The following is a 218,439-nucleotide window of genomic DNA, read 5'->3' as shown; positions in this document are numbered from 1 at the left end:
TTTTCATCCCCATTTTACAGATGAGGTAACTGAGGCTCAGAGAAGCAGCTTGCTCAAGGTCACACAAGCAGACAAGTTGCAGAGCGGGGATTAGAACCCATGTCCTCTGACTCCCAAGCCCGTGCTCTTTCCATTAAGCCAAGCTGCTTCCCCTAATACTGCTTCCCCGGGATACTGACCATGCTCCCTTGCCTGCCAACACTTTTGACTGTGGGGAGGAAATCAGAGTTAAGGGTGCTTAGGGGAGGGGAAGATATAATAGTTAACTACAGTCAAGGTGCTAGAGTGTAATTAGGGTCATGGTGCCAGTTAGAATTGTTAACTCTCTGGGTACCAATCTCTACAAGTGGATCCTTTGCCCAGGCCTCCACATGCAAGGGGCTGTTTATTGTTGTATTGTACTCTCTCAAGCGCTTGGTACAGTGCTCTGCACACAGTAAGCGCTTAATAACGAATGATTGACTAGAAACATGCAGCTCCAAAAAGAACCAGAGCTAGGTGACCACTATGTGTGGATTTAGGTATACAGACGTGCTTCTGTTTGAGGGGAGGAAAGGGCTACCTCTTTTAGCCAGAGCCCATAATTTCTCTCTATATATTCCCGTCTACTTCCCATCGGTGTAAATTACACTGAACTCCCTAAGCACAAGCTCCCATTCATGTTCTTCTCGGGCTCGGTGCTAATCACTAGGGAGAAGTAATAACACTAATTATGCGATTATAAAAAATGGGCAGAGGTTGAAAAATTACACCCAAAGATTCCCCCTCTTTTAGAGAGTGTCAGAAAAACAATGTAACAATGTAGGTCCTGTACCCATGTTGCTAATACAGGTTTCCCTTGGCAACCTCGAGGGTTAGGCTCTTAAAAGTCTCTTTGTTGAGCAGACTAAATGGAGTAAGGTCTCTCCAGTGTCTTTGGTCGCACTAAAGATTTGTAACTGTCACAGCGTGGCTCAGTGGAAAGAGCACGGGCTGGGGAGTCAGAGGTCATGGGTTCGAATCCCAGCTCTGCCACTTGTCAGCTGTTTGACTGTGAGCAAGTCACTTCACTTCTCTGGGCCTCAGTTACCTCATCTGGAAAATGGGGGTGAAGACTGTGAGCCTCACGTGGGACAACATGATTACCCTGTATCTACCCCAGTGCTTAGAACAGTGCTCTGCACATAGTAAGCACTTAACAAATACCAACATTATTATTATTCTTATTATTATGCTTGCCCTAAACAAGATGATAATAGCAATGGAACATACAGTCTAAATGAATCATCTTTACTTACCTATAATGCCGATGGCTTATCATACCAATCATACACTTACCCTAGAAAAATTGCTATACCTTAAGCAATCTTTACTCTCGCTTACCCACTCATCAGTCCAAAAATCACCATGAAATTGGAGGAAAAGAAAAGGTGACTTGATCTTGGATTTGTACCCTTTCTTCACCCCAACCTCAGCCCCACAACACTTAGGTCCATATCCAGAATTTATTTGAATGTCTGCCTTCCCCTTTAGACTGCACGTTCCTGGTGGGCAGGGAGCGTGTCTACCAACTCGGTTATACTGTACTGCCTCAAGCGCTTAGTAAAGTGCCCTGCATACAGTAAGTGTTCGATAAACATGGTTGATTGATTGACCTGAAGGGCACGAAGCACCATGTGAGAAAGCGGGAGCCAGGAGACCACCCTCGCGATGGGAGTTCTGTGGGTGAAATGGGTCATGGTGGAACTATGGGAGATTTGAAATGGCAGGTGGTGGGCTGATGCGTGGCCATGAAAAACCGTGGCTACTCAAAGCTGTAGATCGTGATGGTCCAAATGGTATATAGAATATAAAGCGTGACGATTCAAAAGTGAGGTCGGGGGAGGAAAGCTGTATTTCAGCATTATATACAGCTCGAGTGCCTCAGAAGCTCACTACACAAGTAGCCTATTCCCTTCCCGGGGACTAACAGGTTAAACCCAACACAGGAAAAAGCAGGAAAGCTAGAAAGTCTAGGCCTAAGATGAACTCAGGAGAGGTCCAATTATAGTTGTCCCCTCACCATGCCAATCAGTGGTACTCATCGTGGGTAGGGAATGTGTCCGTTTATTGTTATATTGCACTCTCTCAAGCGCTTAGTACAGTGCTTTCACACAGTAAGTGCTCAATAAATGCAATTGGATGAACGAATAGTATTTATTGAGTGCAGAGCACTGTCCTAAGCGCCTGGGATAGTACAACAGAGTTGGTAGATACGGTCCCTGCCTAAGTGAGTTTACAGTCTAGGGGATGAGCTCTGTCGTCTGCTTCTCGGGCAAAACGGTTTAAGTTTGGACACGGGACAGATGGAAGGCAACATGGATCTCGATCTGAGTAGAGTCGTAAGCAAAGGATGCTCTCTAGAGACCATGACCATATATCACTAGGCAATTCCAGAAAACCTTGGCCAGGAGAATACTGGAAAATGTTAAACATACCCTTCCCATCCCACCACCCCTGCAATCTCCCAAATGTATTGTAGAGTATAAACCTGCTCACTTCCACCTGTCGCCCTTCCCCAGTGGGGTTGGAGTTTAAATTGCCAAAAAGGGTCTCCCTTTCCCTAGAAGGTATTCAGAATGCTGGAGATCAGTTCAAAAGAAGAAACTGGAGTTCCTCTCCTAATAGCTTCAAGGGCATCGGACTTTTAGACGTCCAAGTTTCACAGACATTAGCTGGGATTTCCCTTTGCTTCTGAAGACCCAGAAATTTCATCGCAGGTCCAGGTTTCTGAAGGAAACAAACAGGAGGAGCCACTTCCCAAGGAACCAGACCATCCAATGAGGTGTTTGAAGTGGCTTGAAGGATAACAATAATAATAATAATAATTGTGATATTCGTTAAGTGCTTACTATGTGCCAAGCACCGTACTAAGCGCTGGGGTGGATACAAGCAAATCAGTTGAACACAGTCCCTGTCCCACATGGGGCTCACAGTCTCAATCCCCATTTTACAGATGAGGTAACTGAGGCCCCGAGAAGTGAAGTAGCTTGCCCAAGGTCGCACAACAGAGGTGTGGTGGAGCCGGGATTGGCTCCCATGACCTTCTGACTCCCAGGCCCGTGCTCTGTCCATTCCGCCATACTGCTTCTCAAGAATCACCTGGTCCTGTAGCAAGGACAAGATAGGAGTCATCCCAGCCTAACCACACTTGGGGTCAGTAATAGGAGGTCCCATTCAGATAAACCATTAGGTAGAGGGGGCAGAAAGGCAGACAGATTGAAATTGAAAACACACAGATACAAGGGAGCTCATGGTTTTTTGACTTCTTTTGTATAACATCTGCACATTTAACTCCTTAATAAATGTTACATGAAATGGAGAGGCTTAGGTGGGGAAAGAGGAAGAAGGAATGATTTCAAAGAGTTCAGGATGCTCAGAGAGCAGATGGCACAGAACCAGTCCAGAACAAAAAAAAAACCAAAACAAAACCATCAAACCTCCCCACCTTACCCAGATGGAAACCAGGAAGGGATAGATGCTTGGATGTATGGTACTGATTAGACTGTAAGCCCATCAAAGGGCAGGGACTGTCTCTATCTGTTACCGATTTGTACATTCCAAGCGCTTAGTACAGTGCTCTGCACATAGTAAGCACTCAATAGATACTATTGAATGAATGAATGAATACTTGGGACACTGAGTTTCTTCTGGTTCATAAATGGCTCTGTGAAAACACAAGCCCCGCGTGATACACGTTGCGCTCATAGAAGGCTAAAGAGAAAGCCGTCAGGTCTCAGAAACCACAACAACAGAGCGGCAAACGATAGACACATACAGAAAGAGCATGAGGTACGGGACCAACAGGTCATTAGAGGACCAGAAAGTTATGTGTGGGTGTAAAAAGAAGTGATAACCTAAGAATGGAGAGTTAAATGGGTATAACCAAAAAATATCATTTTACAAGTCCAGCTGTCTTAGTCATAAAGGATTCCTGGAGGAGGGAAAAGTCACTTTGGAGTCACAAAAAAATAATTACACACCTATCAGTTGCACTAAGTCCATAGGTCTGCAAATACTCTTTTTACTCACATAATTGCCTCCACTGCATAATTGGCCTGATCAATTTTTGAAAGAAAAAAGGTTTTTTTTTTGTTTTTGTTTAGTCATATAAGTGTAAGAAATGATAGCCATAAACCCGGGGAGGGGGTGAGGGGAGATGAGGCACAGAAGGGTGAAAAACTTGACAGAGCAGCTGGGGGTTGTTAATTCATTAAGACTGCCAGTGTAGAGAAGCAGAAGGGTGAGGAGACAGAGAACACGGCAGGGGTGAGGGGAGTTAATTCATTAAGAGTGCTAGGGACCAGGGTGGGAGAAGCAGAAGGTGGGGGCCTGGAGAATAACTCAAGCAGCTGCAGAGAGTTAATTCATTAAAACTGCAGCGGGGCAGGGGAAGAACGGGAGAATAAGAACATCTACTTCACAGCAGGGGTAGAGAGAGTTAATTCGTTAAAACTACAGCGGGTCAGGGGAGGAGTAGCAGAAGGGTGAGAACATGGAAAAAAGACCAGGAGTGGGAGCCTGAATTCATTAGGCCTGCTGAGGGGCCAGGGTAGGAGCAGAAGAGTGAACAAGTCATAAGACAGGTGGGGGTGGCTAATTCATTAAAACTGGCGTGCCAAGGAAGGCAGAACAGAAAGGCGAGAAAACGGACATTGCAGCAAGAGGTAGGGAGGGTTTGTTTATTCAGACTGCCACATGCCAGCTAGGAGGAGCAGAAGAGTGTAGTTAATTTCTTAAAACGGCCACTGCCAGGGTGGGAGGAACAGAAGATTAGAAAATCCTGGTGGGCCGGGATGGTGTTTGTCGTACTCACCCCAGCCCTCAGTACAGTGTTCTGCGCTCTGAACACAGACAGTAGAGTAGGAATGCTGTGGGCCAGAGTAGAAGGAACAGGAGGGTGAGCAGGCCACAAGGCAAGGGGTTATAGTCAAGTTGGGGAAGCAGTGTGATCCAGTGGCAAGAGTACAGGCCTGGGAGTCAGAAGCACCTGGGCGCTAATCTCCACTCTGCCACCTGTCTGCTGTGACCTTGGGCAAATCACTTCACTGGGCCTCAGTTACCTCATCTGGAAAATGGGGATTAACACTGTGAGCCCCTTGTGGGACATGGACTGTGTCCAACCTGGTTAGTTTGTATCTACCCCAGAAGCAGCGTGACTTAGTTTCCGGAAGCATGGCGGGGCTCAGTGGAAAGAGCACGGGTTAAGGAGTCAGAGGTCATGGGTTCTAATCCCGGCTCCGGCACTTGTCGGCTGTGTGACCTCGGGCAAGTCACTTCACTTCTCGGTGCCTCAGTTACCTCATCTGTAAAATGGGGATTAAGACTGTGAGCCTCATGTGGGACAACCTGATTACCCTGTATCTATCCCAGTGCTTAGAACAGTGCTTGGCACGTAGTAAGTACTTAACAAATAACAACATTATTATTATTAGTGGAAAGGACACGGGGTTGGGGGTCAGAGGACATGGGTTCTAATCCCTGCTCCACCACCTGTCTGCTTTGTGACCTTGGGCAAGCCATTTAACTTCTCTGGGCCTCAGTTACCTCATCTGTAAAATGGGGATTAAGACGGTGAGCCCCACGTGGGACAACCTGATTACCTGGTATCTACCCCAGTGCTTAGAACAGTGCTTGGCACATAGTAAGTGCTTAATACCATCATTTTATTATTATTACAATGCCTGGCACATAGTAAGCACTTAACGAATACCATTAAAAACAAACCGCCAGTGCCCGGGTAGGCAGAGGAGAAGATTGCAAAGTCCTCAAAGACCAAGATATGTCTATTTTATTCTACTCTGCCAAGTGCTTAGTACAGTGCTCTGCGTTCGGTAAACACATATCACTGACTGAAGGGTGAGAACACAAGGCAATACTGGAGGAGGGGGAGTGTCCAAACATTAGGAGCAGAAGAGTGTGCCCTACAGAGCAGGTGGGGGTAGTTAATTCATTAAAAGTGCAGCAGGATCAGGGTAGGAGCAGTAGAACTGTGAGAATGGAACAAAGCAGATGAATGTCATTAATTCATTAAGATTACGAGGGTAGGGGGTAAAACTCTTGAGGGCCAGGATTCTGCCTCCTTACTCTACTGTACTCTCTTAAGTATCTAGTGTTCTCATTCATTCAATAGTATTTATTGAGTGCTTACTGTGTGCAGAGCGCTGTCCTAAGTGCTTGGAAAGTACAATTCAGCAACAAATAGAGAAAATCCCTGTCCACAACGGGCTCACAGTCTGCATTCAGTAAAGCTTAAAGCTAAAGCTTAATGAATTAACTATATTAGCTTCTGTAGGAGCAGAAGATGGTAAGATCCTTGAGAGCCAGGGTTGTGTCTGCTTCTGTTGTACTCTCCCAAGTGCTTAGAACAGTGTTCTGTCCTCACTAAGCACTCAATAACTACCACTGATTGATTGAAGGATGAGAATACGGATGAAACAGCAGGCATGGGAGTGTTAATTCAGTGAAGCAGCATGGTATAGTGGATAGAGCCCAGGCCTGGGAGTTAGAAGGTCATGGGTTCTAATCGCAGCTCTACCACTTGTTGCTGTGTGACCTTGGGCAAGTCACTTCACTTCTCTGGGCCTCATTTCCCTCATCTGTAAAATGGGGGTTGAGACCGTGAGCCCCACATGGGACACGGACTGTGTCCAACCCGATTTGCTTGTATCCACCCAAGCGTTTATTACAGTGCAGGGCACACAGTAAGCACTTAACAAAAACTACAGTTATTATCAGGACTGCCGTGGGCCAGGGTAGGAGGAGCAGAAGGGTGAGCAAGCCTCAAGGCAAGTGGAAGTAGTTAATTCATTAGGAGTGCCAGGGTAGACAGAGCAGGAAGATAGGGAAGATAATTCATTAAGATGGGCAGGAAGAGCAGAAGGGTGAGCAGAGCAGGTGGAGATACTTAACTCATTAAAACCACCACACCAGAAGGGTGAGAAGGTCACAGGTAGGTGGGGGCAGTTAATTATCCTTATTAATCCTTATTAATGATAATAAGGATGGTATTGTTAAGCACTTACTATGTGCCAAGCACTGTTCTAAGCACTGAGGTAGATACAAGGTAATCAGGTTGTCCCACGTAGGGTTCCCAGTCTTAATCCCCATTTTCCAGATGAGGGAACTGAGGCACAGAGAAGTTAAGCGGCTTGCCCAAGGTCACAGAGCAGACAAGAGGCAGAGCGGGGATTAGAACCCGCATCCTCTGACTCCCAAGCCCGGGCTCTTGCCACTAGACCATGCTGCTTCTGAGCAAGGTTGGAGGAACAGAAGGGTGGAAACATGGACAACACAGCAGGATTGGGGAGTGGGGTGGGGAGGTGGGATTAATTCATCCAGTGCCTATGATATGCAGCACTTGCAGGGGGTGCATTAGATGTAAGCCATGTGGTCTCAAGTACCCTTTTACCTTCCTCTTCCTTCTATTATGGTATTTGTAATATGCTCACTCTGTGTCAGGCATGGTTCTAAGCACTGAGGTAGACGCAAATTAATCTGGTCAGACGGTCCCTGTCCCACACGGGACTCTAAATTTAAGTAGGAGGGAGAACGGCATTGAGCCCCCATTTTAGGGATGAGGAAACTGAGACAGAGAAGTAACTTGCCCAAAGTTACACAGCAGGTACTTGACAGATCTGGGGATTAGAAGCCGGGCCCTCTGACTTCCAGGCCCATACCGGGCCCTTTCCACTAGGGATGCTGCTCCTCATCTATCCTTTCCTCCGTATTACTAGGCTCATTTCCCCATAGAATGGCCCCCTCCTATGTTCTGGGGTTGCAAAAATTATGTTAAAAAAGTGGGGCAATCATCCTAGTATTTATGGCATATGGGACAGTAATTACCAGCCCAGTGATCAAAATATTTTGAGGAAAAAAGAAAAGCTCACTGTTAATAGATTCTAGGACAGGAGAGGAAAGAGAGGAAATGAAGGAGACAGAGACCACGTCCCTTCAGCTGCCAAATACATTTTCTCTGGGGGAACCAGAGTGGATTCTATAATAGAGTAATATTTTGCCTGGGGATTTACAGTTTGCCCTTCTTTTATAGTAGGTAAATCTAAATCACAAAGGTGACGTAGATAGTGACTACTGAAGTGTCTCTTGCATTCATATTGTACTTTCCAAGCGCTTAGTACAGGTCTCTGCACACAGTAAGTGCTCAATAAATATGACTGAATGAATGAATATGGTGCTTTCTCCTGTTTCGGGACAATGATTTATTCCAGACACTTTTCCCAGAGCCCCATCAAGACACTACATTGGCCCCGTCGAGTTCTGGTCTGACAGTTGAGGTGTCTGACTGAGGTTCTGATTATCGACCCGCCTGAGTCCAGAAGTGAAACAGTTCAAATCCTCAGGGATGAAGGAAGAGGAGAGGAGAGTGGCTTCGCCTCCGACCTGAAGCCAGGTACAAAGCAGACGGGGTAGCTCAAGTGTAGGAGAGCAGGTTCAGGTCATAGCAGCCATCCACCTGCAACACAAACACAGCCTTTCAGTCTTGACCGACGAGGCCGAGAGAGGTAAACCCGGAGGCCGAGCGCTCCAACTCACATCGAAGCGTCCAATGCGTGCTACAGAGTGGTTGGCTCGGATCATCTCGGTCAGTACCCACATCTGTTGCACTTCGGAAGAGACCTTGTTGGGGTCTGGGAGATCCTGCTGTGAAATAATAATAATAATAATAATGTTGGTATTTGTTAAGCGCTAACTATGTGCAGAGCACTGGTCTAAGCGCTGGGGTAGATACAAGGTTGTCCCACGTAAGGCTCACAGTCTTCATTCCCATTTTCCAGATGAGGTAACTGAGGCCCAGAGAAGTTAAGTGACTTGCCCACAGTCACACAGCTGACAAGTGGCAGAGCCTGGATTCAAACTCATGACCTCTGACTCCCAAGCCCGTGCTCTTTCCACCGAGCTGCACTGCTCCCCATTCCCACGAAGTGATGAGAGGGAACAGGCCAGGGCTCGATTTATGCTGCCTCCCCACATTCCCCCCGCTACCCGGCTTTTTACGGTACTTATTAAGCACTTCCCATTTGCCAGGCACTGTACTAACCACTGGGGTAGATGCACGATAATCTGGATGGACACAGTCCCTGTCCCACACGGGGCTCACAGTCTGAGGAGGAAGACTGAATCCCCATTTTACAGAAGAGGAAACTGAGGCCCAGTGAAGTGACTTGCCCAAGGTCACACAGCTGGGAATAGAACCTAGGTCCCCTGGCTCCCAGGCCTGTGCTCTTTCCACTGGGCCACGCTGCTCTCCCTGACTCCTTTGGGTATCCCTTAGTATCCTCTCCTGAAACCAGAAGGATTGAAGGATTAGGACCAGGAGAGTATGTTTCCCTGCTCAATTTAGTCTTTAAGAGAAGCAGCATGGACTAGTGGCAAGAGCATGGGCCTGGGAGTCAGAGGACGCGGGTTCTAATCCCGGCTCTACCAGATGTCTGCTGCGTGACCTTGGGCAAGTCACTTCACTTCTCTGGGCCTCAGTTACCTCGTCTGTAAAACAGGGATCAAGACTGTGAGCCCTATGTGGGACAGGGACTGTGTCCAACTTGATTACCTTGTATCTACCCCAGCATTTAGAACAGTGCTTGGCATATAGTAAGCACTTAACTACCACAATTATTATTATTATTGTTGTTAAATGCCCCTAATCCTCTGCACCAGAGGGGAAGGCAAATGGGAGAAGCACCAGCCTGTAGAGCCCTAACATCTCCTTAGGGACAAATCAAGCATTAGATCCAAGCATCCAGAACTTCCTTGTGCAGAGCGCTGGATACAGCCTACTCACCGCCCTGGAAAGTCTTGTAGTTCAGCTCGTTGTGGGCAGGGAGCGTGTCTACCAACTCTGTGATAGTGCTCTCTCCCAAGTGCTTAGTACAATGCTCTGCACACAGTAAGCACTCAATAAATAAGTCAATTTGATTGATTTCAAATAAAACCAGAAACATCAGGAAGTCCAGCAGGCAGTGATAGGATGACGACTCACTCTCCAAAAGGGAAGGGCAGGGGGGTCTCAGCTGTCCACGCATGCAAGACCCTTCTCCGCTTTGCCCCGTGCAGATACTGACCCCAGCTTTGGGGCCTCGATTCCCTTTCATTCTGCCCTAACGGCCAGGCTTTAGAGGGCTGAAATATATCATACAATAATAATAATAGTGGTATTTGTTAAGCAGTTACTATGTGCCAGGCAATGTACTAAGCGCTGGGGTGGATACAAGCAAATTGAGTTGGACACCGTCCCCATCCTACCCGGGGCTCACAGTCTCAATCCCAATTTTACAGATGAGGTAACTGAGGCTCGGAGAAGTGAAGTGACTTGCCCATAGTCACACAGCAGACAAGAGGCAGAGCCGGAATTAGAACCCCGGACCTTCTGACTCCCAGGCCCATGCTCCATCCAGTATGCCATGCTACTTCTCTATCACCCCTGACATTCTGTTCCACGTAAACGGGGGCCACGGCTCCAGAGAGGGTAGTGGATGAGGTGTTTTCAATCCCACCCTCCCTGCCGGTCCAAGACGCCCATCTCACTAGCGCAGAAAAGCTCAGCACTCAGTCACAGACTGCTTACCTCAGGGAGGAAGGCTGTTTTCTCAAAGGCGACAGGATGAGACAGCCATGCAGGAAATGACACACGTGGGCTCTGCAAGACAAAAAGAGCACACTATGGGGGGGAGGGGAGAGCCCCTCTTGGGAAACACGAAGCCTCAGTGCGCACGGGGGCGACGGATAAATGGCCAGAAGTGGCCGGAACCCATGGAACGATCCTTAACCTCTGTGCAATATTCCCAGCAGAGACTGCATTCAGAGCGGTAGCTAGAGCCTTCAAGCAGCAAGTGGGGGAATCACACATTCGCGGTCGGTAAAGCCACGAGCTCCCAATTCAAAGAAAGGAGTTGTGGGGTGCTGGAGTCCACCCCATGCAGCTGAATCATGGGAAAATGTGGGTTGGGAGAAAAAGGAGAACAACTAAAGAACCGCCTCTCCTGCCCCCGTTATTTGAAGTCAGGTCTCTCCTCCAAAGACCCCAGAGCAGCAGGCAACCCCCACTCTGTCCTCTCTCCCGCTGTGCAGCACCAGGGCTCTGTAATGGTAACTTCTCCCTGGACTTCCCGTAGACTGGGATGGGCAAAATCAGGCCACACGCCCGATCGGGGCTGACTTTAAGACACTGGGGTGGCTCTTATCTGGATCTGAGCCCCCGAAGAGGCAGGAAGCACCACCCTAGCATGCCAGGCCCAAAGAACAGCATCCGGAAGGCTGTTCGCCCCTCACTCTCTCTGTGGCTGGCTCAGAGACAGATAGGAGTCACATAATAATAATAATAGTATTTGTTAAGCTCTTGTGTGTCAAGCACTGGGGTAGATACATCAAATAGAAGCAAATAGGCCACAATCCCCATCCCCGCTAGACTTTAAGTTCCTTGTGGCCAGGGAATGTGGCTACCAACTCTATTATACTGTACTCTCTCCCAAGCGCTTAGTATCGTGCTTGACACACAGTAAGCACTCAATAAATATGGTTCATTGATTGTCCCACATGGGGCTCACTGTCTAATTAGGAGAGAGAACCGGGACTGAAACCCCATTTTCCATAGGAGAAAACCAAGGCACACAGATGTGAAACCTCTTGCCCCAGGTCACACAGTAGGCAAGTGGCAGAGCCGGAATTAGAACCCAGGTCCCCAGATTCCCAGGCCTGTGCTCTTTCCACTAGGCCATGCTGCTTCACCAATATAAAAGCCTCAAAGATATCACTAAAGGTGGAGGGCAGGGAGGAACCTTTCCATTCTACATTCTAGTTTACTGGCCAAACTAAACTGCGTAGAAATCGTCCTCGTTTCCACTCTCCTAGCCTAGAATGGCCGGGAGGAGATGAGGGGCCGGGATCATCGCTCACCTGCTGTCCTCGCTGGTAGATGCGTAGGTCATCCAGTGTAAAGGTCAACCATAGAGGGGACGGCTGCCGCAGGATCAGGCGGAGTTCCAACACCTTATCTACGTTGCACAGCATCTGATGCACAGAGAACAGGTCCAGGAACAGGGGCTAGCTCTGGCCCCGTCACCCTCCCCACTAGCCATAACTGTACTCTTTTTTAGAGTGCTTACGATGCGCCCAAAGTTATGCTAAGCGCCGGGAAGGTACAATATAAGCAGATCAGACACGGTCCCTCTCCCATGTGGGGCTCACAGTCTAAGGCAGAGGGAGAACAGGTATGGAATCCCCATTTTACAGAGGAGGAAACTGAGGCACAGAGAAAAATGACTCACCCAAGGTCACAGAGCAGGCACATGGTTGAGCCAGGATTAGAATCCAGGTCTCCTGACTCCCAGGCCCTTTCCACTAGGCTCTGATGCTGAAATTTTAACTGGGGGGGGGGGGGGGTTGTGTAAGGGGGCGTTGAGGAGGTCACGTTTCTCTACTTCTGAAAAGACAACTTTCTTCCTGGGGAATAATGAACCTAACTGAACTGGCTTGATCTGTGCCAGAGCTCTGTTGGAATCATAGAAACTTTGGTATGAGAATTCAGTCTTAACCACAGGGAAACTGAGGGAGGCCATCGCTTTTTCATCCAACGGCCCCATCTCTGGGTACTTCCCACTTCATCCTATTCTACACGCAGAGGGGAAAATGATCTTCGGCAAATGTAGACTGTGAGCTTGTTATGGGCAGGGAACATGTGGGTTGGGAGAAAAAGGAGAACAACTAAAGAACCGCCTCTCCTGCCCCCGTTATTTGAAGTCAGGTCTCTCCTCCAAAGACCCCAGAGCAGCAGGCAACCCCCACTCTGTCCTCTCTCTTCTGAGCGTTTAGTACAGCTCTATGCACACAGTAAGCGGTCAATAAATACCACTGATTGACTGATCAGTCAGATCATACTGAGAAGAGGTGTGGCCTAGTGGAAAGAGCACGGGCCTGGGAGTCAGAAGAGCATGGGTTCTACTCCCAGCTCTGTCACTTGTCTGCTGTGTGACCTTGAGTAAGTCATTTAACTTCTCAGTGCCTCAGTTCCCTCATCTGTAAAATGGGGATTAAGACTGTGAGCCCCATGTGGGACAGGGACCGTGTCCAACCCGACTACCTCGAATCTACCAGCGCGTAGAACAGTGCCTGGAACATAGTAAGCGCTTAACAAATACCACAATTATTATTATAATCATACTTACAATGGCCCCCTGTAGCTGGCCATAGCAGATGAAAACTCTTGACCCTGGGTTCCCCGTCGTTACTTGTCATTTTCTCCGGCCAGACCCTAGCTGGTGGCCTCAATAATGATTTTAGTATTTGTTAAGCAGGTCCTAGGTGCCAAACACTGTGCTAGCCCATAGGGTAGCTACAATACAATCAGATCAGACAGAGTCCCTGTTCCACACAAGGGCTCCCAATCTAAGGGAGAGGGAGAACAGGTATTTAATCCTCATTTTACAGATAAGGAAACTGAAAGGCAGAGAGGTAAAGTGACTTGCCCAAGGTCATCCAGCAGGCAACTGGCAGAGCTGGGATTAGAACCCAGGCTTCCTAACTCCCAGTCACGTACTCTTTCCACTAGAGAAGCAGCATGGCTCAGTGGAAAGAGCACGGGCTTTGGAGTCAGAGGTCATGAGTTCGAATCCCAGCTCGGCCACTTGTCAGCTGTGTGACTTTGGGCAAGTCACTTAACTTCTCGGTGCCTCAGTTAGCTCATCTGGTAAATGGGGATTAAGACTGTGAGCCCCAAGTGGGACAACCTGATTCCCCTGTGTCTACCCCAGTGCTTAGAACAGTGCTCGGCACATAGTAAGCGCTTAACAAATACCAACATTAGGCCACGGGGCTGGGCTTGCTATCGTCTGATCTTTGACACATACGGTTGCTCCCGTCTAGAATGACCTCACTCTTCACTCAACTACATCCCTCCCCTCCTTTAAAGTTGTACTGTACTCTCCCAAGCGCTTAGTACGGTGGTCTGCACACAGTAAGCACTCAATAAATACGATCGATTGATTTCAGTTCTACTAAAAACCCTCATCTCCTTCATGTGGTCTTCCCAGATTAACTACTCTCATGCTTAACCTTCTTAACCCGATCATGCCATTTCCCCCAGCATTTTTGTATATTTCTGTAAATTATGAGTTTTATACCACCGGGCTCTTTTATGTATATTTGTGTCTGTCACCATTAAGTTAACTCTGTGAGGTCAGGGACCATATCAATCGATAGTATTTGAGTGCTTACTGTGTGCACAGCACTGTATTAAGGGCTTGAGAGAGTACAATAGAGTTAGTAGACAGGATGCCTGCCTTCAAGGAGCTTACAATCCATTGAGTCAGATGTTAAAGTAAATTTCAGAGAGGGGAAGCAGTGGAGTATAAGGATATATGTGCATAAGTGCCGGGGGAGGGGGGGGTAGGATGAGGATCAAAATGCCTAAAGGGTTTGGACTTAAGTGCTCAGGCAATTCCAAAGGGAGGGCAAATAGGGTGGGGAGGTGAGTCAGGGAAGACTTCCTGGAGGAGATGTCATTTGAGTATGGCTTTGAAGATGGGGAGAGTGGTGGTCTGTTGGAGTCAAAGTGGGAGGGAGTCATAGGCAGAAAGGAGGGCACGAGCAAGGGTTTACAGCAAGATTAATGGGATAGTAATTAGTCATTAGCAGAGTAACTAGACTGGTGCTAGAGGGGCAAAGTGGGCGGACTGAATTATAGTGGGAGAGGGAGAGCGAGCTGATTGAGTGCCTTAAAGCAGATAGTGAGGAGTTTCTGTTTGATGTGGAGATGGATGGACAACCGTTGGAGTGAGGAGTGAGTGAGGAGAAGCAGCGTGGCTCAGTGGAAAGAGCACGGGCTTGGGAGTCAGAGGTCATGGGTTCGAATCCCGGCTCTGCCACTTGTCAGCTGTGTGACTGTGACTGTGGGCAAGTCACTTAACTTTTCTGTGCCTCAGTTATCTCATCTGTAAAATGGGAATTAACTGTGAGCCTCACGTGGGACAACCTGATTACCCTGTATCTACCCCAGCGCTTAGAACAGTGCTCGGCACATAGTAAGAGCTTAACAAATACCAACATGATTAGGAGATATGTACAGAGTTTTAGAAAAATGATCCGGGCAGCAGAGTGAAGTTTGGGCAGGGGTGGGGAGAGACAGGGAGGTCATCAGCCAGGAGGCTGATGCAGTAGTCAAGGCAGGATAGGATAAGTGCTTGGACCAGGGTGGTAGGAGTCTACGTGGAGAAATGGGTGGATTTTAGAAATGACGTAAAGGTAGAACTGACAGGATTTGGGGACTGACAGAATATGCGGGTTGAATGAGCGAGATGAGTCGAGGACAATGCCAAGGTTGCAGGGTTTGTGAGACAGGGAAGATGGTGGTGTGGTGACGGGAAAGTCGGGGGGCCGAAGAGAGGCATTCTCTTTTGGGCATGTTAAGGTTGAGGTGTCAGTGGGACATCCAAGTAGAGATGTCCCAGAGGCAAGAGGAAAGGCAAGATTGCAGAAAAGGGTGTGAGAGGTAGACTGGGAAGTCATCCACATAGAGATGGTAAAAAAAAGCCATGGGAACTCTCCACAGTGTAGCAGTAATAATATTTATTTAGTGCTTTCTATCTATAGAGCATTATACTAAACACTGGGAAAGAATACGGAGGTGGGCATTAGATATGGTTCCTAATAATAATATGATGATGATGGTATTTGTTAAGCATTTACTGTGTGCCAAGCACTCTTCTAAGCGTTGGGGTAAATACAAGCTAATCAGGTTGGACAGAGTCCATGTCCTATATGGGGCTCCAAGTCTTAATCCCCATTTTAGAGATGAGGTAGCTGAGGCCCAGAGAAGTGAAGTGACTTGCCCAAGGTCTCAGAGCAGAGTGGGATGAGAACCCAGCTTCTTCTGACTCACAGGCCCGTGCTCTATCCACTAAGTCATGCTGCTTCTCTTTGTTCCTGTCCTAGTACAGTGGTCTGCTCAAACCAGGTCTCAGTTCATATTCCTGATGGTAATGAAAATAGTGGAGGGGCACCCCAAGGCCTGAGAATTACCTCATGCACCCAGCGTGGCTCAGTGGAAAGAGCGCGGGCTTGGGAGTCAGAGATCATGGGTTTGAATCCCGGCTCTGCCACTTGTCAGCTGTGTGACTGTGGGCAAGTCACTTAACTTCTCTGTGCCTCAGTGACCTCATCTGTAAAATGGGGATTAACTGTGAGCCTCACGTGGAACAACCTGATTACCCTGTATCTACCCCAGCGCTTAGAACGGTGCTCTGCACATAGTAAGCGCTTAACAAATACCAACATTATTATTACTATTATTATTATTAATCTGGCCACAAGCAGTAAAGCCCAGGAAGGCTTTCCTTCTACTTCCCTGATCAAATCCACTGTGTTCAAGAATTCCACTGACTCTTCCCAGGGTGGGATGTATTTTATCTGTTTAAATGCTCTAAACCGCTATAACACTTAAGTGTCGTATAATACAATACCACCTAATGAAGGAATAGGACATTTCTTAAACATTTTCCAGGTACCGATGAGCTAGACCCTGCGGACCTTGAAACGACAGACAGGAGAGAACTCTTAATGCAGATGGAACAAGACAGGCTGATTTTACTCAGTCTTCCCGGTTCCAATAGAAGACATTCAACTGACCTGATGCTTGAACACAGATATGTAGTCCTGGGCCCCTTCCTCCGTGTGGGGGTTGGGCATTAAACTGTAATCTCTCAAACAGGTGAACCATTTAGGAGGACAGTGGGATAAGGAGCCACGCTTCAGCACCCGCACGCTCAGGAAGGCCGTGTAGTAATTCTTAAATGTGATTTCCTGCAACTAAAGCACAGACCAACAGACCACCATCAAAAGAGCCTGAGCGGCTTAGGGAAGCTAATTTCTTACAGTGGGTTTTGAACTGGCTCAGATGAAAGAGATGCAAGTATGAAAAGGTTCTAGTTACACATCCTCACATGCATTTCCCAACCACTTTTCCACTAAAGAAAAAAAAAAAAGGCCTGGATCTGAAATCCTGTGATCCCACTTTATGCAGTTTTCCTTATTACTAGAGCTTAATTATATTAAAAATCATGGATCCTAAAGATGGCCTAAGAAGCACATCACCACCTTTATCTTAGAATAATAATGATAATGATATTTGACAGTGTGTACTATATGTCAAGCATTGTTCTAAGCACTAGGGTAGATGCAAGGTAATCAGGTTGGCCACAGTCCCAATCCCACATAGGGCTCATAGTCTAAGCGAGCCCAATAGTTGGATTCCACAGGCCTCCACACTGTAAGCTCATTGTGGGCAGGGAATGTATCTATTATATTGCGCTCTTCCAAGTGCTTAGTACAGTGCCCTGCACACAGTATACGCTCAATAAATACAATTCACTGAATGCTTTGTAAGTCCGTTCCAGTGTTGAAAATTTTCCCCCTCCAACCAAATTCTCACTGTAATTTGAGCCTATTCCATTTCCTTCGGGTCTCTGAGGAGATTTGGATTTCCGAGGACATGGGCATCCTCTATTGAATACATCTCGGAATACATCTCTGAATTATCTCAGACAGATAATTGCTCTCCCCACATCAAAGCCTTATTGGAGGTCCAATCTCCTTCAAGAAGCCTTCCCTGACTAAGCTCTCCTCTCCTCTTCCGCTCTCTTCTGCATCGCTCTTACTTGTTCCTTCATTCATCCTCCCTCCCATCCCCATAACACATATGTATAGATCTGTAATTTATATATCCATTTATTTATCTTAATGTCCATCTCCCCCTCTAGACTGTGAGCTCGTTGTGGACAGGAATGTGTCTGTTGTTACACTGTACCTCCCAAGCGTTTAATGCAGTGCTCTGCACAGAGTAAGCGCTCAAATAAATACGACCGAATCTCCCTACGCTTTAACTGTTAGCAACGGGTGACGGTAAATGTACGAAGCCACACAAAGCTTGGGAAGAAGAAGGCTGGCCCTGGGGGCTGCCAGGGCGGATCTGAAGAAGGGGTGAGGGACAGGGAAGCCTGCCATCCAGAGACAAAATGCTACTCCCCTCCCCATTCCCCCTTCTCCCATCCTCTGCTCTTCCCCCTTCCCCTCAGCACTGTGCATCTTTGTATATATTATTTCTCTATTTATTTTAATGATGTGTCTATGATTCTATTTATTTTGATGATGTCCACGCCAGACTGCTTGTTTTGTTTTGTTCTGTTTTGCTTTGCTGTCTCCCTCATTTAGACAGCGAGCCCATCACTGGGCAGGGATTGTCTCTATCTGTTGCCAAATTGTCCACTCCAAGCGCTTGGTACAGTGCTCTGCACATAGTAAGCGCTCAGCAAATAGTATTGAATGAATGAATGAGACTGTGAGCCCATCACTGGGCAGGGATGGTCTCTAGCTCTTGCCGAATTGTCCATTCCAAGCGCCTAGTACAGTGCTCTGCACATAGTAAGCTCTCAGTAAATACTATTGAATGAATGAATGAGGCTGTGAGCCCGTCACTGGGCAGGGATGGTCTCTGGCTGTCGCCAAATTGTCCATTCCAGGCGCTTAGGGCAGGGCTCTGCACATAGTAAGCGCTCAGCAAATACGATCGAATGAATGAATGCGACTGCGAGCCCGTCACTGGGCGGGGATGGTCTCTGGCTGTCGCCGAATTGTCCATTCCAGGCGCTCAGCGCAGGGCTCTGCACATAGTAAGCGCTGAGGAAGTACTACCGAATGAACGAATAAAGGATTAGTGGGGTGTCCCCAGGCGGCCCTCTCCACCACTCCCGGGGCTACTCACATTGACGGGGCCGGCGTGGGGAAAGGTGACGTCCAGGACCACGACGCCCGGCCGCCCCTGCTCCGTCTTCACATCGCCTACCTGCAGGGCCACCGCCCCCTTGACATGACAAAGAACGGGCAGCCGGGCCATCGCGCCCGCCGCTCCCCGCTCGAGTGGCTCCCGGGGGCGGGGGGGAAGGCCGCAGCCTTGGCCGGGGGCTTGCCGCTTGCCGCAGCGGGCTTCTCGGAGCGGACAACGGCGAGGCCCGCCTGACCGGGCCGGAGAGACAAGACTACAACTCCCAGCAGCCACCGCTGCCCCGCCCCGTTAAAGCTACGCGCCGGCACCGGGCCCCTCGGGAATCCATTCATTCAATAGTATTTACTGAGCGCTGACTAGGTGCAGAGCCCCGTACTAAGCGCTGGGGATGGACAGTTCGGCCAGTCCTGCCCAACGACGGGCTCCCAGTCTAAACCTGTAAGCCCGTCAAAGGGCAGGGACTGTCTCTATCTGTTACCGATTTGTCCATTCCCAGCGCTTAGTACAGTGCTCTGCACATAGTAAACGCCCAATAAATACTATTGAATAAACCGGGGGAGACAGCGAAGCAACATGGAACAAGACATCGTCAAGATAAATAGAAGCATGGAGATGGACACCTCGCTAACAAAATCAATAGGGGAATAGATGAGATACACAAATGAGCACAGGGCTGAGGGGCAGAGGGCAAGGGAGGGGCTCGGTCTGGGAAGGCCTCCTGGAGGAGGGGAGCTCTCAGTAGGGCTGGGAAGAGGGGGAGGGCGTTCCAGGCCAGAGGTAGGACGCGGCCCGGGGATCGACGGCGGGACGGGCGCGAAGTGGGGACGGTGAAGAGGCGAGCGGCAGAGGAGCGGAGTGTGCGGGGTGGGCAGTAGAAAGAGAGAAGGGAGGAGAGGTAGGAGGGGGCAAGGGGATGGAGAGCTTGGTAGCCAAGAGTGAGGAGTTTGTGTTTCGGGCGGAGGTTGATAGGCAACCATCCACCGAGCGGCTCCGTGAAGAACCAATCACCAACCTAGAGGCTGCGTCTCCCTCTTCTCCCTCCCCCTCCCTCTTCTCTATCCTGCTCCCTCCACCTCTCCCTCCCCCTCCCTCTTCTCTATCTCCTCTTCCCTCTCCTCTTCCTCCCTCTCTATCCTCCTCCTCCTTCCATCTCCTCCTCCTCCCTCTTTTCTATCCGCCTCCCTCCTCCTCCCCCCTTCCTCTTCTCTATCCTCCTCCCTCCTTTTCCCTCCTTCCTCCCTCTCCTCCTCTTTCCTCTTCCCTCCCTCTCCTCCTCCCTCCCTCTTCTCTATCCTTCTCCCTCTCCCCCCTTCCCCCCCATCCTCGGCTTTCGAGCCTCACGATCCCCAAAGGAAACAGTGGGCCAGCCCCTCCCGCGGTAGGACAGTTCGGACAGCGGGTGAATTATCCGCCCTCGAGGTCCCAGCGCCCTAAGACCTTGGCGGCAAACTGGCCTTTCCTCCCTCCCTTCTCCTCTCAGGGGGCGAAGCCTGTTGGGGGCGGGGGAGAGACCCCCGATGAGGCGTCCGGGGTGAGCCAACGCTTTCTAAAGGCCGGATGAGAGGCGGGGCCGTCGCCATTCCCAGGCGTTCACACGAGATGAGCTTGTCTATGCTAAGTAAGTTCACCCATTTTGAGAGCTCGAGTTGCCAGTGGTAAAAGAAACGTTTGACATTAACGGGGCATCCGCAGTGTTCTGGGTGTGGTCGGCTCGAGTTCCCTTAGGCTCTTGACCCGGTTGCCTTCGGGATGCAAACTTGACAACGTTGGGCAGGGTAGACTCCTGCTACCCTGTCTCCTCTCCACCGTAAACTCTCTGTGGGCAGGGAATGTCTCTACCAACTCTTTAGGATCGGACTCTCCCCGGCGCTTAGTAGGCTGCCCTGCACACAGCGAGCACTCAATACATATCATCGAGTGACAGATTCATTAGTGGTAAATCATTCCTGATGCAGGTGAACATCTGGTAGGTGTACTTTGAGAGAGTGCTCTCCTCTTACATTTTGCTCCAGAAGAGGCAGGCAGCATGATTATCATGGTCGCCCAATTTTAGCTTGACGGGTGAGGATACTGGCGACGGGCTTTTTGGCGTGCCCAAAGCCTCGGTGTTTGGTGACACGGTCTCCGGTGCGCTTTTGACGGCCAGTCGGCGTGGCAAAGAAACCGAACTCAATTTAGAGTGGAGGTTTTGATGAGGATGAGGTTTTACGCCCGTCCCCTTCTATTCTCCCTCCCGGTGATTCATCTGAAATGCCATTGCCCAAACCGAGTGATACCGTGTTCGGTAGGGAAGGGGTGGGAGGGTGTTGACAGCGGCAGTCATTTGTGCTTCTGCCGCCTTGGCCTGTGGGAGCGTGTGTCTCCCTCAAACATGCCAAGCAGCTCGGCCTAGTGGAAAGAGCTTGGGCCTGGGAGCCAGAGGACCTGGGTTCTGATCCCGGCTCTGCCAGCTGCCTGCTGTGTGACCTTGGGCAAGTCATGTAATTTTCCTCAACTGGAAAATGGGGATTCAAAACCCTCCTGCTTTGACCGTGAGCTCGTTGTGGGGCGGGGCCCCTGACTTGATTAACTGGTATCTGCCACCGTGCTTGACACGCAGTAAGCACTCGACAAAGACCATAAATAAAATAATGCATCCACCCTCCCAGAAGTAGCAGGGGAGGGGCCCACGCTCTGGCTCTAATGCCCAATTTGGGGCCTGACAGATTCTTCCTAAGGTATATAATATTTTTATTTTGGATTCCTGCACTCAAGTGGAGAAGAGGGGAGAGGCCCGTGTCTCTCTGGGATAGGAAGGGATGAGAGGTGCTCTTGATTCTACCCAGCTGGTAACAGCTCCCACTCTAAACTGTGAGCTCGTTGTCGGCAGGGAATGTCACTGTTTACTGTTGTGGTGTACTTTCCCAAGTGCTTATTACAGTGCTCTGCACACAGTAAGTGCTCAATAAATACGATTAAATGAATGAAGCTCCCGCTCCCCTAGCTCACACAAAACAAAGTCTCATTCAGACGAAAATAAAAGCGAGACTGCCCTACCCTTTGCGGCTTGGACCACGGCTTCAGTGTTTTCACCTGAAAAGCACTCAGTTTTTTCTAAATGAAGGAGAGGCAGGTCCCAGCAGCCTAAGCCCAACCAAAACCTGATTGGGACAGACTGTAAAATCATTGAATTCAAGAGAATAATAATGAATGGTGAAAGTTGGGGGAGTGAGAGAGTTCCAACATCTCCCCCCCTTTTTTTTTTGGCTCTATTCTTTGCTTGTTGAAAGCCTAAATATATATTTCTACTTATTTCATTCATTCATTCATTCAATAGTATTTATTGAGCGCTTACTATGTGCAGAGCACTGTACTAAGTGCTTGGGATGAACAAGTCGGCAACAGATAGAGACGGTCCCTGCCGTTTGACGGGCTTACAGTCTAATCGGGGGAGACGGACAGACGAGAACAATGGCAATAAACAGAGTCAAGGGGAAGAACATCTCGTAAAAACAATGGCAACTAAATAGAATCAAGGCGATGTACAATTCATTAACAAAATAAATAGGGTAACGAAAATATATACAGTTGAGCGGACGAGTACAGTGCTGTGGGGATGGGAAGGGAGAGGTGGAGGAGCAGAGGGAAAAAGGGGAAAATGAGGCTTTAGCTGCGGAGAGGTAAAGGGGGGATGGCAGAGGGAGTAGAGGGGGAAGAGGAGCTCAGTCTGGGAACGCCTCTTGGAGGAGGTGATTTTTAAGTAGGGTTTTGAAGAGGGAAAGAGAATCAGTTTGGCGGAGGTGAGGAGGGAGGGCGTTCCGGGACCGCGGGAGGACGTGACCCAGGGGTCGACGGCGGGATGGGCGAGACCGAGGGACGGTGAGGAGGTGGGCGGCAGAGGAGCGGAGCGTGTGGGGTGGGCGGTAGAAAGAGAGAAGGGAGGAGAGGTAGGAAGGGGCAAGGTGATGGAGAGCCTCGAAGCCTAGAGTGAGGAGTTTTTGTTTGGAGCGGAGGTCGATAGGCAACCACTGGAGTTGTTTAAGAAGGGGAGTGACATGCCCAGATCGTTTCTGCAGGAAGATGAGCCGGGCAGCGGAGTGAAGAATAGACCGGAGCGGGGCGAGAGAGGAGGAAGGGAGGTCAGAGAGAAGGCTGACACAGTAGTCTAGCCGGGATATAACGAGAGCCCGTAATAGTAAGGTAGCCGTTTGGGTGGAGAGGAAAGGGCGGATCTTGGCGATATTGTAGAGGTGAAACCGGCAGGTCTTGGTAACGGATAGGATGTGTGGGGTGAACGAGAGGGACGAGTCGAGGATGACACCGAGATTGCGGGCCCGAGAGACGGGAAGGATGGTCGTGCCATCCACGGTGATAGAGAAGTCTGGGAGAGGACCGGGTTTGGGAGGGAAGATGAGGAGCTCAGTCTTGCTCATGTTGAGTTTTAGGTGGCGGGCCGACATCCAGGTGGAGACGTCCCGGAGGCGGGAGGAGATGCGAGCCTGAAGGGAGGGGGAGAGGACAGGGGCGGAGATGTAGATCTGCGTGTCATCTGCGTAGAGATGGTAGTCGAAGCCGTGAGAGCGAATGAGTTCACCGAGGGAGTGAGTGTAAATGGAGAACAGAAGAGGGCCAAGAACTGACCCTTGAGGAACTCCAACAGTTAAAGGATGGGAGGGGGAGGAGGCTCCAGCGAAGGAGACCGAGAATGACCGGCCAGAGAGGTAAGAGGAGAACCAGGAGAGGACGGAGTCCGTGAAGCCAAGGTGAGATAAAGTATGGAGGAGGAGGGGCTGGTCGACAGTGTCAAAGGCAGCAGAGAGGTCAAGGAGGATCAGAATGGAGTAGGAGCCATTGGATTTGGCAAGAAGGAGGTCATGGGTGACCTTAACGAGAGCAGTCTCGGTAGAGTGGAGGGGACGGAAGCCAGATTGGAGGGGGTCTAGGAGAGAATGGGAGTTAAGGAATTACAACAGCGTGAATTCTTTGGCCACTTGAGTGTAATTATAACCAAATATACTGTACTTGTGGAATTAGGGCTATGCGTTTGGTTTTTTTATGGTATTTGTTAAGTGCTTACTCTGTACCAGGCACTGTGCAAGGCTCTGGGATAGATAGAAGCTAATCAAGTTGGACACATTCCACATCCTACATGGGGCTCACAGTATTAATCTTCATTTTTACGGATGAAGTAACCGAGACACAGAGAAGTGAAGTGACTTGCCCCTGGTCGCACAGCAGACAGGTGGCGGGGCTGGGATTAGAGGCCCGTTATTCCCTACTCAATTTCTCCACTTCCCTGCTAGTCCCTTCACCTTGCCCTGCTTCCCTCTGCTCTGTGGGATAGGCCAGGACATCTTCCTGACTAAACAGAAGCAAATAAACACAAATAAGCCCAACTAAAACCTCCACAAGTAAGCACAACAAAAACCTCCTCCTCTGCAAACACGATGGAGTTTCCCAGTGAGAACTGCAGGCGAGCCTTGGTCCTCGGGTCTCAGGGCTGGGAATCTGCGGGAAGGGCCGATTCTTGTCCCTGTCAGGTGGTATTTCTGCCGGGGCATGGAGTGCAACAAGCAAGAAGGCAGGTAGGGGTGCAGCAAACTGCCACGGCCCTCCAAAGGTTGGTTTTTTTCTCTGCCTGCAAGACCCATTTACAGCAGAAGTGATAGCGGTTTAAGCGTCGATGATGTGCCGTAGCACCGTAACCCAGCACACGGTTGCCTTGGTAACCACAGTGGCCTTTGCTAGCCAGCTTTTTTTTTATCCCCAGGATTCTTGTTGGGCCAGCTCACAGAATATCCTAGGTGGGTCTTCGGTTAGAAATGCTTACCACTGATGAATCACTCAATCGATGGTATTTATTGAGTGCTTACTGTGCTTACTGTGGGCAGAGCACTGTAGTAAGAGCTTGGGAGAGTACAACAGAGTTGGTAGACACTTTCCCTGAGTGTCTGGTGGGGAGACAGATGAAGATCTTAATAAAGAAATTACGGTTTTTGTACATACGTGCTGTGGGGTTGAGGGTGGGGTGAATGTCAAGTGCTTAGACTGTAAGCCCGTCAATGGGCAGGGATTGTCTCTGTCTGTTGCCGAATTGTACATTCCAAGCGCTTAGTACAGTGATGTGCACATAGTAAGTGCTCAATAAATACTATTGAATGAATAAAGGATACGGATCCAGGTGTGTAGGTCAAGCAGAGGGGAGAGAATAGAGGAAATGAAGGCTTAAGTTGGGGAAGGCCTCTAGGAGGAAATATGATTTTAATAAGACTCGGGACAGTGGTGGTCTGTTGTATATGATGGGAGAGGGAGTTCCAGACCACAGGGAAGATATGGGCAAGGGGTCGGAGGTGAGATAGACAAGGTTGAGGTACAGCGAGTAGGTTGGCGTTAGAGAAGAGAAGTGAGTGGGCTGGGTTGAAATAGGAAATCAGCAAGTTAAGACAGGAGGGGGTGAGCTGATTGAGTGCTTTAAAGCCGATGGAAAGGCGTTTCTGTTTGATGCAGGAGTGGATGGGTAACCATTAGAGGTTTTTGAAGATGGGCAGGTGTGGGCTGAATTTTATTTTATTTTTTTAGAAAAATGATCTGGGCAGCAGTAGAGAGAGGTAAAGACTGGAGTGGGGAGAGGCAGGGAGGCCAGCGAGGAGGCTGATGCAATAGTCAAGGCAGGATATGATAAATGCTTGAATCAGCAGAGTAAGAGTTGGGATGGAGAGAACGGGTGGATTTTAGTGATGCCGTGAAGGTAGAACTGACTGGATCTGGTGACAGATTGAGTATGTGGGTTGAATGAGAGATGAGTCAAGGATAACGCCAAGGTTAGGGGCTTGTGAGACAGGGAAGATAGTCGTTCCCAGGGAATGACAGAGGGAGGATAAGGTTTGGGAAGGAAGATGAAGAGTTCTGTTGTGGACATATTTAGTTTGAGGCATCGGCTGGACAGCCAAGAATGGCCGTCCTGAAGGCAGGAGGAAATACTAGACTGCAGAGGAGAGAGGTCAGGGCTGGGTCTAGATTGGGACTGGAGGTCTAGACTGAAAAGTCTTTACGGGCAGGGAACGTATCTGCTAATTCTATTGTAATTCTCCCAAGCACTTAGTACAGTGCTCTACACATAGTAAGTGCTCAATAAATACTATTGATCGATTAGAGAGGTAGATTTGGGAATCATGCAGGTAGAGATCCAGGTCTCCTGATTCCCAGAGCCACGTCTTTTCCACTGGGCCAACAGCAGGACTTAAATACAAGTCACCAACTCATAAATGAACACGCATCCAATAAAGTCAGACACAAATGTAGAGGGCTCTTTCTGCTTCTTTATCAGCAAGACTCTTGTCCAGCCTCCCTTCAGTCCCCTTCTGTCCTCGGCTACCCCTCAGCCCAGCAGAGAAAGAAACGGCAGTTTGGGGACTAGGGTGGGATACTGGCAGAGGCTTCACTCCTTCCTCCATTTATTCCCTGCACGATCATCCCTAAGCAAACTGAGGATAATCTAAATCATTAAATCCAACTCTGGCTTCTTCCAAGAATGGAGATTTAGCTCGCGTTTCTACAAATACACTACAGTCATCATCCCAGGCCATCCACTTACAATGTTTCTAATTAGAGCTCACTGTTACTCAGATTTCTTCACATATTTTGAAAGTTTCCACCGCCAGCACAGAGTCCCCCAGGACATCCAGTAACACATTTCAGCAGGCTACATCCTCCCACCTGTTACTTCAGCACTTCTGATGTACTCTCAACCTCCTCTAGCATATAGTAATAATAACAATAATATTAATAACAATCATCCCTACCTTATTACTAAAAGCACCCGTTCATGTACATATCCCCTTTTCCTTCCTCCAGTCTATAATTATTTTAGTGTCTGTCTCCCTCGCTTTTATTTACCTGTTGTGAGACCTTGGTCAAGTCATTTCACTTCCTCTGCACCTCAGTTTCCTCATCTGTAAAATAGGGATTCAATATCTGTTCTCCCTCCCCCTTGGACTGTGAGTTCCATATGGGACAGGAACTAATAATAATAATAGTGGCATTTGTTAAGCGCTTACTATGTGGCCAGCACTTTACTAAGCGCTGGGGTGGATACCGGCAAATCAGGTTGGACAAAGTCCATGTCCCACGTGGGGCTCACAGCCTCAACCCCCACACAGCAGGTCACCCAGCAGGCAAGTGGTTGCAGCTGGGATTAGAACCCATGACCTTCCACTCCCAGGTCTGGGCTCTATCCACTACGCCGTGCTGCATACACCTTGAGAAGCAGTGTGGCTTAGTGGAAAGAGCACGGATGTGGGAGTCAGAGGACGTGGGTGTTAATCCCGGCCCTGTCACTTGTCTGCTGTGTGGCCTTGGGCAAGCCGCTTAACTGCTCTGTGCCTCAGTTACCTCTTCTGGAACATGGGGATTAAGACCGTCAGCTCCTCGTGGGACAACCTGATGACCTTGTACCCCCCCCAGCGCTTAGAACAGTGCCTGGCACATAGTAAGCGCTTAACAAATACCATAATATTATTATTGATTAGCATGTATCTACTCCAGCGCTTGGCACATAGTGAGCACTGAAACATTATTATTATTATATCTTAAATTCCCTGAGGAAAGGGATCATGTCTGTTTACTGGATTGCACTCTCCCTCTACGGCGCGGCTCAGTGGCAAGAGCCCGGGCTTGGGAGTCCGAGGTCATGGGTTCGAATGCCGGCTCTGCCACCCGTCAGCTGTGTGACTGTGGGCAAGTCACTTCACTTCTCTGGGCCTCCGTGACCTAATCTGTCAAGTGGGGATGAAGACCGGGAGCCTCACGTGGGACAGCCTGATGACCCTGTATCTCCCCCAGCGCTTAGAATAGTGCCCTGCACGTAGTGAGCGCTTAACAAATACCAACATTAGTATTATGACGATTGATTATTATTCAGCACAGTGCTCTGCACACAGTGGCCCGAGTGCTGCTTCTGGCCAGAGACCACAGGCAGGACAACACCACCATCTGGTGGCGCGAAGTCGAACTACACCCCTGGGAAGGGAATGGCGATAACCCCATTCCTTGGCTCCAAGGGCCGGGCAACCGACCTTTCGGAGGAAGAAGAATTCAAGCTCTTTTCTGCCACCTCACATCTGCTAAACGTCCTCCTCTCGCAGCGAACAGCCACTGGCGCCTCGCCTTAGAATCCTCAAGCGCTCAGGCACACAGGAAGCGCTCCGTAAATAGGACGGAATGTATCCCTGCTTAGGGTTTAGAGTGCGGAAAGGGGCAGCGCCCAACTCGAATGCCGAGCTGAGGGTTAGTGTGCAAAATGGTCGCCGAATGTCAAAAGGCTCCCTGGGAGTCCTTGTTGAGAAGATGAAAACCTGAACAAAACCAATTCAAGGCAAGGTGTGTGGAGAGGGGAGAGGGACAACACCCAGTTTGGGAAATGCCCCTCCCAGCCTCTGTCTTTCCCATCCCTGTAGACGACACCCCATCCTCCTGCTCTCACAAGCCCATGACCTTGGCGTTGTCTTCGGCTCACCTCCCTCAGTCCGCCCACGTATTCAATCTGTCACCCTGCCCTGTCCTTTCCATCTTGGCATCATTGCTAAAACCCACTCTTTCTTTTCCATCCAGACCGCTACTACGCCGATCCAAACACTTATCCTCTCCCACCTTGGTTACTCTATCAGCCTCCTTGCTGACCTTCCAGCCTCCTGTCTCTCCCCACCCCACTCACCCTTCCGCCCCGATCATTTCTCAACAGAGACAGTGGGTCCACCTCTCCCCCCTCCTTGAGACCTTCCAGGGGTTGCCCAGCCACCTCTGCATCAAACGGTAACTCCTTGCCATTGGCTTTAGAGCACTCAGTCAGCTCGCCCCCTCTTACCTCACCTCACTGATCTCCTCCTCCAGCCCATCCCACACACTCGGCTCCTCTAGTGCCAGTCTACTCACTGTGCCCCAGTCTTGTCTATCTTGCCACCGACCCCTTTCCCGCATTCTCCCCCCAGCCTGGAAATCCCTCCCCCTCCATAAATACCAGACCACCACTCTCCGCACGTTCAAGCCTCACTAAGGTTACATCTCCTCCAGGAGGCCTTCCCCAGTTAAGCCCTCTTTTCCCCAGCTAAGCCCTCTTTTCCCCAGCTCCCTTTCCCATCTACATCTATGCGCTCTGATCTGTGACTTCTGGGCATTTGCTATTCACCCCATCTTCGATCCCACAGCACTTATGTACATATCTTTATAGTATAATAAATTGTTTATATTAATGTCTGGCTCCTCCTCTAGACCATAAGCTCGTTAAGGGCAGGGAACATGTCTGCCAACTCTGTTGTACTCTTCCAAGTGCTCTGTATCGTGCTCTGTACATAGTAAGTGCTCAGTAAACATTAATTTTTCTAAGGTATTCATTCAGCACTTACTACGTGCCAGGCACCGTACTAAGTGCTGGGGTAGATACAAGCTAATCAGATTGGACACAGTCCATGTCCCACGTGGGACTGACAGTTTTTATCCCCATTTACAGATGAGATAACTGAGGCAAGGAGAAGTTAAGTGACTTGCCTAAGGTCCCACAACAGACACGTGGCAGGGCTGGGTTTAGAACCCAGGACCTTCTGACTCCCAGGCCCATGCGCTATCCACTAGGTCATGCTGCTTCTCTATTGATGGACTGATTCTTCTGAAAGATTTCACAAGGAAGCAACGTGGCCTAGTGGAAAAGAGCACAAGCCCTAGAGTCAGAGAGCTTGGGTTCTAATACCAGCTCTTCCACTTGCCTGCTGTGTGACCTTGGGCAAGTCACTTCACTTTGCTGTGTCTCAGTTACCTCATCTGTAAAATGGGGATTATTTCCTACTCCCTCCTACTTAGGCTGTGAGCCTCATGTGGGACAAGGACTGTGTCCAACCTGATTAACTTTTATCTAACCCAGTGCTCAGAACTCTGCTTGGCACATAGTAAGCACTGAACAAGTACCATAAGTATGATTAAGAAATGGAAATAATCAAAGATATCTACTGGGTGCTTGCTCTTTGCGGAACACTGTACTAAGCACTTGAGAGAGAACAATACAGTGGAGACACCGTAGACTGTAAGCCACACTACACTCTATACTGTAAGCACGTTGCGGGCAGGGAAAGGGTCTGTTTATTCTTATAGTGTACTCTCCCAAGTGCTTAGTACAGTGCTCTGCACACAGTAAGCGCTCAATAAATCCGATTGAATGAATGGCTGAGACGCGATCCTTGCCCACATTTGGTCTCATTTTGTCCATTCCACAGAGAACTCTCCAAAATATATTCTCTGGGCTCAGCCGATTTTCTCTCCCCGAATCCCTTCTGGCACAGAGTAAGCACTCAATAAATTCCATTGGCTGATTGATTGACGGCACCCCCTCCCTGACCATGATTCCCCTAGCTCTTAGACGTTTTTCGTTCTTCAAAAAAAAAAATCAGGCTGTCTTCCCCCAGGGGACATAGGAGGGTTCATTCTGAACAGTTACATCCAGGCCGATTGAAGATAAACTCCCCTCCGGGAAACCCAAGCTGCTTCTCACTGGACAGGGCAGGCAGGGGAGGGGAGGGTTATCCTCATTAAGCTTTACAGACCTGTCCCTCTGCCTCTAATAGGGAATTTCACCCTCCAGGCTGCAGATTCCATTCCCAGGCAAGGACATACTGGACCGTAGCCCTTACGCTCTGCCGGGCTGCGTCTCAGCATGCCCTACATAATTGGGTTAGTTCTTCATTTGCTCCCCTGGCTCCTCTTCCCTTAGTTATTGGAAGGACAGTAGGGGTAGACAGGCCTCTTCCTCATCTCTTTCCACTGCCCCAGACCCTCTGGCAGCTTTGAACTATGACAGACTTGGAGCTGACTGGTGTCTGCTTGTCTCTACCCGGGCCAAAGCGAGAGCAAGATTAAAGCAGCTGGGTCAGTGGGTTGTGTAGGTGGGAGGGGGCTCTGGGGGAGGGGCAGCTGCTGTGCTGGGCGAAGTAGTTTGGGGGGATTGCGGGAATGTTTGTGCTGAAGCGTAATCCTTTCCCAGCAGGCGGGGCTGCCGGCTGACCCTCACGGCAGACTGTACGGTATTGTGCGAAGTAAGCGCGGCTTCCACAAGGCCCCATTGTCAGGCCTCAGCTGGCCCGATTTTAGCCCATTAGAGAAAGAATCCGAAGAGAACATACTACATGGCTGGGTAACGTGAGAACCAGCAAGCAGCCCCCGCCTGCTTGCTCGCCCACCCACCTCCCCGGGCCTTCCGACGGCTACTTCCTCACTTTCCAGCACTCAACCTATTCTGCTCCTCCCTCGCTAAACATTGAGGTTACCACCTGTCTGACATGGACTTGGGCGGGCAGGAGATCGGGTGAGATGTCCAGGGGCCGAGCAGGCTTCCATCCACGAAATCTGAGAATGTGGTCGGGGCCTTCCGCTGCGCATCTGCCTTCGCCATCATCGTGGCCATTCTCTGCTTCTTCCGGTCCATCCGGGTCAATGCACAGCAGGGATGATAGTAATCACTGAAGTGACGGCCGATCCTGTCACCGCCACGCATGCCGGCGGTGGGTCCCATGACCTAACTTTCTCTTTCACGAGAACTGGAAGAGGAGGGCTAGGAACGGTGCTGACTGGCTGTGGTAAGCTGAGTTCCATCAATCAACAGTCAATCGGTGGTATTTAGTGAGTGCTTACTCGTGCAGATCGTTTGTTCTTTCATTCATCCATCGAATGCCATTTATTTAGTGCTCACTGGGTGCCGGGCACTGTACAGAGCGCTTGGGAGAATGCAAGACAATAGAGTTGCGAGACGCCAACCCAGCTCACCAGGAGCTTACAGTCTACAGGGGGAGAAAGACATTAAAATAAATCACAAAGAGATGCAGTGGGAGAGTATGAGGATAAATTCAGTTCTGTGGGGCTGAGGGTGGGGTGAATACTATGTGTTTAAAGGGTACAGATCCAAATGCATAGGTAACGCGGAAAAGCGGGTGAGTAGACGAAATGAGCGCTTAGTCAAGAAATCTCACTGGGCTAAGCACGTTAGAGAGGGTACAGTAGAGTTAGTAGACATGAACCTAGCTCTCAAAGAGTTTACAATCTAGAGGGGGATGGTTTAATAATAATATTTGTATTTGTTAAACACTGTATTAACCGCTGGAGTAGATACAGGATAATCGGGTCAGACACAGCCCCCGTCCCATATGGGCCTCTCAGTCTCAGATAGGAGGAAGTAATAGAGTGTAAGTATATTTACATAAGTGCAATGGTAGGTGATGCAAAAATGCTGAAGTGGTGCTTGAGGGAGAAATAGAGTGTAAAAATGAGAAATTAATTGGGGAAGGCCAACTGGAGGAGATATGATTTCAGAAGGCCTTGAAAGACCACTTCTCTCCCCACCTTCAAAGCCTTATTAACCAAGAGGCCTTTTCCGACTAAGCCCTCATTTCGCCCACTCTCTCTTCCTTCCATTCAATCATTCAATCGTATATATTGAGCACTTACTGTGCGCAGAGCACTGTAGTAAGCACTTGGGAGAGTACAGCATAAAAATAGACAGACACATTCCCTCCCCACAGTGAGCTTAGAGTCTACAAGAGGAGGCAGACATTAATGTAAATAAATAAATAGATTAACCCGCGCACTTGGATTTGTACCCTTAATTGACCCTACCCTCAGGCCGATGGCACTTGAGTCTATATCTGTAATTTTTTTAGTGCCTGTCTCCCCCCTTAACTGTAAGCTCTTTGTGGGCAGGGACCATGTCTACTAACTCTGAGAAGCAGCGTGGCTCAGTGGAAAGAGCACGGGCTTTGGAGTCAGAGGTCATGGGTTCGAATCCTGGCTCGGCCACTTGTCAGCTGTGTGACTTTGGGCAAGTCACTTAACTTCTCGGTGCCTCAGTTACCTCATCTGTAAAATGGGGATTAAGACTGTGAGCCCCACGTGGGACAACCCGATTCCCCTGTGTCTACCTCAGCGCTTAGAACAGTGCTCGGCACATAGTAAGCGCTTAACAAATACCAACATTATTAACTCTGATATGCTGTACTCTCCCAAGAGGTTACTACAGTGGTGTGAATACGGTAAATGCTCAATAAGTACAACTGATTGATTTTAATGGGGAGAGCAGTGGTCTTCCAGATTTGCAGCGGGAGGGAGTTCCAGGTAGAAAGGAAGATATGAGCAGGAAGTTGGCAGTGAAAGAGACAAGAAGGAGGCACAGTGAGTAGGTTGGTATGAGAGGAACGAGGCATATGAGATGGGGTGTAGTGGGAGAGGAGTTTTTGCTTGATGCGGAATTCTCCGAATCTAAGAATAAGCAAGCGGAGAGGGGACAGGCGACTGACTCAAAATGAACAGTGAAATGATGAAAGCACAAAAACAAGATAAAAGACAAAGACAATGAGATGTACAGCAAGAGGAACATACAGCAAATAGGAAAAGAAATGCCAACAGACTCCTCATCTATTAGATATGTCTGCATGGGGCAAGCATATTTTCCAAAGAGAAATTTTCAGTGATCCCCAAGCTGTCTGAGGCAAACCTAACATTCAAAACCAGCCTAAAATTAGTGGTGATTGGGCAGCACTGACGAGACTGCCGTTTTTGAAATCACATAGCCTCCAATCCTACCCCAGGAACCCTGTGATCAGTGCATCCACCTAACTAATAACATTTCTGGAGTTTTCACTCCATGGCTCCGGCCCCCTCTCCCTCCTTCTCCCCCTTCTCTCCTTCTTAGTAGCTCCAGGGAGGTCAGCAATGAAGGAGGGGAAGGGGAAGAGGTGCACGTGATCACCAACACTTCCAGGAGGCAGCTGTCAATAAGGTGGCCAATTGGGAAGCACGCATGAGGATGCAATTCCTCGAGAAAATGATCACTCCATCAGTGGCATTTCTTGAGCACTAACTATGTGCAGAGCACTGTACTAAGCACTTGGGAGAATACAACGCAACAGAGTTGGCAGACATTCCCTGCCCACAGTGAGCTTACGGTCTAGAGGGGGAAGCAGACCTTAATATAAATAAATTACGGGTAAGTACGTAAGTGATGTTTGATGGTGGCGACCCTTTCAAAAGAGCTTCCTCTCTCCACTTTCCTTTTCCAATTTGTGCCCCTTCTGCCGACACTGTAACCACAGTGTGCTCAGTTAACAGAGGTACCAGAAAAAAACATACAGGGAAAAAAAAAGGGCCTGGTTCTGTAACCTCCCCTGAGGTTGTCTTTGCAAATCAATTTGGGAAGCACAATCATAGAATCATTTCTGGACCCATCTTAATCAAAGCAACATATTGGCATTGCTGCTCACTGGCAAATTCACGCCGCCTGCCTGGGCTCTTCCATTCCATCTCTCCTAGGTTCGAGCAGGATTAATTATGTGCTTACTACGGGCTAAGCACTGGGGTAGGTACAGGGCTATCCTGTATCTGGGAAGGGGCTCACAATCTATTTCATCCCCATCTTACAACAGAGACCCAGAGAAGTTATGTGACTTGCCCAAGGTCACACGGTAGGACAGGGGCAGAGCTGGGACTCGAATCTAGGGCCTCCGATCTCAATCCCGTGACCTTTCCATTATGACTGAGAATTGTGGAGCCTCTCGATTCAGACCTTAAACTGACCTCCGACGAAGGTTCAGGGAGCCAGTTCCTCGGGAAAGACAAATGGGAACTACAGAAGTCAATTGTCTGTAGAGCAGCATACAGAATGAGCTGATTCTAATGGTATGAAAAGCATGGAATTTGGACGGGGTCTTCCTAAATCCAGATCTGCTAATCAAACCATGAAGACTTTATGAGGAGTAGCGTGGTCTAGTGGGAAGAGCGTGGGCCTGGGAGTCAGGGAACTTGGGTTCTACTCCCAGTGCCGCCACTTGCCCGCTGTGTGACCTTGAGCAAGTCACTTGGCTTCTCTGGGCCTCACGGTTACCTCAACTGTAAAATGGGGATTCAATACCAGACAGGAGCTCTGTCCAGCCTAATTTATTTGTATCCACTTCAGCGCTTGACCCTTAATAAGCACTAAACAAAAGCACATCTCTTCCAGGAGTCCTTCCCTGACTAATCCCTTATCTTGGCTTCTCCCGTTCCCTTCTGCTTCGCCCTTGAACTGGGATTTGCACCCTTTATTCTCCCCTCCCTCAACCCCACAGCACTTATGTCCATATCCACAATTTATTTACCTATATTAATGTCTGTCTCCCCCTCTAGACTGTAAGCTCCTTGAGGGCAGGGAACATATCTGCCAACTCTTATATTTTAGAGTGCTCTGCGCACAGTAAGTGCTCAATAAATATGATTGATCAACGAGTAGCACAGTTATTATTATCAGGAGGCATATTCCTTTCCTATTTCTCTTGTTCCTCAACCTCTGAACTTAGCCCTCCTTCTGAGGCTGAGACATTGGAAAATACTTTTGGTTGAGCAATTGAGAATTCCAAATAAATCTTTGCCCCACTTGTGGGGACTAGCCCTTCCCCACAGATTTAGCCTGGGGCTCTGGCTACACCGGCCAGACCATTGATAAGCGGCAAAAGGAGATGCTAAACCCCGAGGGCTCATGGAGAGATTTTTTTTCCCCCCTACTTGCCCAGACAGGACAGATTGGCTTTTTTTTAAAATTTTGAGTAAGAGCGTCTGCTGAACCTGTTGAAATGGGAATCACCAGCACCTTAGGGGGCAGTGTCTTCTGTAGGTTCTGTTCAGGGCCTAATGCATCGCAAGTATTCAAAAAATAGGAATTAATGAACTCTGAGTTCTGAAATCTCGTTCTTTGTGTTGAAGAAGGCCCAAGAGGCCAGGAAGGGGCTTTTCTGGGCTCCGCCTGCGATTCACCGAGGGACAAGGCAAAACCTCAGGAACAGAAACTGCTGCCGCAGAAAGGGCCCAAAGTCTGAGGCAACTGCTGCACCTGGCCCTGCCAGATCCGCCAACAGGTGCAGGGGACCTGTTCCATATCCAGGGGCTGAGGGGGAGTCTGACTTTGGCTGCTCTTGCCTCCCCATCCTGCCAGGGAAGGCTCTTGTGGTGGGGAGAGTGTAGTGGCCAAATGGGGAAAAATGAATCGGCCATTGTGGCTCTCCGGACAGGGCGGAGGTTACGGGAGTTCAACTCTTGGGATCCAACCGTGAATAATGTCTCCTTCACACAGTCCCCGTTGCCAGGAGAACGGCAAGCAACAGGAACAGACCTCATCAGGGATGGCCCTGGAACGACAGGTGAGAGAGCAGATGGCTCCGTCCAGGGGATGGTGGAAACGGTGGAGCTTGGCTGGATGGGCTGCGAGGGGCTATCACCAATCGGTGGGATTTGTTGAGCGCTTACTGTGTGCAGTGTACTCTATTAAGTGCTTGGGAGAGTACAGAGGCAAGCAAGAAGACTTAGTGAGGGATAGAGAAGCGACGTGGCCTGGTAGAGGAGCAGCGTGGCCTAGCAGATAGAGCATGGGACTGGGAGTCAGAAAGACCTGGGTTCTGAACCCGGCTCTTCCCCTACTTGTCTGCTGTGTGGTCTTGGGCAAGTCACTCCACTTCTCTGGGCCTCAGTTACCTCATCTGTAAAATGGGGATTAAGAGTGTGAGCCCCATAGGGGGCATGGAATGTGTCCAACCTTATTAGCTTGTATCTACCCAGAGTTTAGAACAGGTCTTGACACATAGAAAGTGCTTAACAAATACCATTCTTCTTATTATGTGGGACAGGGACTGTGTCCAACCTGATTAACTTGTATCTTCTGCAATGCTTAGTACAGTGCCTGGCACATAATAAGCTCTTACCAAATACCATAAAAAAGAAAAATACTATTTGTTGGAGCCTTGAGGCACAGGACAGGCCTGTTTAGAAATGAAGATAGAGTTTTTACAAATTTGTTCTAAATAATAACAGTGATAGGGTGAAGGTCGGGTAGAAAATGGGGAGAAACAAGGGCCGGGTTGGGCCCCAAGGGGGGACTAAAGAGAGCAGCACAAAACACTAGCAACAGCAGCCACACCCTTATCTGAGTGGAGCTGAACTGGGAAAGAGCCAGTTTGGAGGAAACCGAGCTGGTCCTGCTACAGCCATCCTGGGGGAGGAAGCAAGCTGTCAAAGAGTTTCCTTCCATTGGCTCTGGACCTTCTTCCAGGGATTATCAAACTTTTGAAAAGAAATTTTGTCCCCAGTTTCAAGGTTTCAGCTAAAGTACTCTCCTCTCTCACCCTCAGCTTCTCTCACAGTTGTCTCCCAGCCTTGCCCCTCTTCACAAATGCACACAGCTGGAATACTCAGGGACAACAGCAGCTGGAGGTGAGACAGAAACTGCTTCTGCTGCTGCCAATTTAACCAGAGTTCCCACTCCCAGGGCTGTGGGGACGCTTTTTGCTGCGGTCCGGGCAAAACCATGACCACAAGGGAGCTGGTGATAGTAGCAGTTGGTCAGTTTCTTGTAGAGCTCTCTGAATCAATCAATCAATAGTATTTATTAAGCACTTACTGTGTGCAGAGCCTTCTACTGAGCACACTTAAGAGAGTACACTACAGTAGAGTTCACTGAATCGAAGCAGTCTGGCCTAGTGGATAGAGCATAGGCCTAGGAGTAGAAGGACCTGGATTCTAATTCTGACTCTGCCAGTTGTCTGCTGTGTGTGACCTCGGGGAAGTCACTTCACTTCTCTGGGTCTCAGTTACCTTGTCTGTGAAAGGGAGATTAATACTGTGAGCCTCCTGTGGGACATGGATTGGGTCCAACCCCATTATCTTGTATCTACCCAAGCGCTTAGTACAGTGCCTGGCACATAGTAAGCACTTAATGAATACCATAAAAAAATTAATCAGTGGTATTTATTGAGTGCTTATTATGTGCAGAGCACTGTACTGAGTGCTTGGGAAAGTACCATACGATAGAGCGGGTAGACACAACCCCTGCCCACAATAGCTTATAGTCTACAGGGGGAGACAGACACAAAAAGAAATTACAGATCGGGAAATAGTAGAGTATGTGGATATATGTACATAAGGGCTATGGGGCTTGGGTGAGTATCAGAGTGCCCGAGGGGTACACAGCCAAGTGCACAGAGGGAAGGACAGGTGGAGGAAATGAGAGTTTCATCAGGGAAGGCTTCTTGGAGGAGATGTGATTTTCAGAGGGCTTTGAAGGCGGGAAGGGTGGAGGACTGTCGGACACGAAAGGGAAGGGAGTTCCAGGCCAGAGGCAGGACGTGGGCGAGGGGTCAGCGGCGAGATAGATGAGATCGAGCTATAGATAGTAGTTTGGCATTAGAGGAGCGTGCGGGGTGGTTGTAGTAGATCAACGAGGTTAGGTAAGAGGAGGCGAGCTGATTGAGTGCCTTAAATCTGATGGTAAGGAATTTCTGTTTGATGTGGAGGTGGATGGGCAAGCACTGGAGGTTTCTGATAAATGAGGAGACATGGACTGAACGTTTTTTCAGAAAAATGATCCGGGCAACAGAGTGATGTGTGGACTGGATTAGACTGAAAACCCGTGATTAGACTGTAAGCCCGTCAAAGGGCAGGGACTGTCTCTATCTGTTACCGATTTGTACATTCCAAGCGCTTAGTACAGTGCTCTGCACATAGTAAGCGCTCAATAAATACTATTGAATGACTGGAGGGAGGAGAGACAGGAGGCAGGAAGGTCAGCGAGGAGGCTGATGTACTAGTCAAGGCGGAAAATGATAAGTGCTTGGATCAACATAGTAACAGTTTGGTGGGAAAGGAAAGGGCGGAGTCTAGAGATGTTGTGAAGGTAGAACCAACTAGATTTCGTGACAGAGTGAAGTTATCCGTTTGTCAGGGAGCCAGCAAATCTGAAGCGGCAGGAGCTGTTATTACTGCTATTTCTATCATGATGTACCCTTTATGATAGTTTGAATTATCTCCGGGAATAACTTCGGGATTTACATGAAAAATCTCTGAAATAAGGGGTGGGAGCAAGTGGACTGCCCTTTTCGGTTGCATTTGCATAACCGTTTGCTTGGATTTCTGTAAATGATGCATGACTCCAAGTTCCCTATGTGTTTAGAATTAAAGCAATTTTGCATATTTACTAAAGTTACCATTTCTTGCTGGGTTTTTTTCTTGTCTCCTCTTTTTCTAGCATGCCTTAGTGGAAAGAGCACGGGCCTGGGAGTCAGAGCACCTGGATCCTAATCCTGGCTCTGCCACTTGCCAGCTGTGTGACTTTGGGCAAGTCATTGAAGTTCTTGGTGCCTCAGTTTCTTCACCTGTAAAATGGGGATTAAATGCCTGTCCTCCCTTCCCCTTCGACTAAGAGCTCCATGTGGAATGGGCACTGGATTTGACCTGATTATCTTGGATATGCCCCAATGCTTACTACACAGTAAGTGCTTAACAAATACCCCAATTACTATTATTATTATTATTCTTATCCCCCAGATACATCAGCGTGTCCCACGTAGTGGGAGGCAAACAGGGGTAGCGTTGGAGTGAGAAAGAGGAGAGAAAGTCTTACTCTCCTCCTTTCCTGGTGCTCAGCACTGTTGAGTGCCACTTTACTGCTGTACTTTACTCTCATGGAGAGCACTTTTCTGAAGTTTTGGAGCATTACAATTGTGAAACCTGCTTCTGGAGGTCTGGGGATACAGCCAGACCGAGGGGTTGGTGACTGCAACAGTTGCCCCAGGTGGCCATGACCAGGGCCCGCTATTTGGGAGTTTCTGATCCTTCTGCTTTAAGGGTACAGTACATTGGTTTGTTGGCGGGGGCTGGGGAGTTTCAAATCACCGCTCTCAGCACTGCCATGTCCCCTTTCCCTTCCTCTTTCCACCTCCTTTCCATTACAACCATCGTCTCAGCTGCAGGAAGTTGGAGCGGAGGACTTCGTGTATTGGAGGAGCCAAGTCATTTTTTCCCTGACCTTTTCTCTGCTGCCAAATTGGGAAGCTGTGTTTAGGGAAAGTGTATGCGGAGGGCGGGGGGAAGGAAGTGACTGGGGAGGAGAGTCAGAATAGTACTATAATTTATTTATTTGTATTAATGTCTGTCTCCCTCCTAGACCCTAAGCTCGCTGTGGGCAGGGAATGTATCTGTTTATTGTTATATTGTACTCTTCCAAGTTCTTAGTACAGTGCTTTGCATACGGTAAGTGCTCCATAAATACAAGTGAATGAATGCATATAGGACAGGCCCAGTTTTGCTTGGAAGTGTCCAGGCTCAGCCCCATCCCTGCCCTCAGGTAAGTAGTTTGTCCCTTAAGCAATGTAGCCGGTGGCTTGTATCTTTTTTTTTTTAAATGATATTGGTGCCGAGCACCGTTTTAAGCACTGGGCTGGATATGAGTTATTTAGATATAACACTGTTCTTAACATTCATGAAATGCTGAATGATCAACTTCCCCAACGTCTACTCCTGACCTAAAATCCCATCGAGAGGTATATTATTACTTAGACTGTGAGCCCCATGTGGGACAGGGACTGTGTCCAGCCTGATGAACTTATATCTACCCCGGCGCTTAGAACAGTGCTTGACAGGTAGTAAGCACTTCACACATACCTTTAAAAAACAGAGAGAGAACTGAAATAGAGAGGGAGCCCTTGCCAAATGTTCTAGACTTCCGGCTCCCACCCTTTCCTCTGTTATTTGAAGGAGCCGTGCCTTCTTGCTTGCTTGCATCTTGCTTGTATCCCCCCCAGTGCTTAGTACAGTGCCTGGCACATAGTAAGCACTTAACAAATACCATAGTTATTATTAGTAGTATTATTCTTTGAAGGAGATGTGAAGGAGAGAGGGGACGGGAAGGGTGGTAGATGACTGGCAGTCATAAAGGGCTTTCATAAATCTTTTGTCTTGAACTCCTCAGGGAAGACAGACGTTATTTTCGACAGTCAGTCGTAGTGCCAAACACAAGGGGATTCAACAGAAACTGTTCGGTGACGATGAATTCAGATGCGCGAGCTTGGCTCGCGTCTCGTGGAGTTATAGGAGAGTGGCGCTCGGCAATCCTCCACAGTGGGTGAAGGCTGAGGAATTTGCTCCTCTCTCTGTGTATGCAGTCGATCCATCAGTCGATGGTAGTTATTGAGCGCTTACTGGGTGCAGAGAACCGTACAAAATGCTTGGGAGAGTACAGTATAATGGAGTTGGAAGACAGGTTTCCTGCCCACAACGAGCTGCTTTTGCTCCTCCTGTGGCTTAGGGATTGGGCGTTCAGCCAATCATTGTGTGCAGAGCACTGCACTAAAGGCTTGGATGAGTAGAGTAAATAGATATGATCCCCATCTTCAAGGAACTTACAGTCTAGCAGGGGAGACAGACGTTAAAGTAAATTACAGGTAGGGGAACCCCAGAAAGAGAGTCTGGTCAGGCCTCAGGCTTCCAGGGATAGAGCTGACCCCGGGGCGGGGAAGTAGCGTGGCCTAGTGGACAGAGCATGGGCCCAGGAGTCAGAAGGACCTGGGTTCTAATCCTGGTCTGCCACTTGTCTGCTATGTGCCTTTGGGCAAGTCACTTAACTTCTCTGTGCCTCAGTTCCCTCATCTGCAAAATGGGGATTAAGACTGTGAGCCCCCTGTGGGACAGGGGCCGTGTCCAACCTGATTACCTTGTATCTACCCTAGTGCTTAATATAGTGTCTTAACAAATACCGCTATTATGATTACTAGGGGTATATGGCCCCTGGGCTCTGGGGCAGTTGGCTCCAGTGTGGAGCGCCATCAGCTGGGAAGAGGGGAGGTTAAAGAGCAGAAGTTCTGCACTCAAATCTGTTCTTCATTCCTGTCCCAGACTGATTTATCAGAACCTTCTTACCCTGTCCGATGGGACTCTGGGCAGCCTCCTGAGAGCTGCGGTCACATAGGACAGCAGGAAGAAGGAATGAGCCAGTGGGGCAACAGTAACCTGGGCAAGCACTTAACTTCTCTGTGCCTCAGTTTCCTCATCTGTAAAATGGGGATTTAGTGCCTTCCAATGTGAGACAGGGGCGAGAAGCAGCGTGGCCCGGGAGTCAGAAGGCCTTGGGTTCTAATACCGGCTCCACCACTTGTGTGCTGTGTGACCTTGGGCAAGTCACTTCACTTCTCCGGTCCTCATTCACCTCATCTGTATAATGAGAATTAAAGTGGGGAATGTGGACTGTGTCCAACCTGATTAACTTGTATCTACCCCAGTGCTTAAGTACAGTATTCATTCAGCCGTATTTATTGAGCACTTACTGTGTGCAGAGCACTCTACTAAGCATTTGGGAGAATACAGGATAACAGACACGTTTCCTTCCCACAGTGAGCTTAGTACCTGGCATAGAGAAGCAGCGTGGCTCAGTGGAAAGAGCCCGGGCTTGGGAGTCAGAGGTCATGGGTTCAAATCCTGGCTCTGCCACTCGTCAGCTCTGTGACTGTGGGCAAGTCACTTAACTTCTCTGTGCCTCAGTTATCTCATCTGTAAAATAGGGATGAAGACTGTGAGCCTCATGAGGGACAACCTGACTACCCTGTATCTACCCCAGCGCTTAGAACAGTGCTCGGCACATAGTAAGCGCTTAACAAATACCAACATTATTATTATTATAGTAAGTGCTTAACAAATACCATTTAAAAAAAACAAAAGGGGGACCATGTGCCTGACCTGATTATCTTGTGTCCACCCCGCCATTTAGTAAAAGTGCTTGGCAAATATCTCAGTTATTATCATTGTTATTATTATCACCACTCCTACCCTTCTCCCCTTTGCCCTGCTTGGGCCAGATGTCCCATCCAGAGACTTCCTTGTTGGGAGGCGAGGAGTCCCGTAGGATGCCTTGCCCAGGGGAATCACCCCAGTTGAGCAGCCCTGCCAGCTCCATGGCTGCTGTTGCATGCCAACTTTAATGATAATGATAGTAATTATGGTATTCGTTCAGCATTTACTATGTGCCAAGCACTGTTCTGAGTGCTGGGGTAGATACCAGGTAATCAGATTGGACACAGTCCCTGTCCCACATGGGGCTCACACTCTTAATCCCCATTTTATAGGTGAGGAAACTGAGGAACAGCGAAGTTAAGTGACTTGCCCAAGGTCACACAGCAGAAAAGCAGTGGAGCCAGGATTAGAATCCATGTCCTCTCACTCCTTAGCCCGTGCTGTTGCCACTAGCATCTCCACCCTTCAGTTCATTTCCCCCTTCATCCAGGGGGTGGGAATAAACTGGGCTGAAGGGCTGATTCTAGAAGGAGTTGAAGAGGTCATTATAACCTGCCTGGAAGCAAAGGGGAGAAAAATGCAGTACCGGCCATACCGCTGTTACTAACACCGGTGATTCAAGCACTTAGTACAGCACTCTGCACACAGTATGCGCTCAATAAATATGACTGAATGAATTCTGGGGCTGGAGGGGCTGGATTGGCAAGGGTGATTCATGCAAGGTTCCTTTCTCTCTGATTCTCCGGGGCCTGAAGAGGAGCAGCCCCAGGGGAAGAAAATGGAGGGGAAAAAAGGAGCAAAGTCTACAGTGTCCTTCCATTCAAAGACCCTGCTGTGGATATTAAGATTATATACTTGGGTGTGTGGCACTCTGAGAATCCCTTGCACGCTTACACACGGTAATGCGCCTTGTCTGTCCCCTTGTCATTTGGGGTGAGCATAATGGTTAAGAGGAGACTCTGATCTGATTGTCTTGTACCTGCCCCAGCGCTTAGCCCAGGGCTAGGCACGTAGTAAGTGCTTAACACGTAGCACGGCTGTTATTCTTAAAGGACACAGGTATAGCATCCTGATGACGGGACGTGCTTTTGAGTTGTTTTTGCAGTTGTGGCGCTGGTTTGCCCTGAGCCACCCACATGCTCTCCCCCAGGCTTCCTGAGCTCAGCGGTGCATGCACTGCGAGATGGCTGGTAGGACCAGTGGGGGCATTTTGGGGTCACAGGACAGAATACCTCCCACAGAGTGTAGCCTAATGGCAAGAGCTCGGACCTGGGAGTCAGAGGCCCTGGCTTCTAACCCTGGCTCTGTCACCTGCCTGCTGTGTGACCCTGGGCAAGTCTCTTCACTTCTCTGGGCCTGTTTCCTCATCTATAAAATGGAGATTCGATACCCGTTCTCCCTCCTAGTCAGACCGTGAACCCCATGTAGGACACGGATTGTGTCTGACCCGATGATCCTGTATTTACCCCAGTGCTTAGTAGAGAGCCTGGCCCACAGTAAGTGCTTAACAAATATTATTATTATTATTATTATTATTACACACAGAGTCAAGTCAGAATCATGGGGGTGGAACTGTCTTCATGAGCATGAGCGCTAACTGCTTGGGGATAATGGCCCCCAGGTAATGGGTGAGAGGATCATTCTGCCACCATGGCAGTTGTGTTCCTTCTCTTCTTCCCATGCGTGTTCCCTAGCTTCATGAAAATACGTGTGGCATTTGTTAAGCGCTTAATATCTTTCAAGCACTGTACTAGGCGCTGTGGTGGTCCCTGTCCAACATGGGGCCCATAGTCTGAGTAGGAGGGAGAACGGGTATTGAATCCCCATTTTACAGATGAGGAAACTAAGGCACAGAGAAGTTACATGACTTGCCCAAGGTCATCCAGCAGGCAAATGAGAAGCAGCTTGGCTTAGTGGATAAAGTTTGGGCCTAGGAGTCAGAAGGACCTGGGTTCTAATCCTGGCTCTGCCACATGTCTGTGAGCCCATTGTTGGGCAGGGATTGTCTCTATCTGTTGCCGAATTGTACATTCCAAGCGCTTAGTACATTGCTCTGCACCTAGTAAGTGCTCAATAAATACGATTGAATGAATGAATATCTGCTGTGTGACCTTGGGCAAGTCGCTTAACGTCTCTGGGCCTCAGTTCCCTCATCGGTAAAATGGGGATTCAGAGGGTGGTCCCCATGTGGGACAAGGACTGTGTCCAACCTGATTAACTGTCATCTACCCCAGTTCTTAGAACAATGATTGGCACATAGTAAACACTTAACAAGTATTATTATTATTATTATTTGGCCGAGTTAAGATTAGAACCCAGGTCCTCTTCCAGGCCAGTGCCCTTTTCACTAGGCCATGCCGCTTGAAGCTCACGTTCTCTCCCTGGCACTCATTTTAGCTAAACAAGGGGACGTGATTAAATTGTGGGAAGGAAGGAAGGAGAGAGGACAAGCACTGTTGAACATTTCATGAGCACCTTCTCCCCCTTCCCTTCCCTCCCCATATTCAAAATGATCATTAGATTACCTAGCTGTTGCCCCCATTGTCTCATATCACTAAACCCTTCCTTAGCCTCTGAGAGTTATGGCCTAGGGGAGTGTATGTTGGAAGGGATCAACTATTAACAGCTAAACTCATTTCAGAATGGAGAGTCATTCATTAACAACACTTCATTCTAAAAAAAAAAAAAAGCCCAGCATACCTTTCCTGGTGGTGTCATTTCTGAAACAAGGGAACAGAGTACTCTTTGGTAGCTAGTGTGATCATTCAAAATCTGTGAAAATTCTATTTTTATTAACAGAGATCACTTCTGAGCCTCAGGACTATATGCCTTCAGCTCCATCTCCTCATCAACATAGGCAGCCCTGTCAGAACTCTCTTTTCCTCCCCTGACCTTCATCTCTTTCCAAGTTAGAATAAATCTTGGCTTTGACGCACACATCCTGACTCAAAGGTTTAAACAGTACACAGATAAGCATTGTTTCACACCTGAAAACACTTCATTAGGGTTTTGGGCGATGTTTATTTTAGGGTTTTAAAGAGCTATTTTTTTATTCTCCTTCGCTCTCACAATCTTGTCCTAGCCTCTCCAGACTTCACTGCATCCACATTCTATTGCAATGCATTAACATCCAGATATATCAAAATAAACTAGAGAAATAGCAAATGACTGCAACCTATATGCATAAAAGACACACTAGGGCTCATAAAAATAGTTTGCTTGGAAGTGTGGTATACTGAGTGTAATGTGTATCTATATGCAGTTTACAACCTTCCTTAAGTAACCTCTATATTCCCCAACTGTCACTTCAGGCCTATCCTGGCACCTGAATCCCTTAAGTTAGCACAACCCCATAGCTCTTAAATACTTAATATCTTAAATACTCTATTATTGCCCCCATCTATAATAGACTGTGAGCCCCCAGATTACCTTCTATGTACCTCAGCGCTTAGAATGGTGCTTGGCACAGAGTAAGCTTTTAACAAATACCATTATTATTATACTTAAGTGTCTGTTTTCCCTGCTAGACTCTAAGATCCTTGTAATGATGGTATTTGTTGAGCGCTAACTATGAGTCAAGAATTGTTCTAAGCGCTGGGGTAGATACAAGGTAATCAGATTGGCCCCAGTCCCTGTCCCACATGGGGCTCACGGTCTTAATCCCCATTCTACAGATGAGGTAACTGAGGCGCAGTGAAGTGACTTGCCCAAGGTCACATAGACAAGTGGCGGAGCTGGGTTTAGAACCCAGGTCCTTCTGACTCCCCGGCCTGGTCTCTATCCACTAGGCCGTGCTGCTTCCCTAGTCCTTGTGAGGACAAGGAGCCAATCCTTTCTTCTGTACTCTCCCAAGAGCTTAGTACAGTACTCCGCATATAGTAGGCGCTCAATAAATATTATTGATTGATGAAGTGCTGAGGGATACGGTAGTGACTGGTGTGACTAGGGAGGGTTTTTGGGGACTGTGAGTCAGGATATTGATGTGCCTGAAAAACACGATGCTATCCTCTCCCAGCATACCTAAGTTGAATGGAAGGCATTTAGAAAAAGATTCATTTCCTGGTCGAGCCTGGCTCCCCAGATAATGGGAACTGGACACTAGTTCTCCCGCTAGATAACAGCATGTGCCTGGCAGATGAAGTTCCAGGTGGCAGAGCTCTGAGGAAGAAATCAGGGTGGTCTGAGAGCATTAAGGGCTTTGGAGCTGTGTGACCTTGGGCTAATCACTTAACTTCTCTGGGCCTCCGTTTCCTCATCTGCAAAATGGGAGTTCAATCCCTGTTTTCCCTCTGTGAGCACCCTGGGGGCCAGGGATTGGTTCCGACCTACTGTTTCTACCTCAGTGCTTAGTACAGTGTTCAGAGTATATTAAGTGCTTAACAAATACCACAGTTATTATTGGAGGGCTGGGAGATATTGTCAAGACATTGTTTAGTGGGCACACAGTAAAGAGCTCAATAAATACCACTGATTGAAGGTAGGTGGTACGAAATCAGCCCCAAATTCTCTCCTCTTTATCAGGTCTGCCCTAAAGCCCTTCTTAGTAAGGTCTCTAGAGGTTGTTGGGGGGAGGCGGGGAGAACAAGGCCTACCCCTAGTTCTCCCTACGCCCCAGCACAGGAATGCCTCCTGGGGAGAGAGTGGGAGAAAGATTGCCCAGAAAGCCTCCTACTCCTCCATCTGCCCAGCCGTAACGACTGCCTGGAGCTCTCAACCACCTCTCTGCCACCAGTTGGGGGGTGTTGAATGCGGGCAGGCAGACAGGAAAGTAAACACCTGGGTATTGTATCAGCTGTCGCTGTCTCATTTCCGTTCTTCTGGCCTAGGAGACAAAGACATGGGGGGGGGAGGGCAGTCGTGGAAAATTTCTTTCTTTTTTTTTTCCCCTCCCTTGGACACACGTTGTGATGCCCTATGAATAAGCTCTTTGTGTGCCTTTGGAAAAGCGTAATCAGCGTCCCCTCCACAAAAGAGAACAAGTCACATTCTCCGTAAGGCTGCCCACACCCTGGGCAGAGGGCACTCGGCACTGGCAGGGGACGAGGCAGGAGAAGGCGGCCGCGACGGCCGCAGTGCCCGCCTCGCTGGTCCTTCTGGAATTCTTTCCTCTTGCTCACGCTCGGTCTGCCCGTGCAAAAGCAGGGCCGAGAGTCCCGCACAGCCACCCTATCTATGTGGGGAGGGAGACCGAAGAAGGAGAAGGGAGAGAGGCTGCATTGAGCTCTGTTCAGACAGGGTCACGCTATTTGGGACTGGAAGTAACTAGAGGAGAGAGGCTTGAAGGTCACAGTGACTGAGCAGCAGGAAAGCTAGTGGAGGATTAAAAAAGAAAAAAAAAAACCTGTAAGTGAGATTGATGCAACAGCTGCCAAAGCCCCGCTCACCCCTGTAACATTGAGTTCCCTCTACAACCCCAGAACTGAAGCTGTTCTGGGTGTGGCTCGGAACAGCCCCTGGAGAGGGAAAGTGGCATTTGGAAAACTTACCCAACCCCTGCCTTCTTGCTCAGGGGTATGTGACATTGTTCGAAACACCCTGGGTGAAAGGCCGGGGCAAAATGGCGGCGGCTCTTCTGCCGGCCCCCGGAAACCGGTCTAATCTTGCCCTAGCCTGGGGGTCCGATCTGGGGCTAGGGGTCTGCCTTCGACCGAGTGGCTTTGGTCGGCTTGGCCTGGCGCTGGATCGAGAATGTGAGCTCGTTGTGGGCAGGGAACATGTCTGTTGGTTGTATCGTACTCTCCCAAATGCTTAGTACAGGGCCTTGCACCCAGGAAGAGCTTAATAAATGCGATCGAATGAATGAATGAATTTTCAGTCTGGAGGATCCTGGGATTCTACTCTCTGGTTCCAGGGCCACCTCTGGAAGAGGCCTGAGGAGGATGTGCTCACCCTCCTTGAAGTAGGCCTCGACACAACCCCTAGATTCATCTCAGCCTCCTGAGTCCTGTGGGCTGGAGCCCAGGGCCACTGACTTTTCATTTTGAACGAGGGAGTGAACTTGAGGGTGGAACTTTGAGGGGATGGGGCTTTGAGGGAACTGGGGAGGAAGAAATGGGAAGGAAGGATGGAAAAGAAGGAGGGAATAGAGGAGGGAAAAGGAAGGGAAGAGAAGCAGCGAGGACCTGGATTCTAATTCCGGGTCTGCCACTTGCCTGCTGTGTGACCTCGGACAAGTCACTTCACTTCTGTGTGCCTCAGTCACCTCATCTGTAAAATGGGGATTAAGACAGGTGAGATATGGACTGCGTTCAACCTGATTAGCTTGTACCTACCCCAGAGCTTAGTACAGTGCCTGGCACATAGTAAGCACTTAACAAATACCAAAAAAGAAGAAGGGAAGGAAGAGGAAGCAAAAAGTACCAAGGAGGAGTTTCTTCACTGCCATCGCTCTAGTCCTCACTGGGCACTGGGACCACACATAAGTGGCTTACCTCGCTGCAGTCTCAGAGTCTTCTGTCATTCAGTCAAACGTTATTTATTGAGCGCTTACTGTGTGCAGAGCACTGTACTAAGTACTTTGGAGAGTGCAATACAACAATAAACAGACACATTCCCAGCCCACAACAAGCTCACGGTCTAGAGTTGGGGAGAGTCCGAGGAGAGTGGAGGTTCTGTCCATTTGCCTCACCCCGGTTCAATCTGCTGCGGTGCCGTGCCATCCCACGGTACCACACGATAACCGATTTGCCAGTCACAACCGGGACTGCTGCTGCGAGTGCAGAAAAGCAATGTGGCTTAATGGGCAAAACACCGGGAGTCAGAGGACCTAGGTTCTAATCCTGGCTCTGCCACCTGACTGCTGTGTGACCTTGGGCAAGTCACTTCACTCCTCTGGGCATCAGTTACCTCATCTGTAAAATGGGGATTCAGTGCCTCTTCTCCCTTCAGTTTAGACTGTGAACGCTACGAAGGAGAGGGACTTTGACTCACCTGATTGTCTTGTATCTACCCCAGAGCCTAGCACAGTGCTTAGCATGTAGTAAGCACTTAACAGATACCACAATTATTAGTAGCAGCTGCATGAGCTCATGGGGCACGACTGAGAGAAGCAGCGTGGCTTAGTGGAAAGAGCCCGGGCTTGGGAGTCAGAGATCATGGGTTCTAATTCCAGCTCCGTCACTTGTCTGCTCTGTGACCTTGGGCAAGTCACTTAACTTCTCTGTGCCTCAGTTACCTCATCTGTAAAAATGGGGGTTAAGACTGTGAGCCCCATGTGGGACAACCTGATTACCTTGTATCTACCCCAGCGCTTAGTACAGTGCTTGGCACATAGTAAGCACTTAACAAATACCATAATTATTATTATTACCACAACTCCAGAGTTCTAACTCCCGTCCCGTCCCCGGTGAATCCACTGACCTTTGCCCAGTTCCTGTTGGCACTGCGAGGACCCCACCCGTGCTGCAAGGATCACCATCTGCTCTTAGAACCCGTCTGCCCTGCAAGGACCCACACCCTACCGTCAGCCCCCCACCCCATGCCCCATGAGGATCCGAAGAACAGCTGCGGGGTTCTCATCAGCTTCTTCCTCCTGCGAGGCAAGGAGGCAGCTCCGCCTCTGGTCCTTTTCTGACTTCCAGTTAGCTACGGCTGCCCACCCTGACCGAAAAGCCGAGGGGGCAACGTTAATGGTATCGCCCCCACGGTGCCAATCCCATCACTCCCATGAAGTGGGCACCTAGGCCGGGGAATCCATGGCACCCTATCCCACATCAACCAATCATCCCTACCCTTCCTGGTCCAGTTCCCCTGGGGTTGGGCTGGGCTGACAAGATTGGCCTGGGAAATTGCCCTGCTGTAGTTATTTTACCAGGAGCTTGACGTGGTCCTCAGCCAATAATAACAATAATAATAATGATGATGATGATGATGGTATTTCTTAAGCACTTACTATATGCTAGACATCCGCTGGGGTGGATACAAACAAATCGGGTTGAACACAGTCCCTTGTCCAATGTGGGGCTCACGGTCTCAATCCCCGTTTTACAGATGAGGTAGCTGAGGCCCAGAGAAGTGAAGTGACTTGCCCAAGGTCACACGACAGACAGGTGGCAGAGCCAGGATTAGAACCCACAACCTTCTGACTCCCAGATCCGAGCTCTATCCACTACACCACGCTGCTTCTCAGCTGTGGGAGGCCTTAGAGTCTGTGGGGCCCTGGATGAGAAAGTCCTTCATTTTGGTGAGAGAGAAGCAAATTGGACACTAAATTTGAATTGTACTTTACCCCATCCATAGATTGAAAAACAAAGTTTGGAATACAGTAGAGAAAAGATGAGTGTTTTGCACTGAGCAGTTTTCTAGGTTCACTGTCCTAAAGAGTGGGGCCGTGGGCCAACCCTAATTTTGCCCTCCCCTAAGGCTGCTACTCTGCTCATAGAGGTCTCTCGATTAAGGGCAAGACAGCGATTTCACTTTCCGTGGACCCAAAGGGAAGACAGAGAGGAATTTGGGGACAAAGATGAGCAGAAACAGCTGAAACCCAGGACCAATGCTGGCCAACTTCCCAAATGGGCTCTCCTAGGTCTTGGGATGTATGAACTTGGAATCCCTAACTCACTTCTCACTTCTGTTGTCTCCTCAGGCTACAGGGATGGACCTTGGTATGGTACTCTGGCCCAGCCTGACTCAAAATGTTGTGACACAGCTTCATTTGCAGTTTGCATTTGTGCAGATGACACTGCCCTCCAGCTCTTGACTTTATCGAGGACATTTCCAGTACATTTTCCATTGGGGTGGTGGGAGGGGTGGACTTGCACTCATTCTCCTCCTTGTGCTGGAATAAAGGCTGGAGGAGGCCCACCACATTCCACCTCTGAGGTGAATATCAAGGGAATGTACTGCCCAAGGAAAGGGGTTAAGAATTTTCTCTGTTAAATGTCTTATCTGACTGTTGCCACCTTGTTACTTAGACAGGCTGTCAGGAGCCTCAGAGCAGAGAGGGAAAACAGCCTTCCTCCTTCCCTCCCTCCTTTTCTCCCTCATTCCTTCCTTCTTTCTCTCCTTATCTTCTTCCCACCTTCCCTCTCTCCCTTTTCCCTCCTTTCTTTCTTTCTTTCTTTCTTTCTTTCTTTCTTTCTTTCTTTCTTTCTTTCTTTCTTTCTTTCTTTCTTTCTTTCTTTCTTTCTTTCTTTCTTTCTTTCTTTCTCTCCTCTCTCCCTTCCCACTCTCTCTTACTTTCTCTCTCTCCCCTCCCTTATATCTTTCTCCTTTTGCACTATCTGTTCCTCTCTTGGCCAATATTAGTCTCTTTTTTCTCTTTCTCTTCTCTATCCCTCCCCTCACCAAGAGTAATAGCTTCTTAGTCATTCACCACCTGCTCCCTATCATAAAGGCCGCTGAGGGGAGGGGGGTCATTATGGGATTCCTGGAAGGTGAGAGAGGTCCTTGCTGACTTTAAGACACCTGGGGCATATGGGTTCCTCTGAGGGGCTGCAGGTCTGGACAAGGCCCGGAGAGCAAACAAGCCATCTCCCATCTCCCATCAACATTCCTCACATTCTGTTTGCCCAGGATCCAGCCCTAAAGACATTCTAGCAACTTCTGCTGGAAAACAGGAACAAACACAACCTCACAGAGTCTGAGCTGGGAGCACCTCATTCTGTGATCACTTGGCACATCGTGGCAGGGTTTCAAGAACCCAGCAGACTTTCCAAGACCAACACGATGGGATTCTAGGAGCCATAGGATAGAGCCCTGAGAAGGCTGGGCATAATCAAGTGGGGCTAACAATATTAATAATAATAATAACCATGCTATTTGTTAAGCACTTACTTTTGCCAGCACTTACTTTTGCCAGCCACTGTACTAAGCGCTGAGGTAGATACTATATAATCAGGTCAGACATGGTCCCTGTCCCACATATGGGCAGGGAAAAGGTCTACCAACTCTGTTGTCTAATACTCTCCCAATTGCTTAGTACAATGCTCTGCACACAACAAGCACTCAATAAATACAATCGGTTGATCGACTGGTTGGAAGCACCCAGAGCACTTTACCCCTTTGCAAGATCATTAGAAGGGCCTCCCAGCAATCAGAATGATAGCAAAATTGTAGCAATCACGTACAGAAGGGAGCTAACTAGCTCATTGCCAGTGACCAGAAACCTTGAAATTGCTCCCTTTAAAAGTCTCAGCACTCCGTTTACCATTTTTTTCCTTGTCATCTGAGCACAGTTGGGTCTCTATCTAAAATGAAGCATGTTAAAAATCACTCGAACTCCATGTCTTCACCAGTGCAAAAACATGAACAGGTTGCTCTTCTGAAATTTAATTGACAAGGAGGTCCATCACTGGTAAGTTGCATTCTGTGGTTGCATCAAGCAATGGGAACTCACTGCTAAAATCCTAAGCTCTAGCCCCACATGGCGGTATTCCAACAGTCAGAGCTACAGCCATGGCCATCCATGGTCACGGCCTTCCCAACAGTCTAGAAGTTGAGAAGGCCTCATGTCGTTGGTGCTTTCTCACCCTCCGGGCTGGAGAAGAAGGGGTCGGCACAGGGGGGGCAAGGAGAAGGGGACTTGTTCCATGCAGCAGACCTTGCTGATCCAATAATAATAATTGTGGTATTTGTTAAGCACTTACTCTGTGTCAGGCACTGTACTAAGCGTTGGGGTGAATACAAGGAAATCGGGTTGGACACAGTCCCTGTCCCGCATGGGGCTCACAGTCTTAATCCCCATTTTACAGGTCAGGCACAGGGAAGTGAAAGTGACTCGCCCAAGGCCACACAGATGATGAGTGGTGGAACAGGGATTAGAACCCATGACTTTCTGATGCTCAGGCCATCATTATCCACTACGCCGGGCTGCTTCCCTGCTGTGAGGGGACCAGCTGTGGGCTCCCACCATTAAGGAGCTAATCTCCAGGTCTAGCTGTGCCACTCCTTTTAGGACAGAAGGCTCCTTCCACCTCTACTGAAACCAAAGTCGGAGCTCTGCCCATACTCCTGCATACCGTTTCATCCTCCCTCTCGCTGTTTTTTAATTAACTACCTCCAATTTTGCCAAGGGCTTTGAAAAAAAGAAGTGAATCTTAATCTTCCCCCAATCACTTCCATTGCCCATGCTCAAAGCTGTGCTTTGAGGTAAACAGTTTATTTAGAGCACACTTGGCCAGCAGAGTTGCTGAAGTGTTTGTAATGAAGTGTTTCCAGCCGACAATTAATAGCTCCCTCGCTGCTGAGAATGCTTCGGGGTAGGGATCTGGCCTGGGCCCAGGTAGTCCCGAGCCCCCCCCCGGCTCTTCTCAGTATTTAGGCCCCCCCCCCCCCCCGACTTTGCCTGGCATGTGACCACCCCCAACCTTGGGACTGGGGACATTGCAGACTGCAGTCAGTTGAGTGACTGGGGCCTTGGGATAAATCCCTCCAAATGTTGTCAAAGCTCTTCGAGGGCAGGGGTTTTGGGTGTAGCTTCACCAGGCACTTAGCTCATGGGTCTGGCTAGGCTGGCTACAGCAGGCCAAAAAAACCAGGCTCCGGGTTGTACGGGAATATCACACACGCTACACCAGCACACAGCCTGATGGGACGATGACCCACGGTGGCCATTTTGCAGAAATCAGCTCTATTCCATCCAAATCAGCCTGAACCTAGAGCCTTTCTCCGGACCACACTGACCTTTCCGATTACTTAATAATGGTGCTTGTTAAGGACTTATGTGCCAAGCACTGGGGTAGATACAAGTTTATCAGGTTGGACACAGTCCCTGCCCCGCATGGGGGTCACACTCTTAATCCCCATTTTCCAGATGAGGTAACTGAGGCTCAGAGAAATGAAGCGACTTGCCCAAGGTCACAAAGCAGGCATGTGGCGGAGCCGGGATTGGAACCCAGGTCCTTCCGACTCCCAGGTCCGTGCTCTAGCCACTAGACAACATCGCTTCCACATTTCCCTCCCAGGTCCGGATGAAGTCTGGCGCATCATCTGAGCCCGGAACCTGGTGGCAGGAGCTGCGGCAGAGGGAGGTTGGGTGCCAAAAACAACAACAAAGGAAAAAACAGACACAAAAGCATCCGGTACCAACAGCCACATTCTTGGCATAAGCCAGGATGAAATTTCTCACTTGCAAAATGAAAAATCACTTAGATAGTAAAGACAGCTCAGCCAGGAAGTGACTTTCTGTGCAAATTGAGCTTAACTGGTCTGAGAAGCAGCACTAAATACAATGCTTGGCACATAGTAAGCCCTTAACGAATACCATCATTGTTATATACCCTTTCCCTGCCAAGCAAAATGCACGTTGCATCAGAAATTATTTCAACTACACTGGACTGGTGTTTTTTGACCTTTTTTTTCGGAGAATGCCCTACAGGTTGTATGGAATAGTAATAGTAACAAAAATAATGACTGTGGTGTTAGTTAAGCACTTACTATGTGCCAAATCCTGTACTAAGCGTCCCTTCATTGGAAATGGAAACAGGCTTAAGCTCTCCCAGAGAGAATTCTGGCATTTGCCTTTGGAGTAAGCCTAATTCTTTTGAGTTTTTCCAGAGTCGGATCTAGAGTCTACAGTCTAGGGTCCCTCTAGACCGAAAGCTCACTGTGGGCAGGGAACATGTCTACCAACTCTGTTATAGCCTACTCTCCCAAGTGCTCAGTACAGTGTTCTGCATATAGTAAGCACCCGATAAATATGATCGATAGTTCGATTCATTCATTCGATTGTATTTATTGAGTGCTGACTGTATGCAGAGCACTATACTAAGCGCTTGAGAGAGTACAATACAACAGTAAACAGACACATTCCCTACCCACAACGAACTTACAGTCTCGAAGCATCAATCTAGTCTTGATTGATCGGCTCGGGGTGGGGACTGATACACTGTACAGCACTCGGTACAGTTCTAAGTGCTTAATACAGTGCTCTGCACAAAGTGAATGCTCAATACATACGACTGGATGAATGAATGACGGTAAGCCCCACTGGTCTGACCCTAACCACGCACCCTGGTGTGCAGACAGTGATGGGTTAAGTGTGTGTCCCTCCCTCAGTCAGGGGCACCAGCTCCACAGAAAGCCGACAGAGCTGTTCCGCAGGGCAAGCAGCGAAACCGAGTCTGTCCTGCCTTGTGGAATTGAAACAGCGTCTGATGGAGGAGCCAAGATGACAGCTCCATCCATATTTTGTTTCCTTCTGGCCAGCTGTGGCTCATCAAAAAGAAAATTTAAAAAACTGTAGTATTTGTTAAGCTCTTACTATGTGCCAAGTACTGTTGTAAGCACTGGAGTCGATGCAACGTAATCATGTTGGACATAGTCCCTGTCCCTCATGGGGCTCACAGTCTTAATCCCCATTTCCCAGATGAGAGAACTGAGGCCCAGGGAAGTAAAGTTACTTGCCCAAGGTCACACAGCAGGCATGTGGCAGAGCTGGGATTGGAACCCACGTCCTCTGACTCCCAGGCCTGTGCTCTTTCCACCAGGCCACGCCACTGCTTTAGCCTGGCCTCCTGGCCCGTGGTGTCCCTCTCTTCCCTGATTGGCTCTGGGGCCTGGCCAAAGCTTCTCTTGCCCCCAGCCCGAGAGCCCAGTGGGGATGTCTGTCTTTCCCCTGGCTTGCCCAGATGGCCCGTATTTGCCGTTCCCCTCGGCTGTAAGCTCCTTGAGGGCAGGGACCCTGTCTAATCGTGGCATTTCCACTGTACCCTCCTAAGCTTAGTACAGTGTGCTCTGTTGAACAGTAGGTGTTCAAATCCTATTGAGTGATTGATTGATTACTGTGCCGCGATCTTAACTCATCCCTCTCCAACCCCTTGTTCACATCCTTCCACTGACCTGGAACTTCCTCCCCACTTCAAATCCTCTAGACCACAGTCTCGCCCATCTTCAAAACCCTCCTGACATCCTACCTCTTCTAAGAAGCTTTTTTTCATTAATTTCCATCACCCCAGATTGTGTCATCACAACAGTCACCCTTAATGTTTGTATATGTTTTGATTCATTTATTACTTTCATCTGGTCATTTATGTATTCATTTACTGAATCATTTTTCTGTATTTTTGGTTTGGGTTTTTTAAATGGTATTTGTCGAGCACTTACTATGCGGCAGGCACAATACTAAGCGTTAAGGTAGATAGAAGCTAATCAGGTTGGATACAGTCCCTGCCTCACATGGGACTCACAGTCTTCTTTATCTCTGTTTTACAGATGAGGTAACTGAGGCCCAGAGAAGTGAAGTGACTTGCCCAAGGTCACGCAGCAGACAAGTAGGGGAAGTCTATCTGCTAGGCCACACCACTTCCCAGTCGAATCTATGTTTTTCCTCCTGCTCCTATTGTGTGTATATATATGTCTATATGTATAGACATATATATGTCTCCCCCTTCTAGACTGTGAGCCCGTTGTTGGGCAGGGATTGTCTCTATCTGTTGCCAAATTGTACATTCCAAGCGCTTAGTACAGTGCTCTGCACATAGTAAGCACTCAATAGATACTATTGAATGATGACAGAGACCATAGCTTTAGTTTTTATTGGACTCTTCCAGTCACCTAATACATTGCTCTCTCTATACACAGGAGCCACTCAATAAATACTGTTTAGTGGAGCTGGTACGCCAAGCTGCCATTATGCTCCTGACGTCAGGGTCGCACCATTGCTCAGCTCAGCTCAGCTCTTCCCGGACTGGGTGCCTTAGCAACTGTTTTGTGGCTGGTGGCAACGGCAGCGGTGCGACAGCAGAGGGTAAGTACCCTCTCCCCTTTCCTCTTCTTTTTCCATTCCTTTTCTCCCTCTCTCTTTTCCTCCTCCTTCCCGGTTCTGTTTTCCCATTTCCCCCTTTCCACTTCCCTTCTCACCATTTCCCCTGGTTCCCTCTCCACAAGGTTTCTGTTTTATGAACGCTGGATTTCCCCTATGCCTGCCGGTCCTGTATGTAGGACAGCCTCTGGAAACCTTGGCTCTAGAAGATCCTACAAGTGTGCCTATGCGTATTTTTATTGGTATAATCAATTATTTACTCAGCTATTTCATCCTGATATAGCTGTGCCACTTTGTCATGTCCTTGTACTTCCCCCGGCTTCGACTAAGGATAAATAATTTTGTCTGGCTCCCCCATTAGATTAGAAGCTTCTTGAGGATAGGGGAATGTGTGACTTGCTTCTGTTGTATCAATCAATCCGTCAGTGGTATTTATTGAGCACTTACTGAGTGCAGAGCACTGTACTAAGCAACTGGGAGAATACAGTACAACAGAATTGGTAGACACATTGCCTGCCCACAAGAAGTTTACGGTCTACAGGGGGAGACGGACGTTAAAATAAACGACGGGTATGTACACAAGGGCTGTGGGGCTGAGGGTGGGGTGACTATCAAGTGCTTAAAGGGTACAGTTCCAAGTGCATAGGTGATGCAGAAGGGAGGCTTAGTACAGTGCATAGCACTCAGTAGGCTCAGAGTAAATAATATTGATTGATTGACTGATTAATTGAAGTGCCAGGGATCTGTGGATGGAGGTGGTCCGACACTGATGGACAACAGCGAATAGACCCAGAAAGGAGAACTAAAACAATATTAATGGTTGTAGCCGACTTCAACGAGAAGCGCTGGAGAGCCTCAACAGTTCCCTAAACAAACAAACAGATTATCTTCCTCCTCCCTTAGTTAAAGAAGACCTTCAGTGGTTTACCTAAGGGGCTTAGGTCTGAGTCCCACTTGGACTGTCTGTGAAGTGTGCTTAATGGTTACAATACCACTGGGTGAAAAATACTGCACTAGACCAGTAAGGTTCTTTATTTTCAAACAAACTGGTCAAGTTGGCTTCTCTGCCCGTCTGTTTCCATATATAGACTTTAAGCTGCTCAACTAAGAAACACAAATCCAAACTCTTTGGCTACCCCCCTGCCCCTCCCGATCTCTCTTGCCGGTCCTCTATTCCGCAGGCATTATTTTCCTCAAGCTCTCCTCCACAGCACGCCTCGGTCATTTATTCCAGAGACAGACAGAGCCTTTTTCTTCCCCACACCAACACAGTCACATACAATTCTTGGGAAGTTTCTAGAACCACTTGGAATGTGCACCCTCCAAGCAAGTTTGATTAGTGATGTCAAGAGCTGAACAGATAATCTGCTATTTTAGCCCCAGGAAGGCTCCATGCTAGGAAGGAAATCGACTTCTCATAGATGAGAATCATTATTCCCCAGGGCTCCATTTCCCAATCTCCCTTGCCTCTCACTGATAGCTTGGGGAAGAGACCCCAACCTTTTTTCTTTTTTTTTTTAAATAGTATTTGTTAAGGGCTTACAGTGTGCCAGGAACTGTTCTAAGCGCTGGGGTAGATACAATGTAATCAGGTTGGACACAGTCCCTGTCCCACATATTCATTCTTTCACTCAGATTTATTGAGTGCTTACTGTGTGCAGAGCACTGTACTAAGTGCTTGGGAGAGTAGAGTAGAACAATAGACACATTCCCTGCCTACAGCGAGTTTCCAGGGCCTACGGCGAGTTTGCAAGGGTCACAGTCTTAATCCTCATATTCCAGAGGAGGTAACTGAGGCCCAGAGAAGTGAAGTGACTTGCCCAAGGTCACACAGCAGGCAAATGGCAGAGCCAGGCTTAGAACCCAGGTTCTTCTGACTCCTAGGCCCGCGCTCTATCCATTAAGCCCCGCTGCTTCTCTCCCTGAATACCTTCTCTCACTCTTGCCCTCTTTCCCCTCCCTCATCCCTCCTCCCACTTCAACCCCTGGCCTTTCCCCCCAGCAGACACCTGACCCTTTGGGGCCTCCAGAGCACTGGGAATTCGGGGACGAGAGAGGATGAGGTCACCGTCCGGGAGAGGATCAGTGGCTTTGGTTGCTTTGCTGTTTTGGGGGTGGGGAGGCTGAATGGGTACATCCAAGAGGAATGGGAAACAGAGAAGAACAGACTCTGGCTGGGCACAATCTAAATGGAAAAGAAAAATAATAAAAAAAAGAATTCCACAACGCCTCCTCAACTCCCCAGGGCGACTGCTGCGGCTGTGCTCTGGTGACTCCGTCAGCCCCAGGACATGTTCAACTGGAGCTGTCACTGCTGCTCAGCTGACCTCTCCCCAGCTCCAGTCGTGGTAGCAATACTGGTGATGAATGGAGTTTCCCTTCTTCCCTTTCCTCATCCTCCTCTCCCTTCTCTCATTTTCCTTTCTTTCATCTCTCTGGTCCCTTCCCCTCTTTCTCTCCTCCTCTCTCTATCTAAACTAACCCACCACACCCACACACACCTCCACCCTTGCCACCCTGCCTTGGCTTGGTGAATTCTGGGCATTTTAAGATGTGGCTACACAGAGAATACTCAGTCACACAGAGAAGGAGAGAGAGAGAAAACGAATGAGCTCACGTTCAGCTCGATCGCGAAGCATGTGGGGAGGGGTGTTGCGGCCGCCACAAAACCAAGATCCAAGATCTGCCCAAAGCCCTTTGACCATTGGATCATTGCTTGAGTCAGAATTAGCATCCATCTTGTACACACCCTGTCACGTTACACAACCTCTCCCTGGGCTCCCTCCCCGACCTCCCCGCCACCCACCCCCCCTCCCCCATTCTCACATAGGGTACAAAATGTGTCAGAATAGCTCCCTGTTCTCGATCGTGGCTAAACCCTTTTTGGTCACATTCTCACAAAGCCAGTCCCTTGACATCTTGCATTTATTCCATTTGTTTTTCCCCCTCTAAATGCACCTCCCCACACTTATCCCTACCAAACTTCACTCTGTTTCTGACCACTTCTCCAATTTACCAAGGTTGTTTTGGTCAAATATGCAAGAAGAGATTGAATTGGGAAGAGTAGGTTTTGCACTTTAGTGGGCTAAAGTGAATTAGCAAACTGAGTAACATCAAGGTTAAATTTGAGAAATAATCAGGATGTTTATAGTAATCCTCAAGGCCAGAAAGAGGTATGTTTTCAGAACATCCACTGAAATAACCCTTGGGAGAAAACATTTGCTCAGAGAGAAAGATGGGTAGTGGAAAACTACCGAGGAGGCTTAGGAAATTGCTGACCTGACCATTTCAGAGGCTATAAGAGGTGTAGATAAAAAATACAAGATAAAAATGGAAGACTAAAGGATTTGGAAGTAGTCTAACAAATGTCGTTCCCATTTTGAACACCTGTTTCCCCTTGGGTTCGAAGACCAAAGCAGACTTTTAGACCTGGGATAAGGGTGATCACAAATTTCAGAATTCCATACCATCACCTGAACAGTCTCGTTTTTGGCCGTGTAGAGGGAGAGGCAGTGACACAGGGATACACATGAGTGGAGGAAGACTCTCCACTTCCCTCCCTCTCCCTGTAGTCTGTAAATTCCTTGTGGGCAGGAATCGTTCCATTGTTTGTACTTTCCTGAATGCTTAGTGCAGCGCTCTGCACACCGTAAGTGTTCAGTAAATACCATTAATTGATTGATTGATTTATTCTTGGTGGCGGCTTTGTGGCGCATATGTCCATTTTCCAGAGGTTTCCAGTATGGCCATCCTGATTTACCTGGGATGGGTCTTATCCAGGATACTGCCAGGGACAGTCATGGGTTCGAATCCCGGCTCTGCCACTTGTCAGCTGTGTGACTGTGGGCGAGTCACTTAACTTCTCTGTGCCTCAGTTACCTCATCTGTAAAATGGGGATTAACTGTGAGCCTCATGTGGGACAACCTGATGACCCTGTATCTCCCCCAGTGCTTAGAACAGTGCTCTGCACATACCAACATTATTATTATTATCCTGGCAAGAGCCCTGCCCTTCAGCAGTGTCCCAGGAGCCCCTGCTCTTGATGCCGCCCAAATTGTGTTGGCAGAAACCCTGCCTCTAGACTCTAAAACTCGCTGTGGGCAGGGAATGTGTCTGCTGTATTCTTATCTACTCTCCCAAGCGCTTTGTAGAGGGTTCTGCACACAGTCAGCTCTCAATAAATAGGATTGACTGAATGAATGACTGACTGCCTCCCTGCTCCACAGAGCAAGAGCCTTCCTGCCTCCCTTGCCTGGATCATAGAAACCATCTGGTATAGCCTGGGCAGTAGTGGGCAGTGGGGGCTGGAGGTAAACAGCAGTAGTGGTAGGTTCCTCCGTGGTCTGGGATCTGGGACTTCCTCCTCCCCACCCCCTCCCAACCCCCACAAGAAAATGGGGGAACTTACCACCACTGCTGTTCACCTCCACTTGACCATTAATCAGTCACTCAATCAATAGTATTTAGTTCCTGGAGAGCAGGGAGCATGTCGTCTATTACTACTACTAATTTTGGTATTTGTTAAGCACTTACTATGTGCCAAGCACTGTTCTGAGCACTGGAGTAGATACAAGATACAACTTGGACACAGTCCCTGTCCCACATGGGGTTCACAGTCTAGGTAAATCTATTGTACTCTCCCAAGTGCATAGTATGGTATTCTGCACACCGCCCCGACTCGCTCCCTTTGCTCTACCCGCCCCCCATCCCACCTCATAGCACTTGTGTGTATATGTACATATCTGTAATTCTATTTATTTACATTAATGCCCGTTTACTTGTTTTGATGTGAGTATGTCTATAATTATGTTTATTTATATTGATGCTATTGATGCACATTTACTTGTTTTGATGTCTGTCTCCCCTCTTCTAGACTGTAAGCCCGTTGTGGGCAGGGATTGTCTCTCTTTATTGCTGAATTGTACTTTCTAAGCTTTTAGTACAGTGATCTGCACATGGTAAGCGCTCAATAAGTATGATTGAATGAACGAATGAAGTAAGCAGGGAACGAGTCCACTAATTCTGCTATATGGTACCCTCCTAAGTGCTTAGTACAGTGCTCTGCACATAGTAAATAATAAATACCATTGATTGATTGATGTTGTAAGCACTCAGTAAATTCCATTGATTGATTAATCGGTTGATGGCATGACTGGCTAATGGCTGGTAGGGTGGTATGTTAACCAGTCTCAGAGGAACTAGATCTTCCAGACTGAAAGGTCAGGAGACAGACAGAAAGATGGACAAGAGATCTTCTCCCTCCCCCACCCCAGGCACATACCAACAGTTCCCTCACAATACGAAGTCCTCAGTCCTGGGAAGATAGCAGCTACTCCCTTCGTCGCAGTGTCCATCTCTGCTGCGGTTGCTATCCTGCCCACTGCTTTTGTCATTACCCGGTCAGGGAAAGAAATTTTAGAGAAGCAGCGTGGCTCAGTGGAAAGAGCACGAGCTGGGGAGTCAGAGATCATGGGTTCAAATCCCGGCTCGGCCACTTGTCAGCTGTGTGACTTTGGGCAAGTCACTTCACTTCTCTGTGCCTCAGTTACCTCATCTGTAAAATGGGGATTAAGACTGTGAGCCCCACGTGGGATAACCTGATCACCTTGTATCCTCCCTAGCACTTAGAGGAGTGCTTTGCACATAGTAAGTGCTTAACAAATGCCAACATTAATTAATTACTTCTTCCCGAGTTACAGCAGAAATGACGGTTATGAGCATAGCAGCAGAAAAGGCAGGACCGGCAGCACTGTCGGCAGCTTCTTTCCCCAACAGATCACTGTTTGTTTATTTGCTTAGGGCATTTGTTAAGTGCTTACTAAGTGTCAAGCACCGTTCTAAGTGCCAGGGTAGATACGAGCTAATCAGGTTGGATATAGTCCCCGTCCTGCATGGGGCTCACAGTCTAAGAAGGAGGGAGAGGAAATGGAGGCCCAGAGAAGTGAAGAGACTTACCCAAGGTCACACAGCAGGCAGGTGGCAGATTTGGGATTAGAACCCAGGTCTCCCGACTCCCAGGACCATATTCTGTCCAGTAGGCCACGCTGCTTCCCACTGCTCCCTCCCTTTCTTAATAATAATAGTGGTATTTGTTAAGCGCTTACTATGTTCCAGCCACTATACTAAGTGCTGGGATCAATACAAGCAAATTGGGTTGGACACGGTCCTCACCCCATATGGGGCTCACAATCTCAATCCCCATTTTATAGATGAGGCACAGAGAAGTGAAGTGACTTGCCCGAGGCCACACTGCAGACAAATGGCAGAGCCGGGCTCAGAACCCAGGTCCTTCTGACTCCCAGGCCCACAGTCTATCCACTAGTCCATGCTGCTTCTCTCTGTACTACAACCAACCCCAGCTGCTCTGTCACCCCTGTCACTGCCTCCCTTACTGAAAGTTGGACTTTGGGGGAGCGGTGGGGGGGCGGGGGGCAGTCCTGCCCGCCAATTTTCAAGTAATGAGAAGGGGAGCAAAGGTTTGTGACTATGCCAACCGGTTCAGTGCCACCTCGCTCCGCCAGTCACTGTCTGAGGCAGAGCCAGGTGGGAACCACCGTGGCTGAAGGGATAGCCACTTGGGCGAATCCAACTGGCCGGCCAGAAAGGCCAAGCAGGGAGCCGGATCCAGACCGTGAGCCAAACACGACAGAGAATAACCAGAAGTGGGTTCCGGTGGAGCAGAACAGAATCCACCCAGTTCTGTAACACAGGGTTTGCTTCCTTGGGGAACCTGCGCCGGGGTACTCACCCATCCGGATGCCGTTCTGTCAATAATGTGGCCGACTGAACCCCAGCGGGTTTGTGGAATCGGAATAACATTCCCTAAATCCCATTCTAGTCCCAATCTAACCCACACACATATTGAAAACACCCATAATGGCAGAATTGAAGAGACAGGCAAGTCCAAAGCTTGACTACCAAAAAACAAGTCAAGTCAAGGGGCGAAGAGGGCACTGGGCAACTTGAATTGCGTTGAAAAGTGCCTGGTAAGTCTGGCATAAGCAATAATTCCTTTAAAGTCAATCAATTGTATTTTTGAGCACTTACTGTGTGCAGAGCACTCTACTAAGCACTTGGGAGAGTGCAGTATAACGGTGTTGGTAGACACATTCCCTGCCTATGAAGAGCTTACGGTCTAGAGGGAGAAGCAGACAATATAAATACATAAATTACATATATGTACAATAGTTGATGTGGGGCTGGGGATGGCGAATGAAGGGAGCTAATCCAAGTGCAAGGGTAATGCAGAAGGGAGTGGGAGAAGAGGAAATGAGGGCCTAGTCAGGGAAGGCCTCTTGGAGGAGATGTGACTTCAATAAGGTTCTGAAGGTGAGGGTAGTTATTGTCTGTCTTTATTTGTAAAAAGTTCAGTGGTGTTGGAAGGATTAGCATCAGAGAGAATTCGATGCGTTGAAAATGTTGATAAAAGAGTACCCACCCTGAGGGATTCTGATACTACCAGAGAAATCGAAAATCTCCACAGCTGCTGCAAAATCAGGAACTCCCGTGAGTTAGGGTGGAGATCAATTGCATACACATCTAAGTTTATGGAACTGAAAGAATGAGTTTATGCTCAAATAGAAAAGGAGGTTTGAACACTCACTTCTGTGTGGAAGAAATTCATGTATTTTTGAAAGGAAGGTCATTCCTCACTGAAACTGATTATAAACCCCAAGCAACAATTTTAAAGAAAAATTTGAGTGACACACCATCACAATTACAATAGCTATTTTTTCAGCTGAGGTTATATGAATTTATATTATGCTCTGGGGAGATCATTAATTATTGTAGACACACTATCTAGAACCTATGATGAAAAATATGCAAATTTGCATTCTGAATTGAATATCATAAATGCAAATGAATTAAAAACACAAATTGCTTTGTCAGAAAAATGTGGAAGATTTTTGCAGAGGCAACCCAGAAAGATAACACATTGGAAAAGGCAATTAATGAAATTCAGTTGGTATGTGTCACAAGGAGAATTCCGTTACCTGTTGGAAATTTAGTCATAAATTAAGTTTCACAGATGAGGTACTTTTCAAAAATAACCCGGTAATGATGCCTACTCCCGGAGATTAGACTTGTTCGTGTGAACACAGGAGGGTCACTTAGGTTTGGGGAAATATGAGTGAGATATGTATTACAAATTAATTATCTTATAGAGAAAATTGTGAAATATTGGGCAACACGTCCAAAATATCAACCTTTGAATAAGCAGTGTGGCCTGATGGAAAGAACACGGGAGACAGAGGACCTGGGTCCTGATCCTGGCTCTGCCACTAGTCTGCTCTGTGACCTTGCGCAAGTCATTTCACTTTTCTGTGCCTCAGTTTCCTCATCTGTAAATTGGAGATTAAATCCTACTTGGAATCTTAGCTCCATGTAGGACAGGGATCGTGTCCAACCTGATTATCTTGTAAGAAGCTGGGTGCTAATCCCGGCTCCACCACTTGTCTGCTCTGTGACCTTGGGCCAGTCACTTAACTTCTCTGTGCCTAAATTCCCTCATCTGTAAAATGGGGATTGAGACTATGAGCCTATGCAGGACAGGGACTGTGTCCAACCTGAGGAGTTTGTATCTACCCCAGAGCTTAGTACAGTGCCTGGCACATAGTAAGCACTTCACAAATACCGTAAAAAAAAGAGTCACGACTTCTCTGTGCCTGTTTCCTTAGCTGTAAAATAGGGGTTAAATACCTGTTCCTCCTCCACTGAAACTGTGAGCCCCATATGGGACAGGTCCGACCTGATTAACTTGTATCTACTCCAGCACTCAGAACAATGCTTGACACACACTAAGCGCTTAACGAATCACTGCATTAATTGATTAATTGTAGACTACCAATGATTGCAAATCAGGAAATACTGAGACCTTGATCAAAAATAGAAATTGACTTATTTATAAATGATGGGAAAACATATTTTAGTTATTGACTACTATTCAAACCATAGAAATCACAATACTGAATAGCACGAACACATTTTAAATGTAATAATTTAACAAGCCAATTTTTGAAAAAAATAATATGCTGGGTGAGAATTGTGATTGATAATGGCCTGTAATTTAGTACTCGAATGTAAGAAATTTGCCACAGAATGTGACTTCCTCCTTTCCAGCAAACCCTAAGCCATAGATACGTGATTGTTCTTCACAACTGAAGCGTGGCCTAGCGGAAAGGACATGGGTCTGGGAGTCAGGTGACCTGGGTTCCATTCCTGGGTCTGCCATTTGCCTGCTGTATGACCTTGGGCAAATTGCTTCACTTTTCTTTGCCTCAGGTTTCTCATCTGCAAAATGGGGATTCAATACTTATTCTCCCTCCTATTGTCTCTACCCCAGCACTAGTATAGTGCTTGGCATATAGTAAGTGCTTAATAAATACCACAGTTATTATTATCGAAGATGACATCCCTGACGGGGATATCATATTATGTGATGTGCTATATGAAGGACAACCATATATGACGGTGAAGTCATTTAAGTGGAAATGTGCAGTGACTTGTTTGTTTCTCAGTGAAGAACCACAATGAACAGATGAGGCCCTCTGGATCTACGGAGCAGCAAATACTGAGCAGGTCCAGGTAGATAAATCAAATGTACCTGCACTAAGTTGAAAAGAGTGTGGGCAGGGCCATCACAAAGAGTAGGTAGGGTCTCAGTAATAAAAGCTATCACCAAGGAAGAGACATGCAGGCAGACAAACAACATGTGGAATCAGTATGATTTCAAGCAGTTGTTGTGTCAAAATGGGAGATTGTGTCATATAAGTGTCAAAAACAACAGTTTTGCAAAATGCAACTCTCAAAAATTCAAGTGTTTGTTGTTGAACATCCACTCTAGAAGGACTTTTATGTCAAAGAATCAAGAAAAACTAATGAGATAGAATGGATTCTGCCATGGGTTTGTTTAGCATGGATACTGGAGTTTTAGCTAATATTTTAAACAGCAAGATCAGAAAGCCATAGAACATAAGAGAATGAACGATGCATATTGGGTCAGATCAGCCTCATTCTCTGTCTTCAACAATGGTACCAAAGATGTTAAGAGGAACTGTGTTACAACTACCCTTCTCAACATCCATCCTAAAGGATTATGGATGTACCATCTGGCAGTCCTAACTTTTCTAAATATCTATGATGGTCCTCTTTTCCATTAATTTATCCAATCCCCCGATAAGCCTATTGATAATTTCTGCCTGCACTACTTCCTGTGGTAATGAATGTCATATGTTTACCACCTGCTGAGTGACAAAAGTTTTCCTTTGGTTTACTTTGAACCTATCACCTTCAGGTTTCAGTAGATGACCCCTACTCCTGATGCTCTGGAATTTAGTGAACAACAATTCTGTGTTCCCCCTGTTTACCCATTCACATCCTGAATGGATTCCATAACTTCAATTGTTTCCCCTTCAGCCTTTGTCTCCAGGCTGGGCCATCCTAATCTTTACCACTCTATCCTTATAAGGAAGTCACTCCATTCCCTTGGTTGCCCATCTTTGTACCATCTTCAGTTCTATGATGACCTTTCTAAGAAATTGGGAAGCGGGAAACAGCTTGGCCTAGTGGAAAGAGCATGGGCCTGGGAGTCAGAGGACCAGGGTTCCAATCCCGGCTCTGCCACGTCTGCTGTGTGACCTCGGGCAAGTCATTTCATTTCTCTCTGCCTCAGTTTCCACATCCGTAAATTGGAGATTATATCTTAGACTATGAGCTCCATATGGGACAGGGATTGTGTCCAACCTGATTCTCTTGTGTCTAATCCAGTGTTTAGTACTGTGCTTGGCACATAGTAAGCATGTAACAAGTATTATTATTATTATTAGTTACTAGAACCGCATGCAACTGCAGGTACAGGTGTGCAAATTTTATATAACAGTAGAAACCCAAATTGAAGCCAGTGAGCATAAACATAAACTGGCTTTCCAATGAAAGTGAGATTTATTACCCTCATCAGGTCTAAAAACACCATCTACAAGTGCTTAAGGAAGCAATTCCAATTTTGGGTCTGGCAACGTGTGAGAATCTTAATCTGATAAGACAAGTGCTCACCTTACAAGGTGGAATGCTCATTGCAGAAGATTAAGTATTACCTCAAAGATTAGGATGTGACCACCCAGAACCATGATCCAAATAAATAATGAAGTCCTCCCTTTGAGGCTTTTATATCTATTAATTCTTTTGTACTCTCCCAAGTGCTTAGGTGCTCAATAAATACTATTGATTGATTCTTTGAAAAGTGCCCACCAGATTGTAAGCCTCACGGCCTAGTGGAAAGAGCATGAGCCTGAGAGCCAGAGGACTTAGCTCCTTGACATCCCTGCTGTGTGACCTTGGGAAAGTCACCTCACTTCTCTATGTCTCAGTTCCCTCATATGCAAAATAATAATAATTATGGTTTTTGTTAAGCGCTTACTATGTGCCAGGCACTGTACTAAGCACTGAGGTGGATACAAGCAAATCAGGTTGGACACGGTCCCTGTCCCAGGTGGGGTTCACAGTCTCAACCCCCATTTTACAGATGAGGTAACTGAGGCATAGAGAATTGAAGTGACTTCCCCAAGATCACACAGCACACAAAGGGCAGAACCAGGATTAGAACCCATGACCTTCTGACTCCCGGGCCCAGGTTCTATCCACTACTCCATGCTGCCTCTCGAAAGCAAAAGGGGAATTCAATACCTGTTCTCCCTCTTACATAGACTGGGAGCTCCATGTGGGACCTGATTATCTTGTGTTATTATTATTATGGTATTTTTAAGTGCTTACTATGTGCCAGGCACTGTACTAAGCACTGGGGTGGATACAAGGAAATTGGGTTGGACACAGTCCCTGTCCCACATAGGACTCACAGTCTTAATTCCTATTTTACAGATGAGGTAACTGAGGCACAGAGAAGTGAAGTCACTTGCCCATGGCCATACAGCAGACTAGTGGCAGAGCCAGAATTAGAACACTTGACCTTCTGACTCCCAGGCCCATGTTCTATCCACTAAACCATGCTTGTATCTACCCCAGCACTTAGTAGAGTGCTTGACACATAGTAAGCATTTGACAAATACTAGTTATTGATTACTACTTATAATAATCAGCTCATTGAGAGCAGGAATTATGTCTACCAACTCTATTTTAGTGCTTAATATGTATGGTAAGCACGTAATAAATACCATTGATTGATTGATTGATTAACTACAAAGTATCCTTTTCTCTTTGCGATTAATATAAGGCAGATTTACAAACTCGTATCTCTCAGGTGAAGCAGATTATAGACCAGGATACTAATAATTTCAAAAAAGAATGGCAGGACTTGAAACTGTTGTTCAGTCTTTCATCTTTCTTGACCTCTGCCTGGGAGACCATCTCGCTTTGCCTGGGAGCCTGTCCTGACCTTTGCACAGCCTGGCCCTATTCTTCATTCTGGCCCCCGATCTCCAACTTCAGTGCCCTGGTTCCTAATATATCGGGAGAAAAAGGTACTTCAGGGTTAAGAGGAAGAGGTAGTGCAGGTACCTTAATATTTAGAAAATTTCCCTCAGAGCAGAGTGGGTTGATAGAATGGCATCAGCAGTCAGTCATCAGTGGTGTTTATTGAGCACTAACTGTATGCAGAGCACTGGACTAAGGCTTGGGAGAGTACTGTATAATTGAGTTGGTAAATACGATCCCCGCCGACAAGAAGCTGACAGTCTAGAGCGGGGAGGGAAATTGGGAATCGGAAGAAGTTCGGCTCTACTTAGGGTGTGCAGGTTCTCTATAGCGAAGAGTTATTTCTCATTCAAAACGACCTGTGGGACTTGTAGTGTCAGAGCTAGGAGTGAGTGGATATTAACACTCCAACGCACACACTCTTAGCCCCAAACCCCAAAGTCCAGATGTTCGATAGGAGCCTCACTGGTCTCATTCTTCAAGGTCTGTGATCCCTTAGATGATGAGGACTCCAGCAGAGGATTTTCTCACTGAAAAGAATGCCCTCCCAACAACCTCAAATCCATGGTCAGCATGGCTCAGTGGTTAGAGCACGGGCCTGGGAGTTAGAAAGACCCGAGTTCTAATCCTGCCTCTGCCACATGTCCCCTGTGTGAACTTGGGTAAGTCACTTCACTTTTCTGTCCCTCAGTTCCTCATCTGTAAAATGGGGATTAAGGTTGTGAACCCCAAGTGGGATAGGGACTGCGCCCAGCCTGATACGATTGTATCTCCCCCAGTGCTTAGAACAGTGCTTGGCACATAGTAAGAGCTTAACAAATACAATTATTATTATTATTATTATTAGGCCTCAGGGTGTACCACATTTGTCCCCAAGTTCCATCCCTGCTTTACCAGGATGTTAGAGTAGTCATCCTCAGAGCTCGGCTTGCGGCATCACTGCTTGTGAAGTCTATGCCACCACACCGGTTATCCTTGTCTTCCAGGACTGGGTTACGCTTGCTGTCTCGTGGGCATGGGTTGGTGGCAGGGGAGTGGCAAAAGAGAAGTTTGCAATAGGTCAGACTGACTCCCTGGAGCTTCCTCTTTCTCTGTCTTTCCTGGAAAGGAGTGGTTCTGCCATGTGTGGGAATAGTCGTAAAAGTATCGGCAGTTTCCTGAAATGCTCTGATACGATGCATTTAAACTGTAGAAGGTGAATCGGACCATATGAAACCTCACTTCCTGAAGCCTTCCCCGGTGGGGCCTCCGTGACCTGACCCTCAAACCGTCACCTGCTGCTGAGATTTGCCCTTTCACTTGAGTGAGTAAATGGGAATGTTGCTGTGACTGTTAGATTGAGATATGTGTTGCTCATCTGCAACCCGACTACCCTCGAGATTAATGCATTAGCCCTAGGGTTATTGTGTCAAATAAATCATTTTAGATGCCACTATTTCCTGACAAGGGAATGGGCCAACAGAACTCAATCCTTGGGGAAAGCAGGGGTGAACCTAGATAGTCTGGCACCTAAAAATAATAACTGTGATATTTGTTCAGGGCTTATTATGTGCTAAATCCTGTACTAAGCGCTTGGGGAGGTATATAGGTTGGAAGCAGTCCTCATTCCACATGTGGCTCACAGTCTAAGTAGGAGTGCGAACAGGTATCGAATCCCCATTTCAGAGAAATGAAACTGAGGCACAGAGAAGGTAAGTGACTGACCCAAGTTCAGATGGCACGCAAGTGGCTGAGCCAGAATTAGAACCTAGGTCCTCTGATTCTCAGGCTTGTGCTTTTTGCTTTTCTAATTGAGCGTGTCTGAACCGAGTTCTACCAAGTCTCCTCTCATGACACCCCGTTGGGCCCCCCTCCCCAGTTGGGCAGGACTGGAGGATGGGGAGAATAGACATGGGAAGAAGGATTTACATCCCCCAAAATTGCATATCCACCCCTCCCTGTATGCCCTGTTCCTCCCTCTTGGCTGCACCACAGCTCTTAGTTAATAATAATAATTATGGTATTTATTAAATGCTTACTATGTGCCAAGCACTGTTCTAGGAGCTAGGGTAGATACAAGATAGTTGGGTCGGACAAAGTCCCTGTCTCACATAGGGCTCACAGTCTGAATCTGCATTTTTACAGATGAGGGAATTGAGGCCCAGAGAAGTGACTTTCCCAAGGTCACACAGCAGACAAGTGGCAGAGCTGGGATTGGCTCCCAGGCCCGTGCTGTATCCACTAGGCCATGCTGCTTAGGTGATGACAACCTGGCAGGTTGCTGATGATGGCAGGGATCCCGGCCTCTGGTTCCCTCACAGTGCCTCATTCTAGGTCATTTTCCAAGCAATCAACTAAGGCCCCTTCCCTCCAGGTTGACTCCTAACCCCTGATAATTCTTGAAGTCTCATTTTACCTTCCACACAAAGGAAGCCTGGGCTGAGGTATAATAATGATGGCATTTGTTAAGCGCTTACTATGTGCCAAGCAATAGTAATAGTGGTATTTGTTAAGAACTTACTATGTGCCAGGCACTGTACTAAGCGCTGGGATCGATACAAGTAAATTGGGTTGGACACAGTCCCTGCCCCATATAGGGCTCACAGTCTCAATCCCCATTTTACAGAGGAGGTAACTGAGGCACAGAGAAGTGAAGGTCACACAGCAGACATGGCAGGGCTGGGATTAGAACACAGGTCGTCTGACTCTCAGGCCCGTAGTCCTTCCACTGGGCCACGCTGCTTCTTTGATTCTACTATGCTCCTCCGGAGGGGTTGCTTGTCCACATCTAGTGTGTCTAGAGTGCTCTCTAATCAGAATGAGACTCTGGCAAAGTTGAGGTATCTTCCAGTTCTCAAGGGAACCCCCAGTGGACCTGGTCTCCATGGAATCTTCTGGGCCAATGATGATCCAGGGCTCAACCAGGATCTCCCAGGCCAGTGTGCCAACATTGGCCGGGACTACACCTGCTTTTGGTATATGGCAAGTCAGATGGCTGTTCAACCTATTTCAATTTATTCTTCGGTTATGCTGGAGGATGCAACCTGGCCACTGGGGTAAGGGAACTCTTACGCTCCTCCAGGAAACTCTTCCTTCTCAACAGGTTAGGAGCATCAGAGAAAGTCCCAAATTCACTCATTCGATAATGGTCCTCAAGAGGTAACACCAGAAGCAGCGTGGCCTAGTGGATGGAGCACGGGCCTGGGAGTCAGAAGGACCTAGCTTCTAATCCTGGCTCCGCCACTTGTCTGTTGTGTGACCCTAACTTCTCTGTCTCAATTACCTCATCTCTAAAATGGGGATTAAGACTGTGGGTCCCATGTGGGACACGGACTGTGTCCAAACTGATTATCTTGTATCTACCCCAGGGCTTAGTACAGTACCTGGCACAAATACCACTTTTTTTTTCTAAAGAAAAAGGATGACTGTGCCTTAGAGATACTCACCTAAGAAAACGTGCAAATGATTGTGAACCACTTTACCAAGACATGGAGGCACTATGGACTGATAATGTGCCTGAAGAAAACCAAAGTGACGTAGCAGTCTACGTTGCAGAAATCCTACAAAGAATTAAAGATCTTCATCAGCATCAAGGCGCTAAACGCTGCCACAGAATTCTGTTACTCAAGCGGCCCACTGTCCAATGATGTGACAGTAGAAAGGATGTAGAAAATCAAATCAAGAAGGCCAGTGCATCCTCTGAGAGGCTGTCAGAGTGTGGCAGCAGCATAGAAACAGGCCTCAGAATAAACTGAAGGTGTACAGCAAGTGTGATATTTATTCAGTGCTCGCTAGGTTTCAAACACTGGGGTACATACAAGATAATCAGGTTAGATACAGCCCCTGTCCCACATGGGCTCACCATTGAGGAGGAAGGAAGAGCAGGTGTCTTATCCCCATTTTACAGATGAGAAAATGGAGCCACAGAGAGGTTAAGTGACTTGCTTGAGGTCACCCAGCAGGCCAGTGATGGAGCTGGGACTAGAACCCAGGGCTCCTGACTCCCAGACTTATATGCCTTCCACTAGACCACGCTGCCTCCAACCTCCTGAATGGTTGTAAGATCTGGATCCACCAATGACTGTGTGCAACCCTATTTGCTTATATCCTCCCCGGCGCTTAGTGCAGTGCCTGGCACATAGTAAGCGCTTAACAAATGCCATAATTATCATTATTATTGATGCCACTTCTGGCTCCTTTAGCAGCTCCATACTCGACATACTCAACATCAAGTGGCCAGATAGGATCACAAACAACAAAATCCTGGAATCATGCCGTTCTGCTAGCATTAAAGCTGCGTTCACCTCAACGCACCTTCTCTAGGTGGACTGTATGAGTAGAACAGAGGACGGTAGGATATCCCAAAAGTTTCTGTTTGGTGAGATGGAAAGGGGCGACCGCAGAATAGGGGGACAGAGGAAACGTTTTAAGGACACGGTCAATCAAAGCCTCCTCCGACGATGCGGCATCAGGGCTGAAAACTGGGAACAACTGTGAGCAGACAGATCAGAAAGGAGAGGCTCGCTTTGAGCAGGCGCTTTGAAAAGATCATGAGACAAAGAGGCAAAAGCAGAGACAGTGCCAAGCAATTCCAACAGCAAACACGGCAGCATCACAAAGGGCAGCCTTTGTGCGGGCATGGTGTAGTCAAACAGAAACTCTTTACCGTGGGCTTCAAAGCTCTCAATCACCTTGCCACCTCCTACCTCACTTCCCTGATTTCCTACTACAAACCAGCCCACAGGCTTCGCTCCTCTACTTCCAACCTACTCACTGCATCTCTATCTCGTCTATCTTGCCGCCCACCCCTTGCCCACCTCCCTCCTCTCCCCACCTTCAAAGCCTTATTTAAAAGCACTGTCTCCTCCAAGAGTCCTTCCCCAACTAAATCCTCATTTCCTCTTCTCCCACTCCCTTAGGCGTCACACTTGCATTTGGATTTGCTCCCTTTATTCACCCCCTCCCACAGCCCTGCGGTACTCAGGTACATATCCGTGACTTACGTACTTATATTAACGCCCTCCTCCCCCTCTGGACTGTAAGCTCCTTGTGGCCAGCGAACCTATCAATTCTATAGTGTTGAACTCTCCCAAGTGCTTATCACAGTGCTCTGCACACAGGAAGTGCTCAATAAATAAGATCGATGGATTGATTAGTCAGGACTGCGAGTCCTGCATTGGCCTTTACAGCCGCCCAAGCATCAGGGAGTGAACTTTTCCCTTCGTGATGTAACAGTATTAAAAATCAGGGTATTTGTTAAGTGCTCACTATGTGCCAGGCACCGTACTAAGCCCTGGGGTGGATACAAACAAATCGGGTTGGACGCCGTCCCCGTCCCACCTGGGGCTCACAGCCTCAATCCCCATTACACAGATGGGGCCAGAGAAGCGAAGTGATTTGTCCAAAGTCACACAGCAGACAAGTGGCAGAGCCGGGATTAGAACCCATGACCTTCTGACTGCCAGGCCTGTGCTCTGTCCACTACGCCACGCTGCTTCTACTGGAACATGACCAAGTCACCTTCTCCTTTGGTTTTGCATGGGGCGGTGTGGACAGCCCCCACCACTCTAGCTTTTTCTCTGCTTCTAAGATGGGTGTTCGGTAAAAAGTTACTCTGCCACAGCCTTGCTCAGGCTCTGTTGGCCTCATGACCCGCTGGCCACTTCCGTCCTTCTCTCTCCATCTGATTTCATTCTAAGGGCAAGAGGGGAGCTCTCACCTGTTCCGGAGACGAGTGCTGACACTCCGAGTGCAGTTGCTTGCAAGGAACTAAAATCAGTCAGCCGTATTTATTGAGCTCTTACTGTGTGCAGAGCACTGTACTAAGATCATGAAGGGACGGACCCCAAAGAGGATAGGGGAAAATGACCGCAGGCCGACCGGCAACGTCCTGCCCCTCTGAGGAGAGCCAAAGAAGAATAATAATAATAGTGGTATTTGTTAAGCGCTTACTATGTGCTGGGCACCGTACTAAGCGCCGAGGTGCATACAAGCAGATTGGTTCGGAAACGCTCCCCGTCCCACGTGGGGCTCACAGTCTCAATTCCCATTTTACAGAAGAGGTAACTGAGGCCCAGAGACTTGCTCAAGATCACACAGCAGACAAGAGCAGAGCCAGAATTAGAACCCACGACCTTCTGAGTCCCCGGCCGGTGTTCCATCCATCACGCCATGCTGCTTCTCTATGCCAAGAGGGTGGGGTGGGGCCCGGTGTCTGCTGCTTAGCTCAGTGCCTCTGGCACAGAGAGAAGTTGGGGCGGCAAGCTGAGCCGCGCTCCGTGCTGGGCCTTAACTTTGGCTGACAGTGAATCACTCGTGTGGCATGTGGCTGCTCTAAAGGGAGGTGGCTAAATATACCCACAGCTGACTTCCAGACTGATTAGGAAATGTTTGGGGAGTGCTGCTATCCAAGGAAAGAACGTGGCTCACATCGGCCCCCTCCCCTGTACTGAGCTGCCTGTTCCCTGTTGATGCTCATCCCAGCTGGACACCGGAAGGTCTCTCGGGATTTTCAGGGGACTGTTAGCTTTGGGATTCCAAGGGCTCAAACTCTGCAATCAGAGGGAAGCTGAAGCATTGATCTTGGTCAAGCTCAGTTGTTCGGTTTTCTTTTATGGTATTTGCTAAGTGCTTACTATGTGTAGAACACTGTTCCGGGGTAGAAACAGACCCTGTCCCACGTGGGGGTCACAGTCTAACTAAGTGGGAGTACAGGTATTGACTCCCCATTTTACAACTGAGGAAACTGAGGCACAGAGAAACAAAGGGACTTGCCCAAGGTCACACAGCTGGTAAGTGGCAGAGCTGGGATTAGAACCCAGGTCCTCTGACTCCCAGGCCCATGCTCTTTCCGCTAGGCCACGCTGCTTTCAGCAGACCTGCATCAAACTAATCCCAGAGAGGTGGGTGCCTTTCCTATTTTCAGTGACCTTCAAACAGGAAATTCCACGGCCTCCCTCTGGCCTGCCTCTTCCAGGGCCTCCCAACCCTCACAGCAGGAAATCCTAAATCCCTCCACCTGCATTGGAGGCTCATGTCTTCTCCTTTCATCCTCAGTGGAGGAGGGAGACAGCCTAAGATAATCTGCCATACAGTGACCCTCCGTACCAGGTCCGAGAGTCGTGGAAGCCTCTCTACTGAGCTCGACTCATCGGCTCCCCTATCCCTTTGCCGATTTTGTACCACAAACCCACAGCCCCGGATCACCTCCACAGTCTGCTTCTTTTGCTCCCGCTCACGAGCCGCGGAGCACTGCAGGCAGAAATCCAGATATCGGGCTGACCTCGTCCATCTAAAATTTCATCCTCATCTGCTTTAATTCTGCCCTCCCCTCCACCTGGCAACATTATTTCTCTGTCCTTATTGACTCCCACATCCATTGCCCATGCCAGTTTTTTCAGGCTTTTAACTCCCTCCTCAAATCCTCTGTCCCCTCGCTCTCCCTCATCTCTTGCCCCTGATGACCTGACCGCATACTTTATCGATAAAATTGAAACCATCAGGTGTGATCACCTTAAAACCTTCCCTGCTCCTCCCCGGTCCCTTCTTCCTTCTGCCCCTTCTTTAATGTTCCCATCTTTCCCAGCAGTGTCTCAAGAGATCTCCTTCCTCCTCTCAAAATCCTCCTCCTCCACCTGTGCCTCTGACCCCATCCGTTCGCACCTTATCAAAACACTTGCCCCATTCCTTCTTCCCTCCCTGACCATCATCTTCAACCATTTGCTCACCAATGGCTTCTTCCCCCACTGCTTTCAGACATGCTCGTGTCTCCCCTATCCTAAAAAACCCCTCCCTTGACCTCACAGCTCCTCCAGTTATCGCCCCATCGCCCTCCTAACCATTCCTCTGCAAACTCCTTGAGGAGCCAGTTGTCTACACCTGCTGCCTTCACTTCCTCTCCTCTAGTTCTCTCTTGACCCCCTCCAATCTGGATTCCACCCCCTTCACTCCATCCTTCTTGCCCAATTAATGACCTTTTGTCTTGTCTTACGCTGTCGAGTCGTCTCCGACCCATAGCGATACCATGGACACATCTCTTCTAGAACGCCCCACCTCCATCCGCAATCGTTCTGGTAGTGTACCAATAGAGTTTTCTTGGTTAAAAATAAGGAAGTGGTTTACCATTGCCTCCTTGCCGCTGCTGCCCGGCACAGGGGAGTTTTGACTTGTAGCAAATGGCCTTCCACTCGCTAGCCCCTGCCCCAGCTAGGAATGGAATGGATAGGCCTCTGGCTTGACTCTCCCTCCTGTAGTCGAGGCCGGTAGAGTACTGGAAACTCTCCAGGTGCCACCCTGAGAGGGGCCAATGACCTCTATACCATTCTAATCCTCCTTGACCTCTTAACTGCCTTTGGCAGTGCGGACTACCCCCTTCTCCTGGAAATGTTATCCAAGTTCGGCTTCACTGAAACTGTCCTCTCCTCGTTCTATTCTTATGTCTCTGGCTGCTCCTTTTCTGCTCCTACTCCCTAACTGTGGGAGTGTCCCAAGTCTCAGTTCTTGGTCCCCTTCTTTTCTCCATCTATATCCACTCCCTTGGAGAACTCATTTGCTCCCAGGGAAGCAGTATGGTCTAGTGGATAGAGCACGGGCCTGGGACCCAGAAGGTCATGAGTTCTAAACTCCGCTCCGCCCCTTGTCTGCTGTGTGACCTTGGGCAAGTCACTTCACTTCTCCGTACCTCAGTTACCTCATTTGTAAAATGGAGACTGAGACTGTGAGCTCCATGTGGGATAGGGACTGTGTCCAACCCAATTTGCTTGTACCCACCCCAGCGCATAGTACAGTGCCTGGCACATAGTAAGTGCTTAACGAATAACAGAATTATTTATTATAATTATTATTTATCTGGGTTCTAATCCCGGATCTGCCATTTGCCTGCTGTGTGACCTTGGGCAAGTTACTTAATTTCCCTGTGCCTCAACGTACAATTGAGGATTCAATACCCTTTTTCCCTCCTCCCCGACTGTGAGCCTCATGTGGGACAGGGACTATATCCCACCTGATTAAATTGTATCTTCCCTAGTACTGAGAACAGTGCATGACATAGTAAGCCCTTAACAAATATAAAAAGCTACCATCTCTATGCAGATGATTCCCAAAGCTACACCTTGAGCCCTAATCTTTCTCCTTCTCTGCAGTCTCATATTTTCTCCTGTCTTCAGGACATCTCTACTTGGATGATCCACCGACACCTCAAACTAAACATGTCCAAAGCAGAGCGCCTTATCTTCCCACCCAAATCCTGTCTTCCCCCTACTTTCCCATCACTGTACACAGCACAGATCGATTGTATTTATTGAGTACTTACTTGGAGCAGATCACTGGGAGAGTACAATATAACAGAGTTGCTAGACACGTTCCCTGCCCACAACCACCATCCTCCCTGTCTCACAAGTCCATAACCGTGGCATTATCCTCGACTCATCTCACTCATTCAACCCACGTATTCAATCTGTCACCAAATCCTGTCAGTTCAACCTTCGCAGCATTGCTAAAATCCACCTTTTCTTCTCCATCCAAACATCATCTAACATCTGAGAGTCTAACATCTCTGTTAGAGATGAGAGAATGCGAGTGTGCCGTGCAAACCACTAGCACTAGAATCAACTGCTCTACGCGGGTTCTCAATCCTGACGTCCTGGGACGGAGGCTCCATCATCATCGCATCTGAACAGAGGCTAGTTGGGGTAATTACACAAATGTTTGGATAACCCAACAAGATAGGACAAGCTGATTTTGTTTGGTGCCTGCACTTTGCTTAGCTGAACCTGCCTCTCTCCTAATCAATTCCCAGCTCTGCCACTTGTCAGCTGTGTGACTGTGGGCAAGTCACTTAACTTCTCTGGGCCTCAGATATCTCATCTGTAAAATGGGGATTAACTGTGAGCCTCACGTGGGACAACCTGATTATCCTGTATCTACCCCAGCGCTTAGAACAATGCTCTGCACATAGTAAGCGCTTAACAAATACCAACATTATTAATTCAGAGCACCGGCTCTCTCCTGTGCTCTTCGAGCCGGGCCCCAGAGAATCGGTTGGAGAAGAGAAAGGCTCAAGATGGAAAGAGAAGGTTGCAGATGGGCTCTGGAGCTGGAGAGGAAGGAGTAGAGCCAAGTGATGTTGTGGTTAATGAGCAAATTATAAAAAGGAAAGGGGAACAACTGGTGGAAAAGTTAGAACATACAAATTCATTTGACAAGCACTGACTTCTATTTACAATTTCTCCCAAAGCCATCGGGATGAATCAGTCCTTCCTAGCAAATGCCAATCTGGCTATCCCTCGCTCATTAAACAGAAACCAAGGAACAGGGAACAAGAACCAGCACAAAGCTTTGTCTCACACTCGGCCCTCGCAGGATTGCTCATGGATAATTACAGTAACAGCATAAGGCATCTGGGATCTCAGAGAACAGGCCAAACAATTAATAAGCAAAACCTCTGGGGCAGCTGCCCCTCTGTGAGGAATTCTGATAAGGAGATAAAGCGTAGCCTAGTGGAAAGAGCCCGGGTCTTGGAGTCAGGAGACCTGGCTTCTAATCCCAGCTCTGTCACTCGCCTGCAGTGTGACCTCGGGCAAGTCACTTGACTTCTCTGTCCCTCAGTTGCCTTGTCTGACCAATGGGGAGTCGCTCCCTCTCCTCCCTCCCCCCGTAGACCGTGAGCCCCTCGTGAGACAGAGACTGTGTCCAATCTGATTGTAGTGTATCTATCCCAGAGTTCGGCACGTAGAAAGCGCTTAACGAATATCACGATGATTATTTCGAGGAGCTGGATTTTCGGTAATGCAGTAAAGGCCCATTGACCCAGCCCCAACAATCCGTGGAAAGAAGAGTAGGCCCAGGAAGGACCAATTGAACTGGGACCTTTATCCTTCGCCGCCTCCACCCTAGGCCAGTTGAGTCGAGACTGCCAGCTGGCTTCCCAACTTCTGACACAGCTGTTGAGGCCCACCGCAGGGTGATGTAGGAAAGGGAGATCTGGCCGTGCCAGCAATTCCCATCTTGCACAGCTCCAGGATTGTTCGTCCGTGGCAGAGATGGTAATAACGTAGCACCAGCCGCTACACTGTACCCACTCGAGGGGGGCATGACTGGGTGGGACGGCCACAGAATTCGGGGTTCTGTCCCACCATCCCGTGATGGTGAGGTGATTATGCTGCCAGCTGCCACTGTATGATGTGTGAGGTGGCTCCAGGCAATGACAGGTCATTATTGGGCTGTCACCCAGAGGTAGAAAATGGATGTAAGTGGTAGTAAGTTAGGCTCTATTTTGTCTCAGTGCCTCCCCAGTCGGAGGGTGGATGGGGAGGGGAGGAGACTCCAAGAGAGGAGGCCGGGTCCCAGTCGATCAACCAGTCAACGGTATTTATTAATAACGGTGGTATTTTTTAAGTGCTTACTAGTGCCAGGTACTATACTAAGCACTGGGATGGATACCAGAAAATAGGGACGGTCCCTGCCCCACATGGGGCGCACAGTCGTTTATAGATGAGGTAACTAAGGCACAAGGAGGTTAAGTGACTTGCCCAAGGTCACACAGCAGACAAGTGGCAGAACTGCAATTAATAATTGTGGTATTTGTTAAGCGCTTATTATGTGTCAGGCACTGTACTAAGTGCTGGGGTGAATACAAGCAAATTGGGTTGGACACAGTACCTGTCCCGCATGGGGCTTACAGTCTTAACCCCCATTTTATGGATGAGGTAACTGAGGTACAGAGAAGTAAAGTGACTTGCCTAAGGCCACTCAGCAGTTCCCAGGTCCTTCTGACTCCCAGGCCTGTGCTTATTGAGCGCTTACTAAGTGCAGAGCACTGTACTAAGCGCTTGGAAGAGTACAGTACAACAGAATTAGTAGACACGTTCCCCAGTGTGGAAGGGCCAAGGCTTGCAGTTAGGAGAGATTGCAGAGTGCACTGTTGATTTGTCTTATGCGGTTGAGTCATCTCGGACCCGTGCGACACTGTGGACACATCTCCTCTAGAACGCCCCACCTCCATCTGCAATTGTTCCGGAAGTGTAACCATAGAGTTTTCTTGGTAAAAATACAGAAACAGTTTACCATCGCCGCTTTCCGCGCAGTAAACCCGAGTCTCCACCCTCGACTCTCTCCCACACCGCTGCTGCCCAACCTGAGGGAGTTTTGACTTGTAGCAGATTGCCTTCCACTCGCTAGCCACTCTGCCAAGCTAGGAATGGAATGGGTAGGCCTCTGCTTGACTCTCCCTCCCTTAGTCGAGACTGGTAGACTACTGGAAACTCTCCAGGTGCGACCCTGAGAAGGGGCAGACCGCATTAGTCTCTGTCAAATCCTGAAGAAACCCTCCGTAGACTGAACTTTGAGTATCTTTTCTGAAATGACGGTTCTAACCCTCCCATTTAAAACACCGCCCCAGCTCAGAAGCAACAGGAAGAGCCACCAAGACCATCAGGAAATGGGCTCCAAATGAGTAGGCGGAAGAGCCAGCTCTGCTCTTGGACCTAGCGAAGTGAAATGTGGATGTGTTGTGTTTTTCAAGAGCCTTCCCGGGCTTGATGTTGAGAGTCGTGCCGATCAAGTTAAACAGACACAGGCTGTCCCCCTTAGGAACTTACCATCTAAGACCTGGGCCCTCCGATCACTCCCTCTCCAAAAGGGAAGGGAAATGCTAGCCCCTTTCACTGCTGAGGGTGCCCCAGGGCCAATGTCCACTCCCATAAACCAATTCCTTGTGGCCGAGAAGAGCTCACGTTATGTGTCCCCTCCCCCTCCGGAGGAAGCCAAAGAGGATTTCTCCGAACTACTTGACCTACTGGTGTCCCGAGCCAAAGTGTACGTGAAGATGGAGGGGTGTCTTCTCAGCCTGTCGCATAGAGTGGTTCCTGCGATACACCTGGGTCACCCCCTCTGCTCCATCCTTGCCCCCTTACCCTTCCACCCCTCCCCACTACGTCCCAAGTCCCCATTGAACATCTTGTTTTTGGCTCCCACACAGACATCTCCTTCCTCTGCCACACGGACTGTGATGGAAGCGAGACAGAAGTTAAATTGGGTAGGATCACTTGGGCTTTTGGAAAATGTTCTCCCTTTTGGCCATGGAGGGGAGGAGGGGATTGGGGAATGGAAAACATGCCTTCCCTTGCCAACACGTGGCAAGTAGGAGCCAGTGGGACCCAAGCACAGGACTGGGAGCCCAAAGGGCCATTGCTGATTCACCAAGTGCCTATGAATGCATTGCGAGAAGATGCTCTGCAATGGAGCTGTCAAATGTTACCCCCAAAGTCTGGAGTCTGAGTGTCAGTGAAAAGCAGGATTGCAGTTCATCTCTCTAAGGCGTCTTGACTTGCAAAAATTATCCACAGAGATAGCAAGTGGAAAATAACTTACCTGGTTTAATGTCTCTCCAAGAGTACCACTTCTTGTGACCCCAGTCTTGGACTTCTAGTCTTTTTCTTGCTCTCTTTTCTTACTCTGTCTCTTCTTTGCCAAAATTCCCTTTTTAAAACTCTGTTTGGTTTCTACATGAGCAAAATCCTCCCCCATTGCCTATCTGAAAAAAATATATTTTTCAGGGTAAATCTAATATGTATAGTATATATATAATAATAATGATGGTATTTGTTAAGCACTTATTATGTGCCAAGCGCTGTTCTAACCACTGGGGTAGATACAAGGTAATCAGGTTGTCCCACGTGGGGCTCACAGTCTTAATCCTCATTTTACAGATGAGGTAACTGAGGCGTAGAGAAGTTAAGTGACTTGCCCAAAATCACACAGCTGATAAGTGGTGGAGCTGAGATAGAGAAGCAGCGTGGCTCAGTGGAAAGAGCACGGGCTTTGGAGTCAGGGCTCACGAGTTCGAATCCCAGCTCTGCCACTTGTCGGCTGTGTGACTGTGGGCAAGTCACTTAACTTCTCTGTGCCTCACTTCCCTCATCTGTAAAATGGGGATTAAGACTGTGAGCCCCACGTGGGACAACCTGATTCCCCTGTGTCTACCCCAGTGCTTAGAACAGTGCTTGGCACATAGTAAGCGCTTAACAAATACCAACATTATTAGAACCCATGACCTCTGACTCCCAAGCCCGGGCTCTTTCCACTAAACCATGCTACTTCTCTTTGTATACATGTATACATGCATATATATACATATACATATATATATATATACATATATATATATATAATTATTTTAATGTCTGTCTCGCCCACTAGATTATTAAGTTCACGTGGGCAGGGAACATGTCTACCCACTCTGCTGTACCCTCAACCGCTCAGTACAGTGCTCTTCACACAGTAAATGCTCAGTAAATACCATTGATGATGGCGATTGATGATGAAGGTTGCTCTTCTCTCTGTGCCCTTTCGGGAGACTATATCTGGAGGAGGAAGGTCAAACCCCATCATGGGCAGCAGCCCATTACCTTGGCTTTAATGAATCCTGAGGGTGGCCTTGATACCTGGCTTCTGGGTCGTGGGCATCTTGGGCCGCTGGAAAACTGAAGTGGCATGACTGAGAGAGCTGCAGTTTTGTTCTCTCTGTCCTTCCACCCATTGCTTTTGTACCTTCTTGTTGCCAGGCAGCCTCTTGCTCTCTCTCTAAGCCATATCTTTCGTTATGGGTCTTTTTTAGAATATGAGCTCCGGGAGGACAGAGACCAGGTCCTTTTGGATTCACTCTGCATAGTCAATACTAACTGTGGTACTTGTTAAGTGCTTGCTAGGTGCCAAGTACTGCGGTAGATAGAAGATGATCAGGTTGGACACAGTCCCTGTCCCACATGGGGCTCACAGTCTAAGTAGGAGGGAGAACAGGAATTGAAGCCCCATTTTACAGCTGTGGGAACTGAGGCGCAGGGAATTTAAATTACTTGCCCAAGGTCACACAGCAGGCAGGTTGCAGAGCCAGGATTAGAACTTGGGTCCTCTGACTCCCAGGCCTGTGTTCTTTCTACTAGGCTACCAGCTTCTCTGCACATGCTCAGCCCGGGCCATTTCAAGTGTTATTTGGTGAAGAGGAGGAGGAGAAGGGTGACTTCTCAGCCTTTTTCCTCATCCTCTCTTCATTCCTGTCCCTGACTATTCTATTCTCCCAACACACCTCAACCACCATATGTTCCATCAGTTTGCAGCCTCTCAAAGAAAGCAGGGACTGGGGCTGTCTCCAAGTCTAGTTCCAGGACCACTTTAGGTATATTCAATACCAGAGGGCTTCATTCTTCCCTTCGGAGCTAGGACGGTGTTCGCTCTGGGCCCTCATTCCCTTCCCGGACTCCTGAGTGCATCTGAGCTTACATCTGGTTGCACAGAGAATGCCCCAGCTGCTTTACTTCCGCCTTATCCTTGCCTGGCTGACAATATGATGCATGTGCAGAGTAGGCTCTTCTCCAGGAAGCATAGGGAGCTGCTGAGACAGCCCAGAGCATCCAGCCCTCTCTCTCCCTCTCCCTCCCATTCTGCACCAGGCCAGAGCCCCTCTTGGGTAGTCAAGCAGCTCTATTCCAAATCGTCCTCTGCCTACAGAACATGCATGCGCTCCATCTCCCCCTCCCCCTGCCATGCTCACCTCTCCCCAGTCACGGGAGGAGAGTCAGACTGTCGATCGACAAGAGAGAATTTTGAAGAAACTGTATTGAAATCCGAGCTACTTCAGAAGGAGTAAAGGCCAGTTAATAATGCAGAGCATGACCCTGGGAGGAGCTGGGGCCATGCTGACTGAGAAACCTCTGAAGCCGCATGGCCTAATGAAAAGAGCACAGGTCTGAGAGTCAGAGGGCCCGAGTTCTAATCCCGGCTCTGCCACTTGCCTGCTGTGTGGCCTTGGGCAAGTCACTTCACTTCTCTGTGCTTCAGTTACTTCATCTGTAAAATGGGGATTAAAAGTATGAGCCCCATGTGGGACAACCTGATTACCCTGTATCTACCCCAGGCTTAAAACAGTGCTTGACACATAGTAAGTGCTTAACAAATACCATAATTATTAAATGACTGTTCTCCCTCCCCATTAGACCGTGAGCCCCATCTGGGACAGCAATAACAATGAATAATTATGGTGCTTGTTAATCACTATGTGCCAAACACTGTATTAAGTGCTGGGGTAGAGAGAATTTAATCATGTTGGACACCACAGTCCCTGTCCCACTTGGAGCTCACAGTCTAAGTAAGGGAGAGTAGGATTTATAAATTATTTGTTTATAATAAAGTCTGTCTCCCCCCCTCTAGACTGTAAGCGCGTTATATTGCCCTCTCCTAAGCGCATAATACAGTGTCCCAATAAGCACTCAATAAATACTATTGATTGATTTCATCCCCATGAGGTAACTGAAGCACAGAGAAGTGAAGTGGCTTGCCCAAGATCACCGAACAGACAAGTGGCAGAGCCGGGGTTAAACTCAGGTTCTCCGACTCCCAGGCCCGTGTTCTTTCCGCTACGTTCGGATGTTTCTCCAGGACTGTTTGACCAGATTGTATTTTGTCCACCCCGGCATTTAGTCCGGTGCCTGACATACAGTGAGTCCTTAATGGATAGCTCCTTGGAGGCAGTGATCGCATCTACGAAGCCCTCAGTCCAGTGCTTGGCCCACAGTAAGCACTCAATAAATACCAGTGATGATGGTGATGATCATTAGGCTCCTTCTCAGGCCTTTTATGGCGTGTCAATGATGCTGCTCCTGATGCTGACATTCTCTATTATCCAGATGACCACTGTTCTTGTTGTCATGTGTCTTGTCTTGTGTTTTTGTGTTGGGAACACACTAAGAGCAGGCAAAGGGGATTTCCAGGCACAATACTCTCATAGTCTTTTGTGCTGTAATTGGGAAGGGTTATGTAATGGCTGTGGCTAATACCACAACTGAGGCACATCATTGGCTGAATGCCACACCCTCCTTCCCATCCCCCATTCCCATCCTCTATCCGGATTTCTTTTCTTCCCTTCCTGCTTCTCCTCCCTGAATGTTCCTGATTTTAGAATTGGTTTGAGTTGGCTACCGGAGTCAGATTAAATTTTGGGGATCAGGATTATAATTATTAGAGTGGAGAAGACCTAAACTGATACTCTCTGACAGTGAAGGCCACATTTTTTGGTCCTTCTCCTTGGCCCAGTTCTAAAAAGTATCAGCTTGAAGGTGGTGGGGGCAGGCGGACGGGGATGGGGACGGGGACTTCATATGATGATTTAAGGCCTAGAAAGTTAACTTAAGAAGTTGTTTGAACCTTTGACCTCTTCCTATCTGACAGAAGACATGTGTACAGAGTGGGAGAAAAGGCCTTGGATTAATGTCTCTGTCAATATTTGTGGTCAGGATCAGGGAAATAGCCCCATAAAGGGCACCCTTCCTCAGATAAGTAGGGTTGGGGGCCCAGAAAAGTCATTTGCAGTTTTGCAAGATGAAGAGACTAGCCTAGATCATGTGATTCTCCAAACCCAGTTACCTAAAAGAGGGTTATCTAGACTAAAACCTAACCTTAGGGATTTATCCCTGAATTTCTGGACACTTAGGGAGAAGAATAATTTCGGGTGCTTTTAGGCAAAAAAGAACATCGTATGAATAAATGTAGTGGGTTGATATAGCTCCTTTTATCCAGGAAGTTCAAAATGCTTCCCAGGCATGATCTCGCCAGTCATCTCAATATCATCCTAGGCCGGCATCGCTATCTCCATTTTGCAGATGGAGAAACAGAAGCCCAGAGAGGCCAAGCGCCTTGTCTAAGGTCACATGGCAAGCTGAGAAGAGAGTCCTGGTGTCTTGACTCCTCTTCAAGAGCTTTCCACAAAAGCACATGATCTACTTTGAGATCTCAGCTTGTGCATTTTCCATTTTCTCCTGGAGTCGCTAATACCCATTATTTGGAGTCGCAACTAAAAGAATGTCTCAGTGTTTAGCTCTAAAGGAAGGTGGCCAAGGGCAGCGCTTGTAAGGATTGGGGACATGTGTTGTCAGTGAATAGGATTATTCACAATAGGGAATCAGGCTCAGAGCATATGGCAGAATCATAATAGATTGATAGTAATAAAAATAATCACACCTCTGTAGCATCTTTCTTCCTCACAACTCGAACCACTTTCATATCTATTATAATACAGTGTCCCATTTTATCTTCACAACACCCCTATGAGGAGGAGAAGTGGAAGGACACACTCCATTTTACAGATAGGGAAACTGAGGTACTAAATGGTTGTGACTTTTTTTAATGTTAAGCGCTTTCTATGTTTCAGGCACTGTACTAAGCACCGAGGTAGATACAAGCTAATCAGGATGATCACAGTCCATGCCCCACATGGGGCGCACAGTCTTAATCTCCATTTTGCAGATGAGGCACAAAGAAGTTAAGTGACTTGCCCACAGAGCAGACAGGTGGCAGAGTTGGGATTAGAACCCAGGTCCTTCTGACTCCTAGGTCCGTACTCTATCCACTAGGCCATGCTGCTTCTCTGCTTGTCCAAACTCAACCAGTGAAGACGTCACTTCACTTCTCTGTGCCTCAGTTACCTCGTCTGTAAATTGGGAAATAATATTGTGAACCCCATGTGGGACATGGACTGTGACCAACCTGGTTAGCTTGTATCTACCCCAGCGCTTAGTACAGTGCCTGGCACATAGCACTTATCAAATACCATTACAAAGAAACCCAAAATAGCAAGCCATTAGTAAAACCAGGGCTCCGGCTCTCTTCTTTTAACTCGAGATTCCTTCCACTAACCCCCACTCAGATTTCCAACTCCTTCACACATAGACAACCTCATACCAACCTAAGCCACTCACATTCATTAACGCTGAGCTGAACACTCTGCGGATAAAGGAGTGCTCACAGCCTATCATCCTGCTGTTACTAGGCAGTTATCTGTGATGCTATTGCCAGGCAGTTTACCCCTGCAGCTCCCCTTCCAAGGCTGCCAGATATATCTTAATGATTATATTTCTGTGAGAATTTTAGGTACCGGAGAGAAGATTTTCTATTACTTTAGCCAAATTACGATCAAATATTGGAGGTACAGTATAAGGATTTAGTCCAAGTGAGTCCAGAATCCAGGGGCTTGAATCCCCTTTTAGGAGAATTTGAAACTGGAATGGAAACGCTGATCAGACTGTCCCTTTTTGCTGAGGACATAGGAACTAGTTATATCAAAGAGCAAAGAGCACTGGGTTAGGCCATCTTGGGCACTTATCTATGCCCCGTCCCTACGCCCTTGGTTAGGGTGGTGTGGACTTCTGCTGTGCTGATAATAATAATAATCATCATCATCACTGTAATAACAGTAGTATTTCTTAAGCACTTATGTATCAAGCACCGTTCTAGGCGCTGGGGTAGATACAAGATAATCAGGTTGTGTACAGTCCCTGTCCCACATGGGGTTCACAGTCTAGTAAGAGGAGAACAGGTATTGAATCCCTGTTTCACAGATGAGGGAACTGGGACAGAGAGAAGTTAAGTGACTCGCCCAAGATCCCACAGCACACATGTGGCAGAGCCGGAATTAGAACCCCTGGGGTGGAGTGACAGGTAATCAATCAATGGTATTTACTGAGTGCTTACTGTGTGCAGAGCACTGTACTGAGCGCTTGGGAGAGTACAATATAATAGAATTGTTAGACACGTTCCTTGCCCACAATGAGCTTAGAGTTTAGAGGATTATCAGGTTGGACACAGTCTCTTTCCCACGTGGGGCTCACAGTATAGGTGGGAGGAAGTAGAAGTTAATCCCCATTTGGCAACTGAGGTAACCGAGGCACAGAAAAGTTTAGTGACCTCTGACACCCGGGCTGGTGCTCTTTCCAGTAGGCCAGGCCCTTTGGTAGGCTGGTGTGGGCTTTTTATCATGCTCATAATAACTTTGAGTGTAGGGACAAACTGGGGTTAAGACACTGGAGGGGAGATACCTAAACACTGGCCTTCCTCAGAGCCTAACAGGATAAGCGAAGATCTGGTCGTGGTCCCCATAACCAGAGGAGAAGTTGAAAAGACCAGGCCGCAAAGCCCAGGGATGGAGGTCCAGAATAATGAGAGGAGCTGCCTGCTTAGCCCAGGAGCTCTTCACTTGGCACAGAAGCCTGGTGGGCCCCAGGAACCCCCTACCCAGTTCCAAACCCAGCAGTATGAGAAGGGCATTTTGCTGGGCCCCAGAGCCCAGTGGGAGTGTGAGGGGCTCCTAGCTGGGCCTGAAGTGCCAAGAAGCATCATGGCCTAGTGCAAAGAGCATGGGCCTGGAAGCCAGAAGGACCTGGGTTCTAATCCTGGCTCAGCTACTTATCTGCTGGCTGACCCTGGGTGTCAATAATAATGAGGGTATTCGTTAAGCGCTTACTATGTGCCAAGCATTGTTCTAAGCGCTGGGGTAGATACAAGGTAATCAGGTTGTCCCACGTGGGGCTCACAGTCTTCATCTCCATTTTACAGATGAGGGAACTGAGGCACAGAGAAGCAAGTGACTTCCCAAAGTCACACAGTTGATAAGTGGCAGAGCCGGGCCTTAACTTCTCTGTGATCAATTGCCTCATCTGTAAATGGGGATGAAAACTGTGAGCCCATGTGGGACATGGACTGTGTCCATCCTAATTAATTTGTATGTACCCCAGTGCTTAGTACAGTGCCTGGCACCTAGCAAGGTGACAGTCAGCCACTACATGTGTGGAACCACCATCTTGGAAGCTCCACTGCCAACTGGCTCTGAACCTATTCCAAGGGGTGTGGTGGGTGAGGGTAGCTTTTGGCCCTGCCCCAAAAAGTATGGGTGCCAAGATAATGGCTTCACCCCCACACTAGGCTTGATCCTCCTCTAAACTGTAAGCTCACTGTGGGCAGGGAATGTGTCCATTATATTGTTGTGTTGTACTCTCCCAAGCGCTTAGGACAGTGCCCTGCACACAGTAAGCCTCTATAAATATGAATGATTGATTGATTGATTGATTGATTGACCCTTCAACAGAAGTGGCTAAAAACAGTTCATTGATTAGAGTCCAGGAAGGGCCCGGACTAAGTCATAGAAAAGCAGTTCAAGCCTCAGGCCCCACAGAGGTGAGCTCGGGCCAGAGGGGGTGGCCACCTCAGTCACATAAGGTCAGAATGTCCCACGTACCAAGTCTGAGTGTGTCTAGTGAAAACCCAAATCCCAAACAGGAACCACCGCACAGGCATGACACATCATGGAGGTGGTTGTGCCTCGTGCCTGACACAGTCAAGTTGGGCCCAGCCAGATGTCAGATCCGGGTAGGGGCCCCACAGTCAGTAGGTCAGTCGTACTTATTGAGTTCTCACAGTGTGCAGAGCACTGTACTAAGCACTGGGGAGAGTATGCTGTAACAATAAACAGAAACATTCTGTTTATTGTGATATGCCTTCGATTAGGCTTTGAAGGTGGGGGGCTAGAGGGAGGGTAATTGTCTGTCGGATATGAGGAGGGAGGGCATTCCAGGCCAGAGGCAGGACGTGGGCGAGAAGTTGGCGGCGAGATAGACGAGATCGAGGTACAGTGACAAGGTTGGCATTAGAGGAGTGAAGTATGCGGGCTGTAGTTGTAGTTGGAGAGTCCTGTGGTGAGGTAGGAAGGGACAAGGTGATTGAGTGCTTTAAAGCCAGTGGTGAGGAGTTTCTGTTTGATGCGGAAGCAGATGGACAACCACTGGAGGTTCTTGAGGAGAGGGAAAACATGGCCTGAACATTTCTGTAGAAAAATGATCCGGGCAGCAGAGTGAAGTGTGGGTTGGAGTGGGGAGAGACAGGAGGCTGGGAGGTCAGCAAGGCGGCTGATACAGTCATCAAACCGGGAGAAGATAACTGATTGGATTAACGTGGTAGCAGTTTGGATGGAGAGGGCAGGGAGGATTTTAGCAATGTCGTGAAGGTGGAAGCGACAGGATTTAGTGATGGATTGAATATGTGGGTTGAATGAGAGAGAGGATTCAAGGATAACACCAAGGTTATGGGCTTATGAGTCAGGAAGGATGGTGGTGCCGTCTACAGTGATGGAAAAGTCAGGGGGAGCACAGGGTTTGAGTGGGAAGATAAATTGAGATAAATTAAACTTGACTGGACTAGAGAATTTTGACCACCGGCCTCCAATCCTCTGCTCAGTCCCTGACCCTCGGGGCATATACAGCAGTCTCAGGCTCTCGATGGGCAAACTACAGAGGGATAGAAAAGCTATCACAATGTCAGCATCGGCATGGCTAAGAGAAAAGAGCCTGGCCCTGGGTGGGGGTCAGGAGACCCAGATTCTAATTCTGTCTCTACTACTTGCCTGCTATGTGACCTTGGGCAAGCCATTTAACTTCTCTGTGCATCCATTTCCTCATCTGTAAAATGGGGATTCGATGTCCGCTCACACCTGACAGACCACCACTCTCCTTTCTTTCAAAGCCCTCATAAAATCATTTCTCCTCCTGGAACCAATCAGTTGTATTTATTGAGCATTTATCGAGCATTTACCATGAGCAGAGCACTGCATTCATTCAGTCATATTTATTGAGCGCTTACTGTGTGCAGAGCACTCTACTGAGCACTTGGAATGTACAATTCAGCAACAAATAGAGACAATCCCTGCCCAACAACGGGCGCTTGGGAGAGGAGTGCCTAATCACTCCTCTCCCCACCATAATTTCCCTCCCTTCTGCATCACCTCTGCACTTTATCCCTACCCCCACAGCTCTTAGAGCTGGTTGCCTCCCCTATCTGTAATCTATTTGAATGTCTCTCTCCCCTTCTAGACTGTAAGCTCCTTGAGAGCAGGGATCGCATCGTCTTACTCGATTGTACTCTCCCACGCTCTAGCGCTCTGCTCTGCGCCCAGTAAGGGCTCAGTAAATTCCATCAATTGATTGATTTGAGGGCAGGGCGTGCAGTTGTAGCGAATCAGCTCCGCCAATTTGTGCCAGATGAAATCCAGTCCCAAGTAGGAGCTGCCAAATAGCAACTTAGCTTCTGGCTCATCCGCTCGGTCAGGCCTAGGCTCCTTGTCCCTCCAGCTGTGGCCGGAGCGGATTTCCCAGCCTCCTGAGCCACAGCTTGAACAGGCCCCCCAGTCCCTCAAACCTGAGGGGATCAGGCAGCGAAGACAGAAGGGCAGCAGAGAAGAAGAGCGGAGCTTCCACCCCCTCCTTTTCCATCTTCCTTTTGAGGGCAGCAAGAGCAGCTGCCTTCTCTGGTCTCACTGGCATTACCACCACAGCTGAATTGGCCCTTCTGGACCATTCTGGAACTTTCCCATGTGGCTGGAGGAGGAGGCAGCTGTTTTCTGCCACTGGCCACCATCTCTCCTTTGGCTTGAGTAGCTGTAGAGAAAGGCAGCGATGACAGAGCTTTGGTGAGTCACCCACTTTCCCCTCTCCTCTCTCCTTTCCCTCCCCCATCTCTCACGTTCCCCTTCTCCCTCTTTCCTTCTATCTTTCTCCCCTTTGCTCTCCCCCTTCTTCTCTCTGTCCCCTCCCCCCACGTATATACCTCAGCCTCTGGAGGATTTCCCTACCCCCACCCCTCACCATTCCATCTAAGTTGACCAGCAATCAGGTCACCCTATCAGATGCTCAAAATGAAAAGATGGCACTTTTACAAACTTTTCTCATGCCTCTGCCCCTGCTGGAATGGAGAATGACCGAAACCAAACAGCAGAGATTAACTACAAGATTGGAAGGAGGGAAGAAACTGACTCCAGATGAGACTAAAGAGTCACAGAGAGAAAGAAGCCAAGGCAGTTTTCAGTGAGAAAGAAGGATGAAAGCAAGAAACAGGGAGACGCTGGCCTGTGGGAAGAAAGGAAAGCCTCATCAGAGATATTTAGTCTACTTCAGAATCAGAGGGGAAGATTTACCACGAGGAGAAAAAAGTCAATGGATCAATCAATCAATGGTATTTATTGAGCGCTTACTATGTGCAGAGCACTGTACTAAGGGCTTGGGAGAGTACAAGACAACTGGCAGATACATTCCCTCCCCATAACGAGCATCACTGGCCTTTGGGAAAGTTTACTTTCTTCTGAAAGAAAAGAATTGTATTCCTGCTAGGGAATTTTGGTGAGCCTGAAAAAAACATCCACCTCTCTGTACCACACAAGAGACTCATGGAGGCCAGGGAAGGCCATTAGTGGGAAATAATGTTGGAGTTAATCCAAGTATAATTAACTGCCCCCCTCTTCCCCAATACACAATCCGGTTAGTTTCAAATGCTAATTAATAACTGAGAAATACTAATAAGTCCCTTTGGCTTTTAGACAGCAAAGCCAAACAAGTAACTTCAGTGGCCCACAGGGGCATTATAGGCTTAGCGCAGACCTTTCCCAAGTGCCCACAGCAGGTGCCTATTTGCTCTCTTTTTAGGCAGCTTCTCCAGTACACTTTCAGATGATAAATACTGAGCATCCAAAAGGGGCATATTGCTGATTCTATTTAGTTATTCTATTTAGTTCTATTGAGAGAAGCAGCGTGGTCCAGTGGATAGAGCACGGCTTGGGAGTCAGAAGAACCTAGGTTCTGATCTCGGCTCTGCCACTTGTCTGCTGAGTGACCTTAATAATAATAATAATAATGTTGGTATTTGTTAAGCACATATTATGTGCCGAACACTGTTCTAAGCGCTGGGGTAGACACAGGGGAATCAGGATGTCCCACGTGGGGCTCACAGTCTTACTCCCCATTTTACAGATGAGGTAACTGAGGCACAGAGAAGTGAAGTGACTTGCCCACAGTCACACAGCTGACAAGTGGCAGAGCTGGGATTTGAACTCATGACCTCTGACTCCAAAGCCCGTGCTCTTTCCACTGAGCCACGCTGCTTCTCGACCTTGGGCAAGTCACTTCACTTCTCTGTGCCTCAGTTACCTCATCTGTAAAATGGGGATTAAGACTGTCAATGCCACGTGAGACATGGACTGGGTCCAACCTGATTAGCTTGTATCTACCCCAGTGCTTAGTACGGTGCCTAGCACCTAATAAGTGCTTAACAAATACCATGAAAAAGTTCATGTGTCTGCTGTGTGATCTTGAGCAAGTCACTTAACTTCTCTGTGCCTCAGTTTCCTCACCTGCAAAATAGGGATTCTATACCAGTTTTCCCTCCTACTTAGACTGAGTCCCACGTGGGGGACCTGATGATCTGGTGTCTACCCCAGTGCTTAGTACAATGTCTGGCACATTGTAAGCACTTAACAAATATTCTTATTATCGTCATTATTATTTTGCCCTTTGCCCTAGAAATCAGAGAGCAGGGCACACCTGTGAAAATCGATACATGGCAGCGTGGCTCAGTGGAAAGAGCACGGGCTTTGGAGTCAGGGCTCATGAGTTCGAATCCCAGCTCTGCCACTTGTTGGCTGTGTGACTGTGGGCAAGTCACTTAACTTCTCTGTGCCTCAGTTCCCTCATCTGTAAAATGGGGATTAAGATTGTGAGCCCCACGTGGGACAACCTGATTCCCCTGTGTCTACCCCAGCGCTTAGAACAGTGCTTGGCACATAGTAAGCGCTTAACAAATACCAACATTTTTTTTTTTTTCTACACAAAGCCCTTCAGTCACAGAGGAAATCGAACCTGGTCCTGGATCATCCCTGGTATGGCTCAGTTCTAGACAGGGTCACCTCAGGGCGGTAAGTGGTAGGAAGGACTGAGTGGCTTCGACCCTCCCAAGATGGCAGCTGCACATGTGCAGAGTTCTTGCCTCCCTTCCCCCCGTCTGCTGTATCCACAGCAGACATCTTTAGTTTTTTACAAGGATCCTTGACTTCTCCACCCTCCCCCCAACAACCCTCCCTTTTGCTCCCCAAAATAAAGAATCTTCCAAATCTACTGTGTTTGGTTTTAATTATTTTTTTATTAAGTGTCGGGCAGGCACAGGGAGGTGGGAAACTGTGATTCAGAGAGGACCTGGAGAAGTTTTGTATGTCGATCCTTGCCAAAAAAAACCTTCTGCCTCCCCACGAGTCCACCTCAAGGAAGCCAGGAAGGGGGCCTGGGGTGGGGGTGGGCGGGGGGAGAGGAGGTGTCTCACGGAGGCACAGAGTGGAATCTTGGGGACAGATGAACCCAAGCTTTCCACTTCCTGCCGGCACAAAGGTAGCAGAGCAGGCAGTTTAGGAGGTCAGAGTCCGGGGTCTGGTGTAATGTCTGTAATTTATTTCTATATCTGCAATTTCTTTATATACCGGTAATCTATTTATTTATATTAATGTCGGTCTCCCCGTCTAGACTCTAAGCTCGCCTGGGCAGTGAACGTGTCTGTTTATTGTTATATTGTACTCTCCCAAGCGCTTAGTACATTCATTCAATTGTATTTATTGAATGCTTACTGTGTGCACAGCACTCTACTAAGCGCTTGGAAAGTACAATTCAGCAATAAAGAGAGACGATCCCTGCCCACACCGGGCTTCCAGTCTAGAAGGGGTAAGACAGACATCAAAACTAGTGAACGGGCATGATTGTAAATAAATAGTGCAGTGCTTTGCACACAGCGCTCGATAAATACGATCGAATAATGTTGGTATTTGTTAAGCGCTTACTATGTGCAGAGCACTGTTCTAAGCGCTGGGGTAGATACAGGGTAATCAGGTTGTCCCATGTGACACTCACAGTTGATCCCCATTTTACAGATGAGAGAACTGAGGCCCAGAGAAGTTAAGTGACTTGCCCACAGTCACACAGCTGACAAGTGGCAGAGCGGGGATTCGAACCCATGAACTCTGACTCCCAAGCCCGGGCTCTTTCCACTGAGCCACGCTGCTTCTCAATGAATGAATGAATGAAAGTGAAACCAGGGTAAGAGAGGCAGGTGACTGGTGGTGAGGGTGCCTTGCATGGCCAGGCTGGGGGACAGATTCATGCCACCTCACCCTGGTACTTGCAGCTTCTAGAGGAAGTAATAATAATGTTGGTATTTGTTAAGTGCTTAGTATGTGCAGAGCTCTGTTCTAAGCGCTGGAGTAGATACAGGGTAATCAGGTAGTCCCACGTGAGGCTCACAGTCTTCATCCCCATTTTACAGATGAGGGAACTGAGGCGCAGAGAAGTTAAGTGACTTGCCCACAGTCACACAGCTGACAAGTGGCGGAGCCAGGATTCGAACCCAGGACCTCTAACTCCCAAGCCCGCGTTCTTTCCACTGAGCCACGCTGCTTCCCAAGTAGGATGTGGCAGTTGCTCATTTCTGTGCAAAGCGAGAGTGCTTCCAGTGGGGCGAGACAAGACTCGGTACTCGCCTATCTCGTCGCCAACCCTTTCATTCATTCATTCATTCAATAGTATTTATTGAGCGCTTACTATGTGCAGAGCACTGTACTAAGCGCTTGGGATGAACAAGTCGGCAACAGATAGAGACAGTCCCTGCCGTTTGACGGGCTTACAGTCTAATCGGGGGAGACGGACAGACAAGAACAATGGCAATAAACAGAGTCAAGGGAACCCCTCGCCCACCTCCTGCCTCTGGCCTGGAACGCCCTCCCTCCTCCAATCCGACAGATAATAATAATAATAATAATAATAATAATGTTGGTATTTGTTAAGCGCTTACTATGTGCCGAGCACTGTTCTAAGCGCTGGGGTAGACACAGGGGAATCAGGTTGTCCCACGTGGGGCTCACAGTCTTAATCCCCATTTTACAGATGAGGGAACTGAGGCACAGAGAAGTTAAGTGACTTGCCCACAGTCACACAGCCGACAAGTGGCAGAGCTGGGATTCGAACTCATGAGCCCTGACTCCAAAGCCCGTGCTCTTTCCACTGAGCCACGCTGCTTCTCTAGACAGATGATTACTCTCCCCCGCTTCAAAGCCTTATTGAAGGCACAACTCCTCCAAGAGGCCTTCCCTGACTGAAACCCCCCTTTCCTCTTCTCCCACTCCCTTCTGCTTCGCCCTGACTTGCTCCCTTTGTTCTTCCCACCCGCCACCACCCCAGCCCCACAGCACTTATGTACATATCTGTCATTTGTTTATTTTAATGTCTGTCTCCCCTCCCCGCTCTAGACTGTAAGCTTGTTGTGTGCAGGGAACATGTCTGTTTATTGTTGTATTGTACTCTCCCAAGCGCTTAGTACAGTGGTCTGCATACAGTAAGCGCTCAATCAATAGGATTGATTGAATGAATGAATGCTTCTCCACCCCCAACCACAGCCCTGTGAACAGCCCCGCTGGCAGCCGTGGACTTCGGGGCCCATGCTCAGTTCCAGTTGCTTGTGGGTAGACACGTTCCCTGCCCACAGCGAGCTTACAGTCTAGAGGGTACTAGCAACTAACTCTCCAGGACACTTCAGAGTTGGATGAGCGGGGGCCGGCTCAGATTCCCCCTGGTCTGCCCTAGATCAAAACCTGAATCTAAGTGTCTCGAACCTCTATGGAGTTGACAGTTAGAAGCGCAGTTCTCTGCACGTAGGCAAGGGGCCATGGTGCTGTCGCTGGGTTTGCTAGTTATGTGCCATCAAATTCCCCCCCCCCAAGTCTAAAATTCCATATCTACACTTTTTTTTCCCTCCAATTACACATCATTTAAATAACATAAGCATTCCCAAAGGGTTTGTATTTATCGGATGACAAACTCATTCTTTCAATCCTATTTATTGAGTGCTTACTGTGTGCAGAGCACTGTACTAAGTGCTTGGGAAGTACAATTCAGCAGCAGAGACAATCCCTGCCCACAACAGGCTCACAGTCTGGAAGGGGGGAGACAGACATCAAAACAAGTAAACAGGCATCGGTAGCATTGTTATAAACAAATAATATTATAGCTATATACACATCATTAATAAAAATAAATAGAATTATAATTGTAAATATGTACAGATATACACAAGTGCTGTGGGGCAGGGAAGGGGGTAGAGCAAAGGGAGCGAGTCGGGACGATGGGGAGGGGAGGGGGAGCAGAGGAAAAGGGGGCTTAGTCTGGCGGATTTGAGAAGGGAGGACATTCCAGGCCAGAGGTAGGATGGGGGCCTGGGGTCGTCGGCGGGACAGGCGAGAACGAGGCACAGTGAGAAGGTTAGCGGCAGAGGAGCGGAGTGTGTGGGCTGGGATGGAGAAGGAGAGAAGGGAGGTGAGGTAAGAAGGGGCAAGGTGATGGAGACCTTTGAAGCCAATAATGAGGAGTTCTAGTTCTGGGTTCTGGTTCTGGGGAGTCCTGCGTCTGACCAGGACCACCTCTGAATCCACGTGTTAGTACTGGCCGCTGACTACGTGAACTGAACTTTAGTCCCATCCTTAGGGTCAGCCGCTAGTTGCCGCATAGATGCGGATTGAACGGGCAGGCGCTGTGAGCCCCATGTGGGACAGGGACTGTGTCCAACCTGATTAACTTGAATCTACTTCAGTGCTTAGAACAGTGCTTGGCACGTAGTAAGCGCTTAACAAGTCTTGTCTTATGCTGTCGAGTCGTCTCCGACACATAGCGACACCATGGACACATCTCTCCCAGAATGCCCCACCTCCATCTGCAATCGTTCTGGTAGTGGATCCACAGAGTTTTCTTGGTAAAAATAAGGACGTGGTTTACCATCGCCTCCTTCCGCATAGTAAACGTGAGTCTCTGCCCTCGACTGTCTCCCTGTGCCGCTGCTGCCCAGCACGGGAGAGTTTGGACTTGTAGCAGATTGCCTTCCATTCGCTAGCCACTGGCCCGGCTCGGAATGGAATGGGAATGCTTCTGATTGACTCTCCCACTCATAGATGAGACTGGTGGAATAGTGGAATCTCTCCAAGTGGGATCCTGAGAGGATGCTTACCAAGTACCATAATTATTATTATTATTATTATTAGCTCTTCTTCACTGTTGCTGTAAACTGGAGGCTTGATTTCTCCCTCGCCATGGAGCAGAGAGCTTGCTTTTCTGCTCCCTGCTCAGCCTCTCAGTGTGGGCAGGGGAGGTGGGAAGATTTCCCCTCTAACAGTAATGATAATTGTGGTATTTGTTAAGCGCTTACTATGTGCCAGGCACTGTACTAAGCACTGGGGTGGGTACAAGCAAATAGTCCCTGTCCCACGTGGGGCTCACAGTTCTCAACCCCCAATTTTCAGATGAGGTAACTGAGGCACAGAGAAGTGAAGTGACTTACCTAAGGCCACACAGCAGACAAGTGGCAGAGTAAGGGGGTACTCTTCATGTGGGCAGGCAGGTGACTCAGGAGAGCTAGGTTAATGCAGAAACCTCACCACCTGCTGAGTGACTCATGGTCCCAGGTTTTATCTAGTCTCATTTGCCTACCTTTGCCTGCTCTGGGGCTCATTTGCTTTTGGGTTTTTTCCTTCCCAACCACTGCAATATGTTTGTGCTTCACATTTAAAGTGAGTGCCTCTGTCCCAGCAGGCTCTAAGAATCTCTCCATAGCAGAAAATTCTCATTCCCTTATTTTATTTATTTATTTTTTGGGAGGTATTTAAGTGCTTACTGTGTGCCAGGTACTGTATGAGGCGTTGGGGTAGATACAAGCTAATCAGGTTAGACAAAGTTCCTGTCCCACACGGGGTTCACAGTCTTTATCCCCATTTTACAGATGAGCTAACCGAAGCACCGAGAAGGGAAGTGACTTGCCCAAGATCACACAGCAGACAAGGGGCGGAGGCGGGATTAGAACCCAAGTCCTCACTCCCAGACCCATGCTCTTTCCACTAGGCCACACTGCTTCCTAAATGTGAGAAAGATAGCAGAAAGGCTCTTTACTTAGCACCCCCTGGAACCCTGTCCCATGGGTGAGTTTATTTATCCCAACAGTGGTCACCAGCGTTCCTCAGGAGCCGGCTGGAGAGCAGCTCTATCTAGCTCCACAGGCCAAACCGACAGGATGCTGTAACTGGTAACAGAGTTCTCTTTAATAAGGGGACTTTCCCTTTCTTAGCTCCTCTCCACAGCAAACAAGACTTTTCTGATTGCTTAGTTATACCCTGCTTAGAGCTTATCACTTTTATTTATGAATGTTGTCTCATATGCTAGTTCTTTTCAATAACTTAGTTCCTTATTTTTCATAGTGGTATTTGTTAAGTCTGCACTATGTGCCAGGAAGCAGTGTGGCTCAGTGGAAAGAGCCCGGGCTTGGGAGTTGGAGGTCACGAGTTCGAATTCCGGCTCTGCCACTTGTCAGCTGTGTGACTGTGGGCAAGTCACTTAACTTCTCTGGGCCTCAGTTACCTCATCTGTAAAATGGGGATGAAGACTGGGAGCCCCACGTGGGAAAACCTGATTACCCTGTATCTACCCAGTGCTTAGAACAGTGTTCTGCACATAGTAAGCGCTTAACAAATACCAACATTATTATTATTACTAAGCCCTGGGGTAGATACAAGCAAATTGGGGTGTTCACAGTCTCTGTCCCACATGGGGCTCACAGTATTAATCCCCATTATACAGTTGAGGGAACTGAGGCACGGAGAAGTGAAGTGACTTGTCCAAGGTCACACAGCAGACAAATGGCAGAGCTGGGAAATCTTTCTTTTCTTATTTAATCTCCCAGTTCCCTCCCCCTGCTCCTCCCCCCACCCCTGTCCCTTTTCCTATTGCTATCCTGAACTCTGTCAAATGCTTAATACAGTGCTTTGCACACAGTAAATGCTCAATAAATACGACTGACTGACCTGGCTCCGCCCAAACCACTTTTTAATCAATCAATACTGGTATTTATTGAGCACTTACTATGTGCACAGCACTGTACTAAGCACTTGGGAGAATAAAATATAACAGAGTTGGCAGACATGTTCCCTGCTCACAAGGAAAAGCAGTGGGGCCTAGTGGATAGAGCACGAGAGTCAGAAGGACCTGGGTTCTAATCCCGCCTCCGCCCCTTGCCTGCTGTGTGATCTTGGACAAGTCACTTCCGTTCTCGGTGCTTCAGTTACTTCATCTCTAAAATGGAGATTAAGACTGTGAGCACCATTTGGGAGATGGACTGTGTCCAACTAGATTAGCTTGCATCTACTCCAGTCCTTAGTATGGTACTTGGCACATAGTAAGCACTTAGCAACTACCATTAAAAAAAAGGAGTTTACAGTCTAGAGGGGGAAGGAAGGTGTGGGAGGGAACTTTCTGCTCCCTTACCATTTTCTCTTCTATCTTCGAAAAGACAAAATATATAATACTCTCCCCCCTCCTCCCCAAAGTCCCGTAATTTTACTGCACCCCATAAAAAAGTATTTTCCTCCTCTCTTCTTTGCCTGGGGACAAAATGCCTTACTTCAAGTGAATCCATAACTCTGACATTGTTCTTAGAAAGGAAGTTCTCTGAAAGCAGGGTTCAAATCTTCATTTGATTAGTTTGGGGAGGCCCTGACTGAACCACTACCCAGTGGCTGTAATGTCTGAGCCTGCTGAAGAAACATTTACTCTCCCCCTTGACTGATCAGAGAGAATTCTGCACTGAAATATGTTTAGGTACCCAGCTTGCTCATTAGGGCAGGATCCTGAATCAAGCTCTTATGCTTTTGGTCTTAGGAGAGATGCAGAGCATGTTGTAGATCAAACACTGTTATAAATGACTAAATTTTATGATGAGCCCAGAAGGAGGGAGTTTTTACCCCTCTGCAATTAGCTAATGGGCTAACTGCAACCGGAGATGACCTAGCATAGTAGAGTTAACTACAATTGTGCTCATTATGCAATGCTAATTCTGAGCATTTACCTCTTAGCTTCCTCTGGAGCAGGATATGCCAACTGGACACTGGGACTGCAGGGGGGTTTAGAGGAAAGACTCAGAATGAAGATGATATACTCCTTTTTGGACCACTTGGGGAAATTCCAAAAAGCACGGGGTCTAAAACTGAATTCTTCCTCTTCCCTCCCCAGCACTTTGCTCCCACAGCACCTATATCCACATCCATAATTTATTTCTCTTAATGTCTGCCTCCTCCTCTAGATTGTAAACTTGTCGTAGGCAGGGGATGTGTCTACTAATTCTGTTATATTGTATTTTTTTTATTTATTGTATTTAAGTGCTTACTATATACCAGGCACTGTACTAAGAGCTGAGATGGATGCATGATAATCAGGTCAGACACAGTCCTTGACCCACATGGGGTTCACAGTCTTAATCCCCATTTTATAGATTTGGTAACTGGGGCACAGAAATATTAAGTAACTTGCCAGAGGTCACATAGCAGACAAGTGGCAGAACTGGAATGAGAACCCAGGTCCTCTGGCTCCCAGGCCCAGGCATCTCCTCCTGCCTTCAAGACATCTTGACTTGGATCTCCTCCTGTCACCTCAAACTTAACACGTCCACAACAGAGCTCCTTATCTTCCCACCCAAACCCTGTCCTCTCCCTGACTTTCCTGTCACTGTAATTGGTCCCATCATCCTTCCTGCCTCACAAGCCCCTAACCTTGGTGTTATCCTTGACTCCTCTCTCTCATTCAATCCACATATTCAATCCATCACCAAATCCTGTGGGTCCCACCTTCACAACATTGCTAAAAGCCACCCTTTCCTCCCCATCCAAACTGCTACCAGGTTAATACACTCACTCATCCTATCCTGTCTAGATTACTGCATCAGCTTCCTTGCTGACCTCCCAACCTCCTGTCTCTCCCCATCCCAGTCCATACTTTGTGCCACTGCCCAGATCATCTTTCTACACAAACGTCCGGGAGGTCACCCCCCCTCCTCAAATCTTCAGTGGTTGCCTATCCACCTCCATATCAAACAAAAACTCCTCACCATTGGCTTTAAAACACTCAATCACCTTGCCTCCTCCTACCTCACCTCACCTCACCTCACTTCTCTCCTTCTAAAACCCAGTCCGCACACTTTGCTCCTCTGGTGCAAACCTTCTCACTGTGCCTCGATCTCACCTGTCTCGCCGACGACCCCTGGCCCACGTCCTGCCTCTGGCCTGGAACGCCCTCCCTCCTCAAATTCGACAGACAATTACTCTCGCCCCCTTCAAACCTTATTGAAGGCACGTCTCCTCCAAGAGGCCTTCCCAGACTAAACCCCACTTTTCCTCATCTCCCACTCCCTTCTGCTTCGCTCTGACTTTCTCCCTTTACTCTCCCCCGACCCCAGCCCCACAGCACTTACCTATATATCTGTAATTTTTTTATTTGTACTGATGTCTGTCTCCCCCCTCCACTCCCTTGTAGATTGTGAACTCATTGTGGGTAGGGATTGTCACCGTTTACTGTTGTATTGTTCTTTCCCAATCGCTTAGTACAGTGCTCCGCACACAGTAAGCACTTAATAAATACAATTGATTGAATGGATGCTCTTTTCACTAGGCAACACTGCTTCTTTAGACATGCTTCTAAAGTGTCACTCTGCACACACCTCAAAAACCTTAAATGGTTACCCACTTCCTTTCTGCATCAAGTAGAAGCTCCTGACCATTGGCTTTAAGACAGTCAGTCAGCTTTCTCTCTCCAATTTATCCACTCTCTTCTCCCACCACACCCCATCTCTCTTTATTCCTTTCAAACTAACCTACTCACTGTGCCTTGTCCTCATCTCTCCCATTGCCAATTTCTTCCTCAAGCTTTTCCCCTGGCCTGGAACTCCCTCTCCCTTCACAATGGCAGACCACAGTTTTCCCCATCTTCTGAAATCACATCCCCTCCAAGAGGCTTTCCCCCATTAGCCTCTTCCCCAGATAAATTCCCCCAACTGTCACCTCAGCACTCATAATCTCCCTAGCACTTGTGTACATAGCAATTTACGTATCCTACTATTTAAGCATATATGTATACATATATATGTGTACATATATGTATCTCCACTTCTCCTTCCTCTTATTTGCAGATGTTAGTGTCTTCCTCTCTGACTAGATTGTCAATTACACGAGGACAGAGATCTCGTCTACTAAACCATTGTATTTTTCTAAGCAGTTGGTACCGTGCTCCGTACATAATAGGTGATCAGTCAACACTATTGATCGTTGGGGGGAATGTGCCCATAACTTCATCGATCCTCATTCTCATCATTGACAAGTGTTGACTGAGAACCTATTGGGTACACGGCACTGAACTTGGCACCAAGTGATTACAGAGTATAGTTTAGACACCCACTCTGTCCTCTGAGAGCTTTCATTTTCAAGTGAAAGGCAAAGTTGACAAACATAGTAGCGACAATTAGATATAGTATGTAATTTTGTTACATGGGTTGTTAGATTTGTTGCATGGGGTGATGGGCAGGAGATCAATCTTGAGGGTTGGTGACTGATGTTATTGGGAGAAAGCTTCCTGGAGGAGTTAGGGCATTCTCTGTGATTAAAAATTGGGAGGAATGTGATTCTGTGGGTGGAATGAAGCTGGCTGTTTTGGTCAGCCCGGATAGCCTAAGCGAAAGTTCAGAGGCAGGAGAAGAAGGGGACATGAAGGATGTTTGTCTGACTAAAACAGAAGGTGTCTATGGGAATGTAACAAATGATGGAAAGTGGTTAGGAAGGACTGAGTCATTGATGAAGAGCCTTGAAACCTATCATCAGCTGCTTGAGGAGTCAGAGTATTTTAGGAGTGTCATTGTTGAAATGGCAAGGTCTTATACCATTTTAGTAGCAGAAAGAGGAGCTGGATGCATTTATTAATTTTTAATGGCATTTGTTAAGCACTTACTGCGTGCCGGGCACTGTACTAAACGCCGGAGGAGATATAGGCTAATCAGGTTGGACACAGCCCGTATCCCACATGGGGCTCAGAGTCTTAATCTTCATTCTACAGATGAGGGAACTGAGATACAGAGAAGTGAAGTGACTTGCTCAAGATCGCACAGCAGAGAAATGGCGGAGCTGAGATTAGAAACCAGGTCCTCTTACTCTCAGGCCTGCAATCTTTCAACTAAGCCCTGCTGCTTCTCATGGGAAGCAGCGTGGGATTGATTGCAATCCCTCTGTCAACTGTAAGCTCTTTGAGGACAAGGATTGTGTCTACTAGCTTTATTGCACTCTCCCAAATCTGGGTCCACTGCTCTGCACACAGATAGTGCTTGATAAATATTATTGACGGATTAATTGAGCTACTGTATGTTTTCTGTCATGTCTCCCCTATTAGTTGTATGCTCTTGATGGCAAGGTGGAACTCAAAAATACTGGTGGATTGTGTTGTTGAAGCATCCAAAATAAGGCTTCAAACAATACAAGGAGGAAATGCAGTAGCTAGATTGCCTATTAAATTCTGTAATTATCAATCAATCAGTGGTATTTATTGAGCACTTACTGTTTGCAGAGCACTCTACAGTCCTTTATAGGGTCCATTGTCCATTGTGTCATAATGCATGTTTTCACAAAGCATTTTGGCTAAAATATGTCATAATTAGGGGATGTTTTCCTGAGAAAGTGTCTGCCTGGTTACAGTGTGATGTGGTGTCAGAAGAAACATTGGTGTGTGTATATGTGTGGCTTTGGAAACAGGGTGAGTACTTCAAAGAGAGTTTTTCTTAATGCTGGGTTCTGCAAAAACACGACCCCTGCATTATAGGAGAACTTGGGTCTACGGCACTTTGATTTTTCCAAAGCCCTTTCACATCAATTATAGTGATAATGAATAATAATAAGCACTTACCATGTGCCAAGCACTGTACTAAACCCTGGGGTAGATACAAGATCACTGGGTCGGACACAGTCCCTGTCCCACATGGGGCTCACAGGCTAAGGAGGTGGGAGAGCAGATATTGAACCCCCATTTTTACATATGAGGAAACCGAGGCACAGAGAAGATCCCCAGCTGGAAATGGTGGAGCTGGGATTAGAACCCCTGTCTTCTGACTCTCAGGCCCAGGCTCTTTCCATTAGGCCATGCTGCTTATCTCATTTTATTCTCACAACAAACCTACTAGGTAAGAAGGGGCAAGTATTATCTCCCTTCTGCAAATTAGGAAACTGAGGCACAGAGATGATAACTGATTTACCCCAAGTCACACAGCAGGCCAGTGGCCGAGGTAGGAGGAGAACTGTCTCCCAGACACGTGCTGGGCCACGCTGCCTCCATGGTGCCTGGGATCAGTAAGATGGAGCCTATGTTCTGAAATGCAGTTGTAATATTTAGCTGCAATACTTTAAGCAGGATCCTCTTGGTTTTCATGGGTGCAGAGATTAGAGGCTAGAAAACTTGTCCTCAACTGGCATAGTGTGAGAGGAATTCAATACCCACTCCCTTTGGGGATTGATATTAAAGTTTTTTCGGCGGGGGGCGGGGGGTTGGTCACATTGAGCTGCCCTTAAAATTATGATCAGGTTCTGACTTAACTCAATCTTCCCTCACAGCCTTAGGGACAATCAAGAAAGGATAGCTTCAGAGAAAGGACAGCCGGAGGTTTGACCCCCTGACCTTCAGAGGCCCAGCACACCTGGCCTGCAGTCAGCATCTTTGGTCCACCGCATCGTCATGTTTAAAGCTCCCCTGCTCTGGAATGAAGCAAAAAGAAGCAAGGAAGATTTAGGGGTGTCTTTCTCCCCCAGCTCCCCCCCCCCACCTCCCGCAGGGGCCAAAATCTTTAGCATGTTCTTTCCCAGAAGTGGCTTCTTCCCAAAGGTGCCAAAGGGACTGCTTTCTACCGGCAAGACTCAAAAGACAAACCTGTGATTCTGTCTCAGGGAAGCTGCTGTGTCTCCTTTTGGGAGCTGCCCACTGGGAAAGAGTGACCTCATTTCTGAGAGTCACTATCACTAAAATCTCTCTGACAAAGATAAAGAATGCAAAAAGCAAGACCAATCCAGCATGGCTTAGCCAAGGGCTATTCAAAGATCTAAGGGTAAAGAAAAATCTTCCCTGGAACCAGAAGAGGGGAGGGAACAATATAGGAATCAGAGGGCTGGGGTAGATAAGAAGGGAGCAATTGCTGTGGAAAGGGCTAGAGGGACTAGTACTCTAAACAAGTCATGGGGAGAAAAAAAAAATCAGAGAGGAGTGTGATCATTAAATACTGAAAGACAGGGCACAGTCCGTGACTAAAATGGCCAGCATTTTGAGCTCAATTATAAGACCTTATTTAAGAAGCAAAACCCAGAGATGCTCTGAATTGTGGGGAGGATACAGATCTTGCTAGATAGCTATTCCAAAGAAAGGTAATGTAATGCGATAGCTGAAAAAGACAAAGAGATACAAATGGGCAGGTTCAGGCAGCAGCCATCAGGCTACAATCACATAAAAGGGTCAGTGGACTGATTGAGCCACTTACAAGGAATTTAGACTATGGAGGTGGGGGGGGCGGGTGAGACACTAAGAAACTGGGGAAAAAAAATGATCCTAAGTATTACAGTCCAGCAAACCTGACATCAGTATTTGGCAATCTATAGGAGCAAATGACAGAAGAGAAAATGTGTAGAATAAATGATTCTACTATTAGCAGAAAACCACTGGGGAATTTCTGAAAAGCCACGTCAGACAAATGTGATTATTTTGGACAAATTTACAAAATGAGTGAATGTAGAGAATACAGAGAAAGGCTATTTTGGAGTTTTGGCAAGATATTTAGTGTGGAATCTGGCTGTTTTGCATTCAAAATGGTAGGTTTTTTTGTGTTTGCCTTTTCTCGAGATTGTAAACTTTTTGTGGACAGAGACTGGCTTCAACTTATGTCTTCTCGGTATATTCCCAAATGCCCAATACAGTGCTTTTGCCCACAGTGAGTGCTCCATAAATGTTAATAATGAACGTTAGTGACGAGTGAATGACTACTTGAATAAACGCTTACTGGAATAACAGTTGCCTAGAAAGATGGGTCAAAAATTGCTCACAGGCTATGAGTGAATGGGAATTGGAAAAACAAAGCAAAACATTTCCAGTGTCTGAAGTGCACCGTTCCAGAGGGTTTAGATGGGGCCTAGACTCTGGCTGAATGATTCAAATTAATGATGAGTAAATAGAGTTAAAAGCAGTTTAATTAAATTTACAGTCAATTAGAAGATGTAGCGAGGAACCAGAAATAGTTAAGTTTAGAGAAATGCTAGGGAACGGATAGATCAGGGATAACGACTCATAAAAATATTCAGTGGTCAAAATACACCTGCCAAACAATAATGGATACAACTCTTCAGACTAGGGAGGAGGGGGGTGGGTAGGGGATAGAGCAGGCGAGAGGAGAGGAGGAAAAGGGAGGCCGAGAAAATGTACCAAAAATGAGATTGGAGTTGTGTAGTGTGCCATGGAAGCAAAACAGGTCAGTGCTATTTTGGGGCTGCATGTAGAGAGGCATCCCGTTCCCATGGAGGCGGGGAGAGGTCTGCTGCAAGGCTTTGGTAAAACCACAGCTTGGTTAGCGTTTTCAGTTTCGTGTATCCCGGCACAGTACCCGAAAGATAGAGATAGATGGATTTCGCTGCAGAAACCGTTGAGAGAAAAGTGGCATTAGAGGCGGATGCCTGGACAGTCTCTCGACTGCCAAACGTTTTGTGTGTGTGTGTGTGTGTGTTTTAACAAAGATGTAGAAGCATTTCCAGATACTACGTATGCTCCGGCAGGTTCCCATGCAGGCAGATTTCCCGTGAAACAAATGCACCCCTGGCAGGCCGAGAGCAGGATCGGCCTATCGAAACGTTTGCAGAAACCTCTCCATCCCTATTGTTCTCATCCTTCCTCTCCCCTTTCCACCCACCCCAAAACGTTTGTTTTATCAATTGGTACAAACGCTTCCCCTTTTGGCGACTGAAGTATAGAAATGTGTGTGTCGTTCCGACGTGGTAGAACGAAGGGGACGCTTGCCCTTTTTTTATTGTCGCTAAAAGACATCTGTTTTATTTAGTCCGGCAGAGACGCAGCAGAGGGCCCTCGGTGGGCCTTGTTTGCTAACGGGGAGGGGCCGGGACGGGGCCGTTGGGCTCCGGGATCGGAAATGGGACTGACGAATGGGAGCTTTCAGGGCCGGCAGGTCGGCAGGTTTGAAGTTGGGATTGAGTTTTTATCCCAAGGAGAGACTCTAGGGTTAAGTGAGGGAAGGATGTGAGCAAGCGGTAGGTGTAGGAATGGGCGGGGGGTGAGGTGTGCATCCCCTCGATTCTATTTATCGTGATGATTTGTTTTCGTTTCGTTCCGTTTCGCTCTGCCGTCTGCCTCCCCCGATTAGACGGTGAGCCCGTCACTCTATCTGTTGCCCAAATGTGCATTCCGAGCGCTTGGTCCAGTGCCCCGCACCTAGGAAGCGCTCACTAAATCCGATCGAACGGACGAAGGTCCGGGGGCATGTGGCAGAAGGGGTGTGTCCAGCACCCATGTGCGGAGAGGGGGCCGAGGCGGGGGCGGGGCCTCGGGCGGGGAGGCGGGGTGGGGCCCAATGAGAGAGGCCTCGGCGCCCGGTGGGCGGGGCCGAACGGCAGAAGGCTCGGCACCGTTGCCGCCGGCGACGCAGGCAGAAACGCCAGGCTTCGCCGAGAGAGCGGGCCGGCGCCGCCGCGGCTGCCGCTCCGGGGATTGGCCGCGGCGCTCGCCCGTCAGGCGGGGTTGCTAGGCTCCCGCCGGCCCGGCCCGGACCGCCCCGCCCTCTCTCCCGCCCCGGTACGTGCTCGCGCGGAGGCTGCGGCGCGGCTCTCGCGCTCCTCCGGCTCGGCTGCGCGCGGCGGCGGCGGCGGCGGCGGGGCATCGCGCCCAGTCCCCGGGGAGCGGCGAGGGTGGACACCTGCCGCTGCCTGCCGGTCCTCGGGGTGAGTCCCGTCATCGACGACTCCCCGGGCCGCGGGCCCAGCCCGATCCCCCCTCCTCCCCCCCTCTTACCTTCCAGACGGCATCCCCCGGCCCGAGCCTTTCCCATCCTTCTCCCGCTGCTTTTCCTTTCTCCTCCCCCCTCCCGCCCCGGCGGGCCCACCCCTTCGCCCCCCGTAACACCTGCTGCTCCGACCGCTCGCCTCCGTCCCCCCTCCCCCTTGCCCGCGGTGGGGTTCTCTCTTTTTTGACGAGGTTGGCGGGGGGTGGGGGCTGGCCCCGGCCCGGTTGTCGGAGCCTCCGGGGGCAGCGGCGGGTACCGGTGTCCTTGCGCTGGGCTGGGTTTCCCGGGTGGAGCAGCTTTTCCCAAACGGCGGTGGCGCCGCCGTCTCCTTCCTCCTCCTCCTCCTCCCCGCTTTCCCCGGATCCGGGCGGGGCCCGGGCCTCGGGTACGGGTGGGGGCCGGGGGTGGGGGGCGACGTGGCTGAGAGGCCCTTTTGTTGCCGGCCCCGGGGCTGGCACGGAGGTGGAGGCGGCGCAGGCCGCGGGCCGAGGCTCGCCCCGGGAAGGGGGGCCGCCTCGCCTCCCGCAGCCCCTCGCCCTCGGGGGAATGCCGTGGCCTCTCCGGCCGTCTTGGGCCCGGCCCCCTCCGTCCCCGTCCCCCCTGTCCCCCAGCCCCGGGTGGGAAGGAAGGCAGAGGATCCCCCGGGACGGGCGGGATTTCAGATGCCTCCTTCCCCTGAGTCCCTTAGGCGTAAATTCCTCCTGCCTTTTAGGGGGCTCTGAGGTGCTGCCGTAAGTTGGCAGCCGGATGGATGAGTGAGCCGAAATCGAAAGACATAGTTCGCGACCGTGTGCTATTTGCAGACGTCGCCGAGGTGGCGAAATGTAACCTAACGCGAGGTAACGTGCAGGAGCCGATCGGAGGTGTTCGGCCCGATGAACCTTCAGAAACACCAAGGGCGCTTTCGCTGCCTCCCCACCCCGCCCCTTTGCTTTTCCTCTTCCCCACACCCCCCTGCTAAATGGCAAGCCTCTTTGGAGGACCAGCGACCGTCCATTTCTCATGAGCTATTTTTGAGCCAGGGTACTCCAAAGTTATGCCTTGCCCCAGGGGACGCACTACACCCCCGCCTTCCCGGAACCCGGTGGGCCTTTAACCTTAAAGTAACTCGGTATCGACCAAGGTGTTCTTTGGAGAAACCCCCAAACAACCCGGCGCCCCCCCCCCCCCCCCCAATTTGCCAGTCCACGGGCAGAAGGGGGTTTTAATTGAGGACGAATTCAACGGGGCACTTTCAGCACTGCCATTTTTCCTTTCTGAAATTCGCCCCAGATGGAGAAATCAGCAAAGCCTTTTCGATCGTTGAGAGGTGGGCAAGGTCTTAAACCAGTAGTGAATTTGTCAGGATCTGGCCTGCTGCTATCTTTTAACTACTCCCTGTTATTTCTCTGAAAAAGTGAGCAGCAGTTATTCTTGGCAAAGTGCTGGAAGCTTTTTTCAAAGATGAGAGGTTATTTATGGGACAGAGGTGTCGAGAGCCAATTGGATGCATTTCTGGTTGTTTGGAGGCCTGACTTAATATGCCGTTATAATTTTATCATTGTTCAATATTTAAGTACCCACAGTGTGCTGAGTGCTGTATAAAATACAAATGGGCTCTGCACACTTTCGAAAAGGGATTTAAAAATACTATTGTGTGAAAGCACGGGAAAGATGGACTCATTCACCCCGTGTCCCTTCCTCCGCTCAAGCGTTAGTGAGTCTAAAGCAACCTGGGATAAATTTTCCAAAAGAAGTCAGCCTGCGAGATCTTGATGGAAGGGAGGTGGTTTGTTGAGTGATAAGTGGGAGGGTGTTCCAGGTGAAGAGAACGTGTAGAGCTGTGCACAGAAGTTGGGGTGGCAAAATAGAGCAGTGTATTCACGACAACCATCTGATGTGAATTTGAGCATTTGCTTGGGAAGTGTTTTTGCGTTGATATTTTCAAGGGGTGGGCCTACAGTACACTGGGGGTGCTGGGGGGGGCGGGGCGTGAGGGGTGATGTAGAACATTGCAGTTTGAGAGAACTCTTGCACTCCTGCAGTTTAATGATCTTGGCTGAAGTCCAAAAACCACGTTGACCTCTGCCACTACAAATTTACCCTGATGCTGTAGCTGCCCTTTCATCGGTATAACAATGCTACTATTCCTCCCTCGTGAGTCCCCCTGCCCACAGCCCCCGCCTACTGTTCCAGACCATCAACTCCTTTCCAAAGCCCCCCATGCCTCCACCTCCTCCCTCCCTAATTCCCAAGACTGGGCAAACTATTTTGCTGGCAAGTTAGCAGCCGTCAGACACAAAGATTCCTCAAGGGCCCCCTTCACCTTTTCTTTGTTCTCCTGCTCCCATGTTTGCATTTTTCTTTTCCGTCCCAACTGTCTCCCAAGAGGCGATCTCTCATGTGACCTTAAAGTCTTCCTGCGCCTGAGAGTCCCTTCCCTTTCCCCTCCCTAAGAATATTTATTTCCTTTCTCTTCCCCTCTCATCATCACCCTCTTCAACCTCTCACCCTCTTCAGTTGCCTTCCCCTCTGCCTTCAAACATGTCTCAGTCTCCCCCCTTGGGAAAAAGTCTTCGATCAACCCCACAGTTAGCCTGTCCCTTCTCCACTTCTTGCCTAAACCCCTCCAACAGGCTGTATATCCCTGCTGTCTCCATTCTCTCTCCCCGCCACCGTTGACGCCCCTGCAATCTGACACCCTCTTCATTCTGTTGAAGCCTGGCTCACCAAAGACCTTCTGGTAAAATCTAAGACTCTTCTTCATCCTAATCCTCCTTGACTGACCTTGGCTGCCTTTTGACACTGCTGATCATTTCCTCTTCTTTGGTTTTACAGAGAACAGTTTCTTTTGTTTCTATTCCTGCCTCTTTCTCAGTTTCTTTTGCTGTCCCTCTTTCTCATCTCACCGTACTCCAAGACTCAGCTCTCAGTCCTTTATTCTTCTTGCTCAACATTGACTTTCAGGGAGTGTAACTGTTTCAGCTACCATTACTCTACAGGCAGTTCCACGTGAGAAGCAGCATGGCCCAGTGGATGGAGCACGAGCTGGGAGTCAGAAGGCCCCGGGTTCTAATCCTGGCTCCGACCTTGGGCGAGTCACTTCGCTTCTCCGTGCCTCAGTTACTTCATCTGAAAAATAGGCATTGAGACTGTAAGCCCCACGTGAGACATGGGCCGTGTCCATCTCCATTAGCTTGTAGCTACACCAGCGCTTGGTACAGTGCCTGGTACACAGTAAGTGCTTAGCAAATACCATTTAAAAAAAAACCCTCCTAAATCTTCATCTCCAGCTCTGTCCTTTCACTGTTTAAAATCTCATCTGCAGCCTCCAGGAGGTCACAGTCAAAATCGGTAGTATTTATTAAACACCTACTGTGTGCAGAGTGCTGTACTAAGCACTTGGAAGACTACAAGAGAGTTAATAGATGTGGTTCCTTTCCTCAAAGAGCCTACATTGCAGGGGGAACTGATACTGAAAAAATTTACAGGTGGGAGGAAAGAGAAAACAGGAATATGTGCATGATTTATCATTTAAGAGGGGCTATCAGATATGTGCATAAGCGATACAGGAGGTTGTGAGCTCTCAGGTGTTCAGGAGGGAGGTTGTGAGCTCTCAGGTGTTCAGGAGGCAGTTGAACCGCTGAGTTGGCAGTTGGGATATAACCTGGGGAGAGTAGAGGTTATTAATTGGAGAAGACCTTTTTTAGGAGATGTGACTTCAGAAGGGCTTTGAAGATGGCAAGAGTTGTGGCTTTCTGGATTTAAAGGGGGAAGGAGATCTGGGAAGAGGGAAGGGTGTGGCCAAGGGGTGTAGTTTGCAGAAGAGAGGAGAACAAGCTATAGTTAGAATATTAGCTTGCAAAGAGTATGAGCTGGGAGGGTAGGAGAAAATGACTTGAGTGCGGGGAAGAGAGTTGATTGAGTGTCTTAGAGCCAATGGTTTGTTTGGAGGAGAATCTGTAACCGGAGCTTTTTGAGGAGTGGGGAGATCTGGGCCAAACGATGTTTTAGAAAAGTGATCCAGGCGGCAAAGTGAGGTATGAACTGGAGTAGGGAGCGACCCGAGGGAGGGAGGCCGTGAGGAGAATGAGGAGGTAATCAGGCTGAGCCAGGGCAAATGCTTGGACAGCGTGATGGCCGTGTGGATGGAGAGGAAGGGCCGGGCCCTGGAGCTGTGGGGAAAGAAGAACCGACAGGATTTGATGATAGACTGGGATTAGGGGTTGAAGAAGAGGGAGGAATCGGATAATGCCAGAGTTGTGGACGCATCCATCTGGATGGCTTGCCTGTACTTTAAACTCAAAGCTGAACTCTCCATCTCCCCTCTTGAACCTCCCCGTCTAACTGACTTTCCACTCACAGTTCGCAATACCACCGCCATCCCCGTCTCAAACTCACAACCTTGGTGTCGTCTACCAACCGCATTGAATGAGATCTCGAAGTATTGCAGGTTCGTCTTCCAAGATGTCATAGATCTGCCCTTTCCTCACAACTCTTCACCACCACCCTGGTTCAAGCCTCCATCACCAGTTGGATTGCTCCAACAGCCTCCTTTATTGGTCTTTCCAGCTCAGGCCTCTCCCCAAAGTCTCTTCTGCATACAACTGCATGTATTATTTCAACTGCCAGTTGGAGCTGTGATTCCCCTCCTCAGAAACCTCAGATGTCTACTTATATTACTTTTCACAAAAACTTCAGACCCTCCATCAGTTTCAAGAGAGTCTATCCACTATCCGCGCCCCCCCCCCCCCATCTACCTGCTCTCTTCCTCCACCGTACCCCCAGCACGCACGTTTCACTGCTCCAGAAAAGCCTTGTTTGCCACTCTCCTTTCTCAGACCCCCTTGCATGCAGTGTTTCCTCTCCTCCTCTCAGTTCAACCAAGCTGAGTCTCTTCTGTCCTTCAAAGTCCCTTCAGAGTCCCCCTAAAAAGCCACCTCTTCAGACTAATTTTCCACCTTCCCGAATTCTTTCTCTCCCTCTTTTTTTTTTTTTACGGTATTTAACTGCCCTGTGTCAAACCCTGTTCTAAGCACTGGGGTAGATACAAGTTAATCGGGCCGGATTCAGTCCCTGTCCCACGTGGGGTTTATCGTCTGAGGATTTTACACCATCAGCCACCTTAGCACTCCTGTACATATCGTTTTATTTTGTGCTCGTTTTTATTTTTTAATCATTGTGTCTCTTGTCTTTTTTACCTGTTGTGTATTTGGTGATTTGTGTCCACTAATTTCCTTTATTGTATTATAAACTCTTTGAGGGTGGGGACCACATTGTTTGCTTCTATTGTAAGCTTCCCCAAGTGCTTAGAACAGTGTTCCGCCATAGACATTCAATAAATGCTATTGACATTGAAGTTTCTAAATCCACCACTTCCGAATTGTAAGCTTGATGTTTGTTAATGGCCAGCTTGAATGGACCTTGAAAGCTCTTTAAGCTTTCCTCTTCCTCCTAATCAGGAGGAGTGGTAACCTAGAGTTGCTGTGAAGGTAAAGAAAGTCTTGACTATGAGTCACTAGAGCAAGGAAGAGCTGTATAAAAAGTGAAGCGTAAGTTATGAAATTGTTAGGTCCTGATGTTTAGACTCAAGAGCCATTAATCCATATTTTCGAACATTGGCTTGGACATTTTTTTTTTTCCTAAGGCCCTTCCCGTTGCCTTACCAAACCTTTCTCTCCCTGTATGCTCCGTAGCTAATGTTTCTTTACCTTCACTCTCTTCCTAATTCTTCTTACTTAAGTCTTAAATATTTTTCTTTTCTTGGCAGCATCTCCTGGCTCTTGGGTCCTCCACTTGAACTAGGGAGGACTCCCCAAGGGACATCGGACTTTGCTGATTGTACAGACATCTCCATTTTCCACACTTAACTACGCTCTTGGATTTACAGGTAGGTGATAGCTTCCATTGGTTTCAGATTGGCAGTTGATTCTGAAACCTTTTCAACACCACCTCCCCACCCCCAAGATTCCCATGAGCACTCCTGCCCCTACGTCACAATCCTTCGTTGGACAGATCTAGTTTTCATTCTGATGTGCTTGAGATGTAAAATCAACATCAACCTTAGAGGACAGAAACAACCCTTTCAAGGTCCGTGTCGCCCATAGGTTGGGGACGTGAATTAGCACAAGAACATAAACCTTGAGTTTGTGAAGGCCTATTCATTCTCCCTTCCCCCTCCCCCACCTATTGGGCTCTAACTAGATTTATAACTTAGTTCTTAAATACTCTAGATTCCTGTGTGTGAGATTTAAGTGACAAGATAATCCATTTTAAAAGTCATGGGCAACACTGAGACTTACTGAGCCTTTTTTTTAGCTTTGCTAAATTCAAATTTAGGTTTGTTTGCTTGGCTGGTTTTGGCTGGGGCTTTCCTTTTGAATGGGACAGAGACAAAACCATTAAAAGTTCTTGCCTCAGAATTGCCCTTCTGTGGCCCAACAGTGTAAGGAATCCTGGTATCTGGGGGAAAGCTTATGGCACACATAGTTTGAATTACTTTTGCATCTCTGGAACTTTTCACCCTGATTCCTGTCTTGAATTTGTTAAAGCCTTTTGTATAAAAACAACAACAACAAAAAAAGCCTTTAGATTTCTCAATAGTAACCTTTGCGAATGGTAAGTTTTGCTGGGATAGTTTGACTCACTTGTGCTTCTGAGTGGGCAGTAGAATAAGTGGCATTCTTTGAGTTGTTTGGAAAACATATAGCATTCAGCCTGGTGCCTCAGCACTACCCGGTTTTCTCTAGTCTCTGTCCTCATTTTTTTTTCTTTCCCTGATTTGGTGGTGTAGCGGTTGGGGGTGGAGAGGGGAACTGTCCCTTCCCCAGCTTTCCTTTCGGTAACCCTTTTTTGCAGGGTGTAAGTTGTACCGTTAGAGTATTCTTTTTTAGTTCTCTCTCTTGCTGTATTGGTTTTAAAAGCTTTATTGGCATATACTTTGTGGCTTTGTGCCTTTTCTTTACAGGGGTCCGTAGATTAATAATCTTTATTTCAGTGTATAGACACACAGCTTAGTGTCTCCAGCCATTCTAGGCTTCTGAAACCACTGATTCATTCTTACTGATGCTAGTCATTGCACTATTCTATGCTAAATATAGGGTAGTGTGCCAATTGGGAAAAAGCCCATAGTAAGTTGAAGCATTTGGAAGGCTGCATATTATTCAGAGAAATAATCAGCCAGTGCCTAGCTTGCTGGGTTTTTGATATGCTTTTGTGATTGTACTTGGCCCCTTTTATTAGAATTTGCCCTTAGTTTCCTGTGGTTTTGGAATTTGTTATATACATGAAAACTGTAAGCAAGAGGTACACAGACATTTTTTGAGCCAATCTGGTAATTGGTGTATAAATGTTTGTGAAAAACAATCTCTGTAATAAGACTGGGCTCGATTTTGAGCTAGAGAAAGCTGTTGCTACAGATTCCGTTTCTGCAGAAGGGGCTGGCTTTTTCCTGCATTTTGGTTGAATTGTGGGCAGGGTAGATTTCCTACCAAATGTAGGAATGGTGAGCCCTTACCCGTCTATGGAAATCATCTGATTTTTTGAAAATACAACGTAGCCAAGTAAGACAGCATTTTGTAGCTTCTGTTGTTCCGTTTTATTTTAATTGATTACATTGCCATTCTGGGGTTTATGCTTTTTTCTCTAGCTATTTGTGAAAAGGAAAAAAATAGTCCAGGTTGAAATTGAGGTAGGTTTTCTTGTTGGATTTATAAACTCATAAAATCTGGATCTAGAAAATTGGGGTTCAGATTTTGTTGAGGAGAAAGGAGTGTCAACTACTGTGGGATACTTTTTACATACACATAATCTTTCTTGGGGTGGGTAATCTCCTTTGCTCTTGAGCTATCAAGCAATCATTTGGGTCATTTCAGGTTGTCAGTGAGCCTAAGGCATATACAATTGAGTCATTCTTACGTAAATTTTTTTTTTTTCCTCTGGGCATCGGGCAGCTTGGTTTTTTGCCCTGTTGAATTATAGCTAACAGGGCAACAGAAGAAGGGTGACAGTCTACTAGACAGAGACGAAAACCAGAAAAATGTCCTTTCAGACTAGATGCCTCTATGTAAGGCATGACTGAAGAACTGCCACTTATATTTTTAGACTTGGAGCACCAGTGAGAAGGTTGAATTGCCTGACTGGAGAAATTTGTGGGGAGGCCATTATAAAAAGAATCCCATTTTGAAGATCTAAATGTAGAATTCCCTCAAGGCGCAAATGTACAGTAATGGGGCACTTTCTCCATTGTTTATGGTGGGTTTGTGCATCAGAGGCTGCTTTTACTGATTTGGAAAAAAAAAACATACTTCAGAATTGTGGCATTAAAGGTCATCACAAATATCGAAACCACCATATCTACCTGTTTGGGAGATGGGATTTTTTCCAGTGGTAAGTGCAATTTAAAGTGCCCATAATTTTAGGTGCAGGAAAATGACCACCTTCACTCTCCTGGGTGGGTGTATAAGGGAGGCTGCAGGTTTAACCCTTCTCTCCTCCAGCTGAATGGGTCTTTGTGACTAGGGGAGAAAGCCTGGGAACTGGCTTCCAAAGAGGAAAGGGCAGTTTCCCTTGGGGTCTGAGAAACTTGGTCCCCTTTCCAGAGTGTGTGGGTTGCTTGAATAGGAGAATCACTACTACTGCTCTTTGAAGCCTGAGACTAGATAGTGTAGAAGGGAGATTGTCAAACCAAGGGATACTTAGAAGCACTATGGGGGTGAGGGTCCGGGTGGGCCATTCTGGCAGACAATGGGGGCTCTTAAGGGGAACTAAAAAAGAAGCAGCAGGTGATCTTGGGGTTTTACTCAGCTCCCTAGGATTTGAGGTTATATTAGAGATGTTTCCTTTTGTTACCTGCAAAGACAGCAGCAGTTAATGTTAACTGCTGCCGGCTCCACCAGACAGAAGACTGGCTTTTGTGAGTATTTCATTGTGGGTTGGCAGGTGTATGAGGAGGGGATGGATGGGAGGGGTGGACTTGTGAGGAGGAGGAGGAGGTGCAATGTGAATAAAACAAAACGTAGCCATCAGCTTCAGGATTCTCCAACTGGTTTCCTTTTTTTCTGCTGGCCACGGTCTGCTACACTCCAATTTACACTTTTGTTCTCAAGCAAACTTCCTAACCAGGCACACCAACTCCTGTATGACTTTCTATCTGATGCATTCGTTCCCTCCTCTCTATATGTAGATGCTTCCATTTGCAGTGATCAGTCAATCAATGGTATTTATTGAGCGCTTACTGCATGCAGAGCACTGTACTAAGCACTCGGGAGAGTACAATATGACAGAGTTGGTAGAAACGTTCTCTGCCCACAGTTAGCTTGGAATACGTGTCAATTTTGTGCATATTGTCTCTTCTATTTGATTGTAAGCAGAGATCACATCTCTTGCTACTTTTGCTTATGCATCTAGTACAGTGTTCTATAGAGAGTTGTAGTAAATACTCATAATATAGATCCTGATATGGGGAGGGGGATACTTCAGTTGAAACCACAGAATCGCAGCGATCTAACTTCTAAAGCAATTGTATATTATCACCAGATGAATTGAATCAATTTCTGCATTTGTTTTGGGCTTTTTGTTCTCGCTTTCTTTATGTATTTTGAATTTGATCAATTTCAGAGCCACTAAAAGATGTGAAATGCCCCGACAAGATTTTTCAACATGTCAATAGCGAAAACTATAGGGGCTTAACCGGGGACGGCTTCAGCCTGTAAGAAAATAAGCCACCGCCTGCGGGAGCTGCACAGTGAGGACAGCCTCCTGCCTCTTTTCAAAGATGGCTGCCGCCGGGCCCCTTCCCAAAGGTAGCGGCGGGGCAGGAGGGCCCCGTTAGTCGGGGCCTCGGAGCTGAGCTGTCCTAGGGGTCAGTGACGGAGAAATGCTGTTCTGCAAGATGCGTAACACTTCATGTTGCGTTGTGTGGTGGGCAGCGTGATGTGATGGATGGTATCATGTGGAACGTGGGAGGTGGCCTCTTTTGGCCATGTCGGGATGGCCAGATGTCTGAAACGGGCCCTGGCCTTGGAGGTTAGTTCTGAATGATTGGCTGCTCTGTCCATTCCACGTAATCCTTCAGTCTGCTGGGTTCTTGGAAAAGTTGAAGTATTTGCTCGGCTCCCTGAGTACATCTGCCTCAGCGCTACCACATGGGCTTATGAGGCCCCTAGGATCTTACGCCCAGGAATTCCGATTTTTGGAAGGAGGACCGTGCAGTTTGGTAATGGCTCATACCTCTCTGAATACATACCCGCCTCAGTTGCCCAAGGTGCTTTTTACTAACTATGCCGTGTATTCAAGGACTCTGTCCGTGCCCAGCCTAACTTAACATGCTCATCATACCTTAACATACACCTTCATTCAAAAAAGGGCCGTTCTTAGCTTTTCGTACCCCTAGCATTCTCTCGCAAGTGAATTTACATAAGGCCTTTAGATGATTCTTAAATGAGAAAGTCTCAGTCTAGTGACCAGAGAGAATACAAGGACCAAAGCATGAAGAAGCAAGGAAAATATATTGCATTGTTTGTGATATGTCCTTGTGTCATGGAAAAATCCCACTATAATAAGTAACTCTTCATTTTTAACTAGTGAATTTCATGGGCAGACATTTGTGTAGCTGCCACTCTTCAGGAACCTCTGTCTTCTTGCTTTATGTTCTAGAATGAAAACAGATTGTTCCATCCTTTACAGTTAATATAATGACCCCCCCTTCTTTTTCCCTCCTCCTCTAGAATGCTAAGTATTTCTGCATAAATAATGGTTTCAGCTTAAGAAATTCTGGCATCTAGTGATATAAGATAATCAGTCTTTTAAAGAAAAAACACACGAAACTCTCTTAGAACATTCTGCCAAGTCCTTTAATTTTGAAACAAGACCTGAGATAAAGTTTCCCTGGTGACTTGAATACCAGTCATGTGGTTATGCTGTGCCGAAGGAGAAAGTATTCTGAATTGACTCAAGGTAGATTTTAGCAGTTTCTTTGTTGAGCCACTTAAAATAAGGCAACCCAACACCCTGGTCATTTTAGGTGGGAGGGGGAAAAAAAAATGAGGCAAGGCCTTCAGGGGTAGTGAGCAGAAGGGATGGCAGTGGAGCCGGAGAAGGACCAAGGGATGGAAGGGATTGGAGACATCAATCAATGGTATTTATGGAGCACTTACTGTGTGCTGGGCAGTGTACTAAGTGCTTGGGGGCGTACAGTACAGTAGAGTCCCAGACATGATCCCTGCCCACAAGGCGCTTACAATCTAAAGAGGGAGACAGGCATTAAAATCAATTACAGGTAGGGGAAATGGGAGAATATAAGCATATGTACCTAAGTGATGTGGAGCTGAGGGTGGAGTGACTATCAACTGCTTAAGATGTACAGAGCCAAGTGCGTAGGCGATGCAGGAGGGAGGGTGGGTAGGGGGAAATAAGGATTTAGTCGGCAGACCTCTCGGAGATGTGATTTTAGTAGGGTTTTGAAGGTGGGGAGAGTGGTGGTCTGTTGGATTATGAAGTGGAAGGGAGTTCCGGGCCAGAGGGAGAACATGGACAAAGGCACCGAGCCAGGTGAACTCGAGGTACAGTGAGTGTGTTGGCATTAGAGGAGTAAAGTGTGTGGGTTAGGTTTTAGAAGGATATCAGCAAGGTGAGTTAAGAGGGGGAGAGCTGATTGAGTGCTTTAAAGCTGATGATGAGGAATTTCTGTTTCGATGCAGAGATGGTTTGGCAATCATTGAAGGTTTTTGAGGAGTGGGGAAACAGGAACTGAACAGTTTTTAAGAAAAATGATCCGAGCAGCAGATTGAAATATGGACTGGAGAGGGGAGAGGCAGGAGGCAGGGAGGTCAGCGAGAAGGCTGCTGCAGTAATAATAATAATAATAACTGTGGTATTTAAGTGCTTACTATGAGCCGGGCACTTTTCTAAACGCTGGTGTAGATACAAGCTAATCAGGTTGGACAGTCCCTGTCCCACATGGGGCTCACAGCCTTGCTCCCCATTTTACAGTTGAGGAATGGAGGCAGAGAGAATTCATTCATTGAGTCCTATTTAGCGCTTACTGTGTGCAGAACACTCTACTAAGCACTTGGGAGAGTACAGTACAACAATAAACAGACACATTCCCTGCCCACAATGAGCTTACAGGCTAGGGGGTGAAGTGACTTGCCCAAGGTCACACAGCAGACAGATAGCAGAGCGGGGAGTAGAACCCAGGTCCTTCTGACCCCCCAGGGCCATGCTTTATCCACTAGGTCACACTGCTTCTCGGTAGTCAAGATGGGATATGTTTGGATGTGGGGAAGGGGGGAATTCCAGCAGTGTTGCGAAGGTAGAACTGAAGGATTTGGTGAGTGGCTGAATATGTGGGGTGGGTGAGAGATAATGTGGAGCAGAAGAGGGAGGAAGAGAAGGCAGTAGTGGGGAGGGGTAGAACAGCAAAAAAAGCCAGGGATGATGGGGGGGAGGGGGAGGGAAAAAGGATGAGGGTGGGAGACAGGAGGGAGTGGATAAGGGCATCCAGTACGGGCACCAGGGGGATAGAGAAGGGATGGGAGTGTGGCAGGTGAGAACAGGCATTGGCAGTGGGAAGGAGAGGGCTTGGGGCTCTTCATTTATTTATTTTTTTTTAAAAAAGGAATTTCTTAAGCGCTTACTATGTGCTAAACTCTATTCTAAGTGCTGGGGTAGATACAAGATAATCAGATGCCACAAGGGGCTTATAGTCTAGGTAGGTGAGAGAACAGGTTGAAGTCCCCATTTTGCAGATAAGGGAACCACAGCATATTTATGTATGCTTGTCCAAGGTCACACAGCACACGTGTAGCAGAAGTGGGATTAGAACTGTAAACTCGTTGTAGGCAGGGGATGTGTCAGATTATTGTTATAGTGTACCCTCCCAAATGCTTAGTACAGTGCTCTGCACACAGTAAGCGCTCAATAAATTCGACTGAATGACCGTGTGAAGGTCCTCCGACTCCCAGACCCATGCTCTTTCCACTAGGCCATGCTATTTCTCCATTATTTAAGTGCTTACCTGTTGTCCCAGAATTAGTGAGGTGACTGCGGCCGCCGTCCTCTGTGTTCTTTCTTAGCCTCCTTCTCCTCTTCATACACACACTGCACACACATCACAGTTGATCATTTAGGATGTCGGGTCACCCCAAGTTAAAACTCAGTTATGCAGAAGGGCAGAGACTATATATTCTTAAGTGTGTGCCCACATATACACACACGTGTGCAAATTTAACCATCAAGACCCAGCATTTAGAATGTCTGGTGGTGAACTCCTTTATCTTTAGATTTTCTGGTGCTTCCCTGGCTCTAGCTCCTAGTTGTAGCATGCTCATGATCTTTCTATGCATCATTTTTCTTGTCTCTAAAGTAGAGGAACCCCTGGCCTGTCCTACAGGGCTGTTGGGTAGCAACTGTTGAGTGAAAATATAAAGCACTTTATGAAGTACTATATAAATACATATTTTCTTCAGTTGCTTATCATTTTGGTGACATAAAGGCTAATACCGACATTTCTGAGTAAAAGACATTTTTAAAAAAGGCATTTCAACTTTATGGTGCCTGTTACCTTCCTAATGTCAGGAAATAAATTATGTATCCTCATGAGATGTGTAATTGAGCTTTCTCTAACTGAGCTATAGGCAGAATCATTTAGAGCAGGTAGTTAAATTAGCTTTTTTCCAATTAGTAGGATCAACTTATTTAGTATTGGGCACATTATTGCAAATTTAATATCATTCCTGGAATCACCAATCTTGGTCTATTGGACTTTTGAACTTTAAGAGGCTACTTGGAAAACTGCTATGCCGGGAAACATGAGTTTCTGGTTCAAGTGTACAAATTGGTTGCTTTTGAGAAGGTTTTATTTACTGTTTTGGGAGCCTAGTCAAGCTTACAAACACAAAATATCATTGTAGCTTCTGTAGTCATCCCATATTTCACAGAATGTGTTTGTGATGTCATGAAAGCAGTAACATCTTTTTTGATACCACAAATTGTGTTCTGAAAAAGTCACACTAGCATGTTTTCTTTCTTCATTCATTCAGTTGTATTTATTGAGCACTTACTATGTGCAGAGCACTGTACTAAAATCTTGATCAGCTGAAATCTTCAGAATTTTTGTTAGTGAAGGCTTTGAGGGTTTTGTTTTTTTTTGTCCTTTGGAGTGATGAGGAAACTTGTCTTCAGTTGCTATTTGATCAGAAGTTGGCTTGATGCAGGAGATGGACCACCTCTAGACTGTAAGCTCTTTGTGGGCAGGGAATGTGTCTGTTAATTCTGTTGTACTCCCCCAAGTGCTTAGTACAGTGCTCTGCACACAGTAAGTGCTCAGCAAGTACCACTGATTGAGAGCAGCGAAGCATCATATCAGGAGGTCAACTGTAAATTCATTTTAATAGGAGTCAACTTTCCACAAATCACTAAATCACTAACCACAAACCACCTTTTTCTTTATTTGGATGAGGAATTAACATACTCGTGGTCGTAATCTAACCGAGAATCTTTTGGTGGCTATGCCAGGCTAGGAAAGGGGGAGAGAGGAAGGGAGAGAGGGAAAGAAAGAGAGAAGAAAAGAAAAACAAAGAAAGAAAGAGAAAATATGGTGATTCTCCAAGGCATCGGTGCCAACCCCATAGAGGCCATGGAGGCTATTGCTTCCATGGGTCTCCAGCTGTGGAACCTGAGACATTGTTTCCACCCTATGGGTTTTGGGGCGGGACTCGTAGCCTCGCTAAGCCCAGAGGGTTTCTAGGTGGGGCTGGAAAGAGCTATGTTTCCAAGAGGGTTTGAACAGACCCCCAAATTGCGTCTTCTAACCTGTTCGCTTTGGGAAGTCATCCTGCCACTCCCAAAGCCCATCCTGTGGGTCCCATCCCCTTTTTCCCCACTACCCTTCAAATGAAAAGATGGTGCATCTGCTCCGACCTCCAGGGTTGGTCAGAGAGACTGCCTAGGCAGACCAGGTGGGAGACCCACAGCTGAAGGTTGAGCTGTGGGTTATTCCAAAGCCATTTTGGTTGAAGGTAGCCAAACTGGATTTATGTCTTTGCCCTGCCTGGCTCCCTTTGTGCCCGCCCCGCCAGCTCCCCAGCACAGGTTGCCAGTCTATTCGTTATGGTGATCTAGGGGATTAAAGAACAATGGAGATGCTTTGAAATTCCTCTCTGAGTTTTCATTCAGCATAAATGCTGCCTCTTTACAGCAGTGAGCCGGATGGGTAAAACGAAAAAGGTTTTCTGAGAAATTATGCTTACATTTTTTTTTTCAATTTGTTTCATTTGGGGCTTGAGACTTTAAAATTTTCACTTTCCGAGCTATCTGTGGCTATTCCCAAATTACGTCTCATCAGAATGTAACGCGTTTCTAGAAAGTTGCAAGAATTTCAAGGTGCAGTTCTCTGTTGTTCCTCAATGTGAACAACTGGGATAGCAGTTTCCGCTGGGAGCTGCCATTTGGGCCCATGTCTGAGTGAGCCACTAATGGCCGACAGTTTGCTCTGTGCATCGTGAAGTGTTTCTCAGATTGTGGTCTGGAGAGAGAGCTACTGTGGCTGTGCAGTAGGCCTTAGAAACAGAAGATCTTCCTGCAGGGAAGGGGCAAGCATGGGGGTAGTAAAGAATGGGAAGCAGAGATCTGCGAGTCCAGTTGGTTATACGAGTCCTTGATCCTATGTCACACCCTCTCAACTGCAGCTGCGTTGGCAGCAGGAATTGATGGGGAGGGGAATAGAAAGGAGGCTTATGGACCTAACGGCTCAGAATTGAGCAAAGCCAAGTTGGGGAAAGAGCATTTCAACCACCAAGGAGGGTGGGACATAAAGACGGAGGAGTGTGCTGGGAAGGACAGAATGGCAGGCTAAGAGGACACACTCCTCTACTGCTGGAAAGACTTGGTTCCCCACAGCATCTTTGCAGGGTTCTGCTAGCTAGAATGATTTTGAGCCTGAAGATATTGCAAATATAAAGGAACATTAGCCTACAGGACAAGAAAAGAAGCTTAGGCATAAAATCAAAAAGAGTCCCGGATATCTAGTGGGTGCAAAAAGCGTTGGTTAGCAAGAGCAATTTGGAGAGCTCAGATGTGTTTGAGGCAGCGACATAACTGGCACTGTTGCCTGCTCCAGATTGGTATGGGCACAACTGAATATTCTTTTGACCTCTTGGCAGGAAGTTTTTCATAATGGAAACTGGGGAACGTGTTCTCTAAAAGATGCTACTGAAAGTGAGGTTGTATTTACACAGAATGTCTGATAAGTGAGTATCAGTGTGGAGCGTGTTGCAGTGAGCCAAATGTGGTTTGGTTCCAACATTCCCAAGAAAGATCCAGCGCCAAGCAATTCCCCTGTGCTTGGATCCGGTTGGATTCAAGAGGATTTTGGTCTGTCTCCTCGCTGCACCTCTCCCAGGGTTCGGGTCTCTGTTCCAGAAATTCCAGATGGAACTGGAGACCCTCAAATCTGTGGATCGGCAGTCTGAACCAACAACTTGCCTTCTTGAAGTCCTCAGGAGAGGAGGGTCTCCTGAGACTAGGCCAGAGGGTTTTCTGGTCTAGATTCCTGGGATCTGTTGTTGATCCTAGTTGGCCTCTTGGTCCTGACCTGCATTCAAGGGAGTCACCTAGAATGGGACTACTCTCGGGAGGGCAGGGAACCCAACAACTTACCTGTATCCATTTGGTTAGCGTTTGGGTGATGGCCTAAGGGAGAAAAGAAAGATGGTTTTGCTGGGCCACCGGTTCAATATTTGTGCTCCAAATGACCTGTTCTTAGTGTGGTCCCACTTCACGACTACATCAGCGATCTGGCCAGAGTAGTGTACATGTAAACAGCTACCAGATGAGAAAGTTGATGCTGAGAACATTCTAAATTTGGCTATGACTCCTTTCCCACTTAATCGGGGCAGCAAGGAAATAATGCTGCTGAAGTGGTTAAAAATATGGTCCTGGAGCGGTATTGAATGATCTGGTTACAGGTGGTGAGTTGAGTGACTGTATTGGTCGAGTTGGGAAATCAATGTTATAGGTCATATTCAAAACCGACTCTTTCCCTCTCTCCTGTACATATCTGTACCTGACATTATGGGCATATTTCAGATTACTACCATCTTTTAATAATGTGCAGTCAGGGGATATATTCTATATTATTTACGGATACACCTCAGCACATGTATGCCGTGCCTTGATGCTTCGTCCAACGGTGCAATTCAGTTAGTTTCCTCCCCTGTTCCCAGTGGCTTTCTTGTCCCCTCTCACCTCCTCCCACTGGGTGCTGCTTTCTCCCTTTCCCCACCCAGTGCTCTAGCATTTTTTTGTTCGAACTTTAATTCTACCAACAATTGTTGCTGCAACTCTTCTCTTCCCCACCTCCCCTCCCCCAGCCCCATCCTGACATGTAGCCCCACCTTCCTGCTCTGGCCAGAATCTTGGGTTGTTGGGAATACCTACCTAATTAAAATAACAATGGAAAAACCGGGGTTGTACCCTGGATTATCCTTCTGATCCGGTGTGTTAATTCTGTCAGGGAACAATTTACAGGTGAGTAATCTTTGTTCTTAACCCATGTTACCATATTTTTGGGGTACTTTTCCACTGTCAAAGGAAGTTGTTTTATAAGGGTGCATATAGGTATCTGACTCTTTTGGTGAGTTTTTGAAAAGCAGTTATTTTGGAAAACACTCAACGTCAGTCTAACTGCACAAGTATTTTTGAAATGTTTCCACCAAGCAGCTGTTAAAATCCCACGGAAGTCGCTGGCCAGTAGGAAAACCTGGAGCTGGATATTGATGGATCCAAGTGGATAGCAAGCCAGAGATAGTATTGGGGGGGCCTCTCTGTTTCCTTCTTTCTGGGGTGTTTTCTCCCAAGATGCTCAATTCAAGGTTTTCACCTGAAGACTAAGGCTTGAAAGTAGTAATAGTCTTTGTGGCTCGAGTACCAAGGTGATTAGCTGAAGTCTAGGCAGCCCTTATTGGAAATGGTAAAGGAACGGTGATATCAAGTCCATAGGAAGCAGGTACCGAAGGGGAAATCAGAGAAACAGTTCTTAATTTTTATAAATGAAACCTGGGTGGGAAGCAGGAAGATGGAGGACATGCCTTCAGTGTTTGATTTGAAGATGGGGTCAAGCCATGCACGGAACACTAAGGGTGAAAGTAAATGTGAGGGTTCGAGGCAGTACCGGCCAGTCTTTCTCAAGAAAAAGTTGTGTGAGGAAAAAGAAATCTTGGAACATCTACTCTCAGACTGCCAAATGACCAAGGCCTTTTGAACAGTATGAGCCAGAGGGTTGGGTGATGAAAAGATGGGGTTTTTGACTCATGAAGCAACACTGTAGGACACTTTTATATCCAAGAATTATGAACTGCTGTTAAAACTTGCTCGATACCAATGTTTAATGGGAAAGTAGGAATGCAGAGTTTAGGGGACGATCAGAAGATGGGAATGGGACCCTGAAAGGGACAATGGGGAAATAGCAGAGAAAGCATTGGGAATGTGGTAAAATTGTTTGGGCATTTTAGGATATTTTAATTTAACTAGGTTTTTATTGGATGCTCTGGCAATGACAAAATAAAGAATAACTGCATTAGAGGAAATCACCCGACTTACCTGCCCCAAAACACATCTCTCTTGAGTATCTCCTGTCAAATTAATGGTTCGGTGGAAGTTTAAAACCCTGTTCTCCAACTCCCAAATCACTCTCTATCTTCATAATGCCTAAGCACTGAAAAACATGCCATTCCAGAATCTTCATTTTATAGCAGAGAGGAACGTGAGACAATGTACGCGTAAGATAAGTGACTCGCTAGTCACCCAGCAAGTTAGAGACAGGGCTGGGATTAGAGCCCTTGAGTTTTCTCTCTCCTATTTAGCTATCCAAGCACAGTTCTCTCAAACAAAATGAATTTGACTGTGGAGTTTGTCAAACTAATCCTCAAAGAGGCCCAAGTTATAGCATGTTTTAAGTTAAAAAAAAAAATTTGGGTGGAGGGGTTGCACACCAAGTGTGGATAGGGAGAAGAAAAGGAAGGCAAGCTCATTGAATTTTTGTACTGAATTCAGTAAATACTTGAGTGATTAAAATATGGGCCCTACTTTTAAAGACAAATGGGTCAAGCCTATGCACCTTTTTTTTAAAAAAAAAAAGAAAAAGAATGCTGGACCAGAATTTAAGGTGGAGTTAAGATTAAAGAAGGGACATTCTAACCGGATGTCCTGCCAAATGTCTTATTAGGCTTCCCTCAAAGGAGGTGGAAGTTATTACTAAAGTATGGACCTGGATCCTTTGGACATCTCATATTCACCCCACTCTCAGTCCCCCAGCACTTATGTACATATCTGTAAATTATTTATATTAATGTCTGCCACTCTAGACCTTAAACTCGTGAGCGGGGAATGTGTCTACCAAATCTGTTGTATTGCACTCTCCCAAATGCTTAGTACACAGTAAGCACTCACCAAAGACCACTGGTTGATCGATTAGTCCCCTGTGTCGGTGCAAGCCACAGGCACTGGCTGTTTACTTATCCCACCCTAATGTTTTCATGGTTTCTGTCAAAAGTGAGTATAGGTGATGTTAGCTCAACTCTTCCATGATGGCGAAGTGGATTAGAACTTGAGTGAAAAACTTCAGGGACTGCTCTGCCAGAAAGGAGATCTGAGACCTGCCCAGTTGGGACAGGCTCATCCTCTTTCCTGTGTTCCCTCCACCCTCTGTGCAGAATAACTCCGCCCTTCCTTCCCCGATTTCCAGTTTCCTGTTGGCTTCTCCCTCTGTTAGCTCAACTTCCAGTGAATTATATATCCTCAAAATGCCGGAAGGAAGATCGAGTTCACCTGGTCTGGGTAGGCGGAATGTCAAAATGTGGCGAGATGGCTGGCTGTTCTTTTTTGAAAAGATCACCGGGGATGGATTCCACAGTCCCACGGGGATGGATTCAATCAGTCATATTTATTGAGCGCCTACTGTGTGCAGAGCCCTGTACTAAGCACTTGGGAAAGTACAGTATAACAGAGTTGGTAGACATGGTCCGTACCCACAAGAGGTTTACAGTGTAGACTTCCACGGTTCTACCCAGTAAGCAGCATCAAATGCATGCAGTTGCTGCTGCTCATACTAGAGGAGATTCCACAGCCTCCTTTGGTAGACAATGCCAGTGCCTTAGCACCCTGATTGGCAAGGTTTTCCTTGTGTCCAACTGAACTCCTTTCTGCTGTAATTAAGCCCATTTCTTCCAGTTCATTCTTCTGAGGATATGAAGAGCTGGCTGGCACCCTATTCGTAAAAACTTTTCATATAATCGAAGGCAGTTATCACGGCCCCCTCTACCTTTCTCTCATCTAGGAAAAACAACTCTTACTTCTTTTAACTTTCACCCGGAGGACATACTTTCCATTCCTTTAATCGTTTCTCCCTCTCCTTAACCTTTTCCTACATCCTTCATTCAGTATACCTTTTAAAAAATGTGATGATCAAAACTGGACCCTACAAGTGTCTGACCAATGCTGCGTATAGCAGAATGCTGACTTCCCGGTTCTTGCAATATTGCATTCTTTTTCATTCAACACGGTATCAGGTTGGCCTTGTAAATAATGGCCCAACATTACAGGCTTATATTCAGCTTAAAGTTCCCTCCCAGCTCCTAGATTTTTTGCCACCGTATTTGCACAAAGTGTTTTTTTCCCTCTAGGGCGAAGTCTGAGCTGTATAGGAAATAAGGGAGAGGATGGTGGCCTGAATCTCCGAGGCATTGCAGATTTACCACACAGCCCTGCACTACTCAATTAAAATTGCATTGGTGAGCTGTGGAATCGGTAGTGCTGCAGATCCTGTGAGGTCCCAGGCGCTACAGATTAGGGCTCATTTTCTTACCCACGTAGAAGTGAGGGAGCCAGAGGGGGCCTCCCGCTGGTGGTACATTTTAAGCTCTGGTCGAAGAAGTACCCACCTAACTTCCAAGAAGAAGGCTGGGTATTTATTTCCCCCCCCCCCCCCCCGGCCACACTGTCCTTGACTTCCAAGTGACCTCTGAAAATTCACATTGCTGGAGTTGCACAGCCACTGATAATCCCTAGGTCGCATTGGCCGAATCGAGACAGTATTCTATCTCTGGTGTTGGATTATGAAAGCTTGACACAGTCGCCTTCAGGCTCTCTATATGCAAGTGGTCCTACCCCAAGACCCCTCCCTGCTTACCGGAAGAAGCATGCCTTGGGACGATGAGGGCCAGAGAAGTCAATCAGTCATATTTATTGAGCACCTACTGTGTGCAGAGCCCTATACTAAGCACTTGGGAGAGTACAGTATAACAGAGTTGGTAGACATGGTCCTTACCCACAAGAGATGTGCAGGGTAGACTTCCACGGCTCTACCCAGTAAACAGCATCAAATACATGCAGTTGCTGCTGCTCATACTAGAGACAAGATTTAGAGAAGCAGCACGGCCTAGTGGGTAGAGCACAGGGCTCGGAATCAGAAGGGCTTGGGTTCTAATCCCGGCTCTGCCATTTGTCTACTGTGTGACTTTGGGTAGATCACTTCACTGCTCTGTGCCTCCATTACCTCATCTGTAAAAATGGGGATTAAGACTGTGAGCCCCATGTGGGACATGGACTGTGGCCATGTGTATCTACCTTAGCACGTAGCACAGTGCCTGGCACGTAGTAAGCGCTTAAATACCATTCAAAAGAAGATTTCCAGAAACCGTGATGCCTAGCATTGCTACAACATGAGCATTACATTTTCTTGCTTAGAAAGTTAACCCAATAGTGTCCTACTTATTCTTTGGTTAATAATCACACTTCATCCCTTCAAAACCTTACTGAAGGCTCACCTCCTCCAAGAGGCCTACCCAGACTAAGCCCCCGTTTTCCTCAGCTCCCCCTCTCCTCCCCTTCACCCTGACTTGCTCCCTTTGCTCTAACTCCCCTCCCTGCCCCACAGCACTTGTGTATATATGTTCATATATACGTATATGCTTCTGTGCATATGTGCTTGGAAGCAGCGTGGTTTAGTGGAAGGAGCCCGGGCGCGTGGTTTAGTGGAAGGAACCCGGGCTTGGAAGTCAGAGGGCGTGGGTTCTAATCCCGGATCTGCCACTTGTCTGCTGTATGACCTTGGGCAAGCCACTTAACTTCTCTGTGCCTCAGTTACCTCATCTATAAAATGGGGATTAAGACTGTGAGCCCCACGTGGGACAACCAGATTACCTTCTATGTATCCCAGAGTTTAGAACAGTGCTTGGCACATAGTAAGTGCTTAACAAATACCATTATTATTATTACTACATATCTTTAACTCTGTGTATTTATATTAATGCCTGTTTACTTGTTTTGATGTGTATGTATCTATAATTCTATTTATATTGATGCTACTGATGCCTGTTTACTTGTTTTGGTGTCTCTCTCCCCCCCTTCTAGACTGTAAGCCCGTTGTGGGCAGGGATAGTCTCTCTTTATTGCTGAATTGTACTTTCAAGTGCTTAGTACAGTGCTCTGCACACGGTAAGTGCTCAGTAAGTACGATTGAATGAACGAATGCAGCGGGGAACGTATCCACTAATTCTGCTATATTGTATCCTCCTAAGTGGTTAGTACAGTGCTCTGCACTCAGCAAGTGCTCAATAAATACGATTCAATGAATGAATGAACAATAATAGCGGAATTGACTTTGAGGCACTCAGTCAGCTGTCTTTCCCTCAATTTTTCCTCACTTCTCTCTCTCTACCCTCAGCTCATCTGTTTCTCTCCTCCAAAGCCAACCTACTCACTGTACCTCCTCCCCGCTCCTGTCTCTCAAACTCAGAACTTTTGCTATTCTCTCCATCTTCAAAGCTGTTCTGAAAACCCATCTCCTCTAGGAGGCCTTCACTGATGACTCTCTCATCTCCCCACCCTATCTTCCCCATGCCCACTGCCATTTCAGCACCTAATACCTCAGTATAATAATAATAATAATAATGTTGGTATTTGTTAAGCGCTTTCTATGTGCCGAGCACTGTTCTAAGCGCTGGGGTAGACATAGGGGAATCAGGTTGTCCCACGTGGGGCTCACAGTCTTAATCCCCATTTTACAGATGAGGGAACTGAGGCACAGAGAAGTGAAGTGACTTGCCCACAGTCACACAGCCGACAAGTGGCAGAGCTGGGATTCGAACTCATGAGCCCTGACTCCAAAGCCCGTGCTCTTTCCACTGAGCCACGCTGCTTCTCCAGTATCCCCCGTAGGCCTGTACATTACCTGTACAGAGTAACTCTGTTACTCCCCCAGCTACACACATATCCCAGACATATACACTTGTAAATGACTGTAGTGTCTGTCCAGAGAAATTAAGCTCCTTGATGTCAGGGATAATAATAATAGTTGTGTCTGCTCAGCACTTACTCTGTGTCAAGCACTGTACTAAGCGCTGGGGTAGACTCAAGATAATCAGATCCCACATGGGGCTCACAGTCTACAATCAATCATATTTTTTGAGTGCTCTCCGTGTGCAGAGCACTGTACTAAGCACTTGGGAGAGTACAAAATGACAGAGTTGGTAGTCATGTTCCCTGCCTACGCTTATGGGGTAGGGATCTTGTCTACTATTATCCTTTCCCAAGTGCTGAAGGTACAGTTCTCTGCCCAGAGAAAGTGCTCAGTAAGCTCAAGGATGATTGAAACCCGATGCTTTTGATTCCATATTTTTAGAAAATTCATTTTCATCCAAGTTTCTTAGGCTTATAGAAATATATCAGTTGACATTATTTCCCTTTTGTTTGTATTTGAATCCAAGTTCCTGGAGTTGAACTTTAAGAGGAGAATGTAAAGAATTCCTGTCAGGGAGGCATTTGAACTTAACAGATAAGTATTCTGGGGAGAGCAGTGCTGGGTACCAACTCAAGGGCCCGCAAGAAAAGTAGCATCACACAAAAATAAAAGTCTGTAGTGGTGTGTGTGGAGGAAGGGTATTTGGGGAAGAGTAAAAGGAGCTACAGTTTCACTAGTAAGAAGTTGCCGATCCTTAAATTAAAATCAGAAACATTTAGAGTAGACGGAGATTGTTTTTTATGTGTTGCTGCTCCACTTTAAGTAGATTTATTAAGTAGTATGCTCTGGATGAAGAGTTTGTTGAAGCAAGAAAGGACTTCAAGAGATTGTCTAGCTCCCTTCAGGGATTGAGGGTCGTGTTATCTCTGTTAAAAAATCACCAGTGGAGATTCAACAAGATTTTTCAGTAACTCATTCTGGTGACCCCCCGTACCCTGATGATAATAATAATAATGTTGGTATTTGTTAAGCACGTACTATGTGCCAAGCACTGTTCTAAACGCTGGGGGGAGATACAAGGTCATCAGGTTGTCCCAAGTGGGGCTCAAGGTCTTCATCCCCATTTTCCAGATGGGAGAACTGAGGCACAGAGAAGTTAAGTGACTTGCCCAAGGTCACACAGCTGACAAGTGGCAGAGCCGGGATTAGAACCATGACCTCTGACTCCCAGGCCCGGGCTCTTTCCACTGAGCCACGCTGATGTGCGCACCTGTTCTCTCTCTCTCCCTCATCATTGTGACTGCGGTTGTGCCCATGTGGGTGGAGAATCGATGTGTATGTTTGGGTGAGTGGTGTAAGTGTATATGGGGGGAGAGGGAGATTCTCCATGTATGGGCGTATATCTACGTGGGTGGTGGTGGACATGGAGGGGAAAACATGGTGGTGAAAGAGAGATTCTGTGAATCTGTATGGGTTGGTTTCCCTTCCCACAAATCTCCAAATCAGAGGCTCAGGCTCCATCTGGAATCCTCCATCTCCTGTAGAAACCCCAGTCATCTCTTTACCAGTGCACTCCCTTCGCTTCCATCGCTCCCCAACCTCCTGGGGATTGTTTTCTTGAAGGAGGTGGAGCTGGTAAATTTCATGTGGGAAGATTTTGTGACTTATCTGCGGGGCTGGGGTGACGCATTCCCAGTAGAATGTTTTAAAATAACATCATTTGGTAGCCCTTTGAGTTGGAGATTGCCTTTTACTTGTGGAACATTTTCTTCTATATTTTGCGTCCAGTCAGTGTATTTGACTTCTTTGTTTTCTCGGTAGTTGCACAATCCTGAGCTTGATTTGGTTAAAGTCTGCACTGTTCATCACGGACCATCCAATTTACCAGAGGCATTTAGAATTCTAATCCTGTTCTCCAATTTATTACTAACCCCAGTTTGGAGGGTCATCGATGAACAAAACGAGCAAGTCAGTGATAAAAAATATTAAATAGAACCGAACTCACAACAGACAGTATGCAGGACTAGTTCTGCCGTGAGTTCCGATTTGAACCGTCAGTCGATCAATAGTATTTATTGAGTGCTTACTGCGTGTAGAGCACTGTGTAAGCGCTCAGGAGAGTACAGTTTAGCAGAGTTCATACGTTTGTTTGCCTTATTCTTAAAATTGTAGCTCTTGTACTTGACCACCTAATTCCCTTAAAGGATCTGAGAAAGGCCACCCAGTTTTTCCCCAGAAGCCTGTCCATAAAATCGGGAAATAGGGGCATGTGTGCCACCCCTGCTGAGTTTCTGGTCATTACAGCCCGTTGGGGTGAACTGTTGGGAAGGTGGTAGGAGCCTGGTAACTGCAAAAGCTGCTGGACCTTCTGCATTCCAAAGAATAACCCATTTCTGGGTGAGCCACTGGGGTCGGGGTTAGAACTGGACCAGCCCGGAGACACCCCTTGGGACCGTCGAGGGCATTCAGGTAACTCCGGATGGAACCAGGCATCTGCGGTCTTCCTCCTCCTCAACTTGTGAGCCTCAGGTGGGATGTCCCCAACTTGATTATCCTTGAAGCCACCCCAGCATGGCCTAGTGGGTAGAGCACGGGCCTGGGAGTCGGAAGGTGGTGGGTTCTAGTCCTGGCTCTGAGACTTGTCTGCTGTGGGACCCTGGGAAAGTCACTTCACTTCTCTGGGCCTCGGTTACTTCATCTATAAAATGGGGATTGAGATTGCGAGCCCCACGTGGGGCAGGGATTGGGTCCAACTTGCTTTGCTCGTATCTACCCCATTGCTTAGTACAGCGCCTGCAACATAGTAAGTGCTTAACAAGTACCATCATTATTATTATTCCAGTGCCTGACCTGTAGGATGTGCTTAACGAATACCACAATTATTGGTTTTCCAAGGTGGGTGGGGAGGGGAGGTGACTCAAAATCACCCTGGCCCCTGGAAGGTTTTCAAGACCTGGGTTGCCCAGGACTTGGGAGGAGACTTTAGGGCAATCCTAAACAGTTCATCCCCACCTGAATCTAAGGTGAGAACCTGGTCCTGCTCAGGAATTTTATCACCAAACAGCCTCCAGCTTCCTGTGTTAATTCCCTCAGGAAAGGTAACAGCTCTGGTTCCTAGAGACCACGCAACTAGCTTGCTTTCTGACCTTTGGCTGTGTAGGTAAATACTCTGTTTTGCTCATGAATCCAGGAAAACCAACTTAATTGACACTCGCCATGAGGAATAACTAATAGACGATCGTAAAATACTTTGCATAATGAAGTGGTGTATAAATGCCTATTACAATTTTGAATGCATCTAATTTAAAGAATAAAACCTGCCATATTTAATCACAAACAAATCTTTCTTTTGCCTAGCGTCGGGGCCTCTGAGGGACTGTTACAGTTAATCCGATTGAGTTTTGACTTCAAAGTGAAGGTCCTGGGAAGGGAAGAAACAACTATTTTTACTTTTAAGCAAGTATGGTTCAACATGTTAATTTTAGTCTCTAGCATCATGTGCTTTTTTTATCTTCTACTGTTACAATTGTCATTTAAAGAAAACATTCTAACACTTTATTCCACATTTCATTGGAGAAAACACACTTTCAGACATTTTTCTTCTTTCTTCCCGGTGTGGGATCGAGAGGTTTGGGGCTGTTGAGCGTGGGTCGCTTGCAAGCGTCATAGGTCAGGAGGTTTGGGTGGGGGCAGGGGGGATTAGGAACAGTGCCATTTTTAGGCATGGTCCCAAGGAGTCTGGTTCCTGGGGCTCGAGATTAAAGGGGTGGATGTGAAACTCTCAGGCTACTATTCTGTTTTCCTTCCAAGCATTTCATAGTTTTTAGAGAGCAAAAAAAAAAAAAAACTAGTGACAGAAGAGTAGCATGGTAGGCCAATCTTGGCATTTTCTGTTTAGTTTATTCTAAGTTTAGCAAACAGAACTATAAAACCATTTTAACAGGCTAAATTGAACTTCGGCATCCAAATAAAAATGGAACTTGTTGACTGACTCAGAGCGTGCTTATCTGGATTTATTTCTAAAACCCATTTAATGGAAAAATCATATCTAGATGAGCTCTTGCTACCTTGTGAAGGATGAAGAAATATGCAGTTAGAGTTTAGAAGACATTCCAGTAGTCGGTAACTAAATATTTACAGATCTATTAATGCAGCAGTTCTATAAAATCAATGGGGAAAATCAGAACCTGCGTCTCATGCAATCTTTGATTTCACCCCTTTTGGCACAGTATTTTCTACGTCGACTTCACTGGTTGCAAGAGGTAATTTGGCCGACCTGGGTTCTTTCAGGACTGCAGGGGCAAGCCTTCCCGGCTCCGAGCCACACGTCTGTTCAGGGATATCCACTGTTGCCTCTTGAGCTAGGAAGAGCCGTGAGGCGGGGGCTGGCGGGGGCAGGGAGAGGAGAGGGGTGTTCTACCTCAAAGGGCAAGCAGTAGATTTAAGCCCGTGAAGCCTTGCTTGATGGCGCAAAACTTCCTGGGTCAGATCTGGCCAGATTCTGGGCTTGGTTTTTGAGTAAGGAGCCATATCCTGCTGACTTTTCTCATTTCCTTTTAGCTTATCTCTCTGATAGTAGTTCTGGCTGTCATGGGGGGGGCGGGGGGGGGAGACACAGAGAGAAAGTGACAAATCTGAGTCCCAGGGGGAAAAGAAACAACCGTACAAGACAGGGAAGCAGCATGGCCTAAGTGGAAAGAGCTCGGGAGTCAGAGGACCTGGGTTCAAATCCCAGATCTGCCACTTGCCTGCTGTGACACCTTGGGCAAATCTCTTCACTTACTTCTCTGGGCCTCAGTGTCCTCAGCTGCAAAATGGGGATTCGATACCTCTTCTCCTTCCCACTTAGACTGTGAGCCCCATATGTGATAGGGACTGTGCCCAACCTGATTAATTTGTATCTACCCCAGTGCTTAGAACAGTGCTTGACTCATAGCGAGTGCTTAATGAATACCATTAAAAAATCAGGAAGAGCAGGAGAAAAATAGGGGGAAGGAGAGGGAGAGAACTAGAAGGACAATGTTTGTATAACCTTGGGAAAGGATAACGCTGTTACCATTTCACTACTCTACAATGGTCCTGTTTCTTTCAGTGAGAAGGGAATAAAACAGCTTTATTTGGGAGGGTGACATCTATCTATCTTGAGTCTCAGCTATCATTTTGTACATTTGAAGAGATAATTCATTAAATGAACCCCTAGTTAGCCTCCCCCCAAATAGCCTGTTTTCTCGAGATGAGGTATAAGATATATGAAGTGGATAAATTAATACTGCTGATGATGACTAATATTACAGTGAGAACCTGGGTTCTTACCTTTCTCCAAACCAGCAGGACAGGTCTTTTGATAAGCCTGCTGCCTGCTGCTTCCTTTGTAAGTGCACATTCCATGAGGCACATACTTACAGTCTGTCAGTATATATACTCCTGGCCCGTCTGGAAATGAAGGTATCTGTCTAGTGTCTGAAGCAACCATTTGAAAGTCGAGGAATGTAGTGACTTTTGTAACCTCTTCAATGCTAGCGCAGCCTCCCCTACTGACTCTCCCCAACTGACATGGCCATTTTCTATCATACTGCAGTCTGCTGTTGGGCCCCCTAGAGTAGGTGGAACATCACACCTGTTGTTTATTTGTAAGGCTGTTTTTTTGTCTTGTGGTAACTTCCAAATTTAAATGTGTTGTGTCCTCGGCCATTTTTTGAGCACCTTCAGTATGTGAAAGGTTTTTTTTTTTTTTCTTTCACAGAATCCATCTCTGCTAATCCTACTAACTCTAACCCTGTTAACAAAGCAAAACTTATTCTGTTACTGTTTCTAATAAGTACGTGGTCTTAGATCCTCCTCACCCTCCCAGCTGCCTTCGACACTGTCGACCATCCCTTCTCCTGGAAACATTATCCAACCTCAGCTTCACTGACACTGTCCCTCCTGATTCTCCTCCTAGCTCTCTGGATGTTCATTCTCAGACTCTTTTGCGGGCTCCTCCTCTGCCTCCCACCCCCATCTGTGGGTGTCCCTCAAGGTTCAGTTCTGGGTCCCTTTCTATTCTCCATCTACACCCACTCCCTTAGAGAACTCATTCACTCCCATGGCTTCAACTACCACCTCTATGCCAATGATTCTCAAATCTACATCTCTAATCCTGATCTCTCTCCCTCTTTGCAGCCTTGTATTTCCTCCTGACTTCAAGGCATCTCTACTTGGATGTCCTGCTGTCACCTCCAAGTTAACATGTCCAAAACAGAACTCCTTATCTTCCCACCCAAACGCTGTCCTCCCCCTGACTTTCCCATCACAGTAGACAGCACCACCATCCTTCCTGTTTCATAAGCTTTAACCTTGGTGTTATCCTTGACTCCTCTCTCATTCAACCCACACATTCAGCTCATCATAATAATCTTCACAACATCGCTAAAATCCACCCTTTCCTCTCCATTCAAACTGCTGCAAAGCTGGTCCAAGCACTTACCCTATCCCGCCTTGATTATTCTATCAGTTTACTCACTGACCTCCTTGCTTCCTGTCTCTCCCCACACTAGTCCATACTTCATTCACTCCAATGCCCGGATCATTTTTCTACAAAGACCTTCAGTCCGTGTTTCTCCAATCCTCAAGAACTTCCAGGGGTTGCCCATCAACCTCTGCATCTAATAGAAACTTCGTACCACTGGCTTTAAAGCACTCAATCACCTTGTCCGCTCCTACCTCACCTCGCTACTCTTCTACTACAATCCAGCCTGCACATTTCACTCCTCTAATGCCAACCTACTCATTGTACCTAGATCTCATCTATCTCACTGCCTACCTCTCGCCCATGTCCTCCTTCTTCCATTCCTGACAGATGATTACTCTCCCCACCTTCAAAGCTTTATTGAAAGCACATCTCCTCCAAGAAGCCTTCTGTGACTAGGTCCTCATTTCCTCTTTTCCTACTCCCTTCTGCTTTGCCCCAACTTGCTCCCTTTATTCAACTCCCCCTCAGCCCCACAGCAGTTAAGTCCATATCTATAATTTATAAGTTTACATTAATGTCCGCCTGCCTCTCTAGACTATAAGCTCATTGTGGACAGGGAATGTGTCTATTACACTGTTGTGATGTAGTCTCCCAATAATAATAATAATTATGGTATGTGTTAAGCGCTTACTATGTGCTAGGCACTGTTAGTAAGCACTGGGGTAGATACAAGCAACTTGGGTTGGACACAGTCCCTGTCCCATGTGGGGCTCACAGTCTCAATCCCCATTTTACAGATGAGGTAACAGAGGCCCAGAGAAGGGCAGTGACTTGCCCAAGATCACACAACAGACAAGTGGCAGAGCCGGGATTAGAACCCATGAACTTCTGACTCCCAAGCGCGTAGTACAGTGCCCTGCCCACAGTAAGTGCTCAATAAATACAAATGATTGATTTGGGAGGAATCAATCCAAGCAGTTGATTGAATAAAGCTGTTTTGATACTCAGATTCTTTAACTTTTAAAAAGATTTAACCCTCCTCCCCCAAATCTGGGTTGGAATAGAGCTAACATTGGCTTTACTAGGTGGTTTTCCAAATAATAAAAATTAGGTGTCCATATTAATTTGGAAAAGCATGGAAAAAAGAGGCTGAATAGGCCTAGAAAGAGGCTGTCTGTGGCAGTGGCAAACACTTTGGCCCAAGGGCCAGCCTGGGCCAAGTGTTGGGCAGGAGCCCCCTAGTCCTGGGTACTTGGGTCAGTGGGTGGCACTAGAAAAGAGAAATGACCTAAACAGTAACATAAAATTTCTGACGGATAAGAATTCAAAGGAATCCTTTGGCTAGGACAAAACAGTACAAGAATATTTAATTTTAGTTAAACTCTGAAAAAATGTACACCTTGGAAGCTGAAAAGGGTAGGATAAACAGAAATGTGACTTATAAGCCTAGAGAAGGGGTTTGTTTTTTCTTTCAAAAAATACCAGGCCCCACCATTTTAGGGGCCCAGGTAAAGTGGGTGCCGTAGAACAGAAACAAAAATCTGGCAACCAAACCTTCCCTGAACGGTTAAGTGGCAAGGAAAATAGAGGGATAAAATATCATCCTTTCAAAAATGAAAATTTACCCGAGTGAGAACAGGAAAGTCTGTGAAGTAGCAGGGCAGGTGCAAACAGGAAGTTGAGGGGGGCCAAAAAGAAGTTTGAAGATCACCTAGCAAGGCATGCCAAAGCTAATAACCAGAAACCAGCTGAAACTCAATGGGGCTACTTAAAAGGTGTATTTAGGAATGAAAAAGGGATAGCTGAGAAGATCAAAGAAATCTTTACTTCAGTCTTTACTGAGGAAAGTGTTAGGTTCTGTCCTCTCCTCTCTCTCTCTCTCACACACACACACACACACACCCACTCACCCACCCACACACACACACACTGTCCCTCTCTCTTTGTATGAGACAGGTCAGAGGAACTAGATCAATTTAGAACCACACAGAGGGTGTTTTAATCCAAACTAATAAACGAAATATTAACCAGACCTGGGAGTTCTGAAGAAGCGTGGATGGTAAGTTGCAGAGTTCCTGGTCAGAATATCTAAACTATCCCTTTACAAATAGCCATTCTGCCAGATAACAAGTGGTACAGTAACTCACATCTGTGACAAGGATTTCAGAGGTGATGCTAAGAAATAGATTGGTAGACTGCATTTCTCTATCTGGTGAATTGGCAAAGTTAAGCTTAGGATCATAGTATAGTGCTCTGCACACAGTAAGCACTCAAATATGATTGAGGAAATCATGCCTCACTGATTTTCAAGTTGACGTGTGAGGGTAGAGGGGCATTGGTAGACATAATATAGGTGCATAGATGAAAGGCCTTTGACTTTTGACCATTCCAGAGGTATTTTCAAAACCTGAGAAATCATGGAATTGGAGGAATGGTTTTATCAAGGATTGAAAATGGGCCAAAAGACAAGAAACAAAGGGTAGCAACAGATGACCGCTTTTCAGGATGGAGAGGGTGTAAATAGGGGGACCCCCAGGAATCGGTGTTTGGTCTGGTACTGTATACTATCTTCATAAATGATCTCACAGTGAAATCTCCAAGTTTGCAGATGATCCTAAACCCTACCAGGTGAGGAAAATGTCGTGAAGCTACTAATAACCAGCGGGAAGCTCTCAAAGCTTAGTGGGTGGGCTGAAAAATAGTAGACCAGCTTCATTGAGCAAGTGCGAAGTGATGAATGCACCTAGGAAAATTCCACAGTCATTCAAATTGAAACTACAAGATGGTTGTCTTTGAGCTACCAGTCTCCCCTCTGGAAAGAGATCACAGAATCACTGTGGACTGTTAAGGCTGGACATAATCAGAAAGGGGATAGAAAGCAAAACATGGTAAAAACCATGGCTTACCTGGAATTCCATATGCAGTTCTGGTGGGTGGGACGGTACCATTTTCGGGAGGGCATTATAGTGCTGGAGGAAGATTAGGGAGATGGAGAAGCTTTCTTGACCATAGTAGTATCAAACACCTCTGTGTGAGGCACAATGCTAACAAAAGGGGCTATAGGGATCTGCAGTCCACAGAGCTACAGGCTGGGAGGGGGCATGATTGAAGTCTGCAAAATCATTAAGTGTGAACAGGCAAATGTGGTATTGTTCACCAAACCCCCTGACCTCAGAAAGAGTGGGCATTCTACTGTCTCCAACTCATTGCTCACACCTTTCCCCCTGTGTACCACTCCCTCCCCCATCAGGTCTGCCAAATCAAGCCCCTACTTCCTAAAGAGTCACCTATTACAAAAGGCATTTCCTGACTAAACCCCTTCTCACCCCCCCCCCACCATTCTGGTCACCCCACCCTATCAGTCACCCCAGCACCTGTGTGTATTTAGAGTAAACTCTATTATCCACTGTGCTTTATCCATGTTGGGCAAGTGAGGGAGGGGTTGTGGGGAGATGGGATGGAGCAGGTGACCTAAGAGGTTTCCAGCCTTTGCCAGGAGAGCAGCAGTATAGAGGGCCACTTGTGTGGCAAATAGGGGTTGGGTGGCCAGTCCTATTCAGTGCCATAACTCTTGTTGCAGAGGTTGGGAATCTTCTGGCTGGGATGCATCTCCCTTCTCCTCCTTCCTGCCATTTGCAGTGGGGAGGGTGGGAACCCCCACCCCCCACCCCCCCACTGCTGCATTTACTTACTGGGAGGTGGGGAAATGAGTCATAGGTGACAGACATGCAGCCAATCAAGGAGGAAAGATATCCAAAAAACCATATGGAGAAGGTTGGCGTTTAGTGGGTTTTTTTGTTTTTTTTTAGTTCCTAGCATGCCACTGCTCAGGCAGTACATCGGAGTCGAGGGGTTTTCCGGCCTTTGCCATGGGACTTTGGTGGTAAAAGTTGAAAGCTTTTCTGATCAGGATGCCAATAAATTCGATTGATTGGAGGAAGATTGTAACTAACTACCTTTGCTATCCTAGGTGGACGGCCACCTGCACACACTAGGTACTTAATAAATATTGTTGATGTCACCGATACAGGAATTTATCTACACTTCTGCTTTGTGCTGCACCTTTCTATCACTTGCTCATCTGTTACAAGGAAATGCCTTTTTAACATGCAAGGGGTGAAAGAAAAACTGTTCCAGGTTCCCCTTTGGACCCCAGGAAAGGGAAACCATTCTCTTCAAAGGCCTACATAGCTTAAGGGACAACAAAACAGTGAACAGCTAAGAAATGATAGATTAGGATCCAAAGTACTTGACTTGCGTGATGTGAAGGTAGTAAAAATAGTTGATGAAAAGCTGTGTTGAATGAAGAAAATGTCCATGCCTATTTCTGGTTACATTGCAGGAACTTAGGGAAAATGGAGTGGTTAAGTGAGGAAAGTAATTATAGGGACAAAAGAGAGGGTTTCCAAAGTATTTATAAAGCCCTTTGCATGAAATGCACTGTATTACCACAAAGAATCACTACAGAGACCAACACACCTGCAGTTTAGCCAATTTGACTCCTGAGTACCCACAGCAAAGTTGTAGGTCAAGTAATTGCTAGGATGCAGGTATAAGTTGAGTGTGGCTAAGTCCCGCTGCAGAACTAAGTAACTACCAGGGATAAACTGTGGCTGGTTCCTGAGTCTGTTCTGGCCTTTCCATATCCCACTCAATAATAATAGCAACAATAATAACTGTGGTATTTGTGCCAGACACTGTACTAAGCCTTGGGGTAGATACAAGCAAATCAGGTTGGACACAGTCCCTGTCCCACATGGGGCTCACAGTCTTAATCCCCATTTTACAGATGAGGTAACTGAGACCCAGAGAAGTTGAGTGACTTGCCTAAGGTCCCACAGCAGACAAGTGGAGGAGTGGAATTAGAACCCAGGTTCTTCTGACTCCCAGGCCCATGCTCTATGCACTAGGCCATGCTGCATCCCACGTGTATGTATGTATATGTCTCTCTCTACGCATATATGTCCCCCCCCGACACACCCACACAGCTAGTTATTCCCATTATCATATTTTGTAAATAATTTTATGTCTCTTCCCCTGGCTAGAATGTAAGCTCCATGTGGGCAAGAAGCTTGCCTTATGCTTCCCTTAAGCACTTAGAACAATGTACCACTCTCAGTAGGTACCATGATTACTTACTGCTATCTCCCCCCTCCCAACCTTCCCCCTGTGACCTTGCCTCTGGCCAGCACCACTGTTTTTTTTGAGGAGAGGTAGCAGGGAGCAGGTACCACATGTGTGCCCCCACCTCTCCCCCCCCACCCCCCCAGTAGGCATACAACAGCTGCAAATTTTACCTGACTTTGTAGTGCCTGCAGCAAAGGAGACTCTTTTCCCAGGTACAACTCTGGAGTGGGTGGCTAGTCTTTATGGGTCTGGTGGAGTCTCTAAATCACTTTTTCAATCAGTTATTTGAGTTGTTATCTTTGTTTTTGCTGTTGGGTATAGTAGGAAGGAATGCTCTCTCAGGGCCTGTGCTACCAAGAAAACCTGTTGTTGGAAGCACTTCAGATTTTTTTTTAAACTATCCTGTTGCAGCAAAGAAATATTACTACAGCATTGCTTACAGAGTTCTTCCCCCAGGAGTTCCAGGAACATTTTTAACTTCATTAAGACATATGCACTCTTAATTGGTACTACGGAAATGGTGGGATGTTAAAGAGAATGAAAAAAAATATAATTTTTCACAAGAAATAATGTGAAACCCCCAAATTGGTCCCACAGCCCTAAAATATCCAAAAATATAGCTACAAGATAAAATAGTGGTATAGATGTGCATAGTAATTACGTGTACAGATATGAACAGTTCATTTTCACATATTATCTTTCACACCCTGTTTTTCCAAAAGGTAATCTGGGCAAACATGCTAGAGACCTGCCTTTGATCTGCTAAAGAGACCTTCCAGTATCAAGTGCTAAATTGAAATGGATTGCCCAAAGCAAGGTCGAGGAAGGGAGAGGGATGAGGCGTTTAAGCCAAAGTCATCTTTGGGAAACTGCTCCCATGTCCTGCCTGCTTCTGTGGTTGAACAGGACCTGGAGAGTCACCATGGTTAGCAGCAGCTTTATAGGAGACCTGGCTGAGCTGACTCAGTCAGGATGTTGGGCGGTGAAAATTTCCGGCATGTGTCGAACGATTTGAAAAATGGTAGCTGCCTTCCTCAGTCCTAACGATAGTGATTAGTGATATCAATCTAGAGGTAGACAGAGATGGACCAGGCATTTCTCTCTCCCCCCTCCTCCCTCTTCACCCTGCATCGAGTCACTGATTTAATCTTCAGGATAACTTCAGGTTGAGAAGTGAAGCTAAAGTATTGGGTGCAGGGCAACAATAAACTTCCTATGGGGCAAGGTGGATATGTCGGTATGCCTGTCGGTTAGGGGCCGTTAGGCCAAATCAAATAGTTGTTAAATTGCCTTTACCGCTATCCCAGAATGTACTGACTGGCATGGGACACCTGGAGCTAATTTGCACCCCTTTCATTAGCTTTTACGGAGCCCTCAGTTCTCAAATACTGTAAAGGGTGGAAACTGACAGGAAGCTGTTGCTAGAGGACCTAGGTTAGCACCTTGTGGCTTTTGAGGGAATGGAAACAAAATTGTTTTGGTTCTCAGTAAAATTAGCCACTTTGAAAGTTTACTCAACCCAAAGCGTAAAGCTCTCTGTGAGGTTACTTCCTGTTCAGAGGGCCCTTCTAGGTGGGGAGAGGCTGTTGGTCTTTCCCTAGGCAAATCACTTTCTTTATGGATGGTTAATTTATAAAAACAATAATCTCGATTGCATTTCCTCTAGGAGTCATAAAATGTAAGGACAGCCGCACCCATTAGTCAGCTAATCAAATGCTACTAACAACTGGTTTAATGAGCTGTCTTGAGCTTCTTTCCTCTCCCTTCCCCCAAAGTAACCTAGACTTTCCTACTAAGAGGCTTGAATGGGACAAGCACCCGGCTCTGGACCTTAACAGTGAGGAGTTAGTTGTCTCTCTAGTACATTTTTTCTCTCCCTATGAAGGTAAGGATGGAGGAGCTTTAAAATTTCCATTTCTATTGCAGGTCAGTTTCCTGAGTGCTTCCTTATACCCATTCCTTTTCCTCGTCCTCCAAAACTGAAGCTTTTTGGTGGGTTCAACAGAGAGTTGGGTTGCTCTTTTCTGACTGAACCCCCCCACCCCAACACACATATCTAGAGTGCTGCTGTTGCTATGTGATTCCTCTTCAGTCCTTCAAAGGATAGACACTTCCAACTACAGAGAGAGTGTGAGTCTCCCCAAGATAAGCCCGCTAACATCAGTTTGAAAAAAAAACTTTGAATCCACATTTCTTAATGGCCCCAAAAGGGACATTTGCTACTAGTAATTCACGGCAGTTCAGCACAAGAAGACAGAAGAGCATTAGAATGAGGTCATTCAGTTAGGGTTTTTTTTTTCCCTTTAAAATTAGGTCCTTTGGAGTGTAGAGCAGTCCTGAATCTGCTGCCAGCCTTTCTGCCCTCTAGGGATCACCCTGAGGTCCGTGTCTCCCCCCCCAATCAGGGTGGAAGGCTAAACTGCTTTCTTCCTGCTGTCACGCTTTTCTGAGGAAACTCTGAGGTAGGACTACTAGGCTCCTGGTATGGGACTTCGAGAACATCCTCTACATAAGGGCCAGTGGTACATACCATGGGTAATTCTACCACGAATTTATTTAGAGCTTTTTATTTTTCTATAATGCTTTTTAAGTCGGTTATCTCATTTTAGCATCCCTACATCCCCACTGTGAGGGGAGGAAAAAGGAAGGTATCATCCCCATTTTACTGATGGGGAAACTGAGACCCGGCGCTGTGAAGTGATTTGTCCAAGGTCTCAGAGCAGGCCAGGGACAGAGCTGGAGCAAGAACCCAAGTCTCCTGACTCTTAGACCTGTGTTCTTTCTATTAGACCAAACTTACTCCAATATTTGCTAACATGAGGTTGGAACGTAAAGGTAGGTTTACCCTGTAGATATTGGCCAAAGAATAAATTTTGCACTAAAAAATTTCCTTCAACAAGCGCTCCTCCTGGTGCAGATAGCCTTGTCCTTACAAGAGTGGTTTTCCGCTTAGGACTGAATTTGGGAAAGTTATAAACGGAACAAAGACCATCGTGTTCAGAAAGCTTGTTATCTGCCGTGGTGTAAGCATTCTGTGGACATCCACTTGGACTTTGTCTGAAGCACCACCGTAGCATGTTAGATATTTACTAGAGGCTTACTTTTGGCTGCAAAAGGGCCTTTTTGGGTGAAGCCCACCTCATCGCTACCCCCACATCCACCTTCATTCCTCCATCTTTTCCTGCCTCCTGCAGGTTCCTGCCGTCCTTGAAATAGGCAGGGAAAGGGTGCACACAGTAAGCGCTCAGTAAATACCATTGACGGATTGATTGATGATTCCGGGAAGTTACTTTGAAGTAATAGAGGGTAGGCGTATTCCGGGAGGGAGGGAGGAGGCCCAGAAAAACAGTCTCACCCCTCTCAGACGGAATTGTTGTTGAAGCCAAGTATCCAGCTTCACTCACTAAGCATTAGAACACGGTATAGTTTTGGAAATAAATTTTAAAAATTGCCAGCCTCCACAATTCTTTTACTGATCTGCACTTCTCCATGGAGGTATGCTAATAGCAAAATGAATCAAATCAGCATTCTTTTCAATTTGCCCAGCATGTATTATTACTCTAGGTGAGTAGGCAAGTAGCTATTTCTAAAGCTGCAGTAAATGAATAGCTCTGAAAGGAACTCATTTGTCTGCAAAACATGCAATTCCCTCTCTGCCAGGAGTTAAAAACATTTTTAAAATAAAACTTCACACCCCGCTTTAGTCCTTGGATCCTTATATCATGAATACAGCAAATGTAAAGTGAGATTTCTATGATTTTTGCTATATCTCTCTTCCAAACTCGTGGCCTAGTGTAAAGAGCATGGACCTGGGAGCTGGGGACCTGGGATCTAATCCTGACTCTGCCACTTGCCTGCTGCTGTGTGACCTTGGACAAGTCACTTCACTTCTCTGGGCCTCCGTTTGCTCTTAAGCAACATGGGGATTAAATACCTATTCTCCCTCCCCCAGAGACTGTGAGCTTTTTGGGACGGGGATTGTGATCTGACCCGATTATCTAGTATGCACCCCAGGGGCTTAGTACAGTACTTGGAAGTAATAAGCACTTAACTAATACCTCCATTATTATTATTATTATTGTTAGCTTTTTCAATGCATTTGTAGCACAGCTCAGACCTAATCCTTGAATTGCTCGAAAATGGCTTTTCAACAGTTGGATAGCAGAAGTTTCCACTTACCTCTGTTGGAGATTGTATTCAGACAGTAATGGCTAAGCCTATTTTGGCAGACCCATTCTGCAGCACCTGTATCAGGAGCCTCAATTCTCCCTTTTCTTCAGAACCAGCTGTGGAATGTACCAGTGTGATTATCTGGTGTGTCTCTTATCCACCTTTGGAGAAATGAGGTGTTTCTCTGAAGGTATGTAGATGTCATCGTCGTGTCCCCCCCCCCCCCCTTCACCAGAGTGCTTTTTTTCTATGCACTGTATTCTGTCTTCCAGGACTTCCCTTCTGTCAGGAGGGGGAAGGTGTTGGCCTCTCTATGACCATGGGAGGAGTGGAGCCTGGTCCTGGACAAAACAATTCCTAGGAGGTAGCCACTTGAAGTTTTCTAAAAATGAAGCAGTATGGTCTAGTGGATAGAGCATGAGCCCCAGAGTCAGAAAGGACCTGGGTTCTAATCCTGGCTCTGCCATTTGTCTGCTGTGTGACCTTGGGCAAATCACTTCACTTCTCTGGGCCTCAGTTATCTCCTCTGTAAAATGGGGGTTAAGACTGTGTCTAACCTGATTAACTTGTATCCATCCCAGGATGAGTGTTGGGGTTCCAGGAGCGGTTACCAGAGTAATCTGCTGGTATGATCACGTTACCTTCAAAGTACTCAGATTCTGGCAAATAACCCTTGTGTCCTACGTGCCAGGCTATATCAGGAGACTGGAACCAAATTTTCCTGTTTTCCCATTGGAATGGTATTCCTATTACTTTACATTCCCTCCCCTAATTGAGAAGGTGTAAATAAATCCTCTCTTACTGAGAATGTAGCAATTTTTAACCCTTTTTTTTTTAGTATCAGTGGTGAATGCTAACAGACCAATGGAATTAGAATGCACCATCATAATCAGATAACAGGGTAAATATTCTGAAAGTGTTCAGATTTGCCGACTGCTGTGGGTGGCGGGGAAAATTATGTGGCTGAAGTCAGCCCCTCAAGACTAGAAGCCCTTTGTGGACAGGGAACATGTTTTCCAACTCTGTTATAGCATACTCTCCCAAGCGCTTAGTACAGTGCTCTGTGCACAATAAATGCTCAGTAAATACGATGGAATGATTGGTTAACCAGATGTGCTTGCAATTCTAGCTCTGTGGGTGTGTTCTGGCACAGGTCAAGGACTCACTTGACCTGCATTTGGCTCCATCCCCAGGTTTGGGGGTTTTAAGTACCTCATGGATGCATGTTACATGTGTTATCTCTCCAGCTCTCCTCCATCCCTCTTGTGGCCTAGGCTGGGGTGGTGGGAAGAGGGAAAAGGATGCACTTGACTGACCGCCTTGTAACTGGGACCCTAACCTGAGCCAGGAAACAAGGAGTAGCAGGTGCTGAGGGCCCCGATGGTGGGATGGGGAAGAATGGAATCAGTTTTCTCCCCCGCCCCCCAAGAACTCTGAAGAGGATAAAGCCTTACATTCTCAGCAGTCTCTCCTATTGTTTCCACTAGCTAGAGAGGTTGAAGTGGTGGAAGGTGGGGGCTGAGTGGATGGGATCAGAATCTAGACTGTGAGCCCCCCGGGGAGGGTCAGGGACCATATCTGATTCACACCTGTGTAAGTTTTTTCAGTCATTTACTTACTGTGTGCAGAGCATTGTACTAACCGCTTGGGAGAGTAGAACACAATGTAACAGAAATATTCCCTGCCCACAACATATTCTCTCCCAGTCCTTAGGACAGTGCTCTGCACACAGTCAGTGCTAAATAAATTCTGTTATTGCTACCAGTCAGGCTTCAACTCTCCTGCCTTGCTGCTCCGGATGGGAGGACCTCAGCCCTCAGAACAAGGACCTCTGCTGCTAGCATCTCCAGGGATGGGGATGAGCTACACAGCATTTATTGGAAAGCGGTGGTGGGAGGAAGATTTGATTGGGTCTTCCCCATCTTACCAAAATTTGGGCCAGGATTCACCGCTATTTGATGTGTAGAACTTTTTGGCAAGGAGTAAGCCCTACACAATCAATCCTACTCAGTGAACAGCTGTCCAAGAAGCTGATTTGGCTTTGCGAAGGAGGATGAGCATATTAGAGCAAGGAGTTGAAGATACGCTCAAAGGACAAAGAGAGCATGCTCATCCAATTTGCAGATGCAACTAAATCGAGTGGAGTTGCTAACCCCTTGGAAACCAGGAATAGAATTCAAAGTGACTTAGACATTGGGAAAAGTGGCCCTACAATAACAGGTTGAAATTCAGTAAGGACAAGTTCGAGGTTGTTTACTGGAGTACAAAAACCATACGAAGAAAGCACGGCAGCAAGACTGACTAGGTACAGGGGTGGCAGGGGAAGACCCGGATGTCAGAGTTAGCCTTAAGTCGAGTATGAGCCAGCACCGTAATGCTGCTATATAACAAAAAGCAAACAGGGTTCGGTCAGTTCTCTCGTAATGCGTGTTTTCACTTTGCATTTTGGACACAAAGCTGCTGGGGAATTAGGGAATGTTGTTCTGACAACATACATCTGCCTGCATAGAATGTGATGTGATAGAATAAATGGTTGTGCACATGCACGAGGTATCTGTCAGGGAGTATCATGATGCCAGTTTTCCTTCATGTGGCCTTGGCAGGAAAGTAATCCCTGTGTTATAGGGAATTCGACTGTACTTGGCTTTATCGACAAGAGCGTGACATGTCCCAGAGTTGGGCAGTAATAATTATAATTGTGGTAAGTAAGCTTACTATGCTTACTACTTGTCACGCACGGTACTGAGTGCTGCAGTAGATATAAGATAGTCAGGTCCCACATGGGGCTCATGGTTTAAATGGGAGGGAGGACAGGTATTGTAATCTCCATTTTGCCGATGAGGGAACTGAGGCCCTGAAAAGTGAAGAGACTCACCCAGGGCCACACAGCAGGGCAGGTGGAGGAGCCAGGATTAGAAACCAGGTCTTCTGACTCCCAGATGCGAACTCTTTTCCACTAGGCCATGCTGCTTCCCCAGAATCTTTCCATTAGAGCTGTACTGGTTAGTCATATTACTGCCATTTATTAAGCCCATACAATGGGTGAAGTAGTAATAGTATTTATTGAGCACCCACTGGGTAAGCACTTGGGAAGGTACAACAGAATGAAGAAACTAGCTCTCTGCCCACAGAGAGCTTACACTCTTAACAGAGAAGACAGGAGGCTGAACTCAGTTCTGTGGAAGAATACAAAGACTTTGATTCAGATACAGTCACTGGCTCACAGGAGGCTTGCAGTCTGTGTGAGGGGAAGACCTGATCCCAAGGGAGAGAATAACGGTAAAATCAGCAAAATTAACAACAGTTCACCATAAAGAGCAATGCTAAGTAGAGCAATCAGTCACTGTTGGATGGAGCAGTCGTCGAACTCCTCCTTGCTCCAGGTAGAAGTGTCCCTGGCCCTAATGGCTACAACCTTCCTACCACTCTAATAATTTGCCTAATTATCATATTTGCTAAGCACTTACTATGTGCAAGCATTGTACTACATGCTGGGTTAGAGAGAAGATAATCGGGTCCCACATGGGGCTCACAGTCTAAGTAGGAGGGAGGAGGAGTTAATCCCCATTTTGCAGGTGAGGAAACTGAGGCACAGAGAAGTTGTGACTTTCCCAAGGTCGCACAACGGGCAAGGAGTGGAACCGGGGTTAGAACCCACATCCTCTGACTTCCAGGCCTGGGTTCTTTCCACTAGGCCACGCTGCTTCCCAGCCTGTAGACTTTGTTCATTTATTCAGAGGAGCAGTATGGTGTAGTGGTTAGAACACGGGCTTGGGAGTCAGAAGGTCATGAGTTCTAATCCCAACTCTGCCACTTGTCTGCTGTGTGGGCTTGGGTGAGCCACTTCACTTCTGTGCCTCAGTTCCCTCATCTGTAAAATGGGGATGAAGACTGTGAGCCCTTGGAGGACAGGGACTGTGTCCAACGTGATTTGCAATCCACCCCAGTGCTTAGTACAGTGCCTAGCACATAGTAAGTGCTTAACAAATACTATTCTCTATCTCTGCCTTCTTCCCTCTGCTCCTCTGGAGGATGGGGCGAGCTATTCCTCAGGGATGTCAGGCTGGCAGTGTAGTCATCAGGCAGCCTCTTTTTGACTCTCCGACCGCCAATTGGTAAAGAAAGGAACTCCAGATCTCATGCTGCCAGCTTCTGCCGACCCTCTGCCCCTGCTGTAGTTCTTTCCCAGAGTCTTGGGTCTATATTTTAAGAAAGGAGGTAGAGAAACTGGAGAAGGTCCAGAGAAGAACTAGAAAAATGATTTTAAAAGTGGGAAAAGTGGAAGGATCAAGGAATCTGAGTTATTTAGTTTGGAGAGAAGAAGGCTAAAGGGGACTGAATAGCTGTTTTCAAGTCTTTGAAGGACTTTTAGTGCTTAGTATAGTGCTCAGTAGGTGCTCAATAAATGCTATTGATCGATTGGATTTTTTTTTTAGGGGGAGGGTGCTGTTTACTTGTTCCCCATGCCCACTGAGGAACATACAAAACGAAATAGACGTAAAGGAGATATTTTGATTAGACACAATAAATAACTTCTTGATGCTCAGAGTGGAAAACGAAACAAAACCCAAAACAACACACTGGAGTGGAGGTTGTGGTGCCTCCATTTTTAAAGCCCATTAAGGACCACTAAATGTCTGTCCTGGAGGGTGGCGTTATTCACCCGCCGAAAGCCAGACAATCTTTCTCGGTCCCTTCCGAATGATTTTTAGATGTACTCAAGACAGAGAACTGTTTTCTTTTGTGTAAGCTAGACATATTCCTTTAAATCCGTACTGCAGCATTTGATAAGCAACCTCTCTCCTCTGCTGGAGAAAATGCTGCAGAAAAATGCCAGGAATGCGGACAGCAGGTGGGGACTGGCAGATGTGGTTAGCAATCATGGAGGGATGAACTTGCAGCGTGTTTGATTTCGCTAAGCAGCTACTGTTTGTTTCTGGTTTAGTTTGTACGGAGCCTCTCAGATCCCCTTTACGCTGAGGAAGCCCAGTTCAAATGTCAAAGGTCGTGCAACTTTCCTGTCCCCTTTTTGCCACTGGTATTTGGCATTTGAGGCTGTTTTGCCGCTGACTGCTGCATTTCACAGCGGACGTTTTGATCCGAGCTTCAGGAGGGAGTGAGATTTGAGGGGCTTGTTTCAATCACTTCTTGCCACTTGCAGCTCCACTGTACCAGCAAACCTTTGAGAATATCTGTCAAAGAAGTTTACATAGTTATTCAGGATCCCTGTGCCACAGAGGTGTGGGAAAGACCAGACTTCCCAAGCTGCTGTGTAGGAGGAAAGGAATTCTGCTGTGAAGCACATTTCAGCAAAATAAATTGGGCTACACTAGTGTCTTGTCCTTTTAAGAAACAGGGTTTGTTGATCTATGCCTGTTTGGAAAAAAAAACCAACCCAATAAGAACTCTCCAAGTAGGGTAAAAAATCTTAGCAGTGGTATGCTTTTCAAAACAAGTTTTGTTTTTGAAGCAGTCTCATCAGCCAGAATTATTAGCCAATGTGTCCTTATAAACAAGACAGGCAATATCTGACTTTTCTGTATTTGGTTCAAAGGTGTGGTAGGATTTACCCATTGGTTGAGATGTATGGGCTGCCTGTTTGGACTGACAATGCTAAGCAACCTCTGCTTTCGAAACGCACTTCATTTAAAAGTTACCATCAATTTGGGCTTCATCTGAACAGCCTGAAAAATCAAAATCGCTGGTTGAGCGGGCAGGGAAGCTTGACCGAGTCTAGGAATGGAGCACCAGCTGCCTCCGCAGCAGTTGCATTCCTGGACTTCCCTAACTGGTCAGGGACATTCGATGGTGGGCAGATGCCTCAGAAGCAGTGGTCTCTCCCCTAGCAGCTGCAGCCCAGACCCATCTCCCCAGTACCACAAGAAGTTGGGAGATTTGGGGGCAGATGGTGCTTGTGTGCTGGGGAAGCAGAATAATAATAATAATAATGTTGGTATTTGTTAAGCGCTTACTATGTGCCGAGCACTGTTCTAAGCGCTGGGGTAGACACAGGGGAATCAGGTTGTCCCACGTGGGGCTCACAGTCTTAATCCCCATTTTACAGATGAGGTAACTGAGGCACCGAGAAGTTAAGTGACTTGCCCAAAGTCACACAGCTGACAAGTGGTAGAGCCGGGGTTCGAACCCATGACCTCTGACTCCAAAGCCCGTGCTCTTTCCAGTGAGCCACGCTGCTTCAGAATAGATTTTTAAGAGGCTGTCTCTTTCCCCCATCCTCACCCCATCCTCAGTAGTTTAGGTAAATGCAAAAGGTGGTAACACCACTGAATTTAGGGTAAAGTTCCTTTCCCCTCCTCCCCCCAGGAAAAAAAAAAATGTGTGGTATGATGTTGCTGTAGAAAGATGGGGTTAGTGGTTTGGTTTTTTTGCTTGGTTTTGTTATTTTAAAAGTAGAGGAGAAGCTATCTGGGAGGTTTAGATAAGGAACACACTGAAAATGGAGTATGAGGTGAAATGCTGGAGGTCGGTCAGACCAGGCTGCCGCCTGTACCCTTACGTGGTATGCCCCCCAAACGGATAACTGCTTGGTTGGCTAGTGAGCACAGTCCTCTCAAATCCTTGGGTCAGAAATTTGTGTGACTCCCCCTGGGGTCCAGAACCTCTAGTTGGAGCAAACCTGCTCTCGCTCAATGAAGAAAACTGGCTGGTCATTTAACTGATGATCATGAATAATAATTTGGAAACACTGTGCAGTTGTAGGCACGTGAGTATGATGAGCGAAAATCAAGCGAAAAGAATGAAAAATTGCAGCTTCATGTTTAAGGAAGAGAAATAGAAGATGAAGGTATATATATAAATTGCAGGAGGTTGTGTCTTCCTGTGGTGATGCTGCGATCCCATTTGAAGCACTACATATTTGAAAACTCTCTTGAGCAGGGTTTGATTGCTTTCTCATATTCCTGCAACATTTTCCCGTATCGGTCCCCTCTTTGGTCTCCCAGGTATTGTGGGACAATAGGGAAGAATTGACCTGTTGCATTTTTACCACATGAAAATGCATATCTGTGGTAAAAATTGAATACTGATCACAACCAATCAAAAGAATGAAATGCCATAAGCCAAGCCTCAAATGAATCAACAGGCAGTAAAATAAATGTTGGTATTTGTTAAGCGCTTACTATGTGCAGAGCACTGTTCTAAGCACTGGGGTAGATACAAAGTAATCAGGTTGTCCCACGTGAGGCTCACAGTCTTAATCCCCATTTTACAGATGAGGTAACTGAGGCCCAGAGAAGTTAAGTGACTTGCCCACAGTCACACAACTAACAAGTGGCAGAGCAGGGATTCGAACCCATGACCTCTCCCAAGCCCGTGTTCTTTCCACTGAGCCACGCTGCTTCTCTCAGCCACGCTGAGAATGAAAGCCAGCATGGGCATCCCAAAATTTAAGTCCATTAGAAAATTCCCTGCCTTTGTAAATGATGAGAAGAAATGCTAGGGAAAATAGACTAGGCAGGAAGTAAATTCATTCATTCAATTGTATTTATTGAGTGCTTACTGGGTGCAGAGCACTGTACTAAGCGCTTAGAAAGTACAATTCAGCAATAGAGAGCCCATACTGGGCTTAAGTCTAGCCACAAATGTGCTTTTCTAAAGCACATTTGCAGCGTGGCTCAGTGGAAAGATCACGGGCTTTGGAGTCAGAGGTCATGAGTTCGAATCCCAGCTCTGCCACTTGTCAGCTGTGTGACCATGGGCAAGTCACTTAACTTCTCTGTGCCCCAGTTACCCCATGTGTAAAATGGGGATTAAGACTGTGAGCCCCAAGTGGGACAACCTGATTCCCCTGTCTTTACCCCAGCGCTTAGAACAGTGCTCGGCACATAGTAGCGCGTAACAAATACCAACATTATTATTTACAAATTATATCCTCCAGACTGTAAGCTCGCCATGGGCTGGGATTGTGTCTCCTAATCCTGTCCTGTCTCCTGATTTTGCTGTATCTTGTACTCTCTCCAGCGCTTAGTTCAGTACTCTGCATATAGTAAGCATTCAGTAAACACCACTGATTGATTTGCTATGGAATGATTTTTCAATACTACACTAATTTGGTCTAAATGGAGATCAAAGGAAACCACAGTTTAAAAGATCTAAGAGTCATGTATTTAGGGCTTTAATTGGATAAAAAATAAATTATGGCATAACTGATGTAGGATATTGTGCCCGGGGAAGTGAAAATTCCTAAGTGCAAAGCTGTGAGAAATTCAGAGGTGATGGGTTTCTCCCATTCAACAATGGATGAGAAATCAGCTTTTGTGGCTGCACCTGGGCAGTGAGTTTGTTTGGGCAGAGCATCTCTGACCGCAGCTGTTATGTATCATTTCCGATAGCTACAGATTTCATTTTGCTGTGTTCCCACTTTGCCTCAGTGGTGTCACTTTGCTGTTACTCGTTTTTTGTTTTGCTGCCATCGTACATTCTCTTCCCAAAGCTTACGATCAGCAGCGATGGCTTCCTAGTTAGTTGGATCGATCACCCATGCTTGAAGAGTAGACTTCAGGGAGTCCTTCTATCGCTCTAGTGGTCTGCCTTGTGAGCTCTTGCCAGTCAACAGTTCATAAAACACCGATTTTGGCAATCTGCCCTATGGCATGTGAACTCAACGCCCAGTCCAGGAAAACTGAGTCTCTGGTGTAGCAAAAAGCGCAAGGGCCTGGGAGTCAGAGGACCTGGATTCTAATTCTGGCTCTGTCACTTCCCTGCTCTGTGAATATGGGCACGTCCCTTCAATTCTCTGGGCCTCGGTTTCCTCATCTGTAAAATGGGGTGAAAATGCCCGTTCCCCCCTCCCTCTTCAACTGCAAGTCCTTTGTGCGACAGGGATTGTGTCTGATCTGATTGTCTTGTACCTACTTCAGTGCTTAGCACGGTCCTTGGCCCATTTAAGCACTTAATAAGTGTCATTATTATTATTAGTATAGGGTTGGATGCTGGAAATAGTGCTGTATTTCAGCATTTCACTTGTTGGGACCTTCTGTCATTGAATCTTGGCATTGGAATGCAGATACCACATGTAAAACTGATCTTTTGATGTGTTGGTGGCATAGTGTTTCTTCCCCAGAGCCAAAGAGCTGAGCATTTTTACTAATGACCTCTTAGTGGTATACAAGTTTCCACAGCTGATGTATTTCATCTCAAGACTTCACTGGCTTATTTAGCTTTTCCAACATTCACATTTCATTCCGTAAGAGAGATGTTATATAGCATCTGTTCATCAGCTCTCGATGAAAAGAAAAAATATTTGAACTATTGTCCATCATCATCAATACTTAGAAATAAGTACACCTTTGGTCTCTTCCTTTTGCCTCCAGAAATGGCACATGAATCCAATGATTTTCCAGCTGTCTCCCTAAATCTGGTCATTTCTTCTTCTGAGTCCTTTTCCGTGATTCTCCTCCTTTTCTCCACCGCATTCTCTACCACTTTGTGGACTCAACTATGGCCCCTAATCATTACCCATGCAACACACCCCCTTCCTGCTCTCTGGTTCCCACTGGAATCAGGCTCCTTTCTGTGAAGAGGAGAGATGAGGAAACCAGCTGCTCCTCTGCCTCTTGCAGTCTCAAGCTTAGGATTTGGCTGTATCATCTTCTCCAGAAGACCGCTTAACAAATACCATAATAATAACGATAATAATAATTAAGAGGGCATCTCACTTGTCCACCTTGATTTCTTTTGGAGTGTATTTGTCGAGCCCTGTATATTAGGCTTGCGCCTTCCTTAGGCAGGAAAGGGCAGTGGCAGTAATTGCAGTTTAATAGGGGCCTGTTTTCTGTGCCTTTTTTAAAAGAGAGTTGATGCCGACTAACCACTCTTCCTTTGCTCCAGGCACTGTTCCTTCTGTGAATGCTTCCATCAGGATCTGCCTCGAGGAGAATGAATCTGGGTATATTCATTCATTCATTCCGTTGTATTTATTGAGCACTTACTATGTGCACAACACTTTACCAAGCACTTGGGAGAGTACAATACAACAATAAACCATGACATTATCTGCCCACGACAAGCTTACAGTCTAAGGGGCGGGGTGGGGGTGGGGGTGGAGACAGACATTAATATAAATAAATAAATTACAGCTAGGTACTTAAGTACTTTGGGGCTGGGAGGGGGGAAGAACAAAGGGAACAAGTCAGGGCAATGCAGAGGGAGTGGGAGAAGAGGAAAGGGGGGCTCTTAGGGAAGGCCTCCTGGAGGAGATGTGCCTTTAATAAGGCTTTGAAGTGGGGGAGAGTAATTGTCTGTCAGATTTGAGGAAGGAGGGTATTCCAGACCAGAGGATGTGCATGAGGGGTCTGCGCCGAGACAGGTGAAATTGAGGCACAGTGAGAAGGTTAGCATTAGAGGCGTGAAGTGTGTAGGCTGGGTTGTAGTAAGAGAGAAGAGAGAGAGGTGAGGTAGGAGGGGTCAAAGCCAATGATGAGTTTTTGTTTGATGCGAAGGTGGATGGGCAACCACTGGAGTGTTTTGAGGAGTGGGGTGACATGTCCTGAACGTTTTTGTAGAAAAATGATCCGGGCAGCAGAGTCAAGTATGGACTGGAGTGCGGAGAGGCAGGAAGCTGGGAAGTCAGCAAGGAGGCTGTTGCAGTAATCCGGGTGGGATAGTATACTCCCTGTGGTATATGTTAAGTGCTCACCCTGGGGGTAGCTGTGGTACCATCACTTCAGATACGGTCCCTGCCGCGCAAAGGGCTCTCGGTCTAAAAGGGAGAGAGAACAAGTGTGTAATCCCCATTTTACAGATGAGAAAACTGAAGCCCAGAGAAGGTAAGTGACTTGCCCAAGGTCACACAGTAGGCAAGTGGGGGAGCCAGGATTAGAACCCAGATCTCCGTATTCCCAGGCCCGGGCTCTTTCCACGGACCTCTAATCCTGACCAGGGCTTGGATCCTGGGCCAGGGAGTATTTACCTTGGCATTAGCTTAATTTTCTGTTGAATTAATCTTGGAGTGGGAGAGGGCATTTGAAGTCAACATTTTATTCCTTGTTCCCCTGATGTCTGACCTTGCCCATTGGCTCCTGTGAATTTGAGCTCCCCTGCTAGGATTGTAAACTCATCGAGGGCAGGGATCTTGTCTTCTCACTCATAGTATTCTCCCAAGTGCTTCAGTGCTCTGAGCACATTAGGTGCTGAAATACTACTGGTGCATTGCATGGACGTGGGGAACGTTCATCCCATCCCATCCCATCCCATGTGGTTTGTATTGGCACAACCCAGCAGTGCTTGGGCAGGACCCACTCTTGTGACCCAGCATTTCAAGGTGTCGGTGGAGGTTTGGGAAGGGGTGGGACTGTGTGTGTTTACGTAAGAGAATGTCATGATGATGCCACCTCCAAACTGGAATACTTTGTGCCAGTCTGGAAGTAGCTGGAAAGTAGTGTCTTAGACAAGCTTACCTGTACCACGACATCCCTTTTTCTCTTAGTCGCTCTCTGTCTCTCTTTCTCCCTCTCTTTCTCTTTCTCCCTCTCTTTTATGGCATTTTTTAGGTACTTAATATGTGCCAGACACCGTACTAAGCACTGGGGTAGATACAAGCTAGTTTGGCTGGACACAATCCATGTCCCACACGAGGCTCACAGTATTAATCCCCATGTTACAGTGAAGTGACTTGCCCAAGGTCACACAGCAGACAAGTTGTGGAGCCGGTATTAGAACCAAGGGCCATGCTCTACCCACTAGGCTACACTGCTTGCTTCTCCCTCGCTCTCTCTCTCTTCTTCCCCCCACCCCCACCCTCCACCACCACACACTACTAAACACACTGCAGAAGTGAGTTTCTGACCTCATCCAGTTTTGGTCATTTAACCATTCATTGTCATGCAAGTTCAATGCTGGTAGGAGGTCGTGGCAGGCCTCAGATCTCCAAACTGTGTAAGGCTCTACTGTGTGTTCTCTGTCCTGCAGTTGAATGGCCACATAGCAATTTAAAGCGTTTATGCCACTTATTAGCCCACACAAGCCGTTGGGGCTTTTCTTTTAAAATTACAATTGAGCTGTAAAACCTGGGCCTTTGCAGGGTACTTGAGACAGTTTGGGCTCCTCCAGTCACTTTCCCCAGACCAGACCACAGAAGCAACAGGCGGAAACTGGGAGCGAGTCACGTTCCCCTTCCAGGCATCTCCTCAAGCCACCCCTGGGTCAATCCATCAGCTATTTATTGAGCGCTTCCTGCGTGCAGAGCACTGTAGTAAGTGCTGCTCTCTTTCACTGATGGCTATGCACAAGGGCCAGTAGCCTGGGCCCTCTCCAGTGGCTCACCTATGAGCTGGTGGCTTTAGCGTGTATGAGCAAGTCAGGTGAATTTTTTTTTTTAAATCAGGTCAGGAAATGGGGTGGGGGGTGGTTCAGAACAAAGGACAGGAAAGAGAAATAAAGAAGGGAAGGAAAAGGAGAGGCAAAAATAAAATAGAAGTTGGTAAGCACAAGGCAGGGGCGGTGAAACAACCAAAAGAAAGTTAGATGTAGGGAAAGAGAGAGAGTAAAGAGAAACATGACGTAAGGAAAAGGAGTGGAACCCAAATAAAAATGAAAGTGAAACAAGAAGACAAGGCCAGAGAAAATTAGGAGAGGAAATAGCAGTGAAACAAGAAACAGGAGGGAAGAAAGGTTTAGAGTGAGTGGATTAATAAGAATGGATGGGTGGAGGGGGAAGTCATTGGCTAAATTAAAGTGGAGACTAGAAATAGGAAATTGAGTTGGTGGCTGGAGAGCTGGGTTTTTCTGAATTTTAGAACCATTCATTTATAATATTGTTGGTATTTATTAAGCTCTTACTACGGGCAGAGCATTGTTCTAAGCGCTGGGTTAGATGCAGGGTAATCAAGTTGTCCCACGTGAGGCTCACAGTTAATCCCCATTTTACAGATGAGGTAACTGAGGCACAGAGAAGTTAAGTGACTTGCCCAAAGTCACACAGCTGACAAGTGGCAGAGCTGGGATTTATCTTCAGTATATTTTAACTTGGGCATTAGCCTGGCTTGCCCCTCTCAGGGTTGCACCTGGAGAGTTTCCAGTGTTCTTCCAGTCTCAACTACGGGAGGGAAATTCAAGCAGAGGAATATCTATTCCATTCCTAGCTTGGCCAGTGGCTAATGAGTGGAAGACAATCTGCTACAAGTCAAAACTCACCCGTGCTGGGCAGCAGCGACATGGGAGAGAGTCGAGGTGGAGACTCAAGTTTACTGCGCGGAAGGAGGTAGTGGTAAACCACTTCCCTATTTTTACCAAGAAAACTCTATGGATACACTACCAGAACGATTGCAGATGGAGGTGGGGTGTTCTGGGAGAGATACATCCATGGCATCGCTATGGGTCAGAGATGATTTGAGAGCATAAGACCAGACAATTAGCCTAGCTTAAAAAAGGTTCCTGAGTCTCTCCCCTGGGTGCCATGCCCCCCTTTTCCCTCCTCAACCCCCAGAATAAAGCAGTGGTCTCTAGTAGGCCCATTTAGCCTCTGTGGTACAGCTCCAATCTCTTAAAATAGATATATTTGAATTCTGATCGTACGTCAAGCCTCCATTTCCATGTAATTAGCGTCACTTTTTTCTTTATAGTTTTGAGAGGAAAGTATTGTGCTGTCAGTGAATCCAATCGTCATGTTTGGACTTCATTTATCAATTTTGGAAATACTGTATAACTTTGTCACTGCTTTAATTTGCTGCTTAGCTTCTGTTTGGGGGGCCTTCATGTATTTATCCATTCACACCCGAGTCCTTGGTAGTGGGATATCGTTAAATAGAATTTAAAAACTTCCTCAAAGAGTTGAAAATGTAGTTTAGAACTTCTGATGAACAACATGGATACAGACCAGTAGTATGGTAGGTAATGTCCGAACTGCAGAATCGAACTTGGTCCCAGCCCGAGGGCACGGTTCCTTGTCTGTGGTTTTCCTGAACTCTGTGGTATCCGTGGTTGAACAGCATGCTATTTGTCATCTTCGAAAGCCCACTTTTAGTTACCCAACTGAAAGCCTCAAAGTCAAATTGGTTTCACTCTGACGCTGTGATTCTGTAGTCAATTCTCAATCCATGTGACAAAGGGTAATGTGTAATGACAGTGTTTGAATGAATTTTGAGTGTATTTTACAGCCAGTCCCCATCACCCAAGATACTTGAAACTAAAATATACTTCGAAGCGTGCTTGGGAAGAGAAAAGAGGACTGGAGTGAGAAACAGGAAACTCTGGATCTGTTTAATCTGTTTAAAGTCTGGATCTGACTTTTAAACCAGGCATGCAAACTTCATTCCTCCAGAGGGGCCACTTAGGCGGTTACATGTTCATCCGTGGGCCGTGCTTTAACAAAGCTGCTGATCGCTAATAAGGTCTTTGCAAAATGTTTAGCAACCTACCAGTTAGCTCCATGTTTCTAGCCAGTTTGCCGTGCCAGATCAAACTGTCTGGGATTTGGTTTCTCTACTGGTAGAGTCAGAATGAGTCCTCCTCCTACCTGGCTGGGATGGTATAAGGATAAACGAGGTAAGCGATAGAGTTGTTCTTTGGTTTGAAGACAACACTGTTGATGGTAAGATGTGAGAAGGCCTGGTATTAATGGCTGACAAGATAAATCGGGAATTTTCTGTCTTCTTGGGAAGTGAACCCAATTAAGTAACCCATAAATTAGGACTAAAGAAATATTCCTCAATATCATTTTTTTAAAATATTGTTTTAGTGTATTTTCTGTGGATTCCCACAAATTAAAGGGGTGGGGGAAGGGGGTTGTTCTAACCTCTGTTTTCTTTTTGGTTTTTGAATTTTGGACTTGAGTGTTCAACTAAAAGTTTCCACAGGCAGAGTTCAGAGGTTATTGGAATATTGTGATTTGCAAAACTGCCTGCTGAAGCTGCTTAATCTCTTGGGTCAACAGGGGCCAGAAAGTCGTGGGTCTGTGGGAGTACACACACCTGCACAATGTAGTTAGGTAAACTGGCCTTGACAGGAATTTTCCAGGTGGCAAAATGTCTCCCCTCATGCATCAAATCTTTCCTAGTTGTGGGCTTATCTTGATGATTTTTCAGTGGAGCAGTTGCTTTGCCTAGTATTCTTGATGATATGCCAAGTCTTCTTTAAGTGTTGGAAAGAGTCAGAGTTCTGGGTCCAACTTGATGAAGAGGGAGTTGCAACCTTTTTCAAAGCCAATTTAGCATTCCCTGGCCAATGTAAACAATGACTTCACACCATAGCATTCTCATTATATTAAACTCTTGCTCACTGAGTTGAGGAATTTCTAAGTTTATGAGACCTCCCACATTATTTTTGGTAGGTCAGAGAAGTACATGATAAAATGTAAAAATAAATGTACCGATCTCAGCTCCTTTTGAGTATTAGTGGCAAAAGGGTCTTAGTAGACTGGGAAGAGGTCAGAATTTTCCTGCATTTACACTAACAGAGAGACACCTCACCTAGGAAATGGACTTTATTATTCTCAGCCAAGATTTTGGGAACTCTTAAGTTGGAGCAGGGTCAAGTCATGTTTAGGTATCTGTTTGCCATAAGTGACCAACCTGGGAAAGGAACTCAGGGCCGGAAACCCTAGCTGTCTGGGGGCTGTTTCCAAAACTTTCAGTTGTTTTTTAGAGCTTTTCCTCACAGAAACACCCACATCCCCTCATTGGCCTTCCCTCTCCCCAGTTCTTCTCCTCAGTCCCCATTCTCCTACCCTACCCATCCCACAAGATTGAAGCCAGTGCCGACTTCCAATCTCAGTGCTCTTTGAAGGTGATGGAGGGCGGGTTGCCAGTCCCCAGGTGACAGAGTGTCATGGATCCTGGGTGTTTATGGCCTCAATAACGCACCTCCCTACCCTGTGCTGAGCCCCTGGAGACAGAAGCAGCGGCAGCATGGGATCATCAGGGATAGGGGTGGGGGGTTGGGGGGGTAAAACCAGTAACAGTATTAACAAGACTGTGTGGGCAGAACACTGTACTAGGTGCTTGGGGAACATACCAAAAAGGAAGAGGTGAACCCTGCCCGCCCTTGAGCTTTCAGTTGGTATTTGTATTTGTTAAGTGCTTACTATGTGCAGAGCACTGTTCTAAGCGCTGGGGTATACAGGGTAATCAGGTTGTCCCACATGAGGCTCACAGTCTTTCAGTCTAATGGAGCCCCTCTGGATTGAAAAGCTCATTGTGGGCAGGGAATATATCTGCCCACTCTGTTGTATTGTACTCTCCCAAGTGCTTAGTACAGTGCTCTGCACACAGTAAGCACTCAGTCAATGCCATTGATGAATTGATTGGAGCCGACAGACATAGACAAATGTGCCATAGTTAAAGGAGACCTAAATAATAGACCCAAGGGAATAAATCAGTCGGTAACCTCGATAGAATGTTCAGGTGGCTGATGGGGTGTGGCATGACAGGGAAGCTCCTCTGGACCGTAAGCTCGCTATGGGCAGGGAACGTGTCTATCACCTTTGTTATAATGTTCTCTCTCAAGCGCATAGTGTACAGTGTTCTGCATACAGTAAGCGCTCAATAGATGCCATCGATTGGTTAATCAGGGAATGCCTCCTGGAGGAGAAATGCAGTTTGATGAAGCCAAAGAGGGGAGTTGTTCTGGACTGGGGAAAGCTTGGGGGAGCTGGGTGTTCCCATCAGCATCAGTTCCTGTTTCCTTGTGCAGATCAATTTGGTGGGTTGATCTACCTATCGCGTTATGCTCTAAAATTTCCCTGGATTACTTTCAGGGATCCTCAGCTGGGGCAGAGAGCAGAGCCTGAAAACGAAGTAAGACAAACAGGAGAGGGCCAGTGATAGTGGTGCTCTTCCCTTTGCAACGGGGCAGTATTGACTTCCAGTAAAACAAAATTAAAACCAGAATGTATAATGTACTCCTTGAAGCTTTCAGAAATGAACTTGACTAATAGTTGCAGTTTGGCAACTAGGGAGGGCACGTGGCCCAGCAGGAAGAACGTGGGACTGGAAGTCAAGAGATCTGGCTTCTTATCCCAGCTCTGCAGGTGGTATCGTGTACTCTTAGGCAAGTTCCTTAAACTCTCTGTGCCTCGGTTTCTCCATCGCTCTCCGTCCTCAGATTGTGAGCCTGTGTGGGAGAGGGGCTGTGTCTAATTTGATTACTTGTAACCACTCTAGCTCTTGGCACATGCCAAGGGCTGAATAAATGCCACGATTAAATTTTCACTGTTGCCTTTAGATCATTTATATTTTAGAGGAGGGGTTCATATTCCTTTTTCATGCCAGAGTGAATCACATAGCTTCCACAGTTAATTACCAATTAAATCTAGCCCTTCTTCCCTCAAGTAGATGATGAGGAGTAGTCCTGAGGCACAGCCACTTCTGACCTTTAAAGTTTAAAATAGGAATCCGATTTTCTATATTTGATAAGGTCTCAGTCTTCTAGCTTTTCAGAATTTTCCCGATAATGAAGAAACCCTGAATTAGCTGCTCTTGAGGATTGGAAGAAGACAGATGTTTTGGCTCTCCTTTTCTTTTTTTTTTTTTTAAAAAAAAGGCCAGCTCCAGTAATTACATGTCTGTCACTTATATCGATTCCTGGGAAGATAGAAAAACAAATCATTAAAGAATCCTGAACAATTTAAAATATTGAGAAGCAACTGTCCTCGCTTTATAGAAACAGTAGTAGAAGTAATAGTATTTCTTAAGCTGTACTGTGTGTGCTTTATACCACATGCTGGGAAAGAATACCTGGGTGAGAATTTAACACAGCCCCCTTGGCCCCCCCAAGGAGAGGCCAGATTAGAATAAGGTGGGGAGAGAGGACTGGTGATAGATACGATCAGAAAGATGTAGCAGTAAAAATGTGAAAACAGCATTCGAGATGAGGACAATGCTGAACACAAAAATAAGAACCAAACGGAGCACAATAGGGTACTGTAGCTAGAGGAGCAGAGTTTCAGACCCCTCATGGCTCAACATCCACAGTCACAGCTGCCGTTGCTCAAGTCTTTCCCATTGGCTCCGGGCAAGGGCGGGAATGAGGCCCGAGGATGGCCCAGAGTAGGGGCAGTGGGGATTCCCATTAGTGTACCCAGGGCACTTATCACCACTGGCTCTGGGCAAAGCATGCTGGGAGAGGGAAAGCGGTTGGCTCAGTCACGGCCAAGAGGGGCTGAGAGCACGCAGGGAGGCGAGGCCGCAGGTAAGGGTTGTTTCATTCAGCCGTGGATTTTGTAATTCAGCAAGGCTTTTATCCTGACCCCTGTGATATTCCCATGGACGAACAAGGAAAGCCTGGTCTTGACCATACTCTTCTTATGAGGGTGGGCAGCTGGCTCAGAGGGTGGATAGGGATCAGTGACTTGATCACCAGTGGGCGAGGCGAGTGAATAAACAAGTGCATACAGAAGGACTGAGCTGGCTGGTGAGTGGACATGACTGGAAGGTTGAGGCCTGCTTCAGAAGCTATTACAGAAGCTATGAAGGCAGGAAGGGATATGGTGTGAAGAAGCGGAATAGGGAGGGTGCTCCAGGCAGGCGGGAAAGCATGAGCAATAATGGGTCAGAGGCAGGACTGACTGAGGGACTGTTAATTGTGTTTGAAATAAGCATAGGACCTTTCTGTCAGAGAGCCTGCTTTCCCAGGTCTTTTGCTGTACTAAGTGCCGGGGTAGATATAAACTAATCAGATTGGACACAGTTCACGTCCTACATGGGGCTCACGGTCTTAATCCCCATTTTACAGCTGAGATAACTGAGGCATAGAGCAGTTAAGTGACTGGCCCAAGGTCACATAGACAAGTGGTGTAGCTGGGATTAGAACTCAGGTCCTTTGACTCCCAGGCCGGGGTTCTTTTCAGAACAGTATTTATTGAGTGTGTACTGTAGGCCGAGCACTGTTTGAGCTTGGTGTGATCCCTGCCCTCAGGAAGTTTACAGTAGTTAAAAGAGACACAAAATGTTGAAGGGAATGGTGACATTTCCACATGGGGAAAATGTTAGGACTCTACAATCCGGAAAAAGAAAGGTCGAGGGAAACACGGCTAACACAAAATGGGTATTCACCAAATCCCACAATAACAGGACAAGGGGGCAGACAAGGGGGCATCCGTTGTCGCTTGAAGGTAGGAAGACTCAAAACAACTAAAAGGAAACTGCTTCACTTAGCAGGTGTTAAGCATATGAATTTGTCACCACAGGAAGCTGTAAAAGAAGGACATGGTCATTTGGTTCAAGAGGGGTTTGGTTAAAGTAGTGAATGTGAGATGTTTTCTAGAGAGAAAGTTAGAGATGTTAAATGGTGTGGCCTAGTGGAAAGAGCACAGGATGGGGAGTCAGGAGACCAGTGGGTAGATCCTTTTTTTTTTTTTTTTGCCACTTGCCTGCTGTGTGACTTTGGGCCAGTCACTTGACTTTTAGGCCTCAGTTTCTTCATCTGTAAACTGGGGATGAAATACCCATTCTACTTCTGACACTGGCAACAGAATGCTAGGAAGAGCAGTGACAGTTGCCTTCTTTGACATCCAGCGTAACCTTTCCAGAGGTAATAATGAGGGTATTTATTAAGCACTTCCTCTGTGCCAAGCATTGGGGACAGGTCGGACACGGTCCCTATCTCACCCGGGGCTCACAGTCCGAGATGGAGAATACTGGGCTGGATTGGGCATTGGTCTGTCTCGGTAATGGCATTTATCATGCTGTGTCAGGTATATTGACCTAAAGGGCCCATCACATGCTGGGGCAGAGAGAGCCCCACTGACAGAGGCAGGGAAACGTGTGGAGGTGGAGGGATGTGGAAAGGAAGGAGAGAACTAAGCAACGAGAACCTGGTAGAGCCACTCCTCCTCCCCTCTTCCTATATGGAAATAGTGTGGCCTAGTGAAAAGAGCACAGGCCTAGGAGTCAGAGGACCTGAATTCAAATCCTGCCTCTGCCACTTGTCCATCGTGTGATCTGGGGCAAGTCGCTTCTCTGTGCCTCAGTTGCCTCATATGCAAAATGGGGGTTCAATCCCCGTTCTCCCTCCTGCTTAGGCTGGGAGCCCCCATGTGGACCTGATGATCTTGTATCTAGCCCCAGCGCTTAGTATGGTGCTTGGCACATAAATAAGCGCTTCACCAATAGCACCATTAGCATTATTACTCCACAGTTGAGGCAGTATCTGGCTAGGGGAGTTGAGAGGAGGCTTTGTCAGGGGGAGTTTCTGTGGTGCTCTGACAGGCCAGCCTTTGGGGGTGCAACAGGAATGGTGGAATGGTTCTCCTCTCACTAGGGCTAGAGACTTGTCAGCTGTGTGACTGTGGGCAAGTCACTTAACTTCTCTGGGCCTCAGTTACCTCATCTGTAAAATGGGGATTAAGATTGTGAGCCCCATGTGGGACAACCTGATTCCCCCGTGTCTCCCCCAGCGCTTAGAACAGTGCTCTGCACATAGTAAGTGCTTAACAAATACCAACATTATTATTATTAGAAGCAGTAGGGGGCCTGTGCCATGTTCTACCTTCCCGAACAGCAAAAAAATGCTCCAGAGATATCACCGGACGTTCTCCATCTTCTGAATCCCAGCTTGGGCGTGAAGCCCCCTCTCCAGTCTCCTTCTCTTCAGATTCCGGGACCTTGAAGTTGACTCTGACCGCATCCAAGATCTATTAATTAAAAATGTGATCAATGAATTTCACTCCGCCTTCTGGCGAGGTAGAACTCTGTTCTACCGTACTGGATACTTGGTTGCTCAAAGCCTGGGAACCCCCCGCCCTTCCTCCCCGGTTTCCATTCCTTTAGATTATTTTTGGGTCTGCGCCACAAGGCACACGGGTGCAGCTTCACCTTAACGTCAGTGAGATGATCTGGCCTGTATGTAGGTCATCAGTCTTATATGCACATCATTACGGTGAAGCTCTTGGGCTTGGCTGGGCGAGGAAGTAAACATTTCTAGCATGAAATTGGATTTCCCTCAAAACGGTTTCATTCGCTTTTAAATGACCAAGGAGATTCAGTTTAAAGCACCACAAGTAGTCGCCTGCTCTCGGAGTTGGGCAAAGAATAGATTTGTTTCCGAAAGAACTAATCACGCGTCTCTGGTCCTAAAACAATAGAGTCTTTAGTGTATTGTCCTCCAGTCAGGTTCTTCTTGGCTGCCTTCTCAATCTGTCGTGCCTTGTGCTGTCGGTGCACCTGGCACCTTTTCAGGGTTTAATTTAAGCAGGAGCAGGAAAGAGCCCTCCCTTGCTCCTATTTAAATTTCCTTTAGGGTTGTACCAATATGACTTTTGAACAGGCGCACTGACAACTAGCCACCTTGGCAGCTTTGATAGACCAAGGATGCTTTGATAGTGGATTTTCGCTCAAATGTTAGATGGCCCTTCAAGCCTGCTAAATGGTTTGAAGACCTGACATCCTCAGTTCAGTGATCTGTACCTGCACTCTTACAACCGATTAGTTTTCATCTGAAGTTGTTCAATTAGTCATTGAAGGAAAAGCTCTCAGTCTCCGGGCACACTGGACAAATTAAATCTCATCAAAACTAATTGGCCACAAGCATTTAAGAGACCAGCAGCGTGGTTCGGTGGGCTAATCAATGAAAAAGAAACCCCGGAACTGAAGGTTGTGATCTTAGCTGTCATTTAATCCACTGTGAGACATGGGACAAATGACATGATTTCTCTGTGCCTCAGTTTCCTCATTTGATTATGTAACAAGGATTGTACTTTCTCTTACAAACTAGCATGGTTTCCCATCCCACCCCTTCCGTCCCTCATCCTGCCTCCTCTGCCCTCCTCCCATCTCTCCTCTCTTTTTTGCCTCCCTCTCTCCCCCCTCCCATGCTCTCTGATCATCTTCACTTCTGTCTTTGAACTCCTTGACTCTATTATCTGGATTTTTTTTTCCCCCTCCACTCCACTGAACTTTCTCTGTGTCAGCCTTTGACACGGTAGACCACCCCCGTCTCCCGGAAATGCTATCTACCCTTGTTTTTTCTGGCACTGTGCCTCGCGTTCATCTCCCTTGCTGTCTCTCTCTCGCTCACACCCTCCTCCTGCTTGGAAATCCCCATCCTCCCCTGGAACCAACGTTCTCCCCGTCTCTCAAGCCCACCACTGTGGCATTATTCTTGACTCAGTTTCTCTTTAACCCCACACATTCAGCCACTAATTCCTGTCGGTTCTTTCTCTGCTACGTCTTCAGAACCTGCCCCTTCCTCTCCCATCCAAACGGCCCCCAGGCCAGTCCAAGCACCTGTGGTAGGTCGACTCAACAACTGGACCGCAGCTGCGTCAGCTTCCTCACCGACCTTCCTGCCTCCAGCTCTCCCCTCTCCAGTTCCACATCGGTTTTCTAAATCTCCCCAATCCATGAAACCCTCCAGTGGTTGCCTATTACACTCCACATCAAGCAGAAACTTCTGACCACTAGTTTTAAGCACGCATTCAACTCTCTTCCTCTTATTTACCCTCACTCTTCACCCACTTCCTCCCAGCCTGCATACTCCACTCCTCTAAAACCAGTCTACTCGACCTCTTGTGCTCTACCTCCCTCCTGCTTGGGTCTCTCTCCCCCATCGCACCCTGCAGACCCCTGTTCTCCCCATCTTCAGTGCCCTTCTGAAATTACATCTTCTCCAGAAGGCCTTCCCTGATTAACATCTCCTTTCCCTCACCCCATTTCCCCCTTACCCTCTCACCCCCTAAGCCCTATACTCGTCCACCACATCACTTATATACATTTATTTTAGTGTCTGCCTTCCCTTGTTGACATTAAGCTTCTTGAGAGCAGGGATCATTTCTATTAATGCTCTTGTCTCTCCCAAGCACTTCATACGCTACACTATGCAGAGTAAGCGCTCAGCAAATACTATTGATTAATTGATGGTTTGATTCCTCTCCTTGCCGTATATCAAATTTCAGGAGAAATGAAATGAAGGAATTGAGTGATACTCTTCTTTATGGATTTTCTTCCTGGGCACTCTGTTGCTGACTACATTCTTTTGGCTGGGTGCTTTTAGAAAAAAGAATTAGGTTAAAAAATATGCGCTTAAGGAACACTTAAGTAATGTTGATTTGTGCACATTGCTTTCTCTTTGAACTCCAGTCAATCCTGATAAGAGCTGCTAAATGCAGAGAACTCTAAGGACTTTGATTTTCCCTTCATCATTCCATTGTTGCTGTAGTCTCAATCTATACCTCATCTTTTCTCAGGTAATTCCCTTTGTAGTTTGAAGACCAACATGTCAATCTTTTGAAGACGCCTATGCACACTTGTTCCCTTCAACTCTTCCTTACCTTCTCAGATTTTGTCCAAGCCTAGTACATGAGCCCTTTCTTGACACTCACAAGTAAGTGACTGCACCCAGTTACTTGTCTTTCCTATTTTCTTTTCATATCAGTTTTATTCAAGCATGTTATGCCATCTGGAATAGCCCAGCAACCCACAAGTTATCCATTTGATCTGAAAACTTTCCACTTTTCAGTACCTCTTAATATTTTTCTCCTATACTGTAATAGTGCAAAGCATTTTAGGTTGAATTTGTGTTGAGGTGAATTTGTATGTAGAGAAGCCATGCAGGAATGAGGTGGCTGTATAGAGGAACTGATGAACTATGCTTAGGGTGCTCCTTTTGTTACAACTTTGGTAATCACTCAGTGCTATTTATGGAGTGCATAGTATGTGCAGAGCACTAAGCACTTGGGAGATTCCAGTGGAGCAGAGTTGGTAGACACATTCCCTGCCCTCAGTGAGCTTACAGTCTAGAGGGGGAGTCAAACATTAATATAAACAAATAAATTACAGATGTGTACGTAAGTGCCGTGGAGGTGTCTCAAATGAATGCTGGGGGCTGGACCACATGATTTCCTCCTACCTCTTTGGTTCTGTGATATACAGTAGTTTCAGTTAAGCAGTTTGTCCACCAGAAACCTATATTTTTAAGTTGAAATGGCCTTTCCTGTAGGCCACTACTTTCATTTTTCCTCTATTAAGATACTCTTATGAAGCTGACGCGTTAACACACTTTTCTTTCTTTCTCGTTATTACCAACTGGCAATAGTTTCTACAAGTGTCTTGTATCCAAGTGTTTACTGTGTGCAGAAAACTGTACTAAGCACTTGGGAGGGTACAATATAATAAAGTTGGTAGACCCTTTCTCTGTCCAAGGAGCTTACAGACTAGAGATAGACGATATCTCTCTCTATATATATTCAGATAGATATAGATATACACACACACACACACACATATATATAAAACACATATAGGTTTATACATGATATATAAACATATATAGGTTTATACATGATATATAAACATATAAGGTTTATATATAAAGTGTAGTTCTTGCTCTCAAAAAGTTTAGCATTTAAATCTAACGAATATGAGTAGTAAGAAATATTTTGCCAAAGTTGCTGAAAGAGTACGTCTTAGACATTTTTGTAGCCAGCGCAGAGCAAGCCTGGTTCTACCTCTCTTTTCATTACTGAATGGAAATCCTGGTTGATCTTTTTTCGCTAAACTTGCATTATTGGTAGAATAGAGTTTCCCACTCCCTTCTGTGTTGCCCGGATATGCTCCCTTTATTCACCCCTTCCTCAGCCCCACAGCGCTTATGTACATATCTGCAATTTACTTATTTTGTTGTCTCTTCCCCCCCCGCCCCCCACACACACATTATGGGCAGGGATGAGTCTCCCAAACTGCTTAGTGCACTGCTTTGTACACAATAAATGCTCATTAAATACAATTAGGGGATGATGACAGTAGTGGGATGCTAGTGAGGGGAGGTCAGTTTTCTTGCCCCCAAGGGCTTATTCCTTGCCTTAGAATAGGAAGAACCTCTGTGGAGATGGGGTGAGGGGTTGAAAAACAGACACCACCACAAGGTATTCACAGAGGTGTGAATGTGATTTATCAAAGAAAGGAGGATTTTCTTTGTTTCCTGTCTTTTGAAATGGTTCTAGAACATTTCCATAAGAAAGCTGACAGTATCTATGTTCCTACCTAGTTGGGAATTTGGGTTAGTGTATCTAGTGGGTATTCAAAAGATATTGTGTAATCTTCCATCCTGGTGGTATTTTTTTTAAGAGGGGGTTAAAAAAAAGGCAGCTTACTTATTTGAAAGTTGCTGCTCTCCCCTCCATCCCTCACCCCAAATTAATTCCTTTTATTATGTCTCTTAGAATCCCTGGGTAGGTTTATTGCAGGGAGTGAACCCTCCACGGAGAAGAAACTTAGGTTCAAGTTCTCCTTGTTACTGCCAAGAAAGCAGTGTACTAATCAGCAAGGAGAGAACCAGCCGTAAATTTAGTAGGCTGCAGTTAGCATACCTTGACTTTTCCCATGCCAGTTGTGGGGTGACATTTTTAAAATGGTCACTGTTCCATCCTGTTCCTCATTCCCCACCCTCGCCCCCTCCCCCCTGCCATTTTAGCCTCCTCTCCTTTCCGGTTTCTTCATTAGTTGTTCTTGCCCACCTTGTAAAAGGAAGAGCCTCAGGGACCTGCCTACAGCGATTGCTCCCACTCAGTTTCCTCATGTAGCTGGCTGGTCTTGTGCATGCTTACCGGGCTTGCTGCGGCTTGCCTTACAGTCTAGGCTTAGGATGTACGGCAGACAGACCTGCTTTCCCTAAGCGTTTTCAGCTAAATGCCCATTTGACTAGTGCTTCTCCCATGGAACCTGAATAATAGACCCTTGGAAGACGGTTAGCCTTTAGGGAGCATTTGCGGGGGAAGTAAGCAGATTTTGAACTCTGTTCTATGAATTCAAATTCTAACTCGTCCTCCCATCAACTGCAGATTTGCAATGAAATGACAGTCTTCTTGGAGCCCTTTCACAGAGGGTCAAGGAAGTAGGGTCCTGTGTATTAGCAGTAATGTCCTACTGATAAATAGCTATCAAGTGGCACTAATTTGAATTAGGGCAATTTCCTAGTCTTCATACTTAGTGCACTGTGCCTACCTAACTAGATATACTTCTCATTGTTCAGGCTGAGAAAGCAAAGTAGATAAAGGTTTTACAGTTTTGCTTTGCACCTAGTAAGCACTTAATAAATAGCATCATTTTCAAGTCAACTTGGAGCAAATTTGCAAAGAGATGGGATGACTGGACATGACAAGTGAGCCTTTTTTTAAGCTTGTGGGGTGCCACCCTCTATAAAGCTAGTCTTTTCTGTCCAGCAGTTGGACACCCTGGTTTTTTTTTATAATTGATTTGATTTTTGGCCCATCTAAGCCACCGACCTCATCGGTCAAATTGTCTTCATCTAACCCAAAAGAAAGCATTCTTCGTTTGGTCGCGTGCGCCTGGCCTTAGGAAGCATTCCCTGTACTTCTTCAAAATATGAAGAGAAACAGACGCTTTTTTAAGCAATGGCGACCTGCAGTGTGATCTGCAGCTCTCTGTCAGGGACCCGGAGACAGTAGAGAAAGGGGGAAGGAGGGTGCCTCATCTTGGAGCGTGCAGTGTTGCAGCAACTGCCGACTAAGGTGGTTTGTGTAGGACGATTAATTGCTCTTTCCTTTTGACAGACCGGGCTAGGCGTGGGGGAGTATGGTAAATGCAATCTACTTCCTTTTTAACTAGGCACAGGTTTGTAAATGTGTGCTCAACAAATTAATGAAATGAGGAAGGCGTATGAACTACTGGGTGACGAATTCGCATTTGTTCAGCTCCCTCGGCGGGCAGGGAAATCCACATTTTGTCGCTGAACAAGATTCCTTCTCTGTTTCAGGTCCAGAAGAGCTGCTGGGATGGAACGGTTGTGAAGAGTCTCAAGGATAAAGCGCACCTTGCCGGCGTCATTCAAGCACCTCTTTGGCTTGACTGCATTTGAAGACTAGAATGAGTATGACTGTTGGATTCATTCTGCTGCCCCCGCTCTGGGGGAGGACCTTTTTTATGGTTCTGCTCTGGGCCGCCGACGTCAGGTCTCACTGGCCCAGTGAGCCCTCTGAAGTCATAAGGGACTGGGAAAACCAGTTAGAGGCATCCATGCACTCAGTGCTTTCAGACCTTCGAGAGACCGTCCCGGCTGTGGTGGGCATCCCGGATGGCATAGCTGTGGTAGGGCGCTTGTTTCGAGTGGCCATTCCAACAGATTTAATTGCTTCTAATGGAGAAACGATCAAGGTGAGCTGAAATTTTCGCAGTATAAATGAGTGAGTCTTGGTAGTGCTTCATTTCCATTTCCCAGATTAGAGGAGTGTTGCAATGCGATCCTAGTTGCAGTACTAACGGTAAACTCAATTCTATGGACCAAGAAAGGGCAGCCTTTAATTCAGTAGTATTTACAGGGGTTCTTCTGGAGGTCACGATACAAGGATACTGTCACCTTTTCGGCTTGTGTTCCATAATCTGTTTTGTTTTATTTAAAAAAGAAAAAACAAACTGGAAAAAAAACAAACAAAAAAAACCCCTCACACAAAACCTCTTTAATAACTTGAAAATTTTCTTGTTTATCGAATCAGGGAATCTGTTGAGCGTGTCTGTTTTATGAAAAGGGTTCCATGTCTTGGGTTTTGAAAAGCATCTTGAACCCTCATTTTGAGTGAGGTAATAAAGGATCCACTTGCTCTTCTTAGGACTAGTCCAGTTGATCTAAAACTAATTATGCTAAAGTCTGTGGCTAGGAATGAATATGTCACGGAGGTTCATTACAGAATAGAGTCAGCTTCCGAGCCCAAAGACTCATTTTCCTCGAGCGTTGGTCTGGCCGTGCCGCTCCCGCCTCCACAGTTTATAATGGTTCCCATCAGATCGAAAGAACCAATTTTGTTCTTCATGGCCTTTCGCCAGCTGCTCCCCTTTACCCAAAACCCTCATCTCCAAACATACCCCTATCGGACTCTCCCCTCCCATCTAGCAAGACTGCTCACCATACTTGGCCTCTCCCACCTCGGAACTATTTCGCACACCATTCCCCTGGCCTGCAGTGTTCTTTTTCCCCTTTCCTGTTGACCAAACCACACCCCTTCCCTCCCGCAAAACACCGAGAAACCTACTTCTTCTTTGCCAGCTGAGCCCTGCTCGCTCCAGCTACCTTTGTAAATAATGTGACTGTTCAGTTGTTTGTACTCTTCTATATCTGTATGGTTCTGTGCCTCTGTCATTTGCACTTTACAACTCTCTGTGTGATGCAGTATTTTTGTCCTGTCTCGCCCATTAGATTGTTTACTTCTCAAGGGTAAGGACTGTGTCTTGTTCTTCCTCTGAAACGTCTTACATTGCCTAGTACAGGGTTCTACCCACAGTGGGCCCTTAAATTCTGCCGACTGACTGACTGACTAACATTGAAACTAAATCTGGCAACTGAAATTCACCCCAAATCTCCTCATTCAGAGTTAAGAGGATTAGACAGGCTGGCAAACTGGGATTCCGTTGAACCGAGAAGAGGAGGGAGTTGTAGGGGCATACGCTGCATAGATAGCATCCTGCCTTCTGTTTTCTGGGTAGAGTTATATTTAAGTGGGGTTCCCTTACACCCATCTCCTCCCTTTAGCTTGCCAGGTGTCCCCTTGGTAGTGTGAACATAGATATTGCAGATGATAAGTTCCCTATTGAATGATCCACCCTAATGGCATCAGTTTCTGCATGTGATAGAAATATCCATGGGGGTAACACTTTGGAATTAGAGGCTTTATCATTGTTTCTTTGAGGTTAGAATTCTACAGTACCTTAGTAACGCTATTTATAATGTTTGAGCTTGGTAGGAAAATGGTGTGGAGAAACTAGCTGTGGAGGACCTAGATTAGGGAGGACAGGGAAGGTGGATCTGAGGGGGTTGGGTGGGCAGGAAGAAGGGAAAATGGCACTATTCTGCTAAAATTTGGCACAAAAGAAGCCTCGGAGTTTAGAAATGAGAACCTCAGCAACCAGATCCTTAAAAATGACAGACTCCTCTACCTTCAGAAGTAAAGAATCACAGGGTTGGAAGAGACCTTGGGGGAGGGTCACCGAGTCTGTACTCCCACTTTCAGGCAAGCGTACCCTCAGTTACCCCAAGCCGATGAGAATCCACTCCATGATTAATACAGATTGCCAGAAAAGGGGATTCTGCAATCTCTGCTCCTAACCCCCATCCTTCATACTGCAGTTGTCATGATCTTTCCTCAGTGGAGATGGAGAGTGGTCTGTCGACAAATTATTAAAATCAAAACTAATGTGAACTCATTGAAAGAGTGCAATCATCTGAGTCAAAAAAAATTGAAGTCGAGCAGTCTAAAACTCAGTCATTGAACAACTGGTGGTACTCCATCTGGTGGCATTCCGAGCTGAATAAACCCCGAAGGCTGAAGATTGACACGTTTGAAATCTGGTGCCAATCCAGTTCTTAAAACAAGCCTGCAAACTAAGAGTACTGATGAGAATCCTGATTCCAAGGCTCTTACCCAGCCTTCCACCGCCCCCCCACCTCCCACCCCCCCAGTCTCACTACTAGTTGGTATTTTTGAAATGGGGTCTCCCCTAGTTTAGAGGATTCTTATGTTCAGCCATGTGGAGTTGGGTGGAGCAAAGGTGCTGGAAAGTAGAATGAGCAAGTGATTTCTGCGTGTTTACCAATAACTACCTCTTTGCCCCATGCAGTACCACAGGGCTGAGCTTTTCATCCCCTTTGAGAATTGAGCCCCTAGTTGTCAGCCCCTCTTTTCTCTATTCCTCTTCCCTCCCCTCTCCCCACAATTTTACCCTAACCCTCTCCACACATCCCTGGTTCATTCATACCATGTTTTCGTCCCCTGCTTCTCTCCCCCACACCCCTCCGCCCCAATTCTTCCCTTCCTCGTTGAATTAACAGGTGGGCAGAGGGTTAGCTCATGAAGTAGATATCATTTTCAGGGTGCCTGAGGACTTAGAGCTGCAAAAGCTTCAGGGCTGGTCTGTCAGGAGATCCGAGCCCACCCAAGTGGGTCTAGGCCTGCCCCTACTTAGGGGGTCTCTGGACAGGTCAGCCCTTTCCTCTCCAGTTTCCTTTCTCTGCAAGAGGAAGCAGCTGCAGCTCCTGAAGTTCCTTCGGTAACCTTCAGAAGAAGCTCCTCTCAGGTAAGTAAAATCCTTGGTCCCAGGGTAGGGAAGGGGGGGAGGTAATCACCCTCCCTCCTCTCCATCGCAGCAGACTGGGAACCTACATTTTTTGTTAGCTTGCAGCCAGCCAAACAGCCCCGTCCATTTCCATCTTATTCCTTCCACTTCTGCCATGGTAGGGAAGGGAGGTTAGGGAAGGGGGGCTCCCAGACTGAGAAAACTGACCTTCTCAGATAGCCCTGAGAAAACTGACCTTCTCAGATAGCCCTGAGAGAGGACGGGAGCCACCCTCTTCTCAACCCCTTCCCTCCTCCCCCAGAGTGTCTGTTAGGATCAGGGTGACATCTCCCCTCTCCTCTCACTTCCATCACCGGTGATGATCTGCGGTCTCGGCAGATAGCTTTCTCTCCTGGACCCCTGGTCTGAAGAAAGGCAGGCAGCAAAGGTGGGGAAAGGACCCCCAGCGGGATCAGGTCCCCTATCTCATCTGCAGGGGATGGGGGCAGCACAGGTTGCCTGCTGTTGTGTTACACACACACACACACACACACACACACATACACACGGGAGAAGCTAAACTCAGTCACCTCATTTTTTCCCCCGTCTGCCTCCTCTCCTTCATGGGAGTAAAGGGAGGCCAACCGTTTTCTCCCGTCAGCCATCCTTCGGCACCACGTTTCTGAGCCGCCCAATCCGGCCCCATGCCCAATGTGATCTTCAGCCCCCATGAGGGCTTGAATCCACTGTCTCGATCTCCTGCCTTGCTTGTGGCAATGGCAGCTGCAGGCAGAGTCCGCCTTCTTGGCTGATGTGGCAATTATGGCCACACTCCACGTGGGAGGCAGAAGCCAATTTGGACCTCCTCCCACATGGGGTAACCGTGTACACAGGTTTTCTGTGCGTAAGCACATCATTCCTCCTCCCTTCCTTCCCCTTCCTCCTTCACCCCTGAAAAGGAGGAAATTTCTTAAATCCTTAAAAGGCCAAATGTCATCCAAGGGACAGGAGCCGCAGCCCATGTTTCAGGCCTCCTGTCCCTTGCTTGGAGGCAAAGTTGGGAGAGGGAACTCTCCGAGAGGGCTCCCTAGCCACACAGAACAGGGACCCTTAATGGGACAGTCCCCAGGAGCGGAGCCCTGCCTGGTTTTCTGAAATTTCTGTATAAATGTGGGCTGTTTTCCGTAAGCTGTAGCAGCCTAGCCTGGCCTGAGGGTTGCAGACCCGCTCCTAACTGCTCCGGCCGCTTCCTCCCACCGTAGGCACCATGGCATCAACTGCTAAACCAACAAACCACAAGTGCCGGTCCTATAGATCACGGCTCTCCAAAGATCAGGTGGAGCAGTGCAAGTGCCGCCTGGACTGCACCGCACTACCCGAGCCTGATGACCCCTGCTGCCCTTGGGAACCCCTGGCGAGGTAAGCTGCTCTGCACCAACCCCAGCACCAGCTGACCCCGTCCGGGGCCCCTACCGCCTCCCCTGCGCTGGAGGTCACCGCAGCTGCGGGCCTCCCCCCATAGGCCTCCCGTGTCAACCTACTCCAAGACCTCCTCCGAGAGCCAATCACCGTAACGGCCCCTCGGTCAGGCCCCCTTCGAGTCGCCACCGTCGGCTCTGCCTACCCACTGCGGGTGACGGAAGGCCTGTACGTCGTGGGAGATCGCAGCGGACTCTAACTCCTCGTTCCGAAAGAAGCCCAGGGTAGAGGTTTGGTCCTTCAGAGACGACTCCATCCGAGTGACCGGTTGGACGAAGACTAGCATTCCTTCCCCTCTTCCTCTTACCCAGGTGATGACGAGGCATCTCCCAGAGATCTTGGGAAGCAAGGAGGAGAACTGTGTTGTCACCCTGAATGGGCAGACAGGTAAAGGGACCTCAGCGTCCCCTTTAAGAAACCCCGAATGCTGGCCCGCTTTGCCCTAAGGTGAGGGAACCCTAACTGGAAGTGTTCTAGAAACCCCTGGAACTTCCACTCTTCCACCCACTGTGGGGAGAAAATGGTAGCTGAATCAGAAGAACTGAGAAACCGTGGAAGCCAGTGGGTTCATCTGAGATGCGGCGGAGAGCAAATGGATACCCAACTCAAAATTGCCAAGTGCAGCCCTACATCCCAGATTGAAAGCACCAGACAAGTCCACTTGCCAGCGTACTGCACCACAACCAAAGCATCTGGAAAGACCATCTTATCTTCTTTGTTTCTTTTGCCCAGCTCTAAAGTATCCTGCGGTCCAAGGTGAAGGATGGTCTGTCCAAAGATGTTCTTCCCTCAGTGTGACTAGGTATCAAGGATGACGCGGGCTTAGCTCCAGGAGCCGGGGGACCTCCACGACATACTACGCTACCCGCTGATCACATCCCTTGAGATGAGCCCAGAGGCCTGGATAGCCAACCTTCGGAAAAGAATCCATTATTGAAAACGTGGATTTCGGCATCACATACCCATTCGGCCTGGGTACCCGATCGGGAAGGAAAGTGTGAAAAATGATTATGGCCCTAGTCTCATCCCGGGCAACTCCAAATATAAATTATGGATTTAAAAAACAGGAGATCACATGAACAACTGCCGCAGACCAAGAAACAGGGCCTAGCGATCAAGCCTGAGTCGAAAGAAAAAAAAAAGCTAGTAAACAAACGCCGACATCATCATACCAGAAGCCAAAAGCAGCAAGGCCAGAGACAGCCTGCCAGGAAGACCAGTGCCAGAAGCAGATGGAAAACACCCCAATTGGGAGACGGCTTCGGGGTTTCACAAAGGAATGGGCACTGCTAACGTCTGACTGGTGGATCATTGAAGTTCTCATATAAAATTAATCTCAAACCCCCCTGACGGATCACCAGAGAGCTACTGTCACGAAAAAGATACAAGTGAGTAATCTCTGTTTCTCTCCAAGGTGGGTATAGGTCTCATCAGCTCATCAGCTCATCAGGTAGCTTGACATTGTAGAGGGAACTGTACTAGGTGGTTGGGAAACATACAGCAGAAGTAAAAGACATGGTCCCTGCCTCCCGGGGAGCTTCCGATCTATTGGGGAGTTGGGGATTGGGGGTGAGATGCACAAGTAGAAATATATTTGCCAAATAGGAGATAAAAATGTAAGAGTTACGAAGAATGTGGAAGTCTCAGTACCAAACCTAAAAGAATTTACAGTCTAATCTAACGGGGAAGACAGTTCGAATCTCGATCTCACTCTCTAGATAGATAAATAGATTGGGAAACCAGACAGAAATATGAGACCAACCCCAGCTGTTGAGCGATATAATGTGTACACGAGCCCTAAGTATTTGGGTGAGGTTAGAAGAGGAATTTGAGAATTATTGTAGTGCTAAAAGCCATTTGAGGTTAGTTGGGAAAGGCCTCAGAGAAGAAGTAATTCTTGAGCAGAGCTGTGAAGGGAGGGTCGGGCATGGCTTGGCAGAGATGGCTTTTCAGACTTGGAAGATGGCTTGTGTGGGGGCTCAGAGGTGGGAGAGATAATAAGTATACTTGCTTGGTTGTTGCAGAAAGCATGGGTTTGGGGAGAGCCAGAAATGAATGCAGATAAGTGTTGACGGGCAGATTGGCAGAGGGCAATGAGTTTGAATTCGATGAGATAGTTAGTTGGGAGCCATTCAGAAGAGGAGAGTGATGTGATCAAAGCATCGTCTGGGTGGTGTCTAAACCGTTAAAATTGTTCACGGGCGTTTCTCGGGCATTTCTGTGAAATTCTTGGGAGAAGAAAACCCATCCAAAAATGCTGAACCAATCAGGATTATTGCCAGGGAGGAAGGACTGGGGGAAAGGGATGAACAGCAGCATTGTTTTCTTGGAATAAACTTGAGTAAGAGACATAACACCAGCATTTACGAGAGTGATTTGAAATCCAAATTGGTTAAACAAGATCCAATGGTGATGATTAGGCATTTTCATACTTGCTAATACGATTGCGAGACCATTTAAGTGAGTTCAGAGACCTTGAAGTGAGTTTATTGGGCATTTTAGAGCATCCCATTATTTCGGGAGGATCCATGCCAATGCGTCCATTAGACTGTAAGCTTTGGGAGAAGCACCGTGGCCTGGTGCATAAAGCACAGGCCTGGGAGTTGGGACCAGAGTTCTAATCCTAGCTTCACCACTTGTCTGCTGTGTGATTTGGGGCGAGTCACTTCACTTCTCTGGACCTCAGTTCCCTCATCTGAAAAATAGGATTAAGACTGTGAGCCCTGTGAGAAACAGGGACTGTGTTTAACCTGATTATCTTGTATCTACCCCACTGCTTAGTACAATGCCTGGTGAGCGCTTAACAAATATTATTATTATCATCCTTTTGGATTAAACTGTTTTCAAACCCAAATACATTGGCAGGTTGCATTAGGTACTCAGTAAATATTGATGATGACACCATTAAATTAATGGAGGTTTTTGTTCTCCAAAGGTGGGTCGTGTGGCAGATGGTAAGGGGTGGTCTTCCAGATAAGGCCCTTCCTGGATCTTTCTTGCCTCTGGGAGGGCAAAGGTCCAGGGAAATAGGAAGTTTTGCCCTACAGGTAGGTTTAAACAGGTATGATAGCCCCGCCCCCTGGCCCGGGATCTCTCTCTGGTGAATAACTGCCGAACAAACCTACGAGTTTAATGGCCTACTGACTGTTAATCCCGTACTTGGGGTGGGTACATTTCTCCCTACTCCCTTCCACCCCGTTTCTCTTTTTTAATTAATTTAAGGAAAGGAACATCTCCCCGAATATTGGTGCATAGTCCTGAGCTGCATTTTTCTTTGGAAACCATTACTTTCCCCCTTTTCTCTGTTGGAAAAAAAAAAATGTACGAACATGTGTGGATGTAGGTGTGTGGGCCAGTAAGCACATGGGCAGCTTTTGTTTGTTGCTTTTCTTGTTGGAATGTTGAGTTGTGCCCAAAATGATCATTTCTTTTCTAACGTTGGTTCGTTTGTATATTTGGAATCATCCTTAGTTAAGAATTTCCTTGCTCTCCAAGAGGTGGGAAGAAAAAGTAGAGAGTTCTTGTTTGTTGATGAACTTTTTTTTTTTTTTTGCCCACTGCAGCTACAGAAGAAAAAGCGGAAAGGGAAACTTTAGGTTAATATGAAGATAGGAAGGAGTTTTCTTACGTCGAGGTTGAAGAAGTTATTTACCAGTTTTAAGGTTAAAAGGAAAAAAAGCCGACTTCTCTAAAACATCCCATCCTCCTCCCCCTTTGTCCATTTTTGTTATTGCTGTTTCTGCAGAGGCACCAACGTCCAGGATTTATTAGGGACTTTAGCACTGACCTGCCTTCCGAGTTCATTTCGGTCTACCTACCTAGTCCATCGATGGTATTTATTGAGCACTTGCTCTGGGCAGAGCACCGTCCTAAGGGCTTGGGAGAGGACAGTATAACAGAGTTGGTAGACATGTTCCCTGCTCACAAGGAGCTTAGAGTCTAGAGGGAGACGTGGGTTGCAGTGACAGTATCAAGGTAGAAGCCGCAACTCTGAATGTGGCATTCAAGGAGCTAGATACATTCGCAGTGCATTATGCGAGGGCCCATATGCTTGATGAAATGCATCAGGCAAGTGTCATATGCTTGATTTCGATAATTGCCAAGTCAAGTGCGAGTCTAAGTCTGTTTCTGAGATCTTTATTGCACTTACATTAGGCTTGCACAGTGGAGATTACACCCAGTTCTTCTGTAACGCAGGGGGTTACTTTTCTGTCAAAGTTGGGGATGTAGTAAGCATGTATAAGACATATCTTCTGACATCACAGTCTATCCCGATAGATGTGTGTTGTCCACAGAACGTTCCCTAGTTCCCCAACAGCGGTCTCTGCAAAATGTGCCCTGAAAACCCATGTTTTGGCAGAACTGAGTGTACTTCCTAAAGTGACAAGAAATTTCTTGTGACAAGGCCAGTGAGCATTGGCTCTCTAATGGTTCATTTAGCATGCTTCGGCATCTCAGATATCAAAGAGATTTCACCTTGCAAACTGAATTTGTAGAGATGGGATCTATAGAAAGTGAAATACTAGCCACCATTAGGGCAAAAGAGGTCAGGCTATGTGTTTGTGAGATGGGGCTCCTTGCTCTAGAAAGGCCCCAGTTTCGTCAGACAGCTTCTGTGAAGTGGAGAACCCCTGGAAAAGAAGGGGATAGTAGGTCTTAGCTGATTGAGCGGTTTACAGTGATGTATGTCCCTGGCCCCTAGCACACCTGTCAGGTATCGCTGATCACGGCACTAGAAGTTATCCAGAACTGACGTGGTGTTCTGCAAACTCCTAGTTGTACAGTGGCATAAGCCTGATAGGAGGGTGTCATTAGTTGTTTGGTCAGTAATGCTGAAAATGTCCTAGAAATTATTCCAGACAATGGAAACTGCCAATGAAGTGCTTTTATTTGGTCCTGGCCGCTATGGCACGATGAGCGATGCTTCCGCTTTTGTGAAGTCTTTTTGTTTTAAGCAGTCAGTAAATATTAAGAAATGATGTGGGTGCTGTACCCATCGTATTGCAATCGCTGCCTTTTGGGGGCATCTGGAGCAAGAAGTAGGGCATGCCACATTTTGAAATTCTGCACTCTTCAGGACAATGACTTGAAGGTTTTTATAATAATAATAATAGTAATGAGAATGTGGTATTTGTTAAGCGCTTCCTAGGTACCAAGATCTGGGGTCCACCCAGTTAGTTTGTCGTGGCCTCCAGTCTGAGTTCAGTGGGACTAAATAGCAATAAAAGAACACCAATCTGTCCTATCTCCTGTGAAGGTAGTCCTTGGTGCCTGGATTTCCTTAGCTCTTATCCAAGAGATAAGGCGCACCAGATCATCATTAGAGAAGCAGCATGGCTCAGTGGAAAGATCACAGGCTTGGGAGTCAGAGGACGCGGGTTCTAATCCCAGATCCTCCACTTCTCTGCTGTTTGACCTTGGGCAAGCCACCTTACTTCTCTGTGCCTCAGTTACCTCATCTGTAAAATGGGAATTAAGACTGTGAGCCTCAATGTGGGACGACTTGATTACCTTGTATCTACCCCAGCGCTTAGAACAGTGCTCGCCCATAGTAAGCACTTAACAATTACCATAATTATTATTATCATCAGGTTGTCCCACATGGGGCTCACGGCCTAAAGGGGGAGGAAGAACAGGTTTTTAATCCTCATTTTGCAGCTGAGGCTAGAGGTATCCTATTGTCTTTGCATTAAACAATAGAGGATAGTCTGAGCCTGGTTAATTTTTTCTGATACCTTAGATTTCAAGATTTTACAGATTTATACTGTCTCTCTTTTAAGAACGGTTGATTCTTGGACTCTCTTTAGGGATGGCCTTCAAGGGAAGGTGGGAGTTTGGGGACCTTGAGGAAAGGGGGCTGTTCTTTCTCCACCCAGTTAGTCGTGGCCTCCAGTCCATGTTCAATGGGACTAAATAGCAATAAAAGAACCCCAATCTGTCCTATCTCCTGTGACGGTAGTCCTTGGTGCCTGGATTTCCTTAGCTCTTATCCAAGAGATAAGGCGCATTGATAGCTTGGTTGTCACGTGGGGCTGTGGCTTTTATGGTGAGCCAGGATGTGAGAATTGAGCATTTGCAAAAGAGCTGCAGATTTGAAGGAGTGGAAAATGAGTCTAATTATAAATAAGCTTTTAGGCAGACCAGAAAATTCTGTCTATTGTGTGAGTTATGGATTGAGCCTGTCACGGAATTTCAATTGGACGGCCTTGAAGAACAAATAGAACGTTGTAGTGAGTGAACTACTGCTGGTCATTCAGGTAACGAAAGACCTCAGCGGACACACCAAGGCAACCACCTGCTACAGCATAGCACAGCGTCGGCCACAGGCTGTAGTTGCTTCCCCGGGTTGTCAGATTGTCCTGCGGGTGAAAAAACCTTTGCGGGCACTTGGCGACACGCCGCCCTCCTGCCAGTCGGCTCAGTCGTTGCACCCTGTGCCACAGCGGCAACGCGACTGGCAGGGAAGAGAGTGCCGGTGGCCCCCCCACAGACCATAAACACTATCATCAGTCCCTTTGCACAGCTTCTCGGGCTCAGGACCGAGACTCATCTGTTCTCAGCCGGTTCTTGACGGGAGACTCCATCGTCATCATCAGATAAATGGATTTCTGTTCCTTTTCCTTGAGATTTGTAGGACAGAGGCAAGTCTGTGGCTAAGGTGGGTATGGTCTCCCAAAGCAAACATTAGACCCTTTTTTTCAAAGGGCATATCATGCTTAAAGTCCCACTTCAGGAAAGGGCAAATTGTATGTGGTGAGGGGGTTATATTTATATATGATAACAGTGTGGCTCAGTGGAAAGAGCCCGGGCTTCGGAGTCAGAGGTCATGGGTTCGACTCCCGGCTCTGCCACTTGTCAGCTGTGTGACTGTGGGCTAGTCACTTAACTTCTCTGTGCCTCAGTTCCCTCATCTGTAAAATGGGGATTAACTGTGAGCCTCACGTGGGACAACCTGATTACCCTGTATCTACCCCAGTGCTTAGAACAGTGCTCTGCACATAGTAAGCGCTTAACAAATACCAACATTATTATTATATATATGTATATATGCATAAATGCACATGTGTGTGTGTGTACAAACACACAAGCACACACACGCATTACTGATTGTGGAAAAGCACGTGTGTATTTTGCTCACTTAATCAACAGTAGCACCCCCAAAGGGATATGCAGGTGTGTGTGATTGTGTGTGTACATTGGTATATCTATTATATGGGTGTGTAGCATATAAACTCCCAGGGAGCAAGGACTGATTTATTTCTTTTTAGAATACTGTTTGTTCCAGTGGGCTATTTTGAACTGGATTTCCCAGGAGGTAGAGTACTTTTCTAGCCTGACTGACATTACTGTTCCCTAAGTAACTAGACTGGCCTAACCAGCCTTGGTGAACTCTCATCCAGAGCATCCCACACTTTCTCTAGCTTGAACTTTCATTACATCTTTCAGGTTTTATTTAAGATTTGAAATACCTCCTCTTCTAGCTCTAATTGAATGACTAACTACTTGGTATTTCTTGATCCTCTATAATGTACTTGATGCCGAACAGCATATAGAAAGGCAGTCTGACTTCTAGGCCCAAGGCTAAAAAGAAATTTGTCTGGTCTAAAAAAATCAAAATCAAACTGTAGTCAAATACAAATTTTGATGGGTCAGCACGGGTACCATACTTCTTCATTTAGGGGTGGATTTGATAAAATGTCTTTCAGTATAGGAAGGGCTTTTAAGGGAAGGGATCTTGACCAGTTATCCATACCCACAGAAAACCAAACAAGAGGAAATGGGCTTAAATTACACTGGGAGAGATTTTGGTTGAACATAAGAACTTCTTGACTATCAGAATGACTAAACCATTGGCATAGGCTGCCAAGGGAGGTTGTGGAGGTCTCATCTCTGGAGACGTTTAAGGAGAGAAAAGACACCCCTCTGTTCTGGATGATTTGGTCTAGTCATTAATTTGCAGAGGTAAAACAATTCCAAAGCAACAGTCGGTTTCTCTTCATTTATTTCCACGTGGTGATTCCGTCCTTCTAGGTGGCCCATACACTTCAGGTGTCTGCTGGTTCTTAAGAGTATGTAGGTTTGGGTTTCTCCCCCGCCCCTCCCACCCCTACCCCCACCCCCCATTTGCTGATCAGTGATCTGCTTATCAAGGGGTCATGTATGGAAACAAGACAGAATTTCACTTAATAAAAGCTGTTTGTCGGGATTTTTCCCTGCCCAGGCAGTAAGTTCAGTTGGTGGGGATTAGAGCAGCCTGAGGGCTATGATCTTGGCTTCTCATACAGGCACACATATTGTTCTGATTAAAACAATGAGATCCTTTTCAGGCTTCCAGTAGGAGCTGATGAAAGGAGCGTTTCTTTGGACGCTCAATGATTTTTATAGTGACCTCCCAGTGAAATTAACTGCAGTTTCATCCTGCTTTGAGTGGGTATCCCTTTGGATTCTGAATAGATCCCTTGTAAACATAAGCACATCTGGAAATAAGGATTTGAAATGGAAGGCATCCTTGTGGGTGGTTTGTCAGAATGCTATTTGCCTGAACTCATCCATTCCAAAACTTTGCTCAAGTGTACATGTTGAAAAATATTGTTTTCTATACAAGCTTCTGTACATTAAAGCATTTTTAGCTTTCTTTTTTTTTGGCAAACACAAGTATGCACAAATTAGGTCACATTTTTACATAACAATTGGAAGAATTTTCCAGAGTGGACTCGTGTGGGAGGGGATGAAATTTCTAGTCTTTCAATGATATGGCCAAGCTCCATATTAAAATCAACCATAAAGACTCAAAATGGGAAAGGCAATCTTAATCATATAAACCAGTAAAATTCTAGTGTTGAAAACCAACTGAAGTCAAATGGAAAGATCTCAACTTCGTCTGTCCTCATTCCACAAACTGTTCTGTTGTTTCTATCCACTGCAGAAACATACAGTTACATACCCCTGTTGGTGGTAAGAGCTTCCACCATCTTTCAACGCTGCTTTAGATTGAGTTATAGATCTCTTCAGTGGCCATCAGGAGCCTCCGTACCGTTGGGAATAGAAGTGGCAGTGAGCTCTCTGGGCCGAGGCCTGTCCCCTGTCCTCCCCAAAAATCAAGGTTCCTGCTTTGCTCAACTTCAGCAGGTTTCTAGCCCATTCCCCATCCCTCTGCAGCCCTCTGACAAAATGCAAGGAAGCAGTTCCCCAAAGCACCCTACCTGGGGAAAGGCACACAAAGATGCAAGCATTTCCTTTGGCTTATGAGAGCAAAGGGAATGGGGCCTTTTAGGGGGAACAAATGGGATGAAGCTTGGGGAAGGCAAGGCTTCAAAGTGTTAACAGGGCATACTGAATTTTGGGTATTTTCAGGCAAACGTGACTGCTCTTGGGTCCTGTTGGAGGTCTCGGGATGAGCAAGATTGGGAGTCCGGCTCAGGAAGTGGTTGGAGTGAAAATAATGGCTGGAAGCCTGAGGGGACAGTGATCCTTTGCAAACCCACCTTTAAGGGTTGGGAGATGCAGTGGAAAAAGAAAAGTGAAAGAAAGATGGACTGGCAAATAAAAATAAGAGACAAGTTCCTATGTTTGCAAGTGAGATGGTGGGAGAAGATGGTGAATGTGTGGGTGGAAAAGTGGGGCTATATGGGAGAGAACATCGTTTAGTTGGCTGGAAGAGGAAGTGTGGGCATAAAAAGTGGAAGACAGATTGGGGAAGAGACTGTGGATAGAACAATGAGTGGGTGGTGGATAAAGGGATGGTATGAAATTAGGGAATTTATAATGAAAAAGGCTAGGGACATGTGGATATCATAAGTTTGGGACATACCTTTTCAACATTTCATTGCCCACCATTGAAAGTCACAAACCATTATGCCGACCCCTTTTGCCTATCGAAGGTTCTAATAGGTGCCAAATCACAAAATGGAGAGTTGCTTATTGTCCTTCCTGTACTGAGTGGCTCTGATCCAGTATGAAGGCAGAGAGGGAGCTCCAGCCTGCTTGGGGGAGACACTTTGTTCAGTCCTCCTGTTTTTAGCTATTGACTTTCAGAGCTAAGAGATTGGTTTGGGAGCTTTTCTTACTTGTAAGTCTTTCAGGGATCGTTATATGTGAGGCACTGGATGCCTCAGTGGGATGATTAAGTCGACCTAGAAGGCCTGCTAATGAATGTCAAATAATAGGGGAAGGGGAAGAGAAATGTCATACCCTGCAAGTTTAGCTTGCTTTGTTGGCATTTGACCTTCGGGATAAGAGTGGTCCCTTCTACCTCTTTTCTTAACTCTTTGTTGGGTGGTTTGGTGTGAATAGCAGCACAGAGTTGTTCAAAACAGTTGGTTTGGCAGGGATTTTTAGATTGTGAACTTTGGGTTAGGGCCTGAGTACCAACACATGTGGCCTTCAAAAATCCTTTGGAATGTGCTGTTTTGGGGAGGGGCAAGTATCCTTAATTAGGTTGAGGAGGGTTAAGAGGGAAGGGAGAGAAACATCTTGCAGGGAGAGTGTTTGGAACATTATGGAAGCAAGGGTAAACTGTAAGCCCCTCTGTAGACCCTAAGCTTGTTGATGGGGATCGCATCTACCGACTGTAGGAATCAGTCAATCAGTAGCATTTATTGTTTACCGGATGCAGAGCACTGGACTAAATGCTTGGGAGAGTACAATACAAATGAATTGGCAGCCATATTCCCTGCCCACAAAGAGCTTACAGTCTAGAGGAGACCGATAGTTGTTAGCACTTATTTTAATAAGTGCTGGATATGTGCATACTTGCTGTGGGGCCGGGTGAATATCAAGTACTTAAAGGGTACAGATCCCAGTGCATAGGCAACGCAGGGGGGAGAGGGAGAAGGGGAAAAGAGGGCTTATTGTACTTTCCCAAGCACTTAATATAATGCTCTGCACACAGGAATTGCTCAGTTAATACCACTTATTAATTGGATGAAAGCGCTCAGTCTTCAGTGGGGGAAGCGAACAAGAGGGTCAGATGACCCTTGCTTCCAAGAATAAGAGGTCTAAATTGGATATAAAAGGACCCACTGGAGAATTTGGAGGGAGGAAGCGAGATGGTGAAAGCAGCAAGTTAAAGATAGTGTTTGCAGCAGCATTTTCAGTTGGCAAGAGGCAGGGGAGGCCGATGAGGAGAAAGGTGCCCTAATTCATTCATTCAACCGTTTTTATTGAGTGCTTACTGTGTGCAGAGCACTGTACTGAGCACTCAAAAAGTTCAGTTCGGCAATAGAGTGAAACAATCCCTACCCACACTGGGTTTACATGAGAGGAATGAGTGGGTCCTCCTATGCTCCAGTACCTGTTAAATTTGGGAGATGCCAGATTTGCCCTGGGGCTATTGGCTCCAGCAGCAGTGAGAAGAGGGTAAGTGAAGGTTTCTGAGAATACTCCCAAGAAACACATAGCCCGTTTTGTTTCTAGCTCATCCTTAAATTATTGGCATTGTGTAGGAATTATGCCTTTATTCATACATTGCTTTTTAATTTTCCTGCATCCTGGTTTTGGCCACCGAAAAGACCAACACCTAAATCCTGGGTGGTGGGGGCTAGACTTTTCTTGGAGCTCTCTCCTCTGTCCTCCCGCTGGCGTCTTGTAGCGCCTCTTTCTGGGCTAGGAGTGGCAGAACACGTGGCCAGGAGGAGGAAGGTGAATCTTCCACCTCTCAATCCTCTTTCCCATCCCCACTTCCCCAGTGTTCCCCTTCCCAAGCTTACAGTCTAGAGGACTGTATTTGCAATACAGCCTTGCTATTCAGTTTGGACTCAGAAATCTCCCTTCTTTTGTGACAAAAAGCACCTAACAGGGGTTTCTTTGTCTGGGCTGTTCACCTGGCAGAAGTTGGTGCAACAGTACCCAAGAAGACCCAAAATAAGAATAATGTAAGCCACTTCTGTGGAGCCTGAACCTAGGTCTTTGTTATTTTTTGAAAATCTCAGGTATAAAGGTGGATTTCCATTTCAAAAAATACAGGTTTTATTTTATCTTTTATTTTTATGATTCATGCCTAGCAACATAGCACGCTTGACAAATGCCTCTTTGGTAATATTACTCCTCTCTGATGTTTGCAAATGACGCAGGTGGCTAAATGAACCCTCACAGATACCTGTAGAATGATAAGGATTAATTTAGGGTATTGAATTCCATTGTCAACCCAAAACCTGACATGCTCAGATCTTGGTTTTGAGATGAGGGCTCTGTATTAGAGCAAGATGATCAATAATCCTCACTCAAGAAATGAGCCGAGACTTGACCCTGGAGTCCAGTTTCCCAAGGAAACACTATCGCCTTTGCAGAATGGGGAGGGGGAGGTCCTCCTGGGGGGGCAGGGCTGGGGGGGGGGGGGGAGGGGAGAGATGCCTTTAAAAAAATGACCAGACCTTCAAGTTATCACATTCTCAAATACTTGTGAGTTATCCTGAGTGGAGATATTGACAATTCCCCACCCAAATGTCCCCATTTGGCTTCAGGCCAATGGGGAAAATGTGAAGAAAAACTGCAACGTTTTCAAAGATTAATTTTTTCCAGGTTCACTCTAATTTAAGAAAAAAGACTCGGGGGTGGGGTTAGGCAGAGAGCAGGTTAAATCGGCTTAAAACCTCAGCTTGGGAGGCAATTTCTGATAACCATGCCCAAACAGACCCCAAACACAGGGGTACAGGGAGGAAATACAAAACCAAAAGCTTATTCACAATAACCTCTACAAAGACAACCCAGCTCAGCAGTGCCTCGCCTCCCAGCCCAGCAAAACTCAAGTGATCCCTTCTGGAAGCCAAAAGAAGACTGACTCTTGAGGAAGCTTTGCCCCTACTTGCCATCAAAAACATCAAACCCACACCTGCCCTTCTAAGAGTCCCCATCTCTGCCAACACAAGCAACCCCCCACCAAGCATTTAACACTTAAGCACGGAGCTGGGCCTGCCAGGCATTGTTTTACAATGTTCTAATTAAGGCTACCTTAGATTCCTTTAGAAATTCTTCCACCTCCCTCCCAGCACAGTGTCCTCCAGGGCACCTAGTCAACGCCTTAGTTGGCCTACCTTGATGGCAGGCTCTCAGTTCCAATACTACCTATGCTCTTAATACATGGTGACATAATAATTCATCATTATGGTATTAAGTGCTTATTTTGTGCTACGCAAAGTTATAAGTCCTGGGGCAGTTACAAGATAATTAGGTTGGACACAGTCCCTCTCCCACATGAGGCTCCTTGTCTAAGAGGGAGTAGGTTGAATCCCATTTTATAGAAGAGGAAACTGAGGCACAGAGAAGTGAAGTGACGCACGGAGACGTGAAGTAATGCACAGAGAAGTGAAGTCTTACTCAAGGTCACCCTGCAGACAAGTGGCGGAGCCAGGATTAGGACAGGGAGTCAGAGGACCTGGGGTCAATCTAAGAAGCTTTCTGGGCTTTAAATGGCCTAACTTGTAAAAGGAGAGTAACAAAACGGCATGATATAATTGCTGGTCATGCTGATATTGGTGGGTTTTGGTAGTGGTTGTCTTAAGGAGTGCCCTGAAAATTTGAGCACTGGTTCCTCTGGAAGTGAAAAATCCCTTATCCAATCCCAGTTCTTTTGAGCAGGAGGCAGAAATGCAAACTCAGGGAAGGGTGATGGGTTCAGATGCTAAATTTAATTAGAGTCACTAGGAAAGTTTCCAGTTGTCCATTTGATGCTAATGTAGTAGACGCAACTTTTTAGTATACAGGGCAGTGGAGAGTATGACCACCCAAGGACAGATCTGTTCAATGAGGAGAAAGTATTTTGACTCCTCTGGCCACCTCATGGCAGAGCTTTAGCACAGGGCTGGGAGCCCTTCTAGTCATCTTTCCTTAAGTACAAGTTTTGGATCCTTCTTTGAGTTTAAACTCTACCCAATTTAGGCACGTGTGCATTGGAAAATTGTGATCGCAAGGTCCAACCTTCTGATGCAGTGCCTCATATTTACAAACATTAATTTAACATCCTCTTCCCCTGAAAAGACAGTAAAAAAAACCATTCCACTAGGGAAATGACAAGTCTTTTATATCAATTTTGTCAGTCCAGCAGCATGTAGTTGATTAAAAAAAAAAACCCAAAACAAACAATGCCCCATTCTATTTAGCAGGTTTCACCAATCTGGAGATAATTAGGCAGCTGCTTTCCATGTCAACTGGCAGATTTTGCCACCTGGCTTTCTCCTCATAGCAGCCCTTTTTTTCCCCCTCCCTCCCCCCCCTTACTCCTCCTTCCCTCCCCTCTCTCTCCCCTCTCTCTCCCCTCTCTCTCCCCTCTCTCTCCCCTCTCTCTCCCCTCTCTCTCCCCTCTCTCTTCCCTCTCTCTTCCCTCTCCCCCCCCCCAAAAAAAATTAGAAACTTCAGGCACTATTCCACCTCTCCCTCCATCTCAGTGCTTGACTCTGTTGGGGCCCAGGAAGACTTCTCTTTCTGCCCTTACAGTCCGTGAAGGTGGGTAGGATAATAATAATAATGGTATTTGTTAAGCCAGGCACTGAGCTAAGTGCTGGGGTGGATACAAGCCAATTGGGCTGGACACAGTCCCTGTCCCACATGGGACTCACAGTCTCAATCCCCATTTTACAGATGGGTAGCTGAGGCCCAGAGAAGTGAAGTGACGTGCCCACGGTCCCACAGCAGACAAGCATCTGAGCTGGAATTAGAACTCATGACCTTTTGACTCCCAGGCCTGTGCTCTATCCACTATGCCATGCTGCTTGGCAGGTGGTATTGGTGCCAGAGAAGGCTATCTGTTCTCAAGACTTCACGACCAGATTAATCATGAAAAATTTTGTTTGTTTTATTATGGTTTGTCTGTTTAGAGAAACGGCATGGCCTAGTGGATAGAGCACGAGCCTGGTTACCCTGTATCTACCCCAGTGCTTAGAACAGTGCTCTACACATAGTAAGCGCTTAACAAATACCAACGTTATTATCATTACTAATCCCAGCTCAGCCACTTGCCTGCTGCGTGACCGTGGGCAAGTCGCTTCACTTCTCTATGCCTCAATTCCCTCATCTGTAGAATGGAGGATTAAAACTGCGAGCCCTATGTGGAACAGGAACTCTGTCCAACCTGATTATATTGTATCTACCCCAGCGTTTAGAACAGTGCGTGACACATAACAAATACAAATGCAATAATTATTTATGGTATTTAAGTACTTAGTATATGCCAGGCACTGTACTAAGCGTTGGGGTAGATACAAGTGAATCAGGCCGGACATAGGACGCTCAGTCTTAATCCCCATTTTTCAGATGAGGTAACTGAAGGACAGACAAGTGAAGTGACTGGCCCAAGGTCACACAGCAGACAAGTGATTGGAGCCAGGGTTAGAACCCAGGTCCTTCTGACTCCCAGGCCCAGGCTCTATGCATTAGGCCATGCTGCTTCTCAAAGGTGATGAAGAAGGGCTCCTGTGGTGCAGATTTTCAAGAGAACCTTGAACTGTATCCTGAAAGGCAGCATACTTAGGCTATTTGATATCACAAGGAAAGAAATTGGCCCTCCATAGAAATTGCCTTTCTAGTTTATCGCCCAAGTTCATTTACCCTCACTCACTCTCAGTGCTGCATATGGTAGTGAGTACCTTGAACCTGAAAAGGTTGAATAACCACGCTAAGTCTGAGAGGTAGTTTAAAAGTTCACTCTTTCACTACTTTTGAGTGGCAGGGGGAGAAGGGGGGAAGTCCCAAGCCAGTTAACCTATCTCAAGAGATCTGTAGACTGTAAGCTCTTGGTGGGCAGGGAATGTGTCTGTTTATTGTTATATTGTACTCTCCCAAATGCTTAATACAGTGTTCTTCCCACGGTAAGTGCTCAATAAATAGGATTGAATGAATGAATGAGTCTGTAGAGGATCTTTAGACTTGGAAATGATCTGGGCCCCGTCCTTGGTCTTTATAGGCTGGTCTGCACATTGGCAAGGCCACTGAAAAGCCCAGCGTGTGAACTCCCTGGAAGTCTTGATTTGCTTAGATATTTTTGTTCAATTTTAATAGCATCTTATCAGTCCGTGTCCTCTAAAACTACTTATAACTGGGAGTGCTGAGCTATTGTTTTGGCTAAACTTTGAAGGCAAAAGTTCCAGGAGGCACTTTCCACCACTGTTTTTCCTTGGATGCCCCTGAGTCTTTCTCTCCAAAGGCAGAGCTTTTGCTCTTGCAAGGTCAAAAGGCACTGGACCCTACATTTCTGAGCAAGATAGCATGACTCTGAGGCAGAACGGCTAAGCAATGGACCGGAAACTCAGAAAGAGCTTTAATCTTAGCTCCGTTATTACTTGCTGTGTGACCTGGGCAAGTCGCTTAACCTCCCTATGATCCAGTTTCCTCATCTGTAAAATGAGAGCAATATGAACCTACTTCATGGAGCAGAAATAGGTAATAAAAATGCAAATATAAGGTTCTGTAGAAGTCCCTTATTACTGATGTTAATAATGAGAGATTTCCAAACATCTGGGCCAAAATGCTAATTCCAAAGAATCAAAATTCTGCGGGCTCTCCCTTTGCTATCCTCTAGTAGTTTTTCCCAGTCTGTAGAGTACTGTGTTAGGGAATCTTTCCAGATCCGCTAAAACTACGTGAGCTTTGAAGTTAGCATTTATCATACTAACTGCAGGCTGTCTCAGAGCAGCTATGGTGCGATTATTTCTACCCTGGACAAATCGGAGTTCTCCTGGGGTGGTGGGAATCGGGCATTTGAAAATACTCATGGCCAGGCAACTGGTTTCCGAACACAAGAATAGAGGGCTGCTCTTATAATGTGATTTGCATAAGTGGTAATAGTAATGTTCATTGGACACCCACTGGATGCAATGTACTCTACTAGGCACTTGGGAAGTACAGAATAAAGAAGTGACACATTCCCTGCCCACAGGGACCTGACACTCTAACAGAAGAGACCAATATGAAGATATTTATAACTACGGTGATCAGAATAAATGATTGAATAAACATACACACTCGAGTCCTGCGTATGGGTGTATTAAGTTCAAAAGTGGGTCTAAACTGCTCCAAATAGGTCTTTAAAACACTAAGGGATAGCCAGTGATCACAAAGTTTAAAAGCAGATGAATGGACTCTTTGGAGAGTAATAATACAGGCACAGAGCGGGTGTATGGGGAGATATATTACCAAGGAGCAGCAAGGCAAACGTGTGCGAGTAAGCTGTAGAGAAGCAGTGTGGCTTAGTGGAAAGAGCACAGGCTTGGGAGCGAGAGGACGTGATTCCTAATCCTGGCTCTGTGACTTGTCTGCTGTGTGACCTCGGGCGAGCCACTTACCTTCTCCGTACCTCAGTTACCTCGTCTGAAGAATGGGGATTAAGACTGTGAGCCCCACGTGGGACAACCTGATTACCTTTTATCTATCCCAGCTCTTAGAACAGCGCTTGGCACATAGTAAGCGCTTAACAAAGACCACAATAACAATAATAATATGCTAAAATCTCTTTCTCTTCTAAAGGCACCAATGGACAACAGACCCATTCATGCTTACTCTGGGCACTAAGCATCTTTCTTAAGCCTATTCGTAAGATCACCTCTCACTGTTTCTTCTGTCATGTGGCTAGTCTCAGACCAATAGAATCTAGCAGGACCACATAGTTACCTCAGCCTGTGACAGAACAGCTCTGGCCCCAGACCGCAGTTAAAAGCCCCACTCTCTGTTGGCAAATCCGTACGATCACTCTAAAAGTCATGTCCTCCCGCTATTTCTCCTTTGGAATCCAGAGTCTGCCTTAGGGGCACACCGCCCAGTTATTTTTCCAGAGGGCTTTTCTGGATTTTGGATTGGATTGGAATTTTTCTTAATCACCGTTGGGATACATTAGTATAGTTTTTCAGAGTGGAGGAGACATCACAACCTTCATTCTCAGCATTTATTTATTAGAACACCCTTCCCCCTCATCACTAAGGTACCTGTTTTCTCAAAAGATAATAGCTTCTCTGTACGGTTCCTGTCTTCATATGAAACTATATTTTTAAGTAACTCCCTTTCTGCTTCATGATTTTAACCAGCAGTTTCCATATTTGCTGCACTTGCATACCCACCAAATACCTGTTTTTGTAGAGGGTCTTTCATCTGAGAAGTTCAGAGGACTTCAGATATATTATCCCACTCATTCTGACAACATTCCTGTGATCTCAGACATATGGCAGATGGCATTATCCCTGGGTTGTAGGTGTGGATCTAGACTAAGCTCGTTCTAGGCAGGGAACGTATCTACCAACCCTTGCATTCTCCCAAGTGCTTAGTAGAGTGCTCTGCACACAGTAAGCACTCAGTGAATACCACTGATTGATTGGAAAGTAAGGCACAGAGGATTGAAGGCCCCGGACAAATAACGAAGTAGGTTTGAGAAGAGAAAACCAAACGTAGCCCGTCACTAGAACACAACTGCCTTGCTTGCTACGTTTGGTTTTCTTTTGTTTAGAGAAAGCTTCCTCGCAGATTGTGACAAATTGAACCAAATTAATTATTTTAAGATTCTGGATTTGTACTGTGCTTTTGTCGGCCAGGTAGGTGAAGCTCACTGTGGGCAGGGAATGTGTCTGTTTATTGTTGTACTCTCCCAAGAACTTAGTACAGTGCTCAGCACCCAGTAAGCGCTCAATAGCTATGATTGAATGAATGAATGTGAAACTTTCAGATGGAAACCAGATTCACACATCATATTACTTGCAAAATGAGTTTACTGATAGTATTTATTGAGTGCCTACTCTGAGCAGAACACTGTATTAAGTGCTTTGGGAGAGTACAATGGAGTGAGAATATACAATCCCTGCCCCTTAAGGAGAGTGCAGTCTTTTAGCATCAGTACCACACAGGTGTAATCAGTCTAACCATTCTTGGTTTGCCCATGATCCTGTGCTAGACTTCCCAGCCCTCCTCACTGTTAGAGAGTAGCGGTTCCTTTCCTAGGGCAGTGACCTCCCAGGACTTGCATCTCTAACACAAGGCCAACAGCATGACCTAGTGGAAAGAGCATGGGTCTGAGGGTCAGGAGACCTGGGTTCTAATCCTTCTCTGCCATTTCCCTCCTGTGTGACCTTGGGGAAGTAACTTCTCTCGGCCTCAGTTTCCTCATCTGTAAAAAGGAGATTCAATATCTGTCCTCCCCCCCCCCCCCTTTTAGACTGTGAGTCCCCTGCAGGACAGGGACTGTGTCTGGTCTGATTATCTTCTGTGTATTCCAGCACTGAGTACGGTGCTATGAACAAGTCCCCTGGCTTTGGCTACCCCAATGTTTCTACTCTCTACTCTGGTAGGGAGAGGCCCTAAATTTACCAAAGTTCTTGTTTGGGCCTTGCTTTTATATGACTTAGATGGAAAAAATGCCAATATAAGTGACGAAAGCCTTTGGATGACTCTTTCAGAAGTTGTAGGGGAAGAATACCCAAGCAAGAAGCCATTTTGTGCAAGGCTAGGGCATAGGAGCACAGGAGAAAAAGCTGCAAGGGGTGAGAATAAACTCTATTTAGGGTTAGAGTCTGTAGGCATCATTACCGTTTATTTCTTGATCTCAGTTTAGTTTGGGAGACTTTTCCAAAATGCATATCTAGAGAAGTGAAATGATTCCTGGTATTATAATAAAAATGACTGTGGTATTTGTTAAACACTTACTGTGTGCCAAACACTGTACTAAACCCTGGGGTAGATACAAATTAATCAGGACAGACACAGTCCCGCCCCATGTGACGCTCTCCGTCTAAGTAGGATAGAGAGCAGGGATTGAATCCCCATTTTACAGATGAGGAAACTGAGGGCCAGTGAAGTGACTAGCCCAAGGTCACCCAAGCAGGCACGTGGCCGAGCCCAGACGAGAACCCAGGTCCTCTATCACCCAGGCCCCGTACTCTTTCCACTAGGCCACGCTGCTTCTACCTCCTCTTCCTTAGCAACTGCAGTCCCTTACTGTGTGGTTGGAAATGGACAGGTCCTGAAATAATTCAGGGGTCTGGCCACATTCCTCGAGTACCAGCCTTTTTCTCCAACTTCCAGTGGGGCTTTAGCAGAAGCATTCTTTCTACAGGGTGCTGTTCAGGGTTCGGCACTCCCGTGAGAGGTCCTGGGGCTAATACTTTCCGAGCTCAGCATCCACTGAACCTCCCTGGAATTCCAAAGCACCTTTCAGGCACTAGCTCGTTACATCAGATGACAACCTGGGACCCCGATAAAGGGAAAAGGATGAAGGAGAAGTGACTTGCCCGAGGTGACTCAGTGAGTCCCTGGCGAAGCCGAGAATGGCACCAGTGTCTCCTGCCTGGAAGCTCACTGGTCCGCCCTTTAGATATGACTGCCTCCCTTGTGTACTGTTTGTAAAGATCTCCTCAGATTTTCCTCTTTGGGTCACTGTCCAGTGTTACAAGACCCCAAGGAGTAGACCAGATTCTGGCTGTCCCTTGTAGAAGGCAGAGCAGGATAACTGGGTTAGGAGCCGCCCTTTGGATAATTAAGAAGGTCATTAACATTTAAAAACTGAAGAAAGAGAGCAGGGCATGAAAAGGGTAAAGCAGGGAGAGGAAGGAAAACGGAGATGGGGGAAATGGAAAAAATGACATGGGTATCATTACTGAGTCTTTATTATTCATTATGTCATAGTCTAGGGCATGGGTGAACACATAACTTGGCCCATGGGTCAGAATTAGATTGGGCGGGGCCGAGCCGACACAGATGTTGGCATTGGTTTTAGCGCCTTCGGGCCGACCCGTTTTCGTACCTCCGTTGCCAGTCGGTGCTGGCGGCTAGCCAGGCACCGAAGGTGGTGGCTAGCTGGCTGGTCAGTCGGTCACAGTGTTACAGACAGTGGGATTCTTAGGGGTCAGACAGAAAGGCTCGGGTCTAGCCAAGAACCCATGAGCTACCTCAAGTGTGTAGCTCCACCGAGCCAACCTGGCTAACTTGTCAGCCTCTGGCCACAGCCTGGGCCCCACGTCCCTTCTCTGCTCATTTTTGCCCCTTTCTCGCTTCCATGTGGAGGAAGCCAGTGGAGAGAAGAGCAATAGGGTGGGGCCCAGAAAATGGGGTAGGGTGGGGCGGGGTTCTGGCGTGAGGCTGCATGGAAGCCAGAAAGGTCAGGAGCAACAGCCGAAGACCCGAGGAGCGGTGGGTGACCTTTGCAGCCCGGAACACCCAACGGGGGGTGACTGCCTCGCCGTCGTGGTCCCAGCTGGGGACTGGGTGTCCTCTACCCACGCGTCCCCCGTCCTCCCTTGGGCTTGGCAATCTGAAAACGTCACCAGTGCCTGAATTGAATGGTATCCAAAATGTTTTGAGCTCTTTGGAAGAAAGATGCTTTAGAAATTCAAGGTGCTTGTGTAGCAGTGGTTGGTGCTCAGCTGAATGCTGCTAGCATTTGCCTCCCCAGAAAGTTAATCTATCTGTGGGTGGGAGATAATGGGAGAATGTTGTTACTGATGAGATGACTCAAATTGCTGCTGTTAACTGTTACTGTGCGACATAGAAATGTGTTTCTTTCAACAGCAAGAGTTTTCTTCAAGTTGCTTTCCTCAGCAGCAGGCAACTTTCTTCTCCGGAATTTTGAAGTTTAGCATTTGAGCTTGCTGTGCTTCGGTGGGAAAAAAATAAATAAATAAATCCAAAATGGAGGATTTTTGAATTTTTTTTTAAAGATCCTGTTCCTAATTCTAAAAGTGTTTTATGTGTCATTCTTACTATCATAATTGTGTTTGGCCAGAATGTGTGACATCCCAAATTTGCGAAGTCATTAAAGGTTTGATTGGTCAGCAAAACAGTAGAGGCGGTCATGATGCGTTGGTGCCCGAAGGTGGATCAGCCCTTGGGAAGTCGGGACCCTTCACTTGTATGTCTTGTTGCACTGAAAATGGGACAGTTGGTGACAGGTGTCCAGTAGGTTGTAGTTCTGTACCAAAAGTCAGGTTGGTGGAGGGTTGAGAAGAAGATGGTTAGAGCAGTGCTCCCACCCCCGCCATCTCATACCTGTCAGCTGCACTAGAACTCCTTTTTCTCAAGTCCAGTCTCGGCCCGTCGAAGCGGAGGTGTGCTTTTTCGAGGCAGTTTTGAGTATACGGGAACCTCTCCCCTCCCCCCCATGTACAATAATCCCGATGATGAAATATGTATGAGCTTTGCAAAATTTCAAAGAAATGAGAATGTGCCCTTATTCAGAAAAGCTTAATCACAGATCCGCATCCGACTGCCGCAAACCCATCCTGACAAGCAATCTCTAAAAGAAGCATAAGGTAAGGTAGAAGAAGGAGGTCTACCATTACAAAGAGGAAACCATTCCGGCACTCTTGTTAGAAAACATTCTCTGCCTACACACAGTTTTGAGAAGCCCTGTTGGGCTTCCTATTGGTTCACCTGAAGGGAGTAGTTATTTTGCTTGATTGAAGTGTTAGGTTTCAAGGTACTGCTTGCAGAGAGGTTCACTGGGGGGTTGTGACCAAACAAAAAATACTAACATTCACATTAACATGGCCTTGCCCCTGTGACTAACATTTTCATCCATCTAATGGTAGCGTGTATTGGTGATCATCATATACTTAGATATGCTATGAGTCACTTCTCATATTTTGCAGCTTAATAAGGGCCACGTGGGCCCTTGACCAAAATGGTGGTAGAGGACATGTAGGTTGTCCAAAGGATTTCCTCTAAAAATGAGGTGGGTTTCAAAGACAGTACTAATCATGCTAATCATGTATGATCCCCAGAGTTGTGTGCTCTGGACAAATAGGCCAGGAGGGAGGCTTTAGAGTATGCTTAGAAAAGGTCCCTTTGTCATAAATTCCAATGAACCTGGCTGGTCTCCTGATTTAGGACCATATTTGATGTGCTACGCTTTGTTTTACTGTTTGGGTGTCAATGGTCTGCTGGTAGGCCAAGGAGCCACTAGTGTAGCCTTGCACATGTGGCTTTGACTTTTGGATGGGGAAGGGGAAGCCCCTTGGCCCGTTTTCAGGATGTCAGCTGGGCTGATGACAAACGGTTGCAGGAAAAGCAAAGTCCCTCTAACATGATTGGCAAAGTGAAACATGCAGTCTGTTGGCTGACATTTCAGAACAACTTAAGAACTTCTCAACAAATGAAGAAAATGGCTGTCAAATCTCTTCCTTTTGGGAAATATGAAATGTTCATCCCACATTGCAGCTCTAGGGGAGTGTGATTGAGTTTTGGGGCTTCTCCCCCTCTCTCGCATGGTATTTATGACTAGAAGTATGTGTGTGGACCCATGGGGAACAATTAATACGAGGGCTCTCCGAGAAACCACGTAAGACCAGAGGAGAAGCTTATTCACCTTTTTCTATCTTGCCCCCTAGATGCCAAAGATAGTCTGTCTTATATTTTTTCCAGGTGCCATTTTCCACAAGCAATTTTCACTAACTTTCTACTTTCTAAATAGGATAATGCCATTCAAATTAGGATTGAATAAGAAGAATACGCAATGGTATTTATTGAGCGGTTACTGTGTGCAGAGCACTGTACTAAGAGTACAGTATAACAGACACATTCCCCACCCACAGTGAGATTGCAATCTAGTCTACAGTCTAATACTAATACCATTAATGGTATTTGTTCCATCTGTACGATGTGCCAAACACTGTTATAAGCTCTGGGGCAAATACAAGTTAATAAGGTCGCAAACAGTCCCTGTCCCAGGGAGCTCACAGTCTAAGTAGGAAGGAGAACAGGTATTGAATCTCCATTTTTCAGTTGAGGAAAGTGAGGCCCAGAGAAGTTAAGCGTCTTGATCTAGATCACACAGCAGGCAAGTGGCGGAGCCAGTCACGGGTCCTCTGACTCCGAGGCCTGGGCTTTCTCCACTAGGCCAAGCTGCTTTGGATTTATGATGATAATTAGGTTTGATGGATTAAGCATTTTTGTAACAACCAAAAAAAAGTAGATACAGATAACCCTATTGAGATCAGACAGTTGATAACATCTCCCCTTGTATTTGAGTTTAAATGGAAGAGAGAGCAGGATGCATTTTAGGGATTTGCAGGTCTTTGAAGTTACTTGTTTGAGATCATGTTTTATGGAGAGTGAAATTGCCTCCACATTGTCACTGTTTGCACTTCCAGTCAGGAGGATGGTGATCTGACATTAGGTTTCAAGTAGATGCAGTCTAGAGTTTTGGATAAAGGGTGCCCTGGCTTGGTTCTTCTAGTAGTAATGTTTTCTGTGGATATTGTCACCTTTAGAGTCCCAGCAATAAAAGAGATTATTCAAAGCCCCGACCGAAATGGAATTGAAGTCTTACTTTGAAATTTTCCTATCTCAGACCCACGGCACACACCCATCTCCTTCAAGGGACTCACTCTTCCACTGCCCAAATCTGCCAGGCCACATCTCACCCCAGCTTCAAGGCCTTCCTTAAAAAAAATCACTTCCCAGATACATTGCCTATCTAATCCTCACCTCTTAGATAGATTATCCCATCAGCTACCCTGAACGCTTATCCATATACTGTCTTATTTATTCTCTTTGGTTGGCTTGTTTACTTTTTTGGTCATTTTTGAGCTGTACTCGTGTTTTCCCTTTCCTTCCCATCATATGTATACTCTTTCTGTCTGCCTGTCTCTCCCATTAGACTGTAAGCTCCTCAAGGGCAGGGACCATGTCTTCTACTCTTATTGTTCCTCCCAAGGGCCTAGTACAGTACTCTGCCCCCCAGTAGATGCTCAGTAAATGCTGATGATGTTGATACATGTGGAAGAGCCCAAAGGGGAGAACAGTAGATTTATACCATCGTAAGGACCATAAAATCATTTACTTGTAAAAATGCCCACAAGTTTACTTTGGAAAAATGGCTATCTCTTTGCTCTCATTCAGATTCATGAGCACTCTATTGTATTTCAAATTGCCAAGCAAATGGCAAACAAACAAAAAAAAATGGTTACAGAACATTTGGCCTGTATTTTGCTGCTTGAGGGCCCACAACGTGCTGGGCACCGTATGTAACTTAAAAATACAAAATTCCTTCCCTCAAGAAGCACGCCTCTTAAAATAGGTAAGACATATTTGCACAGACAGAGACAGACCATCACAGATGGTTACAAAAATTATGTTCTTGTTTTCTTTCCATGTACCAGATGGATTGAAGGCAGGCCGCATCTTTCTTCTCCCCCGCACGACTTTTCCAGCAAAGGGGAGATTCTCTCGGAGGGGAAATGGTGGGCTGGATGTCATCGTTAGCCCTCTGCCCTTAAAAGCCCCATTTCTCCTCATGACTTAACAGGGCAGATCATCAAAAAGACTATGCCTTTTCTAAAACATGACATGCTCACCCCTAGAGTTGTGGGTGCACATTAAGAGCATGAAAGTTTACAAGTGACCCCCGTCAAAGAAATATTTTAAAATAATGGTGGGTTGAACAACTTCTATTCAGTCAACCTCTGTCTTTTTTAGGCTGGTGTATCCAGCTGGGATGACTCTTTAGTATCTTCTTTATAGAGCAGAAATGGTGGTCCTGGCTAGGGTTCATTAAGCACCGTTAAAATGCGTAGACTCAAATTTTAATTATGGTTAATTGTTTTTAATGATTTCTAACCCTGATAAATGGCTAAAATAACGTGTTTGTTCTCTCTCTCTCCTCCCCCTCTCTTTCTCACCCCCCACTCCCACCCACATCTCTCCTTTCCCTTATCCGTTTCTACCTCCCTCCACAGATGTCAGAAGCTGGGAAAGACACGCTGCCATCTTGGTTGCACTGGGAACCAGAGACCCGGATGCTGGAAGGTCTTCCCCTTGATACAGACAAGGGCGTCCATTACATCTCAGTCAATGCAATGCAGTTGGCATCCAATGGCAGCTATGTGCCCCAAGCCACAAATGTTTTCTCCATTGAGGTTTATCCTGAAGACCACAACGAGCCTCAGTCCGTTAGGGTGGCGTCACAAGATCTGAATGAGGCGGTTCCATTCGTGTGTGGGGCAGATGAGCCAGTGACTATCCTGACGGTAATTTTGGATGCCGATTTAACAAAAATGACACCAAAGCAGCGGGTTGAACTTTTGAACAGGATGAGGAGCTTTTCGGAAGTCGAACTTCACAACATGAAACTGGTTCCCGTTGTAAATAACAGACTGTTCGATATGTCAGCCTTCATGGCTGGTCCAGGAAACGCAAAGAAAGTGGTAGAGAATGGAGCCTTACTGTCGTGGAAGCTTGGCTGCTCCTTGAACCAGAATAGCGTCCCCAACATCAGCAGCGTCGAAGCTCCGGCTAAAGAGGGCACGATGTCTGCCCAGCTCGGCTACCCAGTCGTAGGCTGGCACATCGCGAACAAGAAACCCCACCTGCCCAAAAGGATAAGGAGACAGATAAACGCTACACCTACCCCGGTCACCGCCATCGGACCCCCCACCACTGCCCTCCAAGAACCACCGACTAGAATCGTCCCCACGCCCACTTCCCCAGCCATCGCTCCTCCTACCGAAACAACGGCACCGCCAGTAAGAGACCCGGTTCCCGGGAAACCCACAGTTACCATTCGCACGCGAGGCGCCATCGTTCAGACCCCGACCCTGGGACCGATTCAGCCCACCAGAGTGGTGGAAACGACCAGTACCGTCCCTGGGCAGATTCGTCCAACGATGACCATCCCGGGCTACGTGGAGCCTACCGCGGTCGCCACTCCACCCAGTACGACCACCAAGAAACCGAGAATAACCACCTTGAAACCAGCCACCCCCTCGACGACAGATTCCTCCACCACCACCACCACGCGACGACCCACCAAAAAACCCAGAACTCCGCGGCCCCCACCCCGCGTCACAACCAAAGCCCCCATCACCAAACTGGAAACGGCTTCGCCCCCGACTCGGATCCGCACCACAACCAGCGGGCCCCCTCGCGTTTCCGAGCCCAATCAACCCCCGGAGCTCAAGAACCACATCGACAGGGTAGATGCGTGGGTGGGCACCTACTTTGAAGTGAAGATCCCATCGGATACCTTTTACGATAAGGAAGACACCACTACGGACAAGCTGAAACTGACTCTGAAGCTGAGAGAGCAGCAGATGGTGGGGGAAAAGTCCTGGGTCCAGTTTAACAGCAACAGTCAACTGATGTACGGGCTCCCGGACAACAATCACGTAGGCAAGCACGAGTACTTCATGCACGCTACAGATAAAGGCGGCCTGTCTGCCGTGGATGCCTTTGAAATCCACGTCCACAAGCGACCTCACGGCGACAAGGCTCCGGCTCACTTTAAGGCCAGGTTCCAGGGCGACCCCGCCTCAGTGGTGGACGACATCCAGAAAAAAATCACCCTGGTGAAGAAACTGGCTTTTGCGTTTGGGGACCGAAACAGCAGCACCATTACCCTCCAGAACATCACGAGAGGCTCCATCGTCGTCGAGTGGACGAACAACACCTTGCCTCTGGATCCCTGCCCGAAGGAGCAGATCCAAAGTATGAGCAAGAGGATCTCGGAGGATGACGGGAAGCCTCGCCCGGTTTTCTCCAACGCCCTGGACCCCGACTTCAGCGCCTTGAGCATTTCGGTGATGGGCTCGGGTAGCTGCAGGCACATTCAGTTCATTCCCGTCACGGCCGTCCGGAGGGTCCCCTCGGAAGCGCCCCCGACGGTGGTGACGGAGAAGGACCCGGAGAAGAGCAGCGAAGATGACGTGTACCTCCATACCGTCATCCCCGCCGTGGTGGTGGCCGCTATCCTGCTCATCGCCGGGATCATCGCCATGATCTGTTACCGCAAGAAGAGAAAGGGCAAGCTCACCATTGAGGACCAGGCGACCTTCATCAAGAAAGGCGTGCCGATCATTTTTGCCGACGAGCTCGATGACTCGAAGCCTCCTCCCTCCTCCAGCATGCCTCTGATCCTTCAGGAGGAAAAGGCCCCCCTTCCGCCTCCGGAATACCCAAACCAGAACATGCCGGAGACCACTCCATTGAACCAGGATACCATAGGGGAATATACGCCACTGAGGGATGAAGACCCCAATGCCCCTCCCTATCAACCCCCCCCACCTTTCACTGCACCCATGGAGGGCAAAGGTTCCCGCCCGAAGAACATGACCCCCTACCGGTCACCCCCTCCGTACGTTCCCCCTTAATGTAGAGATTGGGTCTTTGGGGGACGGGACCTGTAGTTCCACACCAGTGTTGTCTATAGGGATCGATGGCCTGCAAGTCATTGCCAACCAGAAATCAACACCCAAATCCCCCCAACCCCCCAAACACACACAGGTCCTGAACGAAAGCCTCCTCCGCCTCCTCCTCTTCCTCCTCCTCCTCCTCCTGTTCTTAATACCTGACCCCAAAGTGGCTGTGGAACTTTTGGGACTTTTTTTATTTTGATTTTTATTTTTGGCCTAACAGCTTTTGTTTGTTCATAGAAAATTCTTCGCTCAAGTATTTCCGACGGCAGGCTTCTGAAAACCAACCAAGTCGAGCGGGGTGGGGTGGGGGGTGGGGGCGGGGGGCGGGGGAGGTGGTGGGGAAATCTTCTGAACTTGCAGGCAGCACTGGGGTGGGCGCTCTGGTTCTCTGCTGTTTGCCTTTAACACTAACTGTACTGTTTTTTCTATTCACGTGTGTCTAGCTGCAGGATGTAACATGAAAAACAGTAGCCTAAAAATTAAATTCGAAGGACTTTCGGAAGTTAATGTTACGTTTTTACATTTAATCTGCTGTTTACCTAAACTTGTATGTATAGTTTTTGGGTGGGGAAGGGGTGGGGGAAACTGCTTTGCTAAAAATAAGCTCCAAGGGTGTTTCAAATCTAGTTAAGAGACGACCAAGGGACAGTGTATTTTTTATCAAAGGAATCCTATTTTTTCACATAATGTAAACCTTGTTCCTCTGTTTAGGCAGAGACTGATTTGGGGGCGCGTCTGGTCAGTGGCAGAGAGAACTCTGGCACCTTAATGCGAGTGAGGTTACAGACCTCCCGGTGGTCCTCTTCCCTGATCCCCCCCCACACCTCCTCTCCTCCTCCCCACCCCCCACCCCCCAAGTTGTAAAGGTGGCTTCACCGTGGTCTGAGACGTGCCCTCTGTCCTGAAGCAAGCGTTAAAGGATTTTTAGTTGTTGGATCTAAATGTAGCGCAAAAAGGTGGGGCAGCAAGGTTGCTGTTGCCTCAGGTGACCCTGGAGCTCCATGGAAGCATTGTTAACAGGCTGACAGTGAAGGAATTCCTGGAAACAGATATGGATTTAGAGTACATCGACCTTTTTTTTTTAAAAAAAAAAAAAAAGAAATCCATGGTTTTTTGAAACACTCAGTGGAGGACATTTTGGTAAAGATGCAATATTTTTATGTAGTGTGATGCTATTTCCTCACTTTATCGAATCCTTGGCAGTAGTATTCAAACAGCATCTCATCCCTTCTTTCTGGCTCCTAAGGCTTCTTACAGACTCCTCTCTGGACTCTCAGGCGCGCTTTACGCCGTCTAGGGTGTGTGTTGGGGAGGAGGGGGTTGGGGGGAGGCGGGGGTTGGGAATGAAAGCGCCAGAAATAGTTCATAGTACAAAATCAGTGGACTCTCAAATCTAATTTTTTTACTAAAGTTTTGATACAGCCTCAAATTGTTTTATTAAAAATTATTAAAAATGGTAACGCTTACAGCAGTTTGTACGAGCTTAGCTTCTTAGTATTGATTGATTCAATGGGACTGATTGCTTGGCTCTTTTTCATTTTATTTTTATTTTTTTTTTTTTGGTCTCATAATTGTCTAAATTCTAGAACCAACACTAGGTTTCTTGCCTTTTTAAAATTAACTTTCACATATTTATCCTGTGAATTTGGGGCTGCTATGTAGGCTCCTGCTTTGCTTTCATTTTCTCCTTTGGACTAAATCATTTTAAGCATGTTTTTTTTTTTTCCTCAACCGATTGAGAGCTATTTTTGGTACATTTTGGGGAGGAAAAACCCTTTGCAATAATGTTTCCTTCCCCCAGTGAGGGGTGGGCAGACTCTGGCTGACTTTGCACACCAAGCAGACACTTTTAAGCCATATTGACTGTTTTGCAAAGTATGTTTGTGTGCTGATGTGGCCAGTTAGACACAAGTGGGTTGAATGGGTAAAAATGACCTTCACCTCGAACGTGCTGGGGTGGCATTTTCTACTGAGCTTTTTCACTACTTCAAGGGATTTTGCTTCCCAGAAGCAGATGACATGTCCGATCTTGTTAGGCGCCTGTTTAGTTCTGCAACCATGGTGCTTCCATCTGCACCTGGAGGAAGCATGGAGGGTTAGGGAATTGTAGCGCAGATACAAAGTGGTGTCCCTTGCATAAGCTTACTTACCAAATGGGATTTTTCTGTCCCTGGTTTTAACCGACCTGGAATCGCACCCTGTCCCGGGGAATGCGATTCAACAGGGAAGGGCCCCTCCCTCCTTTGTGTCTTCTGAGTGGGAGTTGAGGGAAGGCACTGTGCAGCCATTGTGGAAGAGACAAAGAAGATATTCTAAAAATTGGTCTCCATTTCAAGAGAGCCGGGCAGAATCGGTCATGTTCCGCACCACCGGGACCTCATTTGGTAACCATTAGAGGCCCACACTTTGAATGGGAGACCAGAACGAGCAGGGGACTCTGTTTCCCCCCCCACAGCATACTCTAGACAGGAACCTAAGGACTGGTGTCTGCACTGGAAGGATTACATTTTGATTACCCCCAGCAGACCCAAACTTGTCGAAAAAAAAAAATTAAGCCCAAGATTGAAGGCTTGGAGTTAGAGGCCTTCCAAGCAGCACCGTTGCCCCTAGCAACCCACACCATTCTGTCCTGGCCATGCGCAAACGTGTCAGGCCCGGGCCTACCTGTCACCATAGAAACTGGAGGCGAAGGGGCAGTGAACAGAATAATAATAATAATGCCATTCTAGCCAGCCTCCTTCCCGTTAGCACCAGGGCTGTTTGTTTATGCCACTAGACACTGTAATGTTGAGAGCAAATCTTGTATTAAAAAAAAAAAAAAGTGTTCACCAACCACTGATGTGTTTTTATTTCCTTATATATGATTTTAAGAAGATGTGTTTTCTGCATTCTGTATAGAAACATATCAAACTAAATAAACCAGTGTACTTTACTACAACTCAGTTGGCTCGAGAGCTGTTCCATCCGGGCTTCTTTTCAACTTTCTTTTCTCCATTCACCAGCAGCGAAGCATCTGTGACCAATCAGTCATGTAATGCAAAAGAGACTTGGCAGGGTGTTGGGGGGGTGGGAGAGGGGGAGGAGAGAGAGAGAGAGGTTCTCCCTAGTTGAGTATAGATATTAGTCGACCAAAATAGGGGGATATAAATAGCCTGATTTAACAGCACACACTGGAGCCCAGAAAAGGAGAACGAAATAGAGATCTCTGATGATTCTTCTCGGCAGACCAGTAAGAGTCATCCTGCTTTGGGGATGGTGGGGGAGAGGGGGCACTGTTGTGCTTGTACTGTGTGTAATAAAGACTTTGTATATTTACATTGCTGGGGTGATGTGATTAATGGCGAGCTGCACCTGGAAGTCTCGGGTTCTCAGGTCCCAGGAGAGTAGCGTCCGTGTACGACGGCACCTTGCGACACGAACAGCCTTGCCTCTTTAGATGACAGGGATTTGGGGTTCATTCGTTCATTCAGTGGTACTTATTGAGCACTTACTGTGTGCAGAGCACTGTACTAAGCGCTTGGGAGAGTATGATACAATACATGGGGGTGAACCTGATTGTCTTGAAGGCAATAGCCATGGGTTTGTGTGTGTGTTTGTGTGTGAGAGCGCGCATGCAGAGAGGTGGGTGGTTATCCTCTATCCAAACTGGCAACCTACAGTATAATACAATGTTGGCATCTCCTAAGAAACTCAATGCCTGTCTCCCTGCCTACGGCGTGATATAATGTTGGCATCTCCTAAGGAGCCCAATGCCCGTCTCCCTGTCTACAGCATAATATAATGTTGGCATCGCCTAAGGAACTCAATGCCCACCTCCCGGCCTTGTGGGAGATAGGTAGGGGGAAGATTGTATCTGTTTTTATGGAAGCCCTGAGGCCCAGAGGTGGCGAGACACCAGCCAGCTGGGAATGGAGTCCAGGGCCCTCTGGAATGTACCCCCTTTCACAGGCTCCCCCCCACCCCATTGTTTGCAAATGATCTCCCAGCCTGCCAGGAAGGCCTCCCCCGAGCTGGAAACATTCCTGCATTCGTGATGAGCGGCTCCTAGTCAGCACAGAGGTTTTATCTGCCTTAATGGCCTGATCCAAAAAAAAAGCCTCAAAATCAAACCTGAAGTCCTTGTTAAAGGACAAGAATCAAACTCAGCCCAATTAGAAAGGCAATCACTGTTGAGAAGTCAGGAGGGTAAGCGGTGGGATAATACGCACAATGATCCGGGCGATAGGTACAATAATCACTATTTAATACAAATGGAGAATGATAGAATAAGGATGGGCAAGATTAATACAAGAATACAGGAGAGGAAATAATGCAGGGACTTTCTTGGTGTCAGAAGGCAATGTGCAATACAAATTCTTTGGTTAAAGTATCACAGATGATATACCCCGTGGTGAAAGTAATGAATCACAGATTGTAGGAATTCAGCTAAAGAATAGGTCACACAAATATTACCATTCACATAACAGCACGCTGGAAGGCTGGTCGGACTTCAGAGCTCAGGTTTGGATCGAGAGAGCTAGAAGGCTATTTTTCCCTGAAGATCTCTTTATTTTTTTGTTCCCTTCTCTTCTCCCAACTCATTTTCCTTCCTCCTTCCCTCTTCCCCAGGCTTCTCTTCTCTCTTTCCCCCTCTCCTGTCTTCCCCCGAGCATTTGCTGTGTGCAGAACACTTGGACTAAACTTGGGAGGTTACAATACAACAAAAAACACACATTCCCTGCCCTTAAGGAGCTTACAGTCTTTCTCCCCCATGGCTTTGTTCTTATAAACCCAGTTCAGCCGTAACATGGGAGTTGCATTCTCGCCCTGTAATACTCCACCTGTCCTGCCACCACAGACATGTGCACAACCCTTTCTTTTGACACTGGATTGTGCTGAAACCAAACAAGCTCACGTCAGAAGAAGGTTACCTAATTTCCCAACGGTGTTCCAGCCCAAAGTCACAGTGAAAATGAGATAGGGCAGAATTGAGCAAACCCTACAAGTTGCTTGGGTCATCCAAAAGTGTGTATCGTTTAATCCTAGGTAGAGATTTCTGGTGCCTCTTGGTCTGGCCTGTTGAACCAATGGTCACTGAGACAGAGGGAAAAAAACTAGAGATAATTTGTAAAAACTATGGCGTCACGACCAAGGTCCTCCTTTACATAAACAAAAAGAGTTACACAACTTTTGTATTTTGTGGCCTGCTTAGTCCTTGTGATCTTACGAAAAATGCTTTGCGTTTTGGAGTTTTTTTCCTCTCTGGCCTACAGCTTTTTCTGGTATTTCTCAGGTTCTTCAGCTAACATACCCATTCTCCTCGCCCAGCTTTGTGCCAGCTAGGGACTGTGTCACATGACTGCAAGTCCATTTTTTAACTTGGTTTTAGATTGTTTATGAATGACAATGAATATGATTGTTATTTTGGTGAGATAGTTTATTTTGGACGAACCTGCCTCAGGTTTAGAAATGACTCAGGAGGGCCCACCTTTTCCTATCTCCTGTTCCAGAGTTTCCCTAAAGGGGATGAGGAAAACCTAAACACATGACAGGCATATGTGACAGATGGACCAAGAGGCTCCTACAATCTAGAAAATTGACGCTCTTGGGGCAGAAGCTTTGAGAGAAGGCGATACAGGGAAGCAAAACTGCAAATAGCACAACAGCACAACAAAGGACGGGCTCTGTGTGCCCAGTGTTCGGGACTGTGAGTCTCGCATCGGTCTCTTCACGGCCACACTTTAACTCCAAAGATAAATTTCACCATCGATGGGCTGCTGAATAATGGGCTAAGCGCATCAAATAGCCTAGGTGGTGTCTGGGGGGGCTTCAAACAAAAAATGCCCAGACCTTGGTCTTACCCTGAGGAGAGAAGCTGGCGTGAGAAGAGATGCCTTCATTTTCTTTTTTTCTCCACCCACCGATACTGGATGGTTCATTTAGGGTACAGCCGGATAAGTGATGTGACCAAGTGAGGGCCGCTTATTGCAGGCGCGGCTCACATTCACCCATACACCCAACCCAACGGACCACAAACCAGTGCGGACGGAAAGTTGATTGCATCGATGTTGGGTTGTGGAGAACAGGCAATATAGTCAAAAAGATAGGGAGATTTAAGGTTGGGAATAGGACAGGGCTGGGCCTCAGCCTTGGGCTGGGTTTAGGATAGGGGAAGACATAGAAGAATGCCAACTTTTCAATTGGAGGGCAGGCCTTCAGAGGATGGGGCAAAGAGGGAGAACAATGGGGAAAAAGGAAGATGGGGGGGGAGAGGGAGAGAAGAAGGGCAGTGCTTAGAACTGAGCTTAGCGCTTAGTGTCCATTCTATTGTATTTTTTGAGTGCTTACTGTGTGCAGAGCAGTGTGCTAAGCGCTTGGGAGAGTATACGATAATAATTGACTGACATTCCCTGCCCACAGCGAGCTTATGGTCTAGAGGGGAAGACAGGCAATTAATATAAATAAATTGCACCTATGTACATAAAGTGCTGTGGGGCTTGGAGGGGGGGATGAATAAAGGGAGCAAGTCAGGGTGATGCGGAAGGGAGTGGGAGAAGAGGAAAGGGGGGTTCTTTCTAAGTGCAGTGCTCAGTGCTTAGAACAGTGCTCAGTGCTTAGAGAAGCAACATGACATAGTAGGTAGAGCACGGGTTTGGGAGTCAGAAGGTCATGGGATGGGTTTGGGAGTCAGAAGGTCATGGGTTCTAATCCCCGCTCCACCACTTATCTGCTGTGTGACCTTGGGCAAGTCACTTTACCTCTCTGTGCCTCAGTTATCTCATCTATAAAAGGGGGATTTAGACTGTGAGCCCCACATGGGACAGGGACTCTGTCCAACCCGATTTGCTTGTATCCACCCCAGCGCTTAGTACAGTGCCTGGCACATAGTAAGCGTTTAGTATGTTTTATATGTTAAGTGCTTACTATGTGCCAAGCACTGATCTAAGCGCTGGGGTAGATACAAGGTAATCAGGTTATCCCCCGTGGGGCTCACAGTCTTAATCCCCACTTTACAGATGAGGGAACTGAGGCACAGAGAAGTGAAGTGACTTGCCCAAGACCACATAGCAGACAAGTGGCGGAGTCGGGATTAGAACCCATGTCCTCTGACTCTCAGGCCCATGCTTTTCCCATTAAGCCTCACTGCTTATCATTATTATTATTAGAACAGTGCTTATAACAGTGCTGGACACGTAGTAAGCACTTAATACCATTATTAGAAGTGCTTAATAAATATTGATAATAATGATGATAGTATTTGTTAAGCAGTTACTATGTGCCAGGCACTTTACTGAGCACTGGAGTGGATAAAAGCAAATCGGGTTGGACACAGTCCATGTCCCATGTGAGGCTCACGGTCTCAATCCCCATTTTACAGATGAGATAACTGAGGCCCAGAGAAGTGAAGTAACTTGTCCAAGGTCACATAGCACACAAGTGGTGGAGCCTGGGTTAGAACCCACAACGCTCTACCTCCCAGGCCCCTACTCTATCCACTCCAACCTGCTGCTTCCCATGCTGCTTAGAAGCAGCATGTTCTAGTGGAGAGAGCAAAGACCTGGGAGTCAGAAGGAACTGGATTCTCATTCTGTCTCTGCCAATTGCTGTGTGACCTTGGGCAAGTCACTTCACTTCTCTGGCCCTCGGTTTCCTCAACTGTAAAATGGAGATATCTGTTCTCCCTTCTACTTAGACTGTGAGCTGCACGTGGGACAGGGCCTGGGTCCAACCTAATTCATTCGTATCCACCCCAGCGCCTAGAACAGTGTTTGACGCATAGTAAGAGCTGAACAAATAACATTTAAAAAAAAAGGTACCTACTTTCCAATGACCACCGCAGATGTTATCACCTGCCAAGGAACAGGGCTGGTTCAGGATGAGTCTCCTGAGCAGAAGTGCCGGACTTGATAGAGCAGCAGATGGCTCTAGGTTTGGAAGCGGCTCGGGCTATGTAAAGCCATCTATCTCTCCTAGCGTTTACACAGCTGCCATGGTGACGCCACAGTCCCTTCACCTCCCTTGTCCATGGAGGATCCCCCAGGCCGAGTGGGTGGACAGCACTTAGAGTGGTGTTTGACATATAGTAAGTACTTAACAAATACTATTATTATTATTACGGTGGTCAAGCATGCATATGACTCGTCCACATTGGGCTCTGGGGCCAGGTGTGAGAGGAGCCTTCGGCTCAGTCCCGCAACCCGTTGAGGACGACAGGAATCCTGCAAGCACCGGGCCTGGGTCGATCTCCTCACCAGGGACAAGAAATAAAACCGACGTTTTAGCTTCATCTTTGGCCTCTTTCCAGCTCTAGAGCTCTAAGATGCCTTGGTGCCAATCCAGTGGGGAAAATGGTCTGCTGGCACTCCTGGATTTGTATGATGAGAACTGGTCCCTTCAGCATTTTCAGTCGGGGGATCGTTAGAATTTTCAGATCTGCTATCCCTGAATCCTTTTTTGTTGTCATCGTCATGCTGCCCTGATCGCATATCCTTTTTTGATAAGACACCCAATTCCATCACTTGTCTAAGAGTTTCACTCATCATTTCCAGTTTTAGCAACCTACTGGACCGATTCCTTCTTTGTTCACCCAGCCAGTTTCCCATCTGGGTTTTGGTTCCACATCACCATTCTTACGATTTGTTTATTGCCTTTCCACACAGATGGTGCCCAGGGTCCTGTGGATGCTTCCTCTAAAAGATCACCCACGTTCTGGTTAGGAGCTCCCATCCATTCTTCATCCCCAACTTGATATCATCCTTCACATAATCAGCCTCTCAGAGGTCTGGTAGAAGAAAGAAAACCAATGGGTTACAGTGCGGCTAAACTATGATAATAATAATGCTGATATTTGTTAGGTGTTTACTATGTGCCAAGCACTGTTCTAAGCGCTGGGGTAGTTACAAGGTAATCAGGTTGTCCCAGGTGGGGCTCACAGTCTTAATTCCCATTTTACAGATGAGGTAACTGAGGCACAGAGAAGCTAAGTGACTTGCTCAAGGTCACACAGCTGACAAGTGGCAGAGCTGGGATTAGAACCCACCTCCTCTGACTCTCAAGCCCATGCCGTTTCCACTAAGCCATGCTGCTTCCTCTAAAGTCTATAGGAAAGACAGACACAGCAGTGGAGGTGTGACCCTGTATGTGAAGTAGTAATAGTATTTATTAAGCGCTCATTGTGTGCAGCACAATGTACTAAGTGCTGGAAGAGAATACCCAAGTGGCAATTAGACACGGTTCCTGTCCCCGATGGGGCTTAAAATCGAAAAGTCTTTTTAAGGTTGTGAAGAACAACATATAGTAAACAACATAAAAATCTTGGTAAAGTTTCCTTGGTTAGAAATTCCCAGTTCAAACAAAAATAACACAGAGGGAGGTGTTCTGTAAGCCACCGGGCCAGGATGAGAAAAATGAAGAGGAAATGGTAGGTGATTTAGGGGAAGCTGTCAAATTGGTCAGATACTAATAGTGGGAGCCTTCAATTGCCCTCATGGAGATGAGCTGAATACCGCCGCAGGAAGAGAAGTGAAAGTGGAGTAAGGTGTTTGGATAGAATAAATGCCTTTTCAGGAGTAGTTAGGGGCAGAATCAGCAGGGAAAGGTAATATACTAGATTGAATACTTAAGTAGCAGTCGGCATCTGGTAGAGCTAGGTGGGAGAGCCACTCCAAAATAGTGGCTGCGCCTCAGTGAAATTTAGCATTCTTCCTAGGAGGGAAGGCCAAAAAAACCCACCACGAGGATATTAAATTTCAGAAATGGCAACTAGGTTCAAATGTGAACCCTAGGAAGTAGCCGAGAGACCCATCTCAAAAACAAACAAGTGATTTACTAGAAGCCTGGAGACCACTTTAGAGGCCTAGGTAAAGTATGTGCCACAGAACAAAAAAACAAGTGGGCAAACAGGCGCCC

At 47.1% G+C, this 218,439-nt stretch overlaps 2 protein-coding genes, 1 long non-coding RNA gene and 3 other non-coding genes across 10 annotated transcripts; 3 read left to right on the top strand and 3 right to left on the bottom strand.

Annotated features, from left to right (window-relative positions):
- Positions 1-8,213: 8,213 nt before the first annotated feature.
- NICN1 (nicolin 1) lies at positions 8,214-19,048 on the bottom strand. Of its 2 annotated transcripts, none has more exons than XM_029049683.2 (6): positions 18,785-19,048; positions 16,654-16,833; positions 11,929-12,042; positions 10,601-10,672; positions 8,572-8,676; positions 8,214-8,491 (listed from the first exon to the last, which is right to left on the bottom strand). In XM_029049683.2, exons 1-6 carry the CDS (start codon positions 18,914-18,916, stop codon positions 8,450-8,452), a joined length of 645 nt encoding a protein of 214 aa, XP_028905516.1. In that variant the 5' UTR covers positions 18,917-19,048; the 3' UTR covers positions 8,214-8,449. The 2 variants fall into 2 exon arrangements, with proteins under 2 accessions (XP_028905516.1, XP_028905515.1); XM_029049682.2 differs by having other exon boundaries at positions 8,572-8,679; positions 18,785-19,044.
- Positions 19,049-20,089: 1,041 nt separating this feature from the next.
- On the top strand, positions 20,090-38,888 carry LOC114806350. Its single transcript, XR_003754378.2, has 3 exons — positions 20,090-20,423; positions 35,916-35,982; positions 38,859-38,888. It is a non-coding gene; the product is annotated as an uncharacterized LOC114806350 (long non-coding RNA).
- Positions 38,889-56,931: 18,043 nt separating this feature from the next.
- On the top strand, positions 56,932-208,854 carry DAG1 (dystroglycan 1). 4 transcript variants are annotated; one of them, XM_029049959.2, is made up of 4 exons: positions 56,932-57,080; positions 115,811-115,930; positions 175,692-176,089; positions 206,098-208,854. In XM_029049959.2, the coding sequence occupies exons 3-4, from the start codon at positions 175,802-175,804 to the stop codon at positions 208,504-208,506; spliced, it is 2,697 nt and encodes an 898-aa protein (XP_028905792.1). In that variant the 5' UTR covers positions 56,932-57,080; positions 115,811-115,930; positions 175,692-175,801; the 3' UTR covers positions 208,507-208,854. The 4 variants fall into 4 exon arrangements, with proteins under 4 accessions (XP_028905792.1, XP_028905790.1, XP_028905789.1 ...); XM_029049957.2 differs by lacking the exon at positions 56,932-57,080 and adding an exon at positions 109,753-109,853; XM_029049956.2 differs by lacking the exon at positions 56,932-57,080 and adding an exon at positions 109,906-109,999.
- LOC114806684 lies at positions 77,665-77,803 on the bottom strand. The gene has a single exon (XR_003754746.1). It is a non-coding gene; the product is annotated as a small nucleolar RNA SNORA7 (small nucleolar RNA).
- LOC114806951 lies at positions 81,649-81,787 on the bottom strand. The gene has a single exon (XR_003755003.1). It is a non-coding gene; the product is annotated as a small nucleolar RNA SNORA7 (small nucleolar RNA).
- On the top strand, positions 162,032-162,169 carry LOC114806894. Its single transcript, XR_003754948.1, has one exon. It is a non-coding gene; the product is annotated as a small nucleolar RNA SNORA7 (small nucleolar RNA).
- Positions 208,855-218,439: the final 9,585 nt, after the last annotated feature.

Source organism: Ornithorhynchus anatinus, chromosome X1 (genome assembly GCF_004115215.2).
Source record: "Ornithorhynchus anatinus isolate Pmale09 chromosome X1, mOrnAna1.pri.v4, whole genome shotgun sequence".
In the NCBI taxonomy this organism is placed as follows: Eukaryota; Metazoa; Chordata; class Mammalia; order Monotremata; family Ornithorhynchidae; genus Ornithorhynchus; species Ornithorhynchus anatinus.
The sequence above is the reverse complement of the archived record's forward strand: the minus strand, read 5'-3'. Positions and strand labels throughout refer to the sequence as shown.

What these genes read in the sequence shown, in the direction of transcription:
- NICN1 (XM_029049682.2), bottom strand. Translation starts at nt 18,916, where the DNA reads ATGGCCCGGCTGCCCGTTCTTTGTCATGTCAAGGGGGCGGTGGCCCTG. An exon ending in TATCTGTGTTCAAGCATCAG is followed by an intron (nt 12,043 to 16,653) that starts GTCAGTTGAATG and finishes TCTGTGCATCAG; the next exon opens with ATGCTGTGCAACGTAGATAA. An exon ending in CACGCATTGGACGCTTCGAT is followed by an intron (nt 8,492 to 8,571) that starts GTGAGTTGGAGC and finishes TTTGTGTTGCAG; the next exon opens with GTGGATGGCTGCTATGACCT.
- DAG1 (XM_029049959.2), top strand. Translation starts at nt 175,802, where the DNA reads ATGAGTATGACTGTTGGATTCATTCTGCTGCCCCCGCTCTGGGGGAGG. An exon ending in CTAATGGAGAAACGATCAAG is followed by an intron (nt 176,090 to 206,097) that starts GTGAGCTGAAAT and finishes CTCCCTCCACAG; the next exon opens with ATGTCAGAAGCTGGGAAAGA.